Source organism: Microtus oregoni, unplaced genomic scaffold, assembly GCF_018167655.1.
Source record: "Microtus oregoni isolate MIOR12 unplaced genomic scaffold, Mior012 000038F_ref0000394, whole genome shotgun sequence".
Taxonomy (NCBI): domain Eukaryota; kingdom Metazoa; phylum Chordata; class Mammalia; order Rodentia; family Cricetidae; genus Microtus; species Microtus oregoni.
In genome coordinates this window covers 23,321,016-23,609,373 of record NW_024543097.1, presented here as the reverse complement: position 1 = coordinate 23,609,373, position 288,358 = coordinate 23,321,016, and the positions used below count along the sequence as shown (strand labels likewise).

At 46.2% G+C, this 288,358-nt stretch overlaps 11 protein-coding genes and 1 pseudogene across 12 annotated transcripts; 10 read left to right on the top strand and 2 right to left on the bottom strand.

The window, feature by feature from the left end:
• The first annotated feature begins 21 nt into the window (after positions 1 to 21).
• On the top strand, positions 22 to 992 carry LOC121433504 (annotated as a pseudogene).
• Positions 993 to 11,039: 10,047 nt separating this feature from the next.
• LOC121433514 (olfactory receptor 12-like) lies at positions 11,040 to 11,990 on the top strand. Its single transcript, XM_041631967.1, has one exon. The coding sequence runs from the start codon at positions 11,040 to 11,042 to the stop codon at positions 11,988 to 11,990; it is 951 nt and encodes a 316-aa protein (XP_041487901.1).
• Positions 11,991 to 19,265: 7,275 nt separating this feature from the next.
• On the top strand, positions 19,266 to 20,237 carry LOC121433502 (olfactory receptor 12-like). The gene has a single exon (XM_041631957.1). The coding sequence runs from the start codon at positions 19,266 to 19,268 to the stop codon at positions 20,235 to 20,237; it is 972 nt and encodes a 323-aa protein (XP_041487891.1).
• Positions 20,238 to 34,876: 14,639 nt separating this feature from the next.
• On the top strand, positions 34,877 to 35,848 carry LOC121433503 (olfactory receptor 12-like). The gene has a single exon (XM_041631958.1). The coding sequence runs from the start codon at positions 34,877 to 34,879 to the stop codon at positions 35,846 to 35,848; it is 972 nt and encodes a 323-aa protein (XP_041487892.1).
• A 10,658-nt stretch (positions 35,849 to 46,506) lies between these two features.
• On the top strand, positions 46,507 to 47,499 carry LOC121433398 (olfactory receptor 12-like). Its single transcript, XM_041631761.1, has one exon. The coding sequence runs from the start codon at positions 46,507 to 46,509 to the stop codon at positions 47,497 to 47,499; it is 993 nt and encodes a 330-aa protein (XP_041487695.1).
• A 16,338-nt stretch (positions 47,500 to 63,837) lies between these two features.
• LOC121433397 (olfactory receptor 12-like) lies at positions 63,838 to 64,830 on the top strand. The gene has a single exon (XM_041631760.1). It carries the CDS (start codon positions 63,838 to 63,840, stop codon positions 64,828 to 64,830), a length of 993 nt encoding a protein of 330 aa, XP_041487694.1.
• Positions 64,831 to 82,360: 17,530 nt separating this feature from the next.
• On the top strand, positions 82,361 to 83,353 carry LOC121433396 (olfactory receptor 12-like). Its single transcript, XM_041631759.1, has one exon. It carries the CDS (start codon positions 82,361 to 82,363, stop codon positions 83,351 to 83,353), a length of 993 nt encoding a protein of 330 aa, XP_041487693.1.
• Positions 83,354 to 109,996: 26,643 nt separating this feature from the next.
• Positions 109,997 to 110,989, top strand: LOC121433395 (olfactory receptor 12-like). Its single transcript, XM_041631758.1, has one exon. It carries the CDS (start codon positions 109,997 to 109,999, stop codon positions 110,987 to 110,989), a length of 993 nt encoding a protein of 330 aa, XP_041487692.1.
• A 16,071-nt stretch (positions 110,990 to 127,060) lies between these two features.
• Positions 127,061 to 128,053, top strand: LOC121433394 (olfactory receptor 12-like). Its single transcript, XM_041631757.1, has one exon. It carries the CDS (start codon positions 127,061 to 127,063, stop codon positions 128,051 to 128,053), a length of 993 nt encoding a protein of 330 aa, XP_041487691.1.
• A 13,512-nt stretch (positions 128,054 to 141,565) lies between these two features.
• LOC121433505 (olfactory receptor 12) lies at positions 141,566 to 142,537 on the top strand. The gene has a single exon (XM_041631959.1). It carries the CDS (start codon positions 141,566 to 141,568, stop codon positions 142,535 to 142,537), a length of 972 nt encoding a protein of 323 aa, XP_041487893.1.
• Positions 142,538 to 158,203: 15,666 nt separating this feature from the next.
• Positions 158,204 to 161,658, bottom strand: LOC121433497 (COP9 signalosome complex subunit 9). The gene is made up of 3 exons (XM_041631947.1): positions 161,528 to 161,658; positions 159,689 to 159,761; positions 158,204 to 158,446 (listed from the first exon to the last, which is right to left on the bottom strand). Exons 1-3 carry the CDS (start codon positions 161,588 to 161,590, stop codon positions 158,409 to 158,411), a joined length of 174 nt encoding a protein of 57 aa, XP_041487881.1. The 5' UTR covers positions 161,591 to 161,658; the 3' UTR covers positions 158,204 to 158,408.
• Positions 161,659 to 163,662: 2,004 nt separating this feature from the next.
• LOC121433531 (otospiralin) lies at positions 163,663 to 268,462 on the bottom strand. Of its 2 annotated transcripts, none has more exons than XM_041631999.1 (4): positions 268,400 to 268,462; positions 164,865 to 164,962; positions 164,710 to 164,736; positions 163,663 to 164,058 (listed from the first exon to the last, which is right to left on the bottom strand). In XM_041631999.1, exons 2-4 carry the CDS (start codon positions 164,920 to 164,922, stop codon positions 163,874 to 163,876), a joined length of 270 nt encoding a protein of 89 aa, XP_041487933.1. In that variant the 5' UTR covers positions 164,923 to 164,962; positions 268,400 to 268,462; the 3' UTR covers positions 163,663 to 163,873. The 2 variants fall into 2 exon arrangements, with proteins under 2 accessions (XP_041487933.1, XP_041487932.1); XM_041631998.1 differs by lacking the exon at positions 268,400 to 268,462 and adding an exon at positions 165,221 to 165,351.
• Between the last annotated feature and the right edge of the window lie 19,896 nt (positions 268,463 to 288,358).

The following is a 288,358-nucleotide window of genomic DNA, read 5'->3' as shown; positions in this document are numbered from 1 at the left end:
TCTCTGCATCTGTCCCCACTCATGGCCACACCAGTCCACAGAAATGGAAGTCTCTCGGCAGTGTCCTTGCAGGGGTTCGTGCTGGTGGGATTTGGGGGAGGTGCAGAGACTCAGGCCCTGCTCTTTGCTGTATTCCTGGCCCTGTACATGCTGACCGTCCTGGGCAACCTCACTATGATCGTGGTCATCACCTTGGATGCCCGCCTGCACTCCCCCATGTACTTCTTCCTCAAGAACCTGTCCTTTGTCGACCTCTGCTACTCCTCTGTCATTGCCCCCAAAGCCATGACCATCTTCCTTTCCTCCTCGAAGGTCATCAGCTTTGAGGGATGCGCCACTCAGTTCTTCTTTTTCTCCCTTCTGGTTACTACTGAAGGTTTCCTCTTAGCTGTGATGGCCTATGACCGTTTCATGGCCATCTGCAGTCCCCTGAGGTACCCTGTGACCATGTGTCCTATGACCTGTGCCCGTCTGGTTCTGGGTACTTACTGTGGAGGCTGCCTAAACTCCATTGTACAAACCAGCCTCACGTTCCAGCTGCCCTTCTGCAGCTCCAACCGTTTGACCACTTCTATTGTGACGTACCCCCATTGCTCCAGCTGGCCTGCGGCAGCACAGCTCTCAATGAGCTTGTCATGTTCGGCATCTGTGGTCTCATCATCGTGTCCACCACTCTTGTGGTCCTCATCTCCTATGGCTACATCACCGTGACCATCCTCAGGATGCGCTCAGGGTCAGGGCGACACAAGGTCTTCTCCACCTGTGGCTCCCACATGACAGCTGTGTCCTTGTTTTACGGGACTGTGTTTGTCATGTATGCACAGCCGGGAGCAGTAGCATCCATGGAGCAGGGAAAAGTGGTGTCTGTCTTCTACACCCTGGTGATCCCCATGCTCAACCCCCTCATCTACAGTCTGCGCAACAAGGATGTCAAGGACGCCCTAAAGAGGCTGGGACAGAGACACAGTCTTGGGAAGGAAGGTGGGCAGTGAGGGGCTGTCCCAGGGCTGGAGGGAAAATTTCCAGTGAAACGCTGTGAGGTCTCCTCCATTCATCCACTCGGCAACAGTTCTTGACGGCTCAGTACAGACCAGGTACTGGCTAAGCAGGAAGCAGAGGGCTACTCGGCTGAGACATAGAAGAAGTTCTAAGCCGTTTTTCACTGAGTGATGCAGGGAACTTGATTTATATATGTTGGAATTGAGTTTTTTCTTTTCTAGGAAAGGAGATAGATATTTGGACATAATGTGAACAACTGAGTAGATCCCCAATATCAAGTCCCGAACCCCTAGATGCAATGCTAGGCATGTCCTGGTGACCCTCTGTGAGCATGCACACATGCATGCAAAGAGTCTTCTGCTTCCCTTTAGTTTTTTCAATTCTCTCCAGTGGCCTGAGATATGGCTCAGCAATTAAGACTGCTTGATGTTCTTGCAGAAGACCAGAGTTCAGTTCCTAGTGCCATATCAAGAGATTGGAAATGGTCCTATCTCTAGTGGACCCCACACCGACTTTTTGCCTCCATAGGCACCTGTACACACTCATCCTTACCAATAGACACACACACACACACACACACACACACACATGCAAATAAAAATTTTGTAAGTCACATAAAGTAACTTTAAATATGTTGCCTAATGTGCCTCATAATGAGTTCCATGGCTCCAGTGAACCATGTCCAGCATAGAGTCTCTCTCTCAAAGAGCCATAGTCTGTAGTTAATATGGTAGGGAATACATACATATTATATATGTACTACATGCATATATTAAAATCAATTAACTTGAAACCCACAATCCTGGGAGTTCACTACACTGTCACTAGGGAAAACATGTATAACCCCCAAATACCCTCCATACAACCCCAAACATTTTGCCCCAACTCCAACACTTGACCAGATTCTGACCACAGTTCCCTGTCTTCTGAGAGGAGTCTGTAAGACAGTTTAAACTATTTGTCTTTGTTCTTGATTTCTGTTGCTCAGCATCATCTTCATAAGATTAATCCATGTGCCTGTGGATAGTAAAAGTGGCGTGGTTTGTATTGCTGGGTGTGATTGCCACTTGAGAACATCATGTGCTCTGCTTTTGAGAAAACAGATACGGTTTGCAGTTCCTGCCTGCCAAGGGCGTGCTGCCATGGCCTTGTCTTTCTCCTCCGTGAGAGCATTTCTGTTGGACATTGCTGTAAGTGCGGTTGCTTAGTAATAGGGTATGCAAACGTTAATCTTTTGTAGCATACTAATTTTAATTTGCTTGCACACTCCATGTGCTTAGTTTGTATGTTCCAGTTGGCTAACAACCGGGAGCTTCTCTTCATGCGTCTAGTGGCCACTTGGTTGGTTTGCTCGAGGCTCCCCTGTTTAGATGTTTTTACCATGTCCACTTTACACATACGGACATGGGGTCTTTGTTGACTGTTTGGTTTTCCAATATTATTTCCACTTTGGGGCTATGATTCATCAGGTGTGTTTTGCTCCACAGAAATTCTCATGTTTAGTGTTTTGAGTTCAGCCATCTGTTTCTTTCTGGTTAGTCACTGTGTCGTGTTCAGAGAACCTTGGCTTAGTCAAATCACATTAGATCTCTCACCCTTGGGGATTGAGCTGATACCCACTATGTCAATGAGTCTCCGAAACTCTTTTATCATTTATTTATTCATTCATATAAAATTATTTTCCATGTTTGACTTGGTATAATATCAATTTTTACTTTTTCAACATGACCTCCTAGAAAATAAAGCGCAGTTTTCACCAGCAGCTCTGCCATGCCACTTTCTCCACACGTCAGTGTTCATGCTTGCACAGGCTGCTCAATTCATCCCTCTGGGTTTCCTGCTACCCCGGTATCCACACGTGTGTGTGCCTGGACCCATTCTATCCCTTGCGCATTTGCCTGTCCTGACGTCATTTCATGATATAGTGCTAATGAATAGTAATTCCATACAATGTAGTGAGTAAAAACTGAAACCCAGAAAAGGTAAGTTTGTTTTCCAAAAATTATCAGTAATAACTAGGCAATATTTAAGAGTAAATATTAGAATGAGTAATTTTCTTAGTAAATTAGGAAAAATGGAAACATTCAGTGATACTGATGGGAATGAACAATGTCTGTGGAGGTCAGCATTCAACTTTACACTCAATCAATCCTATTTGACCAGGCTAAAAAAACCTTGAACAAATTAATCTACATGATGGGCTACCTCAAAAAATAATCCCAAGGTTTTTTGAAAATGAGAGCAAAGAGAAGGAATATGTCTTGAAAAATTAAAATGTGTTTAGAAAGTATATCAAATGCCAATGTTTTGATATATCCATAGAAATTAGTATTAGAAAGATGTCTCAAGTTGTCTGGGCTGGCTGTATCTCCCAGTATGCCTCTGTCTCTTTCCCCCAGCACTGTGGTCACAGATATACATGGCCCAACCCAACTTTTAAGTAGGTGCTGAGGTAAGGATCTGAATTCCAGGCCTCAGGCTTATGTGATGCATGATTTTTCCACTGAGCATCTCCCCAGTCCAACTTTACATACTTTAAATCCTTGTTTACGTTAAAATTAAAATGTTATTGTTATCTCTTGGATTAAATATATTCATATGAAATAACTCTATAAATTATTCTTTCAAATAAAGTTTTACTTAGATATTTATATTGTTCCTCCCTCTTTTCAAGTATGTTCACACTCTAGCCCATTTCAGCTTTCTCTGTTATCTGTATTTTGTAACACATCCTCTTTTTAAAACATTGATTATGGATTATATCTTGGTTTTTACAAACTTTGGTTTCAATAGGGACATTTTACTTTCTTTGTTGCTGACCTGAGGGGAATTCTTATGGTCAAAGATGAATGTTTCATCATGAAGAAAGATCTTAAGTTCAATAGACTGACAGATATAAGTTAATAGGTATGTATGAATAGATCTTTGGAAGACGCTGCTCTCTTGGTTAGTATACATAAAGAGTGCTTATCTTGCCTTTCCTCTGTGATGTACCACTAAACAGTGGGTAATTCTTCATCCCATCCAAGCAGGAAGTAGCCATCTTCATAGTTCTGCAGCTATGAAGGCAAGAAAACATATGCATCTAATTATTTTGTAAAACCTGGAGCATGGGGGAAAATAAGATCAATCACAAAAGATAATCCTACACCATATGACTCCTGAAGGCATGAGTCAGGCCTCCCACAGTGAGGCTGTTCAATGGCTGCCACGGTAGTGGTGATAACAATCAGATCCTAATGGAGCATCCGGAACCAACAGGTGATTAACAAGAGACAGACAGGACAGAGGAATGTAGGCACAGCGCCAGGAAATAAAGTCATCAAGCCCAGATTATAAGAGATTCTAGAGAATGAAATATTTAGTTAAATAAAGACTTTAACCTCAGAAATATGCCAGTCAAAGAGCATGATCTAAGTGAGTCTGTGCTAAGGGGATACTGATTCCAGAGACATGTGAAGCCTGTTTGGATTCCACATGCAGCTGCTGAATATTTGAACACTGACACATACTTGATGATATGAGGGACTTATATTTTTGCAGGTGTAATAGCACTATAGAGACTCTATGGAAAGTCCCAGTGCTTTAGAGATGCCAGATGAAATATGCATAGAAGAGTTTGTAAAGTATATTGGTCAGTTCTGGGCTCTAACAGTACCTCAAAGAAACAACAAAGGACATATTTGTTTTGGCTTATGGTATCAGTCCATGAACTCAGCTCTGTTGGTGTTGGTCCATAATGAGTCAAACATCATGGAGGCAGGCAAGAAGGAGGAACAGACTTCTAACTTTTTGATGATCAGGAAAGGGTGTGGGGACCAAGTACACAATCAAAAGAAATGTCCCAGTGATGCACTTCCCTAGGGAAGCTTTGACTTCATATGGATTCTAGTCCTTCTAAACAGGCCATCATCTTGAGAAAATTGACACATAAGATCACAAAGGAAAGTTTTGCAGTCAAACCTTAACATTCTACCCCTTCCCCCTGATGTTTATGTCCAATGCATGATGGGAAGTACATTTGGCCATCTCTATGAGACCCCCAAACTCATAACATTTCTAACATCCTTCAAAAGGCAAAGACCTCTGAGAATGAAAGTACAATCTTAGCTATGTTTCCCATATAAGAATAATTTATTAGCTCCTAATAAAAATAGCCCTCTAAAACTGTAAACAATCTCTTAATTAAACAATCTCTTTTATAAGTGTTACCTTATAGAGGGCCCCTAAGGTCCAGCCTCAACACCCACTCAGGGTTCAGAGAGGATGCTTCGGCAAGTAGGGGACTTAGAAGATCTGAGCGCAAATGAATTCTCCACGTGTGCTTTCCAAATCAGCTTCTTTATTCTACTGCCATAGTTCTAATTCTCCTGTCCTACATCTAATTCCTTTTTGCTTCTTCTCCTAGCTTCTTCTTCTATTTTCAAAACTATGTTTTTCCCAGGAGCCTTGAAAGAATAAAGAAAACACAAGATCTGTCTCTCTTTAGTCAAAAGCACATTCTTAGAGCAAGCAAATAAAGCCATTTACCATGCCAACACACGGATCCAAGGTTACAAGACCAGAGGGTGGGGTGTACAGTGCCCAGTGAGATCAGCTTTGAGATGTGGGTCTTTTGTTAACAGACTGGAAAGCAAAGAATTGGCATGCTTTTTTTTTTATAAAGTAATCCTAGTTGGAAATCTGTGGCTTTGACCTTGTGCATAACTATAAGGTTCCAAACCTCAGAGTAGCTATTCTTAAGGAAGAAATGAAGTTCTTAGGGAAGAAATGAAGTGACTCATGAGAGAAATTACAGACTAAAGATGCTGCTTTCCGCAGCCAGTAACTCCATGGCCTTTCCAGGTGAGACTCCCTATCAGAGAATCACTCTTCTGGTAGGTCAGCCTGCTGAACACTAGTTAGCACCTGCTGTTATCTCTCAGGGCCCCTGACATTGCTTTGGTCATGGTGTCTCTTTACAGCAATAGAACCATAACGAAGACAACTCCAGAATGACAATGACATAAGGTAAACATTTCCACAAGAGATAATTGGGTCATAGAAAGGAAGGGTGGGCAAAATGTAAGACCCAAATCCATCAGATGCCCCTAGCACAATGTTCATCCCCTAGGGCATGTAGTATCGAGATGTGAGTTTCACTAACCTTGAGAAATTGTACCCCCGTGACCTTGCATGTTGGAGTCTACACAGGTTTTTCCCATTTGTCTACAGCCTTAACTAGCAGACATCCCATGTGCCTCAGTGCCCTGGGGTCACTATTGCAACCTATGATTTTCACATGTCACTGAAAAGGGCTGCCCACAGGTATAGCAACCAGACTAATTAACATATCACCTTTAAATTAAGCACCTCCCAAATTCACTGGGCACGACAAAATGTAGACAAACTCTTGTTAGACTTTAGCATTCCTGCCTCCAGTTCAGAGTCACATAGAGGTCATGGTACATCTGAGGCCTCGTGGACCAGGCCTTTATTCTCCATATTTCTTCTTAGTCCCCAAAAGCATCACCCATGCCTACTTAATTTTTTCTCAGAGAATTCTACTTCTGCCATCCAGCTCCTTGAAATTTTTTCCAAATTTTTCCCTCAAACCAATTCCAAAGACTTAAGAACCACGTGGGAAGATAATCCCACTTTTTTATGGGTTCTGGAGATTCAAACCCATATCTTTACCTTGTACAGACAGCGTTTTATCCACTGGGCCAACTCCACAGAACGGAAACTCAAACCTTCTCTTACAAGAGCACAAAGCATGCCCTGCTTCTTGAGAGAACCAGGAAATGTTTATCAGGAAGGCTGGCGTGATAAAACCTGGGATGCTACTTATAGGACTTTAGTGACAGAAGTTTTAGCAGAGACCCAGCTGTGTCCTCACACACTCTTGAAAGGATGAGAAAGAACATATTGACTTTTTCTTCTATCTCTGTTATTCTTAGGTTTGGTCTTTTCATCATGTCCCAGATTTCCTGGATGCTTTGTGTTAAGAATTTGTTAGATTTCATGCTTTCTTTTATCGACGAATCTCTTTCTGCTATAGTATCTTCGACACCTGAGATTCTCTCTTCCATCTCTTGTATTCTGTCAGTTATACTTGCTCGTGCATTTACCTAGATTTTCCATATCCAGAATTCCCTCAGTTTGTGTTTTCTTTATTGCCTCTATTTCAGTCTTCAAGTCTTGAACTGTTGGCTTCACCTGTTTCATTGTTTTTTCTGGGGTTTCTTTGAGAAATTTATTAATTTCTTCCAATTCCATTTTTTGTTTGTCTTTTTTTCCATTTCTTTAAGGGAATATTTCATTTACCCTTTAAAGGTCTCTATCATCCTCATAAAGTTATGTTTAAAATCATTTTCTTCTGCTTCTTCTGAGTTAGGATGATCAAGTCTTGATGTCATTATGGGTTCTAGTGTTTCCATGTTGTTTTTTTAGGTTATTGAATGAATTCTTGCATTGGATCCTACCCAACTCTTTCTCCAATTGGTGCTGGCAGTGTCTTTGCCCCATAGTTCAATTCTTGCAGTGGCTGTTTGTGTCTTTGGGAGCTGTTCTTGGTTTGCTCTGTACTGTCGCTGTCTGTGTCTCAGGGAGCCACTGAAGTCTCCCTTGGTCCACTCCCTTGGTCTGCTCTCTTGGTTCACTCTCTTGGTCCTCTCTGTGTAGTTGCAGCCAGTGTTTCAAAGTTCCTCTGAGGTTGCATGGGATAGGTGGGTTTGGGGTCTGAGTGAGACTTTTAGCTTACAAGGTCCTATCAATGGGATGGGGGTGTTGGAGCAGCCTACTTGCAGGAAGCTTGCCTGCTGGCTGTCTAGAAAAGCTGAGGCAGGTCGGGGAGGGGCCTGGGATTTTGCCCCAGTATGGAGGGCCTACAGAGTAGTGTCCCACTAGGTGGGTGGTCACTCACCTCTTGGACCTCTTTGTGTATCTGCAGCCTGTGTTTCTGAATTTCTCTGAGTTTTCAGGACAAGGAATTTGAGAGAGGTTTAAGGAGAGCTAGTGTTCATTTAGGGTGGGGTGAACTGACCAGCTGCCTTACATAAGGACCCCAACATCATATTCTCACATCATCATGGCAAGTTGAAGGGAGCAACAATGGAATGGGCTGTGGGTAGGAGGCCGCACTGTTCTAATGAGTTACACTGATACAGGCACAACTGAGTTGTCTCTGCTGTGGTCCTGATGCTACCTCCAGGGGAACCTGAGAGCTGCAGGCTTCCTGCCAACCCATGGATGATGACAAGGCAGAGATTGGACACAGCAGTCTTCTACCTCTGGAGCCCAGGGAGTTAGATTCCCAGCTGTCAGAGGGACAGTACCCTCTTAATTGGCCATGGGAGGCCAGAAGTCCCATGGCTAAATGCAGAGCCTCCTTTCCTGCAGAGTGGCCTCCCCACACTGTTTCCTGCTTGCAGTGACAGGGAGCAGGCAAGGTGAGCAAGCCCAGGCTTCCTTCTCTACAAAACCCAGAACCTGTCACAGCCAGAACCTGCATTTCCTGAACCCTCGCGGCCATGCAAGTGCCCACCTCTCATTGTCGTCACATCCCTCAGCTTTGCAGGAGTCACAGATGATGTGATTAAGGGACATGACCAACTGATGTCCACACCATGCAGCCATCACAGGCCAGACTCAGCAGCATGGGGGCACCAGAAGCATGCTTGTTGGCCGTGTGACCTTGGGGTAGACCTGACTCACTCGTGAAAGGTAAGTTCATTGTCTCACCTGTGAAGGGCAGGAAACCATGTAGGCAGAGATCAGAAGGAAAGAATAAACCGTGTTCCCTTGGGGCCTGCCTCAGTAAGCTGACATAGCCTATCCTGATCACCCCTAGCTTTGGCGCAGTTTAGAGTGCAGGGGTTTCTTGAGGTGGGGGCGGGGGGCTACTGTTTTTCAACCTTATTGAACACTAGCTCCAATTCTGCAGGCAGGTAGGCTGAAGCTCTTTATCCAAACAGATCACAGGAGGCAAAGATGCTGCTGGCTCTGGAGGAGTGGGGCTGGCGTGTGCAATGGTTGCTGCCAGCTCTGGAGGAGTGGGGCTGGGGTGTCCAATGGTTGCCGCCAGCTCTGGAGGAGTGGGGCTGGGGTGTCCAATGGTTGCTGCCAGCTCTGGAGGAGTGGGGCTGGGGTGTCCAATGGTTGCTGCCAGCTCTGGAGGAGTGGGGCTGGCATGTGCAATCGCTGCTCCTTCACAATCACTGCCACCCAGTTCTCTCCCAGTGAAGAACTGTTTCCAGCCCATGCTTTCCTCCCACCCCACAGCTGTCATTAGATGAACAAGCTGAAGAGATCAAGTTTATTTGGGGGTAACAGGAAGCAAAAGACCAGCTTTCCTCTCAGTATCACACTCGTTACTATGGAAATGAGTGTGTGTGTCTGGTGATCCCTGGTGACTGTGTCAAGAGTGTGAGCACAAAACAATTCTCTGCATATGCTTGAGCTCACAGTAGGAAATTTAGCTTTATAGAGCATGGTGGGTTCAGAAGCCCCCCCCCCAGCTACCATAGCACTCCTGTGTGAAGGTGAACCATAGAGGAGAGGACAGAACATGGAAAAGGAGCCCACTCAGAGCAGAGAACTTTCCTAACTCCCAGAATGATAGAGAATGGACATCACGCCAGTCTACTCAAGTTCCTCAGCATAGCCACTTCCTGTCTTGGTCCTGTGTGTATCGGTACTGTAGTGACCATAGTCAGCCTCACTCAAGACACTCGTGGCCTTCCAGTGCTGTGAGCACTATAGGAAAAAGTGGCCAGGAATGGTTTGAGAGCATTTAGGCAGATGCTAGTCTATCTGGTTTTCAAATGGGAAAGAGTGTTATCTTGAGTAAATACAGAGCAGAGTTGGCAGCAAGAGCAGTTTTGAGGGCACAAGGATGTCACCAATAAATCAAGGACCCATGAGGATAGAACTGGGCTGTCTCCTCTCTGGGTTCTATCCAACACCAAGACATTGACCGGAATTCCCTGGCATACACAGATGGCCACTGAATTCCATGTCCAGAATAAAAAGACTTGGTCTTGCATGGGACAGACATGTCTCAGTCTCAGCCGGGGAAGGACTGTCCCCTGTTCTCTTTTCATCTGGAGATGAAAGGTTCACACAGCCCAACTTCTAGAAAGGCGGGACCTTGTAATATTCTTGAATCAATGAGTATGATGAGGTGTGGGAGATTTGGGGTAGAAGTCAGGAGATGGCGGTACTGGTAGCACAGGCATCCATTTGAGAAAGTAGGATCCTTTCAAGCATCCTTCCTTGAAAGCCCCAAGGCTGAAGTAGAACAGGATCTGGCAGTAAGATAAGGTTTGATGTCATGAGCATGTCTTAAACATGGGTAGGCCCCAATGTTGGCATTTGTCAGGACACGGGTCTGGGCTGCTCTCTCCCCATAATCTCCAACATCTTGACAAGTGCAGGAACTCCTCCCATCCTCAAGGGAGCAGAGTCTGTGCATTGGTTGAGGCTGCCCACCTGACTTAGAGTCAGAGATGCTGAGTTGAGATCATCAATCCTGCAGGGGCATGGGCACAACCTAGAGAGAGCTGTTCCCCTACTCTGAGTCCAGCCTAGAGATGACAAGTTACCTACCCCAGCTTCTGGGATATCAGCAGGTTCTCTTATCCATTATATGATTAGTGAGTAAGATGGAATGGCAGGATTGGATTGGGGGCTGTCTTTAAAAATGGTACCACTCAGGAGTGTCCCTGGAGGTGGACAGCAAGCAAGTCAAAGTTTAGTGTGGGCATACTGCAAGGCTGTCTGTACCTAAGCTTCATTCAGCTCAGAAACCATCTCTGTATTCCCACAGCCCAACTCAGGCCTCTGCATAGACAAGGCTCATGCAACACATCCTCAGGAAGTAACTTCAGTTGGAGGCGATGTCCCCTTTTAGGCCACACTGGTCTAGCTGGAAGGAGATCCAGGCCTCTTGGTTTGTGGACAGCATGTCACTGACGAGTCTCGGCGCTCCATGGGGCATATGGCTTTAGAGATGAGGACTGTTTCCTTTCTGCCTCCATCATCTACTGATGTCCCTACTGATGGCCACAGCAGTCCATGGAAATGGAAGTCTCTCGGCAGTGTCCTTGCAGGGGTTCGTGCTGGTGGGATTTGGGGGAGGTGCAGAGACCCAGGCCCTGCTCTTTGCTGTCTTCCTGGCCCTGTACTTGGTAACCGTTCTGGGCAACCTCACTATGATCATGGTCATCACTCTGGATGCCCGCCTTCACTCCCCCATGTACTTCTTCCTCAAGAACCTGTCCTTTGTGGACCTCTGCTACTCCTCTGTCATTGCCCCTAAAGCCATGGCCAACTTCTATTCTTCCAAAGTCATAGGAGTTGCCGGTTGTGCTGCACAGCTGTTTTTCTTCTCCTTTCTGGGAACGACGGAGGCGCTGCTCCTGGCTGTGATGGCCTATGACCGCTTTGTGGCCATCTGTAGTCCTCTACACTACCCAGTGACCATGTGCCCCACAGTCTGTGCTTGCCTTGTGCTGGCTGCCTACTGTGGAGGCTGCTTCAACTCCATTGTGGAGACCAGCCTCACGTTCCAACTTCCCTTCTGTAGCTCCAATCGCATCGACCATTTCTTCTGTGACGTGCCCCCTCTGCTCCAGCTTGCCTGTGCCAACACCTCTGTGAACGAGTTGGTGATGTTTTCTATCTGCGGGTTCATTCTAATGGGGGCAACATTGGTCATCCTGACTTCCTATGGCTACATCGCCATGACCATCCTGGGCATGCACTGGGGATCCAGGCACAAGGTCTTCTCCACCTGTGGCTCCCACCTGACAGCCGTATCCCTGTTTTATGGAACTGGCATTGCTATATATGGCCAGCCAGGTGGCGTGGCATCTAAAGAGCAGGGCAAGGTGGTCTCCATCTTCTATACTCTGGTCATCCCCATGCTCAACCCCCTCATCTACAGCCTGCGCAACAAGGATGTGAAGGACGCCCTGCAGAGACTGGGACAGCGACGTGCAGCTGTGTGAGGGAATGTGGCCAATAAAGGACGAAGGGCGTGGTTGTGTGGAATGCTCATCTCATCACTAGAGTTGCTTGTGTGTTTTAAGTCTTGCTTTCTTGCTTGTTTCTGGGCAACTTCCTGTACTCTTCCCTCCTTCCTGCATTCTTATTCGCCGTCTTCCATTACCTTGTATCTCAGGAACAGCGAAGTCTCATGGGATAAACACTACTGAGTTAGGACAACTATCCGTGAGGACGAGGCTGCTCCTCAGAGCAGAAATAATCACCCCCTGGGAGCCAGCTTTCCTTCCAAACAGCAAGGGGTCTCTTAGGCCACTCTGTAGAACTACAATAGAGAGCCCCCATGATGAGCACGACCAACCACACTACCCCGCGTGTCCTCTTCTCAATTCCTGTCCCATTCAACTTAAAATTCATGTCAGTACCCCAAAATGGACTTGGGTCACTAGACCTTGCTGTCCATTCTCCACCATGTAGTTTCGTTAATCAAACCATCTCTCCGTTACTCTAGGCATCACTTGACTCTAAGTGGCATATTGGGACAGGTGGCCAAGCCTAGCCCATTGGAGCTGCTTGGAGCTGGGGTTTCTGCCTTAAAATTCCTGTTATGTTATGAACTAAAGAGAATTTTAGAGAATTTTATGTGAACTCTCATTTTAGATAGTAGTTTAATATATCAAAATCCTTTTGGGGAAGATCTTTTATGTTGTAAACACCAGATAACTACTATCCATAGAAAACATCTAGAAGCACCTGCATGTTTGGCAACCTCTGAGTTGTAACCTTGGTCACGACACCAACACAGCTAAGTAGATTTGCCCATATCTATATGAATGTCGAGTCCAAGCTTATGATATAACAGAATGCATTGGAATTACTTACTTATTTGGTTCAGTTCATTTTAAAACCTCTTGCTGTTGCTGTTATGCAATCCAAGTAAACCTTACTGATACAGTCCCAAGCCAGACTGAAACTAATTCTTGCATCTCTGTACTGTAGCTAGAATAGGTTTGAGGTGGCAATGTTGAATAACTGACTTATTTTTTTTTTTAGAATACATAGAAGAAAAAGAAAGGAAATACCCAGGTAGAGGTATTTTCTAGATGAGAGGGGGAAATTAAAACTCTGTGTCAGTATCACACAGAAATATACATACAATAAGAATAGCAATTCACACTGGACGGTGGTGGCACATACCTTTAATCCCAGCACTCAGGAGGCAGAAGCAAGCAGATCTTTGTGAATTTGAGGCCAGCCTGGTCTACAAGAGCTAGTTCCAGGACAGGCTCCAAAGCTACGGAGAAACCCTGTCTCAAAAGACCAAAAAAAAAAAAAAAAGAAGAAGAAGAAGAAGAAGAATGACAAATCATAGACACCTACCAATAGCGAAACTAAATGGCATTTAAGGATTACATGAGACTCTGCCCAAATTTACCCTAACCACTCTACCCCTGGCACCAAAAAGTAAAGCATCCCTAGGTCCCATCACCTGGTCTAAACTTTCCCAGCCTGCCCAGCTCCCAGTGCTGACAAGAGGAGAGTTCTCAGACCCCCACTACTGAGCCCAAACTTCCCTGTCCTGCACAGTATCTAGTACCAATGGGTGAGGCATCCCATGGACTCTCCCCTAACTTGTGCAATTCCCCCTAACTACCCTGCTGACCAATAAACAGTCCCCAGGCCCACAGTTCCACTCAGTGAGCCAATTCCAGACGCTCAACTTCTAGTACAAAACCAGAAACAATGCCAAGATCAAAGAGAGCATGTCTCCTCCAAAACGGACTGATCCTATAATAATGGACCCCAGTGAGAATGGCCTCAAAGGTCTTCCTGGCAGAGAGTTCAAACTAACAGTGATAACTACATTTGAACAACTCAAAGACAACATGGACACACTCCAAGGAAACAAAACCAAAGGTGAGTGAAGTCAGGAAGGCAATACAAGACATGCAAACGGAACTCAAGGAAAAAGGTAGAATTATTGAAGAAAAGTCAAACTGAAATGGTAGTAGAAATGTTGATGTTGGCGGTGTTTTGTTTGGGTTTTTTGTTTTTACTAAGATAGAGAAAAAATACAAGATCGGGTGCATAGAGAAGGAGGTGAGGATCTAGAAGGGGTCGGGGGAGGAGAAATAATACAATCAAAATATATTGTATGAAATTCTCAAAAATAAATAAAACATAAAAATATGCTTTTAAAACACCTTAATAATGAAAATTTAATTAGATGAATATTTCAATAGCTATGGCCACGAGAACTAGTTGGCTGAAATGGGCAATACATAAAGGAAACTCACCCATCCTCCCAGGAGCATTAGGGAACCACCCCGGAGTAAGATATATTGTTTTATCCAAAAAGGAAACATGATCGGGAGGACAAAACTGAGGCAAGTGGTGGCTGTGACCCTAAGCTGTTCCTCAAGGAACTTTGGGGAAGACTGTCCAATATGGGGAACACTGTCCCAGGTAGGGACATGTTGGGCTCAGATAACACTGTCCCAGGTAGGGGTTTCCTTCATGTTGGGCTCAGATATTTCCATTGCTATCATGGGAGTCATGGTGGAGCCTGGTTAGCCTAGGAACTCTCATAGAGCTGGGTCCAAGGACATAGCATTTCATTAGGGCAAGAGTTCCCAGAAACATAAATGTAATCATGTGAGACACAGGAACACAGGTACAACCTCACCAAGAGGAATAGATGTGGTCGCTAATCAGCTCACCTTGTCTACCAGACACTTTGTATGAGGATCGTGGAGAGCAACTGGTTTTGAGGGATGAGAAACCCAGGCCTCCGTGTGCCATGCAGAGACATACTCCATGCTTCTGAAGGGAAACATGAAACAGTACCACTGTTGCTGACTGCTACATACCTTAGGATGCTACTCATAGGACACAAACGGCAGAAAGAGCAGAAGCACAGATGATTCTGTCCCTGATATATTCCAGGCCAGGACGGAATGGATCATGTCAGTCTGGCTGTCACTAGAGGAACAAAGAGGCAGTACCCTTGTCACCCACAAAGACAAGCTTGACAGAGGCCTCAAACCCAGAAGTGACCCATGAGAAATGCAGATATCAGCAAGGACATTCTCAGGAAGACTCCAGCTTCTCAGAAGATAGGACCAACAGTTCATGAATAAGACCTCATTCAAGTAAATCAAACAAACAAAGCAAAAGTCTCTACACCAAGGACACAGTTAATCAAAAATATTCTCAAATTATTAATATAGCAGGATTAGTATCTAGAATATGACAAACACTAAAAGCCAAAACAGAACCTAAGCTACATGGTTCCACACCTATGTACATACAGGCAACACTAACTGAACTCAGAGAATTAGAGAGAGAGCACATAGGAGCACATATAAAGTAACAAGGGAAGGTGATGGTGGGGATGGGGGACCAGATAGAGTGGATTTGAGCAAAATGCATTATGTTCATGAATGAAATTCTCAGTCAATAAAAAGAAGAAAATATGTTTCAACAAAAATCAAATGACCCAATCAATAAATGAAACAAAGAGCCATTTCTCCGAAGATGGGACACAAATAGCCAATAAACACACAGGAGATGTTTAACTTCACTAGCCATCAGAGAAATGTAAGACTACAGGGAAGGGATTAGACATGGTTCCATGGTTAAAAGCGCTTGGTACTCTTGCAGAGGAACCAGCACCCACATGGCAGCTCACAAACATCTGTAACTCCAGTTCCAGGAGATTCAACACCCTCTTCCAGCCTCCGAGGCTCTGCACACATGGGATGCACATACGTACATGCAGACAAATACACATAAAATAGAAAATAAATCTTAAAAGAAAAACACCAAGACAAAAATCTTACCTCAGAGTATGACAACTTTGTTAAAGAAATGAATTTGTCTTACTGAGAGTCATTAAGAAAATTTTTTAAAAAAGGATGCTAGTATAGACCTAAGGGGACCCGTATATGTTGCTGATGGGAATATAAATTAGTCCAGTCACTATAGAAGTGAGTATGGGGGTTTCTCAAACAACGAAAAACATGTCTTCCACATGATCCAGCCATAGCCTTCCTGGGTATTGACCTGAAGGACCCTAGGCCGACACATCCCAGAGACACTCGCACATCACGCTTGACTGCAGCACCCGTCATCATGGTCGAGCCATGCAACCCAGCTGGGTGTCCCACAGCAGAGGAATGGACAAGGAAAGTGTGGTGTGCACACACAGTAGGATTTTTACCAACCGTAAGCCGAATCAAGCTATTTCGTCTCTCAGAAAATGGACATAATCGTATTAAGTAACTTAAGACAAGAGCCACGTTTCCTCTGATCTGTGGATCTTAGATTTTATATAGGCACATCAAACCATGTGTGCACATGTCACAAAAGTGGAAATCAGACTGTCTGGGGAAAGGCGAAGCAGCCACGCGGGTACCGACTAAGTGAAGCGTGGGTATAAGGGTGGGAGGGAGAAGCTGCTCAACATATGTACGTAGCTTGAAAATTAAATTATTAAAAGATTTGAGCGCTGATGTCTTATCAGGGTGGATGTCAAGTGTGGGGCTAGTGATACGGTGATCCAGCTGTAAGAAGATGCCAACCAAAGCCACGGGTGTGCAATCATCTGGGGGACACATGGCCAGCAGCTGGGGGAAACAATGGGGTTACTGCAGTCTGGAAGATGCGCTTTCCCTTAGAGCAGATAGCTGTGAGTAACTACTAGCCTGGATTTTGAGTTCCTTTAAGCAGGAAGTGTATGTGATTCAAGGAGCTGAGTTCTTTAAGCAGATGGGAGCAGCAGGGGAAAGACTAGGTGAGGGGCCAAACTGTACTGCTTTGATGACTGTTCTAATGAGGGCATTGGTCCTTCTGAGCTCACTCTGCCTTATTGCTGATGGTTCTCTGAGGACCAGAGCTTCCTGTCAATCAGCCAGGAGAAGATGCAATGTGGAAGAGATTAGCCAGAGCCAATGCTGTGCCTCTGGATCCCAGGGGTGGGGGTGGAGTTCCAGCCATCACAGAGGACAGCGTCTTTCTAATTGGACACTGGAGGCCAAGAATCCCAGCCCTGCCAGATGCAAAGAATCCTCCCAAGCAGAGTGAATCCTGCACACACTGCCCATCTGAGAGGGACCTGAGGGGAACGAAGGCAAAAGAGGCAGGAGCCCTCCATCTTCACTGGAACCAGAGTCTGAGACAGTAAGAGCAGGCATACCAGATCCTCACAGGGACCCAGGGACCCACTTAGGTCCACACTCAGCTCACTCCACTGCCAAGAAAATCATAAAGAACTTTAAGAAGAGACGCAGTGACTGATGCCCATCTTCAGTGAAGACCACGCTTGTCAGCCCAAGGTCCCTGGGAGACAGGTGCTGGCTGTGCAATCTTGCTGTGGACTGGATTCTCACCTAGAAATGGTAAGTGTGTCACCTGTCAGGACTACAAATGTAGGAAACTCCATAGCTACAAGGCAGGAGGGCCAGCATTCAGCAGGAAGAGATAGCTTGCTGCCACAGCAGTAACTCTCCTGTCCTGAACAGCCATGGTGTAGCCCAGTGCAGAGCTGGTAGTTCTGGAACCACCACCATAGGCTTAGTTTCTTTTGTTTGTTTGTTTGTTTGTTTGTTTTTCGAGACAGGGTTTCTCTGTGGTTTTGGAGCCTGTCCTGGAACTAGCTCTTGTAGACCAGGCTGGTCTCGAACTCACAGAGATCCACCTGCCTCTGCCTCCCGAGTGCTGGGATTAAAGGCTTGCGCCACCACCGCCCGGCAAGGCTTAGTTTCTTATACAAAAGCTCCGCCTCTGTAGTCAGGTGGAAAAAAGCTCCTTGCCCAGCCAGTTCACAAGAGGTTGTGATGGTGCTGGCTCAGGAGGGGCAGGGTTGCGGGGAGCACAGGCTGTCCCTTCACGTCATAGTCAACCAGTTGTTCTTTCCACTAATTCTGTGGGCACCCTGCACCCTTGGCAAACAGAGATCAGACTTGTCTTTGCTCCATAAGGAAGCAGAGGTTAAGATGTGGCATGGGCATTTCCATCACATTTACCACAGAGAAAGCCCATGTGGTCAGTACCAAGACACTTGGTGGGTGTGTCGAAGATTAAGCACAAAGCCCCATGTACACATTTAAGTTTGCACTGGGAAAGTTGACTGATGGTAGGCTCAAAGGGGGCACTCTAAGATCCATGTCCCCACTGTCTGTGGTACATGGAGGATGGCAGTGGTAGGTTTTGTAAAAACTGAACCCACTCCATTTAGCGACTTTCTTGAGGCTCAAGAGCGATAGAAATTAGACACTCACCTACCCCTAACTAGCCAAGCTCCTAGCACCAGCAGCCTTCTGCATCAATCTCGGGGACTTTCAAAGTAGTAACTCACAGTCAGTGCCAAACAGGATGCTCAAGTCCTACTGTGGTAGTTCCTTGGATGATAAGAAAGTAACTATGGGTGGGTATGAGGCACTAGGCAGGGGGCAGTCTTGTCTGATTTTCAACTTAGAAAGAGAAACATACTTTAAACCCTAAAGCTGAAGGGAAACAGTAGCAGGGATGGCAGGAGGATCAGGCTGGAAGCCATGAACAGGTCCCAAATATGCATAAGCCCCAGTCCCGCTGTTTCTCAGAATATGGGTCAACACTGCCCATTGACCACGTATTAACTGATTGGAAGGAACCCTTTACAACCTCAAGCAAGCAGAGGCTCTGCAGGGTGATTGCAACTGTGAACCAGGCTTGGAGTCAGAGCTGTCTAGGTGAGGTCAGCGCCCTGCATGGGGACACAGGCACAGTCTCAGGGTGAGAGCCATTTTCCTACCCTGAGTAGTGCCTGGAGATGACAAAATCACCCAACCCAGATCGTCATGTCCATTTTATGGTCCATGAGTGAGACGGAGGATTAAACTGGGGTTCAGGGGTGGCTCATCAAATGGTGCTACTCAGGAATATCCCTGGGGGTGGAGAGCACACAACCCAGAGGCAGTGTTATGGATGCTGAAGGCTGTCTGTACCTGAGAATCACCCAGCTCCAGAAGCCTCTTTCCCGCCTCAGATCCATAGTTCAGCTTCCTGCCCAGAACTGAACCATGAGGTTCAGCACATCCTCATGAATTTAAAAGTCAGAGAAAATGTCCCTTTTCAGGTCATCCTAGCTCAACCGGAAGGAGACCAAAGCAGTTAGTGAACTGTTTCACTGTGGGCAGCATGGCACCAACAGGCTCCTGAAGCCTGTGGAACACGCGACGGCACCGTTGAGATCTGCTCCCTCTCTCTTCCTTCATCTGCCTCTGCCTCTATCCCCACTCATGGCTGCAGCAGTCCTCAGAAATGGGAGTCTCTCTGCAGTGTCCTTGCAGGGGTTCGTGCTGGTGGGATTTGGGGGAGGTGCAGAGACCCAGGCCCTGCTCTTTGCTCTTTTCTTGGCCCTGTACATGCTGACTGTCCTGGGCAACCTCACCATGATCGTGATCATCACCCTGGATGCCCGCCTGCACTCCCCCATGTACTTCTTCCTCAAGAACCTGTCCTTTGTTGACCTCTGCTACTCCTCTGTCATTGCCCCGAATGCCCTGGCCAACTTCCTTTCCTCCTCAAAGGTCATCAGCTTTGAGGGATGTGCCACTCAGCTCTTCTTTTTCTCCTTGTTGGCTACCACTGAGGCTTTCCTCTTAGCTGTGATGGCCTATGACCGTTTCATGGCCATCTGCAGTCCCCTGAGGTACCCTGTGACCATGTGCCCTATGACCTGTGCCCGTCTGGTTCTGGGTACCTACTGTGGAGGCTGCCTGAACTCCATTGTCCAGACCAGCCTCACATTCCAGCTGCCCTTCTGCAGCTCCAACCGTATTGACCACTTCTACTGTGACGTTCCCCCGTTGCTCCAGCTGGCCTGCGGCAGCACAGCTCTCAATGAGCTCCTGCTCTTCGGCCTCTGTGGATTCATCATTGTGAGCACTACCTTAGCTGTGCTGGTTTCCTATGGCTACATCACCATGACCATCCTCAGGATGCACTCAGGATCTGGGAGGCACAAGGTCTTCTCCACCTGTGGCTCTCATATGATGGCCGTGTCCTTGTTTTATGGAACTGTGTTTGTCATGTATGCACAACCAGGAGCAGTGGCATCCATGGCACAGGGCAAGGTGATCTCTGTCTTTTACACCCTGGTCATCCCCATGCTCAACCCCCTCATCTACAGTCTGCGCAACAAGGATGTGAAGGACGCCCTGCAGAGACTGGGACAGCGATACCATCTCGTGAAGAAAGGAGGCAAGTAGGGATCATGTCAGCATAATAGAAGGAAACTACTCTCCTTGGAAGGCACTAGGTGTCTTTATTTTATTTTTTCTTTATTATCGTATTTCTCTTCTTTTCTGAGTTATCATATCCCTGCTTTATTCCTTTCTTCTATCCTTTAATAGGTTTAGCCATTCATCCATGAACATAACCATCTGTTCACTCTGTATCCCATCTTACATGAGTGCATATTATTTTACAAGCATTTAAAAATGTGAATGAGGCATTTATTGACATAATAAAACAAATGGTCCTTAGTTGGAAGCAGCCTGAATCACTTTCACTTTGGTTTGACAAAAGGCAGAGTTAAGACAAGAGTCCTTGAGGCAACCATGAGGACCATTGTCAACACCTCCCAGTAAAGTGCATCACCACAGATTTCTCTGTGGCCCTTTCCTTTTCAGTCATAGCTGAATCTAATGCCGGTGTGGTAGGATGTTCCCTCTAAGCATCTAAGACCTCGGCCCTGAGAAGCTGTGTGTTGATCCATCACTACGATGATCTAGTACACAGACGAGCTAAAGAGATAGCATACTTCCTCTACTGTTTGACTACGGTCCTGCCTGCACCACCTTTCTCTACTCATGGAGCTGCCCTTTGTGTATCACGGTGCATGGCTGGACACATGAGGAGCCCATATTGCACTGACACTATGTATTCCTTCAACCTCCAGCAGTATGAAGCCACACTTAGAGTCACAATTCAGGGAACTTTTAAAACCTGGCCTCACAGGTTTGCAGCTGTCAAAAGGTCCTTGATCACCACAGATGTCTCCAAGTAGGGATGAAGTCTCAGTGGCTACAACAATATGAGAAGTGGAGAATAGGACATTGGTGTAGGAGGTCCTTCTGTTCATGTGTTGCTTTCATTGGTTAATGAATAAAGAAACTGCCTTGGACTAGTTGATAGGGCAGAACTTAGGTAGGCGGGGAAAACTTGACTGAATGCTGGGAGGAAGAAATGCAGAGCAAAGTCAGAGAGACACTACAGAACCACCAGAATCAGACACGCCGAATCTTTCTTGGTAAGCCACTGACAAGTGGCGATACACAGATTATTAGAAATGGGTTAAATTAAGATGTAAGAATTAGCCAGTAAGAAAGTAGAACTAATGGACCAACCAGTGATTTAATTAATACAGTTCCTGTGTGATTATTTCAGGGCTAAGCTAGCCAGGCTGCCGGGATGAACAAGAGGGTCCACTCTTTGCAACAGAACATCATTTTCTTGTTGCACATTCTGGCGTTCTGTTTTGTTAAGGTTCTCTCTGACATTGGACAAGAGCCTGAGCCTGAGTCCTCAATGGGCCTCCTTGTCCTTTTCCCCAGCCTCATCCCTCTGGTCCTTGGCCTCTGGCTGTATGCCTTCTGGGATATGGCTCCCTTCCTCACTCCAATCTTATGTCTCACCAGTCAGCTGCCCTCCAGACATGGGCTGGTTTGTATCTCTGCCCTGTGTGTCTGATCCCAGTCTTCAGTCCCCTGATGCTCCTGCTCAGGAAACCTGCAGAGACAGACCTCCAAGCAGGGATGAAGGCTTCTTCCTATTTCCCCTCCTAGAACACCTTGCAGGCTTCCATCTTCTTCTTGTGGCTATCTAGTCTCTGCCTCCAGACTTGATTCATAGTCCCTGATTTTATGTTCACCTGGTTTCAAATTCTTCCTTTCTTTGGACAGTCCTGGAACATTCTGATCAGTGAGTGGCATGCATCTTGTGTTTAATGACATTTCCTCAATTCTTACTTCTCTCCATACATTCCCATTTTCTCATGTATCCCCAACTCCCTGACACACGCTGAACCCATTGTTTCAGCTGAGGGGAAGAAGTGACCCACACTGTCAACCCTTTTGGCCCTCTCCGGTCTTCACCAGAACACTAATGAACACACATAATTTCCAACACTGGCCAGTCTTCCTCTTTTTGGAAGTCTCTTTCCTGACCCTTCTCATTTGCAGCATCTAACCTCTCCTTTATCCCAATGGAGATGTATTTTATCAGATGTTTTGTGCTGCTTCTTAGTAATCTTTCTACCTGGGGAGCCTCTTCCAGCTCTTCCTGTAAGCTAGGTCAAACATGAGAAACTCCCTTGGTATCTGTTTCTCAGGAATAACTCTTTCCGTGACTTCATTATTATATCTAGATTGGAGAGTAAATGGAAAAATTTTACCAATGATCTTGTGTCTTTTTCCTTGTATGTAATGTTGCTTTTTAGTTTTTGCCTTAAAAATTCCCTTATAGATAATTTTGTGTAAATATATCTTTAAATAAGTTACCTTTCCTTTCCCTTTCTGGTCTCCTTCTATGATTTCCTTACTGTATGTTCGGCTTGCCTGCTATTTAATAGCAGGGCTCACTTCTCTATACTTTTTGACACTGGAGTTGCATAATACTATCAAATACCTAAGATAGAAAACAGCACTGAAACCTCCTGTGAACTTCCTGGAATTCTAGATGATCTATGTTATGTATTTGACACCCTCATTGAAGTGGAGACAGATGGCGGCACAAGGACTGCTCTGGAGTTGTCACTAAGCATCACTTTGGGGAAATCTGGTCACTTCAGTGAGTGGAGACAAAAGAGTTACTATGATGTTACCAGGGGCTTTCTGCATTTGAGGTTGTTTCCAGAAAGTTCCTTTACCTTTCTGTTCATACAGAAATTGGGATAGGCAGGAAAGACTCAGAGAGACGTAGTGACTAATTAAAAAACAGAAGAGCCAAGTGTCAGTAGAGATGGTCAGGCATCTCCACAGTTGGCCACCACTAGGGTCACACACTTCTTTTGAAGTTCTTTTGGTAAATGAACATGGAAGGTGATCTATAAGATGCAATGGTCAGGTTTATGACATAGTTAGGAGGAGGATACAGGTAAGAACAGGCAGAAGTGTTCACCAGCAGCTTTATCACTCTTGTTTGAATCTCTCAGGAAATAGTACAAACACTGTGCTTGGTCTGTGCAGTTACCTCAGCAGTATTATATCTCAGCCAGTGTCAGTGGGAGCCCTTTTATTCCTTATGAATGCCCCCTAGTTCTCCCTGTTTTTCCATTCTTCTTCTCATCACCCTTCTTATCATAATTGCTTGTGGGGGTTAAGCTGTCATTTGATGACCTTTCTTTCAAGATAAATAGGAACAGAGACCTTGTCTATCCATAGAGCGAAAGTCTCAACCCCCCACGTAGGAGGGAGATGAGAAGTAACATGGGCTTAAGGATTAGAAGAACATTGTCCAATGAGAACCTAGAAGGAAACCAGTAATTACTAGAAAAATGGTCATGAGAGAGTCTGCAGTGTGCTTTACTATTTGTGTGGTCTGATGGATTCCCAAATGGGACATTTTCCCACCACACAGTTCCTGAGAACTAAGAGGCTATTGAGCTCTGATGTTAGATGCTGAGGGTGTGGCAAGACACAAAAGAATAGCCTAGGAATTAGAAGGGAAATAGTGTGAGGTCACAGTCATTGGTCACACATGCCCATGTGTACAGTCTGGTGGATGATATGGTGGTCCTCCTGTCCTCCTGTGTGGACTGGCAGATAACATGCTACATAGGGAAAAAATCATATCATCCTCAGGGGAAATGTCAGATGTTTTATTAGACCCTTTATTTCTCATAGGTGCCTTCTTGTATTTTTCCATATTTTAGGCCTTTGGTATTTTAATTTTCTCTTTGTATGATCTTTCTGCCTACTTTCAGGTTTGGATGCTGATTGTATGCTACCCTGCTCTGTCCTCTGTCTGTCCAGGAGAGACTATCACGACTGCCTCTTACCTTTCTAGACTAAACCTTCCACTGCATTTCTACCTCAGAGAACTCTTTACCACCTCTCACACCTCCAAACCACAGGCTCTCCCTCTCGTTCACACTCCACTTTCTTTCTTCTCTTCCTCTCTTCCTTGTTTTCCTACTCAAATTATGATATGCTTAGCTCTAAAAACTATAAACTGCATCCTCTCCAGGTACCGCCATGATGCCACAGTTTTTGAACCTTGAGAGGAAGCCAGCTGTAATTCAAGGGGTGTTCTAAAATTAGGGAGTCAGGGCTGCTTATAAATGAATAGGGCCATTATTGTGTGTGTAACATGAATTCTAATTGATTTTACTAACAAAAACCCGGAGTCAGATACCAAGGTAAATGCTGAGAGATTGGAGAAGTAAAGGGGGCAGCCATTAGAAAGACTTTTACCTCTATTGAATCTTCAGATTAAAACAGGCAAAACTGTAACTCTAAGAATCCTCAGACTGAAGCCTGAGCTCTAGCCTCCTCCTACTTTATAATCCTCTCTCCACCCAGCCATATCACTTTCCATCTCCACCTCATTAGAGCTGGGATTAAAGGTGTGAGCTACCACCTCTTGGCTCTGTTTCTCTGTTAGACTGATTCAATCTCTTTTAGCCCAGGGTGGCCTTGAACTCACAGAGATCTGTCTGCCTCTTCCCCTGAGTGCTGGTATTAAAGGTGTGAGCCACCACTGCCTGGCCTCTATGGTTAACTAGTAGCTTTGCTCTGCATGCTGATCTTCAGGCAAGCTTTATTTGTTAGACCACAAACAAAATATCACCACATTTCCCCTTTTTTGTCTAAAATAAAAAGGTTAGAAGTAATATTAAAAAACCATATACAATAAGTACAATAATTATATACAAATATGTAAGGCAATAATTATATTAACAGTATCTGGTCCATTAGGATTTGACAAATTCAAATAAAATAGGCATCCTATCATGGTACATCCAAAGTGTTGCACCTAATTCACGCTGTCTTGCCTTGAATTACCGCATTTCTATATCCTCCCTCTTTTTTTACAGCAAGATCCCTGAATTTAATCTTCTTTGTTTGCTAAGTTCTTGACAATTACCAGTAACAAATTATACCCAACCTCCTTTAAATGAGAATAAATATCAATGGCCCATCTTTAGGGAATGTGGTCATAGTTCTCTAGACTATTTTCTGTTGAATGGAGGCACTGGCAATCTTTGAGGGACCTTGAGAAAATTCAGGTCTATGGTCACGTCCTGCCTGGAGAATCTGTGAGGCTGGATCACCCCGGCCAGCAGCCTTCGAGTTGTTCTAGATGTGGAACTCAAAGGACACTGCCACAGAGGTGCTCTGAAGCATTGGCTCATCTGGGTCATTCGGTATCTCCAGAGATTTTTCAGGAGGACTTACTTGATCGAACCTGGTATTTCTTAACACAGAAGGAATCCAGAGTCTCTCATTTCCTGTGGAAATAAAAGCAGCACCTCTTCTCCAAAGTAACATATCTTTTGACTCAAATTTTGACAATGGGGATGTTCTATTGGGAACTCACCAAGGCCAGCTGGCCTGTGTCTGAAAAAGCATGGGATAAAACCAGACTCGCTGAACATAGCAGACAATGAGAACTACTGAGAACTCAAGAACAATGGCAATGGGTTTTTGATCCTACTGCACATACTGGCTTTCTACCTAGGCAGTTTGGATGCTCACCTTACTAGACCTGGATGGAGGTGGGTGGTCCTTGGACTTCCCACAGGGCAGGGAACCCTGATTGCTCTTCGGGATGACGAGGGAGGGGGACTTGATTGGGGAAGGGGGAGGGAAATGGGAGGTGGTGGCGGGGAGGAGGCAGAAATCTTTAATAAATAAATAAATAAAAAATTTGAGATCAAGGCATTTTCAAAATATATGGGTTGGAATAACTAGCAACATTTATAATAAAATATCTTTGTTATGTTTTGCTTTTTAAGACAGGGTGTTTTGGGTAACAGCCTTGGATATCCTGGAACTAACTCTTGTAGACCAGGATGGCCTTGAACTCACAAAGATCCTCCTGTCTTTGCCTCCCGAGTGCTGGGATTAAAGGTCTGCACTACCACTGCCCAGCTTAAAAAATGTCTCTTGTCTCTTAGCAGCTGTTGCTCCTTCCTCAGCAGTCAATCAATTCAAAGATAATACAATAACATACAGTATCCATACTCTGTGTATTTTCCATCTTTATGTGGCTTTTTCTATATTACTTTACTCTCTTTTCAAGGACTTTATTTTAAATCTTTGTTTCTTTTTAACGACTGTCTATACCTTCTCTTTACTCACCCAAGCCTATGTATATTTTGAAACACACTGTAAACCATTTATAGATTTTTTTTTAAATCTGAATCTGCTTTTACTGCATAGCTCTGTCTTTTTCTGACTACATGAGTCTTTAAACTGCTAAGAGGCATGGCTCCACCTCTGCCCTGGTGACTGGCTCTGCACTGCCCAGTCCTCTAAGAGTCCAGCTTCATGGTAGAGGCATTGGTGTGAGCCGTGTTGACCTCTCCAACTCTAGGGAGCTTCTGGGTCCATGCTGCTCATAAACCCCACTTAAGTGTTTGGCAATAGCCCTCTTGAAAGAGCCATGTGGTGTTTGCTGCCAGCACTGGACCAGGAAGCCATCTCTTAAAGGAGCCGTGCCTCTGCTTGCTGCTAACAAACAGAACCCACCAAAGAAAAGAAGTTACCAAGAAGAAACTGAGTTTTGACTCCATTTCTGTGTGTTTATAATCCTTTTTAAAGCCTTTTCAGGCTTCATGTGGAAATTCTAGCTGAAGTTTGGGGTGCCAGTGAATCCTAATTGGTCTTAATAAAGAAAAACAGGACTCAGATATCAGGGTGAATGCTGAGAGATGAGAGAAGTAAAGGAGCCAGCCACTAGAGAGCCCTATTACCTCTACCAAACCCTCAGACCAAAGGTGTCAAAACCCTCTCTCTGCAAATTTGCAGACTGAATGCTGTCTCTATGAAACCTCAGACTGAAGCCTGAGCTCCTGTCTCCTCCCACCTTATGTTCCTCTCTCCATTTGGGCCATATTACTTCCCATCTCCACATCCCTAGTGCTGGGATTAAAAGTGTGAACCACCACCACTTGGCTCTGTTTCTCTTTTAGACTAATTCAATCTCTTTCAGTCCAGGGTGGCTTTGAACTTACAGAGATCTATCTGCCTCTGCCTTCTGAGTGCTGGGATTAAAGGTGTGTGCCACCACTGCTGGCCTCTGATCTTCAGGCAAGCTTTATTTCTTAGATCACAAATAAAATATCACTACAATGCCTTTGAAGTAGCTACAGAATATTAAATACATAGTGAAAAGCCTATAGAAAGGCTCACACAAATAATAAAGAACTAAAACTATTCAGAGGATAAAAACCAGAGGATGGGGATGAGCTGTGAAGCAATGTCTTCTAAATTTCACATGGTTGCTGTACACTTGAGCTAATAAAATGATGGAGCTATCTGCAAAAGCTTGAGCCAATCAACATTGACCATGGATGGGGAGGAGCTTATGAGGCCCCTCCCCTCCCATAGAAGCTACTAATTGCTAATATTGCTGGGAAAGGAGGTCTTAATAGTCAGAAGTGGTCATGGTAATAAATAACCCAACTCCCTGTGCTCATGTAAACAAGCCTAATGCAAGTCAGTGAAACACTCACACACACACACACACTCACTCACATACACACACACACACACACACACACACACACACACATGAAAATGAAGGGAGAAGAGGACTTGTTGGGAGAAAGGACTCAGAGCAAGAGGCAGCGACTGTTGAGAGATGGTAACATAGGAACTGAGGGAAAGTGTTAATCCCAGGCACTAACCAAGTTGTCTCCTATGATGAGTCACCAAGGCCAATAGTGCAGAAGGAGAGAGTGTTGTGGGCCATCATAACAACAGCAGATGGAGACTGAAGGAATGAAGGCATCAGTAGGAGACATAGCTAACCACCAGGGGAGCAAAGGTCACCCGCCAAAGAGAAGAGTTATCGTTTGGGTTGGATTATTAGATACAGGCTTAAATTTTTAATCCTTATAAAAGAATTTGTGTTAAATTAAAATAACCACAAAGGCATATCTACCCAAGCTCCTGATAGGACTGAAGGATCAATGGACTGAGAAGGCTGACTCTTGATTGTGGAAGAAGGATGCTAAACAGCCCCATACAGGACTCCCTACCTCCTTTCCTCATATCAGTATAGCCAGGGATTTGGAGGAGGAAGTGCTGTGGTCAGGAGGCCATGATGGCCCACACAGGAAACAACCATAATGAAGGACATTGGGTTAGGATCCCTCTGAGTCATCTACCATACCCTGACCCAGTCTCCCCTGATCCCTGGGGACCTCAGCTTCCTGCTAGCTCACCAGGAGAGGGTGACTATGAGGAAGAGATTGTCCAGAGCCAATGGCATACCTCTGGAGGCTAGGAAGTATGAGTGCCAGATGCCACAGAGGACAATTGGACTCCCTAATTGGCCACTGGAGACTGCAAGTCCCAGCTCTATCATGCAGAGCATCCTTCCCAACAGTATGAACATAATATAGATGCCCACACACTGCTCTAATAACAGACATGAAAGAGGAAGAAAGGCCAGCAAACCCATACCTCACACTTCACACGACACAGAGTCTGCTGCAGCCAGGACTTGCACACGTAGACTCCCAGTCCAGGTCTATGCCTCTGCCCATACCCACCTTATTCTGTTATCCAGAAAGCCATAGCTGACCTCAAGAAGAAAAAGAAACTCTTAATATCTATCTTCAGCACTGCCCAGCTTCAATATCAGGGGGACCTGAGGAGCATGAATGATGGTATCTGACTTTGTGTGAGTCTTGAGTCTCAAACTGGATAAGCTAACATCAACACGTTATCTGTGAAGGATGCTGCAAGTAGGAGACACCATACATTAGGGACAGTAGGGATGGGTGTTCAGGAATAATTGTGGACTAGCTCTGTAGGCAAAGGTCTCCTATTGTGGTCAAGCCTCACATTAGTCCAGGTCCCGAAGTGCTGGGGGGCTCGATGCAAGGTCACCATCTTGATCACCAGCTCCAAATCTGCAACCCAGAAGGCTGAAGCTCAGCATCCATCAAAGGACATAATGACGCTGCTGGCTTAGGAGGGGCAAGACTGAGACGAGCACAGGCTCTCCCTTCACTGTCACTGTAACCCTGATCTCCAACAGCAGAGCTGTCCATGGGCACCTGCTCCTTCTACATGTGTCTCTAGAAAGATTACATCCTTGGCAAGCTGGAGGGATTATGCTTGTCCTTGCTCCAACAGGAAGCATAGGACACTCTGCAACATGGACATATCTATACATATCTCACTGGTCACAAAGGAAACCCGTGTGGTAAGTACTTCAATCCCTGTGAGTGTGTCAACTGTGAGCACAAAGTTTCCTACATGCCTTTGATCTTGTGTGGGAAAGTCAGCTCTGTAGTATATGGCAGACGCATATAGAGTCCTGTAGATTCCATGACCTTACTGTGTGCAGTGTATGGTAAGACAGTGCAACAGCTGAATCCCTACAGCTGAGAGATGCCCTGAGCTTAGAGGATAATGTAGAACAAGCATTCTGTTACTCTCTAGCCAGGATCCTAACTCTGGCAGTCTCCCATATTCCTCCTGGGGACACACAATGGCAGTCATAGCTAGCCCTACATTTGTATGTATTCCAGACTAGACATAGTGAGAAGAAACAGTGACCATGAATTGCCCGAAGACACTGGGTAGAGGCCTGCCTTATCAGATTTTATTTATTTTTTTATTTTTTAAAAAAGAGAAAATTGTTTTATTCTGGATTCTTTTTTAAAATTTGAAATTCTACATTTTGAGAAGCTTTTTCTTACATTTTAACAATTTTTTTAAAATTTATTAAAAATTTCTACCTCCTTCCATCCTCCCATTTCCCTCCCACTCCCCCTACTCCCATCACTCTCCAGTCCTAAGAGAAGTCAGGGTGCCCTGCCCTGTGGAAAGTCCAAGCCCCCCCCCCCCCCCCCGCATCCAGGTCTAGGAAGGTGTGCATCCAAACAGACTAGGTTCCCAAAAAGCCAGTACATGCAGTAGAATCAAAATCCGGTGTCATTATCATTGGCTTCTCAGTCTGCCCTCATTGTCAACCACATTCAGAGAGTCTGATTTGATGGCATGCTCGTTCAGTCCCATTCCAGCTGGCCTTGGTGAGCTCCCATCAGATCAGTTCCACCATCTCCGTGGGTGGGTGCACCACTCACGGTCCTGACTTCCTTGCTCATGTTCTCCCTCCTTCTGATCTTTATCTGGACCTTGGGAGCTCAGTTAGTTGCTCTGATGAGGAACTTTGTCTCTATCTCCATCCGTCACCGGACGAAGATTCTATGGTGATATTCGAGATAATCATCAGTGTGTTAGTGAGGCAAGGCCAATTCAGGCACCCTCTTTTCTGCTGCCCAAGGACCTACTGGGGACATCCCCGTGGACACCTGGGATCCCCTCTAGAGCCAAGTCTCTTGCCAACGCTAAAATGACTCCCTTAATGTAGATAACTTCTTCCCTGCTCCTTATCTGCCCTTCCCCCATCTCCACCCTCCCACTTCCCCAAGCTCTCTCTAATCTTTCCCTTCTCCCTTCTCTCTCCCCCTTTCCCCTTCCCCCAAGCCCACCCCATACCCCTACCCCCATGCTCTCAACTTTTGCCCAGTAATCTTGTTTGCTTCAAATTTCCAAGAGGATCTATATATGTTTTTCTTTGGGTTCACCTTGTTATTTGGCTTCTCTAGGTTTAATGTCCTTTGTTTATGGCTAGAGTCCACTAATGAGTGAGTACATACCATATTCATCTTTTTGGGTCTGGGTTGTCTCACTCAGGATAGTGTTTTCTATTTCCATCCATTTGCAGGCAAAATTCAAGATGTTATTGTTTTTTTACCACTGAGTAGTACTCTAATGTGTATATATTCCACACTTTCTTTATCCATTCTTCCATTGAGGGGCATCTAGGTTGTTTCCAGGTTCTGGCGATTACAAATAATGCTACTATGAACATAGTTGAACCAATGCTTTTGTAGTATGATTGGGCATCTCTTGGGTAGATTCCCAAGAGTGGTATTACTGGATCCTGAGGTAGATTAACTCCCAATTTCCTGAGAAACCACCACACTGATTTCCAAAGTGATTGCACAAGTTTGCATTCCCACCAGCAATAGAAGAGTGTTCCCGTTACTCCACATCCTCTCCAGCATAGGCTATCATTGGTGTTTTTGATTTTAGCCATTCTGACAGGTGTAAGATGGTATCTCAAAGTTGTTTTGATTTGCATTTCCCTGATGGCTAAGGAGGTTGAACATGGCCTTAAGTGTCTTTTGGCCATTAGAACTTCGTCTGCTGAGAATTTTCTTTTCAGTTCAGTACCCCATTTTTTAATTGTGTTAACAAAGAGTAAGACCCTGTGAACCCCAACTCAGAGGTTGGAGCAGGGAACAGAGCTAGGAATGAGGGCGGGTTAGAGGCCATGAGTGTGTCCCATATATGTGTGCTCCCCAGGCCTGCTTTTTCTCAGGACATGGTGCTGCCCCCTCACTATAATTTCCAATATCTAAACACTGGCAAGAACCACTCACATTAACAAGCAGAGTCTGCATATTGATTGTCACTGTGTGTCAACATTTGAGCCACAGCTGCTAAGGTGAGATCAGAGTCCTGTGAGGTACACAGACAGTCTGAGTCTGGGAAGGGAGGTTTCCTTCTCTGATACCACTCTGCAAAGGAAGGAATCACCCAACCCAATTTGTTGGAGGACAGAGGATCTTGGCGAACAATTTTGAATCGGTAAGATGAATAACTTGAGGGGAGGGGTGTATTGTGAGACTCGGGAGACAGCTGCTTCAGTGGCACTGCTCAGGGGTGTCCCTTGATAGAGTGAGCACAGGAACCAGCAGCAGGCATAGGGATACTGAGAGTCACTAAGTGTGGAAGCTTCCTTGTATCACTCATGGCGTAACTCAGGCTTATACACGACCAGGGCTCAGTACTTCGTGAATTAAGAAAATCAGAGAACAAGATGGCATTCCCACCAGCAATGGATGAGGGTACCCGTTCCTCCACAGCCTCTCCAGCAAAGGTTATCCTTGGTGTTTTTGACTTTAGCCATTCTGACAGGTGTAAGATGATATCTCAAAGTTGTTTTGATTTGCATTTCCCTGATTGCTAAGGAAGTTGAGCACGACTTTAAGTGTCTTTTGGCCATTTGAACTTCCTCTGCTGAGAATTCTCTGTTCAGTTCAGTGCCCCATTTTTTAATTGGGTTAATTAGCATTTTAAAGTCTAGTTTCTTGAGTTCCTTATATATTTTGGAGATCAGACCTTTGTCTGTTGTGGGGTTGGTGAAGATCTTCTCCCAATCAGTAGGTTGCCTTTGTGTCTTATTGACTATGTCCTTTGCTTTACAGAAGCTTCTCAGTTTAAGTAGGTCCCAATTATTCAATGTTGCCCTTAATGTCTGTGCTTCTGGGGTTATACATAGGAAGCGATCTCCTGTGCCCAGCTCCTGTAGGGTACTTCCCACTTTCTCTTCTATCAGGTTCAGTGTGTTCGGGCTGATATTGAGGTCTTTAATCCATTTGGACTTGAGTTTTGTGCACGGTGATAGATAAGGGTCTATTTTCATTCTTCTACAAGATGACATCCAGTTGTGCCAGCACCATTTGTTGAAGATGCTTTCTTTCTTCCATTTTATACTTTTAGCTCCTTTATCGAAAATCAGGTGTTCATAGGTTTGTGGGATAAAATCCGGGTCTTCTATACGATTCCATTGGTCGACTTCTCTGTTTTTATGCCAGTACCACACTGTTTTCATTACTGTAGCTCTGTAATAGAGTTTGAAGTCAGGGATGGTAATGCCTCCAGAAGATCCTTTATTGTATAGGATTGTTTTGGCTATCCTGGGTTTTTTGTTTTTCCATATAAAGTTGATTATTGTCCTCTCCAGATCTGTGAAGAATTTTGATGGGATCTTGATGGGGATTGCATTGAATCTATAAATAGCCTTTGGTAGAATTGCCATTTTTACTATGTTGATCCTACCAATCCAAGAGCAAGGGAGGTCCATCCATTTTTTGGTATCCTCTTCAATTTCTTTCTTCAATGCCTTAAAGTTCTTGTCAAATAGATCTTTCACTTCCTTGGTTAGATGTACCCCAAGATATTTTATGCTGTTTTTGGCTATGTTTCGGTTTCTCAGGAAATTCGGGATCAACTTACCCCTGGACCCAGCAATACCACTCCTGGGAATATACCCAAGAGATGCTCTATCATATGACAAAAGCATTTGTTCAACTATGTTCATAGCTGTATTATTTGTAATAGCCAGAACCTGGAAACAACCTAGATGCCCTTCAATGGAAGAATGGATGAAGAAAGTATGGAATATATACACGCTAGAGTACTACGCTGCGGTAAAAAACAATGACTTCTCGAATTTTGCAGGCAAATGGATGGAAATAGAAAACACTATCCTGAGTGAGGTGTCCCAGACCCAAAAAGATGAACATGGGATGTACTCGCTCATAATTGGTTTCTAGCCATAAATTAGCGCCACGGAGTCTACAATAGGTGAACCTAAAGAAGCTAAGTAAGAAGGTGAACCCAAGGAAAAACATATAGTTATCCTCTTGGCTAAGGGAAGTAGACCCAATTGCCGGGGAGAAAATTAGGATCTTGGGGGTGGGGTGGGATGGGGGTAAGGGGAGATGGGGAGAGAAAAGGTAGAAGGGAAGGAGGGGGGATTTGGGGAATCAGGAGAATTGGGATAAAGGAAAGGTGGATAGGGGAGCACGGAACCACAATTCTTAGTTAAGGGAACCACTTTAGGGTGAGCAAGAGATTTGACCCTAGAGGGGCTCCCAAGTGCCCAACATGAGGTTCCCAGTTAGTTCCTTGGGTAGCTGAGGATTGGGAACCTGAAATGACCCTATCCGAGAGCAATACTGACGAATATCTTGCATATCATCATAGAACCTTCATCTGGTGATGGATGGAGACAGAGACAGACCCACACTGGAGCACTGGACTGAGCTCCCAAGGTCCCAATGAGGAGCAGAAGGAGGGAGAACATGAGCAAAGAAGTCGGGACCACGAGGCGTGCACCCACCCACTGAGACAGTGGAGCTGATCTACTGGGAGCTCACCAAGGCCAGCTGGACTGTGACCGAAAAAGCATGGGATAAAACCGGACTCTCTGAACATGGCGAACAATGAGGGCTGATGAGACGCCAAGGACAATGGCACGGGGTTTTGATCCTACTTAATGTGCTGGCTTTGTGGAAGCCTAGCCAGTTTGGATGTTCACCTTCCTAGATATGGACGGAGGGGGGAGGACCTAGGACTTACCACAGGGCAGGGAACCTGGACTGCTCTGTGGACTGGAGAGGGAGGGGGAGAGGAGTGGGGGGAGGGGTAGAAGGGTGGGAGGAGGGGGAGAAGGGTGGGAGGAGGGGGAGGGAAATGGGAGGCTGGGAGGAGGTGGAAACTTGTTTTTTGTTTATGTTTTTTTTTTCTTCTTTTCTTAATAAAAAAAAATTATTTAAAAAAAAAAAAAAAAAAGAAAAAAAAAAAGAAAATCAGAGAAAATGTTCCCTTTCAGATCACACCAGCTCATCCTGGAGAACAGAGTAACGAGTGATTTCATACAGTGGACAGCATGTCACCATCAGAGACCTGCAGCCTGTGGAACATCTGATGCAACAGTTAGGTCTGCTCTCTCTCTCTCTCTCTCTCTCTCTCTCTGTCTCTCTCTCTCTCTCCGTCCATCTAGCTCTCAGACTCTGTCCTCACCCATGGCCACACCAGCCCATAGAAATGGGAGTCTCTCAGCAGTGTCCTTGCAGGGGTTCGTGCTGGTGGGATTTGGGGGAGGTGCAGAGACCCAGGCCCTGCTTTTTGGTGTCATCCTTGCTTTGTACATAGTGACTGTCCTGGGCAACTTCACCATGATAATACTCATCACCCTGGATGCCCGCCTGCACTCCCCCATGTACTTCTTCCTCAAGAACCTGTCCTTTGTCGACCTCTGCTACTCCTCTGTCATTGCCCCGAATGCCCTGGCCAACTTCCTTTCCTCCTCAAAGGTCGTCAGCTTTGAGGGATGTGCCACTCAGCTCTTCTTTTTCTCCTTGTTGGCTACCACTGAGGCTTTCCTCTTAGCTGTGATGGCCTATGACCGTTTCATGGCCATCTGCAGTCCCCTGAGATACCCTGTGACCATGTGCCCCATGACCTGTGCCCGTCTGGTTCTGGGTTCCTACTTTGGAGGCTGCCTGAACTCCATTGTCCAGACCAGCCTCACGTTCCAGCTGCCCTTCTGCAGCTCCAACCGTATTGACTACTTCTACTGTGATGTTCCCCCATTGCTTGAGTTGGCCTGCGGCAGCACAGCTCTCAATGAGCTCCTGCTCTTCAGCTTCTGTGGGTTCATCATTTTTAGTACAACCTCAGTTATCCTCATCTCCTATGGCTACATCACCGTGACCATCCTCAGGATGCACTCAGGATCTGGGAGGCACAAGGTCTTCTCCACCTGTGGCTCTCATATGATGGTTGTGTCCTTGTTTTATGGAACTGCATTTGTCATCTATGCACAGCCAGGAGCAGTGGCATCCATGGCACAGGGCAAGGTGATCTCTGTCTTCTACACCCTGGTCATCCCCATGCTCAACCCCCTCATCTATAGTCTGCGCAACAAGGATGTGAAGGACGCCCTGCAGAGGCTGGGACAGCGATACCATCTCGTGAAGAAAGGAGGCAAGTAGGGATCATGTCAGCATAATAGAAGGAAACTACTCTCCTTGGAAGGCACTAGGTGTCTTTATTTTACTTCTTTCTTTATTATCTTATTTCTCTGGCTTTTCTGAGTTGCCACATCCCCGCATCACTCTTTTATTCCATCCTTTAATCATTTTACCCACTAATCCATGAACATAAACATATGTCTACTCTGTATCCCATGTCTCATGAGTGCTCCATTATTTTCCAGGCATTGAAAAATGTGAATGAGGCATTTATTGACATGATAAAGCAAATAATTCTTACTTGGATAAAGCTTGAATCCCTTTCACTTTGGCTTGACGAAAGAGTCCTTGAGCAAGCTTGTGAATCATTGTCAGCACCTCCCAGTGAACTACATAACTGCAGATTTCTCCATGGCCCCTTCCTTCACAGTCACCACTGAATCTAATGTCAGTGCGGTAGGGAGTTCCCTCTGAGCATCTAAGACCGCAGCCCTTAGAAACCGTGTGTTGACTCCTCCTTACATTATTCTAGTACAAAGATGGGCAAAAGGGATAGCTCTGCAGACTTCCTCCTTGACTCTACAGTGGTGCTGCCTCCTCCACCTCCTCTGCTCATGAAGTTGCTCCTCTTGTATCACAATGCATGGCTGGACACAAGGGGAGCCCATATAGGACTGACTCTAATGTATTCCTTAAACCTCCAGTAGTATGAAGCCACTGTTAGAATCAAAATTCAGAGAACCTTTAAGCCCTGGCCTGGCAGAACATGAATTTGTCAAAAGTCCTTGATCACCACAGATGTCTCCAAGCAGGGATGAAGTCTCGGTGGCCACAAGAATGTGAGAAGTGGAGAATAGAACATCATTTTCTTGTTGCACATTCTGGAGTTCTGTTGAGTTAAGGTTCTCTCTGGCACTGGCCAACAGCTTGAATCTTGAGCTGGAGTCCTCAATGGGCCTCCTTGTCCTTTTCCCCAGCCTCATCCCTCTGGTCCTTCATTTCTGGCTGTTCTGGGATATGGCTCCCTTCCTCACACACATCCTGTGTCTCACCAGCCAGATGCCCTCCAGACATGAGCTGGTTTATGTCTCTGCCCTGTGTGTCTGATCCCAGTCTTCAGTCCCCTGATGCTCCTACTCAGGAAACCTACAGAGACAGACCTCCAAGCAGGGATGAAAGCTTTTTCCCATTTCCCCTCCCAGAACACTTTCCAGGCTTCCATCTCCTTCCTGTGGCCATCTAGTCTCCGCCTCTAGACTTGATTCTTGTTTCCTGATTTTATGTTCACCTGGTTTCAAATTCTTCCTTTCTTTGGACAGTCTTGGAACATTCTGATCAGTGAGTGGCATGCATCTTGTGTTTAATGACATTTCCTCAATTCTATCTTCTCTCCATACATTCCCATTTTCTCATGTGTCCCCAACTCTCTGACACACGCTGAACCCATTGTTTCAGCTGAGGGGAAGAAGTGACCCATACTGTTCACCGTTTTGGTCCTCTCCAGTCTTCCCCAGTTCTAATGAACACACATAATTTCCAACACTGGCCAGTCTTCCTCCTTTTGGAAGTATCTTTCTCTAGGGTCCTGACCCTTCTCATTTGATGTGTCACATGGCAGCAGCGTCTAACCTCTCCTTTGTCCCAATGGAGATGTATATTTTCATAAGCTTTGTGCTGCTCCTTAGCAGTCTTTTTACCTGGGGAGCCTCTTCCAGCTCTTCCTGTAAGCTAGGTCAGACATGAGAAACTCCCTTGGTATCTGTTTCTCAGGAATAACTCTTTCCTTGACTTCATTATTATATCTACATTGGAGAGTAAAATGGCAAGAGACTACCAATAGTCTTGTGTATATTTCTTTGCATGTAATGTCTCTTTTCATTTGCTGAATTAAAATCCCCCTTTTATATATTAATTTTGATAATTTATCTTATACACACATGGTTGGTTTAAGTGATCTTTGTAGCTACTTAAAATGTGGTGTCTTTTTCTGATCCCCATATAGGAAGCTTTGTGTCGATGTTTCTTTCAATAACTTTTCTTCACTTTGTCTTTCTGACCTCCTTCCGTGATTTCCCAACCATATGCTCAGCTCACCTGCTGTTTAGTAACATAGGGTAATTCACTTCCTCTCTACACTTTTTGACACTACAGTCACAAAAATGCAGCATAATATCAAATACCTACAATAGGAAACTGCATGTCAAATCAAAACAGACTGAAATCTCCTGTAAATGTACTGGAACACTAGATGATCTAAGTCATATCCTTAACACACCCATTGAGATGAAGACAGATGGATACACAGGGACCTGTCTGGAGCTTGTCACTAAGTGTCACTTTGAAGAAATTTAATCACTTCAGTGAGTGGAGGCAAAAGAGTTACTATGAAGTCAGCAGGAACTTTCTGCATTTGAGGTTGTTCCCAGAAAGTTCCTTTACCTTTCTGTTTTTACAGAAATTGGAATAGGCAGGACAGACTCAGAGAGAAGTCGTGATGAATCAAAAACAGAAGAGCCAAGTGTCAGGAGAGATGGCCAGGCATCCCCACAGTTGGCCACCATAAAGGTCACTTCTTTTGAAGAAGTTCTTTTGGTAAAGAACATGGAAAGTGATCTATAAGATGCATCGGTCGGGTTTTTGACGTCGAGAGGAGGAGAATACAGGTAAGAACCGGTAGAAGTGTTCACCAGCAGCTTTCTCACTCTTGTTTGAATCTCTCAGGAAATAGTACAGACCAGTGCTCTGGTCAGTTACCTCAGCAGTAGTACCTCTCAGCCAATGTCAATGGGAGCCAGGTCCTGGGGCAATGAAACCTTTTTATTCCTTATGAATGATCCCTAGTTCTCCTTGGTTTTCCATCCTGCTTCTCACCACCCCAGACTTTTACTCGCTTATCATAATTGTTTGTGGGGGGTTGTCATTTGATGACACTTCTTTCATGATTAACATGAGTGTAGACATTGTCTACCCATGGAGCAAAAATCTAGGCCCACCTACATAGGGGGGACATGAGAAGTAACATGGGCTAAAGGACTTGAACAACATTGTCCAATGAGAACCCAGAAGGAAACCAGTAATTATTAGAAAAATGGTCATGAAACAGTCTGCTGTGTGCTTTACTATTTGTGTGGTCTGATAGATTCCCAAATGGGACATTTTCCCACCACACAGTTCCTGAGAACTAATAGGCTATTGAGCTCTGATGTTAGATGCTGAGGGTGTGGCAAGACACAAAAGAATAACCTAGGAATTAGAAGGGAAATAATTCGAGGTCACAGGTATTGGTAACACATGCCCACATGAACAGTCTGGTGTATGATGTTGTAGTTCTCCTGTCCTCCTGTGAGGACTGGCAGATAACACGCTACATAGGAAAAATCACATCATCCCCAGGAGAAATATCAGACTTTTATTATACTGTTTGTCTCACTCTGTTTTCTTGTATTTTTACATATTTTATAGCCTTTGGTACTCTAATTTCTGTTTATATGTTCTTTAGCCTACTTTCAGTTTTGTATGCTGATTGTAAGCTACCCTGCTCTGTCCTCTGTCTCTTCAGGAGATGGCATGGAAGAATTGTCTGTATTCTGTCAATCATGTTTTAAATAAACGCTGATTGGCCAGATATTAAGTATAGGTGGGTCAACCAGACAGGAAGTAGAAGCAGGGCTATGAAAACAGTAGTATTCTGGGAAGCAGGAAGCTCCCCCCAACCCCCCGCAGTTCTGCCCTTCGAAGAAGCAAGATGTGAGCTGCCCTGCTGAGAAAAGTCCTGAACCATGTGGCTAACATAGATAAAGATAATGGGATAATATACATTACAAGAGCTAAAAAGAAGCCTGAGCTAATGGGCCAATCAGTTTCATAACTTATGCAGACATCTGTGTGATTTTCTTTGGGGGCTTGCCAGCTGTGGGGTACCAGGCAGAACAGACACCCCAACGAGCAGGCCCTTATGTTACAAAGAGAGACCATCATTGCCTCTTTGACTGCCTCCTACCTTTCTATACTGAACCTTCTTACTGCATTTCTACCTCGGTGACCTCTCCATGACCTCTCACACCTCCAAACCACAGGCTCTCTTACTCGTTCACACTTCACCTTCTTTCTTCTCTTTTTCATCACTTCCTTGTTTTCCTACTTAAATATCAATACTCTTAGATCTAAAAATTCATCCCCAGGCACCACTGTGACACCACTGTTGCTGAACCATGAGAGGAAGCCAATGGTAATGCAAGTGTCCTAAGAATAGGGAGTCAGGACTCTTGATAATTGAATAGGGCCACTATTGTGTGCCTCCCAAATAACTGCAGAAAAGTTAAAAAAAAAAATAGCAAAAAACCTCCAGAAGGGCTCACACAGAACAACAGGAACTAAAACTATTAGGAGCATAAAACACAAAGGATGGGGAGAAGCTATGAAATGATGTCTGTTGGACTTGACATGGCTGCTGTAATCATTAACTCATAGAAGGTGAGACTACCTGCCCAGGCTAGGGACAATCAACATCTCCACATAGATAGGGAGAACCTTATGAGGCCCCATCCCTCCTGTAGAAGCAATGGACTATTAATATTGCTGAGAAAAGGAACTCATATTAATCAGTCTCAGCCATGTGTAAGTTGTCCTTGTTCAATTAAATAACCACACCCCACCTGTGCATGTGCAAGCAATCCTAACAAAAGTCCTTGTAACACACACACACACACACACACACACACCAAGAACACACACACATACACACTCACACATTCATGAAAATGAAGAGAGATGAGGAATTCTTTTTTTTTATTGAGAAAAGGAGAAAAAAAAACAAGTTTCCACCTCCTCCCAGCCTCCCATTTCCCTCCCCCTCCTCCCACCCTTCCCTCCCTCCTCCCACCCTTCTCCCCCTCCCCCCACTCCTTTCCCCCTCCCTCTCCAGTCCAAAGAGCAGTCAGGGTTTTCTGCCCTGTGGTAAGTCCTAGGTCCTCCCGCCTCCGTCCATATCTAGGAAGGTGAACATCCAAACTGGCTAGGCTCCCACCAAGCCAGCACATTAAGCAGGATCAAAACCCCATGCTATTGTCCTTTGCGTCTCACCAGCCCTCATTGTTCGCCATTTTCAGAGAGTCCGGTTTTATCCCCTGCTTTTTCAGTCACAGTCCAGCTGGCCTTGGTGAGCTCCCAATAGATCAGCTCCACTGTCTCAGTGGGTGGGTGCACCCCTCATGGTCCCGACTTCTTTGCTCATGTTCTCCCTCCTTCTGCTCCCCATTGGGACCTTGGGAGCTCAGTCCAGTGCTCCAGTGTGGGTCTCTGTCTCTATGTCCATCCATCACTAGATGAAGGTTCTATGGTGATATGCAATATATTCGTCAGTATTAATATAGGATAGGGTCATTTCAGGTTCCCTATACTCAGCTGCCCAAGGAAGAAATTGAAGAGGATACCAAAAAATGGATGGACCTCCCTTGCTCTTGGATTGGGAAGATCAACATAGTAAAAATGGCAATTCTACCAAAGGCAATTTATAGATTCAATGCAATCCCCATCAAGATCCCATCAAAATTCTTCACAGATCTGGAGAGGACAATAATCAACTTTATATGGAAAAACAAAAAACCCAGGATAGCCAAAACAATCCTATACAATAAAGGATCTTCTGGAGGCATTACCATCCCTGACTTCAAACTCTATTACAGAGCTACAGTAATGAAAACAGTGTGGTACTGGCATAAAAACAGAGAAGTTGACCAATGGGATCGTATAGAAGACCCGGACTTTAACCCACAAACCTATGAACACCTCATTTTTGATAAAGGAGCTAAAAGTATACAATGGAAGAAAGAAAGCATCTTCAACAAATGGTGCTGGCACAACTGGATGTCAACATGTAGAAGAATGAAAATAGACCCATATCTATCACCATGCACAAAACTCAAGTCCAAATGGATTAAAGACCTCAATATCAGCCCGAACACACTGAACCTGATAGAAGAGAAAGTGGGAAATACCCTACAACAAATGGGCACAGGAGATCACTTCCTATGTATAACCCCAGAAGCACAGACATTAAGGGCAACATTGAATAAATGGGACCTACTAAAACTGAGAAGCTTCTGTAAAGCAAAGGACACTGTCACTAAGACACAAAGGCAACCTACTGACTGGGAGAAGATCTTCACCTACTCCGCAACAGACAAAGGTCTGATCTCCAAAATATATAGAGAACTCAAGAAACTAGACTTTAAAATGCTAAATAACCCAATTAAAAAATGGGGCACTGAACTGAACAGAGAATTCTCAACAGAAGAAGTTCAAATGGCCAAAAGACACTTAAGGTCATGCTCAACTTCCTTAGCAATCAGGGAAATGCAAATCAAGACAACTTTAAGATATTATCTTACACCTGTCAGAATGGCTAAAATCAAAAACACCAATGATAGCCTTTGCTGGAGAGGCTGTGGAGGAAGGGGTACCCTCATCCATTGCTGGTGGGAATGCAATCTTGTGCAACCACTGTGGAAGTCAGTGTTTCGGTTTCTCAGGAAATTCGGGATCAACCTACCCCTGGACCCATCAATACCACTCTTGGGAATATACCCAAGAGATGCCCTATCATATGACAAAAGCATTTGTTCAACTATGTTCATAGCAGTATTATTTGTAATAGCCAGAACCTGGAAACAACCTAGATGCCCTTCAATGGAAGAATGGATGAAGAAAGTATGGAATATATACACATTAGAGTACTACGCTGCAGTAAAAAACAATGACTTCTCGAATTTTGCATGCAAATGGATGGAAATAGAAAACACTATACTGAGTGAGATATCCCAGACCCAAAAAGATGAACATGGGATGTACTCACTCATAATTGGTTTCTAGCCATAAATAAGGGTCACGGAGTCTACAATAGGTGAATCTAAAGAAGCTAAGTAAGAAGGTGAACCCAAGGAAAAACATATAGTTATCCTCTTGGCTAAGGGAAGTAGACAAAATTACCGGGGAGAAAATTGGAATCTTGGGGGTGGGGTGGGATGTGGGTAAGGGGAGATGGGGAGAGAAAAGTTAGAAGGGAAGGAGGGGGGGCCTTGGGGAAACAGGAGGATTGGGATAAAGGAAGGTTAGACAGGGGAGCACGGAACCACAATTCTTAGTTAAGGGAGCCACTGTAGGGTTGGCAAGAGACTTGAACCTAGAGTGGCTCCCAGGAGCCCAAGGCAATGTCCCCAGAGATGAGGAATTCTTATGATTTTTTAAAAATGTTGCAAGATCCCCAGCGGCAATAGACAGCAGAAATGCTGTAGGTCTCCAAATGGTGGTAGTGAGCCATGTGGCAGCAAACATTGGGCTCTGGGAACAGCCAATACCAGGTAGAGATGGCTGCCTGTCCCCTAGCAGTGGCTGGTCCCAGGCAGGGAGACACATGGCTGGCAGGCAGGAGACAGAGATATGGATAAACACGACATGCAGAGTGAGGTTGAATATTTATTCAGGGGGTTATGGTGGGGGGAGGGAGGAGGGGAGAGAGAGAGAGAGAGAGAGAGAGAGAGAGAGAATGGGAAGAAGGAGAAAAGGACAAGGTGAGAGAGAGAGAAGGGGGAGCAGAAAAGGGAACAGAGAGAGAAGAAAAGATGGCAAGGGAGGAAGTGGCCGCAGGGAGTAGGTGTGGCTTGTCTCTTAAAGTGACGAACAAAAAACCAGGAACTATTTGTAGAAAGGAATCAAGCAAGTACCAGGTACTGGTGAGGTAAGATAATTGAGGAACTCAGTGGAGGCGTCAAACCCAGGCACTGACCAAGTTTTCTCCAATGATGAGTTGTCAAGGACATTATCAGTGCAGAAGGAGTGAGTGTTGTGGGCCATCCTCATAAAGACACCAGATGGAGACTGCAGAGTGAAGGAATGGGTGGGAGTCAGACCTCACCACCCAGAGAAGAAAGGGTCACCCACCAAGAGAAGAACTATCCATTTGGTTGGGATTATTATATACTGGTTGAATTTTTAATCCATTAAGTAGGATTTATGTCAGGTGATGGTGGCACACCTTTAATCCCAGCACATGGAAGGCAGAGGCACGCAGATCTCTGTGATTTTGAGGCCAGTCTGGTCTACAAGAGATAACACCAGGACAGGCTCTAAAGATACAGAGAAACACTGTCTGAGAAAAAAAAATAACCAAAAAGGCATAGAAAGAGAAAACTGAGACCCCCAACCCAGACTCCTGATAGGACTGAAAGGTAAATGGACTGAGAAGGCTCACTCTTGGTTGTGGTAGGAGGAAGATAAGCAGCCCCATATGGGACTCCCTACCTCCTTTCCTCATATCAGTATAGCCAGGGAGTTGGAGGAGGAAATGTTGTGGCCAGGGCCATGATGGCCCACACAGGGAACAACTTTAATGAGGGATATCAAATTAGGATCCCTCTGAGTCATCTACCATACCCTGACAGAGTCTCCTCGGGTTCCTGAGGTCCCTAGGCCTCTTGCAAACTAACCTGGAGAAGGTGGCTATGAGGAAGAAATTGTCCAGTATCTTTGTTATACCTCTGGAGGCTATTCAGTTTGGTCCCAGATGCCACAGAGGATAAAGCCTCCTAAATTGGCCACTAGAGACTATAAGTCCCAGGTCAACCATGCAGAGCATCTCCCCAACAGAGTGAACCCAACTATAGACACACACAAACTGCCCTTATAACAGATATGGAAGAGGAGGAAAGGCCAGCAAACCCAGACATCACACTTAACAAGACACAAAACTTGCTGCAGCCAGGAATTACACACATAGACTCTCAGTCCAGGCCTACAACTCTGCCCATACCCACCTCATTTTACTGTCCAGAAATCTATAGCTGACCTCAGGAAGAAAAAGGAACCTATGGTTCTATCTTCAGAACAGACCAGCCTTGACAGCATGGGGACCTGAGGAGCATGGATGGTGGTATCTGACTTTGTGTGAGTCCTGAGTCTCACCTAGATAAGGTAAAGACAGGATGCTATCTTTCAACAATGCTAAAAGTAGAAGACACAATACATGGTGGACATCAGGAGTGGGACTCAGAAATAATTGTGGACTAACTCTGTAGACAAATGTGTTCTGTTGTGGTCAAGCATCATATAAGTCCAAGTCACAGTTCGCAATTCTGCAAGGTTCCACACAGGGTCACCATCTTGAAGATCAGCTCCAATTCTGCAGTCATGTAGGATGAAGCTCTGCATTCATGACAGGACAAAGTGATGCTGCTGGCTTATGAGGGGCAAGGCTAAGAGGAGCACAGGCTGTGTCTTTACTGACACTGGAACACTGTTCTCCCACGGCAGACCTTCCATGGATACCTTCTCCTTCCACATACGACTCTAGATGTATTTGATCCTTGGCAGGCTGAAGAGATTATGCTTGTCCTTGCTTTAACAGGAAACATAGGACTGGCTGTGTGGTGGACATATTTATACACATCACACTGGTCACAAGGGAAACCCATGTGGTAAGGTCTTAAATTCCTGTCATGTGTGTCAAGTGTGAGCACAAATCTTCATACATACCTTTGAGCTTTCAGTGGAAAAGTTAGCTCTCTAGTATATGGTGGGCTCACATAGCGTCCTTCCTATTCCATGACCTCACTGCATGCAGTGTATGGTAGATAGTGCAAAAGGCAAGTCCCTGAGTTTTGAGCATGTTGTAGAACAGACATTCCTTCCTCTCTAGCCAGGTTCCTAACTCTGGCAACCTCCCTTATTTCTCCTGGCATAAACAGTAGCAATCATAGCTACGCAACAGGACATTTGTATTCATTCTAGACTGGACATAATGAGATGAAAAAGTGACCATGAATTGCCCAAAGACACTGGGTAGAGGCAAGCCTCATCTGATTTTAAATGGCAAAGATTAAGACCTTGTGAGCTCTGATCCTGAGATTGAAGCAGGGAGCAGAGTTGTCAATGAGTCAAATTAGAAGTCAAGATTATGTCCCATATATGTGTGTTCTCAAGTTCTCAATTTTTTAGGATATACTGCTGCCCCCTCACTATAATCTACAACATCTAGACATTGGCAGGAACCAGTCACATCACCAAGCTGAATCTGCATAATGATTGTCACTGTGTGCCAACATTTGAGAGACAGTTGCTAAGGTGAGATCAGAGTCCTATGAGGGACACAACACAGTCTGAGTCTGGGAAGAGCATTTTATTGCTCTAATACCACTCTACAAAGGAAGAAATCACCCAACCCAACATTTTGGAGAACAAATGGTCCTTGGAAACATTTTCAAATCAGTAAATTGAATGGCTGTGGAATATTTAATGGGACTTGGAGACAGCTGCTTTAATGGCACTGCTCAGGGGTGTCCCTTGGTAGTGTGAGCACAGGAACCAGAGGCAGACTAGAGATACTGAGAGATCTGTGCTCTGGTAGTCACTAAATCTGAAAATCTCTTTATATCCTCAGCATATGAGTTGAGGCTTTCAATAGGGGGCTCATCACGACCTCATGAATTAAATAAATCTTAGAAAATTCCCTTTTCAGGCCACAACAGCTCATCTGGAAAGATATCAGAGCAGCTACTGAAGTTTGCACAAGAGACAGCATGTGACCAAGTTCCTGCAGCCTGTGGAACATCCAGCTGTACTGCTGAGATCTGCTGCCTTTTTGCTTCAACCCTTTACCCCCACTCTCTTGTCAGCTATACACACTCATGGCAAAACCAATACACAGAAATGGAAGTCTGCAGGCAGTGTCCCTACAGGGGTTCGTGCTGGTGGGATTTGGGGGAGGTGCAGAGACCCAGGCCCTGCTCTTTGCTGTCTTCCTGCCTCTGTATGTGCTGACCATCCTGGGCAACCTCACCATGATCACAGTCATCACCCTGGATGCCGGCCTGCACTCCCCCATGTACTTCTTCCTCAAGAACCTGTCCTTTGTCGACCTCTGCCTCTCTTCTGTTATTGTGCCCAATGCTCTGGCTGACATTTTCTCCTCTTCCAAGGTCATCAGCTTTGAGGGATGTGCCACTCAGCTCTTCCTTTTCTCCTTGTTGGGTGCCATTGAAGCTTTCCTCTTAGCTGTGATGGCCTATGATCGTTTCATGGCCATCTGCAGTCCTTTAAGATACTTTGTGAACATGAACCCTACAAACTGTGCCTGTCTGGTTCTGGGTACCTTCTGTGTTGGCTGCCTGAATGCCATTGTCCAGACCAGCCTCACATTCCAGCTGCCCTTTTGCAGCTCCAACCACATCAATTCCTTCTTCTGTGATATACCCCCACTGATCAAGCTTGCTTGTGCAGACACAACTCTCAATGAGCTTGTCATGTTTGGTATCTGTGGGTTCATCGTTGTGTGTACTGTTCTTGTGATCATCATCTCTTATGGCTACATCACAATGACCATCCTCAGGATGCAGTCAGGGTCAGGGAGGCACAAAGTCTTCTCTACCTGTGGCTCCCACATGACAGCTGTATCCTTGTTTTATGGAACTGGTTTTGCTATATATGGCCAGCCAGGAAGTATTGAATCCATGGAGCAAGGAAAGCTGGTCTCCATCATCTACACCCTGGTGATCCCCATGCTCAACCCCCTCATCTACAGTCTGCGCAACAAGGATGTAAAGGATGCCCTGAGAAGGCTGGGACAGAGACACAGTCTGGTGAAGAAGAGTAGCTGGTGTCACCATCAGTTACCATGCTAGGGTCATAGAAGAAAAGGTTCCTTTGGAGACAGACTATCTTATGGTACTTATATCTACCTATCCTCTTTTCTTTGTCCTCTTGTATTTTACTTCTTTTTTATTGATGTATTCATCCGCACACATATTCACCAACACACACATCTGTTTGTCATCTAACCTGTCTTTCCTGAATGTATATTATTAGGCAGACATTTACAGAATGTGAATAAGGCACATTATTTACCACCAAATGGTCAATAGTTGGAAGAATCCTGAATTCTTTCTGTTTGGCAAAGGGCAGTGCGCTATGGCCGGAACGTGGTTTGGGAACCATTGTCAACATCTCCCAGTGAAGCTACATAACTGCACATTTCTCTACAACTCTTTCCTTTTGTTTCATCTCTGAATCTAATGCAAGTGGTGTGAGACCTTCCCTCTGTGCATGTAAGACTTTGACTTTTAGACGCTGTGTGTTGACTTGTCCTTATATTGATCTAGTGTGTGGATGGGCTAAAAGCAAATCTCTGCAGACTTCCTCCTCTGTTTTACAATAGTGTTGCTTCCTCTATCTTCCTCTGCTCATGAAGCTGCCCTCCTCATGCGATATCACTGTGTACTGCTAGAATCCTGAGGAACCTAAATGCAAATGACAGCCAGCATATCCCTTCAACCTTCAACCTGGAGTTATAGATGAAGCTGTAGGCAGATTCACTGTTCAGGGAATCATTAAAACCTGGCCCAGCACCTTGTGACAATACCAAGGTGTTAATTTATCCTCTGCGTAAGATTGAAGCCTTAGCCAACTCGACATTACAATAGCCCTCTGCACATGTGGCTTGCCTGTGCCTCTCTGCCCTGTGTGTCTGATATCATGCTCTTCTTTCCCTGGAGACCTTCAAAGGGGATCTGCCCTCTAAGCAGGGCTTGCTCTTCCTCCCAGTTTCCCTTTCTGAGCATCCTGCAGTTCTCCTATTTTGTCTGTTTCTGAGATTATGTGGTGTAACATTAGCTGTGATCTGCAGGTGCTTTTCTTCTACAAACATAAGCTTGTTGAGATATAATGTTCCTTTTCTCTTCTGTGTCTTAATGGAGCTCATGAACATGCACTAGTTATACAACCTTATGTGTGCATATATCACTTTTGGTCATAATTTTACCATTGCCCTATCTTTTCCTCACATTCTTGTTGATCTCCTTCCTCTTCCTTTTCCCACTTCTACTTTTCTGTTCCTTTTAAGGGAGCAAACAGATGAGTTTCATTAGAGTTACTATAGACAAATGAGAAGGAGTATTTACAGGAGTGAGAACTTCCTATAGGCTGTACCACTTGAGAACATGACTTGGCCTTCCCTTTAGCAATTATCATGTGCCTATAATCTATGAACTTAAATAATTAGAAGGCAATTTGACAGACACATCATGAACAATGCACAGTGAGTATTGCAGAGACTTCATAGATGGTCAACATGCCAAGAATAAGCAACTGTTGAGTGCTCAGCCCCAAATGGGATAATCTATATTATCCCCTCTAAGGCTCAAGGAACATTATAGGAAACGGGAAGGATTTATGTAAAATTCAGAAATTGGGGTGGGCGTGTGGAACATTATCATCCATGCATAGCCCTGCCAGTGCACTGTCGAATCTCAGCAGCTGTAATTACATTTATAGAACTTGTACAAGGGTGGGTTTGACTTGTACAACCACTCTGGAAATCAGTATGGTGGTTTCTCAGACAACTGAGAATCAATCTACCTCTGGATCCAGCAATACCAACCTTGGCCATATACCCAAAGGATGATCAATCATACTACAAAAACATTTGTTCTACTATGTTCATATGCTGTAGGAATTCCTACCTCCAGTAACCTTTAAGTTACCTGCCCACTTGGGTGTAGCTTTTATATCCTATATGCTTCTTTCCTAGCTGCTGGATTTGGTTGTTGCTCCCGGTTCAAGCAGAAGATTGTTATCTGTAAATCTACCCCTAAATAAATAAACCTCTATTATACTCAATTCTGAGCTAGTGTGGGATTTCTTTTAAGTGTCCTTCTTCATTTGGCACCCAGGTTGATCCGGACTCCACATTGAATGGGTGAACCGACTTAAAGACCTAGATCCACAGCTAGAAAGACTCGTGCCTCCACCTGCTTGGCTTGCTTTTACCTAAGTGGTGTTTTGTAGGACCCCTACCACAGCAGAGCTAACTGCATGCAGAAACTTGGAAATTCCCTAAGCATACACATACCTCCCCTCCCCCTACTACATTCCCTGCCATGGTTCCTTGTCCCATGCCAACTTCCACAGCTTCCAGTTTGTGCTCCCTGCCCGTTAGTTCTGGATATTTCGCTCCATGTATGGAATTGATTATTCATGGCACCAGGTTGCCCCTTGAGTGGCGACTTTTTGCAACCCCGGCACCTGGTGGACAATAAAGATTATTACACCTAAAAAATCTACCAGACGTCATACCAGGAAAATATTTTATTCATTAGTAAATCAATAAACTCAAAAGTTATATAATGCCAGATAACATTAAAATTAAAACTTTTAATAACGTTTTTGCTAATACTATGGATTGTATTATGCAAGGTTTATATGGTTATTGTGATACATCTATTTATTGGATATTGGGACTTAGTTTTTTTTCTTCATATTCTATCCTTAAGAAAATGGTTTGATAACAGAGCCAAGAATGAGGAACTTTTAGAAATGATTCAGTCTTTACAGACTAATAATGAACAGCTAGCTGACAGGATTAATACCATCGAAAAGCAAAAGATACGAGAAAAAAATCAATATTATTGAAAAGTATATACCATAAAAAGTGATACTATTAACATTAATTTGACAGGCAAAATTGAGTCCATGTCAAAGGATACTGAGAAATTAATTGAAAGAGTTCATACTGTTGAATTTGACCATCAAAATCTGTTAAAAGTTATGATATGTTACAAGCTAGAGTATCTCTCCAGGAAGGAAATCTGCATGCTATCCAAATAATGTCCAAGGATGGCATGTTACCTTTGAAGGAAAAACTTCAGACCTTGGAATCACATGTACAGCATGAGAGCCAGCGGCTATGTGCCTCAATGAAATCACTAGAAATACATACAGGACAGAAGATATAGACTTTAAAAAAGACACTAGTAAAAAGATTTGAGACAATTGAGGAAATTATTGCAGCTGTTGATCCAGGAGAGAAGGTACAAGGACAGGATTCAACATCACGAGTAGCTGTCAGAAATGACTTATTCAGGGATTTAGCTTCCTCTCCTGTAAACTACTCTGACAAAGCATCAAATTCTAAAGACAAAAAGGATCCGAAGAAGGTACATGGGTATCTATAAAAAGGAATGAGCTTAAAAAAAATTAAGCAAGCTGTCTTAACTTATGGCTTGCATTCTGCATTTGTTAGGGAGAATGATGAAGACATGGACTTCTAGAATTAAGGAGATGTCACATGACTAGCTTCAGTTTAGTTTCAGCAGTCCTGGATAACAGGCCTCAACTGAGGTTTAAATGTTACTTCAGTGATGGAGGAAGGTCATTGGTTAAAAAAATAAAGAAACTGCTTGGCCCTCATAGGTTAAAACATAGGTGGGTGGAGTAAACAGAACAGAATGCTGGGAGGAAGAGGAAGTGAGCTCAGATTCGACAGCTCTCCTCTCGGGGGCAGACGCCTCAGAGAGACGCCATGCTCCCCGCTCCCAAGCGGACGAACGCAATGAAGCTCCGACCCAGGATGGACGTAGGCTAGAATCTCCCTGGTAAGCCACCTCGTGGGCTACAGCAGATTATTAGAAATGGGCTAGTCCAGGTGCGAGAGTTAGCCTAGAAGAGGCTAGATAGAAATGGGCCAAAAGAATACAGTGTCCGTGTAATTATTTCAGGGTATAAGCTAGCCAGGCGGCCGGGGTGCTGGGGACGCAGCCCCACCGCTCTTATTACTACAAAATGGCGCCCAGACGTGTGGATAACTGAGTCCACAGAAAGCCTGAGAAAGCTTGGAAAAGAATAGAGTAAAGCATGTTTCTTGTGGCAATATCTTGGGTCTGCTCTGCTTGCTAGAGGCAAGCAAGTGCTCTCATCTAAGAGAGGCTTCCTGACTCAGCTTCAGCTGCAAAACCCTGCAGCTCTTAAGAGGTCCTGCCATGAAACACTTAAATGGTGTTGACGAAAAGCTGAACGCATGCTTTTCGGTTTTCAGCCGTAGCAGGAAAAAAGCTGCGCCGTATAAAAATGCCGGCTTTCTGGGCTGTCCTGCCAGGGCAAACTCTGACTTTTTTTTTTTTTTTTTGATTTTTCGAGACAGGGTTTCTCCATAGCTTTTGGTTCCTGTCCTGGAACTAGCTCTTGTAGACCAGGCTGGCCTCGAACTCCCAGAGATCCGCCTGCCTCTGCCTCCCGAGTGCTGGGATTAAAGGAGTGCGCCACCATCGCCCGGCAAACTCTGACTCTTTTATGCAGGCGGTTCATGCGGTTTGCAAGCATAGGCTGCTGAAGCTCACTTGCTGGCAGGGACCTTGAAATGCCATAGAGTTTTGGCAGTAAACATGGCTACAGCCAGTATCTCAGCCATGAGGCTGGAAAGCTAAGGAATGGGCTACATCTAGCTGACAAAGCCATGGCTTTAGTCCTACTGATATTGCTTGGTACATTAAAGACTTATGTGGTCAGAAAAACAGAGATACAGTAAAGAGAGCATCAAAGACAAAGAAATTTTAAATAATTTACAGTGTTAAAATATATGCAGACTAAAAGTTAAAATTCTTAAAGTAAAAAACAAAAATAAGGAAGAAAGAGAGTAGTTGGGTGTGGTAGTACACACCTTTAATCCCAACACTTAGGAGGCAGAGGGAGATTGACCTCTGTGACTTCAAGGTGTGATAGCATACACCTTTAATCCCGAATGCCTGGGAGGCAGAGACAGGCAGATCTCTGAGAGTTCAAAGACAGCCTGGTCTACAGAGTTATTCCAGGTCAAAGATACAGAGAACCTGTCTCAAAAAGCAAAAAGTTAACAGTAAAAATAAACGAAATAGAGGTTAAAATAAAGCGCACAAAAATGGAAAATACACAGAGAATTTTGATGCTGTATGCTATTTTGCTCTCTTTGAATTGTTTGAATGCTGAGGAAGGAGCAACAGCTGCTAAAAGATATTTGTTTATAAATGCTGCTGAACTAATTCAACATAGATATTTTGAAAATGCCTTGACTTTGAAATTTGGATCTAAGGACATGACGCTTTGGAAAGGAGTTTCTTATTTTGTTTTCACAGATGATGAGACCCTGTTCATTTCTTCTATTCTGATATGGTATAATGGACCACGTCCTCCTGAAGGATTGCTGTGAACATCTTCAGAAAATTGCTTCGCTCAACTGCCAACTGGGATGAAACTAGCACACAGGTTATACCATGAAAGACCTAATTAATGACGCGCCCATTCAGCAGGAAGCAGTTTGGAGAGAAAAAACTGCACCCATGTTCCCAAATATTGTTTATAAACGTTCTTTTACATTTAAAGGGGGATAGGATAGAGATATGAATAATTTGTATTAGTATAGATTTTGCTTTATTGATAGAGATTTAAGGTCAATTTTGTATATGTATATGCATATTTCTGCTATTGATTAAGATATTGTGATTGTGTAGTTCACTTAAAATGTAATATATATAGCTTGTTAATAGATAATCATAATAGTCAGGTTTGTAGTCATGTTAGTTAAGATTTTCTAGATGTGCATAGATATATCTTAGATAGGCCTTCTTCATATCTTTCAAAGATTATAGAATTTGGCATTTTAAATGTTTTAATAACTTAGGACTTTTCATGACAATGAGACACTCTGCTCCTGGCAGCACCAATCTACTTCAAGACGAAGATGGGCATCGAAGAGGATCCTTATGGAGTTTGATAGCCATTTGGGCAAGAAACTGTTCTTGCTTGGACTATTGCATAAACTGGACACAGAGAACCCGCAGAGAGAGGACTGCTAAACTTGCCTAAAGGTGAGATAATCTTTCGGGGTTCCTGATTCATGAAAGAGTCTGCAAGACATTCTTCAGGACAAGCAGATAGTGACTGCCTTTGAAATTTCCTGCTTTGTGGAAATGTCTGCTGGAAACTATGGGCCTGAAGGCCGAAGATGGATGCCCCAATGGTACAGAGGAACTTTGGGTGACTGTACAGGCAGCGAGATGTCTCTGTCATTTCTAGAGTTTGAAAGTTGCTTTTTTCTTGTTTGCTTAGGTAATATTGTATCTTTCTGGAGTCTTTGATGGAGTTAAGAATAGTTAGTTATAGTTACAGTTTTCCTTAGTTATGATAAAGATTATTGTAATTTTTACTTGATAACTGTTTCGTTATATGTAATTTTGCTATGTTAAAGTTAAAGCCTTCCTTTTTTGTTTAAACAGAAAAAGGGGAAGTGATGTGGGAGTGTCATATATCAATCTGTTGATTTCATTGGTTAAGTAATAAACAAACTGCTTAGGCTCATAGCTTAGAACATAGGTGGGTGGAGTAAACAGAACAGAATGCTAGGAGGAAGAGGAAGTGAGGTAAGATGTCTCAGAGAGAGATGCCATGCCCCGCTCCCAGGCAGACACATGCGATGGAGCTCCGACCCAGGATGGACGTAGGCTAGAATCTTCCCGGTAAGACCGGTGCTCACAGATTATTAGAGATGGGTTGATCGGGATATTAGAATTAGCCAGTAAGGGCTAGAGCTAAAGGGCCAAGCAGTGTTTAAATGAATACAATTTGTGTGTTGTTATTTCGGGTAAAGCTAGCCATGTGGGTGGCGGGGTGCTGGGGACACAGCCCCGCCACTCCTACTACAGAACGGCACCCAACGCTCTTAATACTACACTTCAGGGAAGAGGCTAAAATTTTAGAACAACAGGGGGAAAAAAGAACTTGAAACTTCCCAAGATCAAATTCTTGGTGAGGGCACTTATGCTGACCCACGGGCTCAAACTCTTTACAGTGAACAAATCTTGTCCCTATGCCACAAATCACCTTTAAATTCTTGAGACAGATTTAAAGAATTAGGAAAACAAATTAAATCATATACCAGGATTAAATAGGGTCAGAGAGAACCCTTTAGTGACTTTTCACTAAAATTAACTAAGGCAGTACAAATAGGAGTAACAGAGCCAGATGCTAGATGAGTATTCATTGAATCTCTGGCTTTTGAAAATGCAAACATAGAATGCAAAAAGATACTTGGACCTTTATAGGTTAGATCAGCACCAAAGGATGAATGGATTCTGCATGCAATGAACATTGAGACATTTGACTATAATACTGAATCTTGAGTAGAGGAAGCAATTTTGAAAGGAATGAAGAGTCATCAAAATGCCAAATGTTTCAATTGTTGTAGAATAGGACATTTGAGAAGGGATTGTAGACAAGGAATTCCTAGGAACAGTAACTCCTCTAGGAGTGGCAAGAACAGGATGTGTGGAAAAGCCAGATAATGGACCTATGAATGCACATCAAAAAAAGAGAAAAGGCAACCTGATACCATAAGGAAAGTCCTTGGGGGTCTCTTGCAGGCCCCCAAGTCAAAATCAGTCCAGTAATGCCTAGTTACTGTGATAACATGTCTCACCAGGAAAAATTAAAAAATCTAGAGCCTTTTGTAAAGAAGTATACTATTCTATATGATGAAATAAACATGGAGGATAATCAAAAATTCCATCAGGAAATAGAAAACCTATATTCTGGCAGACTTCTATAAATGATCAAAGACCAAAACTAGGAGTATGTATAAATGGTATTGTAATTGTGGGTTTGATTGCCACGGGTATTCATGAGTATCATTACTCTAGAATCTTGGCATCCAAATTGTCCTCTTCAAGAGGCAGATATTCAGTTATTAGGAATCGGATCCCTATCTCAAGTGAAATGAAACATGAGATTTATTGACTGCATAGGGCCAGAAGAACAGAGAGGAAAGCTGAGGCCATATGTGGCTAATATTGTGTTAAATTTATGGGGTCATGGCCTGCTGCAGCAATGGAATACCTAGATTAATGTTCCTGCAGTCCCAGAAACTCATAATTTAGGTAAGGATATTATAAAGTACTATACACAAAGGTCACCAGCAATTCGAGATGTGCCAGAACACAAAGCAACTATCATCACTTTAGAGTAACCAACAGCCCTAACTTTAAATGGTTAACTAAGAAACCAATATCGGTTAAAGAGTGGATGTTAATAGAAGATAAATTATAGGTTTTAGAGCAGCTGTTATAGGAGCAACTAGAAGCTCACCATATTGAAGAATCAACCAGCCACTGGAATTCTCTGGTATTTATTGTTTAAAAAAATCAGGTAAATGAAGAATGGTGACAGATCTAAGAGCTGTAAATAAGGTAATTCAAGCTATGGGCCCTTTATAATCTGTAATTCCTCTGCCTTCTCTATTACCAAATTTTTGGCCTCTTATAGTTATTGATTTGTAAGATTGTTTCTTTACTATACCTTTAAAAGAAAAGTACAGAGAAAATTTTGCCTTCACAGTGGCTACTTATAATAATTCTCAATGTACTAAGTAATACCAGTGGACCATCCTTCCACAGGGAATGCTCACTAGCCCCACCCTTTGCCAATACTCTGTAAATCACCCATTGGGAATAACACATAAAAAATTTCCTAAATCTATAACTTACCATCACACTGATGGTATTTTGCTATCTGATTCAAACATAGATACTTTAGAAAGAATATTTGAAAAAGCAAAGGAAGTGTTGTCGAAATAGGGATTACAAATTGCTCCTGAAAAAAATACAGAGTGGAGATTTTGTCACATACCCAGTTTATAAAATAGGTTAAGTATAGAACCAACAGAGATTATAGCTCATTTTACTTCTAATGAAATTAAAAAATTATGGGAAAACAATGAACTTTGGCAAAGAGTTTGTGCTAAATTTTTATGAGAGATTAATAGCAATTATCCCAAAGTGATAGAATTAACCTCACAAAAAGAACTACTTGAATTCATCCCCACATGTACGGAACACACCAATAACTGGAGCCCTTTCATTCTATATTGATACAAATTAGGAAAAGCAGGTTACAAATTAGAATAATTAAGTAAGGTATGATTATAATTATATTCAAAAGGTAGAATTATATGGTATTCTCAGGGTGTGAAGGGATTTTAAAGGACCTCTCAATACAGTTACTGATTCACAATATGCAGAAAGAGTTGTTTTGCATATTGAAACTGCTGAATTTATACCAGATAATAGAGAATTGACTTCATTGTTCATACAGGTTCAAGATATAATCAGGAATAGGCTTTGTACCATATACACAACACAACTCCAATCCCATACAGGTCTGTGAGGTCCTCTAGTACAAGGTAATATAGGACATTGATTGATTACTGATTGAAAGTGTGTTGAAGGCCTCAGAATTCCATAAGAAACATCATTCCAATAGCTAAAGTTTAAAGAAAGTGTTTTCTACTATATGGCAACAAGCTGACGAGATTATAAAGAGATGTCCCACTTGACCTTTCTATGACCATATACTACTACCTGCAGGGACTAACCCAAAGGATTGAAATCTGGCAGATGGATGTGTTCCACTTTACAGAATTTTGAAAATTAAAATATGTGTACCACACCAATGACACTTATTGAGATTTTCCATGTGCTACTGCTTTAAGCTCAGAAAAGTTTGATTCAGTAATCACACATTTATTAGGAGTTATGGCCATCATGGGAATACCTGCACAAATAAAAACAGATAATGGTCTAGGATTTTCATCTACAATATTCATATATCTAGGCAAAGCTAATTTTTTTTATTGTATGCATGTATGCTAGTACCTCTGCTTAAGAAATTTTGTATGCTGAGACAATTTTAGGGTTTATTTATCATATTGCAATATACATTTCTATCTTGATCAAGATACTTATACATTGTTTACATTTTGAGATCATTGTCCTCATTTGTTGCCCAGGTGTTTAAAGATTGTTTAACATTCTAATATGAAGTCTTAGTCTTTAAGTTATATAGGTATTAAGATTCATAGGTCAATAGCCATCCATGTTTTTCGTAGTTACAGTTAAACTAATCAGGTTCTTTAGATACATAGAGATTGTATTCTGCATAGATAGGAAATCTTCAATCACTTCAAAGAGCTGTAGAATATGGCATTTAAATAACTTAGGATTCTCTTGAAATGATACAAAATTACTCCTGGCAGCACTGATCCATTCCAGAAAAAATGATGAGCACAAAAGACACTCTACTTGGAGCTTGTTTTCTTCTTGGCAAAAGTGGCCTTTGGTCAAGTATAACTGCCTAAGTATTGACTACTTACAAAATGCATGATATCAGGACAGGACAAGCAGGATACAAAATAAAAGACTGTCAAATCTTGCCAAGACAAGGTAAGACAGTTTTGAAAAATTTCCTGCTTCTAAAAATGGTCTGTCAGTAACTCTAGGCCTTAGCCAAAGTTGGTTGCTCCATCATTGCAAATAAGACTTTGGGTGATTGCTCAGGTAGCCAGTTATTTCTGTCATCTTTTTTGCACATTTTGGAAATTGCTTAATGGAACTTCTTGCTTACTCAAGTAATATTATGTCTTTTCTTGGGTCTTCAATGGGGTTGAAGACCAGATAGTTGTAGTTACTTTCCTCTCATGACTTAGCCAATTATTTATGTACAAAATTTAAACTCATTAGGGTGGGATAATTATTGAAACATTTATCATGTGTTTATTGCTTGATAATGTTTATGCTGGTTGTAATTCTAATTTTTATACCTGATATTTGTTTTTAATGTATAACTTTGTATTAGGCTTAGGACTTTCTTATTTAAACAAAAGGAGAAGGTGCTGTTGGAATTCCTACCACCAGTAGCCTTTAAGATACCTGCCCACTTGGGTGTGGCTTCTTATACTATGTATTGATGTGGAAGTCTTCTGTTTTGTGTTGATTTCATTGGTTAAATAAAGAAACTCTCTTGGCCCTTTAATAGGACAGAAAATGAGGTAGGTGGAGTAAACAGAACAGAATGCTGGGAGAAAGAAGCAGAGTCAGTCAGTCGCCATGATTCTCCTCTCCGAGGCAGACTCAGGTTAGGATCTTACCGGTAAGCTACCACCTTGTGGTGGTACACAGATTATTAGAAATGGGTTAATCTAGATGTGAGAGCTAGCCAGTAAGAGACTAGAGCTAATGGGCCAAGCAGTGTTTAAAAGAATACAGTTTTCCCTGTAATTATTTCGGGTAAAGCTAGCCGGGTGGCGGGAAGCAGCCGCTGCTCTTAATACAATAATGTATTCAGATGCAAAGTGCACATCCAGTCTTTATTCCAGCTGCGTGATTCAGATGCTGTTCCCAGTTCCAGCAGAGGACTGTGATCTGTGAGTCTACACCTAAATATGTTACCTTTTATTATATACAATTCTGAGCTAGTATGTGATTTTTTTAAGCATTCTTCTCCACCCAAAAGATGCTCAATTGTACTACAAAAGAATTTGTTCAACTATATTTAAAGCTGCATTATTTGTAAAAGGCAGAATCTGGAAATGACCTGCATGCCCCTCAAATGAAGAATGAATTAAGAAAATGTGGCAATTTACACATTAGAGTACTACTCAACAGTAAAAAGGAAAGACATCTTGAATTTTGCATGCAAATGGATGGAATTAGAAAACACTATCCTGGGAGAGGTAACCTAGACCCAAAAAGACGAATATGGTATGTACTCACTCATAAGTGCAAACTAGCTATAAACAAAGGACATTGAGCCTATAGTTCAAGAGCCTAGAGAAGCTAAATAATAAGATGAACCGAAAGAAAATATATATATATATATATATATATATATATATATATATATATATATATATACCTGGAAAGTGGAAATATACAAGATCACCTAACATAATTGGGAGCATGGAGGTGGGGAAGGAAGAGAGGGTAGAAAGGAAAGAAGAGAGGAGAAAGGGATGGTTAAGAAGAACTTGAGGGAATGGGGGAGTCAAGGTGAAAGAAGGTCAAAGTTGAGAGCAAGGAAAGAGATAACTTGATTGAGGAAGCCATTATAGGATTAGCAGAAACCTGATTCTAGAGAAATTCCCAGGAATCCACAAGGATGACCCCAGATAAGACCCTAATCGATATAGAAGAGGGTACCCAAACTGGTCTTGCCCTGTAGTCAGATTGATGAATATTTAAAATATCGCCATAGAACTTTCATCAAGCAACTGATGGAAACAAAGTCAGAGACCGACATTGGATCAGTGGACTGAGCTCCCAAAGTTCAGTTGAAGAGTGAAGAAATGAGAATATGAACAAAGATGTCAGGACCAGGATGGGTTCACCCACTGAAACAGTTTGCCTGAGCTAATAGGAGCTCAACAATTTCAGATGGACTGTGAAGGAACAAACATAGAACCAAACTAGTCTCTCTGAATGTGGTTGACAGTTTCATGGCTGTAGCAGACTTAGGGGCCACTGGCTGGCATCAGGATTTATACCTACTGCATGTACTGCCTTTTGAGATCCTATTCTCTTTAAATGTGTACCTTGTTCAGTCTAGAAGCAGTAAGGAGGGCCTTGGACCTTCCACAGATCAATGTGACTGACCTTCTCAGAGGATTGGATGGGAGTGCTGTGGGAGGGTGTGTTGAAAGAATGAGAGGAAAGGAGGGAGTGGGAACTTGGATTTAAAAAAAAATCTAATAAATTTTTAAAAAACTAAAACTTAAAAAAAGGAAAGTAGACAGATGACTGCACAGGAACTGGTCTGGAGAATTCACTAAGCATCACTTTGTAGAAATCTGGCCACTTCAGTGACTGGAGACAAAGGAGTTACTTTGGTGTCACCAGGAGCTTTCTGGATTTTAGATTGTTTCCATAAAGTTTCCCAAATAACTGCCAAAAAGTTAAATAATAGCAAAAATCCTGCAGAAGGGATCACACAGGTACTAAAACTATTAAGAGCATAAAACCCAGAAGATGGGGAGGAGCTATGAAATGTCTCTTGGAATTGACATGGCTGCTGTAGTCATGAACTAATAAAAGTGTGACTACCTGCCCGGGTGTGGGCCAATCAACATTGCACATTGATGGGGAGGATCTTATGAGACCCCATCCCTCCCGTAGAAGCAATGGACTATTAATATTGATGAGAAAAGAAACTCATATTAATCAGTCTCAGCCATGGGTAAGTTGTCTTTTATCAAGTAAATAACCACACCCCACCTGCGCATGTGCAAGCAATCCTAATAAAAGTCCTTGGAACACACACACACATACATGCACACACATACACACATACACACACACACACACACACACACACACAATCACACATACATGAAAATGAAGGGAGAGGAGGAATTGTTTGTAGAAAGGAAACAAGCAAGTTCCAGGGAGCGGTGAGGTAAGATAATGGAGGAATTCAGTGGAGGCATCAAACCCAGGCACTGACCTAGTTGTCGCCCACAATGAGCTGTCAAGGACATTATCAGTGCAGAAGGAGAGAGTGTTGTGGGCCATCCTCACAAAGACAGCAGATGGAGAATGCAGAGTGAAGGCATGGGTGGGAGTCAGACCTCACCACCCAGAGAAGAAAGGGTCACCCACCAAAGAGAAGAGCTATACGTTTGGTTGGGATCATTACAGATTGGCTTGAATTTTTAATCTTTAAGTAGAATTTGTGTCAGACAGTGGTGGCACTCCTTTAATCCCAGCACTAGGGAGGCAGAGGCAAGCAGATCTCTCTGAGTTCAAGGCCAGCCTGATCTTGTGGAGCTAACACCAGGACAGGCTCCAAAGCTACAGAGAAACTGTGTCAAAAAAAAACCAAAAGGCACAGAAAGAGAACTGAGACCATCTACATAGACTTCTGATGGCACTGAAGGGTCAATGGACAGAAAAATGGTTGTGGGAAGATGAGGCTAAATAACACCATACAGGACTCCCTACCTCCTTTCCTCATATCAGTATAGCTAGGGACTTGGAGGAGGAAGTGCTGTGGCCGGAAGGCCATGATGGCCCACACAGGGAACAACTATAATGAGGGATATTGGATTAGGATCCCTCTGAGTCATCTACCATACCCTGACAGAGTCTCCTCGGGTTCCTGAGGTCCCCAGGCTTCCTGCCAACTCACCAGGAGAAGATGGTTATGAGTTAGAAATTGTCCAGTGTCTCTGTTATACCTCTGGAGGCCATTCAGTTTGAGTGCCAGATGCCACAGAGGATCATGACTCCTTAATTGGCCACTGGAGACTGCAAGTCCCAGCTCAACCATGCAGAGCATCCTCCCCAACAGAGTGAACCCAAATATAGACACCCACACACTGCCCTGATAACAGACATGGAAGAGGAAGAAAGGTCAGGAAACGCAGACCTCACACTTCACAAGACACAGAACTTGCTGGAGCCAAGATTTGCACACACAGACTCTCAGTCCAGGTCTACACCTCTGCCCATACCCACCTCATTCTACTGTCCAGAAAGCCATAGCTGATCTCAGGAAGGAAAAGGAACCCACGGTGTCCATATTCAGCACAGACTAACCTCAATAGCATGGGGACCTGAGGAGCATGGATGGTGGTATCTGACTTTGTGTGAGTCCTGAGTCTCACCTAGATAAGGTAAGGTCGGCATGTTATCTGTCAAGGATGCTAAAAGTAGAAGATGCCATACATGGCAGACATCAGGGTGGGACTCAGGAATGATTGTGGACTAGTTCTGTAGACAATGGCTTCCTATGGTGATCAAGCCTAACATTAATCCAGGTCACATTTAGTGGTTCTGCATCATCCCACACAGGGTCACGATCTTGAACACCAGCTCCAATTCTGCATTCATGTGGGATGAAGCTCTGTATCCATCATGTAACACAGGGATGCTCTGGCTTAGGAGGGGCTAGGCTAAGATGAGCACAGGATGTGTCTTTACCATCACTGGAACACTATTCTCCCACAGCAGACCTTCCACGGCTACCTTCTCCTTCCACATATGTCTCTGAATGTAATTGATCCTTGGAAAGCTTGAGGGATTGTGCTTCTCCTTGCTCCAACAAGAAATGTAGGACCATCTGTGTCATAGACATATCAATACATATCACACTGGTGACGAGGAAAACCCATGTGGTAAGGTCTTAGGTCCCTGTCATATGTGTCAATTTTGAGCATGAATCTTCATGCATACCTTTGAGCTTTCAGTAGAAAAGTCATCTCTGTAGTATATGGTGGGCTCACATTGAACCCTTCCTATTCCGCGACCTCTCTGCATGCAGTGTATGGTAGACACTGCAACAGCTGGATCCATACACCTGAGGGAAGTCCCTGAGCTTTGAGAATGTTGTGGAACAGACATTCCTTCCTCCCTAGCCAGCTTCCTAACTCTGGCAACCTCCCTGATTTCTCCTGGGATAAACAGTAGCAATCATAGCTGTTTATCGGCAGGACATTTGTATTCATTCTAGAGTAGAAATCATTCAAATAAATGTGAACATGAATCTCCCAAAGACACTGGGTAGATGTCAGCATCATCTGGTTTTAAATGGCAAAGTGAAACCCAAAGCTGGGGATGGAGCAGGGAGCATAGTTGTCAATGAGTCAGATTAGAGGTCAAAACTGTGTCTCATATATGTGTGCTCTCAAGTCCTCGATTTTTCAGGATATGGTCCTGGCCCCTCACTATAATTTCCAACATCTAGACATTGGCAGGAACCAGTCACATCAACAAGCAGAGTCTGCATATTGATTGTCACTATGTGTCAGCATTTGAGCCACAGCTGCTAAGGTGAGATCAGAGTCCTGTCAGGGGCACAACACAGTCTGAGTCTGGGAAGGGCATTTTAATGTTCTGATACCAATCTATAAAGAAAGGAATTGCCCTACCCAATTTTTTGAGGACATATTGTCCTTAGAAACATTTTCAAATCAGTAAAGTGAATAACTGTGGAATACTTAATGGGACTCAGGAGACAGCTGCTTCAATGGCACTGCTAAGGGTGTCCCTAGGTAGAGTGAGCACAGGAACCAGAGGCAGGCATAGGGATACTGAGAAACTGTCTGTACTCTGGGAGTAACTAGTCTGGAGTCTCTTTTTATCCTCAAAGTATGAACTCAGGCTTCCACACAGGAAGGCTCAGCACAACCTCATGAATTAAATAAATCTGAGGAAATTCATTTTTCAGGACACACCAGCTCATCTGGAAAGATATCAGAGCAGGTACTGAAGTTTGCACAAGGGACAGCAGGTCACCAATAAGTTCCTGCAGCCTGTGGAATATCCGGCTGTACCGGTGAGATCTGCTTCCTCTCTCTGCCTCCCCCACTCTCTCTTCAGCTGTCCACACTCATGGACAAACCAGTACACAGAAATGAAAGTCTCTCAGCAGTGTCTTTGCAGGGGTTTGTTCTTGCTGGATTTGGGGGAGATGCAGAGACCCAAGCCCTGCTCTTTGCTGTCTTCCTGCCTCTGTATGTGCTGACCATCCTGGGCAACCTCACCATGATCGTGGTCATCACCCTGGATGCCGGCCTGCACTCCCCCATGTACTTCTTCCTCAAGAACCTGTCCTTTGTCGACCTCTGCCTCTCTTCTGTTATTGTGCCCAATGCTCTGGCCAACATTTTCTCCTCTTCCAAGGTCATCAGCTTTGAGGGATGTGCCACTCAGCTCTTCCTTTTCTCCTTGTTGGGTGCCATTGAAGCTTTCCTCTTAGCTGTGATGGCCTATGATCGTTTCATGGCCATCTGCAGTCCTTTAAGATACTCTGTGAACATGAGTCCTGCAATCTGTGCCCGTCTGGTTCTGGGTACCTTCTGTGTTGGCTGCCTGAATGCCATTGTCCAGACCAGCCTCACATTCCAGTTGTCCTTCTGCAGCTCCAACCACATCAATTCCTTCTTCTGTGATATACCCCCACTGATCAAGCTTGCCTGTGCAGACACAACTCTTAATGAGCTTGTCATCCTTGGTATCTCTGGATTCATCATTCTGTGTGCTGTTCTTGTGATCATCATCTCTTATGGCTACATCACAGTGACCATCCTCAGGATGCAGTCAGGGTCAGGGAGGCACAAAGTCTTCTCTACCTGTGGCTCCCACATGACAGCTGTATCCTTGTTTTATGGAACTGGTTTTGCAATATATGGACAGCCAGGGGGTATGGAATCCACAGAGCAGGGCAAGTTGGTCTCCATCATCTACACCCTGGTGATCCCCATGTTCAACCCCCTCATCTACAGTCTGCGCAACAAGGATGTAAAAGATGCCCTGAAGAGGCTGGGACAGAGACACAGTCTGGTGAAGGAGAGTGGCTGGTGTTATCATCAGGGACTATGCTAGGGTGATAGAAGAAAGGGATCCTTTGGAGACAGACTATCTTATGGTATTTATATCTACCTGTCCTGTTTTCTTTGTTCTCTTGTTTCCTACTTCTTTTTGGTTTATTGATGTGTTCATCTACTCATATATCCACCAACACACACATCTGTTTCAAATATACCCTGTCTTTCATGAATATGTATTATTAAGCATACATTTACAGAATATGAATAAGGCTCATTCTTTGCCACCAAATGGTTCATAGTTGGAAGAATCCTGAATCCCTTTAGTTTGAAAGAGTGCAGAGCAGTATGACCGCAACCAGGTTTGGGAATCATTGTCAACATCTCCCAGTGAAGCTACATAACAGCATATTTCTCTACAACTCTTTCCTTTTCTTTTATCATTGAGTCTAATATTAGTGAAGTGAGAGCTTCCCTCTGTGCATCTAAGAATGTGACTTTTAGAACCTGTGTGTCTACTCATCCTTATATTGATCTCATAAGAGGATGGACTAAAAGGAAACTCTGAAGACTTCCTCCTCTGTTTTACTATAGTGCTGCTTCCTCTACCTTCCTCTGCTCATGAAGTTGCCCTCCTCATGAGGTATCACAGTCTACTGCTGGAGTCATGATAAACCTAAATGCAATTGACCTCCAGCATATCCCTTACACCTCCAGCCACAGCTTATAGATGAAGCTTTATGTAGATTCACAGTTTAGAGAACCATTAATACCTGGCCTGGCAGCTTGTGACAATATCAAGGTGTTGTAATAGGAGCTACAGGCTGTGTTCCACCACCCAGCTTCCGCCACCGGCTAGCTTTACCCGAAATAACAACACACAAACTGTATTCTTTTAAACACTGCTTGGCCCATTAGCTCTAGCCCTTACTGGATAATTCTGATATCCTGATCAACCCATCTCTAATAAACTGTGTAGCACCAGTCTTACCGGGAAAGATTCAGCATGTCTGACCTGGCGGCTTGGTTCATCGCGTGCGTCTGCCTGGGAGAGGGGAGTGTGGCCTCTGAGCTCACTTCCTCTTCCTCTCAGCATTCTGTTCTATTTACTCCTCCCACCTATGTTTTAACCTATCAGAGCCAAGCAGTTTCTTTATTACTTAACCAATGAAATCAACAGATTGATATATGACACTCCCACATCATCAAGGTGTTAATTTATCCTCCGAGTAAGATTGAAGTCTTGGTAAACTCTACTTTACAATAGCCTACTGACCTCTGCACGTGTGGCTTGCTTGTGTCCCTCCAAGCCCTGTGGTCTGATCTCATGCTGCTCCTTCCCAGAAGACCTGCAAGGGGGATCTGCCCTCTAAGCAGGGCTTGCTTTTCCTCCCAGTTTTGCTTTCTGGCATCCTGCGGTTCTCCTGTTTGGTCTATTTATGAGATTGTGTGGTGTAACATTAGCTGTGATCTGAAGGTGCTTTTCTTTTCTTAATCATAAGCTTTCTTGATTTATAATGTTCCTTTTCTCTTATGTATCTTATTGGAGCTCATGAACATGTGCTAGTTATGTGTGCATATATCACATTTTGATCATTATCACCCCATTGCCCTTTCTTCTTTTGCCCATTATTGTTGATCTCCTTCCCTTCCTATCCCCAACTCTTTCTACTTTTATGTCCCTTTTAAGGGAGTAAACAGGAGTGATAACTTGCTATAGGTGGTACCACTTTAGGCCATCATTTGCCTTCCCTTCAGCAGTCAGCGTATAATCTATGAACTTTAATATTTAGAAGGCAATTTGACATTGTGTACAGTGGACAGTGATTATTGCAGAGACTTCATGACTGGACAACATTCCAAGAATAAGCAAGTGTTGAGTGCTCAGCCCCAAATGAAAATATCTATTACCCCCTCTAAGGCTCAAGGAACATTATAGTAAAAGGGAAGGATTAATGTAAACTTCAGAAGTTGGGGTGGGCATGTGGGATGTTGTCAACCATGTACCACATGGCCAGTGCACTGTGCAGCTGTCATTACCTTCATAGGATTTGTACAAGGGTGGGTTTGGTGTGTACAACCACTCTGGAAATCAGTATGGCGATTTCTCAGACAACTGGGAATCACTCTACCTCTGGACCCAGCAATACCACTCTTGGGCATGTATCCAAAGGATGCTCAATCACACTACAAGGGACATTTGTCCTACATGTTCATATACTGTAGGAATTTCTACCACCAGTAGCATTTAAGTTACCTGCCCACTTGGGCATGGCTTCTTATACTATATATGCCAATGAAAAGTACGCATCCGGTGTCTTTCCCTGCTGCTGAATTTGGTTTCTGTTCCCCATTCGAGTAGAGGATTGTGATCTGTGAGTCTTTCCCTAAATAAATAACCCTCAATAATACTCAATTCTGTGCTGGTGTAGGATTTCAATTAAATGTCCTCCTTCATATGGCACCCATGTGGATCCAGATTCCATACTTGTCTATGGACCAACATAAAGGCCTAGGACCACATCCTAGAAAGACTCCCATCTCCTTGGCTTGCTTTTACCTATGTGGTTTTTTGTAGAACCCTGCCACAGTGGAGTTAACTGCATGAGGACACTTGGAAATTTCCGAAGCACAAGCAGCATGCCCCCCACCCTGCTCTTACTACTACATTCCCTGCCGAGGTTCCATGCCACGTGCTGACTTGCACAGCTTACAATTTGTGCTCCCTGCCCATGACTTCTGGGCTTTTTGTTCTGTGTACAGAAATAATTTAATTGTTTTTAATTTGTCAAGCATAATTCTCAGGATTTAATCAGCACCAAGACAAGAAAGTCAAAGCAGTTCAGGCCTATTCATGGTATCACTTGCACTGCTAGTCACAACTCTGCAACCTTGACAACTGCTGGATAATAAAGATTATTACACCTAAAACACTTTATCAGACATCATATTAGTAAATTTTTTATTAATTAATAAATCAATAAATTTGAAACAAACATATAAAATGGCAGACAACATTACCATTGAAATTTTAGTAACTTTTTTTGCTAGTACTATGGATTTATTCTGCAAAGATCATATGTTTATTGTGATACAAACATTTATTGGATATTGGGACTCAATATTTTCTTCATATTATATCCTTAAGAAAATGGTTTGATAACAGAGCCAGGAATGAGGAACTTTTAGAAATGATACAGTCTTTACAGACTAATAATGAACAGCTAGTTGACAGGATTAGTACCATCGAAAATCAAAATTACCTAAAAAAATTAATACTATTGAAAATGGTAACATTCATTGGACAGACAAAATTGAGTCCATGTAAAAGGATACTGAGAAATTAACTGAAAGAATTCATACTGTTGAATTTGACAACTAAATCTGTTAAAAAGTTATGATAGGTTAGGAGATAGAGTATCTCTCCAGGAAGAAAATCTGCATACTATCCAAATAATGTAAAAGGATGAGATGTTAACTTTAAAAAAAAAAAAAACTTTAGACCTAGGAATCACATGTGCAGAATGAGGACCAGAGGCTATGTGCCTCAATGAAATCACTAGAAATATATACATGCCAGGAGATTCAGGCTTTACAAAGACAGTAGTAAAATGATTTGAAACGATTGAGAAAATTATTGGAGCTGATGAGCAGAGAAATAAGATACAAGGACAGGATTCAATATCACCAGTAGCTGTCAGAGATGACTTACCCAAAATATTAGCTTCCTACCCTGTAATCTCCTCTGAAAAAGCATCAAGTTCTTAAGGCCCAAAAGAATCCAAAGAAGGTAGATGGATACCTATAGGAATGAACGATCTAAAAGAAATTAAGCAAGATTACACAATTTATGGCTTGCATTCTTCATTTGTTAGGGAGATGGTAAAGACATGGACTTCTAGCATTAAGGCAATGCCACATGACTGACTTTAGTTAGTTTCAACAGTCCTGGATGACAGGCCTCAATGGATGTTTAAATGTTATTTCAGGGAAGAGGCTAAAATTTTAGAACAGCAGGGAAAAACAAAAGGACTTGAGACTTTCTGAGATCAAATTCTTGGTGACGGCACTTATGCTGACCCACACGCTCAAGCTCTTTACAATGAACAAATATTGACCCTATGCCACTAAGCAGCCTTAAATGCTTGGGACAGGATTCAAGACCCCGAAAATGAATTAAATGATAAACCAGGGGGTAAGAGAGAATACTTTAGTGACTTTTCACAAATATTAACTAAGGCAGTACAAATAAAAGTAACAGACCCAGATGCTAGATGAGTACTAATAGAATCTCTGGATTTTAAAATTGCCAACTTAGAATGCAAAAAGAAACTTTGGCCTTTAAAGGTTAGATCAGCACCAATAGATGAATAAATCCTGCATACAATGAACATTGAGACATTTGACTATAATAATGAATCTTGGGTAGGAGAAGCAATTTCAAAAAGAATGAGGACTCATCAAAATTCCAAATGTTTCAGTGTGGTAGAATATGACATATGAGAAGGGATCATAGAGAAAGAATTCCTAGGAATAATGTCTCCTTACGAATGGCAAGAATAGGAGGACTCAGCCTTCAGGTATATGTAGAAGGTGTGGCAAAGCCCAACATTGGACCAATGAATGCAGATCAAAAAAAAAAAGACAGACAAGGCAACCCGATACCATTGGGATACTCTTTGGGGGGACCACTCACAAGCACCCAAGTCAAAAGCAGTACAGTCATTCCCAGTCACTGTGGAGAACATGTCTCAACAGGAAAAAAATTAAAAATCTAGAGCATTTTGTAAAAATCCATACTGTTCTATATGATGGGAAAACATGAATGATAAATCAAAAATTCCAACAGGAAGTAGAAAACATATACTCTGGCAGACTTCCATAATGATCAAAGACCAAAACTAAGAGTGTGCATAAATAGTATTGCAATTGTGGGTTTGATTGGCATGGTTGTGGACGTGAATATCATTACTCCAGAATCTTGGCATCCAAATTGTACTCTTCAAGAGGCAGATATTCAATTACTAGGAATTGGAACCCTATCTCAAGTGAAACAAAGCACAACATGTGTTAACTGCATAGGGCCAGAATAACAGAGAGGAAAGCTGAGGCCATATGTGGCTAATATTGCAGTAAATTGATGGGGACATGATCTGAAGCAGCAATGGAATACCCAGATTAGCATTTCTGAAGTCCCAGATACTCATAATTCTGGGAAGGCTATTATTAGGTACTATACACAAAGATCACCAGCCATTCAGGCTGTACAAGAACACAAAGCAACAATCAAACCTTTAGAGGTGCCAACAGTTCAAACTTTAAAATGGTTAACTGAGAAACCAATATAGGTTAAACAGTGGCTGTTAACACAAGATAAACTGTAGACTTTACAACATCTGGTAAAGGAGCAACTAGATGTTCATAATATTGAAAAAAATCAACCAGCCATAGGAATTCTCCAGTGTTTGTTGTTAAAAAGAAATCAGGTAAAAGGAGAATGGTAACAGATCTAAGAGCAGTCAATAAGGTAATTCAACCTATGGGCTCTCTACAATCTGAAATTTCTCTGTCTTCTCTATTACCAAAAAGTTGACCTCTTATAGTTATTTATTTGAAAGATTGTTTGTTCACTTTACAAGAAAAGGACAGGGAAAAATTTGCCTTCAAAGTTCCTACTTATAATAATTCTCAACCTACTAAAAGATACTGGTAGACCATCCTTCCACAGGAAATGCTCAATATCCCCATCCTACGCCAATACTTTGTAAGTCAGCCATTGGAAAAAATATGTAAAAAAATTTCCTAAATCTATAACTTACCATTACATGGATGACATTTTGCTATCTGACTGAAACATAGATACTTTAAAAAGAATATTTGAAGAAGTAAAGAAAGTTTTGCCAAAATAGGGATTACAATTTGCTCCTGAAAAAATACAGAGGAGATTCTGTCAATTACCTAAATTATAAAATAGGTTTACTGAAAGTTAGGACACAAAAGGCTCAAATTAGGAGAAATCAATTGCGGACTCTAAAGGACTTTCAAATATTATTAGGAAACATTTCCAGTCTAGGACTAGGTGTTGGGATAACACCTGATCTAAAAATTCATTTAAATAAAACATTAGATGGTGAAATGATTTAAATAGTTGAAGAGAATTTAACCACTGAAGCAGAAAAGGAATGGATTTTTGTGAAAGAAAAATTACAGGAGGCACATATGGATAGGGCATTCTAGTCATATTGCCTTCCAGAATTTCCCTCACAGGAATTTCAATGCAAAGGGAGGATAATATCTTAGATGGGATATTTTTAACACATAAACCAAGTAAAAAATTAAAAAAATATGTGAAAAAGGTCTTGAATTAATTGTAAAATGAAAATTGAGACTTTATCAACTAGCAGGAATAGACCCAGCAGAGATTATAGCTCCTTTTCCTTCTAATGAAATTAAACAATTATGGTAAGACAATGAATCTTAGCAAAGACATTGTGCTAAATTTTTACAAGAGATTAGTTGCATTTGTCCCAAAAATGATAGAATTAACCTTATAAAAAGAACTACTTGGATCCTTCCCTGCATTGTACAGAACACACTTTCAATTGTAATTGTGGAACTTAACTATCATTTTACTTTCACAGGATCCCATAGAAAGAACATTGCTCCCATGACAGCTGTAAGTAATTACAGAAGATGATGTCCCCTCTCCCAGCAAAGTTTGTCCTCGGGGTTAGGGACATCATTTTGGGGTTGATTATAATTGGTATAGGGTTTGGGGTTGGGAGGAAAATTAGGTAGCATCAGGGATATCTGAAAAAAAGAGAGGAAATTGGATGGGATTATAGATCAGTCTGAGCTTACTTACAGTAATAATAATAGTGAGTAATAAAGTGAATATTTGTAAGCTATTATTTATAGGCAATTTACATTGGTATAGATTCTTGGATATAAATACAAACTTAAATTAATTGAATATGTTCCTCTTTTCACCTACAATATTTATGTCTAGGCAAAGTTAATTTGTCATATTGTATGCATGCATGCTACTACCTCTGCTTAAGACATTTTGTATATTGATACAAATTTAGGATATATTTATTATATTGCAATATACATTTCTACCTCTGATCAATGTCCATATACATTCTGTACATTTTGAGGTCATTGTCCTCATTTGTTGCACAGTTGTTTAATATTCTAATATGAAGTCTTAGTCTTTAAGGTATATAGGTATTAAGATTCATAGATCAATAGTCAATCTTGTTTTTCATACTTATAATTAGATTTATCAAATTATTTAGATACATAGAGATTGTATTCTGCATAGATAGGTAGTCTTCAACCACTTCAAAGAGCTGTAGAACATGGCATTTAAATAACTCAGGGTTCTGTTGAAATGATACACATTTACTTCTGGCAGCGCTGATCTATTCCTGAGAGAATGTTGAGCACCAAAGACACTCCACTTGGAGCTTATTTTCTTATTGGCAAAATTGGCCTTTGGTCATGTATCTGCCTAAGTATCGACCTCTGACAAAATGCACAATGTTCGAACAAGACAAGCAGGATACAAAATAAAAGACTGTCAAATCTTGCCAAGACAAGGTAAGACTGTTTTGAAAATTTTGCTGCCTAAGAAAATGGTCTGTCAGTTACTCTAGGACTTAGCCAAAGTTGGTTGCTCCAAAATTGCAAATGAGACTTTGGGTGATTGCTCAGGTAGCCAATTATCTCTGTCATTTGTTGCACATTTTCAAAGTTGCTTGATTGCACTTCTTGCTTACTCACGTAATATTATTTCCCATCTCATGTATTTGATGGGGTTGAAGACTAGATAGTTGTAGTTACTTTCATCTCATGACTTGGCCAAGTTATTTATATACAAAACTTAAACTTATTAGGATAGGATAATTATTGAAACATTTATCAAATGCTTCTTGCTTAATATTGTTTATGCTAATTGTAATTCTAATTTTTATACCTGATATTTGTTCTTATTGTATATAACTTTGTATTAGGCTTAAAACTTTCTTATTTAAACAAAAAGAGGAGGTGCTGTAGATATTCCTATTGCTAATAGCCTTTAAGTAACCTGCATACTTGGGTGGGGCCTCTTATACACTATATGCATATGCAAAGTGCACGTCCGGTCTTTTTTCCAACTGCGTTATTTGGTTGCTGTTCACAGTTCCAGCAGAGGACTGTGATCTGTGAGTCTACCCCTAAATAAATAACCTTTTATTATACTCAATTCTGAGCTAGTGTGGGATTTTTTTAAGCATCCTTCTTCACCCAAAAGAAGCTCAGTCAGCCGGGCGGTGGTGGCGCACGCCTTTAATCCCAGCACTCGGGAGGCAGAGGCAGGCGGATCTCTGTGAGTTCGAGACCAGCCTGGTCTACAGAGCTAGTTCCAGGACAGGCTCCAAAGCCACAGAGAAACCCTGTCTCGAAAAACCAAAAAAAAAAAAAGAAGCTCAGTCATACTACGAAAGCATTTGTTCAACTATATTCAAAGCTGCATTTTTTGTAAAAGACAGAACCTGGAAAAAACCTGCATGCCCCTCAACCGAAGAATGGATGAAGAAAATGTGGCACATTTACATATTAGAGTACTACTCAGCAGTAAAAAACAATGACATCTTGAATTTTGCATGCAAATGAATGGAATTAGAAAATACTATCCTAAGAGAAGTAACCCAGACCCAAAAAGATGAATAGAGTATGTACTCACTCATAAGTGGATACTAGCTATAAACAAAGGACATTGAGCCTAGAGTTCCAGAGCCTAGAGAAGGTAAGTAATAAGGTGAACCCAAAGAAAAACAGATATAGATACCCCTGGAAAGTGGAAATAGACAAGATCACCTGACATATGTGGGAACATAGAGGTGGGGAGAGAAGAGATGGCGGAAAAGGAAGAGGAGGGAAGAAGGGGATGGTTGAGGAGAACTTGAGGAAATGGGATAGTCAAAATGGAGGAAGGACGGAGATGAACAGAAAAGAGATATCTTGATTGAGGAAGCCTTTATAGGGTTAGCAGAAACCTGGCTCTAGAGAAATTCCCAGGAATCCACAAGGATGACCCCAGCTAAGACCCTAAGCAATAGAAGAGAGGGTACCCAAACTGGTCTTGCCATGTAGTCAATTTGATGAATATCTTCAATATCACCATAGAACCTTCACCCAGCATCTGATGGAAACAGAGGCAGAGACCCACATCAAAGCACTATACTGAGCTCCCAAAGTCCAGTTGAAGAATGGAAGGAACGAGAGTATGAGCAAAGATGTCAAGACCATGATGGGCTCTCCCACTAAAACAGTTATCCTGAGCTAATGGGAGCTCACCAACTCAAGATAGAGTGAGAAGGAGCAACCATAGAACCAAAATCATCTCTCTGATAGTGGTTGACTGTTCATGGCTGAGGCAGACTGAGGGGCCACTGGCAGTGGTATCAGGATTTATACCTACTTCACGTACTGGCTTTGGGATCCTATTCTCTTTGGATGTATGCCTTGCTCAGCCTAGATGAGTAGGGAGGGCCTTGGACCATCTATAAATCAATGTGACTACCTTCTCAGAGGATTGGATGGGAGTGGTGTAGGAGGGTGTGTGGAAGGAATGGGAGGAGAGGAGTGAGTGAGAACATGGATTGGTATTTTTTTTAAAAATCTAATAAATTTAAAAAAAACTAAAAATTAAAAAAATAAATGGAGACAGATGGCTGCACAGGAACTTATCTGGATGTGCTATTAAGTGTCACATTAGAGAAACCTGGACACTTCAGTGAGTGGAGACAAAGGAGTTATTATGATGGTACCAGGAGCTTTCCGAATTTGAGGTTATTTCCATAAAGCTTCTTTACCTTTAAATTCTTACAGAAATTGGGATAGGCAGGACAGACTCAGAGAGACGTAGTGATGAATCATAAGCAGAAGAGCCAAGTGTCAGGAGAGATGGCCAGGCATCCCCACAGTTGGCGACTATGAGGGTCACTCATTTCTTTTGAAGAAGTTCTTTTGGTAAACGAACATGGAAGGTGATCTATAAGGTGCATCAGTTGGGTTTATGACGTTGATAGGAGGAGAATACAGGTAAGAACCAGTAGAAGTGTTAACCAGCAGCTTTCTCACTCTTGTTTGAATCTCTCAGGAAAGAGTACAGACTCTGTGCTTAGTCTGTGCAGTGCTCTGGTCAGTTACATCAGCAGTGTTGCCTCTCAACCAGTGTCAGTGGGAGCCAGGTCCTGGGGCAATGAAACCTTTTTCTTCCTTATGAATGCTCTTTAGGTCTCTCTGGTTTTCCATCCTGCTTCTCACCACCCTAGACTTTTACTCTTTTATCATAATTGCTTGTGGAGGTTAAGTGGTCATTTGATGACCCTTCTTTCATGATGTAGACATTGTGTACCCATGGAGCAAAAATCTCAACCCATGTACATAGGAGGGACATGAGAAGTAACATGGGCTTAAGGACTTGAAGGACGCTGTCCAATAGGAACCTAGAAGGAAACCTGTAATTACTAGATAAATGGTCATTAAACAGTCTGCTATGTGCTTTACTATTTGTGTGGTCTGATGGATTCCCAAATGGGACATTTTCCCACCACACAGTCCCTGAGAACTAAGAGGCTATTGAGCTCTGATGTTAGATGCTGAGGGTGTGGTAAGACACAAAAGAATAGCCTAGGAAGTAGGAGGGAAATAGTTTGAGGTCACAGTCATTGGTCACACATGCCCATGTGTACAGTCTGGTGGATGATATGGTGGTCCTCCTATCCTCCTGTGAGGACTGGCAGATAACATGCTACATAGGAAAAATCACATCAACCCCAGGAGAAATGTCAGGTATTTTATTATACCGTTGATTTCACACTGATGTTTTCTTGTATTTTTACATATTTTAGAGACTTTGCTACTCTAATTTCCATTTATATGATCTTTCTGTTTACTTTCAGTTTGGGATGCTAGTTTAGGCTACCCTGCTCTATCCTCTGTCTCTCCAGGAGAGACCATCACGACTGCCTTTTACTTTTCTATACTGAACCTTTCTACTGCATTTCTACCTCAGAGAACTCTTCACAACCTCTCACACATCCAAACCACAGGCTCTCCTACTCGATCACACTTCACCTTCTTTCTTCTCTTTTCCATTTTTTCTTGTTTTCCTACTTAAATACTGATACTCTTAGATCTAAAAATTACCTATAAACTCCACCATCCCTAGGTACCACTGTGACACCACTGTTTCTGAACCTTGAGAGGAAGCCAATGGTAATGCTAGTATCCCAAGGATAGGGAGTCAGGACTCTGACAAGTGAATAGGGCCACTACTCTGTGTCCCCCAAATAACTGCAGAAAATTTAAATAATAGCAAAAAAACCTGCAGAAGTGTTCACACAGAACATCAGGAACTGAAACTATTAAGAGCATAAAACCCAGAGGATGCAGAGGATGGGGAGGAGCTGTGAAATGTCTGTTGGACTTGACATGGCTGCTGTAGTCATGAACTAATAAAAGGTGAGACTACCTGCCCAGGTGTGGGCCAATCAATATTGCACATAGATGGGGGGGGATCTTATGAGGTTCCATCCCTCCCATAAGAGCAATGAACTATTAATATTGCTGAGAAAAGGAACTCATATTAATCAGTCTCAGCCATGTGTAAGTTGTCCTTGATCAAGTAAATAAAAATACCCCACTTGTGCATGTGCAAGCAAGCCTAACAAAAGTCCTTGGAACACACACACACAAACACACCAAGAACACAGACACACAAACATACACACTCACACATACATGAAAATAAAGGAAGAGTAGGACTTGCTTGTAGAAGAGAATCTTTAAGTCTTTGAAGAAAAAAATTGAAGAGGAAACCAGAAAATGGAAGGATCTCCCATGCTCTTGGATGGGTAGGATCAACATAGTAAAAATGGCAATTCTACCAAAGGCAATCTATAAATTCAATGCAATCCCCATCAAAATCCCAACAAAATTTTTCACAGACCTTGAGAGAATAATAATAAACTTTATATGGAAAAACAAAAGACCCATGATAGCCAAAACAATCCTATACAATAAAGGAACTTCCAGAGGCATTACTATCTCTGACTTCAAACTCTATTACAGAGTTACAGTAATGAAAACAGCTTGGTATTGACCTAAAAACAGAGATGTCGACCAATGGCATCAAATCGAAGATCCGGATATTAACACACACACCTATGAACACCTGATTTTCAACAAAGGAGCTAAAAGTATACAATGAAAGAAAGAAAGCATCTTCAACAAACGGTGCTGGCATAACTGGATGTCAACCTGTAGAAGAATGAAAATAGATCCATTATCTATCACCATTCAAAAAACTCAAGTCCAAATGGATTAAAGACCTCAATATAAATCCGACCATACTGAACCTGATAGAAGAGACAGTGGGAAGTAGACTGGAACACATGGGCACAGGAGACCACTTCCTACATATAACCCCAGTAGCACAGACAATAAGAGTAAAATTGAATAAATGGGACCTCCTGAAACTGAGGAGCTTCTGTAAAGCAAAGGACACTGTCATTAAGACAAAAAGTCATCCTACTGATTGGGAGAAGATCTTCACCAACCCCACATCAGACAAAGGTCTGATCTCCAAAATATACAAAGAACTCAAGAAACTAGATGTTAAAATGCTAATTAACCCAATTAAAAATGGGGCACTGAACTGAACAGAGAATTCTCAAAAGAAGAAGTTCAAATGGCCAAAAGACACTTAAGGTCATGTTCAACCTCCTTAGCCATCAGGGAAATGCAAATCAAAACAACTTTGAGATACCAACTTACACCTGTCAGAATGGCTAAAATAAAAAAACACCAATGATAACCTATGCTGGAGAGGATGTGGAGTATGGGAAACACTCATCCATTGCTGGTGGGAATGCAAACTTGTTCAACCACTTTGGAAATCAGTGTGGCAGTTTCTCAGGAAAGTGGGAATCAACCTACCTCAGGATCCAGCAATACCACTCTTGGGAATATACTCAATAGATGCCCAATCATACTACAAAAGCATTTGTTCAACTATGTTCATAGCATTATTATCTGTAATAGCCAGAACCTGGAAACAACCTAAATGCCCCTCAATGGAAAGATGGATAAAGAAAGTGTGTAATATATATGCATTAGAGTACTACTCAAAGGTAAAAAAACAATGATATCTATAATTTTGCATGCAAATGGATGGAAATAGAAAACACTATCCTGAGTGAGATAACCTAGACCCAAAAAGATGAATATGGTATGTACTCACTCATTAGTGGACTCTAGCCATAAACCAAGGACATTAAGCCTAGAGAAGCCAAATAACAAGGTGAACCCAAAGAAAAACATATATAGATTCTCCTGGAAATTGGAAGCAAACAAGATTGCCAGGCAAAAGTTGGGAGCATGAGGGTGAGGGTAGGGTGGGGGTGAAGTTGGGGGAAGAGGAGAGGGGGAAAGGGAAGGGAGAAGAGAATGATTGGCAAGAGCTTGGGGGAGTGTTATGGTGGGGATGGAGGAAGGGAGGATATAGGAGCAGGGAAGAAGATATCTACATTAAGGGAGCCATTTTAGGGTTGGCAAGAGACTTGGCTCTATAGAGGATCCCAGGTAATCACGGGGATGTCCCCAGCTAGGTCCTTGGGCAGCAGAGGAGAGGGTGCCTGAACTGTCCTTGCCCCACTATCACACTGATGATTATCTCGAATATCACCATAGAATCTTCATCCGGCGATGGATGGAGATAGAGACAGAGACCTTCATCAGAGCAATGGGCTGAGCTCCCACGGTCCAGATGAAGGGCAGAAAGAGGGAGAAGATGAGCAAGGAAGTCAGGACAATGAGGGGTTGGTACACCAACTGAGGCAGTGTGCCTGTTCTAATGGGAGCTCACCAAATCCAGCTGGACCGAGACTGAATGAGCATGTGATCAAACCAGACTATGATTGTGGCTGACAATGAGGACTGACTGAGAAGCCATTGATAAAGGCACTGGGACTTGTTTTTACGCATGTTCTGGTTTTTTGGGACCCTAGTCTATATGGATACACAACTTCCCAGGCCTGGATGTAGCAGGGGGAAGGCCTTGGACTTCCCACAGGGTGGGGTTACCTGCCCTCTCTCAAGCAGGGAGGAGGAGGAGGAAGGAGGCTAAGTGGGGGAGCTGGAGGAGATTCAGAGGAAGTGTAAAGTTTTGAATAAAAAATAAAAAATTAATAAAATTATATATATATATATATATATATCAGACAAAAAAGGAAAAGAATCAAGCAAGTAGCAGGGAGTAGTGAGATAGGATAATGGAGGAACTCAGTGGAGCCATCAAAACCAGTTGTCTCCCACAATGAACTGTCAAGGACATTATCAGTGCAGAAGGAGAGAGTGTTGTGGGCCATCCTCGCAAAAACAGCAGTTGGAGAATGCAGAGTGAAGGTATGGGTGGGAGTCAGACCTCACCACCCAGAGAAGAAAGGGTCTCACACCAAAGAGAAGAGCTATCCGTTTGATTGGGATCATTATATATTGGCTTGAATTTTTAATCCTTTAAGTAGGATTTGTGTCAGACAGGGTGCTTTAATCCCAGCACCCTGGAGGCAGAGGTGGGCAGATCTCTGTGAGTTCGAGGCCAGCCTGGTCTACAAGAGCTAACACCAGGACATGCTCCAAAGCTACAGAGAAACCCTCTCTCTCAAAAAAAAAAATAACCACAAAGGCACAGAAAGAGAACTGAGACCATTTACCCAGACTCCTGATGGTACTGAAGGGTCAATGGACAGAAAAACGGTTGTGGTAGGAGAAGGCTAAACAACCCCAAACAGGACTCCCTATCTCCTTTCCTCATATCAGTATATCCAGGAACTTGGAGGAGGAAATGCTGTGGCCAGGAGGCCATGAAGGCCCACACAGAAAACAACTATAATGAAGGATATTGGCTTAGGATCCCTCTGAGTCATCTACCATACACTGACAGAGTCTCCTCGGGTTCCTGAAGTCCCCAGGCTTCCTGCCAATTCAACTAGAGAGATTGAACTGGAGAGGTGGTTATGAGGCAGAAATTTTCCAGTGTCTCTGTTATACCTCTGGAGGCCATTCAGTTTGAGTGCCAGATGCCACAGAGGATCGTGACTCCTTAATTGGCCACTGGAGACTGCAAGTCCCAACTCAACCATGAAGAGCATCCTCCCCAAGAGAGTGAACCCAACTATAGACACCCACACACAGCCCTGATTACAGACATGGAAGAGGAGGAAAGGCAAGCAAACCCAGACCTCACACTTCACAAGACACACAACTTGCTGGAGCCAAGAACTTGCACACACAGACTCTCAGACCAGGTCTACACCTCTACCCATACCCACCTCATTCTACTGCCCAGAAAGCCATAGCTGACCTCAAGAAGGAAAAGGAACCCATGGTGTCCATCTTCAGCACAGACCAGCCTCAATAGCATGGGGACCTGAGGAGCATGGATGGTGGTATCTGACTTTGTGTGAGTCCTGAGTCTCACCTCGATAAGGTAAGGTCAGCATGTTATCTTTCAAGGAAGCTAACAGTAGCAGACACCATACATCAGGGGTGGGTGCTCAGGAATAACTGTGGACTAACTCTGTAGACAATGGCATCCTATTGTGGTCAAGGCTCACATTAGTCCAGGTCACATTTAGCAATTCTGTGAGGTTCCACACAGGGTCACCATCATGAATACCAGCTCCAATTCTGCAGTCATGTGGGATGAAGCTCTGCATCCATCACAGGACACAGTGATGTGGCTGACTTAGGAGGGGCTAGGCTAGGAGGAGCACAGGCTGTGTCTTTACTATTACTGGAAAACTGCTCTCCCACAGCAGACTTTCCATGGCTTCCTTCTTTCACATACGTCTCTAGATATATTTGATCCTTGGCAAGCTGGAGAGATTAGGCTTCTCCTTGCTCCATCAGGAACTATAGGACCTGCTGGGGCATGGACATATCTATACACATCACTCTGGTCACAAGGGAAACCCATGTGATAAAGTGTTAGATCCCTATCATGTGTGTGAAGTGTGAACACAAATCTTCATGCATACCTTTGAGCTTTCAGTAGAAAAGTCAGCTCTGTAGTATATGGTGGGCTCACAAAGAGCCCTTCCCATTCCATGACCTCACTGCATGCAGTGTATGGTAGACAGTGCAACAGCTGAATCCAAACCCTGAGGGAAGTCCCTGAGTTTTGAGCATGTTTAGAACAGACATTTATTCCTCTCTTGTCACGTTCTTAAATATGGAAACCTCCCTCATTCCTCCTGGGAAAATCAGTAGCAATCATAGCTAGCTCGACAGGACATTTGGATTCATTCTAGACTGGACTTAATGAGACGAAAAAGTGACCATGAACTGCCCAAAGAAACTGGTTAAAGGCCAGCCTCATCTGGTTTTAAATGGCAAAGAGTAAGACCTTGTCAGCTCTGACGCTGAGATTGAAGCAGGGAGCAGAGTTGTCAATGATTCAGAGTAGAGGTTAGAGTGTGTTCCGTGCATGTGATCAAACTGGACTCTCTGAATTGGCAGACAATGAGGGCTGACTGAGAAGCCAATAATAATGACACCGGATTTTGATTGTCCTGCATATACTGGCTTTTTGGGAGCCTATTCTGTTTGGATGCCCAACTTCCTAGACCTGGATGGAGGGAGGGGGCTTGGACTTCCCACAAAGCAGGGCACCCTGACTTCTCTTAGGAGTGGAGAGCAGGGGGAGTGGCAGTGGGGGGAGTGGGAGGACAATGGGAGGATGGGAGAAGGTGGAAATTTTTAATAAATAAATAAATTAATTAATTAATAAATTAATAAGAGTGTGTCCCATATATGTTTGCTCCCCAGTCCTGAACTTTTCAGGATATCGTGCTGTCCCCTCACTATAATCTCCAACATTTAGATATTAGCAGGAACCAGTCACATCAACAAGCTGAATCTGCATATTGATTGTCACTGTGTGCCAGCTTTTGAGCCACAGCCACTAAGGTAAGGTCAGAGTCCGGTGAGGGACACAGACACAGCCTGAGACAGAGAAGGGCAGTCTCCTGCTCTGATACTCCTCTATAAAGGTAGGAATCAACCATCCCAATTTATTGGAGGACAAATTATTCTTGGAAACAATTTTAATCAGTAAGGTAAAAACTGTGAAATATTTAATGGAACTCGGGAGACAGCTGTTTCAATGGCACTGCTCAGGGGTGTCCCTTGGGAGTGTGAGCACAGGAACCAGAGGCAGGTATAGGGATACTGAGAAACTGTGTGTGTACTCTGGAGTCACTAAGTCTGGAAATCTCTTTATATCCTCAGCGTATGAACTCAGACTTCCACACAGGAGGGCTCAGCACAACCTCATGAATTAAATAAATGAAGAAATTCCTTTTTCAGGTCACACCAGCTCATCTGGAAAGATATCAAAGTAGCTACTGAAGTTTGCACAAGGGACAGCATGTGACCAACAAGTTCCTGCAGCCTGTGGAACATCCAGCTGTACTGCTGAGATCTGCTCCCTCTCTCTGCCTCCGCCTTTCTCTCTTCAGCTGTCCACACTCATGTCCAAACCAGTCCACAGAAATGGAAGTCTACAGGAAGTGACCTTGCAGGGGTTTGTGCTGGTGGGATTTGGGGGAGATGCAGAGACCCAGGCCCTGCTCTTTGCTGTCTTCCTGCCTCTGTACATGCTGACCGTCCTGGGCAACCTCACTATGATCACGGTCATCACCCTGGATACCGGCCTGCACTCCCCCATGTACTTCTTCCTCAAGAACCTGTCCTTTGTCGACCTCTGCCTCTCTTCTGTTATTGTGCCCAATGCTCTGGCCAACATTTTCTCCTCTTCCAAGGTCATCAGTTTTGAGGGATGTGCCACTCAGCTCTTCTTTTTAGCCTTGTTGGGTACCATTGAAGCTGTACTCCTAGCTGTGATGGCCTATGACCGTTTCATGGCCATTTGTAGTCCTTTAAGATACTCTGTGAACATGAGCCCTACAAACTGTACCTGTCTGGTTCTGGGTACCTTCTGTGTTGGCTGCCTGAATGCCATTGTCCAGACCAGCCTCACATTCCAGCTGCCTTTCTGCAGCTCCAACCACATCGATTCCTTCTTCTGTGATATACCCCCACTGATCAAGCTTGCTTGTGCAGACACAACTCTCAATGAGCTTGTCATCCTTGGTATCTCTGGATTCATCATTCTGTATGCTGTTCTTGTGATCATCATCTCTTATGGCTACATCACAGTGACCATCCTCAGGATGCAGTCAGGGTCAGGGCAGCACAAGGTCTTCTCTACCTGTGGCTCCCACATGACAGCTGTATCCTTGTTTTATGGAACTGGTTTTGCAATATATGGACAGCCAGGGGGTATGGAATCCACAGAGCAGGGCAACTTGGTCTCCATCATCTACACCCTGGTGATCCCCATGTTCAACCCCCTCATCTACAGTCTGCGCAACAAGGATGTAAAGGACGCCCTGAGGAGGCTGGGACAGAGACACAGTCTGGTGAAGAAGAGTGGCTGGTGTCAGCATCAGGGAATATGCTAGGGTCATAGAAGAAAAGGATCCTTGGGAGAAAGAGTATTGTATGGTATTTATATCTACTTGTCCTTTTATATCTCTCTTCTTGTTTCTTCTTTTTTGTTCATTGATGTATTCATCTACCCATATATCCACCAACACACACATCTGTTTGCCATTTAACTGGTCTTTCTTGAGTGTATATTATAAGCCAGACTTTTGCAGAATGTGAATAAAGCACATTCTTTGCCATCAAATTGTCCGTAGTTGGAAGAATCCTGAATCCCTTTGATTTGAAAGAGGGCAGAGCACTATGTCCGGAACCAGGTTTGGGAACCATTGTCAACATCTCCCAGTGAAGCTACATAACTGCACATTTCTCTTCAACTCTTTTGTTTCATCACTGAATCTAAAGTCAGTGTGGTGGGAACTTCTCTCTGGGCATCTGAGAATTTGACTTTGAAAAGCTGTGTGTTGACCCATCCTTATACTGATCTAGTGAGAGAATGGGCTAAAAGAAAGTCTCTGCAGACTTCCTCCTCTGTTTTACAATAGCGCTGATGCCTCTACTTTCCTCTGCCCATGAAGCTGCCTTCCTCATGAGGTATCACAGTTTACTGATGGAGTCATGACAAACCTAAATGCAGTTAACTCCCAGCTTGTCCCATCAACCTCTAGCCAAGGGTTATAGATGAAGCTATAGGTAGATTCGTAGTCAGAGAACCTTTTTAATCTGACCCGGCTGCTTGTAACAATATCAAGGTGTTAATTTATCCTCCTAGTAAGATTGAAGCCTTGGTGAACTCCACTACAGTAGCCTGCTGACCTTTGTACATGTGGCTGCCTGTGTCCCTCACTGCCCTGTGTGTCTGATCTCATGCTGTTCCTTCCTAGGAGACCTGCAAGGGGGATCTGCCCTCTAAGTAGGGCTTGCTCTTCCTCCCAGTTTCCCTTTCTGAGCATCCTGCAGTTCTCCTATTTTGTCTGTTTTTGAGATTATGGGTGTAACGTTAGCTGTGACCTGCAGGTGCTTTCTTCTATATTCATAAGCTTTGTTGATATATAATGTTCCTTTTCTCTTATGTATCTTATTGGAGCTCATGAACATGTATTAGTTATACATCCTTATTTGTGCATATATCACATTTTGATCATAATCACACTATTGCCCTTTCTTCTTCCTCAGATTCTTATTGATCTCCTTCTCCTTTCTATTCCCATCCCTAATTTTCTGTCCCTTTTATTAAAGCGGGCAATCAGATAAGTTTCATTAGAGTTTCTATAAACAAATGAATAGGGGGTATTTACGGGATTGTGAGAACTTGCTAGAGGCTGTACCACTTGAGAGCATCACTAGCCCTTCCCTTCAGCAGTTATTAACTGCCTATAATCTATGAAACATAAATGTTTAGAACGCAATTTTAAAAAGCGTGGACAGTGGACAGTGATTTTTCAGAGACTTCATAACTGGTCAACATATCAAGAATAAGCAACTGTTGAGTGCTCAGCCCCAAATGGGAATCTCTATTACCTCCTCTAAGGCTCAGGAAACATTGTAGAAAAAGGGAAGGATTAATGTAAACTTCAGAAGTTGGGGTGGGCATTTGGGAGGTTGTGCACTGTCAAATCTCAGCAGCTGTAATTACATTTTATAGAACTTGTACAGGGATGGGTTTGATGTGTGCAACCACTCTGGAAATCAGTATGGTGGCTTCTCAGAAAACTGGGAATCAATCTACCTCTGGACCTCATAATTACTGGACCTGATGATACAGGAAAGAAGGTACAAGGAGATTATAAAGAGATGTCCTACTTGACCTTTCTATGACCATATACTGCTACCTGCAGGGACTAACCCAAAGGATTGAAATCTGGCAGATTTATGTGTTCCACTTTACAGAATTTGGAAAAATAAAATATGTGCACCACACCCTTGACACTTATTGAGATTTTCATTGCTTTAAGCTCAGAAAAGTTTGATTCAGTAATCACACATTTATTAAGAGTTATGGCCAGTGCTCCAGTGTGGGTCTCTGTCTCTATCTCCATCCATCACCAGATGAAGGTTCTATGATGATATGCAAGATATTCGTCAGTATTGCTCAAGGATAGGGTCATTTCAGGTTCCCTATTCTCAACTGCCCAAGGAACTAACTGGGGACCTCAGCTTGGGCACCTGGGAGCCTCTCTAGGGTCAGGTCTCTTGCCAACCCTAAAGTGGTTCCCTTAACTAAGAATTGTGGTTCCGTGCACCCCTGTCCAACCACACTGGAGCACTGGACTGAGCTCCCAAAGTCCCAATGAGGAGCAGAAGGAGGGAGAACATGAGCAAAGAAGTCGGGACCACGAGGGATGCACCCACCCACTGAGACAGTGGAGCTGATCTATTGAGAGCTCACCAAGACCAGCTGGACTGTGACTGAAAAAGCATGGGATAAAACTGGACTCTCTGAACATGGCGAACTATGAGGACTGATGAGACGTAAAGGACAAAGGCACGGGGTTTTGATCCTACGTAATGTGATGGCTTTGTGGGAGCCCAGCCAGTGTGGATGTTCACCTTCCTAGATATGGACGGAGGTGGGAGGTCCTAGGTCTTACCACAGGGCAGAAAACCCTGACTGCTCTTTGGACTGGAGAGGGAGGGGGAAGGAGTGGGGGGAGGGGGAGAAGGGTGGGAGGAGGGGGCGTAGGGGGGAGGAGGGGGAGGGAAATGGGAGGCTGGGAGGAGGTGGAAACTTGTTTTTTTTTCTCCTTTTCTCAATAAAAAAAAAAGTGTAAAAAAAAAAGAGTTATGGCCATCATGGGAATACCTGCACAAATAAAGACAGATAATGGTCTAGCATATTTTTCCAAGATAATGAGTTTTTGCTTATTATAATAGAAAGCATATTACAGGCATACCACACAATCCTACAAGGCAGGCAGTTGTAGAAAGATCAAATTGAGCTATAAAGGATATGTTAAACAAACAGAAAGGGAGATAAAATAACTCCAGAAAGAGATTACATAATGTTTTATTAACCTTGAATTTTCTCAACACGAATGAGAAAGGGACAACAGCAGCAGAGAGACATTGGATAATAGAAAAGTCTTCTGAACTAAATCAGCTGGTGTATTTCAAGGATGTGTTAACCTCACAATGGAAGCCAGGAGATGTGCTACATTGGGGAAGGGGTTTTGCTCTTGTTTCCACAGGAGAAGAAAAACTATGGATACCATCAAAATTAATAAAGATCCACTTTGAAAAAGAGAAATCTCTTGAGAAAGAGAAATGACAGCTCATCCACAACAGTGACAACCATACAGATGGTAAGGAAACCATATAGGGTTGCGGCAGGGTTCTGCTCTGTCTTTACAGGAAAATACACATTTTTAAAAATTCAAGACATCATGGATGTTTGTGTGCTGACAGAAAAAAAAATAACTACTCAATAAGGATTATAAAGAAAAAGAAACATGATTTGTAAGGACAGGTTAAAAAACATATACATTTAAGTGTATATATTTATGAATATATAGAATTGGCTTTGGAGTTGGACAATGACTCTGTCCTTCTTTAAATCCAAGCATGTTGCTAAAAGAGTTCCTGTCTCATGTCAAGAGTTGTCTGGTATGGGATAGAAAGAAGAAAGAATTTAGAAAAAAAATTCGTTTTCTTCATACCTATTTTTGTTTCTATCATAACTTTCATTGACTATATACTTCTTTATATGTCTATATAAATAATGTTTAAGTTTTCCACAATGAAGAATGAATTTTACTGCAATAACCTTTGAAGTTTCCAGAACGAAGAAGGGGCCCCACAACAACAACAACTCCACCCAGTTGATATGATGACATGATGCTGATAGCGCTACTATAAGACCTGTTTTGGGTACCAGATGCTCAAGATGGCTCCAACTTGGTTAGCTGAAATGGTGCTTTTTTTGAGAACATTATGAAAAGAACTCCAAATAGGAACCTCAGAAAACCCTACCAAATACTCAGCAATTATTTGCAATTATATCAGACAGTAGTCTGGTGTGGTATGGGAGGTTCGTCTGTCTATGGGTTACTTTTATTGGTTAATGAATAAAGAAACTGTCTTGGCATGTGATAGGCAACAGAACACAGCCAGGAGGGGGGAAACTAAGTGAATGCTGTGAGAAAGGAGGCAGGGTCAGAGAGATGCCATGTAGCTACCACCAGAATAAGATATGTCAAAATTTTGCTGGCAAGCCACTGCCACATTATGATATACAGCTTAATAGAAATGAGTTAAATTAATATGTAAAATTTAGCAAATAAGAAGCTAGGGCTAATGGGCCAAGAAGTATTTTAATTAATAAAGTTTCTGTGTGATTATTTCAGGTATAAGCTAGATGGGCAGGAACCAACAAGCGGCCCCTCCTCCTACAGTAATCATGGAACTTAACTATCATTTTGCTTTCACAGAATCCCATAGAAAGAACATGACTCCCATGACAGCTGGAAGTAATTCTAGAAGGCGATGTCCCCTCTCCCAACAAAGCTTGTCCTCAGTGTTAGGGACATCATTTAGGGCTTGATTATGATTGGTATAGGGTTGGTGCTCAGGAAAAATTGTGGACTAGCTTTGTAGACAATGGTGTCCTATTGTGATCAAGCCTCCCATTAGTCCAGATAATGGTTAGCAGTGTGTGAGGTTCCACACAGGGTCACCATCTTGAACACCAGCTCCAGTTCTGCAGTCATGTGGGATGAAGCTCTGCATCCGTCACATCACATCCATCACAGGACACGGAGGCAAGGCTAAGAGGAGCACAGGCTGTGTCTTTACTGTCACTGGAACACTGTTCTCCCACAGCAGACCTTCCATGGCTTCCTTCTCCTTCCACATATGTGTCTACATGTATTTGATCCTTGGCAAGCTGGAGAGATTAGGCTTCTCCTTGCTCCAACAGGAACTATAGGACCAGCTGTGGTGAATACACATCACACTGGTCACAAGGGAAATCCATGTGGTAAGTACTTAGATCTCTGTGAGTGTGTCAACTGTGAGCACAAGTTTCCTACGTGCCTTTGACCTTGTGAGAAGTCAGCTCTGTAGTATATGGTAGGCTCATATAGAGTCCTGTAGATTCCATGATTTCATTGTGTGCAGTGTATGGTAGACACTACAAAAGCTGAATCCATACACCTGAAGGATGTCCCTGAACTTCAAGGCTAATGGAGAGCAGATATTCTGTTCCTCTCTAGGCAGCCTCTCATGTTACTCCTGAGACAAACAGTAGCAATCATAGCTACCGGACAGAAAAATTCGTCTGCATTCCAGACTGAACATAAAGAGAAGAGAAAGTCACCATGAATTGCCCAAAGCCACTGGGTAGAGGCCAGCCTCATCTGGATTCAAACAGGAAAGATTAAGACCCTGTGAACCTTAAAGCTGAAGTTGGAGCAGGGAACAGAGCTGGCAATGAGATCAGGTTAGAGGCCATGATTGTGTCCTGGTTTTTCTTGGGACATGGTGCTGCCCCCTCACCCTAGTTTCTAACATCTAGACATTGGCAGGAACTGCTCACATCAACAAGCAGAGTCTAACTGTCACTGAGTGCCAGCATTTGAGAGCCACAGCTTCTGCAGTTAGGTCAGAGTTCTATGAGGGACATAAACACACTGTGTGTCTGGGAAGGGCAATTTCTTTTTCTGATACCACTCTACAAATAAAGAATCACACACACCCCCAAATTTATTGGAGGACACATGGTCTGTATGGACATTTTTGAACCAGTAAGGCGAATAACTGTGGAATATTTAATGGGACTCGGGAGATTCTTGAGCTGTAAGTGCCATCCAGTCACTTCTTCCCTCACTTTCTGGCTGCAGATGCACAAGGTCCCCTCAGGGGTGATGGGTGATGTACTGAGGAGGTGGCAGGCATTTTACACATGTGCTGGGAACTCAACCTCGGGTCTCTTGCTTGCTGAGCCAGAATTTTATTCAAAAAAAAAAAAAAAACACCTAGTTTGTTTTCTTCTTGCTGTGACATAGAGTATCTGACCAAACAACTCGGGTTTATTTTGGCTTACAATTCGGGAGGCGCACAGTCCATTAGGGATGAGAAAGCGCAGCAGGGGAATGTGGGCACTTGGAAAGTAGAGAGCAAACAGAAAGAAGCCAGGGTGTAAATTTCAAGGTCGTTCCAGAGTGACCCACTTCCCCTAAAGAGGCTTCACATCCTAAAGTTTCCGGAACCTTCCATGGTATCTCTAGATGGGAACCAAGTGTGAAAATACATGAGCCTGTGTACATCACATTTAAAGCCACTACACCCCTCTAAAAATCCCTCTGTTTCCACAAGCACAGGGTTCAGCAAATCTCACGAGTCACCATAACTTTGGACTCTTAAAAAATGACATAAATATCTAACATCAGGAATCTCAGACCATTTCATTTTGTCTTTCTTCTTGTGAAATCTAACTGCAGGATTTTTTTTTTAAACCATAGTCCAAAGTTTCATTTTCAGCTGAATTTCTCTACTTCTGATTTATATTGATGCTAAACTGTATTATAGGAAAGAAGCAATTTCTGTTTTTCACCATCTGCTTTTCAAGTGACCACCACTGTAGAAGAACAGAATCATGGCAAGTTTCTAGAAAAAGATGCTCGGTTGCACAGAGTTTGCCTTGTCCTAGTGTTTGCTGATGTATCTAAAGGAGTAGGGAAGAAAAAAGAAAATATTCAAAAGAGTCGTGAGACCTTTCCAAAGCCTCTTATTTACTGCCTGCATGGCACTAGCCTGTCTTACACTGCAATCTCCTGAGCTCTGGGTGTTTTCCCAATCAGGTGACTAATTTTCCTCAGCTGTGCTGGATACGCCACACACAAGACCACATCCAAATCCCCGATTGTAGTTGTTAGAGGCATTATCAGCTGCACATGGAGCCGAGCTCTTAGTCTCGGGTAATGTGAATCTGTGGAGTCTAAGCTCATTGCTTATGAGAACGAAATGAAATATGAGAGCGGTGAACTTCCTGCTGATGTCATAAGAATAATTTAGGAAGTCATTGTTTTCTACCGCAGCGTAGTACTCTAATGTGTATATATTCCACACTTTCTTCATCCATTATTCCATTGAAGGACATCTAGAAAAGGTTCTGGCTATTACAAATAATACTGCTATGAACATAGTTGAACAAATGCTTTTGTCATATGATAGAGCATTTCTTGGGTATATTCCCAAGAGTGGTATTGCTGGGTCCACGGGTAGGTTGATCCCGATTTTCCTGAGAAACTGAAACACTGATTTCCAAAGGGGTTACACAAGATTGCATTCCCACCAGCAATGGATGAGGGTACCCCTTCCTCCACAGCCTCTCCAGCAAAGGCTATCATTGGTGTTTTTGATTTTAGCCATTCTGACAGGTGTAGGATGATATCTCAAAGTTGTTTTGATTTGCATTTCCCTGATTGCTAAGGAGGTTGAGCATGACCTTAAGTGTCTTTTGGCCATTTGAACTTCTTCTTTTGAGAATTCTCTGTTCAGTTCAGTGCCCCATTTTTTAATTGGGTTAATTAGCATTTTAAAGTCTAGTTTCTTGAGTTCTCTATATATTTTGGAGATCAGACCTTTGTCTGTTGTGAGTTTGGTGAAGATCTCCTTCCAGTCAGTAGGTTGCCTTTTTGTCTTAGTGACAGTGTCCTTTGCTTTACAGAAGCTTCTCAGTCTCAGGAGGTCCCATTTATTCAATGAGGTCCTTAATGTCTGTGCTGCTGGGGTTATATATAGGAAGTGGTCTCCTGTGCCCATGTGTTGTAGAGTACTTCCCACTTTCTCTTCTATCAGGTTCAGTGTGTTCGGACTGATATTGAGGTCTTTAATCCATTTGGACTTGAGTTTTGTGCATGGTGATAGATATGGGTCTATTTTCATTCTTCTACAGGTTGACATCCAGTTGTGCCAGCACCATTTGTTGAAGACGCTTTCTTTCTTCCATTGTATACTTTTAGCTCCTTTATCAAAAATGAGGTGTTCATAGGTTTGTGGGTTAAAATCCGGGTCTTCTATATGATTCCATTGGTCAACTTCTCTGTTTTTATGCCAGTACCCCTCTGTTTCACTACTGTAGCTCTGTAATAGAGTTTGAAGTCAGGGATGGTAATGCCTCCAGAAGATCCTTTATTGTATAGGATTGTTTTGGCTATCCTGGGTTTTTTGTTTTTCCATATAAAGTTGATTATTGTCCTCTCAAGATCTGTGAAGAATTTTGATGGGACCTTGATGGGGATTGCATTGAATCTATAAATTGCCTTTGGTAGAATTGCCATTTTTACTATGTTGATCCTCCCAATCCAAGAGCATGGGAGGTCCTTCCATTTTCTGGTATCCTCTTCAATTTCTTTCTTCAATACCTTAAAGACTACGCTGCAGTAAAAAACAATGACTTCTCGAATTTTGCATGCAAATGGATGAAAATAGAAAACACTATCCTGAGTGAGGTAACCCAGACCCAAAAAGATGAACATGGGATGTACTCACTCATAATTGGTTTCTAGCCATAAATAAGGGTCACGGAGTCTACAATTCGTGAACCTAAAGAAGCTAAATAAGAAGGTGAACCCAAGGAAAAACATATAGTTATTCTCTTGGCTATGGGAAGTAGACAAAATTGCCGGGGAGAAAATTGGAATCTTGGGGGTGGGGTGGGATGTGGGTAAGGGGAGATGGGGAGAGAAAAGGGAGAAGGGGAGGATGGGGGGAACTTGGGGAAAAAGGAGGATTGGGATAAAGGAAGGTTGGATAGGGGAGCACAGAAGCACAATTCTTAGTTAAGGGAGCCACCTTAGGGTTGGCAACAGACTTGAACCTAGAGTGGCTCCCAGGAGCCCAAGGCGATGTCCCCAGTTAGTTCCTTGGGCAGCTGAGGATAGGGAACCTGAAATGACCCTATCCTATAGCAATACTGACGAATATCTTGCATATCACCTTAGAACCTTCATCTGGTGATGGATGGAGATAGAGACAGAGACCCACACTGCAGCACTGGACTGAGCTCCCAAGGTCCCAATGAGGAGCGGAAGGAGGGAGAACATGAGCAAGGAAGTCAGGACCACGAGGGGGTGCACCCACCCACTGAGACAGTGGGGCTGATCTATTGGGAGCTCACCAAGGCCAGCTGGATTATGACTGAAAAAGCATGGGATAAAACTGGACTCTCTGAACATGGTGAAAAATGAGGGCTGATGAGAAGCCAAGGACAATGGCACGGGGTTTTGATCCTACTTCATGTTCGGGCTTTGTGGGAGCCTAGCCAGTTTGGATGTTCACCTTCCTAGACATGGACGGAGGGGGGAGGACCTTGGACTTTCCACAGGGCAGGGAACCCTGACTGCTCTTTGGACTGGAGAGGGAGGGGGAAAGGAGTGGGGGGAAGGGGAGAAGAGTGGGAGGAGGGGGAGGGAAATGGGAGTCTGGGAGGAAGCGGAAACTTTTTTTTCCTTTTCTCAATAAAAAAAAGAGTAATTTAAGAGAGTAAACCTTAAAAAAGACATTGAATATTGTGCGTTATTGTTTGATGTTATGACCAAGAAGAGGAACTTCACGTAGCTGTTTCTTCTTTAATGCCAGGGCCATACCCAAAGAGGAGTGTGCCTTTCTATGGGTACGGTTCCTCCCAGAGGAGGTGTTTTAACTTCATCCCACAGACGGGACCAATAAGAAAATGGCTCTGAATACAAAGGACATTTCCTTCCTCCGCTGCACCCACAGAGGATAACAAGCCAACTAATTAAGGTGCCAGGATGACCTTCCACAAACCCCATTCAGTTAGGACCCAGAAGTAGTAGCAAGAATGGGAGTCTGAGAAGGGAAAGCTTGCAGCTGCAATCGTGAAGCTACGAGGTGGGACCTGAAGGAGTCTGTTCCAACTCACTACATGTGAGACTGAACTTGGCACAAGGCAATTAGCACAGGACCAGAAGGAGGGGCCCATGGGAGTCTTGGTAACCACAGGAAGAAGACAAGAGTTTTCCATCTAAATAAGGCTTAAATCTGAAGTGTGCTGATTAATGCACTCAGTCCCTCTGGTCCTTCACCATGACAGTGCCTCAGACAGCTCTCTGGATTTATCAATGGCAACGCAGTGGCTTAGGACATCCGTGGATTAGTCCTTCAAGTGATATCCTCCAAACTGTGATTGTTGCATCTGACTCAAGAAGAGAAGATGGAAACCTCTCTGGAGACCTCAACTCCAGTGATGTTTGCACACAGTAGATGCTAGGTAGAAAGGTGGGTGACACAGAGAAAGCAACACGGGCCAGAGTGTACCTGTGAGCAGGTAAGTGTCTGTCAAGAAAAGCTCACCAACAATACTTTAAAGGATCCCAGAAGTCATCAGGATGGATGGATTATCAGTCTAAGATGCCACATTCGGAGGATCCAGAGTGATCTCCTGAATATGTAAGTGACAGCAGATGTGACCCGATGCTGCCAGTCTTTCGGCACCAGTCTTTCTTAAGGACCTCCACGCAGCTGTGGGGGTGAGCTCTGTGAGAAAAGGCTGAGGTCTATTAAGAAAATCAAAATAAAGGTGCATGCCTTTAATCCCAGTGTTAAGGAGCAGGAGGCAGGTGGATCTCTGTGAGTTTGAGACTAGCCTGGTTGACATAGTGAGTTTCAAGATAGCCAGAGATGTATAGTGAGACCCTGTCTCCAAAAATAGAAAAAAAAAAGGAAGGAAGGAAGGAAGGAAAGAAGAAAGGAAGGAAGGAAGGAAGAAAGGAAGGAAAAAGAAAGGCAAAATTCACATCAGAGTGGAGTGTTTATTCTGAATGTAGGAGTTGAAAGTGCGTGTGTTTAAACGCAGGAGTTAAGAGACACACTTAGTGGTTAATTATAGCGGTGTGTGATGTGAGGCCTTTGAAGGCATGGTGCTCAAAGACCTAACCTGCGGGTGAGTGAAAAAATCAGGCAGCTTTTAAAGATGAAGTAAATCTGTGAACTGATTTGTTCTTTTCTCTAAAGAATTTCCTTTTGTAAATGAGATGGTAAAGCGGCTTATGAGGTACACTGCTCAGGTTTGGGGATGAGAATGCCATGCTGATACAGTTAAAATAAAAGATCATAAAGATGTGAGATGGGTATTGGCTGTAAGCAAGGTTTATTGGTCGGTCGCATCAATAGTCTTGTTTGGCATGCTGCACCTCAGGAAAGAACCTCCTGGCATTTCCTGGCAGGTTCTACACAGTGTTCTTGCTGGACTCCGAAGGTCCTGGTGGGTTCAGGACCTACCCAATTCAGTATGGATTCACCTGCAAACATTCTATTCTCAGGTGGTGCCTTCTTCTGGGTTTCCTGGTGAGTGTGAATTGGGAAGGGTTCTACCCACCTGCTTGTGTTCTGCTCTGAGGCAACAGGGCTGTGGCCGCCAAGTGAAGATTGTGTGTGTGTGTTAAACAGATCCATGGTTGGGCTTTTACTCCGTTTTAACTCATCTGCCAGTTTTCCTGTTTTGTCCATTTCTGAGAGCAATGTGGTAGAACTTTCGCCATGATCTGCAGGTGCTTTTCTTCTTTAACTGTAAACTTTGTTGATACACAATGTTCCTGTTCTCTTCTGTGTCTTATTGGAGCTCATGAACATGCACTAGTTAGACTTCCTTATGTGTGCATATATCACATTTCGATCATAATCACCCCATTGCTCTTTCTTCTTCCTCCCATTCTTGTTGATCTCGCCCCCATTCTATCCCCACCTCTACTTTTATGCCCCTTTTAAGGAGGCGATCAGATGAGTTTCATTAGAGTTACTATAGAGGAATGAGTAGGGGTATTTACAGGATTGTGAGGACTTGCTAGGGGCTGTACCACTTTAGACCATGACTTGGCCTTCCTTTAGCAGGCATTAAATGCCTATAATCTATGAACATAAATGTTTAGAAGGCAATTTGACAGACACATCTTGTAGAGTCGACAGTGATTATTGCAGCGACTTCATAGCTGGTCAACATACCAAGAATAAGTAACTGTCGAGTGCTCAGCCCCAAATGGGAATCTTTATTATCCCCTCTAAGGCTCAAGGAACATTATAATAAAAGGGAAGGATTAATGTAAACTTCAGAAGTTGGGGTGGGCATGTGGGATGTTGTCAACCATGCACAGCATGGCCAGTGCACTGTCGAATCTCAGCAGCTGTAATTACATTCATAGGACTTGTACAGGGGTGAGTTTGATGTGTACAACCACTCTGGAAATCAGTATGGTGGTTTCTCAGAAAACTGGGAATCAATCTACCTCTGGACCCAGCAATACCAATCTTGGGCATGTACTCAAAGGATGCTCAGTCATACTACAAGGACATTTGTTCTATATGTTCATATTCTGTAGGAATTCCTACCACCAGTAGCCTGTTAGTTCCCTGCCCACTTGGGCGTGGCTTCTTATACTTTATATGCCAATGGAAAGAGTGCATCCACCATCTTTGCTGGCTACTGGATTTGGTTGCTGTTCCTCTTTTGAGTAGAGGATTGTGATCTGTGAGTCTACCCATAAATAAATAACCCTCTATTATGCTCAATTCTGAGCTAGTGTGGGATTTCTTTTAAACATCCTTCTTCATCTGGAGCCCACATGGATCCGGACGTTGCACCTACTGTGTGGGCCAACTTAAAGGCCTAGGTCCACATCCCAGAAAGACTCCTACCCCCAAAGGCTTGGATTGCTTTTACCTAAGTGATTTTTTTGTAGATCTTCTGCCAAAGCAGAGCTAAATGCATGTGGAATCTTAAAAATTTCCCAACCACACATGCCCCCCCACCCCAACTACTGCATTCCCTGCTGAGGTACCCTGCTGTGTCCCCACTTACATTTCCAGTTTGTGCTCTCTGCCTGTGAGTTCTGGGCTTTTTTGATCCGTGTAAGGAATTGATTAATTGTTTTTAATTTGTCAAGCAGAGCATATTTCTCAGTTATTAACCAGCAACAAGCCAAAATGGCTCAGGTCTATTCGTGGCTCCTGGTTGCACTGCAAGTTGTGACTCTGCAACCATGACACCTGTGGGACAATAAAGATTATTACCCCTAAAACAATTTACCAGACCTCATACTAGGTAAATATATTATTAACTAATAAATCAATAAACTCAAAAGTAATAGGATAGTAAACAAAATTACCACTGAAACTTTTAGGAACTTTTTCACTAAAACTATGGATTGTATTCTGTAAGGCTTATATGGTTATTGTGATACATCCATTTGTTGGATATTGGGACTCAGTTTTTTCTTCACATTATATCCTTAAGAAACTGATTTGATGACACAGCCAAGAATGAGGAACTTTTAGGAATAATACCGTCTTTACAGACTAATAATGAACAGCTATCTGACAGGATTAATACCCTTGAAAATCAAAAGGTACCTGGAAAAAATAATACTATTGAAAAGGGTAACAGTAATTAGACAGACAAAATTGAGTTCATGTCAAAGGATACTAAGAAATTAACTGAAAATATTCATACTGTTGAATTTGACAATCAAAATCTGTTAAAAAGTTGTAGTAGGTTAGGTGATAGAGTATCTCTCCAGGAAGGCAATCCTGCATGCTATTCAAATAACATCTAAGAATGAGATGTTATCTTTAAAGGAAAAACTTCAGACCTTGGAATCAAATGTTCACAATGTAAACCACAGGCTAGGTGCCTCAGTGAAATCACTAGAAATATACATACATTCATATATATATGCGCCAGGATTAAGGGTTTACAAAAGACAGTAGTAAAAAGATTTGAAACATTGAGGAAATTATTGGAGTGGATGAGCACGAAAATAAGATACAAGAATGGGATTCAGTATTACCAGTAGCTGTCAGAGATGACTTACCCAGGGCTTTAGCTTCCTACCTTGTGATCTACTCTGAAAAAGCATCAAGTTCCAAAGGTCCAAACTAATCCAAAGAAGGTAGATGGGTGCCTATAGAAATGAATGATCTAAAAGAAATTAAGCAAATTTATGACTTGGATTGCTCATTTGTTAGGAAGATGATAAAGACATGGGGTCCTAGCATTAAGACGATGACACATGACTGGCTTCAGTTACTTTCAGCAATCCTGGATGATGGGCCTCAACTGATGTATAAATGTTATTTCAGGAAAGAGGCTAAAATTTTAGAACAGCAGGGAAACACAAAAGGACTTGACACTTTCTAAGATCAAATTCTTGGTGAGGGCACTTATGCTGACCCACAGGCTCAAGCTCTTTACAGTGAACAAATCTTGACCCTATGCCACAAAGCAGCCTTAAATGCTTGGGACAGGATTCAAGACCAGGAAAATGAATTAAATAATATATCAGAGTTAAACAGGGTCAGAGAGAACCCTTTAGTGACTTTTTAAAAGATTAACTAAGGCTGTACAAATAGGAGTAACAGACCCAGATGCAAGACTAGTACTTATTGAATCTATGCCTTTAAAATGCAAAAAGATATTTGGGCCTTTAAAGGTTAGATCAGCACCAATGGATGAATAGATCCTTCATACAATGAACATTGAGACATTTGACTATAATACTGAATCTTGGGTAGGAGAAGCAATTTCCAAAGGAATGAGGAGACATCAAAATTCCAAATGTTTCAATTGTGGTAGAATAGGACATCTGAGAAGTGATTGTAGACAAGGAATTTCTAGGAATAATGTCTCATCTGGGTATGGCAAGAATAGGAGACTCAGTCTTCAGGTATATGTAGGTGTGGCAAAGCCAAATATTGGACCAATGAATGCAGATTAAAAAAAGGCAGACAAGGCAACCTGATACCATTGGGACACTCATTGTGGGCGCCTCTTGCAGGTCCCCAAGTCAAAAGTGGTTCAATCATCCCCAGTCACTGTTGAGAACATGTCTTACCAGGAAAAAATAAAAAATCTGGAGCCTTTGTAAAAAGAAAAATACTGTTCTTTTTTTTTTTTTTTCGAGACAGGGTTTCTCTGTAGCTTTGGTGCCTGTCCCGGAACTAGCTCTTGTAGACCAGGCTGGCCTCGAACTCCCAGAGATATGCCTGCCTCTGCCTCCTGAGTGCTGGGATTAAAGGCATGTGCCACCACTGCCCGGCTAAAAAATACTGTTCTATACGATGGAATAAACATGACGGCTAAATCAAAAATTCCAACAGAATGTAGGAAATGAATACTCTGGCAGAGTTCTATAGATGATCAAAGACCAAAGCTCAGAGTGTGTATAAATGGTATTGTAATTGTGGGTTTGACTGGCATTGGGTTAGGACATGAGTATCACTACTCCAGAACCTTGGCATCCAAATTGGCTTCTTCAAGATTTAGATGTTCAATTACTAGAAATGGGAACCCTATCTCAAGTGCAACAAAGCACAAGATGGGTTGACTACATAAAGCCAGAAGGATAGAGATGAAAGCTGAGGCCATATGTGGCTAATATTGTAGTAAATTTATAGAGACATGATCTGCTGCAGCAATGAAATACCCAGATTAACAATCCTGAAGTCCCAGAAACTCATAATTCTGAGAAGGATATTATATGGTAATATACACAAAGGTTGCCAGCAATTCAGGCTATACAAGAACTCAAAGCAACTATCAAACCTTTAGAGGTACCAACAGTCCAACTTTAAAAATGGTTAACTGAGAAACCAATATAGGTTAAACAGTGGCTGTTAACAGAAGATAAACTGCAAACTTTAGAACAGCTGGTACAAGAGCAACTAGATGCTCATAATATTGAAAAACTGACCAGCCCTTGGAATTCTCCTGTACTCATACTACAAAAGCAGTTGTACCACTATATTCATAGCAGCATTATTTGTAATAGCCAGAACATGGAAACAACATACATGCCCCTCAACCAAAGAATGGATAAAGAATATGTGGCATATTTACACATTAGAGTACTGCTCAGCAGTTAAAAAAAAAAAACAGTGACATCTTGACTTTTGCAAGCAAATGGATGGAATTAGAAAACACTATCCCAAGAGAGGTAACCCAGACCCAAAAAGATGAATAGAGTATGTACTCACTCATAAGTGGATACTAGCTATAAACAACGGACATTGAGCATATAGTTCAAGAGCCTAGAGAAGCTAAGTAATAAGGTGAACCCAAAGAAAAACAGATATAGATCCACATGAAGAGTGGAAACAAATAAGATTGCCTGACATAATTGGAAGTATGGGGGTGGGGGAAAGGGAGGGTGAAAGGGAAAGAGGAGGAGAGAAGGGGAGGGTTGAGGAGGGAATGGGATAGTCAAGGTGGAGAAAGGACAGAGATGAGAACAAGGAGAAAAATATCTTGATTGAGGAAGCCATTATAGGATTAGCAGAAACCTGGCTCTTGAGAAATTCCCAGGAATCCACAAGGATGACTTCAGCTAAGACTGTAAGCAACAGAGGAGAGGGTGCCCTATCTTGACTTGCCCTGTAGTCAGACTGATGAATATCTTAAATATCACCATAGAACCTTCATCCAGAAACTGATGAAAACAGAGGCAGATCCACATCGAAGCAGTGGGCTGAGCTCCAAAAGTCCGGTTGGAGAGTGGAAGGAATGAAAATATGAGCAAAGAGGTCAATTCCATGATGGGTTCATCCACTGAAACAGTTTACCTGAGCTAATGGGAGCTCACCAACTCCAGCATAGAACCAAACCAGTCCCTCTGAATGTGGTTGACAGTTACATGGCTGGGGCAGACTGAGGGGCCACTTGCAATGGCACCAGGATTTATCCCTACTGCATGTACTGGCTTTTTAGCATCCTATTCTCTTTGGATATATACCTTGCTCAGCCAAGAAGTAGTAGGGAGAGCCTTGGACCTTCCACACATCAATGTGCCTTATCCTCTCTGAGGATTGGATGTGGGTGGGATGGGAGGGTATGTGAAAGGAATGAGAAGAAGGGAGGGAATGGGAACTTGGACTGGGATTTTTTTTAAATCTAATAAATATAAGAATAAAAATTAAAATAAAGAAATGGAGACAGATGGCTGCATAGGGACTTGTCTGGAGTTGTCATTAAGTGTCACTTTGGGGAAATCTGGTCACCTCAGTGAGTGGAAACAAAGGAGTTATTATGATGTTACCAGGAGCTTTCTGCATTTGAGGTTGTTTCCAAAAACTTTCCTTACCTTTCGTTTCTTACAGAAATTGGGATAGTCAGGACAGACTCAGAGAGACATTGTGATGAATCATAAACAGAAGAGCCAAGTATCAGGAGAGCTGGCCAGGCATCCCCACAGTTGGCCACCATAAAGGTCACTCACTTCTTTTGAAGAAGTACTTTTGGTAAACGAACATGGAAGGTGATCTATAAGGTGCACTGGTCAGGTTTATGACATCGATAGGAGGAGAATACAGGTAAGAACCAGTAGAAGTGTTAACCAGCAGCTTTCTCACTCTTGTTTGAATCTCTCAGGAAAGAGTACAGACTCTGTGCTTGGTCTGTGCAGTGTTCTGGTCAGTTACCTCAGCAGCGTTGCCTCTCAACCAGTGTCAGTGGAAGCCAGGTCCTGAAGCAATGAAACCTTTTTCTTCCTTATGAATGTTCCCTGGGTCTCCCTGGTTTTCCATCCTGCTTCTCACCACCCTAGACTTTTACTCTCTTATCATAATTGTTTGTGGGGATTAAGTGGTCATTTGATGACACATCCTTCATGTTGAACAGGAGTGTAGACATTGTGTACCCATGGAGCAAAAGTCTCGAGCCACCAACATAAGAGGGAGATAAGAAGTAATGTGGGCTTAAGGACTAGAGGAACATGGTCCAATGGATATCTAGAAGAAAACATCTCATTACTAGAAAAAATGGTCATGAGACAGTCTGCAGTGTGCTTTACTATTTGTGTGGTCTGATGGATTCCCAAATGGGACATTTTCCCACCACAAGTCCCTGAGAACTAAGAGGCTATTGAGCTCTGATGTTAGATGCTGAGGATGTGGCAAGACACAAAAGAATAGCCTAGGAAATAGGAGGGAAATAGTGTGAGGTCACAGTCATTGGTCACACATGCCCATGGGTGATGCCCATGCACCATCCTCGGTGGTGATATGATGGTCCTTGTATCCACCTATGTGGACTGACAGATAGCATGCTACATAGGAGAAAATCACATCATCCCCAGGGGAAATGTCAAACCTTTTATTATACCGTTTATTTCACACTGATGTTTTCTTGTATTTTACATAATTTTTAGACCATTTGGTACTTTAATTTCTGTTTATACAATCTTCTGCCTACTTCAGTTTTGGATGAAGATTGCAAGTAACCCTGCTCTATCCTCTGTCTGTCCAGGTGAGGCCATCCTGACTGCCTCTTACCTTCTATACCAAAAATTCTTACTGTATTTCTTTTTTTTTTTGTGGGTTGGTTGTCTTTGCTTTATGTTTAAAATCCACTTATATGTGAGTACATGTGATAATTGTCTTTCTGGGTGTGGTTACCTCACTCAAAATGATGTTTTCTAGCTCCATCCATTTGCCTGCAAAATTCAAGCTGTCGTTATTTTTTCTGCTGTATAGTACTCCATTGTGTAAATATACCACATTTTCCTTATCCATTCTTTGGTCAAGGGGCATTTAGGTTATTTCCAGGTTCTGGTTATGACAAAAAATGCTGCTATGAAAATAGTTGAACACATGTCCTTGTAGCACAACTGAGTATCCTATGTACATATAACCAAAAATAGTATTGCTAGGTCTTGAGGAAGGTTGTTTCCTAATTTTGTAAGTAATCACCACACTGACATCCAAAGGGGCTGTAACATCTTGCATTCCCACCAGCAATGCAAAAGTGTTCCCTTTACCCCACAACCTCTCCAGCATAAGTTGTCATCAGTGTTTTTGATCTTGGCCATTCTTGCAGGTGTAAGATGGAATCTCAGAGTTGTTTTGATTTGCATTTCTCTGATGGCTAAGGATGTTGAGCATTTCCTTCAGTGTCATTCAACCATTTTAGATTCCTATGTTGAGAGTTCACTGTTTAGGTCTGCACCCCATTTTTTATTGGATTATTTGTTCTTTTGATGACCAATTCCTTGAGTTCTTTGTATATTCTGGAGATCAGACCTCTGTCTGATGTGGGATTAGTGAGGTTCTTTTCCTATTATGTAGGCTGTTGTTTTGTTTTGTTGACCATGTCCTTTTCTTTACAGAAGCTTTTCAGTTTCAGGAGGTCCCATTTATTAATTGTTTCTCTCAGTGTCTGTGCTGCTGGGGTTATATTTAGGAAGTGGTCTCCTGTGTCAGTGCGTTCACTTTCTCTTCTATAAGGTTTAGTTTGACTGGATTTATGTTGAGGTCTTTGATCCATTTGGATTTGAGTTTTGTGCATGGTGATAGATATGGGTCTATTTTCAGTCTTCTATATGTTGATATCCAGCACCATTTGTTAAGTATGTTTTCTTTTTTCCACTTGATATTTTTTGCTTCTTGTCAAAACTCAAGTTTTCGAAGGTGTATGGATTGCTATCCGGGTCTTTGATTGGGTTCCATTGGTTCTCCTGTTGGTCTTTATGCCAATACCAGGCTGTTTTCAGTACTGTGGCTCTGTAGTAGAGTTTGAAGTCAGGGATTGTGATGCCTCCAGAAATTCTTTTATTGTACAGGATTGTTTTGGCTATCCTTTTTGCTTTTCCATATAAAGTTGAGTATCATTCTTTCAAGGTCAGTGAAGAATTTTGCTGGGATTTTGATGAGGATTGCATTGAATCTGCAGATTGCTTTTGGTAAGATTGCCATTTTTACTATGTTAATTCTGCCTACCCAATAGCAAGGGAGATATTTCCATTTTCTGGTGTCTTCAATTTTTTCTTCTAAGATTTAAGTTCTTTTCATACAAGTCTTTCACTTGTTTGGTTAGAGTTACTCCAAGATATTTTATGCTATTTGTGTCTATTGTGAAGGGTAATGTTTCTCTGATTTCTTTTTCAACCCTTTTATGATCTGTGTACAGGAGGGCTACTGATTTTTTTGAGTTAATCTTGTATCCTGATACATTACTGAAAGTGTTTATGAAGGTGTTTGTGAGTTGTAGAAGTTCCTTGGTAAAATTTGAGGGTCCCTTATGTAAACTATCATATCATCAGCAAATAGTGAGAGTTTGACTTCTTTTCTGATTTGTATCCCCTTGATCTCCTTTTGGTGTCTTATTGCTCTAGCTAGGACCTCAAGAGCTATATTGAATAGATATGGAGAGAGTGGACATTCTTTTCTTGGTCCACTCTCAGTGGGATCAATGGGAGTTTCTCTCCATTTAGTTTGATGTTAGCTGTTGGCTTTCTGTATATTGCCTTTATTATGTTTAGGAATGTTCCTTGTATCCCTGCTCTCTCCAAGACCTTTATCATGAAGGAATGTTGTATTTTGTTGAAAGCTTTTTTGGCAGCTAATGAGATTATCATGTGGTTTTTATTTATCAGTATGTTTATATGGTGGATTACGTTGACAGATTTTCATATGTTGAAACATCCGTGCAACACTGGGATGAAGCTGACTTGATGATGGTGGGGTTTAATGTATAATTTAAGCTTTAGAAATGTTTCTTTTATATATGAGGATGCCCTTGTATTTGGGGCATAGATGTTCAGTATTGAGATTTCCTCTTGATGGATTTTCCTGTAACTAATATGAAATGTCCTTCTTGTCTCTTTGATTGACTTTAAATTTTAGGATATTAGGATATTTTTTAGATATTTTGTTGATATTAGAATAGCTAGACCCACTTGCTTCTTAAGTTCATTTGATTGGAATATTTTTTCCCAAACCTTTACTCTGAGAAGATGTCTGTCTTTGAGGTTGAGGTGTATATCTTGTATGCAGAAGAAGGATGGTTTCTGTTTTCGTATCCAATCTATTAGACTGTATCTTTTTATAGGTGAGTTGAGTCCATTTACATTAAGGGATATTAATGACCAGTGATTGTTATCTCCTGTTATTTTAGTTTTCATTGTTGGTGATATTAATTTGTGTGTTTTCCCCTTCTTTGGGATTTACTGCTATGAGACCATCAATTGTCTGTGTCCTGGGTTGGAGTTTTCCTTCTAGTATTTTATGTAGGGCTGGGTTTGTGTATTGGTTAAATCTCGTTTTGTCACGGAATATCTTGTTTTGTCCTTCTATGGTGATTGAATGTTTTGCTGGGTATAGTAGTCTGGGCTGGCATCCATGGCTTTCATTGTCTCCATTGAAAAGTCAGGTGTAATTCTAATAGGTCTGCCTTTTATGTTACTAGGGCTTTTTCCTTTGCAGCTCTTCATATTATTTCTTTATTCTGTATTTTAGTGTTTTGAATATTATGTGGCAAGGGTACTTTTTTTTGATCCAGTCTATTTTGTGTTCTGTAGGCTTCTTCTATCTTCATAGGCATGTCTTTCTTTAGGTTGGGAAAGTTTTCTTCTATGATTTTTTTTAATTCTGTTTTTTAGATTTATTTATTTATTTATTATGTATACAACATTCCTTCCATGCATGCTTACATGCCAGAAGAGGGCACCAGGTCTCATCATAGATGGCTGTGAGCCACCATGTGGTTGCTGGGAATTGAACTCAGGACCTCTGGAAAAGCAGTCAGTGCTTCCAACCTCTGAGCCATCTTTCCAGTCCCTCTTCTATGATTTTGTTAAATTTATTTTCTGTGCTTTTGAGTTGAACTTCTGTACCTATTATTCTTAGGTTTGGTCTTTTCATGGTGTCCCATATTTCCTGGTTATTTTGGATTAAGCTTTTGTTAGATTGATTGTTTTCTTTGACTAATGAACCTATTTCCTCTATTGTATCTTCAGCATTTGAGATTCTCTCTTCCATCTCTTATTCGTGCTTGTGTTTGTGGTTTTTGATGGTTTTCTCATGATTTCTGTTTCTATAATTCTCTCTGCTTGTGGTTTTTTTATTGTCTCTATTTCAGTTTTCAAGTCTTGAATAGTTTCTTTCCTACTTTCGATGGCTTTTTCTTGGTTTTCTTTAAGGGATTTGCTGATGTTTTCCAATTTTTGTTTGTCTTCTCCTCCATTTATTTGAGGAAATTTCTCATTTCATCTTTAAGAGTTTCAAACATTCTTTTAAGGTTATTTTTTAGGTCATTTTCTTCTGCTTCATCTATATTTGGCTATGCAAGTCTTGCTGTTGTAGGGTCTTTAGATTTTACTGGTGCCATGTTTCTCTTTGTGGTGTTACGTGTGTTCTTACCTCTTCTACTCATCTTTTCCTCTAATAGGTGTGGTTGGGACTGTCTGTGATTCTGTTGATTAACCTTCTAGGTGCCAGTGAATCTAAGCTCAGATGGTAGTTCCTCATGGTACAGTCAGTGCCATGGATCTAGTTACCCCTTTGGTCACTCTGTGTTCCTGGAGGTCACTCAGCATTCCTGATCTTTGCTCCACTCCCTTGGAGTTTGCTTTCTCAGGCTTGATCTAGCTTAGGCTGGCTGGCAGCTCAAATCTGTTTCTGTAAATGTACCTGGTCTGGATCCTTTCCTGCGGAGGTCCCTGGTTTGGAGTTGGTCCTGTAAAGTACTCTGACTCCCGTCTCCTCCCTCAAAGTTCCCAGGATTGGGTGCTCCCAGACCCACAAAGGACCTGGCTCAGGCTTACTCCCTCAGAGTTTCCAGAATCATACTAAGACCCACAGAAGTTTCTGGTTCCTGCTTATTCCCTTTGACATCCCAGACCAATGCCCAGACTTATAGAGGTCCTGGCTCAAGTCTACTCCCTCTGAGGTCCCAGACTCATACTTGGACATCCAGAGATCTCTGGTTCCCTCCCGCTCCCTCAGGGGTACCAGATTCATACCTAGACCCACAGAAGTTCTGGCTCAGGCCTAGTTCCTCGGAGGTTCTAAACTAAACCCAGGATCCACACGGATCCAGGCTTAGGTCTACTTCCTTGAAGGTCCCAGATTCACATCCAGACCCTCAGCAGTCTCTGGCTCTGGCTCACTCACTCAGCGGTTGCTCCCTTGTATCTGTTCCTATGGCATTTGCTGTCTCAGGTCTGCTCTGGCCCATGTCCCTGGCTCAGTCCTGGTCTGCCAATGTCCCTGGACTGTATCTGCTCCCACTCCCATGGAGCTTGCTTTCTCAGGCCCACTCTGGTCTATGTCCCTTACTGCACTTCTATCTCAGTGACCTCCCCATGACCTCTCATACCTCCAAACCATGTGTTCTCCTACTCATTCATTCTTCGCCTTCTTTTTTCTCTTCTTCATTTCTTCCTTGTTTTCCTACTTAAATATCAATACTCTTAGACTAAAAAACTATGTATAAACTACACTATCTTCAGGTACCACTGTGATACCACTTTTTCTGAACCTTGAATGGAAGCCAACAGGTATGCAAGTGTCCTAAGACTAGGGAGTCAGGACTTTGATAAGTGAATAGGGCCACTATTCTGTGCCACAAAAATAACTGCAGAAAATTTAAATAATAGCAAAAACTCTTCAGAAGGGCTCCCACAGTACACAGAGAAGTAAGACTATTAAGAGGATAAAAACCAGAGGATAGGGAGGAACTGTGAATGATGTCTGTTGGACTTGATATGGCTGCTATACTCATGAACTAATAAAAAGGTGTATACCTGCACAGGCTTGGGCCAATCAACATTGAACATAGATGTGGAGGACCTTATGAGGCTCCATCCCTCCCGTAGAAGCCATAGACTATTAATATTGCTGGTTAAATAAGCTCATTTTAATTAGTCATGGCCATGCGTAAGTTGTCCTTGATCAAGAAAATAACCACAACCTAACCATGGGCATGCAAGCCAGCCTAATAAAAGTCCTTGGAATGCACACACATACACACACACTCCCTCAAATACCAAACATACACACACACAAACACACACATACATAAAAATGAAGGGAGAGTAGGAATTGCTTATAGAAAGGAATCAAGCAAGTTCCAGGGAGTGGTGAGGTAAGACAATGGATAAACTCAGTGGAGGCATCAAACCCAAACACCAACTAAGTTGTCGCCCACAATGAGCTGTCAAGGACATTATCAGTGCAGAAGGAGAGAGCTTTGTGGGCAATCCTCATAAAGACAGTGGATGGAGAATGCAGAGTGAAGGAATGGGTGGGAGTCAGACCTCACCACCCAGAGAAGAAAGGGTCTCCCACCAAAGAGAAGAGCTATCTGTTTGGTTGGGATCATTACATATTGGCTTGAATTTTTAATCCTTTAAGTAGGATTTGTGTTAAATTAAAATAACCACAAAGGCACAGAAAGAGAACTGAGACCATCTACCCAGGCTCCTGATGATACTAAAGGGTCAATGGATGGAGAAGACTGACTCTTGGTTGTGGGAGGAGAAGGCTAAGAGCCCAACAGGATTCCCTATCTCCTTTTCTCATATCAGTGTAGCCAGGGAGTTGGAGGAGGAAGTGCTATGGCCAGGAGACCATGATCGCCCACTCGGGTAACAAGTTGATGATGGACACTAGGCTAGGATCTATATGACTCATCTGCCATTCTTTGATGGAGTCTCCCCAGGTAACTAAGGTCCCAGGCTTCCTGTGAAATCACCAGGAGAGGATGGTTATAAGGTAGAAATTGTCCAGTGTCTCTGGTATACCTCTGGAGGCCATTTAGTTTGGTCCCAGATGACAAAAAGGATAAAGCCTCCCTAATTGGCCACTGGAGACTGCAAGTCCCAGCTCTACCAAGCAGATCATCCTCCCCAAGAGTGACCCCAACTATAGACACCCACACACTGCCCTGATAACAGATATGGAAGAGGAAGAAAGGCTAGGAAACCCAGACCTCACACTTCACAAGATACAGAGTCTACTGCAGCCAGGACTTGCACACACAGACTCCCAGTCCAGGTCTACACATCTGCCCATACCCACCTCATTCTATTGCCAAGAAAGCCATAGCTGACCTCAAGAAAGAAAAGGAACCTATTGTTCTATCTTCAGCACAGACCAGCCTCAATAGCATGGGGACCGGAGGAGCATGGATGGTGGTATCTGACTTTGTGTGAGTCCTGAGTCTCACCTACATAAGGTAAGGTCAGCATGTTGTCTGTCAAGGATACTAAAAGTAGAAGACACCTTATATGGTGAACATCAGGGGTGGGTGCTCAGGAATTATTGTGGACTAGTTCGGTAGACAAGGGGGTCAAGCCTCACATTAGTCTAGGTCATAGTAGTGTGCAAGGTTTCACACAGGGTGACCATCTTGAACACCAGCTCCAATTCTGCAGTCATGTGGGATGAAGCTCTGCATCCATCACAGGACACAGTGATGCTGATGACTTAGGAGGGACAAGGCTAAGAGGAACACAGGCTGTGTCTTTACCATCACTGGAACACTGTTCTCCCACAGCAGACCTTCCACGGATTCCTTCTCCTTCCACATATGTCTCTAGATGTATTTGATCCTGGACAAGCTAGAGAGATTATGCTTCTCCTTGCTCCAACAGAAAATATAGGACCAGCTGTGGTAAATACATATCTAAACACATCACACTGGTCACAAGGGAAATCCATGTCGTAAGGTCTTAGATTCCTGTCATGTGTGTCAAGTGTGAGCATAAATACTCAAGAATACCTTTGAGTTTTCAGTGGGAAAGTCAGCTCTGTAGTATATGGTGGGCTCACATAGCACCCTTCCTATTCTATGACATCACTGTATACAGTGTATGGTAGACACTGCAACAGCTGTACCCATACACCTGATGGGTGTCCCTCAATTTACACATGTTGTAGTCTTTCCATTCTTCTCTAGCCCAGCTTCCTAATTCAAGCAACATCCTTATTTCTCCTGGGACAAACAGTAGCAACCATAGCTTGCTCAACAGGACATTTGTATTCATTCTAGACTGAACATAATGAGAAGAAAAAGTGACCATGAGTTGCCCAAAGACACTGAGTACAGGCCAGGCTCATCTGGTTTTAAATGTCAGAGTAAGACCTTGTGAACCCTAATGCTGAGGTTGGAGCAGGGAGCAGAGATGGCAATGAGGTCAGATTAGAGTTCATGAGTATGTACCAAATATGTGTGCTCTTCAGTCCTGGTTTTTTTTTCAGGACATGGTGCTTCCTCCTCACCATAATTTCCAATATCTAGACATTGGCAGCAACTGCTCATATCAAAAGCAGAGTCTGATTGTCACTGAGTGAAACATTTGAGCCACAGCTACTAAGGTGAGATCAGAGTCCTGTGAGAGACGCAGACACAGTCTGAGTCTGGGAAGGACAGTTTCCTGCTCTGATACCACCTTACAAAGGAAAAAAAAATCACTCATCCCAATTTATAGGATGCCAAATGTGAATATTTTTGAATTAGTAGGACAAATAACTGTGGAATATTTAATGGGACTCGGGAGACAGCTACATCAATGGCACTGCTCAGGGGTGTCTCTTGGGAGTGTGAGCACAGGAACCAGAGGCAGGTTTGGGATTCTGGGAGGTCTGTACTCTGGGAATCATTAAGTATGGAAGTCAATTTTATCCTAGGCATTTGAGCTCAGGCTTCCAAAGATGGGGGCTCAGCACAACCCCATGAATTAAATACCTGAGAAAATGTCCGTTTACAGGTAACAACAGCTCATCTGAAAAGATATCAGAGCAGCTACTGAAGTGTTGCACTGGGGAGAGCAGGTCACCAACAAGTTCCTGCAGCCTGTGGAACATCCAGCTATACTGCTGAGATCTGCTCCCTCTCTCTGCCTCCCCCACTCTCTTTTCTGCTGTCCACACTCATGGACAAATCAATCCACAGAAATGGAAGTCTACAGGCAGTGTCCTTGCAGGGGTTTGTGCTGGTGGGATTCGGAGGAAGTGCAGAGACCCAGGCCCTGCTCTTTGCTGTCTTCCTGCCTCTGTACATGCTGACCGTCCTGGGCAACCTCACCATGATCACAGTCATCACCCTGGATACCGGCCTGCACTCCCCCATGTACTTCTTCCTCAAGAACCTGTCCTTTGTCGACCTCTGCCTCTCTTCTGTTATTGTGCCCAATGCTCTGGCCAACATTTTTTCCTCTTCCAAGGTCATCAGCTTTGAGGGATGTGCCACTCAGCTCTTTCTTTTCTCCTTGTTGGGTGCCATTGAAGCTGTACTCTTAGCTGTGATGGCCTATGACCGTTTCATGGCCATCTGTAGTCCTTTAAGATACTCTATGAACATGAGCCCTACAACCTGTGCTTCTCTGGTTCTGGGTACCTTCGGTGTTGGCTGCCTAAACGCCATTGTCCAGACCAGCCTCACATTCCAGCTGCCCTTCTGCAGCTCCAACCACATCAATTCCTTCTTCTGTGATATCCCCCCACTAATTAAGCTTGCCTGTGCAGACACAACTCTCAACGAACTTGTCATCCTTGGTATCTCTGGATTCATCATTCTTTGTGCTGTTCTTGTGATCATCATCTCTTATGGCTACATCACAGTGACCATCCTCAGGATGGAGTCAGGGTCAGGGAGGCACAAGATCTTCTCTACCTGTGGCTCCCACATGACAGCTGTATCCTTGCTTTATGGAACTGGTTTTGCTATATATGGACAGCCAGGGAGTATGGATTCCACAGAGCAGGGCAACTTGGTCTCCATCATCTACACCCTGGTGATCCCCATGCTCAACCCCCTCATCTACAGTCTGCGCAACAAGGATGTAAAGGATGCCCTGAGGAGACTGGGACAGAGGCACAGTCTGGTGAAGAAGAGTGGCTGGTGTCAGCATCAGGGACTATGCTAGGGTCATAGAATAAAAGGATCCTTGGGAGTCTATCTACTTGTATTTATATCTACCTGTCCTGTTTTCTTTGTCCTCTTGTTTTTTACTTCTTTTTTATTGATGTATTCATCCACCCATATATTCTCCAACCCACACATCTGTTTCCAATCTAACTTGTCTTTCTTGAATGTTTATTATTAGGCAGACATTTACAGAATAAAGCACATTCTTTGCCACCAAACGGTCCATAGTTGGAAGAATACTGAATACCTTTAATTTGACATAGGGCAGAGCACTATGGCGGGAACGCTGTTTGGGAACCATTGTCAACATCTCCCAGTGAAGATAACTGCACATTTCTCTACAACTCTTTCCTTTTGTTTCATCTCTGAATTTAATGCCAGTGGCGTGAGACCTTCCCTCTGTGCATGCAAGAATGTGACTTTTAGAAGTTGTGTGTTTACTTATCCTTATATTGATCTAGTGTGTGGATGGGCTAAAAGCAAATCTCTGCAGACTTCCTCCTCTGTTTTACAATAGCCTCTACCTTCCTCTCCTCATGAAGCTGCCCTCCTCATGAGGTATCACAGTGTGCTGCTGGAATCCTGAAGAACTTAAATGCAATTGACCCCCAGCATATCCCTTCAACCTTCAACCAGGGGTATAGATGAAGCTGTAGGTAGATTCACTGTTCAATGAATCATTAAAACCTGTTCCAGCAGCTTGAAACAATATCAAGGTGTTAATTTATTCTATGAGTAAGATCGAAGCCTTAGCCAACTCCACATTACAATAGCCTTCTGCACATGTGCCTTACCTGTGCACATCCCTACCCTGTGTATCTGATCTCATGTTATTCTTTCCCTGAAGACCTAAGCAGGCTTGCTATTCTTCCCAGTTTCCCTTTTCTGAGCATCCTGCAGTTCTCCTGTTTTGTCCATTTCTGAGATTTTGTGGTAAAACATTAAGCATGTTATGCAGGTGATTTTCTTCTTTAATCATCAGCATTGTTGATGTATAATGTTCATTTTCTCTTATGTATCTTATTGGAGCTCATGAACATTATTAGTTATACATCCATATGTGTGCATATATCACATTTTGATCATAATCACACCATTGCCCTTTCTTTTTACTCACATTCTACCTCTTCCCACCTCTAGTTTTCTGTCCCATTTAAGGGGCAAACAGATGAGTTTAATTGGAGTTACTATAGAGGAATGAGTAGGGGGGTATTTATGGGACTGTGAGAACTTGCTATAGGCTGTACAACTTGAGGCCATGACTTCGCCTACCCTTTAGCAATCATCATCTGCCTATAATCTATTAACTTAAATCATTAGAAGGCAATTTGACAGACACATCATGAACAATGGACAGTGATTATTGCAGAGACTTTATAGCTGGTCAACAACCCAAGAATAAGCAACTGCTGAGTGCTCAGTCCCAAATGGGAATCTCTATTATCTGCTCCAAGGCTCCTGGAACATTATAGAAAAAGAAGATTAATGTAAAATTCAGATTGGGGTCAGTATGTGGGATGTTGTCATCCATACATAGCTCTGCCAATGCACTGTCAAGTCTCAGCAGCTCTAATTACATTTATAGAACTTGTACAGGAGTGGGTTTGACTTGTACAACCACTCTGGAAATCAGTATGGTGGTTTCTCAGACAACTGAGAATCATTCTACCTCTGGACCCAGCAATACCACTCTTGGGCATGTACCCAAAGGATGATTAATCATGCTACAAGAACATTTGTTCTATATGTTCATATGCTGTAGGAATTTCTACCACCAGTAGCCTTTAAGTTACCTGCCCACTTAGGCATAGCTTTTAATATATATATATATATATATATATATATATATATATATATATATATTCAGTGAAAAGCATGCATCAGGCCTCTTTCCATTCAAGCAGAGGATTGTGATCTGTGAATCTACCCCTAAATAAATAACCTTCTGTTATACTCAATTCTGAGCTAGTGTCGGATTTCTTTTAAGTGCCCTTCTTCATTTGGCGCTCAAGTGGATTCTGACTCCACACCTACTGGTTGGACCGACATAAAGGGAATGATATACAGCTTAAAAAGGCTTGCACCTCCACCTGCTTGGCTTGCTTCGACCTAAGTGGTTTTTTGTAGAACCTCTACATGCAGAGACTTGGAAATTGCCTAAGCACACACATGCCTCTCCTCCCCACTACCACATTCTCTGCTGTGGTCCCCTGCAACGTGCTAACTTGCACAGCTTTCAGTTGGTCCTCCCTGCCCGTGAGTTCTGGGCATTTTGCTCCAAGTACAGAATTGATTTAATTGCTTTTAATTTGTCAAGCAAAGCATATTTCTCAGTATTTAACCAGTACAAGGGCGAGAAAGCCACATTGGCTCAGGACTATTCGTGGCACCCAGTTGTGCCTCTAGTTGTGACCCTGCAAACACAGCACCTGCTGGACAATAAAGATTATGATACCTAAAAAAAATACCAGACCTTATACCATGGAAATATTTTATTTATTAATAAATCAATAAACTCAAAAGTTATATAATTGCAGATAACATTACCATTGAAACTTTCAGTAACTTTTTTGCTAATATTGTAGATTGTATTCTGCAAGGTTTATATAGTTTCTGTGATACATCTATTTATTGAATATTGGGACTCAGTTTTTTTCTTCATATTCTATCCTTAAGAAAATGATTTGATAACAGAGCCAAGAATGAGGCACTTTTAGAAATGATTCAGTCTTTATAGACTAATAATGAACAGCTAGCTGACAGGATTAATACCATCGAAAATCAAAAGTTACCTGAAAAAAGTTAATACTATTGGAAAGGGTAACATTAATTTGACAGGCAAAATTGAGTCCATGTAAAAGGATACTGAGAAATTAACTGAAAGAATTCATACTGTTGAATTTGACAATCAAAATCTGTTAAAAGTTATGGTATGTTACAAGATAGAGTATATCTCTGGCAATCTGCATGCTATCCAAATAACGTCCAATGATGAGATGTTATCTTTGAAGGAAAAACGTCAGACCTTGGATTCACATGTACAGAATGAGGACCAGAGGCTAGTGACCTCAATGAAATCACTAAAAATATATACAGGACAAGAGATTTAGGCTTTACAAAAGGCACTAGTAAAAAGATTTGAAACAATTCAGGAAATTATTGGAGCTGATGATCTGGAAAAGAAGGTACAAGGACAGGATTCAACATCACTATTAGCTGTCAGAGGTGTTGTACTCAGGGTTTCAGCTTCCTATCCTGTAATCTACTCTGACAAAGCATGAAGTTCTAAAGTATCCAAAGATGGTACATGGATATTGATAAAAAGGAATGAGAAAAAAAAAAAGCAAGCCGTCATAACTTCTGGCTTGCATTCTGCATTTGTTATGGAGATGATGAAGACATGGGCTTCTAGCATTAAGGAGATGTCACATGACTGGCTTCAGTTTAGTTTCAGTAATCCTGGATGACAGGCCTCAACTGAGGTTTAAATGTTATTTCAGGGAAGAGGCTAAAATTTTAGAACAACAGGGAAAAGCAAAAGGACTTGAAACTTCCCAAGATCAAATTCTTGGTGAGGGCACTTATGCTGACCCACAGACTCAAGCTTTTTACAGTGAACAAATATTGCCTCTATGCCACAAAGCAGTCTTAAATGCTTGAGACAGGTTTCAAGAACCAGGAAAACAGGGGCTGGAGAGATGGCTCAGTGGTTAAGAGCATTGCCTGCTCTTCCAAAGGTTCTGAGTTCAATTCCCAGCAACCACATGGTGGCTCACAACCCTCTGTAATGAGGTCTGGTGCCCTCTTCTGGCCTGTAGACATACACACAGACAGAATATTGTATACATAATAAATAAATATTTTAAAAAAAGAACCAGGAAAACAAAGTAAAGCAAATACCAGGATTAAACAGGGTCAGAGACTTTTTACAAAGTTTAACTAAGGCAGTACTAATAGGAATAGCAGACACAGAAGCTAGACAGGTGCTCCTTGAATCTATGGCTTTTGAAAATGCCAACTTAGAATTCAAACAGAAACTTGGGGCTTTAAAGGTAATATCAGCACCAATGAATGAATGGATCCTGCATACAATGAACATTGAGACATTTGACTGTAATACTGAATCTTGGGTAGAGGAAGCAATTTACAAAGGAATAAGGAGACATCAAAATGCCAAATGTTTCAATTGTGGTAGAATAGGACATCTGAGAAGGGATTGTAGACAAGAAATTCCTAGGAATAATATCTCCTCTCAGAATGGTAAAAACAGGAGGACTCAGGATTCAGGTATATGTAGAAGGTGTGGCAAAGCCCAACATTGCACCAATGAATGCATATTGAAAAAAGACAGAGAAGGCAACCCGATACCAACAAACTTCATTGGGGGTACCTCTTGCAGGACCCCATGTCAAAATCAGTCCAGTCATACCCAGTTACTGTGCAGAACATATATCACTAGGAAAAATAAAAAAATCTAGAGCCTTTTGTAAAGAAGTATACTATTCTATATGATGAAATAAACATGGAGGATAATTTTAAAAATCCATCAGGAAGTAGAAAATCTATATTCTGGCAGAATTCTTTGAATGTTCAAAAAACCAAAACTAGGAGTATGTATAAATGGTATTGTAAGTGTGGGTTTGATTGACACGGGTATTCATGAGTATCATTACTCTAGAATCTTGGCATCCAAATTGTCCTCTTCAAGAGGCAGATGTGCAATTATTAGGAATTGGAACCCTATCTCAAGTGAAATGAAGCATGAGATGTGTTGACTTCATAGGGCCAGAAGGACAGAGAGGAAAGCTGAGGTCATATGTGGCTAATATTGCAGTAAATTTATGGGGTCGTGACATGCTGCAGCAATGGAATACCTAGATTAACATCCTGCAGTCCCAGAAACTCATAATTTAGGTAAGGATATTATAAGGTACTATACACAAAGGTCACCAGCCATTCAGGCTGTACAAGAACACAAAGCAACTATTAAACCTTTAGAGGTACCAACAGCCCTAACTTTAAATGGTTAACAAAGAAACCAATATGGGTTAAACAGTGGATGTAAATAGAAGATGAACTGCAGGCTTTAGAAACAGCTAGTACAGGAGCAACTAGATGCTTACCATATTGAAGACTCAATCAGCCCTTGGAATTCTCTGGAATTTATTGTTTTAAAAAATCAGGTAAATGAAGAATGGTGACAGATGTAAGATCTGTCAATAAGGTAATTCGACATATGGGCCCTCCACAACCTGTAATTCCTCTGCCTTCTCTTACCAAAAGGATGGTCTCTTATAGTTATTGATTTGAAAGATTGTTTCTTCACTATACTTTTACAAAAAAAAAGGACAGAGAAAAATTTGCCTTCACATTGCCTGCTTACAATAATTCTCAACCAGTGGACCATCCTTCCATAGGGCATGCTCAATAGCCCCACCCTATGCCAATACTCTGTAAGTAAGCCATTGGGAATAATATGTAAATAATTTCCTAAATATATAACTTACCATTACATTGATGGCATTTTGCTGTCTGATTCAAACATAGATACTTTAGAAAGAATGTTTAAAGAAGTAAAGAAGGCATTGCCAAAATGGGGATTACAAATTGCTCCTGAAAATATGGAGTGGAGATTTTGTCAGTTGCCTAGATTATAAATAGGTTTAAGAAAATTAGAACACAAAAGGCATGAATTAGGAGAGACCTATTGAGGACTCTTAATAACTTTCAAATACTGTTAGGAGTATCAGTCTCAGCCATGGATAAGTTGGCCTCAATCAAGTAAATAACCACAACCCAAACATAGGCCGTAAGCAAGCTTAATAAAAGTACTTGGAATGTGTGCGCACATTGCACACACACAAAAAAAAAACCACACATAAACACACTCACACATACATGAAAATGAAGGGAGAGGAGGAATTGTTTATAGAAAGGAATCAAGAAAGTGGCAGGGAGTGGTGAGATAAGATAATGGAGGAATTCAGTGGAGGCATAAAACCCAGGCACTGACCAAGTTGTTGCCCACAATGAGCTGTCAAGGATATTATCAGTGCAGAAGGAGAGAGTGTTGTGGTTCATCCTCATAAAGACAGCAGATGGAGACTGCAGAGTGAAGGCATGGGTGGAAGTCAGACCTCACCACCCAGAGAAGAAAGGGTCTCCCACCAAGAGAAGAGCTATACATTTGGTTGGGATTGTTACATATTGGCTTGAATTCTTAATCCTTTAAGTAGGATTTGTGTTAGATTAAAATAACCACAAAGGCACAGAAAGAGAACTGAGACCATCTACCCAGGCTCCTGATGGTACTAAAGGGTCAATGGATGGAGAAGACTGACTCTTGGTTGTGGGAGGAGGAGGCTAAATAGCCCCATACAGGACTCCCTACCTCCTTTCCTCATATCAGTATAGCCAGGAACTTAGAGGAGGAAATGCTGTGGTCAGGAGGCTCTGATGGCCCACTCAGGTAACGGCTGTAATGTTGGACACTGGGCTAGGATCCCTCTGAGTCATCTGTCAAACTCCTGATGGAGTCTCCCCAGGTTCCTCAGAATCCCAGGCTTCCTGCCAACTCACCAGGAGAGGGTGGTTATGAGAAAGAGATTGTCCAGTGTCTCTGGTATACCTCTGGAGGCCATTTAGTTTGGTCCCAGATGCCAAAGAGGATAAAGGCTCCCTAATTGGCCGCTGGAGACTGCAAGTCCCAGCTCAATCATGCAGAGCATCCTCCCCAAGAGTGACCCCAACTATAGATACCCACACACTGCCCTGATAACAGATATGGAAGAGGAAGAAAGGCCAGGAAACCCAGACCTTACACTTCACAAGACACAGAGTCTGCTGCAGCCAGGACTTACACACATAGACTCTCAGTCCATGTCTACACCTGGACTCTGCCCATACCCATCTCATTCTATTGCCAAGAAATAGCTGACCTCAAGAAAGAAAAGGAACCTATTATTCTATCTTCAGCACAGACCAGCCTCAATAGCATGGGGACCTGAGGAGCATGGATGGTGGTATCTGACTTTGTGTGAGTCCTGAGTCTCACCTACATAAGATAAGATCAGCATGTTATCTGTCAAGGAAGCTGAAAGTAGAAGACACCATACATGGCAGACACAAGGGGTGGGTGCTCAGGAATAATTGTGGACTAACTCTGTAGACAATGGCATCCTATGGTGATCAAGCCTAACATTAGTTCAGGTCACAGTTAGCAGTTCTGTTTCGTCCCACACAGGGTCACCATCTGGAACACCAGCTCCAATTCTGCAGTCATGTAGGATGAAGCTCTGCATCCATCACAGGACACAGTGATGCTGATGGCTTAGGAGGGGCAAGGCTAAGAGGAGCACAGGCTGTGTCTTTACTGTCACTGGAACACTGTTCTCCCACAGCAGACCTTCCATGGCTTCCTTCTCCTTCCACATATGTCTCTAGATGTATTTGATCCTTGACAAGCGGGAGAGATTAGGCTTCTCCTTGCTCCATCAGGAACTATAGGACCAGCTGTGGTGAATACATATCTATACACATCACACTGGTCACAAGGGAAACCCATGTGGTAAGTACTTAGATCTCTGTGAGTGTGTCAACTGTGAGCACAAAGTTTCCTACATGCCTTCCATCTTGTGTGGTAAAGTCAGCTCTGTAGTATATGGTAGGCTCATATAGAGTCCTGTAGATTCCATGATTTCATTGTGTGCAGTGTATGGTAGACACTACAAAAGCTGAATCCACACACCTGAAGAATGTCCCTGAGCTTCAAGGCTAATGGAGAGCAGATATTCTGTTTTACTCTAGGCAGCCTCCCATGTTACTCCTGAGACAAACAGTAGCAATCATAGCTACCAACAGGAAATTTGTCTGCATTCCAGACTGGACATAAAGAGAAGAGAAAGTAACCATAAATTGGGTAGAGACCAGCCTCATCTGGACTCAAACAACAAGGAGTAAGACCCTGTGAACCCCAAAGCTGAAGTTGGAGCAGGGAAGAGAGCTGGCAATGAGATCAGGTTAGAGGCCATGATTGTGTCCTGGTTTTTCTCAGGACATGGTGCTGCCCCCTCACACTAATTTCCAAACTCTAGACATTGACGGGAACTGCTCACATCAAGAAGAGTCTGATTGCTTTTGGCGCGTGGCATCGCCCAGCCCAGCCTATCTGGGCGCTGGGTCCGAGTACTCGGGGCTCCCGGGGGGGGGGGGGGGGGGGGGGGGGGCAGCAGTTCCTTTGTTTCTGTGGCCTGCCTGCACCAAGCGGGGTAGGCGCTTTGTCTGCGAGCTGCCCAACCAGCACGGAGGCCTGATCTTTCGGCGCCAGGAGACCCAGCATTGGGGTGAGTTTCTGGCCCACGGCGCCAGCCTGGGACGGGGAGCTCGGGGGTTTCTTGGCCCCCTGTCCTGCTTGGGCTCTCTGCAGGGCCTCTACTCCCCGGGTGCTGCCTCTTTCTTCCTGGCCCACCCAGCTTCCGTCCAGAGCCCTCCCCACTTCGCCCCCACTGCCCTCTTTTGGCGCGTGGCATCGCCCAGCCCAGCCTATCTGGGCGCTGAGTCCGAGTACCCGGGGCTCCCGGGGGGCAGCAGTTCCTTTGTTTCTGTGGCCTGCCTGCACCAAGCGGGGTAGGCGCTTTGTCTGCGAGCTGCCCAACCAGCACGGAGGCCTGATCTTTCGGCGCCAGGAGACCCAGCATTGGGGTGAGTTTCTGGCCCACGGCGCCAGCCTGGGACGGGGAGCTCGGGGGTTTCTTGGCCCCCTGTCCTGCTTGGGCTCTCTGCAGGGCCTCTACTCCCCGGGTGCTGCCTCTTTCTTCCTGGCCCACCCAGCTTCCGTCCAGAGCCCTCCCCACTTCGCCCCCACTGCCCTCTTTTGGCGCGTGGCATCGCCCAGCCCAGCCTATCTGGGCGCTGAGTCCGAGTACCCGGGGCTCCCGGGGGGCAGCAGTTCCTTTGTTTCTGTGGCCTGCCTGCACCAAGCGGGGTAGGCGCTTTGTCTGCGAGCTGCCCAACCAGCACGGAGGCCTGATCTTTCGGCGCCAGGAGACCCAGCATTGGGGTGAGTTTCTGGCCCACGGCGCCAGCCTGGGACGGGGAGCTCGGGGGTTTCTTGGCCCCCTGTCCTGCTTGGGCTCTCTGCAGGGCCTCTACTCCCTGGGTGCTGCCTCTTTCTTCCTGGCCCACCCAGCTTCCGTCCAGAGCCCTCCCCACTTCGCCCCCACTGCCCTCTTTAGGCGCGTGGCATCGCCCAGCCCAGCCTATCTGGGCGCAGGGTCCGAGTATCCGGGGCTCCCGGGCGGGCAGCAGTTCCTTTGTTTCTGTGGCCTGCCTGCACCAAGCGGGGTAGGCGCTTTGTCTGCGAGCTGCCCAACCAGCACGGAGGCCTGATCTTTCGGCGCCAGGAGACCCAGCATTGGGAGAGCCAACATTGGGGAGAGACAGCGTTTGGTAGGCAAGGAGACCTAATCCGGTAAAAGAAGATCCATAGGGAGCATTTGGAAGAAGAGATGGGCCGACGTCAAGGCAAGAATTCGCCCAACAAGCTGAAAAGCAACATGAAGCTACCAGAAACAAGCGACCTCACAACGGGAGGACAAGAACCCCTTAATCAAGAGGAAGGAGAAAAGATTGACTTCATGAAAGTGATTGACACCCTTAAACAGCATGTAAAAAACGCCCTTATAGAAATGGATGAGAAATATAACAGAAAGTTTGAAGAATTGAATAAATCAGTGAATGATACCCTAGAAAACCAAGGAAAAACAATCAAACAGATAATGGAAACAGTTCAAGACCTGAAAACTGAAATGGAGGCAAAGAAGAAAACACAAACAGAGGGCCGTCTGGACATGGAAAATCTAGGTAAACGAATAGAGACTAAAGAAACAAGCATAACCAGCAGAATACAAGAGATAGAAGAAAGACTCTCGGATTCTGAAGATACCATAGAGAAAATAAACACACTGATCAAAGAAAACAGCAAGTCCAACAAACTCTCATCACAAAACATTCAGGAAATATGGGACACAATAAAAAGACCAAACCTAAGAATAATAGGAGTAGAAGAAGGAGAAGAAGGGCAGCTCAATGGTCCAGAAAATCTATTTAATAAAATTATAGAAGAAAACTTTCCCAACCTAAGGAAAGATTTTCCTATGAAGGTGCAAGAAGCATACAGAACACCGAATAGGCTGGATCAAAAAAAAACATCCCCTCGCCATATAATTATCAAAACACAAAGCATACAGAATAAGGAAAGAATATTAAGAGCTGCAAAGGAAAAAGGCCAAATTACTTATAAAGGTAAACCTATCAGACTTACACCTGACTTCTCCATGGAAACCATGAAAGCCAGAAGGTCCTGGATAGATGTACTGCAGAAACTGAGAGACCATGGGTGCAAGCCCAGATTACTATACCCAGCCAAGCTTTCATTCACTATAAATGGAGAAAATAAAATTTTCCAGGATAAAAACAAATTTAAACAATACGCAGCCACAAATCCAGCCTTACAGAAAGTAATTGAAGGAAAATCACTAACCAAGGAGTCCAACAATGACCACAATAACTCAGACATCTAGAGACCCTTCACCAACACAAAACAAAGAAGGGAAACACACAAACTCTACGACTAAAAAAAAATGACTGGAGTTAACAACCACTGGTCATTAATATCACTTAATGTCAATGGACTCAACTCACCTATAAAAAGGCACAGGCTAAGAGATTGGATAAGAAAACAGGATCCAACATTCTGCTGTTTACAAGAAACACACCTCAACCACAAAGACAGGCACCTACTCAGAGTAAAGGGCTGGGAAAAGGCCTATCAAGCAAATGGACCTAAGAAACAGGCAGGTGTGGCCATACTAATCTCTAACAAAGTTGACTTTAAACTTAAATCAATCAGAAGAGATGGAGAGGGGCATTTTATACTCATAACAGGAACAGTTCATCAGGATGAAGTCTCAATCCTGAACATCTATGCCCCTAATATAAAAGCACCCACGTACATAAAAGAAACATTGCTAAAATTCAAGGCAGCCATCAAACCGCACACACTAATAGTAGGAGACTTCAACACTCCTCTCTCACCAATGGACAGGTCAATCAGACAGGAACCTAACAGAGAAATAAGAGAATTAGTGGAGGTAATGAATCAAATGGACTTAACAGACATCTATAGAACATTCCATCCAAATAGGAAAGAATATACCTTCTTCTCTGCAGCTCATGGAACCTTCTCGAAAATCGACCACATAGTCGGTAACAAAGCAAACATCCACAGTTACAAAAAAATATTAGTAACCACCTGTGTCTTATCAGATCACCATGGATTAAAGTTAGAATTCAACAATAATGCTACCCCCAGAAAGCATACAAAGTCATGGAAACTGAACAGTCAACTATTGAACCATAGCTGGATTAAGGAAGAAATAAAGAAAGAAATTAAAGTCTTCCTGGAATTCAATGAAAATAAAGAAACAACATACTCAAACTTATGGGACACTATGAAAGCAGTCCTAAGAGGAAAGTTCATAGCACTAAGTGCCCACTTAAAGAAAACAGAGAAAGCTCACATTGGAGACTTAACAGCCCACCTGAAAGCTCTAGAAAAAAAAGAAGCAGACTCACCTAGGAGGAGTAGAAGACTGGAAATAATCAAAATGAGGGCTGAAATCAACAAAATAGAAACACAGAAAACAATACAAAAAATCAATGAAACAAAAAGCTGGTTCCTGGAGAAAATCAACAAGATTGACAAACCACTATCCAAGCTAATCAAACGGCAGAGAGAGAATTTGCAAATTAATAAGATCAGAAATGAAAAGGGGGACATAACCACAGACACAGAGGAAATTCAGAGAATCATTAGATCTTACTACAAAAGCCTATATGCCACAAAATTGGAAAATGTAAAGGAAATGGATACCTTCTTAGGTAAATATCATATACCAAAGTTAAATCAGGACCTGGTGAACAATCTAAATAGACCTGTTAGTCGCGAAGAATTAGAAGAGGTTATCAAAAACCTCCCTACCAAAAAAAGCCCAGGACCAGATGGTTTCAATGCGGAATTCTACCAGATCTTCCAAGAAGATCTAATACCTATACTCCTTAATGTATTCCACAAGATAGAAACAGAAGGGTCATTACCAAACTCCTTTTATGAAGCCACAATTACTCTGATACCAAAACCACTCAAAGACTCAACCAGGAAAGAGAACTACAGGCCAATCTCACTCATGAATATCGACGCAAAAATCCTCAACAAAATACTGGCAAATCGAATCCAAGAACACATCCGAAAAATTATCCATTATGATCAAGTAGGCTTCATTCCTGAGATGCAGGGCTGGTTCAACATACGAAAATCTATCAATGTAATCCAGCATATAAATAAACTGAAAGAAAAAAACCATATGATCATTTCATTAGATGCTGAAAAAGCATTTGACAAAATTCAACATCCATTTATGTTAAAAGTCTTGGAGAGATTAGGGATACAAGGGTCATACCTAAATATAATAAAAGCTATATACAGCAAGCCGACAGCTAACATCAAATTAAACGGAGAGAAACTCAAAGCCATCCCACTTAACTCAGGAACACGACAAGGCTGTCCACTCTCCCCATACCTCTTCAATATAGTGCTTGAAGTTCTAGCAATAGCAATAAGACAACATAATGGAATCAAGGGGATTCGAATTGGAAAGGAAGAAGTTAAACTTTCGTTATTTGCAGATGATATGATAGTGTACATAAGCGACCCCAAAAACTCCACCAAAGAACTCCTACAGCTGATAAACAGCTTTAGTAATGTGGCAGGATACAAGATCAACTCCAAAAAATCAGTCGCCCTCTTATACACAAAGGATATGGAAGCAGAGAGGGAAATCAGAGAAGCTTCACCATTCACAATAGCCAAAAACAGCATAAAATATCTTGGGGTACATCTAACCAAGGAAGTGAAAGATCTATTTGACAAGAACTTTAAGGCATTGAAGAAAGAAATTGAAGAGGATACCAAAAAATGGATGGACCTCCCTTGCTCTTGGATTGGGAGGATCAACATAGTAAAAATGGCAATTCTACCAAAGGCTATTTATAGATTCAATGCAATCCCCATCAAGATCCCATCAAAATTCTTCACAGATCTGGAGAGGACAATAATCAACTTTATATGGAAAAACAAAAAACCCAGGATAGCCAAAACAATCCTATACAATAAAGGATCTTCTGGAGGCATTACCATCCCTGACTTCAAACTCTATTACAGAGCTACAGTAATGAAAACAGTGTGGTACTGGCATAAAAACAGAGAAGTCGACCAATGGAATCGTATAGAAGACCCGGATTTTATCCCACAAACCTATGAACACCTGATTTTCGATAAAGGAGCTAAAAGTATAAAATGGAAGAAAGAAAGCATCTTCAACAAATGGTGCTGGCACAACTGGATGTCATCTTGTAGAAGAATGAAAATAGACCCTTATCTATCACCGTGCACAAAACTCAAGTCCAAATGGATTAAAGACCTCAATATCAGCCCGAACACACTGAACCTGATAGAAGAGAAAGTGGGAAGTACCCTACAGGAGCTGGGCACAGGAGATCGCTTCCTATGTATAACCCCAGAAGCACAGACATTAAGGGCAACATTGAATAAATGGGACCTACTTAAACTGAGAAGCTTCTGTAAAGCAAAGGACATAGTCAATAAGACACAAAGGCAACCTACTGATTGGGAGATGATCTTCACCAACCCCACAACAGACAAAGGTCTGATCTCCAAAATATATAAAGAACTCAAGAAACTAGACTTTAAAATGCTAATTAACCCAATTAAAAAATGGGGCACTGAACTGAACAGAGAATTCTCAGCAGAGGAAGTTCAAATGGCCAAAAGACACTTAAAGTCGTGCTCAACTTCCTTAGCAATCAGGGAAATGCAAATCAAAACAACTTTGAGATATCATCTTACACCTGTCAGAATGGCTAAAGTCAAAAACACCAAGGATAACCTTTGCTGGAGAGGCTGTGGAGGAACGGGTACCCTCATCCATTGCTGGTGGGAATGCCATCTTGTGCAACCACTGTGGAAGTCAGTGTTTCGGTTTCTCAGGAAATTCGGGATCAACTTACCCCTGGACCCAGCAATACCACTCCTGGGAATATACCCAAGAGATGCTCTATCATATGACAAAAGCATTTGTTCAACTATGTTCATAGCAGTATTATTTGTAATAGCCAGAACCTGGAAACAACCTAGATGCCCTTCAATGGAAGAATGGATGAAGAAAGTATGGAATATATACACGCTAGAGTACTACGCTGCGGTAAAAAACAATGACTTCTCGAATTTTGCAGGCAAATGGATGGAAATAGAAAACACTATTCTGAGTGAGGTGTCCCAGACCCAAAAAGATGAACATGGGATGTACTCGCTCATAATTGGTTTCTAGCCATAAATTAGGGCCACGGAGTCTACAATAGGTGAACCTAAAGAAGCTAAGTAAGAAGGTGAACCCAAGGAAAAACATATAGTTATCCTCTTGGCTAAGGGAAGTAGACCCAATTGCCGGGTAGAAAATTAGGATCTTGGGGGTGGGGTGGGATGGGGGTAAGGGGAGATGGGGAGAGAAAAGGTAGAAGGGAAGGAGGGGGGACTTGGGGAATCAGGAGAATTGGGATAAAGGAAAGGTGGATAGGGGAGCACGGAACCACAATTCTTAGTTAAGGGAACCACTTTAGGGTGAGCAAGAGATTTGACCCTAGAGGGGCTCCCAAGTGCCCAACATGAGGTTCCCAGTTAGTTCCTTGGGTAGCTGAGGATTGGGAACCTGAAATGACCCTATCCGAGAGCAATACTGACGAATATCTTGCATATCATCATAGAACCTTCATCTGGTGATGGATGGAGACAGAGACAGAGACCCACACTGGAGCACTGGACTGAGCTCCCAAGGTCCCAATGAGGAGCAGAAGGAGGGAGAACATGAGCAAAGAAGTCGGGACCACGAGGCGTGCACCCACCCACTGAGACAGTGGAGCTGATCTACTGGGAGCTCACCAAGGCCAGCTGGACTGTGACCGAAAAAGCATGGGATAAAACCGGACTCTCTGAACATGGCGAACAATGAGGGCTGATGAGACGCCAAGGACAATGGCACGGGGTTTTGATCCTACTTAATGTGCTGGCTTTGTGGAAGCCTAGCCAGTTTGGATGTTCACCTTCCTAGATATGGACGGAGGGGGGAGGACCTAGGACTTACCACAGGGCAGGGAACCTGGACTGCTCTGTGGACTGGAGAGGGAGGGGGAGAGGAGTGGGGGGAGGCGTAGAAGGGTGGGAGGAGGGGGAGAAGGGTGGGAGGAGGGGGAGGGAAATGGGAAGCTGGGAGGAGGTGGAAACTTGTTTTTTGTTTATGTTTTTTTTCTTCTTTTCTTAATAAAAAAAATTATTAAAAAAAAAAAAGAAGAGTCTGATTGTCACTCTATGCCAGCATTTGGGCCACAGCTTCTGAGATTAGATCAGAGTCTTGTGAAGGACATAGACACAATCTGAAGATGGAAAGGGCAATTTCTTGCTGTGAAGCCACCCTACAAAGGACAGAATCGCCCACTCCAAATTTATTGGAGGGCACGTTGTCCTCATGAACATTTTTGAAATAGTGAGACTATTTCAAATATCTGTGGAATATTTAATGCGACTCTGGAGAGAGCTGCTTCAATGGTACTGCTCAGGGGTGTCCCTTGGTAGTGTGAGCACAGGAACCAGAGGAAGGCATAGGGATACTGAAAAATCTTTACAGTCACTAAGTCTGGAAGCCTCTTTATATTCTCAACGTATGAGCTCAGGCTTCCACACAGGGGGGCTCAGCACAACCTCATGAATCACATGGTCTCACCAGCTCATCTGAAAAGATATCAGAGCAGCTACTGAATTTTGCACAAGAGACAAGCATGTCACCAACTAGTACCTGCAGCCTGTGGAACATCCAATTGTACTAGTGAGATCTGCTCCCTTTCTCTGCCTCCCCCACTCTCTCTTCTGCTGTCCACACTCATGTCCAAACCAGTCCACAGAAATGGAAATCTATCAGCAGTGTCCTTGCAGGGGTTTGTGCTGGTGGGATTCGGAGGAAGTGCAGAGACCCAGGCCCTGCTCTTTGCTGTCTTCCTGCCTCTGTACATGCTGACCATCCTGGGCAACCTCACCATGATCACAGTCATCACCCTGGATACCGACCTGCACTCCCCCATGTACTTCTTCCTCAAGAACCTGTCCTTTGTCGACCTCTGCCTCTCTTCTGTTATTGTGCCCAATGCTCTGGCCAACATTTTTTCCTCTTCCAAGGTCATCAGCTTTGAGGGATGTGCCACACAGCTCTTCCTTTTCACCTTGTTGGGTGCCACCGAAGCTGTACTCTTAGCTGTGATGGCATATGACCGTTTCATGGCCATGTGCAGTCCTTTAAGATACTCTGTGAATATGTGCCCTACAACCTGTGCCCATTTGGTTCTGGGTACCTTCTGTGTTGGCTGCCTGAACGCCATTGTCCAGACAAGCCTCACATTCCAGCTGCCCTTCTGCAGCTCCAACCACATCGATTACTTCTTCTGTGATGTGCCCCCACTGATCAAGCTAGCCTGTGAAGACACGACTCTCAATGAACTTGTCATGTTTGGTATCTGTGGGTTCATCATTGTGTGTGCTGTTCTTGTGGTCATCATCTCTTATGGCTACATCACAGTGACCATCCTCAGAATGCAGTCAGGGTCAGGGCGGCACAAGATCTTCTCTACCTGTGGCTCCCATATGACAGCTGTATCCTTGTTTTATGGAACTGGTTTTGCTATATATGGCCAGCCAGGAGGTATGGCATCCATGGAGCAGGGCAAGTTGGTCTCCATCATCTACACCCTGGTGATCCCCATGCTCAACCCCCTCATCTACAGTCTGCGCAACAAGGATGTAAAGGATGCCCTGAGGAGGCTGGGACAGAGGCACAGTCTGGTGAAGAAGAGTGGCTGGTGTCAGCATCAGGGAATATGCTAGGGTCATAGAAGAAAAGGATCCTTGCGAGACAGAGTATTGTATGGTATTTATATCTACTTGTCCTGATTTCTTTGTCATCTTGTTTCTTACTTTTTTTGTTCATTGATGTATTCATCCAACCAAATATCCACTCATCCGTTTGCCATCTACCCTGTCTTCCATGAATATGTATTATTAGGCAGACATTTACAGAATGAGAATAAGGAAAATTCTTTGCCACCAAATGGTCCATAGTTGGAAGAATCCTGGATCTCTTTGATTTGACAGAAGGTAGAGCACTGAGAGGAACCAGGTTTAGGAACCATTGCCAACATCTCCTGGTGAAGCTACACAACTGTTGATTTCTCTATGACTCTTTCCATTTGTTTCATCACTAAACATAAAGTCAGTGTGGTGGGACCCTTCCCTCTGTATTGATTTCATATGAGGATGGGCTAAAAGCAAATCTCTGCAGACTTCCTCCTCTGTTTTACAATAGCCTCTACCTTCCTCTGCTCATGAAGCTGCCCTCCTCATGAGGTATCACAGTCTACTGCTAGAGTCATGAGGAACCTAAATGCAATTGACTCCCAGCACGTTCCTTACACCTACAGCTGGGGGTTATAGATGAAGCTGTAGGTTGATTCACAGTTTGAGAAACCATTAAAACCTAACCTGGGAGATGTAACAATATCAAGGTGTTAATTCATCCTCCGAGTAAGATTGAAGCCTTGGTGAACTACACTTTACAATAGCCTGCTGCCCTCTGCACATGTGGCTTGCCTGTGTCCCTCCCTGCCCTGTGTGTCTGATCTCATGTTCTTCCTTCCCTGGAGACCAGCAGGGGACAGGGGATCTGACCTCTAAGCAGGGCTTGCTCTTCCTCCCATTTTCTCTCTCTGAGCATCCTGCAGTTTTCCATCCTGTAGCCCTTGAGTTGAAGGCTTCAGGTCCCAACATCATGCCCTGACTTCATCCTTAGCTGGTCAATGTCTTCCTTTCTTTGAGCAGTTCTGGAACATTCTGTTCTGTGAATGGCGTGAATCTCAACTTCAGTGATCTTCTCTCCCCCACCCTCTCTTCCTCTGTTTATTCTGTTCTCCATCACAATATTCTTTTTACCATCCTATGAGGTTTCAGCATTGAAGGAGCAATGCATTTGGTGTCTTCCATGCCTATTTAATGTTAGAAAAGAACAGCTGACAGCGCCTTTGTGCTCACCCTTACTCAGGAGTAGTCTCATCTTCATCTTGTAGATGGAAGTGGTGCAAACAGTGAAGAATCAGCTCCCGGTCTCCCTATGAGGGCCTTCCTCCTTTGTCAGAAGTCAGCATGACATCAGGAGGGACACAGTCCCAACAGTAGAGAAGAAAACAATCTAGAAAACTAGTGCAGCAATAAGATGCTGTGGACGCCGCTGACCTAGTATCAGGGCTTTGATTTGCTCTGTGGTCATATAGGAGGCTTTCTGCTGCTGCTAGAAGAACACGTGGTGTTCTCTCACTAAAGGAGGAGGAGGGTCATGAGAAGGCAATGCCATCCAGGCACTCCTTCCCTCTCACTCTGGCTGCAAATGCAGAAGGTCCCCTCAGGGGTGGTGGATGTTGTACTGAGGAGGTGGCAGGCATTTTACACAGATGCTGGGAACTCAACCTAAGGTCTTATGCTTGCTGAGCCAGAATTTTATCCACCAAATAAATAAATAAATAAAACCCGAGTTTATTTTCTTCTTGCTGTGACATAGAGCACCTGACCAAACAACTCGGGTTTATTTTGGCTTATATGGGGAGGGGGGAGAGTATAGTCCATCAAGGCTGAGAAAGTGCAGCAGAGGAATGTGGGCAATGAATCGCACTACATCTGCAGTGGGAAAATAGAGAGCAAACAGAAAGACACCAGGGTGTACATCTCAAGGACGTTCCAGAGTGACCCACTTCCCCTAGAGAGGCTCCACACCTTTTGTTACAGAACCTTTGATGGTAATTCTAGCTGGGGACCAAGTAAGTGTTCAAACACATGAGCCTGCGTATTCACATTTAAAACTATGACAACCCTCTAAGGGACCCTCTGTTTCCACAAGCATGGGGTTCGGCAAATCTCACAAATCCTCACAACTTTGGACTCTGAGATAATGACATAAAATCTAAACATCATGAATTTCAGACTCTTTTGTCCTTCTTGTGAAATCTCACTGCAGGATTTTTTTTTTTTTTACCATAGTACAAAGTTCCATTTTTAAGCTGAGTTTCTCTACTTCCTGATTTTATTGATACTAAACTATGTTATAGGAAAAGAGCAATTCCTATTTTTCACCATCTGCCTTTAAAGTGTCCGCCATTGTAGAAGAACAGACTCGTAGCGAGTTTCTAGAAAGGAATGTTTGATTATACAGAGCTTTGCCTTGTCCCAGTGTTTGCTTTACATATCTAAAGAACTAGGGAAGAAAAAAAGAAAATATTCAAAAGAATCATGAGACCATTCCAAAGCCCCTTATTTCCTACCTGCATGGCACTAGCCTGTCTTACACTGCCATCTCCTGGGCTCTGGGTGTTTTCCCAATCAGGTGACTAATTTTCCTCAGCTGTGCTGGATACGCCACACACAAGACCACATCCAATTCCCTGATTGTAGTTGTTAGAGGCATTATCAGCTGCACATGGAGCCGAGCTCTTAGTCTCGTGTAATGCGAATCTGTGGAGTCTAAGCTCATTGCTTATGAGAACGAAATGAAACATGAGAGTGGCGAACTTCCTGCTGATGTCAAAAGAATAATTTAAGAGAGTAAACCTTAAAAAAGAAAGACAGTAAATATTGTGAGTTATTGTTTGATGTTATGACCAAGAAGAGAAACTTCCTGTAGCTGTTTCTTCCTTAATGCCAGGGCCATACCCAAAGAGGAGTGTGCCTTCCTATGGTTGTGGTCCCTTCCAGAGGAGGTGCTCTAACTTCATCCCACAGATGGAACCAATAGGAAAATGGCTCTGAATACAAAGGACTTTTCCTTCCTGCGCTGCACCCACAGAGGATGACAAGGCAACCAGTTAAGGTGCCGTGGTGACCTTCCACAAAACCCCATTCAGTTAGGACCCAGAAATAGTAGCAAGAATGGGAGTCTGAGAAGGGAAAGCTTGTGGCTGCAATTGTAAAGCTACGAGGTGGGCATAATGGGGCATGCCTGTAATCCCAGTGTTAAGGAGCAGGAGGCAGGTGGATCTCTGTGAGTTTGAGACTAGCCTGGTCAACATAGTGAGTTCCAAGACAGCCAGAGCTATAGTGAGACCCTTTCTCCAAAAATAGGAAAAGGAGGAAGGAAGTAAAGAAGGAAGACAGGAAAGAAGGAAGGAAGGAAGGAAAAATTCACACTCAGTGGAGTGTTTGTTCTGAATGTAGGAGTTGAAAGTGTGTGTTTAAACGCAGGAGTTGAGAGGCACACTTAGTGGTTAATTACAGCGGTGTGTGATGTGAGGCCTTTGAAGGCATGGTACTCAAAGAACATAACCCGTGGGTGAGAGAAAAAATTAGGCAGTGTTTAAAGATGAAGTAAATCTGTGAGCTGATTTGCTTTTTTCTCTAAAGAATTTCCTTTTGTAAATGAGATGGTAAAGCTACAGTCACCCTGATTCCAAAACCACACAAAGACCCAACCAAGAAAGAGAATTACAGACCAATCTCACTCATCAACATTGATGCAAAAATTCTCAATAAAATACTGTCAAACAGAATCCAAGAACACATTTTAAAAATTATCCATTACGATCAAGTAGGCTACATCCTGAGATAGAGGGCTGGTTCGACATACAAAAATCTATCAATGTAATCCATCATATAAATAAACTGAAAGAAAAAAAACATATGATCATTTCATTAAATGCGGAAAAAGCATTTGACAAAATTCAACACTCCTTTATGATAAAGGTTTTGGAGAGGTTAAAGATACAAGGATTATACCTAAATATAATAAAAGCAATATACAGCAAGCCAACAGCTAATATCAAATTAAATTGAGAGAAACTCAAAGCCATTCCACTAAATTCAGGAACAAGACAAGGCTGTCCACTCCCACCATATCTCTTCAACATAGTTCTTGAAGTTCTTGAAAAAAATCAGTAGCCCTCCTATACACAAAGGATAGAGAAGCAGAGAGGGAAATCAGAGAAACGTCACCTTTTACAATAGCAATAAGACAACATCAGGAGATCAAGGTGATTAGAATCGGAAAGGAAGAAGTCAAACTTTGGTTATTTGTAGATGATATGATAGTGTACATTAGTAACCCCCAAACCTCTACCAAAGACTCCTACAGCTGATAAATAACTTCAGTGAAGTGGCAGGCTACAAGATCAACTAAAAAAAAATCAGTAGCCCTCCTATACACAAAGGATAGAGAAGCAGAGAGGGAAATCAGAGAAACGTCACCTTTTACAATAGCCACAAATAGCATAAAGTATCTTGGGGTAACTCTAACCAAGGAAGTGAAAGATCTATTTGACAAGAACTTTAAGGCATTGAAGAAAGAAATTGAAGAGGACACCAGAAAATGGAAGAATCTCCCATGCTCTTGGATGGGTAGAATCAACATAGTAAAAATGGCAATTCTACCAAAGACAATCTATAAATTCAATGCAATCCCCATCAAAATCCCAAAAAATTCTTCACAGACCTTGAGAGAACAATAATCAACTTTATATGGAAAAACAAAAAACCAAGGATAGCCAAAACAATTCTATACAATAAAGGAACTTCTGGAAGCATTACCATCCCTGACTTCAAACTCTATTACAGAGCTACAGTAATGAAAACAGCTTGGTATTGGCATAAAAACAGAGAAGTTGACCAATGGAATCGAATAGAAGACCTGGATATTAACCCACAAACCTATAAACACTTGATTTTCAACAGAGGAGCTAAAAGTATACAATGGAAGAAAGAAAGCATCTTCAACAAATGGTGCTGGCATAACTAGATGTCAACCTGTAGAAGAATGAAAATAGATCCATATCTATCACCATGCACAAACTCAAGTCCAAATGGATTAAAGACCTCAATATTAATCTGAACACACTGAACCTGATAGAAGAGAAAGTGTGAAGTAGTCTACAACACATGGGCACAGGACCACTTCCTACATATAACTCCAGTAGCACAGACAATAAAGGCAACATTGAATAAATGGGACCTCCTAAAACTGAGAAGCTTTAGGACTGTAAAGCAAAGGACACTGTCATTAAGACCAAAAGGCAACCTACTGATTGGGAGAAGATCATCACCAACCCCACATCAGACAAAGATCTGATCTCCAAAATATTTAAAGAACTCAAGAAACTAGACTATAAAATGCTAATCAACCCAATTATAAAATGGGGCACTGAACTGAACAGAGAATTCTCAACGGAAGAAGTTCAAATGGCCAAAAGACACATTAACCTCCTTAGTGATCAGGGAAATGCAAATCAAAACAACTTTGAGACACCATCTTACACCTATCAGAATGGCTAATATCAAAAACACAAATGATAGCCTTTGCTGGAGAGGATGTGGAGTAAGGGGAACACTCATCCATTGATGGTGGGAATGCAAACTTGTGCAACCACTTTGGAAATCAGTGTGGCTGTTTCTCAGCAAATTTGGCATCAACCTGCCCCAGGATCCAGCAATACCACTCTTGGGAATATACCCAAGAGATGCCCTATTATACTACAAAAGCATTTGTTCAACTATGTTCATAGCAGCATTATTTGTAATGGCCATAACCTGGAAACAACCTAGATGTCCCTCAATGGACGAATGGATAAAGAAAGTGTGGAATATATATACATTAGAGTACTACTCAGCAGTAAAAAACAATGACATCTTGAATTTTGCATGCAAATGGATGGAAATAGAAAACACTATCCTTGGTGAGGTAACCCAGACCCAAAAAGATGAATATGGTATGTACTCACTCATTAGTAAATTTTAGCCATAAATAAAGGACATTGAGCCTATATTTCGTGATCCTCGAGAAGCTAAATAAGGTGAACCCAAAAAAAAACATATAGTTATCCTCCTGGATATTGGAAGTAGTTAAGATTGCCAGGCAAAAATTGGGAACTTGGGGGTAGGGGTGCGGTGGTGGTAAGAGGAGAGGGGGAGAGAAAAGTGAGAAGGGGAGGATGAGGAGAGCTAGGGGGAATGGGATGGTTGGGATGGAGGAAGGGCAGATATGGGAGCAGAGAAGTAGATATCTTAATTAAGGGAGCCATTTTAGGGTTGGCAAGAGACTTGACTCTAGAGGGGTTCCCAGGTGTCCAAGGAGATGTCCCCAGCTTGTTCTTTGGGCAACTGAGGAGAGGGTGCCTGAACTGATCCTATCTTATAGCCACACTGATGAATATCTTGCATATCACCATAGAACCTTCATCTGGAGATGAATGGAGATAGAGACAGAGACCCACATTGGAGTACTGGACTGAGCTCCCCCAAGGTCCAAATGAGGAGCAGAAGGAGGGAGAACATGAGCAAGGAAGTCAGGACTGCAAGTGGTGTGCCCACCCACTGAGATGGTGGGGTTGATCTAATGGGAACCCACCAAGGCCAGTTGGACTGGGACTGATGGAGCATATGATCAAACTGGACTCTCTGAATGTGGCTGACAATGAGGGCTGACTGAGAAGCCAAGGTCAATGGCACTGGGTTTTGATTCTACTGCATGTACTGGCTTTGTGGGAGTCTAGCTGGTTTGGATGCTCACCTTCCTAGACCTGGATGGAGGGGGGAGGACCTTGGACTTCCCACAGGGCAGGGAACACAGACTGCTCTTTGGACTGGAGAGGGTGGGAGAGGGGAAGAGGGGGGAAGGCGATGGAAATGGGAGGAGGAGAGGAGGTGGAAGTTTTTAATAAAAAAAAAAGAAAACCAAACTCATACATTAAAAAAAAATTCCTTTTGTAATTGATATGGTAAAGCGGCTAATGGGGTACACCGCTCAGGTTTGGGGATAAGAATGCCATGCTGATACAGTTAAAATAAATGATCATAAAGATGTGAGATGGGTATTGGCTGTAAGCAAGGTTTATTGGTCGGTCGCATCATAATCAGTTGGCTTTGAACACATTCTCCACCGTTCTGTGCTTACGGGCATAGGCCACCTTGCGCAGCCTGATACTTTGCCTCAATCCACACTTTAACTCTATTTACTTGATTATGGAGCCAAATTAAAGTGACTCCCAATGGGTGAAAAACAGACAATTTTAGCATGAGTGAAGCCACAACTCCGGAAGAGTCAAAAACATAGTCTTGCTCTTGAATTCTTGCCGACACAAAAGTACTGGCCACTAGAGGGCAATAAGAGCCAAGTTGCTGTTTTTGAAGCTGTCTCTAAAGAGCTAGATCAGTGGCATAGGCACAAAACATGTCAGATATCCGTCATATCAAATTTTTACATTTCGATTCATAACAGTAGCAAAATTTCAGTTATTAAGTATCAACGAAAATAATTTTATGGTTGGGGTCACCACAATGTGAGGACCTGTATTAAAGGGTCGCAGCTTTAGGAAGGCTAAGGACCACAGAGCTAGATGGAGCCAAAATTTCTCTGGCAATTCCCATATAAATATACATGTGAGGACATGGTGGCCAATGATTAAATGTCTATTCTCTTCTTAGGCCCAAAGACAAGACCAAGGTGGTTTCTCAGAGAGCAGTAGTTATCTGCACAGCCAAGACTGACTGCACAGAAGCCCTATAATTGTCATCATTTTAGAAACCTCATTGAATTAATGAAGCTGGGCGGTGCTGCCAGTGGCCCTTTCCATACAGAAGAAGACAGCCATGTACAATTCCCCTGAGAGAAGAGCCCATGCCTCCCACAACACAGTCAGGTCAACAATGCCCATATGGTGACGATAAACAACTGGATTCCAACCAGGCCTCTAGGTTTAGCTGACAGGGTACACAAGATGGAGGAGTATAACAGCGTTAATGGAATGACCCTATCAATTTCAGCATGTGGGAAATCCTACGCATCTCTGTTAAAAATAAATGGGCCAACATTGTTCTTTATAAACAATAGCAACAAAACAAAGTGATTGGGAAGCCCTGCATGTGTAGAAGGCACCGGAGACCTGTGAGAACTTTTTCTTTAGCTTATTTGAATAGCTGCACAAGAATCACATTATATAATGGGGTTGTTGCTCATGTGGATGCTGAAAGATACTTGATGACATTGGGGATTATTTTTCTTTAGGGAATGCAAATGCTACTACTGGGTACTTTTCTAAAAATAAATGCCTTACACTATGGAGATGTGAAGAAAATACATGGGAAAGAAATTATATGATGTTTGAGACTTGTTTTAAAATAATGCAAGGTTCTGGGTGCTGGAGGAGAAGGGATTCCATACTACTTGCCCAAGCTGACCTAGTTGGTTGCTATTGAAGGGGAGTGAGTGGTAGTCGAAGCTCACTATGCTCTTCTGATTCTGTGAATATTTTAAATTTCCACAATCATAGCTGTCAGAATGTCTCTTTTTTTTTCTGTGGAGGCAGGGCCTCACTGTGTAACCCAGGCTGATGTTAAGCTCACTGTCCTCCTGCCTCTATTCTATGGGCGGAGATTTGGGGTCCCCTTTGGGGCTCACACCCACACACTTTGTTTTGGATGCTCTCCATTTTTTCCCTTCCACTCCTAAACTGCTCTCTAACCAGCCAGCTCTCTATCCTTCCTCAACTCTCATCTCCTCTCATGGTCACCTCTTCTCTGTAGGGCCACAGGCTTGCTGTGATGGATGCTGTGGACTGGGAGTCATAGAGTAAGATCTGGGCCACTCATTCACTTCTTTCTTTCTTTCTTTCTTTCTTTCTTGTCAATTATAAAAAAACATTGTAAGATATTAAAATGTTAGGAGATTGACTATAAAATGCAATTTATAAATTTGCTTACAATATTGGTATTTTAGTTTGCTCTGGTGCTGTGATAAATACTGACCAAAACCAACCTTGGCAGGAGTGTTTTGGTTTGCTTTCTATTGCTCTGATAGAGATCATAACCAAAGGCCACTTGGGGAGGAAAGCATTTATTTGGCTTACATATCCTGAGCCACAGTCTATCGAGGGAAGCCTAGGGAAGCAGTGAAATCAGATCCCAACTCAGAAGCAAACATGGGGAGCAAATCTCGACTGCAGCTTGACAAGAACTCACCGGTCACTTGGGTCTCAACCTTCCTAGTGTTGTGACCCTTTAATACTGATCCTCATGGTGTGGTGACCCCCAACCATAAGATTATTTTATCACTACTTCATAACTGTAATTTTGCTACTGTTGAGAATCATAATGTAAATACTTGATATTCAGGATTCTGATATGTTACCCTTGTGAAAGGGTCATTTAACCCTTGTGAGGTTGAGAAACTCTAGTCTAGAATGACCTTCAGGATGGCTGCCCCAGCCTAAGAAGACTGCTTAAATATGAACTTCATTCACTGAACTAGAATTGAAACTGTATGACCAGGGATGCTCTTGGGGATTTCTCAAAGACTATGACCTAATGGACCAGTAGGGTCCCAGTAGGAAGAAAGTACGTATCCTTGTACAGAGTGCTGTTTGGAATTATAGTCCTATAGAAGCTGTGTTGTAGTCCAAGATGCAAACTTAATTTGGCCCAGAGAGTCATTAGCAAAAATATGTTAGCTCCACTCCAGGTCAGGAGGGATAGTGCAGACCTGACTCTCAGAAGAAGACCTGGAGAGGTAAACTTTCAACACCCTCCACACAAAAGAAGTTTACTCTTGTGGTTAAAACAACAAAAGGAGGAAGCAAATTGGTGTCCTCTACCTACGTTCCTAGTAGCACTGAGGGGAGTCAAGTAAGGCCTTGGAAGGAGTGGGATGACGGATGTTGCAGGCCAGGCTCCTCACACATCCTCCTCACATCAACATAGCCATGGGAAACAAGCAGAGGCAAGGGCTGTGCCATGAGGCCATATCATCTCTTCGCGGAAGTGAGTGCTCTCATGAGGTACACGGGGCTCAGGGTCCATCTGAATTGTTTCAGCTGGGGTCTTCAAGCGTCCTGCCAACCCACCAGAAAGAGTAGCAATGAGGTGTGATGGTTGAAGAAATGCCATTTTTTGCCAGGCATCCATCTAGGTAGCCACTATTTGTCTCTGATACTAGTCCCCGGAAGTTAACTTCTCGGTAACCTTGACTCAGTGACCCACACCCAAAAATATACAGCCAAGACCATCCACTTGTGCTATAAATAATGGCTTTTTGGCTTCTGTAACTTCCTTACATAGATACCCAAACTTATTTTGGGTCACTTAATCTCACAGAACAAACCAATTTTTGCTTGCTCGCTGTGGTAATTTGAATGTCATTTGGTCCCCATAATTTCATAGGGAGTGTAGCTATTAGGAGGTATGGCTTCGTGAGAGTGGGTATGGCTTTGTTGGAGGAAATGTGTCACTGTGGGGGTGGACTTTGAGGTGTCCTATGCTCAGGATACTGCCCAGTGTCTCAGTCAACTTCCTGTTGCTGGCAAGATGTAGGACTCTCAGTTTTAGCACCATGCCTGCCTGCATGCCACTGTATTCCCCACCATGAAGATAATGGACTGACTCTCTGAAACTGTAAGCTAGCCACTCTCAATTAAATGTTTTCTTTTATAAGAGCTGACATGGAGCAGTCAGGGTTCCCTGCCCTGTGGAAAGTCCAATGTCCTCCCCCCTCTATCCAGGTCTAGGAAGGTGAGGATCCAGACAGACTAGGTTCCCACAAAGCCAGTACATGGAGTAGAATCAAAACCCAGTGCCATTGTCCTTGGCTTCTCAATCAGCCCTCCATGTCAGCCATGTTCAGAGAGTCTGGTTTGATCACATGCTCCATCAGTTCCAGTCCAGCTGGCCTTGGTGAGTTCCCATTAGATTGGCCTCACCATCACAGTGTTTGGGCACACCCCTCACGGCCCTGACTTCCTTGCTCATGTTCTGCCTCCTTCTGCTCCTCATTTGGACCTTGGGAGCTCAGTCCAGTGCTCCAATGTGGGTCTCTGGAGAGTGAGGGGCAGTGGGGGGAGGGGGAGGGAAATGGGAGGAGGTGAAAATTTGTAATAATAATAATAATAATAATAAATAAAAAATAAACAATATAGTTATAGAACCAAAAAAAGGAGCTGCCATGGTCATGGTGTCTCTTCAAGGCAATAAAAACCTTAACTAAGATACTCGCAGAGATATTGAACATCTTCTTGAAGTTATTCTCTTTAAAAATCCTTCCCTGGCTCCCCCTTCTCACAGCAATCTTGAATTTGGCTCAAAGATTGTTCCTCCTGCTAGCAGCTAATCGATACATCTTTTAATTATAATTGGATTGAGTCCATGTCCTCTTCCCAGGAGTCACAAACTCCATAACAGAGGCAGAGATGTGCTTCAGGCATGCTGCAGCTCCAAGATATTAGAATCCCAGCTGCCAGAGGCCAGCGCTTCCCTAATTGGTCACTGGAGGCTACAAGTCCCTACTCTACCAGGTGCAGAGAATACTCTCAAGCAGAGTGACCCTAAGGGCAGGCACCTCCACACACTGTCCAGCTAATGGGGACAAGACCAGAGGAAGGACCTGCATCCCTCTTCTGAAGACCTGCAGCTAGTGTAGCCAGAACCTGGGCACCTAAAGTCTTGCAGGGACCCTGGTGCCCACCTGTGCCCATGCTTACTCAACTGCACTACCCAGAGCCATAACTGATCTAAAGGAGGGACAGAAACAACTGGTGTCCACTCATCCATGTTCAACGGAGACCAGGCTCAGCAGCACTGGGGCACTGAGAGCACAGACGTTGACTGTGTGATCTTGGGGTAGACCTGACTCTCACCTAGGAAAGGTAAGTTCAATACATCACCTGTGAGGAGTAGGAAATCATGAAGGATGGCCTGAGCACATAGTGTGCACTCGGGGCCTGCCTCAGTAAGCTGTCCTGTCCTGATCATCCCTGGCCTTTGTACAGGTTCAGTGTGGGGGGCAGGGAGACTCTACCTCTATTCAGTTCTGCAGACAGATAGGAAGAAGCCCTGCATCTAACCACATAGGAGACAGTGATGCTGCTGACTCTGTAAGGCAGGGCCAAGGGGTACAGAAGCCGTCTCTTCGTAGACAGTGGCAGTCAGCTCTCTCACAATGGAGCAGCATCCTCCACCCTTGGCTAGCTGCCATTTCCGCTGCCACTGCGGATACCCTGCATCCTTGGCAAGCTGGAGAGGCCATGCTTGCCCTTCCTTTAGTTGGAAACAAGGGAAAGGCTTGACATTAACATTTCCTGGCATTTCACACTCACTGTGAAGGAAAGTGTGATCCGGCAGTGGGAGGCATGGGGGAATTGCTGAGAGTGTGAATGCCAAGTCAATACATTTATTTATACCTTTGAACTGGCAGTGAGATAGTCATGGTTGAGATAACAGTGCATGGGTGTCTCAATCAGATTCCTCCACCCCACCCCAGCCCATGTACACACAATGGAGGGAAATAATAGGGGCACTAATGGGCTCACCCAGCCCAGATCTCTAAGCCATCTGAGCCACCCCAGGGTAATGGAGCCTCTTGCATCTCTTGGGAGCAAACAGAAAAGTGACAGCTAGCTTCACATAGGACACTCCTGTGTTGTCAGCTCTCTGATCACTATGAATAAGAGAAAATAATTATGAATGGCCAGAGGCCAGTTTTGTCTAGTTTTCAAGAGCAAAGAATAAAATCTTAGAAAGCCCCAAAGCTGATGTGAAGCAGAGAGAAGAGCTACCAGGGAGATAAGGTTTGAAGCCGAAGCCATCACATGTCGCAAATACGTTTGAGCCCCAGTCTTAGTTTTTCAGTACATGGTTCTGGGCTGCAACCTCACCACAATCTCCGACATCTATACATTAGCCGGAATTCCTGACAATCAATCAGGCGGTTTTTTCATGCTGATTGTCACTCTGTATCAGGCTTGGTGTCAGAGCTACTGAGGTATGGCCAGCATTCTGTAAGCCACAAAGACACACAGCTTCAATGTAGGGATGACTAACCCCTGCTCTGAGTTCAGCCTACAGATGGAAGAGTCAACCAGCACAAGGCTTGAAGGGCAGGAGACCCTCATAAACATTCTCTCATCAGTAAGAAGAAGTGTGGGAAATGTAGCGTGGGTCTTGATAACTGAGTGTCCCAAAAGCTCTTCTCAGAAGCATCCTCTTCCACAGAGAATGAGCAAATGAACAACTCAGATGCAACACAGGGATGATAAAAGGCTGTCTGCACTCTGAGGGTCCCTGGGATCTAGAGCCTCTTCGGATCCCTAGAGCATAGCTCAGTCCCATTCACAGAGAGGGTTTGGCACAAATTAAACAAACTGAAAGAAATGTTTCCTTGCAGGTGGCACCAGCCCATCTGGTAGGAGATCAGAAAAGCTAGTGAACTGTCCATGGTAAACAGCATGTCACCAACAGGTTCCAGCAGCCTATGGGACACCCGACTTGACCAGTGAGAGCTGCTCCCTCTTGCCATCTCCATCTGCCTCTCTGCATCTGTCCCCACCCATGGCCACAGCAGCCCACAGAAATGGGAGTCTCTCGGCAGTGTCTTTGCGCGTGTTTGTGCTGGTGGGATTTGGGGGAGGTGCAGAGACCCAGGCCCTGCTCTTTGCTGTCTTCCTGGCCCTGTACTTGGTGACCGTCCTGGGCAACCTCACCATGATCGTGGTCATCACTCTGGATGCCCACCTGCACTCCCCCATGTACTTCTTCCTCAAGAACCTGTCCTTTGTTGACCTCTGCCTCTCTTCTGTTATTGCCCCTAAAGCCATGACCATCTTCCTTTCCTCCTCTAAGGTCATCAGCTTTGAGGGATGCGCCACTCAGTTCTTCTTTTTCTCCTTGTTGGCTACCACTGAGACTTTTCTCTTAGCTGTGATGGCCTATGACCGTTTCATGGCCATCTGCAGTCCCCTGAGGTACCCTGTGACCATGTGCCCTATGACCTGTGCCCGTCTGGTTCTGGGTACCTTCTGTGTGGGCTGCCTGAACTCCATTGTGCAGACCAGCCTCACGTTCCAGCTGCCCTTCTGCAGCTCCAACCGTATTGACTACTTCTACTGTGACGTGCCCCCACTGCTCCAGCTGGCCTGCGGCAGCACAGCCCTCAATGAGCTCCTGCTCTTTGGCCTCTGTGGGTTCATCATTGTGAGCACTACCTTAGCTGTGCTGGTTTCCTATGGCTACATCACCGTGACCATCCTCAGGATGCGCTCAGGATCTGGGAGGCACAAAGTCTTCTCCACCTGTGGCTCTCATCTGACAGCCGTGTCTTTGTTTTATGGCACCCTTTTTGTCATGTACGCACAGCCAGGAGCAGTGACATCCATGGCACAGGGCAAAGTGGTCTCCATCTTCTACACCCTCGTCATCCCCATGCTCAACCCCCTCATCTACAGTCTACGTAACAAGGATGTGAAGGATGCCCTGTGGCGGCTGGGACACAGACACAACCTTGTGAAGAAGGGTGGACAGTGAAGGGCTATCCTGAAGCCAGAGGGAAGGGATCTGTGGGGATCACCGAGCACTGAAAACCACCACCTTCCTTCAAATGGAAATGGGCATGTGTAAAATCATTTACCCATCGGCATTCCAGTCTTCCTTTAGACTATTTCATGGGCACAGCATTGACCTACTGTGAGCTATAAAACTCTGCATGCAGAACCCTAAAGGTTGAAAAGAGTGGGGTTTCCAATCACAAGAAGACCTACTAAGAACGTCAACCATCCCTAAGTCAAAGCGGGTCTGACTCCTCTACCCACTGCTTCTCGGCTTCTCTGGGACACGTACTGGCTTCCTCTATAGGAGAAGTTATGCATTTTTATCTTGATTGAGTTTATCAGTAAACAAAATGTTTCTATCCAGTTAACCCTCCAACACAATGCCTACTCTGGTGGCCATTTGTGACAGGTAACTCAAACTGCCTCTCCTCCTCTACCATGTTTTCCACACAACTGCCAGGAGCTCTCTCAAAACAACAGCTGAGTCAATGGCCAAGGCACTCTGGCTAGTGAGGCTGGTGTCAACAACAAATAGGTCTACTAGGGCTGTCCCAGAACTAACAAATGATTCCTCTTTTAAGAACGATCCCAGCCAGGTCTGGAGAGACGGCTCAATGGTTAAGAACACTTGCCACTCTTTCAGAGTACCTGGGTTCAGTTCCCAGAACCCTAGCTCCAGGATGTCTGACCTCAGGCCTCTTTGGCACACACACTCACGTGCACATACCCATGTACACGCATACATGCACATAATTAAAAATAACAAAAAATTATTTTAAAGAAGGATCCAAGCTAGAAGTCCGTGGGTTTGGAGGTGCTTCCTCTTAAGGTAGAACCTTCATCAGATTCCCACTCACAACTCTCAGAGATGAATCCCCAGACAGAGCACCCAGCTTCTTAGAAGAGTTGTGTGAGGACGTGTAGACATCCACCTCATATGGAAATGCACTTTAAACAATATAGATATAGATAGATAGATAGATAGATAGATAGATAGATAGATAGATACGTACGTACGTACGTACGTACGTACATACATAAATATAGACTTGCAGTATACAAGAACACATTTGGGTCATATCCGTAGTAGCTCTGCAAGGGCAATACAATCCGATCAAGAGAAAGTATTTGTCCAGATCTTAGTGTCCTGCACCATTTGTTGACATTGCCTCTCAAGGTGACCTCCCACCCTGAATCCAACACTAGACTCGGTGATTTTTTGTTTTGTTTTTTGTTTGTTTGCTTGGTTTTGCTTGTTTTTTGAGACAGGGTATCTCTGTAGCTTTTGGAGCCTTTCCTGGAATGAGTTCTTGTAGACCAGACTGGCCTTGAACTCAGAGAGATCCTCAGGCACGCCTTTAATCCCAGGGAGGCAGAGGCAGGCACGTAGACTCGTTTTAAACACTTCAGCTAGCTGTGAATAGAAGTGCACAGCTCTTCTTCCTCTATGACTGGCTTTCGTTTCTCCACAGTACCTTTCTAAGGTCAATGCATGTAATCACCTACAACACCAGACTGTTTTTTTTTTCTGTAAAAGATTATATTACTATATTGATTCCATCTCAGATGCTCCCCAGGTTAACAAAAGTTTGCATCCTTATTAAAATGTCACACATTTTAATGTCATAAATTAGAAATACATTCAACTATTAATTAATTAAATTATTTAATTTATTCTTGTTCATATTGACGACCTACCTTATAAGGTTGCAGTTGAGCAAAACTATCTAACTGCAATACAATGCCTACTTTATTCTAGAATGCAAAGGTCTCATGTGGTTCAACGCCGTACTAAATATGGAAAGCATAACAGTTGTAGAAGTGAGCTTTTGCATAATCATGAAGTTCAAAGTAAGCTGATCCTGAACTTTTGTAAGCTCTGTAGACCATCTGATATGGTATTTCACCATATTTTATTCATTTGTCCTACTGACATGAACATTCAGTTTGTTTCCACTTGTCAGTTTTGAAGACAGACAATTCAAATTTGCTTACCTTTATGCCTTTTAAATTTTGATTGGTATACAAAGAAAAGAATTTCATTGTGATGTTTGCTTACATGTATACACATATATTCATATATATCGTATATGTATGATAATAGAAAGAGGGCCTATATATAAAATAAATATCTATACACATACTCATACATGTCTTCACATTCAATTCTCCCATTGTCATCCCCAACTACCCCCCCCAGCTGGTCCCTTTCATCCTTAGTTCCCTTAAATTGTTCCCATCATGTTTCCCTGACATATACATTCTATTGCCTTCACATGTTCCCCCCTCCATCCTTAGCCATCCCTCTCTCCTCAAAGGTCCTCTTTCATACATATACATGTATTTGTGTGTATGTATGTATGTAGCTATTCCATACACCAGAGAAAGATTGTGATAACCATTTCTGAGCCTGGCTTATCCCTCTTAACAGGATGACCTTCAGTTCCATAAAATCTTCTACAAATGCAATACTTTCATTTTTTTACAGATGAATAAAATTCCATTGTGCATGTACCTAATTTTACTCATTCATTCCTGTGTTGATGGACATTCAGGCTGGTCCCATGCTTTGGTTATTGAGGATGGTTCAGCAATAAACGTGGTGGGCAAGTACCTCATTGGTACACTGACGTAGAGCCCATTGGCTATTTACCCAAGGGCAATAAATCTGGCCGTGTGGTGTTTCTGTTTAGTTCTTCAGGAAGCTGTGCTGGCCCCTGTAATGACTGCACCCGTTTATATTCCATCCACAGCAGGTAAGTGTTGCCCTCTCCACATCCTGACGTTTATTCTCTCTTCCCTCCCTCACTCCGTCCCCCCCCCCACACCTTTGCTGTTTCCCTGATCACAGCCGTTCTGAGGGAGTGAGAGGAAATCTCAACATAGTTTTAATTGCCCTTTCCATACTAGCTAAAAACGTTGGACACTTCCTAATATTCATTGGCCAGTTGAATCTTTTCTCCATTTATTTGTGTATCTGTCGACTAGATGGACTTTGGGAATCATATTAGCCCTGTAGGATGTGCAGTTGCAACAGATTTCTTTCCCATTTTTAGACCATCCTTCAGTCTGGTGATCATTTCCTGTGCAGGGGCTTTTTAATTTCATCAAATCCTACTTATCAATCACTGGGTTATCTCCTATGTTGTTGGAGTTCTTTTTTTAAAGTCCTTACCTATGCCTACATCTTGAAGGTCTACCCAGTCTTTCTCTAGCTGTTTTGAAGCTTCCTACATTAAGGTCTTTGATTATGTTTTATTTGAGTTGGGTATGATATGAGACATAGTCGTGTTTTGTCCTTTTCCTGGTACCATTTGTTAAATAGGCTGTCTATGACAAGCATATGTGTAGACATCTTTGCAAAGATTGGGTGGAGGCAGCTGATTGGTTTATTTGGGGCCTGTATTCTATTCCATTTGTTTATCTGTCTGCTTTTGTGCCAGCACCACACTGGGCTCATCGCTGTGGCTTGTATATTTTTGTTTTGAGATCAGGAACTGTGTTGGCTCCAGCATTGCTCTCTCTTAGGGTTATTTTGACTAGTCAAGACTTTTTGTGCTTCCATCCAAATTTTAAGATCCTTTTTTCTAGTTCTGAGAAGAACATCACTGGAACTTGATGGGGATTGTGCAGATCTGTAATGCTTTTATTAGCATAGAAATCTTTAATCCCGACAAGTTATGGACATGGGATGCTTTCCACCTCCCAGTGTCCTCAATTCTTTTCCTTGGTGTTTTAAAGTTTTAGTAGTAGAGATTTTCATGGTGAGTGTGCTACTTCTTCTGCCTCATCTTTCATCCTGATACTCTCTGCATCTTGGTATAGTCTATCAGTGATGTTTGGTTTCCATCTTGTTTATTATTTGATCCATTGACTTTTTTCATTCCCAGTGTTTCTGTCTTTTTTCCCCAAATGTCAACTTCATTGCTGAAATGTCTCCTAAATTTTGCTGACTTTCTTCTGTTTTCCCAGATTTTCCCTCCTGGTTTTGTGTTGATATCCTTATAATTATCTGATTGTCTGTATTCTCTTTCAATTACAGATCTTTTTTCTAGTAAATTTCTGTGGTCTTCATTTGGTCTTTGTGATGGTTTGAATAAGAAGGTTAGAATGGCCAAGGTGGGGTGTTATGGGCTAGAGAGGGCTTCCCCTTCACCAAAGTCAACTGAGCTTGGGGCTCTCGGATCCTTCCAATAGGCTGGACACACAGAGAGTTCAAGTTTGTAAACTTGTGTAAAAATGAAGGCTCTTTGCTTTTACATACAGGACTCGGTCTCCTAGTTGGTTTTGGGGGGGACTCCATGATCTGGGCATTATTGAGATTTCACAGTGTAATGAAAATACTTTTTTTCTTTTCTATTTTCTTAAATTAGAAAAACTTCACACAAGCTGAAGTTAGCTGAGCATTCACGCAGGGGACAACCTCCAATCCAGAACAGGCTCAAGAGCTCCAACTGTCATGATGTTCCGGCACAGACAGAAGGTGGGAAGAGGTTCGAGAACCCACCTGGTGTCCGACAGGCACCCTCATCTAACGTGGTTGGCCACCTGTGACAGGATGCTACCAGACTACCCACTGTGCTAGGTCTGGGCTCTTCACCAGCAGGCTCAGTGGAGGCTTGTTACATTGGAACTGAAGCACAGGGCATATTCTCGTGCCGAACTCAGTTTAGCGTATGTTATTCAGGGAGCATTAACATTTAGATTGAGGTAACTAGTTTTTCCATTGTTTTTTATTTTTAGTTCTGAAACCTTGTCCACTGCTAAGACAGCCATGAAGCTCTATTTGTTTGCTTGGTTTTGGTTGGTTGTTTTTTGCTTGTTGCTTTAGTAATGTATGTAGCTTTACATCATTGGTCCAACTCAAATTAACTTTTATGTGCCATGTGAGAAAAGGACTGGAGATGATACCTCCAAGTAAAGATTTTTTAGTTTAAGCACATCTGTTGCAAGGCTGTGGAATTTACTTCACACCTTTGTCAGAAGCCACCTAACCCCACCTGGGCTTGTTCAGAGCGCCACATTTATGGTGCAGAGCATCTTGGGAAAGTTTCTGTAGTGCATGCGCATTCCTCATTCTCTTGGGGAAATACCTACTTGGGATTTGCGGGGAAAGTGTTCTGTAGGGTATAGAAGAAACCAAAGTTCCTCAATGTGATCATAGTGGATGAAAGTCCTACCAGCTGTGGAGGTCCAAGGGCGGCTCCATCATCGTGGTGATATTTGGTTCATCTTTTTTAACTTTACACTTAGGTTGTTAAAATCAACGTGGACTAGACCTTCACTGTCAATCTAACCTGCAATTCGCTGAAGGCTGATGAGTCTGCGCATCACGCATGAGCTCTCTGAACATTCATATGGAGTTATATATATAAATGAGTTATATGCAAAACATCTTTTGCCACTTTACTCATTAACTTGGACATGCTTGCTCTTGATTTACAGTTCCTGACATAGGCAAACTGTTCTTGACAAAGCATGTCAGATAAATGAACTGTGGCCATCTCTTCAGAATCTTAGCTTGTGATTTCCTCAAGAGTATATAGCTGCGCAGAAATCATCAGTGTCTCGAAGTCAGTATTGCAGGAAACCCCCTCAGTGGAGACAACAGAGACACGTAGGGGAAGCAGATGTCCTGCCTCAGGTCGCTGACTGAGATCAGACCCTGGGTCTCTTACAGAAACGGACATTGCAGTCAAAGACAGTCTATTCTGCTGCTCACCTCAGCCTGAAGCTGGGTACCCATCCTACCCTGTGAGCTCCGGCTTACCTATCTTCCAAGAGAGCCCACTGTGCCCTTCTTCAGAATGTTCTGAGGACAAATGCTAGGCTCCACACTGGCTTGCAATGAATGACATCTTTTGGAACCATGTTCATCAGTAAGGTGCTAAGTAAATAAATCTATAATTGCCCCCAAATGTGACTTCCATTGAGGGTCTTGTGGTTGTCCTGCCTCAGCAAGAGTTCCTACAGCCTTTTCCAACATTTGTGGAACTGCCCAGTTGGGGCACAGTTGGGGGCACAAGGATGAGCTTCCCAAATAACAGTATAAATTAAGAATCAGCAAAATGAAATGTGAAGTTAAAATAGACAAAAACAAAAACTCGGCAAAACAAAACACCCAACCAGAGAGTGCTGACCAGAACAAACATCCCAGGACCTGCATACAGAAAGCCCCAATCTGTGGACCCACAGTTTCAAAATCCATTTCTGTATTGCCACAGTGTGAGCAGAGCAGACAACAGGAAGCCTCCAGGAGAGCCTGGTGCACCTGCTTTTCAGAGGAACTCCTCCCTTTGCAGGTCCCTTCCAGAGCAATACCCAGACCACCCAGACAAAACTGGCTAGGAAAATGGACTTGCACGCTTGCAAGTACCTGTCCAAATATAACTTTTCAAACCCTAGTGAGTGCTAAGTCATGTAGTCATTCACTGTGCACAGCATAAACCGGCTGGCAGACCTTGTCCCTGGCTGTCAACCCTCCTGTTTATTTTAGCTATAAATGGAGCCAAAGAAAACAGAGTAAGACCCCAACCTGGGTGCCAACCTTTACCTAGGACTGCCTGGCCCACCCCAGGTGGCCACCCATCTTGGCTTTCAACCCTCCTCCCTCCATCTGGACTAAGCACCTTCTCCTAAGGCTCCTCCTTCTCTTCTGCTTGCATGAGGCCACATGCAAGAGCTCCATCCAGGTGGGGCCAGCACCTGCCCCTGATCTCTGAGCTCTGGCCCGTACCATCAACACATTGGATTTATACATATTTCCTCATAGAACGAAAAGCATGACCTTTTAGAAACATTAGTATACATGTATAATCACATGTGTAGGTGTTTGCGATCACAGCCCATAGACTAACATGGGCTGTATAGGTGATGAGTTTTGTATACATGTATACGTCATATAGACTCACCTAAAAAGCATATTTTTATACAGTGTATATCAGTGTATATTTTTTGTACATGTAAACAGATAAGAATGTCATTGAATGCATTTCCCTCTGTATCCCACCTTTGCCACCCATAGGCCCCGAGGAGTCCCCTGGGATAAGGCATGAGGTCTAGGTCACTGTTGAGTGAGCACAGGATGGCCATGCATCACCTCCCCAGCAGCTGAGCATTCATTACGGTTCCCCAGTGTTATGTAAAACTCTGAAAGAAATTCTCCTTTACTGCACTGCTGTAAATTGATGGCACATGCACCTTTGGTGTCCTTTACTCTTGCCACAGGGCTTCCACCTAGACCACCAGAAGATACTTCTCTGTATGGGGGATGTGTCCACCCCTGTTGTGTGGGATGCTCTGTGTGTGCCTTTTAGGCATATCCGGTCTAGTTGGCTCTCCTTACCATTTTTATCTGGATAATCTGGTCACCGTGATAAGGAAACTAATGTCTGGCCAGCACGGTCCTGCTGCCTGTTTCTCTCCGAGCTTCCTGTGTGTAGATGCTGGATGCAGATTCATGACATCATCCCTCACCCCATCCCCTACCTCCAACAGTGGACAGCGTTTCTTCTCATAACGTTTCCATCTTACCAACTGCTTTTGGGTATTTGCCTTATGGACAGGCTGTTCTGCAAACTCCTTTTTACTGTTTTCTGTGCCATTTTAAGTACACTTTTCTAAAGAATGTTGGGCTTTGACTCTGTGACCTGTTTCTAGAAAGTGACTTCCAAACCATCCATTATCTGGCCTTACTGATGGCCTGAGCCCTCTCACACACAGCCTGGACCACGCAAGCATACCACAGATGTGTTTGATTCCTTGTTCCCTTTAGGCTGGTGTTCGGCTGTCCATGTTTGCACACTCTTCAACTCCAAAGTGAATTGTCTGCTATTGTGTTCCACCTCCAACCCACTCACACTGAAACCCCACCCTGGGAGGTATTAGGAGGCCCAGCCTTTGGGAGGTGACTTAAGTAGAGCCACTACAGATGGAATCAGGGCTCTTGCTGGGACAAAGCCTGGCATCTCTCTCCTTAAGACCTAGGATACGGTTTGCAAATCCCATGCACGTCAGGCATGTGTGTGGTTACATTTAGCAGATATCTGCTGAGACCCTACCATGTGTCGGACGGTTTGTCTGATGCTGGGAACAAAGAGGCAAGGTCATCCCTCAAATACAGTGACTATTGCTAGACTTCCCTGCTGCTGCCCTTGAGGTGACAGCCACCTAACAGTACACAACACTGACTTTCCTCCAAAGTCACCTAGCAGCTGTTATAACTGTATCCTGGTCCATCTGGGAGCCATTATTCAGAACCTGCAGTGTGACTTGAACAATTCAGAGCTGTCCAAAGCCCTGCATTGATCCAGGGCTGGATGTTTCTGACACAGGACCCACGGTGTCTCATGGTGCCTGATCCTGCTCCCTGGAGAGGGGTGTGGCTGAAACACAAAGCTCAGTTGACCTTGGCCGATAACCGGCCTGGGGTCTGTAGGTCATGGTGGATAAAGAACAACACAGGTCCTGGATGCCCAGCTTTGGCCTCGGGAGGGACAAAGGGCCTTTTTGAGACTTTTCTCAGCATCTCTTCTTGGCTCCTAGCAGTAATCACAGCAGTGGAATTTCTAAAACCAGTAAGGGCCACTTCTAAAAGCATGGCTTATGTTAGCAGAGCAACTGCAGCTTTAGTTTGACACAAACGTGGATGCTCACGGGACCTGGTGGCACATACCTTCAGTCCCAGTCCTCAGGATGCAGATCTCGGTGAGTTTGAAGCTAGCCTGGTCTACACAGCAAATTCCAGGACAGTTAGGCATACACAGTGAATTCTGTCTCAAAAACAACCTCCTGAGGCTCTCCTCTCCCTGTCACTTTCCCGTATCTTGGGAACACAGCTGGTGTTGATCCTGGTGCAATGTCCACAGTGGGATGGGTGCTTTCACCAAACCCAGGACGAAGCCTGAAGGCAGGGAAGGAAGAAGCCCCTCCAAAGTCCTTACTGTGGCACAGACAGACTGAGACACCAAGCAAGTTTCCCCCACTACTGTTTCAAAGGCCCTGAGACCCACACAGGACTTCTCTAGTATCCTCCCCTCACTCAAGGGCTGGACAAGGATCACAAAACTCTTGGTTGGCAAAAAAACACTCTCCACATAAATCATGGCTGTCACTGTGTGGGGTCACCCGCTGCTCCCCTGCCCTGGGTAAGAAAAAGCCCTCTCACAACATGATGGTGCATGGTTCTATCTCCCAAAGTAGAGGCATGGTCATTGTTGGCTATCCGTGAGACTGTGAGACCAGACAGAAGGCAGGCAATTGAAATGTCCCCAGGTGTTCCCCATGGGACATAACCTCCCTGAAGGTGTCACTGGAAAGAGCAGAAGCCAGGAGCAGGACAGAAGCTAAAGTTCCTTTCATTTGGAGTTGACCCTGACAGGTCGGAGGGGAGGGAGCTCCCTCTTCTCAGTACTGCAGGAGCTGCAGGGCTTCCGTGAAGGGAAAGGACTCCACAGGGCATGCACGGGCTCACATGTGCAGCTAGCTCACTACCCTGATGCAGCTCCAACTACACTGGTCTGAACGCTAAGGCCAGAAGACGCCCTCCAGGGTTTCTAGCTGTGGTCTCTGGGCCGGGCTGGGTCCTAACAAGGTTCTCTGCACACACAAGTAGCCACTGCACAGCTCTCTGTCCTTCACCTCAGGTCTTTCCTTCCTGTTGAAAGGCTGGGGATCCCCAAACCAGAAGCACCTCAGCCACCAGCATCCCCATCTAGCAGTAAGGACACTAAGGCACTGCCAACCCCGGCCCTGAAAGCGGCAAACAGTGTAACCTGGTGAGGGACTCCTCGAGCCTTCACTGTGAAACTGATATAAAATGTCATCTTAATTGTCTCAGCCATTCGTGACCAATAAATCTTTTAAAACTGTGTCCCACACACAATAAAAAGACCAAACCTAAGAATAATTGGGATAGAAGAAGGAGAAGAAGTACAGCTCAACAGTCCAGAAAATATATTCAATAAAATTATAGAAGAAAACTTTCCCAGCCTAAAGAAAGATATTCCTTTGAAGGTTCAAGAAGCATACAGAACACCGAATAGACTGGACCAAAAAAAAAAAATCTCCTCGCCATATAATAATCAAAACACAAAACATACAGAATAAAGAAAGAATATTAAGAGCTGCAAAGGAAAAGGGTAAACCTATCAGAGTTACACCTGACTTCTCTATGGAAACCATGAAAGCCAGAAGGTCCTGGATAGATGTACTTCAGAAACTAAGAGACCATGGATGCAAGCCCAGACTACTATACCCAGCCAAGCTTTCGTTCACTATAAATGGAGAAAACAAAATCTTCCAGGATAAAAACAAATTTAAACAATACGTAGCCACAAATCCAGCCTTACAGAAAGTAATAGAAGGAAAATCATAAACCAAGGAGTCCAACAATGACCACAATAACGCAAACATCTAGAGACCCTTCACCAGAACAACTCAAAGAAGGGAAACACACAAACTCTACTACTAAAAAAGTGACCGGAGTTAACAACCACTGGTCATTAATATCACTTAATGTCAATGGACTCAACTCACCTATAAAAAGACACAGGCTAAAAGATTGGATACGAAAACAGAATCCAACATTCTGCTGTTTACAAGAAACACACCTCAACCACAAAGACAGGCACCTACTCAGAGTAAAGGGCTGGGAAAAGGCTTATCAAGCAAATGGACCCAAGAAACAAGCAGGTGTGGCCATACTAATCTTTAACAAAGTTGACTTCAAACTTAAATCAATCAGAAAAGATAGAGAGGGACATTTTATACTCATAACAGGAACAATTCATCAGGATGAAGTCTCAATCCTGAATATCTATGCCCCTAATATAAAAGCACCCACGTACATGAAAGAAACATTACTAAAACTCAAGGCTGCCATCAAACGGCACACACTAATAGTAGGAGACTTCAACACTCCTCTCTCACCAATGGACAGGTCAATCAGACAGAAACCTAACAGGAAATAAGAGAATTAATGGAGGTAATGAATCAAATGGACTTAACAGACATCTATAGAACATTCCACCCAAATAGGAAAGAATATACCTTCTTCTCTGCAGCTCATGGAACCTTCTCGAAAACTGACCACATACTCGTAACAAAGCAAACTTCCACAGTTACAAAAAAATATTCGTAACCTCCTGCATCTTATCAGATCACCATGGATTAAAGTTAGAATTCAACAACAAGGCTACCCCCAGAAAGCCTACAAACTCATGGAAACTGAACAGTCAACTTCTGAACCACACCTGGATCAAGGAAGAAATAAAGAAAGAAATCAAAGTCTTCCTTGAATTCAATGAAAACAAAGAAACAACCTATTCAAACTTATGGAACACTATGAAAGCAGTCCTGAGAGGAAAGTTCATAGCACTAAGTGCCCACTTAAAGAAAACAGAGAAAGCACACATTGGAGACTTAATAGCCCACCTGAAAGCTCTAGAAAAAAAAGAAGCAGACTCACCTAGGAGGAATAGAAGACTGGAAATAATCAAACTGAGGGCTGAAATCAACAAAATAGAAACACAGAAAACAATCCAAAGAATCAATGAAACAAAAAGCTGGTTCCTAGAGAAAATCAACAAAATTGATAAACCCCTATCCAAACTAATCAAACGGCAGAGAGAGAATATGCAAATTAATAAGATCAGAAATGAAAAGGGGGCCATAACCACAGACACAGAGGAAATTCAAAGAATCATTAGATCTTACTACAAAAGCCTGTATGCCACAAAACTGGAAAATGTAAAAGAAATGGACACGTTTTTAGATAAATACCATATACCAAAGTTAAACCAGGACCAGGTGAACAATCTAAATAGACCTGTTAGTCACGAAGAATTAGAAGCTGTCATCAAAAACCTCCCTACCAAAAAAAGTGCAGGACCAGATGGTTTCAATGAGGAATTCTACCAGAACTTCCAAGAAGAGCTTATACCTATACTCCTTAATGTGTTTCACAATATCGAAACAGAAAAGTCATTGCCAAATTCCTTTTATGAAGCTACAGTCACTCTGATACCAAAACCACACAAAGACTCAACCAAGAAAGAGAATTACAGGCCAATCTCACTCATGAACATCGACGCAAAAATACTCAACAAAATACTGGCAAACCGTATCCAAGAACACATTAGAAAAATTATCCATTATGATCAAGTAGGCTTCATCCCAGAGATGCAGGGCTGGTTCAACATACAAAAATCTATCAATGTAATCCATCATATAAATAAAATGAAAGAAAAAAATCATATGATCATTTCATTAGATGCTGACAAAGCTTTTGACAAAATTCAACAGCCCTTTATAATAAAAGTCTTGGAGAGATTAGGGATACAAGGGTCATACCTAAATATAATAAAAGCTATTTACAGCAAACCGACAGCTAACATCAAACTAAACGGAGAGAAACTCAAAGCCATCCCACTAAACTCAGGAACACGCCAAGGCTGTCCACTCTCTCCATACCTCTTCAATATAGTGCTTGAAGTTTTAGCAATAGCAATAAGACAACATAAGGGGATCAAGGGGATTTGAATTGGGAAGGAAGAGGTTAAACTTTCATTATTTGCAGATGATATGATAGTGTACATAAGCGACCCCCAAAACTCCACCAAAGAACTCCTAAATATGATAAACACCTTTAGTAATGTGGCAGAATACAAGATCAACTCCAAAAAATCAGTCGCCCTCCTATACACAAAGGATATGGAAGCAGAGAGGGAAATCAGAGAAGCATCACCTTTCATGATAGCCACAAATAGCATTAAATATCTTGGGGTAACTCTAACCAAGGAAGTAAAAGATCTATTTGACAAGAACTTTAAGGAATTGAAGAAAGAAATTGAAGAGGATACCAGAAAGTGGAAAGATCTCCCTTGCTCTTGGATTGGGAGGATCAACATAGTAAAAATGGCAATTCTACCAAAGGCAATTTATAGATTCAATGCAATCCCCATCAAGGTCCCATCAAAATTCTTCACAGATCTTGAGAGGACAATAATCAACTTTATATGGAAAAACAAAAAACCCAGGATAGCCAAAACAGTCTTATATAATAAAGGAACTTCTGGAAGCATTACAATCCCTGACTTCAAACTCTACTACAGAGCTACAGTATTGAAAACAGCTTGGTATTGGTATAAAAACAGAGAAGTCGACCAATGGAATCGTATAGAAGACCCAGATTCTATCCCACAAACCTATTAACACCTCATTTTCGATAAAGGAGCTAAAAGTATACAATGGAAGAAAGAAAGCATCTTCAACAAATGGTGCTGGCACAACTGGATGTCAACCTGTAGAAGAATGAAAATTGACCCATATCTATCACCATGCACAAAACTCAAGTCCAAATGGATTAAAGACCTCTATATCAGTCAGAGCACACTGAACCTGATAGAAGAGAAATTGGGAGGTACTCCACAACAGATGGGCACAGGCAATCACTTCCTATGTATAACCCCAGCAGCACAGACATTAAGGGCAACATTGAATAAATGGGACCTACTAAAACTGAGAAGCTTCTGTAAAGCAAAGGACACTGTCACTAAGACAAAAAGGCAACCCACTGACTGGGAGAAGATCTTCACCAACCCTGCAACAGACAAAGGTCTGATCTCCAAAATATATAAAGAACTCAAGAAACTAGACTTTAAAATGCTAATTAACCCAATTAAAAAATGGGGCACTGATCTGAACAGAGAATTCTCAACGGAAGAAGTTCAAATGGCCAAAAGACACTTAAGGTCATGCTCAACCTCCTTAGCGATCAGGGAAATGCAAACCAAAACAACTTTGAGATATCATCTTACACCTGTCAGATTGGCTAAAATCAAAAACACCAATGATAGCCTCTGCTGGAGAGGTTGTGGAGGAAGGGGTTCCCTCATCCATTGCTGGTGGGAATGCAAACTTGTGCAACCACTTTGGAAAGCAGTGTTTCGGTTTCTCAGGAAATTCGGGATCAACCTACCCCTGGACCCAGCAATACCACTCTTGGGAATATACCCAAATGATGCTCGATCATATGACAAGGGCATTTGTTCAACTATGTTCATAGCAGCATTATTTATAATAGGCAGAACCTGGAAACAACCTAGATGTCCTTCAATGGAAGAATGGATGAAGAAAGTGTGGAATATATACACATTAGAGTACTACTCAGCGGTAAAAAACAATGACTTCTCAAATTTTGCATCCAAATGGATGGAAATAGAAAATACTATCTTGAGTGAGGTAACCCAGACCCAAAAAGATGAACATGGGATGTACTCACTCATCATTGGTTTCTAGACATAAATAAAGGTCAGTGAGTCTATTTGATATCCTAAAGAAGCTAAATAAGAAGGTGAACCCAAAGAAAAACATATAGCTATCCTCCTGGGTAGGGGAAGTAGACAAGATTGCCAGGCAAAAAATCGGGATCTTAAGGGTGGGTGGGAGGGGGGTAAGGGGAGATGGGGAGAGAAAAGTTAGAAGGGTAGGATGGGGAGAACTTGGGGCAACGGGATGATTGGGATAAAGGAAGGTTGGATAGGGGGCAGGGAAGCACATATCTTAATTAAGGGAGCCATCTTAGGGTTGGGAAGAGACTTGGACCTAGAGGGGCTTCCAGGTGCCCAAGGCGAGGTCCCCAGTTAGTTCCTGGGGCAGCTGAAGACAGGGAACCTGAAATGATCCTATCCTATAGCCATACTGATGAATATTTTGCATATCACCATAGAACCTTCATCTGGCGATGGATGGAGATAGAGACAGAGACCCACACTGGAGCACTGGACTGAGCTCCCAAAGTCCCAATGAGGAACAGAAGGAGGGAGAAGATGAGCAAGGAAGTCAGGACCAAGAGGGGTGCACCCACCAACGGAGACAGTGGGGCTGATCTATTGGGAGCTCACCAAGGCCAGCTGGACTGTGACTGAAAAAGCAGGGGATAAAACCGGACTCTATGAATATGGCGGACAATGAGGGCTGCTGAGAAGCCAAGGACAATGGCACTGGGTTTTGATCCTACTACATGTTCTGGCTGTGTGGGAGCCTAGCCAGTTTGGATGTTCACCTTCCTAGACCAGGACGGAGGGGGGAGGACTTTGGACTTTCCACAGGGCAGAGAACCCTGACTGCTCTTCAGACTTGAGAGGGAGGGGGAGAGGAGTGGGGGGAGGGGGGGAGGAGTGGGAGGCTGGGAGGAGGCGGAAATTTTTTTCTCAAGAAAAAAAAAACAAAAAAACTGTGTCCCACAGACTCTGTACCCTCCTCTGAGAAGCAGCAGCATGGCAATTCTCAGCTGAAGGCTCCTCGAAGTCACTACCCCAGCTAGCCATCCTGGACCTCTCTACTCTCAGGTCTTGCAAGAGCAGCAGCTCTAGGAAGGAGGCTGCATAAAAATGTGGTGTGCAGTAGGTCTTCACCCACGGGGCAAGGGCTCTGTAGTCAGGTCTCCAAAGTGCTCTGGCAGGCATCTGCACACGCCTGCACACCCATGCTGACCCAGACAGTACATCCCCAGTCTCTGCACATGGAAAGCTGCATGTTGAGTTTGCTACGGGAACAGATGCGGTTTATTCCTGTGTTTGCACAAGGGGAGGGGGATTGCAATATTCATCCAAAAGCACAGGAATTAAAGCTACTCTGCATGTTATGGTGCTGTTTTTAATTTAAACAAGGACAAGGAACTAGTATTCTCAGAGACCGCAGCACCCAGTTGGTTCAGACAGTCCCCCTCCTGTGACTGACTAGGTCCTGACTTCTAGTGATCTCTGCAAGGTCTCCTCAACCATCTGATCCTGTCCAGAAAAATTCAAGACATGTCACAGATGTGGAGCAAATACAACTGGACGGCCTCACTGGACATCATCATCATCAAAGAGATCCTCAAAATCTGTGGAGAAGAAAATAACACATTATCAGATAAAGGACAAGCAAGTGAGGAAACTGCTTCAAAATGAACTTGATGACAGTTGGAAAGGCAGAGAGAGTGGAAGACAGTTAAGGACTCCCCAAGAGAGGCTCTCACCTTTATCCAGCCAGAGAGAGAAGACAGAACTCTGGGGGGGCGGGGGGGGGGGGGCGGGCAGTACTGTCTACAGTGTATTCTTGATCACATCATAATTTAGAAGGCATTTTTATAAAGCACATGGGGGTTCTGTAGACACACGCACAAGCACCTTGTAGTTTGGCATGAAAAGAGCAATGCATCCCTGCAGGTCGAAGGCTCCAGTGTTACGTGCATGTCCCCAAACCCCCACTTGTGGCACCAGTAGGGCAGAAGTAATGTCCCCAGGGAGGAATGCACCCATCCGACTCAAGCAGCAGCCACATGCCAAGGAGTCCCAAAACCTAGCTAGGCTCAGGACTTCAACAGGCGGCTGGAAAGCTAGAAATCACCATGGCTTGATGAGCCTTAGTTCTTTGGGGAGCCATGTACCACAGAGCTAAGGTGGACGGAAGGGGAGAAAAACCCCACTACCCTTCCAGGAGGACACTTCCCTTAAATTCCCACTTGCCATTTGAACCCTAGGGAAGGGTTAACCAGTAGGAATGAGGCCTTCGGAAATCAGAAGAACAAGAGGGTACCAAACATGCCCTGTTATGTATCTGGAGACTTTACAGTCAACTTTCACTGTTTACTCAGTAAAATATTCTAACCAAGAAAGCTCTGAGCTATGAGCTAGAAGTACGTCCTCCATCCTGACTTAAGACACAGGGCGAGCTCAAGCACAGCACAGCTGTTACAATGCAAAGGCAGCAGAGGACAAGAGAATCCAGGTGGGCAAACAGGTGTGACCCAGGACAGAGTTAGAGAAGACAGAGCCATGCAGGTCCCTACACCCAGGTCTGGGTACAGCCATAATCAATGCGTCCATTTGCATATGCTATCTATGCCAGCGCTCACACTCAACCTGGGGTGCCGGGGAGGGATTTATTCCATGCTTTTCCCCCCAAATAAGGCTGACAGCCAGAACTAATAGCCAAGTGACTTACTCCATACACTTGGCACAGTATTGAGAAGGGCATAAAGTCTGGGCTACACTGTGCCATCATCCAAATTACCCATGGCACAAAGCTGCCCACTGCAGAGGAAACTCAAATTAAGCCTGGCACTCAATCCTGGCATACTCACCATTAAAAAAGTCCGCATGAACTGCCTTTTCATTGGCTGCCAAGTCCATCAAGAGCCCGGTGCTCCCTCCAGCCTGGAGAAGGAAAGGTAAGGTCATTCCAGTGTGTTTGTTTTCTAAAAGCAGGTGGTAGGTTCATTTCCATGCCCATCCCTCTTCCCTGGAACAGAACACTGAGAGACAGGAAGAACGCTCAGGTTGGAGCCAGAATTCTCCAGACAAAGGAAGCAGTGTGAAGGGGGAAGCCAGGCAAATGATTTTAAAGAGCTCCCGAGGTCCTGTGTTCCTTGAGTCTTCCGTGGCATTGCCCTGTGTAGCACTCTCCTGATGGAGTCTTCAGCCCCCTCCTGGACCAGCCACCAGACACAGAAGTGCACCAGCAAGCCTGATAACAACTCTGGTCCCTCCCCTCTGAGAATACAGCCACACCCCTTGGGAAGCTGACCAACCCCAGTATAGGTCTGGGATGCTGCTCCCAGAGGACCCTCCAGGGCAGCCACCATATGGTGGTGGTAAAGCCAGGCCACAGCCAATCTGTGAGATATGATGCTCTGGGGGACTCTATGCCATTTAGTCACCTGAGAGGTGGGAGCAGAGATCTCTGGTGGGCACCCTGGATAGCTGGCCCAGGCCCCTTCCTGCGTGTGCCCTAACACCCCAAGTCTGCTTACCCAGCCCTCTCCTGGTTCTCAAATGGCTGAACAGCTTTCAACATGCTCTCTGGACTCTGTCTCCCTCCCTAGCTCCATCACCACAGTAAGCCATCCAGATTCTGCCTCTGAAATCCTGACCTTCAATGCCTCACTCAGAACCTCTTCTGGTCTTAATCTTTCCTGTCTCAATTTCTTTACTGTCTCCCTACAAACCCAAACTCCGAACCCTCCAAAGGACCAACCTCCACCTGAAGTCGCCTGTCTCTCCTCTAATGATGCCCCCATACTCCCTGCTGCAATACTCCAGAGGAGCTGGGGCTGAACGCGACTGCCTCAGCCGTGGATCACAGAGCCCATTCTGCAGGCTTCACGATGCGGCCCTGCCTGTTCCTTCCCCTCCATGCCCGACTAGGTAACATTCCCTTCCTTTTGTGGGCCCAGGAACATCACTCTTTCAGAGCTCTGCTCCTACGACCCTTTTCATCCATGTCCACGTGACAACAGGACACACCCTTCACCATTTGGCTCAGGGGAGGTTCCTCTCTTGAGCCTCAACAGAGCCAACCGAAATCCCGTGGATACTTCTATAGGGCACCCCACTCTTGCTATTACACTTAGGATTTGCGATCGACCTCTTCGGGCCATACCTGACCTCTCTAAGGACAGCAGCCGCATCTGAGCATCTTTCTACTATCTGAGCTTTTGGTGGGAGCAAGAGGCTCTGATATACAAAAGCTGACTGACACTCATCATAAGCACCTCACTGGAGCACCTCTTCCACATAAAATCGTTCTGTTGCCATGGTGGAGACCAAAGGCGTAAGCCCGCTCCAAAACTCTGTGTGTCTGCAGGAATTAACCGAGTCCCAGAGAAAAGCATACAAACGCCATACATCGCCCCTTGCCCTTCCCCCAGGGCTTAGGGGGTGGCGGCCAGTCAGGCCAGAAGCCTCGCTCGGGCTTTCTCTCCTGGGAAGATTTATCCGGAGCCCCAGTCAAAGAACTGTCTGCGCTCAAACCCTACTTCCTCGCTGCAATTCACGTTAACACTGACTCGGGTGGCCCTGCGACTGCCACCACCAGCTCCCGCTTCCCCAGCCGCCTGCAGCCGCAAGAGCCTGGGCTCCCGTGAGTGCTTGCGGGCCGTGCTCCCGCCCCCACGCCCCGCTTCGTATTGCCGCAGCCCAACCTCGTCCAGGTCCACGTAGGGCCCCGCGCCCTCGGGAAACATCTCGTCCACGGCTGGCTTCATCTCCGCGCTGCAGCCTTGCGCTCACTTCCGGCCAGCCCTTCCACTTCCGGTGAACCTCCGAACTGGTCTAGACGCCGGAGGACCATGCCTCGGTGGTGTCCCGCAGCCCTGGTTTCTAGGCACCTGAGCTCTCTCCCTCCGAGCAGGTTAGGGCAGCAGATTACCGATTAAGGACCAGCAGCACCCCCACGGGCACGAGTGATCGGAGGAGAAAGGAGACTGTCCGTTTCTCGGCAGGGATGCAGCTCAAAACCGTCAGAATAACTAATACAGAAACCGCAGGCGGTAATGGGGTAGCGAAAAGATGGGGGTAACAGAAATCCAAACGTTGTGCACAGTGGCCGTGACCCAGAATCCCTGCCTCAGTTCACTCGGAAATGGCTCAGGATCACCTCAGTCAAGAGGAGGCAGTAGCCCAGTACCCGTGGACGCGTGAACGCAAACAAAACCGAAACAGGTGTTAATCCACACGGGGGATAGTGTGGAGTCTTAACTAAGAAGGGATTTCTAATGCCCATGGGCATGGACGAGCCTTGAGGATGTTGTTAAGTGAAATAAAACAGATGCTGTGGTCCCACTCATGAGATTTCCCGAGTAATGAAACTTCTAGAAATGCCGCAGTGTAGTGGCTTTGGGGATGGCAGATATTCAGTGGACAGTTTCAGATCTGCAAAGAGTTCTAGAGGTGTGTGTTTGCAGGAGGCAGGAGAGTTCGTTATATCACTGGACTGTCCATTTTAAGGTGCTATATTGTATTGTACCATAGTTTTTAAAGAATGAATGAAAGAAATGAGAAGAGGAAGGGATGGAGGGGGCGGGGATCATTGGGAGAGAACAAATCTTGAGATACTCTGACAGTCTAGACTATCCTGGTGAGGCTCCTGGATGTTCTCCTAGAACCCTCTGTGTGCCTCCTTGTAAGATCCAGTTTTAATAAATATCCTTGTGAAATCAATGTAACAAGAAGCCTGAAACCAATTGATACCTGCCTATGCTCCATGTCTGAGAGGTCTCATCACCTTCCACTATCCCCAAATGGTGTCATTTGACCCTGCCTTCAGCAAAACCCCTGTGTTACTCCTGAGTCTTTTCCCTCACCCCCACCTCACTACTTGGCTGTCAATCCGTGTTTGCCAATGTTGAGCCAAGCCTCTCCATGCAGTACAAGGCGTGGCTCTTGTATCTGCCACATGGCTTTGGATGGCCTCCCTTACTCTGATTTGATAGTGTTCAGGGACTGGGTTGTTGTTGTTTTTTTTCATTTAACAACTTTGAGACGTCAAGGGCTCAGGGTCAAGGGAGAAGAGAGCTCCAGGAAAATCAACTTAGCCAAGATATAATGGGAATCGTGGCCTGAGCAGTCATTGCTCCCCTCTCCCCACCCCCAAGCCTAAGTGCAGGATCCAAGAGAAGTAAGCAATGGCTGGAGAGCCTCAGATGCCAGGTCAGTGTTGTCCTGAGATGTCCAGGTGAAGGTCAAACCAAGGAGGTTGAGACAGGCTGGAAGCCTAGAGGAGCCTCCTATTCAATTCCTCTCCCAACTAGTGGCAGGGGAGAGGGGCGGCATTAACCAGTGTGTTCTTGGCTTGCATGCCTCGTATGTATTGTGGAGTAAATAGACTGCTGCTGCTGCCTTACACCACACTGTCTGCACATCCTCCCATACCCACAGGACTACCCAGTGTGACCGTTCCCTTCCCCCAGCAGCCTCAGCCTGGAATCTTTCCCTCAAAGACCAAGTGTGGTATATAACTCTCCCTTCCAGACGGGGATATGACTCCGTGATTCCTGCTTCCCCCAGGAACATGATGTGCGCCAAGCATGGGTGTCTGGCCCCAACGTGACTGTTGTTCACGAAGGAGCTGCTGGGGATGCTGTCCGCTTGCCTAACTGGGCACATGGCCTTAACAAGTCAGGCTGAACTGATTGATGTCTTTGTTTCAGATTCCTCGCCTACAATCTGGGGCCACCATAGCCCACGCCCAGGTCATTATGAGGACGGAATGACCAGGTGATGCCTAAGGGTGAAAGCCCTGATTGACACTCCTGGGCATAGAAATCATGCTGGTTTTTATTAAAGGTGTGCTCAGTAGTCGTCAGAATAAAGCTACTTCACAGAGTGATACAGCACATGTCAGCTCCTTGAAAGAAACCCACAGGGGTGTAATGCGTCTTCATAGGGAGTTTATTGAGCACGAGTCCCATCCCTTGTCCATCACTGGGTCTCTGGACCACCTTAGGCCCCAGCCAGTGCAGCCAGGCAGGCAGCAGACTGGACACTGTTCAGTCCTCCTGGTAGGGGACATGGAAGCCCAGGGTGCTCCCCAGAGGGAAGTGTGCAAAGAAGGTCCTGGCCATGTCCTCGATCTGCGGGTATGCACCCTGGGTCTGGAAATATTGCACGTAGTTCCAGAAGTCAGAGGTGGAGAAAGGCCAGTAGGGCATGGCTGGTGGCTGAGTGTAGGGGTCTGAAAGACACAGGTAACCTCCTCAGGGCCTGTCCCATCATCGCTGCCAGAACACCCCCTGTACAGCCAGGGCAAGTGGATGGTGTCCCCCAGGGCCTGCCACAGGGATGACACCTTTTCCATCAGGAGTGGGGATCGGAATCATTCTGAGTGTAGCTTTTGGCCATTAGGGTACCTGGTCTGGTAGGCAGAGAGAAGTGGGGAAGGAAATGGGGCCTTGTTCTTGTCTGGGGAGATGCTGGGCAGAGAGGCAGATGGATGAGGAGTGAGGGGCTCAGGCGCACACCAGACAAGGCTTCAAAGCACACAGCACCCGAGTTCTAGAGCAGAGGACAGGTGGGATTGGACTGAGCTGGGACTCCTGAAGAGGTCCAGGGTCTAAGCCCAGGCTGAGGGTGGGACCCCGAGGGCTCATCTGTCTCCTTTCTGCCTGGATGCTTCCTTGTCCAGAAGACAAGGCCAACCTGGATCCCTCAGCTTGCACAGCTCCCTACTGGTGACAGCACCTGCATTGTCATCCTCCCAAAAGAGCTAGGGCTCCCACTGTTCTATGCCTGCCAGGGAATGGCAACCTCTGCCCACCCCCACCCCCACCCGCATGTACCAGTAACTTATTCCAGAGAAAGGAAAGACATTTTAAAAAGCAAGTACCTGTTTCCTCTGGCATCGGTTTGGCTCCTGCAAAAGAAAAGGAGAGCCATCACCTAGGACAACCCTCCATTAACCCCTGCAGACCAAGACAAGGACAGGGTGAAGGAGAGACATGGAGAGCTACGGCTCCACCCAGTCCCTGAGTGGCCCCTCACCTGCAGGAATCGCCAGCAGGACGCCAATGGCCAGCCACCACAGCATGCAGGCTTGCATCCTCACCAAGGATATATGCAGTCAATATACTCAGGACCACCTGCAGCAGGAAGAAGCCAGGAATGCTGCTGCTGCCTCCGAGGACTAACCCAACCTGCCACCCCAAAGCAGATTCCCCTTGGGAACACTAGCATCATCATAGCTATTTCTGTTTCTCTTTTCCTAAATTAACATTCTGCGGTGAAATCTTATTCATTCTGACTATTTAAGAGATGACTTCCCTACCCCCCACCCCCACCACACACACCGGGTTCACCCTATCTGTAGAGAAAGCGGTCCAAACCCTCCCAAGAGATACCTTGGTGCTGGTCTATTCCACCCGATCTGCAGCCTTGTGGGGTCACTGCCAATGCTCAGTCTCCTCTTTATAGGAGGGCTGGGGACCAGAAAGGAAGCGCCACCTGCCTGAGCCATCAAACTGAATATTTCATCCCCAAACAGAGGACTGTGGGTCTCTGTTTCCCAGCTGGCTGGCGGGAGGAGCTGGGAGAGCAGCTGGGGGAATTGGACCACAGATCAAATCCAGCAGTTTTCAAAGCTGAGTTCAGCATGGCTGTATCTAATACCCCCTCCTTCCCAGAAGGAGAGGTGTTCTAGATCTGATACAGGAGCTGCTGAGATCCCTGTCCTATGCTATGGGCCCCCTGTGATCCCACAGCCTCCCCAGTAAGCCTGCAGACACTCCCTCATCCAGGACCCTGGCAGAGCAGTCAGGGACAGGAAGTGTGGAGCCATGTTAGACCCCTTCCCTAGACCATAGCTTTCCTCCAAGTCTCTACCGGGAAGGCACTGTCCCAGCCAAGGAATATTAGAAGCCAATAGGAACCCTTTAGCACACGTCTACTGTGTTTATCCCTTGCTAGAACCTGTGTCCACCTATCCAAGTAAGTATAGCCCTGTGGCTCCACCCCTGAGGTCTCAGCCCCTTGCTGGATGCAGAGCCTATGTCCAGATTAATGGTCTCCATTGTGTCCTTGGGGGGTCCTTCATTATGCTGAATGCAAGGCCTGTTTCCAGAGTAATGGTTTCCACTGTTCCCTAACACTTCGGGGATTCTGGTACCCTGTTCTGGAGTTGTGTAGCCCAAGGGTCCCAGGTTCCTTGTAGTTGCCCCTCAAGTCCTCATCCTAATGACTCCTGACTTACACTTTGCCAAGTAGCAGCCTAAATCTAACCAGAGACCCAGAGAGGGGTATAGTTCGGTAGTATTGGCATTCAGCCCTGCAGTAGAGAGAGTTTGGTTTCACTTCCAGAACGCTGGCCGCTGTGCTACAAGAGGTGAGGCTACTATCAGGGCAATTGTGTCAGGATCCATAAAGCAACTCCAGGTATATGATTCACGGGGACAATGAGGGCAACGGAGCTGTGCTCATAACTGTGACTTACAGCATAGGCAGAAAGGCCCTGGCAAAGGGACAGGGGGCTCGTCAGAACCCAAAGGAGCAGACACCCCGAGCCTGAGCTCCAGGCCATCAGAGGTCCACCAGGGTGTGACCATCAACGGTCCACCCCAATGAGCCCATATCTGAAAGTAACACAGAAAGACACTTGTGGTCGGAACAAGCATGGAAGGAAATACGTGGTTCCTTGAAAACTGCTCTCCTAATTAAGACTGAACTCAGCAAAGTCTAGAGCTAATAATCTGTAATGGGCCTGGGAGGGGAAACCAGGCGTCTGGCTGCTTTCTCCTCCCTTTCTGGATGTGTATTTTCCTTGGTTTATTACCTTTGCAGAAGAAAACTTTAAATAAACCAGCCCCAGCAGCAGCAGCTCTGGTACTTATGCTGGCTTGCAAGGGCCAGTCGATCTGCCAGGTCCCAGCACCTCCCAGGACACACATCCTTCTCACATCACATCTCCACCGCACGCACTTTCTCTCTCCCCCTGAGTCTTTGGGACTCCTTATCTCACTGGCCTGGACAAAGACCCTCCTTGGTTCACCTGGAGGGCCACTGCCACCCAGAACACACCTCCTCTGCACCCCACCCATCCCTCTCTGTCTCTCTCCCTGTTATCCTGCAGACCACTCAAAATAACTTCAAGAGGGGCCGCTACAATGGCTCAACAGGTAGAGGCGCTTGCTGCTAAACCTGAGGACCTGAGTTTCATTCCCACAACCCGCCTGGTGGAAGGAGAGAATCTGCTCCAGCAAGTGTCCTCTGACCTCCACACACACACCCACAACACACATGCAAACACATAAACAATAATTAATTCGATTTTTAAACATGTTAAATGTCAGCCCAGTCCCTTTGTATGCTCAACACTAACCAGGTTTTGCCCTGGTTTTGGGCCTGGGTGGCAGCTGATTTGGTCAGCCTGCCAATTTTCCCTCATCAACACCACGAGGGCAAACTCTCCATCATTGCCTCAGCTAGCTCACCCTCTGTGCCAGGCAGCAAGGAGTGGGGCCAGTTCTCCTGCTCTCACATCCTCAGGACCAACTCATCCACACCCACATCACCAGAGCGGCTCTACCGCTTCACCCCAGTGAGGTGCAGGGCCCCCTCTTCCGCTCTCCCACTCTCGTGACCCCTGGGCCAGCTTTCCCACCTGCCATAGGTAGCACGGAGCAAGCAGGGGGGTCTTTTTCCCTCACCCATGCCACCACATGACAGATGAAGGGGGCAAGGTCAGATCTCCTGCCCATGCCCTCAGGGCTGGTTCACCCCACCTCCCGCCCACAGAGTCAGTGCTACTCCGTTCCCTGGATGAGGTGCAGGGCACATTCTACCAGGTGCTGCACATCCAAGGCTACCAGATCTCCATGACACAAGGCAACATCAGGATATCCAGGAGGAGTCCCAGTGAGAGCCAGTAGCAAGGGTGCAGGCAGATACCAGAGACTTTGAACCAAACCAGGATGCTAAATGCCTTCCAGGGGCCTTGTGTATCCACATTTGGTGGGAATCTCAAAACAGTGGCTCTATCCTTTAATAACAGCTAGGATTCCTTCTAAACTTCAGCGCTGGGGACAGGGAGTGGTCTGTATCCTCGCAAGCTTCTGAAGGATGGACAGAAGCTTGCGAGGATACAGACCACTCCCTGTCCCCAGTATACAGTATCGTATAGGGCAGGCAAGTTTGAAACCTGCCCAGTGATTGCCCTGAAGCCTGGAAGATATTCAGTGTCTGGAGGACAGTACCTGTCCCCTGCCCCAGACAGGATCTCCTGCAGAGACATCCAAGACCTAAGGAGTCTCTTTCCACGTGGGGTCAGGAGATGCTTAGACTGTATAAGGCCGTCTTTTTGTACAGAGCGCCACCTACCCCGTTACTCCCATGGCTGTCAGTGGTTGCAAGGAGCGCCAGGATTGGGAATGATTCGGAGGTATCTGGCGCCCCCTGCTGTGTATCCTGGGACACTATTCATGGCTGTTGGGTAGTCCCTGAGCCTCACAGATACCCAGGCCTGTAATTCTAGGTGCCAGTCCAGTCCACCTCTGTTTCCCTAGAAAGCAGAGCCTAGAGTAGCTGGCCATCAACTCTGAACTGTCCTAACTTGAACACAGACACTTTCTCATAATTTAAAGTCCCGACGTCGCAGTCCATCTTGTCACCGTGCCTCCTCCATCCTCCTCCCCAGCAAACGGTCAGCCTCGCTTTAATGTGTTCTAAATACTTCCACATTGTTTACACAGCCTCAGGCTGTAACTGATCCTAGGGAAGTTTCTGGCATCCTGGACTGTGGCTAGGGTTGGTACTGGGGAAGGGGGTGCCTCGTAGCTTGCCTTCCGCGACTGGGAGCGTTGCCTTGCTTGTCTACAGTCTCGGCTTTTCTCACCTCCCAGCCTGTCACTCTGCCCTGAGTCCTCCACCTGGGAGGTAACATCTTCTTCCTGCTTGTGTGCTTGTTGTCAGGCACCTGCAGAGTCCTTGGGTGCCCCAGAGACTGACAGAGTGGTATCTGACTAACTCACACAGGCTGTTTAGCCTAGGGCTCAGAGGAACCCAAATCAGTACTTCGAGTTGTGTGTTTCTGAGATGGGCTCCAGGGGGCGCCATGCTCACAGAATACTGTGCAGCTGGCCCCAAAGACAGGGTCCTAACAGGATCAAAGCCTGCTTCCATGTCATAAGACTAACCACTCACATATCTGAGGTACAAGCATGTGGCCACCTTATTTTAAAAGACTGCATCCCTTCCCTGAACTAACCATACAGTTTCTGAACAGGTCCCAGGTCAATCCTCGAGTCTCCAGAAGCAAAGGGGACCTGACCTGAGGTGTGATGAGATGGGGTGGCAGGTGGGGGAGTGGGTGTCCTGGGGACAGCAGGGCAGCTGGAAGAAATGCAGGCTGCATGGTTATATTTGCATTTCAAGCAATTGATGAGTACTTTCCTAGTGTTAAGTTTTACCTCTCAGCCATCTCCTGGGATCTATTTGTGCCTCAAATATTCGGTTTAGCTGAAACTACCTTCCAAACATATGCGTGCACAGGTGTATGCACACAGCGCACACAGGCAAGCAGACACATATCCCTGTCATCCCATAGAGTAGGGGAAGAAGTGGACTCGGTAGAGGTTGAGATTGAAGTCAGAGGGCATCTAGAGCAAGACGGATGTGAAGCTGTCCGAGGCCAGAGTCCAGAATCACTACTGTACCCTCGACGCCCCCAAGGGCATCTGGGTTGCTGATGGCCAATGGACCCAGACGCCAGCCCAGGCAGAACTGCGGGATTATGCCAAAGTCAAGAATCCAGGCATTGCTATGGGCTCTGACCTGAGTACAGGAAGCTCCAAGGGCTCTAACTGGTGACTTTGGGATGACCCAAAGGGCTAACTGAGCCACTGAGCCAGACATCTCCCTAGGAAATTACTCGGTTTGCCACAACTGAGTAGCAGCTCTCAACCACCTCTTTGAGAAGTTGAGTAGGGTTCCCAGCAATGGATATTTAGCATGTGGGCATTCATGACCCCCAACAGAGAGACAGGACCCACATAACTCCGCATGGTTTTGCCCACAGGATTATTTAACCTCTGCATTTCTCTGCCTCATGGGAAAAGACTTCCAAGAACTCAGGAAGGGCTGGTGCTGACTCTGGGCTGTGAAGGCTGAAACCTGAGGCATTTCCTCCAAGGGTGTCACCCAAGTGGACATGCTGAGACAGGTCAAAGGACCTCCCACAGACCCCAGTCGGGTGACAGGATATCTGAGACCCAGAAAGCAGCTTCAGTAGAAGTGGCACCAACCCCGTGCTCTGCAGGTCCACTGACTTAGAAGAAGCCCTTTAGCAGACCAGGCCCCTCACACCCCAGACTGCTGGAGGGAGCCGATCTGCTTGCTATAACCCAGCCTTTTGCTCAGCTCTCTTTGAACCGCAAGTGGCTTACCTGTAATGTTCCTAATCCAATAGAGAAGGTTAAATGTTTTCTAGGGCTGGACTAAGAATGTCCCCGGGGCTTGGTAGGGTGGGCTATAGGAGTCTCAGAAGCAGCCAGGCCCTGTGGGGTGGACTGCAGGGATCCTGGAAAGAACGTGTAAGTTCAGAATGTAAGTAAGGATGTAAGTGGATCGATCCTGTGTCTGGGGGGAAGATGTCACCAGTGGTCACCCAGTCACCCAGCTGGAGGGACAACTGTTATCCAGCCAACAATTCACTGGCCTTCCTACATATATCCCTGGTTATCTCTCCAGGGCCACAGTAGTGACCCTTTCTGGTGTTCTGTGTTTCTGGCTTTTAACCAGTGTCCCTCCTAGCCACACTTTTTCTCAGGTGGGATTTTCTTTGTGGCTGCCTCCATAGAGGACATTCGATTAAGGCACACTTCCCTTTATTTGTCTCCCTTGGGGAAAGGGCTCTCAGGCTCAACTCTTACAGTCTGTAACCTTCTGGAGATCTGACAGCAGAATCAGGAAAGGGCAGCCAGCACCACCAGACTGTAGGTTTGACACATTGCGTCCCCTACGTAGGTCTGAGATACCTGCGGGGAAGGCTGGCTGTACAGGAGGAGAGGTAGACATCCCATAGGGTATTCTGGGACAGGGAGGGTTTCTCTCCTGAGGAGACATGACCCCAGGCAAAGGGCCAATGGTACCCACATGATGGGGCAAACATACAGCGGTCAATCTTGGCCACGTCCTCCTGTGATTAAGATGGGGCCCGCCCAGCAACAGACTCCAGGACCCTCAGTGCCCAAAATTCAGTGGCATTTGGCTTCCTGAGGCTCTGGGCAGAGCCAGGGTTCCAGAGCCGTTATGCTGAGCCTCCCGATGGCAAGAGGAGCCCCAGGCTGGGCCAGTTCTCTGTGGCCTGAAATACATCCATTGTTTGTCCTATTCAACACCACATGAAAGCCGGATTTATGGGAACCGGGGCTCAGCTTGTTTCTCAGCCTGTCTGAGGCATCTGGGCAGCGTGGTCAGTCCTATTGCCCCTGGGGGCCCCTGGGCTCGGCCTCTGCAGGTCTAGGCTGGAGTTGGCACCCGCCTTCTCCAGGCTTCCTGCTGACCACCCACTGTGTTCCTCTCTGACTTTTTGGCTCTCCTCTCCCGATGCCGGTGGAAACGGAGATGAAAGAGCAAGTCCCCAGCCTCGCGTTGGCTGCCTGTCCTAGATTTGCGATCCCTTGATTCATCCAAGAAGCAGGTATTATGAGCCCACAGCACGGGGTATCAGGAGGCTCCCTCTGGGCAGAGCCCTGCTAAGCCAAGAACCATGTATGAGAATTAAAGAGCTGACTGTGCTTTGAAGCATGTGCTAAATCTGTCTCTGCGGGCAGAGGGCCGGGAGGCTCCCGTCCAGCCCACGGCCTTGAAAGCAGAACGCATTTCCCATTTTGCTCCCAGGGAGACGTCAGCATCTGCGCTGGCCCCAGAAGCAGATTGAGGGGTGTGTGCACACTGTAAAAGGAAACATCTTTGTGAAGTGAAAAAGAGAGATGAAGTGCATTGCCTTCCACGTCCCTGTCTGAATGAGCACTCTATGGCACTGCCCTGGCTGGACTTCTCCGTCACTCTGGGCTGTATGCTCTGTGCATAGCCAGGCTCAGCTACAGTCCTTCTTCATGGTGGCATTTCTCCCTGACAGGTCCATTTTGCATGTCTGCCAGGCTCATATACTTTTAGGTTCTCTCCCTCTTCCTGACAGTGGTGGTACTTCACTGCAGGGTCCCAGTGGCTCGTGGATCCCCTTGGTGGACAGGTTCTCTGAGGAGGAATGGCCTTTGCACACTGCAATATGTTGCTGCCCCTGACCTCTGGCCCCTGGATACCAGGGGCTCCCCTCAGTCATAAACCTAGATATCTCCGATGTTGTCCACACCATCAGGGACACCGTGAAGTTGTGAACATGATCCCACCGTGTGCACAGCATGCTTCCTTATCTGTCCCCTGTAGGTGGGCACCGGATGCTCCCGCTACTTCACTGCTCTGAGCAGGATGCCAATGGTAGCATGAAGTGGGCCTTAGGTTCTTGGTTTTCCTTTGTGTGGTCAGTTTCCTGAAATGGGTGATCAGGGACAGAAGTCTCACCCTGACCTCCTGAGACACGAGTGTCTGTGAGAATCTGCCTGATGCCCCAAAGTGTCACGCAGGGTGCTCATAGGTCACATGGCTTTGTAAAAATTTTGAAGCAAAACCAAAAAGCCTTGGCAAGAGCAAATCTTGGATTTCAGGGGAATCAGGTAAGCCTATTGTCTCCTCACCCTCCTGTCCCATCTTGTCCACTATACACTATCTGGGGTGTATGGGACCATTAGTGTAGATTTGGGGAACTCCTTTACAGGTTTGTGTCCACACCTTGCAGAACTGGCTGCAGGGAGCTTGCTTGGGATGGGAGTGAGCTGCTATGGGTCCTGACTGAGTCATGGTTGAGCTGTGGCATGTGGAGTGGGGCCTGAAGTTGCTTCACTTTGAAAAGGTAAGCAATAGCTCACGATTTCACGAAGACTTGGGTAGGAAGGGGCAGGACTATACACAGGGCCTGTGAACTCTGGAAAATAACAGAACATTGATGCAGTGGCCATTAATATGTCCGTAAAAGCAACTATATCTGCATGCCCAGGGCCAGCATGTGACTAGAAGCCTTCTGCTTTACGAGCGATGAGAAACGTGGAACTTGGGAATGCCGAATCACTGGAGACAACCTCACAACAAGGGGAGTGTTCCTCCGAAGGCGAAGGTTACATATGAAAGATGTCTAGTGTCTCCCCACTGGGCTATCACACTTCTGAGTACATCTTGTCCTAACATCTGGGACTCCAGGGTATATGAAGTTCATCAAGAGCCGTGAGATTCCCCGAGTCTTCTTAGAGAGCTCAGAATAAGCAGATAATCGTGATTAATAATAAAAGTGTCAGCAGAATGAAAGCTAGGGCCACTCACTCTGAATGAGTTGCCTCTTGGTTTTGCCCCCAGTGACGTGAAGGGGTGTGGAGTGAATGCCACTGTCCACCTTCTGAGCCTGTGGTCCTCAGATGTGACCCAACATGGCATCTTGGGGGTCTTTGCCTTGTTCTCTTATGTCTTTGTTGTCCTCCATGGGACAGGGACAACCACAGCCTCAATGACACTTCAGTTCAATGACCCCACTCTCCTTCCCATTGTGAGGGATTCTGGGACATGTGTGTCCTACAAGAAGTGCTTCGTGTGTGCTACAAGAATTACCGAAGTGCGTGACCCCACTGGTGGCCAAGCAAAGAAGCTTCTCTCATGCCACGAAGGTACTGAGCAGTATAATTCCTGCTGTCCTCCTCCACAGCCCTGCCCCACTGAGAGGCTGCTCCTTTGAATGCCTCACGTTTACATCCCAGGGGACCAACATTCCTGGCATGTTCTACTCAGCTTGTTCAAGTCAGTGGGGGAGGGGAGGAAGACTGACTAGCACGGAATGAGCCTGGGAGGTGGCTCTGGTCAGGAGGCCTCTGAGTTCAGGATCAAATGAGACTTTGCACAGGGGTTGAGGGCAGAGTCCCCAAGAATCTGGCATAGCAGATCCGTGAATGGCTGTTGGCGGCAACTTCAGGAACCGCTGAAGAGGAGTCAGAATCACTGAGTGCAGGACACAGGCGTCCCAAGTGCCCCTCCCCAACCCTGGCTCTCAGGCAGGCTCTGACCTGGATCCTCTGAGCCTCCACCTGCCTCCCACTAACGAGCCCCATGCTAGGCTCCACATACCAGGTTCAAAGTTTAAGGTGCAGGGCTTGCACCCCTACTCCACTTGGCTTGTCTCCATGCATGCTTCCTGCCGTCTTTGATCTCTTTCGGAGCCCTTCTGACTCCGAGCAGTGTCCAGGAAGAAAAGCCACAGGAATGTGGTACAGCGGCGCTGCAGCTGCCAAGCCAGCCCAGGCTATTTCTTCCTTGTCTTCAGCGAGAATAGCTGAGCTTCCAGCATAATGATGGAACACAACATGGTCAGCACCACACCCACGTGACTGGAACATCTCTGCCACAAGGAAGCAGCTTGTTCCAAAGCGGCCTTGCCTCAGAGTGTGCCGTGCAGGCAGACACACACACACATATACATACCGTATACACACACACATATACATACATTTACAAGTGCACACTTCTTGTGCTATGTGACTCCTCAAGGCAAACTGGATATTTCCAGTATTGATCCACCCAATAGTGATCCTTACAGTGTGCCCAGATCTGTTTTTAGGGGAAGAAACAAAACAAAAGCTTGACTCTTCTATGCAGTGGGACTCTGGCAGTGCCCAGCCCCTATCCCCTGCATGAGCAAACCCCACCCAGAATGAGTGCAACAAGGGCAGGATAGTTTTAGTGGGCATTTTCCCCACACAGGTACTGAGAGACTCGCTCAGCTTTGGTTCCATGAGTAGATGGACGAACTGGGGCCCCCAGAGCAGAGGATAGATGGGGATCAAATGTTGTCTCCAAGTCGTGGGGACAAATTCCAGATGAGGATTTGACCCTGTCTGTGTCAGGGGACCACATCACACACTGAGTGTAGATGATTTGATGATGTGGTTTGTGCCAGGTCCTGGGACCTCAAGCACATGTCAGAGATGGAATGTCACAGAATGGGGAAATCCCAGAGGGTGGGTACCAGCTTCAATGTCATTTGTCATGCTTACACCCCCAAACGGCCCAGAAACCCCATCTCTAACAGTTGAGACACTCTGCTTTGGGTTTGGGGTTTTGTACACCCTGCCCCCCCCAGGACCCTGCCCCCTGCTGCCCTGGACTTGATGACATGCTTGAGGCAGCTTGGGAGAGCGTGCAGAGGCTTAGCATGCAGCCCTACCTAGGATTAAACTAGCCTGAGCTCCATGGCTGAGTTGAATGACCGTGAGGGAAACCTTCTGTTGACCTATGCTGCTGCTGGGTCTGCCCAGCCTGTAAGGAGAGAATGAGGCTAATCCAAACTCTCTTCTCTTGGAGGTGCACAGAACCAGGCCACGCCCTGTGCCCTAGCTGGGAGGTGCAACTGCCAGAGATGAGCTTGATGCAGAAGAGGTTGGATGGAGGGCCCAGATTTGAGAGAAACTGGGCTGTTGGGTGTAGGCACATCGTTCCTAGGAGAGGAAGAAGCCAGGTGATCTCCTGCAGATCCCATCAGGAAATCAGTGTGGGTTTGGGCAGATAGACATAAAATCCAGGAAAGAAGTGCTGCGTGTTTGGTTACAGGTGGCTCACAAGGATAGAGGAACCCCCAGGGAGAAGAGGGGACAGAGAATGAAATGGACTGGCCTGTGACAGGCATCCGAACAAAAACACGACGATGTGAAGGTTGGGGTCTTCTCCACCTGGCAGCCTTCTAGAAGTCTGGTATCTGACACCCATGTCTTTTCTTGGCATAGTTTCTAGGCTCCCAGCAACCTTTGCCAGGTTGAATGCCTGTGCCCATGGCAGGCCCCTGCTCTGGCCTGTGGGGTAGGGATCACCTTTCTTCCTCTCCATCCTCCCTAATTGCCCCCCCCCCTTGCTGTGCAGAAGCACAGAGTGGGATTCAAGGAGGAGGCTTCAAAGGCTCCCTCTCATCACTCTTTAGACCATCAGCAAATGTGTCTTTTAGAAAATTGATTTTTGGCCAATTTGTCTTGACTTGGTGCTCTGTGTGGTGACTGATGGGCTCGTTCCACATGAAGTATGAGGCCAGGCAGTGGTAAGTGCTGTGGCATTCCTGCAGTCAGGGCTCCCCTGTCCTGGATGCCACCGGAGTCCTCATACTCAGCCCACACCAAGAAGCCTGTGTTCTTGTTCTGGTGCGAGTTACTAACGAATCTAACCTGAGGGTGGCGAGGGACAAAGGCTGTAAGGGATGAGGCTGCAGGGCCCTTTAAGGCCACGCAGGGTGGAAGCCAAGGCTGGGAGGAAACTGGAGAGGGCAGAGAGTTGTAAAGTCCTGCAGCAAGGTTACAGACAGGGCCTCCAGAATTAGAGACACCAGCCGGAACCCTCTAGACATAGCTCAGAAAAGGATGGTAGAGGAAACTGTCTGGGCTTGGAAGGTTCTTGAGCTGAGAGCCTGCCTTTTGGTAATCCCCAGGAGAAGCCTTAGTGGGTGATGGGCTCAAAATGACGCTGAGGGAAATGGGATAATGAGATTGTGAGCTTCATGCTGGCCAGGCCAAGAAATTGCCTGAACCTAGCTGTCCTGAGGCCCTGTACAGGGAGCAAATGACCAGAATCAGGTTAAGCCTGAGGTGGCTGTGGGCTGAATTGTGTTCTCCCAAAAAGACTAGCCCCAACCACCAGCACTGCCTGTCCAGTTTCTTTCTGCTCCCTACTCTGCCCAAATGAGCATCTCTGCTGCTCCAGCCATGAACCACTTCTACACCCAGAAGTCGTGGGCTCTAGTAGATCCTTCCTCGCTCAAGTTTCTTCCTGTCAGGTATTTGGCCACAGACATAAGGACAGTAAAGGACACAGGGACATTTGTAATCTTCATGATTCCGAGGTTCAGATGGGAGCAACGTGTCGGCATCTTGGTCCTGATTCAGTGATTCCCTACAGTGAAGCCACACCACAACTGCAGCTGTTCTGAGAGATCAGGAGAGGCAGACTTGTCTGACATTTGTCCCCAGAATCTTTCTTGCAGGCTCCATGGTAGGATAAACAAGGCAGCCACCTCTGCTGGGCACAGGGGAAAGAAGGACCAGTACTATAACGTGGTGGCCGCCCATAGCATGCACACAAAGGCAGGCTGTTCTAAAGCCACAGGCAAATTCCAGAAAGGAGCTCATGAGCATCAAGCTTGGAGGAAATCTTCTGGTCTCCTGTTTCAAGATGTCAGGGGCAGGCTGTTCTCCATAAACCTCAGTTGCCCAGGCAGCCCACTCCGCGTCCCACCATTGGAGAACTTTCTAGCATGGCCCCTGCCTTTACCAGGCTCTGAGGATGGCCCTGGAGCAGAAGTGTGTTCAAGGCAGTGGCCCTCTCTCCCCCAAGCTGCCACCAGCCTTGACAAATGCAGTCACGGTGAAATTGCTTTTGTGGCCTGGGGCCAGCAGAGGGAGGAGTGCCATAAATCCCAGGTGGGGGCCACTGTAGGGAGGATGAGGACAGCTCTCCGCTAATGGCACGTTCCATCCAGTGGCACGTGTCACTCCAGCCCCCTCATGATTGAGGGGCCTGGGGCGAGGGATCGGTTTCAAGCCCGACCAGTGATTCATAAAGGGCTGGCTGGTAGGGACCACACAGAGCAGTCCTCTGTGTGATGACTTTGCTTCTGGATCAAAAGGCTGTGACATCCAGGGGCCAGTGGTGGCCTCCTAAGATCTGTAGCTATTCCCAATGCAGGTCTATCCACAGGGACCCACAGCACAAGGCAGGGGCTGACCACAGTGCCTAGGAGCCAACAGAGCCACCCTCTATAGCTATCCCCCGGCATCTGGCCAGGCACGGGTCAGAGTGGTGAGTGACCTCATACCAAGTCGAGGTTGAAGGTTGCCTTCATCTGCCGCCTGGCATAATAAGGTGACTGTCACTTCCGAGTACCTATAGCATGCTGAGTCTGAGAGAGGGTCGTGTCTTTAATTTCTCTAGGGTCACTGTTTAATGTCACATGTCTCCAGGATCACTGTTGTCCTATGCAAGACCCTGAGACAGAACACACTAGCCTGGGGTCCCCAGGAAACAGCCCAGGCTTTCCTCATACATACACATACTAGAGATGAAACTGAGTTTTGTGTATACACCCCAGCGCGCCCCAGCACCCTCATGGCACCTTCCGTCAGCAGGTGCCAGTCTTGCTTGAGGTGTGAGAAACTGTGCCTCTTTGAATGAGAAAATGCCAGACCTCTCATAGGTCAAGGGCAGCAGGGAAAAGGGACTGGATAGACTCACAAGCCCCCAGGAGCTCTGAGGGACACATTATCTGTGATAAATGGGTCAGAGGGAGCAGGCTTGACCAGCCCCACCCCAGATGTTCTCCACGGGTCCCATCTGGGCTATGTGCCCAGAGCGCAGCCCAGAAACTGCGCCTGTTCTTCTCAGAAGCTGAAACACCATGTCAGGAGAAGCTCGAGGTATACAGCTCCTTGGGGTACACAAGGATGAGGGCATTCCCAACCAGCAGGTCCAGTGCACCCCTAGGCAGCTTCCAGGATGAGGATATAGGCATAGCCCTGGCTACCTCCTATGATAGGATCTCAGGTGGACATGGGTCCTATGGCCCCTGGTACAGTGTGAGCATCACAAGAACTAAAGTCTATTGAGTGAGCCGCTGGTGCCACAACCTTGGGCATCTTAGCTCACCTCTGGGAGCCTGTCCTATGGGCACACTGCAGGGCCAGTGTGGGTGTGGTGAAGGCATATGGAGCCCTGAAAGTTGGTAACCAGTGAGTGATCGACTTGTGACATCAGCAAGGGGGTACAAGAGAAACCAGGGCTCTCTCTGGGTCCCGGTGTCACAAGAGACCATTTAAGAGGACCGCGAGCACAAAGGAGAGTCCCCAACTGCACAGCAGGACCCTCAGCAGAGTCCCTTGGGATTGCAATGTCAAAGGCCCTCTTCCTCTCACCCAGGAAGGGTCTAGTTCAAAGTAGTCACAAAAATAGAAAAAAAATGGGTAAAAACAATAAAAATCCATTTCTCACAGTGCTGGAGTCCAGAAAATACAAGACCCAGGATAAGTGTGGACCGGCTTCCCGATTCACAACTGGTACCTCTTACTGACCCTAGACTGAGTCAACTTGGATCTCAGGTGGCTCCGTTCACTGCATCCTCACCCTGGCTCGCAGGCAGTACCTTCTCACTGCTTCCTCACTTGGTGTCAAGGCAGAGCTTCGGAGTCACTTTGGTAAGGGCCCAATGCCAACCCGAGACCCCCCCTCACAACCTAATTACTCCCCAGGGTCCCTATTTCCTGTACCATGACACTGGGGTAAGAACTCAGCAAAAGAGAGGACACAGCCATTCATGAGCCCATAGGCTCTCTCTGGCCTCTACTTCTCTCTGTGTTTCTTCATGCCTTGAGACCTAAAGGCCTGGGAACAGGGCCTCAGCTATTTCAGAAAGGAGCCAGCTTCTGGGTCTTTGCTGGTGTGCGCTGTACTCCACTGTTGGGGACTAGGATGCAAGTGGCCCTGGGGACTCATGCCCAATCCTACCTCTGTCCCAGCAGTGAGACCAGTCCCTACGCAGGACTGCTCCAGCACAGCTCTAGCAGGAACACAGGGATGAGGCAGAGGCTCCAACAACGTGGATCCTCTATTGCCTGTGAGAGCTGGGCAAACCTCTCTGCCTTCATGGGTAGACAAGCAGGTTATATAGTCCAGCCTGTTTATTAAAAGTCACCCCTCACTTTTAAAGCTGTCCTATCTGTTGGGTGACAAGTTATGTATGTAGTCTCTCTGAGGCTTGGAAATGTGGAACTTGGATGTAATTAATGGCCAGGTCAGAGGCCAGAATTCAACTGAGTTATCTATCCCCCTTGCTGCCCTTGGGCAGGATAAGAGCCACGCTTTCCAAGCCTTTGCCTAAGGTCTTAACAGGGCTACTCAGCCCATACAAGCAACCTCAGAACAAATGGCCTGAGGGATGATAATCTCTAGGGCGAGTGTGTCATCAGGGGCCACATATCTCTATTCTGTTCTGAGCAAAACTGCAGCGAGATCACAGAGATTTTCTGAAAATGCCAAACGTTTGATTTTCCTCAATCTTCAGTGGGAAGTGGTTAGAATGTGGTTTCAAGGCTGTTTATTAAGCTGAGATACATTCTACCATTTTATTATGTCACCAGTATCGAATCAGTTGAGAAGTCGATTTTGAGAGTCAAGGAAGCAGTTGTTTATATAACTAAGTTAATTTTTTAAAAAACGGTATCTGTGGTTAACACCTTTTCATGAACTCAGTTTGGGTTGAAGATCAATAATGATCAAACTTTGTTTGGTTGCCTGGCTTGGACTTGGCTAGTGCCTCCCTGAACCTGGCCACTGAGTCCAGCCATGTTACATTCCATCCTGGTGCTTCATTTCAACCGCAGGAAGCAAATTATGCTGTCAGTCGGATCTTCTGTGAAAGAATGTGTCTGTCCTCACCTGGCAAACAATAATTTCTGGATGCTCCTGTCTGCAGGGGACGTATAAGCTTCTGGATCCTCAGTGCTCATGAGGACCAGTCTCTGAGTTCATAAAGATTCCGACCTGTAGAGGTTGGTGGCTATAGGACTATGTATAGTCCTGTGGCTATGGACTTTATGGCCAGCAAGTAGGTCTTTGGCTGCAGTGGGTAGGGACCCTCTTACACACACCACAATCACGGGTGACATCTCATCACCTGTGCCACACTGAACCACTGAGGAACACTTCTAGAGGACATCTGTGACCTCGACCACACGGTGGGTAAGAACGAGTATTCAGGGGATGTGTGATTCACCAAGGGGCACCCTAGGCTGTCACACATAGTAAAGGAAGAGGCTTTAATAGAATTACGGGGTTTTCAGCCAGAGCAGGCTGGGCACACAGAAGGCTGGTGCCTCCAGGGCCAGGGTCTGCAGGGCCAGGGCCTCCAGGGCCAGGGTCTGCAGGGCCAGGGCCTCCAGGGCCAGGGTCTGCAGGGCCAGGGCCTCCAGGGCCAGGGTCTGCAGGGCCAGGGCCTCCAGGGCCAGGGTCTGCAGGGCCAGGGTCTGCAGGGTAGGTAAGTAGTGCTAAAAGTTGACGAATTTAAATTTCATTTTAGGAGTAGTGGGAGGTAGCTCACCAATTTAAATGGTATTGTTTGTTTATTTCCAATGCTGGGACCTTGAACCCAGGACCTCGTATATGACCTAGACTCCAACGCTTCTTGAGCAGGTGACACTAAGTGTTCCAGGCTGGCATTGAACTTCTGATTATCCTGCCATGGCCTCCCAGATGTAAGCAATATAGGCATGCACCAGCATGGGTGGGTTTTTTGTGGGGTACAATACTATGTAAATAGGTGGCAAAGGGGTTTGGGGCCAGTGACCTGACATACACCCAAGAGCACCTCATGAGGGCTCTCCTCCCCCATCTCCCCACTTAACGCCAGAGAGGTTACCTGACACTTGCTGTTCAGTTCCTACCACTGCCCTGTTTGGGATCTTGGGTGTAATCAGGTGGGGGCAGGGCCCATTATTTCCAGTGATTTCTCTGAGTCAGGGGAAGGAGCCAATCAGCCCTAGCAGCTGGATCCTGACCCTCTGGGATGCGGTCAGCTGCTGGCCCCAGAGACACCTCTATGACAGATGTGCTCTGGCTGACAGACCTCCCAGAGCCTTCTTCACACATGACACTGCTGCCTGGACCAGTCTCCCTGGCAAGAACAACTTGCATCGACAGATAGGACAGAAAGACGTGGCTGGATGAGGTCTCTGTAGTTTCCTTCCTTGGAAGGGGTTGGGCTTCCCTCCATCTTTGTTACTCTTGACCGGACACCCCTGTAACTGTCTACGAAGGGCAAGTCAGGCATGCTGAAGTGGGGTTTCGATATGTGTATTTCAAACATTCTTAAACTAGTGAAGAGGCTTGATACACAAGGAGTCTTGTGTATAAAAAATATATACTATTATATATAATACATATATACTAAAAATAAAATAGGTACTAAAAAAATCACATGTACAGGTGTTTCCCCGCATGTATATTTCTATACCATGTGCATCTGTGATGCCCACGGGGACCAGGAGAGGGCAGTGAATGCCTTAGACCTGGAGTTACAGAAAACTGCGAATTACCATGTAGGTAGTGGGAATCAAACCTGGGTCCTCGAGAAGAGCAGCTCAGTCTGCTTAACCGCTGAGCCATTTCTCCAGTCCCTTAGTCTTCTGCTTCTTACCTCATTCATTCGGTTGCCTCCTCAGGCTGTTTGGAAGGGTCAGAATAATTATACTTGTTTTCTTCCTCTGTTTAGCTTCGGGGGATTTTTCTCTGGGTGGGGGGGGTTGATTACCCAGCAATTGTAAATATAACACATGTCTCGTATGAATTGTTCAAACTTTATGGGTGGAGGTGCTTGCCACTAAGGCTGATGACCTGAGTTCAATCCCAGGGACCCACATGGTTAAAGGAGAGAACCAACTCTTACCAGTTTTTCTCTGACCTTCACAAGGGCTCCAAAGAATTCATATATGTAAATACTCACACATAAAGGCAATTAAGAATATTTAAGATCCTTTTGGGCTTTAACTAGGAGTTAAAATAAAAATTAGGGAAACAGCAACTGGAAAAATGACTCAGCAGTTGAAACCACTTACTGCTCTTGCAGAGGACCTGAATTCAGTTCCCAGTACCCACACCAGATAGTTCACAAGTGTCTGTAACTCCAGCTCCAGCGAATCCAATGCCCCTGAACTCCGTGGGTACTGCAGCCATGTGTACTCTCCCACACACATACACAGAATTTAGATAAAATAAATCTTTAAAAATTAGGGAAATGGGGGCTGGGGTGCAGCTGAGAAGCCAAGGTTCCAACTACTGTGTGTGAGGCCCCGGGTTCAATACTCAGTACTACTAAGAGGCAGGGAATAGATGTTTTTACCCTGACTGCAGACAGGTTTTTTTGCTTAACTTTGTTTCTTACTAATAGTTGGGGTTTGAAAGTTAGGTCATAATAATTCTGATTTATTAAATCTTTCTACTTTCTTTAAAAGATCGGCGGATCCTAAAATGAGGATAGACCCACCCTTTTCCATATCTCCTGCCCCGTTTTTGATCTGTTATCTTAGGCGAGTAGGAGGGGTGGGAAGAGGGGCTTTGCTTCTGGTACATGCACTGGGGAAGGAGGCGTGGCCAGCCATTGCCTCTTTGTTTCTTTGTTTCTTACCCGTTTTTAGCTCGGATACTGGGGTAACATCACTAGAGCTTAGACCCTGAGCACAAACTGAGGCTATAGGTAGAGACAGGTGGGAGCTGACCAAAGAGGGGACAGCGGTGCCCCCACCCCCACCCCGTAGCTTTAAGGTGTCAGAGGCAGTTGAGGTTACTGCATATGTGTACTGCGGAGGAAAACACAACACAGACAAGGGCAAAGTACATGTGCACACGCATGCTAGGGAGGAAACAGTTGGTTCCCACCATGAAGCCTAGTGGAAGCTGTGGAGTTTCTTTTACCTAAATACCCTCAACAATCTTTACCATCTTTCTCAAACTTTTTTTTGTTTTTTACTTTTGTTTTTCAAGATAGAGTTTTACCGTGCAGCCCTGGATGTCCTGGAACTCATTCTGGAGACTAGGCTTGTCTTGATCTCAGAGATCCGCCTGTCTCTGTCTCCTGAGTGCTGGGATCAAAGGTGTGCGCCACCACTGCCTGGCCCTCAGAATTTTTATCGGGTATGGAAACTGGATTTTACTAAATAAATTGCTAACATTTATTGGCATAAACATATGATTCCTTCATTCCTTTCTTTTGCAGTTAAATTTTTAAACGTTAAACCAACCTCCAGTAACGTGACAAGCCATATTAGGTCATCACAGATTATTACCTTTTCACATAGAATTTGGTCCAATTTGCTAAAATTTGGTTCACAGTGCAACTGTGCAGGAGAGACATTAGTTGGTGGCTTCCTTAGTGCGACCTCAGATTTTGTATTGGGGTGGTGTTGCCTTCACAGGATGAGCTGGGAGAGGTCCCCTCCCCTTTAGTCTTCTGCAAGAGTTTTGTAGAAAGATATTGTCTCTTTCACACATTCAGCTAAGTTCCTCTGGGAAGCTATTGAACTTCAGTCTTGTTAAAAAAAAAAGAAGAAGAAGAAGAAGAAGAAAAGAAAAAAAGCTTTTTGCTACATGTTCAATCTATTTAATGAAGGAGTGGTCACTCAAATGCATTTTTGCCATGAGTGAGCTTCAGTAATTGCAAAGGATTTGTCTGTGTCATTTAAGGTATCAGATCCATTAGCATAAAGTTGGCCACCGTGGTCCCTTATTATCCTCTGATTTCTGCGGAATCTGTCATGATGTCACCTCCCCATTCCTCGCATTGGTAATTTGTGTCTTCTCCCTTTTTTCCTGATACATCTGACTGAAGATTCATCACTTTTATTGATCCACTTTGAGAACCAGTGTTTGCCTTTATGGATTCTTCCCTCTAATCCTTTTTTTCTAGCTCATCGATTTCCGTTGTAATCCTGGTTTTCCCCCCTTTGGTGTTTACACTGCGCTCACTTAATCTTTTTCTGGTCTCTTACTGTAAGAGGTGGGCCATCCGTCTACAATTGCTCTTTCTTCCTGTACTGAACGTTCGGGCCTCGAAAGCCCTACTTAGCAGCGCTTGCACAGGGCCCAAAAGAGCGTGCAGACGGCTTGGGCTTCCAAGCTCGTTCCGTTCCATTTTTCTTTTCCCCTTTGATTTCTTCTCTGAATTATGGGTTATTTGAGTGTGCTATTGAATTCCCAAGTACTTGTATGTCCTTCTGCTGATGAATTTGAATTTAACTCCATGCAGTCAGGGTGCATGTTTTTGTGGCTTACATCTTTTTGAAATATTGGTGCTTGGCTTTAAGGCTCAGTGTACGGTCTGTCTTAGTTCAAATGTTTGCTCAAAAGAAATATTTATTATGCGGCTGTTGGACATGTTATTACATCATGTTTTCTGATGGGGCATATTCAAGTGTACCTGTTTTTATATTGAAAGCGGGAGTGGTGGAAATGCTCACAAGGTGTTTCCGCCTCTGTTGGTGTCATAAACAACACAGCAATGAGCACCTTGGGGCACTCCCCCATAGCTCTAGGAATCTTGGGAATACTGATACATCCCATCTTCTGAGACTGTGGCCAAAGTTTAGTCATGCTTTCAGTGAGGCACTATCCAAAGCTGTTGCCCACGTGGCCTCCATGCAGCTTTAACAAGCTCCAGACCACAGGGTGGGACCCACGTGCGGGGTGATGAGACTCATGTACACAGGGGAGGGTATGGGGGCGTGCCAATTAGAGTGCAGAGGAAACAGGACTTGGGGAAAGAGAGTGCATAAGCAGCAAGGGGCTCATGCTGGAAAGGGGACAGTGTCTGCCTGACTTTCTCTAGCGCCACCTGCAGCTATGGAGGAGCCCTGCAAGATAGAAGGAGGGCCTTTCTTGCGTCCCAAGGCAGGTGAGCTTGTCACCTTGAGAGTAGAGTCTCACGGTGCTGTGGACAGTGCCTGCAACAGACCTGAGGGGTTATGGCCTGTCCTTGCTAAGCCTGGGCCTGGAAATGCTGACAGTCTTGTGGGAAGTCCAGACAGAGATTTATGGAGAGTTGTTTTCACCAGCGAGAACCACACAAAACAGGATCCATAAAATATTGACTGAAACTATAGGATTGCAGACAGATCTGCATTGATTGTCTTCTTTCTGTGCGTAGCCTCATTTCTCCCCTTTCTATACAAGGAGCCAAATGTCCCTTTCTCTTGGAATGATCCCCATATGGGTCCTCTTCCCCAGAGCCTGCCTCCGACCCTGGCTGTGGTATTCCACAAACTTGTATCACCCACATTCAAGGACTAACTCACTCCTGGAGGGTCTCTTAGCCTTCCTCACCCATTCTTCCTGGATCCCCCACCCCTGCCCTCACGCCCACCTGCTGCCCCTCGCCTCCTCTGAACCCTCTCCAGAGGTGGCTATGCAGTGAGCCACTCTCCATAAAGATCTGTGATGGCCTACCCAGTGCTCAGCAAGAACCTAAATCTTTTTTTGTTTGTTTTTTTGTTTTGTTTTGTTTTGTTTTTCGAGACAGGGTTTCTCTGTGGCTTTGGAGATTGTGCCTCCAGAGTGCTGGGATTAAAGGCGTGCACCACCATCGCCCAGCAAGAACCTAAATCTTAACTGCAATCGTGTGAGTGAATTTGAAAGTGGATTGCTCCCCAGTCTTGTGTTGACTCCAGCTTTACACCTGAATTCTAGAATTGACTGAGCCTGAGTTAGGGTATCAAGTTGAGCTGTGCTTGGAAGCTTCACCTCCAGAGAGCATAGGTGTGTGTTGTTTTATGAGGCTAAGTTAATGATCATTTGTTACACAGCTGTAGATGACTATTACATAAATACTTAACTACTCTTGCTTCCTCTTTTCTTATCCTTCCCAGCTGTCTTTACATCTTCACTCTTCAAGAGGCTACATTTTTTTTGCCTTGATTTCTCTATGTCCACACTCCATGGCCACCTTCCACCTGGCCAGATGCTGCTGAAATGCCTCTCGTGGGGAGGGAGGACAGGCTCACAACGCACTACAGACTCATGTTTTCTGTGCTGGTAGATGGAACCCACCATTGCTATTTGTGTTTGTTTAGGGGGTTGCCACAGCGTACCAGAGACTGGATGACTTAAAACAACTCAAATTTATTCTTCCACAGTCCTGGAGGCCAAAAGTCTGCAACAAGCTGCCAGAGGGCTCCAAGGAAGAGCCATGCTGGGGTTTTCCCAGAATCCTCATGTTCTTGGCTTGCAGCAGCATCACTCCAGCTTCTGTCTGTGTATATCTGTGGACAAATTGCTTCCTCTTAAAAGGACCGAAGTGTCACCCCAACCCAGTGACCTCTTCTTAGCTGACTATGTCTACAATGATACTATTTCAGGTAATGCCACACGAATAGGTCCTAGGTGAGACAAGAGTGGCATGTGGCACTCGCCAGCTCAGGGAGCACTCTAAGCCTCCCTTATCTTCAGCTGTCTCTGTCTTCCCATGTACTGTAAGAAGTCCCTGTAACTGGAGATTTCTGTCCCACCTGCCAGTTCCTGAATAACCACTCTGAGACTTAATATTACCTACAAAGTGTTTGCCCTATTAGCTCAGGATTATTATTAACTAGCTCTTACAATTTAAATTAACGCATTTCTAATATTCTGTGTATCACTTCATGCCCTGTGGCTTACTGCCAATGCTCTGGCATCTTACTCCTCCAGCGCCTGCTGGTGTCTCTCAGACTCTGCCTTCATTTTCCCTGTACCATTGTTTGGATTTTCTGGCTTTATTCTACCTGGCTATTGGCCAAATCGACTTCTTCATTAACCAATGATAATAAAATATATTCACGGCATACAGAGAGATATCCCACATCAGGTTCCCAGTGGAAAAGACCTACTCCTTGCATGAGCCCTGTGCTACATACACAATGTTGCATTTCAAATGTGAACCTCCTTCCCAAGTCCAGTCCCAACACCAGGCTCTCCTCAGCATGTCCCTGCACTCTGGTGAGGTCTGCATGTCCCCTCCACAACCCCAGGCTTTGCACTCAAAGCACCAGCCATGGTTATGATGTTTAGGTCCTTGCTCTCTCTGTCTGGAGGTGACAGACCTTGGAGGATGTGAATGCAGCCTGGGGTGACCTGAAGACTGGGTCTGAGGAACCCAGAGAACATGGGCTGGGTTGGGAGGGAAGGCACTGAGGGAAACAGAGCAGCAGGAGGGACTTCTCAGGTTTGATCACAAGGTCCCACACGTCTGCTATTCTGAGGGCTTGGGAAGTCCTCCTACCTCTCTGAGCCTCAGTTTTCTGGGAAATGATCAAACCCCTTGCAGCTATCTTGGGTTTCTGGTGGAGGGTCTCTGACATGCGTAGGAGGCTCAACACACAGTGTGCTGCAGTCTGAAAACCCCCACACCAGGAGTCCTGAGTGCCCCTGAGACCGTGCCCCAAATGCCATGGAAGTCACATCCTCTTTTAGAATAGACTCCAAGAGGGGAGGGTCTAGCTGAAACCCATAGGCATCCCTGAATAGCCCTGTGGCACTGGGGCTGTGCCCTGTGGTTTTGAAGTTTGCTCTGGCCTCTGGGATCAGTGTGGACTCTGAACTATATTCAACTGTTTTTGTTTGTTTGTTTGTTTTGTTTTGTTTTTTAGCTTGGTGCAGACGAGGAGCCAGTAGGAGCTCTGCTTGGGGCTGACACTACATCAAGACCCTAGGGCCTCTCTGGGTGATACTGGAAGGACTGAGGGAAACAACTGCATGGTGGAGCCTGGAACCTTCTTCCCTTTGCTGGAGCAGAGCTGGTTGGTCACAATGCTGACCTGGAATGTCCTGGATTGTTATCAAGCTTGGCCTTCATGTCTCCTCGCCATCACTTTCTGGGGCTGAGCACTTCAGTCACCCACAGGACAGGGATTTGGCCCCTGTTGGTTAGGCAACCAAGCTATACAATACATGCTACATGTGGTTTTTTTCTCTCTCCTGATTGTCAAGGATATGTGATCGCCCCTGGGTATCACATGAGGTTTTGTTTGATGTCCAAAGACCCTGCATGTGGTAGTAAAGATGTCATAGAGTACCTGTAGCTTCCGTGACCACCTGGTCTTGGGTGTGATGCCCAGTTGTAACTTGATATCCTTCCCATAACACTGTACCCCAGTTCTCACAGTTGTTTATCTTACATCCCACTGATCTACACCCTGATCTATGTTCAGTCTGAGCTTTGTCTTTGTCCCCATGAGAGCCCTAGACAGTGTTCTGGGGTCCAGGGGTGACCCTCGTGGAAGTAATTTCCAACCTTGAGAGAGGGGAGATAGCCAGGAAGAAGGGAGTAGACCTAAAAGGCAAAAGACATCCCTGGATTGAGGGTCATAGGGTCTGCTGGGTCAGGGAGCGAGAAGAAGGGGAATCACAGATGGGGCTCTTGGCAGCTGGGGACCAAATTGTTCCTGCTACCAGGCAGAGCTCCTGTGGGTGGGCGCTGCCCTTAGACGTGCACTGTGCTGCTCTGGTCCCCATTGTGTTTCCACAGGTTTAATTAAGTCTCCCCAGGACTCGGGACTTTCCAAGCATTCTTCAAAATGACCTGGCAGGTATTCCTCAGAGGATGCCATCTTGATTAAAAAGAAAATTGAAAATCTTCACACCTTTTGCCTCATGATAATGAGGAATGGAAAACTTGAAGCTCTTTCCGTTCAAGCACCACCAAGCCACCATCTTACAGCCAGCCCCTCATCAAGTCGGACTCACAGGAGGTTCTGAGACATGAGAGGAAAGATAGCAAGGGGGCTATTTGGAACAGAAGAGCAACTCTCCGTGGAAAGACTGGGACATGAAGGTCCTGATATCTACAACCCTCCATACAGCTGCTCTCAGAAATAGTCTAGTATCAGGAGCTCACCGCTCTTGGAGGAAGCAGTTAATTGGGGGGGGGGGGAGGAGCTACACAAAAACCAGGTTAGGACATGTTCCAAGAGTCACCATAGCTCTCAGTGTGTGCTCAGGACGTGACTTGCTTCTGTCAATTGATAAAGGATTAGGTGTTAAAATCAAAGCAGAATCTGTCTCGTTTAGGAATAGTCACACATTTCAGTGTGACTCAGTGGACTGAATGTGTTCAAAGGTGGGCGAGTAGGAGTTCTGGTTGGTATATGAGATGTTCTGGAATAATTCCACAAGGATCAATAACCAGAGTGCCACTAGTCTGCCACCAAGCAGACACTTGCCAGGTGGACAGATGTCCTCACAGAATGGTTTTTTACACAGGGCTGCAGTGTCTAGCTTAGTTACTTTTCTATTGCTGCAAAGAAACACCATAACCAAGGCAACTTATAAAAGAAAGAGTTTATTGGGACTTACAGTTCCAGAGGATGAGTCCATGACCACAGTGACAGGGAACATGGCAGCAGGGACCATGGTACTAGAGATTACATCTGATCCACAAGCATGAGGTAGAGAGAAAGCTAACTAGAAATGGCATGGGCTTTTGATACCTCAAAGCTCACTCCCAGTGACACACCTCCTTCAACAAGGCCACACCCCCTAATCCTTCTCAAACAGTTCCACCAACCTGGGACAAAGTATTCAAATATATGAATCTATGGGGGCCATTCTCATTCAAAACACCACAGAGGCCTGGTGGGTAAAATGCTTCTGGCAGAGTCTTTGCAGAAGTTGCTACTGACCAATCCTATAAGCTACCTTTTCACAACCTCTCAGCTTTCACTGGCCAAAACTAATTCCACAAAGTGCTAGGCTTCCCAGAGCCATTTCTATTCATATATATGGTGTACTTTGATCATGCTGCTCCCTCTGTTGCTCTTCCACAGTCCACTGCAACCTCCTCTCGCCCCTTGATATCTCCAATGGCCTCACTTTTACTTTAATGATAGAAAAACATGTGACATTTATTTCCCAAGTCTGTCTTATTTTGATCTGTCAGATCCATTTTCCTGCAGGGTTTCTCTGTGTAGCTTTGGAACTGTCCTAGAACTCACTCTGTGGATCAGGTTGGCCTCAAACTCACAGAGATCTGCCTGTCTCTACCTTCCAAGTGCTGGGATTAAAGGTGTGTGCCACCACTGCCCTACTGAGCTCTTGCATTTTTGTTTGTGTGACAAAGTGGTTCCATTGAACTCACTCTGTGGATCAGGTTGGCCTCAAACTCACAGAGATCTGCCTGTCTCTACCTTCCAAGTGCTGGGATTAAAGGTGTGTGCCACCACTGCCCTACTGAGCTCTTGCATTTTTGTTTGTGTGACAAAGTGGTTCCATTTTTATTTTGTCATTTTCACACTTCATCCCCAAAGCTATGACTAAGTGGTAACTTCTGAGCCTGGTTTTGGGACTGTCTTGCCCTCTTCGGCCCTGGGATTTGTTCTGATGCAAAACTGCAACCATGTTGCTGTGTTATAAGTTGTAGAGAAACACAGGCTTCCAGTATCTAAAGTGGTCCAGGCAACAGCCGTGACAATGACCACAGGAATGAACTTGGAAATGCATCACTTCCCATGAGTCTTCAGATGAGACTACAGTGCTGACCAGCAGCCTGACGGGAGAGCCTTGAGCCTAGATGCCAATCAGTCTAACTTCCACAAAGTCCTGGCCCAAACTGATCCAGAAACCTGTGCCCTATCAAGAAGCCCCTCCGAACTACCCAAGCCTTCTGTGACTGGGGAATACATGTGTTATGGTTAAAATTTTATATGTCTCTCACAGGCCCACATTTTCAGGGTTTGGTCCTCATTGGCTGACACTAGTTCAAAGGCCTTCAGATGATGGGGCCTGATTGGCAGAGGTAGATCAGTAGGGGCGGGCCTTTGGAGGTTTCGTCTGCCCTGCTCCCTGCCTGCTGAGCAACCTGGCCTTTCTGCTCTGACAAATTGCAAAGACCCATTGACTCATGCTCCTGCGCTCGTGAACTATGCCGTGTTGATACAGGGATCCTGAGAACGACGGTTCACAGCCCAACCGAGCATGACTCAAAGATAGAAGATGCTAAACAGTCACATTCATCAAACATCCCGCTAGGGCAGTGGCTCAGAGTCATTGTCGCACGCCAATGACGATAGAGACTCTGAATTCCATAGGAGCATGTAAAGGAGAAGTGAGGGTTTTTTTTTTGTTTGTTTGTTTATTTTTTGGTTTTTTTTTTTTTTTTTGAGAATCGTGGTTAAGGATGAAAACATCTCCATCGACTCTGTCATTTGAATACCTAGTTCCCAGGTAGTGGTGCTGTTTGGGAAGGTGGCCTCCCTACTTTACTGGGGGAGGGGGGGGCTGTGAAGTTTTAAAACCCTGTGCCCTACCCAGTTTACTCTCTCCGCTTTTCTGCAAGTTGTGAGCTCTCAGCTTGCTATTCTAGTTGTCTGATGCTTCCCCACAAAAATGGACTCGAATCTTCTAGAACCATAAAGCCAAATAAACCCTTCCTTCTCTAAGTTGCCTTGGTCTTGGTGGTTTTTTTGTTTTTGTTTTTGTTTTGTTTTGTTTTTTACAGCCATAGAAAAGGAACCAACACAAGAATTATTACAAAAGAATGAGAAACTGAAAAATGAGAGAAACTCTGGTTTGGGAGAGGATTCCTAGAAAGGAAAAGCCATCAGATCCCTTTGTCTAGGAGTTGTGGGATGAAACTGGCCAGCAGCTAAGGTCATCTACACTGAGGTTGGTCCTCTGGAGACTGAAGGGGAACTACTGGCTTGGCCCACACACTGCACATCTCCCAGACCCAACCAGAGTGGTGAGCCGGTGCTGTTCTCGCATTTCCCACACAGTGAAGGATGGCTGAAGCTCCTATCTTCCCCAGCCCATGGCCTTGATTGTCTGCTAACTGTGAGTCCTGGCCAGTGTAGCCACCGCTGGCCTTGCAGGTGTCAGGATATATGCTAATTAGACTGTGTTCTCTTTGTTCTCACAGCAACTTGATCGATTTGTTGTTTTACCGTGGTAGGGAGTTAACCCTATCATCACCAGCAAGATGTAGCTGCAATCTTTCTTGGATGCCTCTTTGGCATGGGTCTCTTTCCTAAAATAAATGGCGGTTTCTTCTTCCATACTTGTTTTACAGTTAGTTACTTTAACTGCATTAGAAGCAAGGGTATAGGTATAAGGAAAGACAATGATGCATTGCGTGTGTTCCTAAGGGTGGTGGCCAGGGTAGGGGTTGGGGGTTTGGGCAGTAGATTGTCTTTACTGCCCATAGGCCTGTCTCTCCCCTTATCTAATTGGCTTAGTTATCTAATATCCAGCTAAAAACCCCTTTTATTCATCTTCCCCCATGTTCCAAACGTTTACATTTTAACTCTTTAACCCCAGCTTCTGTTCTCACTACAACGAATGCAAGCAACTTAACTATTTCACCACAATGCCTTTTCCTTTCTACCTACAGAGAGCTGAGCCCTGAACAGCGACCTCCTGAAGCCATGAAAATAACTCAATTCTCCCTTCCTCCAATTGCTCCTGTTGGGTATTTTGTCATGGAAATTGAACAAAAACCAGTACAGAGAATTAGTTCCAGACAAGCGAGGCCGCTGCTGGGACTTAGGCTGGGAGTGTGATCCTCAGGCTTTAGGAAGCGGTGTGTGGAAGAGTCTGGAGATGTGGCCTGGGGGAAGTCCTAGCATACTGCAATCCAAGACTGCTGGATGATTCTGACAGGAATTTGGACCGCCAGGGTGTTGACAGAAGGGAAGACATTTAAGAAAGTACTTGCGAAGTTTTGGGTGGGAGCAGCTACGAGGAGCTGGGTTCGAGTCTACGTGTGGTATACTTGGCAAAGAATCTGACTTCATTTTGCCTACGTGTTAAACATTTGAATGAAGCTGAATTCAAAAGCAACGGATTAATTAATTTGGCAGAGAACATTTCAAGATGGCATAGCATCCAGGCTATGACATGATTGTTGGTGGCCACTTGAAACCAAGTTTACGGTGAAGAACAAGAGCCAGAAGCGAAGCAGAAGGGAGCAATGCATTGCTTGGCTAAGGAAGGAGTGTGAGCATGCTTAAAGTTGTGAACACAGTGGCTGTCAGAAGATTGGAACACTTAAAGAGATGCTAAGAGAGATCTTTGTACCGGGATCATGGGAACGGCATCGAGAAGGCAAAATTTCATCTATGGACGCTCCAGAGGTATAAAACTAAGACTTTCCATTTGAAAAGTAAATACCACTGGGATTCACTGCCTACACAGGTGGTCCTCAAAGGGTGCTTCATCAAAGGTGGTACATAGGAACCTGGCGGCTTCTCAAACTGGTAGCAGAACTCGGTAATGTCTGTGTGGTACTCACTTTGCAGGCATGCAGACTACGACATGGATGCAGTCATAGAGGCTTGTACCAAGACTCCGGATCACTCTGGGGTTGACAACCTCTAAACTAGTGGTTCTCAGCCTTCCAAGCGCTGCCACACCTCGTGGTGTGTTGACCTCCCCAACCATAACATCAATTATTTGTGTTGCTACTTCACAGTTTTGCTACTGTTATGAGTCATAATGCAAATATTAATATGCAGATGATCTTCACAGACCGTCACCCTAAACATGTCATATCAGGCATTCTTTATGATACAGAGAAGAACAGCAGCTGTGTCTATGAGAATCTGATAAACTTTGACCAGAAACATTGACTGAGCTCTTAAGTACTGTTGCTACGGTGGTCAGGGGTGCTGGCCATGCATGCGGTAGCCCCCAGGCTTCTCTCATCCACAGCAGAGGCTTTGGGATGGTGGAATCCTTGGGTGGTCCAACCCCAACCAGGACTCTTACTCACTGAAGCACGCCCTCGCTCACTCACGTGACCCATCCTGCTGAGCATGACTTAGTGAGACCAAGATCTTGTGGGCTGGTGTTGGCTTCTGGGTCTCAGAGTAATGGAAGCAAAACGTAGCTACTGTAATGGGGTAGACACTGTCATTCATGATGTCCAAATGCTGCAATGAATGCCACAACCCAGATTTTGGGAAAGCGTGGAACTCTTCTCAAGGAGTAATGGCCCAGCTAGCATAAGGCAAGAGGAGGGGAAGTCATATATAGGACAAGGGTATGTGCAACAGGCAGAAAAGTGGCTCCGAGCTAAGCCCACAGTGGCCATGCTGTCTGCAGATTCCTGGTTGCCCATGGGACTGCCTATCATCCTGTGATTTGCCTGTTCTCCGGGGACATGTCTGTGGTAGAACGTATTTCCTGCTTTCCTGACTTTGGGTTTTCAGCTGCCCTTCCCGCAGCCTTTGGTGCCACAGGGCTTGCAGATCCCTTGCAGTTTGTTTACGATGCCCCCCCTTAACCACAGGAGGAATCAATCTTCCTGAAAGCCCCACCTTTTTTATCGGGCCAGAGTAGAGGTTTGGAGGTGGCCCCTTCCTCCTTTCTCAGCTAACTCATTTCTCTCTGCTAACTCATTCCCTGAAACTTAGGCAATCTGATTAAAATAAAGAAAGGGATGTGTTTCTCTCCACACCTTCTGCTGGAAAATCATGGTTAAAATAATTCTGTGTGGTGTGGATTCAATTAGGATTGGATTCTGAGTGCTGGGGATGAGATTAGCAGTCCGCATTTGGTCTGGAAGATCTCAGATGTCCGTAATGAAGATGAAAGGCTTCAGGTAAGTTCTTTCTGCTTTCTGGGCCTCTACATGCCTTATCGCCTTGATTTGATGAACTCCAGAGGTTGCTTACTTCCCCTCTGGTTTTCTGCATTAGAAATGTCTCAAGATGAAGGAAGGAATGGTCACTATGAGCCGTTCCCTTGAGCAGAACAAGAAAGTAGAGTGGAGAGGAACACCGTCACTACTGCCAGACTGGGACCCCTGCCTGACTTCTCCCCTGGCAGGATGCTGTCTTCTGTGGCTAGAAGAGTAGTGTGCACCAGGAACCCTGAGAGCAGACGGTGTCCTGGCTTGGAAACAAGACCTTACTTAGGAAATACAGTTAGCGGAGGCTATCGAGATGAAACCATCTTCAGGTTAGAGCAGGCCCTGTATCCAGCACAAGTATCCTTATAACAGGGGGAGGAAACCAAAGATATGGAATGAAGACCATGTGAGGATGGAGATAGGCTGGAGCAATGCAGTCACAAGCCAAGGAAGCCTGGGGCCTGGAGGATGGGAGAGGCAGTGCTGTTAGCCCCCTGGATTTCAGACTCACAGCCCCCAAACTGTGGAAGGACAGCACTGAGATCGGTTCCTGATTTCTCTACACTCCTGAGTCCTGACTGGGTTCCCAAGAGGCCAGGCAATGTATTAACATCTGCTAGCCACTTTAGGACAGGCCAACCCAGCCTGCCACATCCCTAGTAAAGGCCTGACGGGGGCCCCAGTCATGGGCCCTTTTCTCTTAGCCTTGTGTCCACAACCTCACTGCTTCTGGTTCCACTCAGCTTCTTCGGACCTTCCTGTTTTCTGCTACTGGTGTCTTTTCTATTCCATGTCTATCATGTCTAGGAGCCTGTCATGATTGGATGTTGTCGGGACGAGTGAAGAATAACCCCTTCCCAACACAGACCCGAAACGTCTGCTGGATGCAGCAGCTCCCTCACTGCCCAGCAGCCCTGGGGACCCACTCGCTCATCCCCAGCCACTGAGGGGATTTAGCCATGACTACGAGCCAGGATGGCTGAGCTCAGGCAAAGAAACTGCTTTACTATCTGATAGTGCTTGGGTGATGAGTTGTCACACTGGAGGAGGTGATCTGACCTCTATGTGTGGAGACAGGCTTGCCCAGAACAGTCCCGACCACAACTAGGACTGTCTGCTAGGAGCTCTGTGAACCCTGGCGTCTCTCAGGCACCTACGGCTACCATGCCCCTATACCTCTTACAAAGGCCCTTACTGGGTCCCAAGGGTCCGCTCACATTCACCGGTGCTCAGCTCTTGGCCCCCAGTCCTATGGGCCTCCTATGAGAGGACATGGTCTATCCAGGATGTCCTTGGTGTGAGTAGGGGTTGCTTCATCACATAGCCCAGCCCTCCTGCCTGGAAGCCCCCACTGATGCCCTTGCTGCTCTCATCCCACGCCTGGCTCATGGTCATCAGTCATGGTCTCATTGGTCTCATGCCTCTGCAAAGTCTTCTGGGTAGTTTATTTGGAAGGGCGCATGCATGACTGGTGATGTGGCTGTAGCTTAGGTCTAAGGCTATTTTGCATACCTCCATCCTCCACCACTGCCTGTTTTGATGCCTGATGCCTCATGAGACAGTTGAGCTGAAGCTGGTGCAAATCTTGAACATCCAGCCATACTGAGAGCTGATGCCTGCCTGGACTGCCCTTTCCTTGTCCCACATAGACCCTGTGCAGTCCCAGGGTGATCAGCCTCTCTTCAGCTTCAGCATCTAGGAATTTCAGGCCAATCAGGTCTTCCAGGGACCCTCTCAGGGTAGCTGTGTGGGCCCTGTCTAGCCCCAGGTGTATAGACAGGGTTCCCAAGGCCCCCATACCTCCCACTGTGAGCAGGAGCACAGACAGTCACATTCACTGATACTCAAGTCTTTGTCTCCAGCCATCAAGGCCTTCCACACTGGCCCACCCTGCTCACACACAGTGGAGGCCCATGCCCAACCATGCCTCCCCTTCTACAACCAGCAGACACACAGGAAATCAGGGCCACGGGGACCAGTTCTGGCCTTGGTCCTAACAACCACTTCCGGAGCCTCCCCAGCTTTCTTGGGTACTGTTGAAGGGGAGTAACTGGAAGGCCCATCCCTCACCATCAGGGCACCGTGAGCACAGGAGCTTCTCCCAGAACAGAAATAGTCTTTTGCCTTGAGAAGTCATCTCCACCCCTGTCTGTTTGATATCTGCCTGGAGCCATGTGTGCCATGCTAATGTGATTTCTTCTATTACTTTAGTTCACATTGCTGTCCCAAGTAATGGGCTGCCGTAAACTCCCAGCATGCATTTGATGTGGATTTGCTGCTGGTGGTGTCTAATAATATGTGTGGTGGTCATCATCATTGTCAGCTTGCCTCGCTTTTGAATCACCTAGGAGACAAACACCTCTGTGTCTGTCTGGGAAGAAGCTTCCTCCAATAAGTGGTCTCCTGTCCCATGTTTTACTCAATAGCCCTGAGAAAAGTAACCAGTCATGTGATGTGCAATCCAGACTGTATCAAGAATGATCCCCTCAGGTCCTACTTCTCTTGGGAAGTGAGGTCTGCAGAAGCTGTGGGAGTGGTTTGGAATGAATTCTACAATCTTTGAGGCACTGCCCCAACAAGTAGAGCATTCCCTGTTCCTTGAACATGGCTGGACCCAGAGTTCAGCTTCTCACAGAAGCAAACAACAACAGAAGTGACAGCTGAGGGACCAAGACTCCCAGGAAGGATGCAAAAGAACTTAACATTGGTCTTGAGCTATACTCACCTCTCTTGTCTGTCATCTCTTGTTCTAAACCTCAGAAGCCGCCTCACATCCTATGGAGAGACCCCTGTGATGATAAAGAGTGGAAAGAGACCCAACCCTACAGCATGTGAGGACCCGTGGCTGGTTGACAGCCATGCTCAGCTATCCCCACAGCTAAGTTGAACCTCTGTGTGCACTCACTGAGCCCCACTGTATGCTGAGCTAGCTCTAAATGCTGGAAGCCTCAAAGGACAGAGAAAGATTCCAGGCCCTCAGCATCCTGCACTGGCAGCAGAGGAGGGCAGACCACCAGACACCTTGGTAACCGGTGAGGGCGGCTGATGTGCAGAGTATCCAGGCATCTAAGCCTAGAGCGTAGTGCAGAAGGTTCCCCTTTGTGGTTCACATGTGTGGCCTCTGCAAAGTGGCCGAGCTCAAGGACAGCTGTTGGTCCTGCGGACCAGTGTCCATACACAAATATTTAAGGATGCGTATGCCAGCAGGAAAAAAAAAATTAAAGGGAGGTGTGGAGGGAGGAGACATCAGCCAGGGACCTCATCAGGGAATCTTATTAACCATACCGTGCACAGCTGTTAATTACATAAAAATTAAATTGGCGATAACTCAAGCGGAAACCTCCAACTTGACACCTCTCTTGTCCCTTGCTACAGAGACACATGATCTTAATTAGCTGCAGAATCTGGTTCTTTGCCCTCCTGTTCCCCGGCCCATTCATTTGGTTCCTGGGTCAGCTCTCACAGCTGATTCAGACCCGGCCATCCCAGACGGTGAAAGGAGGAAGCCTGGGCAGAGAAGGAAATGGGGTGTACACCTGTTCTTCATGGTAGTCAGGGGTGTATTCTGAAATGGAGGTACTCCACACTGTGGCCTGACCACTGGAGAGCCTGGGGCCCTGTGATGGTCTCTGCACCATGTGCCAGGAGAAACCCCTGCCCCGCTGCTTGCCACTGGCTGCCACTGGTTGAGCCTATGGTACACACTCAATGCAGAGCCCACTGGGGACTTTGAAAATTCAGATCCTTGGGTTTCAGAGCTGCAGTCAGTGGGGCTCAGCAGGTAAGCCCTGCTCCTCGCACCCACACAGGCACAGCGAATTCATTGTTCTGTTCCGCCCCCTCCCTACTGCTTTTTGGAGAAAAGACTGCAAGGAATGACCAGAGCCCTCCGCCCCCCCCCAGGATGCTCCCCTACTCCCTCCGAGGGAGGCTCCTTCCCTCTCCCGTGCCTCCATGTGTAACTTTAGAGGCCTAAGCCACAATGCCCTGTGAAGATCTCCTCTTCTGACTGTACAAAATAATTTGATTACGGATAATGGAACTGCCTTGAATAATTAAGCAGCTTCTGGAACCGAGGCAAAATTCTGAAGTCGCCTCTCCTTTATACTTAGAACTGGGAAGCTAACTGAAGGTGCGGTCAGGCCCTATCCTGTCCCAGACTCGGTATGCTTTCTGACTGAGTTCCAGGGTGATGCCCATGGATCCTGACTTACAGCAAGTTCACTGGAAACCCCCATCCTCCATGCCTCTGGGCTTGCCCGCTCCCTCCACGTCCTTAAGTTCTCTGTGACTCTGGGTTTGGACCCATGCCTAGTCCCACTTCCTTCAACAAGCTCACCTGTGCTGAGGGTTCTCCAGCCCACCGGGAAGTAACAGCTTTTCGTGTCCATCTCCATAAACATCTAGAAGCTATTCATAGAAAACCCCACAAAATTTCAATAAAGTGGAAGGCATTTCTCAATCCTTAATAGGGCAAGTAGATTTAAAAGCAATTCAGAAGTCAGCATACGAACATTTTTCAATTAATTATCATTTAGGTGTGTATCCTGTATACCAAAAAATATATTCATTGCATGTCAAGGAAATATTTACAAACATAGACTATGTGCTGAAACAGTGGGGTCTTAACATTTCCTTGAGGCCCAGTATATGGATATCTATTGATCCACCTATAAATTATTAGTCATAATAAGACACAGATATGAAGCATAGCATGCGCACCATAGCTGTGACAACAGTGCTTGTGGGCGTGAGTTTTGCCTCTTCCCATCTGTGCACTGCCTACCTGCTGGAAGCACACGCCTTCCTCAAATATAGACACACTTCTTTTAGCAGCTGAGATAACTTTAACTCTCTGCTTAAATCTATCAAGCAATTTCTAAGAAAGGAAAACCACAGGCTTTTGATGACCATATCTTAAATGAAGTCTTTGGATCTGAGGTTTACTAGTATGTTTGAAAAGCTCAGTCCTGCATTTACTGACACGGAGAATGCAAGGATGGTTCGATGTTAAGAAACCTGTGAAATTTCTATATCGAAGGATAGAAGGAGAAAACGACACATCCATTGCAGCCCTTTGTACAGCTGGTTGAAAGTCGTCCGTGAACCAAACACACATCAAAGCAGAGTGGATGAATTAGTGATAGGCAGCCCTCAGGATGGCCTGTTATGCAGCCATCTGAAAGAGTTAGATAGATCTGTAGGTCCTGCATGGGAAGAATTTCAACATTAATTATTAAATGAAAATAGAAAGCAGAGAGGCAGGAGTGTATTAATATCTAAATGCATGAGACATAAATATGAATAAAGTATTTTATGTATTTATATAAAATATGATGCATAATTTATGTATGAATTATGTATGTGCGATTCACAAACAATTGATACATAACACAAGATGTAATTTACATCTATCTTTTATAAGGATGCATGTGTGTCTGTCCCTTGTGTACCTCAGGCCTCAACAGCCTGGATATCAAAGGAAGCTGCACCCGATGTTATTCCAATTGTGTTCCAGCCCAGCCCCCATGCTATGATCTCCCTTCCCTCTTGAGAGATCCCAGGCTCCCTGGGATTACACTCCCAGGGTCACTGTCCCTGGGCGGGTCCCCACTCTCTCAAGGGTGGGGCTACACTCCCCTCATTCTGAAGTCAGTCCAGAATGGTCTCTGCGCTGTCTTCAAGGCTTCATTACTGAAGAACACCCATCCAAAGCCAGAACGATACATCTTCTTAGTGCTTCATCTGGACAGGCAGGCAATAGCAATCTCTGAGGCCAATGGAGGCCTGCTAGGATTCAGACCGCACGTCCTAGCCCTTCTGAGCCCAGAGGAAGGAGTGGTTGGTGCGGGGGTCCACTGGTCCCTGGAACCCTCAGACATGCATCCTGAGTCTGGTGTCATGAGAGCAATGATGCCCCTGCCTTTCTGGTCCAGCTTACACTGGGCCCAACGTGGCTGATGGCCACTTAGAGCAGAAAGGCCCCATTTCCTTCTTCAAAGACCTTTTCATGTCTGTCCTCCAAATAGACCCCACAATGTACAACCAGCCCCTGGGAATATCACCCTGTCTAAGGAGGCTTCTCCTGAGCCCCCACCCCTAGCCCAGAGCTCTCTAGGTCATCACCAGCTGGGAGGAGCTTGCCTGGGGAGTGGGCAGGGGACACAATTTCTGTGCAGCTTCTGTACGAGAGAAATCCAGATTACAGTCCGTGCGTGGGTCCCGGTAGGCCGATGGGGTCCATAGTCTATGGTCTAATACTTAGGGAAAGCAGAGAACTCCTATATAGGACTGCCCAATGGGAATCAAAAATCTCACTCCTATAAGAGCAATAGGCACAGTTTGGATCTGTAATCAATTTCCAAGCCTCTTTCTGGCTCTAAAGCAGTTACTTCCCAGAGTGCCGGCTTGAGCCCCAGATGAGATCTTGTCCCTAGATCCCAGCTGAGTGAGAGCTCCACGGGTGTCTTCTGCCCCCAAGTTACCCCACTTCCAGCATAGGGGCTCCAGCTGTGAGTCCCCTTCAGCCCCAGCGTCATCATCTAAAAATAGGGTCCGCCTGGGCATTTCCATTAAGAATCTACCAGAAGCTGCAGGCCCCCTCAGCCCAAAGCCCCCAGAGCAGAAGACGGACCCTGGTGCTTCACTGCCCTAACCTCAATGTCAAGGTGAGAAGGAAGAAGGAAGGTGGAGAGGTCAGTGGGAGGGGCCAGCTCGGGCAGGCAGGGCAACTGGCGGGCGGGGAAGACACCTGCAGCTGCCACCCATAAACACCGCTTATGCCGGAGCTCATTAGCATGCACCCACGGAAACTCCGATCCGTCATCTTGCCGCTGTCCTCCCCAAGGCGGAGCCATCGAGCGCTGAATGTGACCGCTTTTCATCTGAATTTACTCCCTGACAATACAAGATTACAGGAGGCTTCCCCTGAACAACAACAGAGACTGACAAACAACCATTCCCGCCCCTACCACATGGGCAGCTCCACACTCCACTGGGTCTCCTAGGCTGAGGCCAGCTCCCTCAACCATCTCCTCTGGGCGTGATCTTATGAATGGTAATGGCAGTAACTGTGGCAAGCCATCCCAGTTATAGTGACTTTCCTGTTCCCTCCTCTCAGGGAGGTTGGTCTTCTGGCCTGTCTCTGGGGAAGTGCCGGGGGACATTTCCTCTGGGTGCACTCTGGCAGGGTACTGACCAAGTTTGTTTTTGTCGTCTACAAGTCCTTCCGTAGGCTACCGTGTTCTGTATTCACCAATAGTACTCATCCTGCCCAGCAATGGGCTCTCTGAAGGTCTCCAGTGTGAGAGAGAAGTTGTGTTTTTCCTCTGGGATCTCCGACAGCCCACAGCCCCAGGCCTCAGCTCATCCTTGCCTTCGGTCTGGCCTGAGTGCCCAGAAGAAGCACTGTATCTTCTTCCCCTTCACAGTAGTTCTCAGGGCTGCAAGGTTGGGAGCAAACACCTTCCCCAAAATGTAGGGCAAGTTTGGATCAACAGAAACCCGCTGAATCTGGAGAAAAAACTCATAAATTCTGTTGCCCTAATTTAAGCCAGGATGCCGCCAGGGCATTTCCCTTGTCCCTTTGTCCTCTGATTTTACTGTCCCTGGCCAGACATGGACAAACCACCACCATTCCCCAACCCTATGGCCACACTCCACTCTTCCTGCTATTCATTTGGGGTGCAACTTGTTTTGCTTGTGGTAGACAAGTCCTGCCTACTGACCTCACTCGGCAAGAGTCCTTGTGCACCCCTCATGGGTCTCACCCCACAAGTATCCCTGCCCCTGGGCCTGTTACCACGCCACTTCCCACCATCTTCATCTGCTTCAGGCAGGGATCCATTCTCCTGCCCTGTGTTGAGTGGGCCTGAGCCTCCGAGTTGCACCAAGGGCAGGAAGCTGGGAGACGGGCATGGGCCAAGTCCAGGAGGGGAATTTGTCCTCCAAGTCAGTGCTAGCCTGACCTCCTACCCTGGTTGTGGTAGAATGTGTTCACTCAGCAAGTAGGCAGCCAGGTCCGTAAAGGAGACCCCACTGGCAAAGGTTCTCGGTTCCTGATGATGGACAGAGCAGAGGCATGGTCTCCAGGACAGAGAAGGGACTGTCTCAGCAAAGGAGACCGTTAGAAAAATAATAGACTTATGGCAAGAGCCATGTGCATCTCATACACTGTAATTCTGGGGAGTGTTTGCCTCCCTGATCATGTGCCTGGGTCCCACATAGGACCTTAAATTCCACGCCAGAGTAGACCCCTGTCCCCTACTGTACCCCAGGAATCTCCGTCTTTAGCCAGTGACTTGCTATCACCGTTGTTTTGACCTCGACACAGCCTTTCCCTCCTTTGTGTTCAATCCTCTTTCTGGTTTTTCTCCTATGCTCCCAGATCTCCTAGGAGCCTTCCTAAGAGTTCACAAGGAACGGGATGGGTAGACAACCCCAAACCAGGGCTCGATGACCCTCAAACTGAGTCCACTTCTCATCCTCAGCTCGCAGATGGTTCTCCTGCTCTAGAGAGAGGGATAAGGGTCCTCTGGGAAGGCAGCTGTAGTCTAGTGAGGTCTCCCTGTCAGGTTGCAGCTCATCCTTACTCCCTATCAAAAGCTCCAGGTCTCAGCTGGCAAACGGCTACAGCAAACGAATCATATAGGACTCTGGGATGGTCAAGGCTACCAGCTCACCCCTGAGGGTGCAGGGGCCTCTGCTAACACACGAGGAATCTGAGCTTCAGAATAATATGGCACCTGTCCAGCTGAGTGGTCTTTCTTGTTGACAGGTTCTCATTTTCTCTGCTAAGGCAGGCTTTAGCTAGGCCTTAAAAGAGAAGCTAAGGACTCTTCCTACTGGTCCTCACAACCTGACAAAAGCCTAGTTCCAGCTCCAGAGCCGGTTATCTGCCCAGCAGCTCAAGGTGGGCTCAGGCCTGACTCCTGGAAGAACGTGCCTCTGCCTTAAGTGTCCCTGACAGGCTGGCACCCGTCACTACCCTGGCCTACGCACACAGCGCTAAGTAACAGCTGTGTCTGTCTGTGCCACAGCCTCCAGCACAACTGTGATTGTTTCCCTGGAAGCTTCACTGATGACTAAGCAGAAAGGGAAGGGATGGGACACAGCTTGTCTTTATATGACAGAGCTGAGGCCTCTGCCACTGCGACAGGCAGGGTCCCTCCACAGAACCTAACATGTTCTGGTTATGCCAGAGTGATATGCCTTCCGCGGAGACCTGGAGGGTCTCCCGGGGCTGACTTGAATCTCCGGCTGTCCCAGAACAAGATGGTCTGCTAGTGGTCAGGTGGGAGGCATGAGGAGCTGCTGGCTGAGTCCCAGAAGAGTCTCTCCCACCATAGCCAGCCCAACCCACCTCCCAGAACGCTGCTACCAGGGGTCCATGGGCCATTGCCTGCCATGGCTAAAATCAAGACAGCTAGGCCCACTCACACCCACACTGTCAAGGACACTTGGGGACCACAGGGGGCATTTGAGAATCAACAGCAGGGACACTGTACCCACTTCCTTAAAGCCCAAAATCCTAGTGAGCTGGCCTTTATCGAGCGCTCATGACCCTGTTCTAAATAATCAGAGCCAGTCACCCCCTCCAGCCAGGCCACTGAGGGCCGGGTCTCTCTGGAAGGTTTGACTGGCTACTCCCCTCCCCTTATATGAGGGCCTGGTCTTTCTGGAAGGTTTGACTGGCTACTCCCCTCCCCTTATATGTGTAGCCCAGATACTCACACAGCTGTGAGCCAAGCCCCTAGTTAGGCCCGAGCTCGTCGGACCAAGGCTCTGGTTTGTTACACTTCTTCCATGAATTATTCCAGCACTTTCGGTCCAACAGATTTTCCTGCTAAATTTCCTTCCTGACTGTGTCAAAAACTCAAATGGCCACAAAATGGAGACAAAATTTCTGGGTTTTCCATCCTCTGCAGCAACGTGATTAATTCTTGAACTAATGTTACTCTCTGCTGGCTAGTTTTTATGTCCATTTGACATAAGCTAGCCATTTGGGGAGAGGAATTCTCAATTGAGAAAATGCCTCCACCAGACTGGGTGGTGAACAAGCTTGGGGGGGGGCATTTTCTAGGTTGATAATTGATGCCGGGAGGGCCCAGCCTGTTGTGAGTGGTACCATCCATGATCAGGTGGTCCTGCAGGGGTATAAGAAAGCAAACCAAACAATCTAAGAGGAGCAAGCCACTCTGCTTCAGTTCCTGCCTCCAGGTTCCTGCCCTGCTTGAGCTGCTACTCTGACATCCCCCTGTGGGGGACTGTTAATACTAAAAGCATAAGATAAATAAGTCCTGTCGTCCCCAAGTTGCTTGTGGTAATGGTGTTTCATCACAGCAATAGCAACCCTAACTAAGACACTCTCACAATGACTCCAGCTTTATAGCCATTGCCTGTGTATTGGAGGTGGGGAATGTGTGCAAGGCACACTGGGGATTGAACACATGGCTTCACTCAGGCTGATCGGGTACTGTAGCACTGAGGTCCATACTCAACCCTATAATAATAAGGGTTAAATCACTAAAGGGGCTCCTAAGTTTCTTTTCCCAGGTTGCTTTGTATATTCTAGCAGGGTTGTTTATTCTGCCTGTGGGTCACATGTGTTCCAGGACAGCTAAACTGACCCAAAACATGAAAAATTTTCCCCTTTAAAAAAAAATGTGTGTGTGTGTGTGTGTGTGTAGTATGCTTGTTTTCCCACACGGGCATACATATGGCAGCAAGCGCCAGGGACCTGCTTGTCTGTGCCTTCCCAGGGCTGAGATTGCAGGCAAGCATCGCTATGTTTGATTTTGTTTGTTTGTTTGTTTGTTTGTTTTTGTTGTTGTTGTTTCTTTGAGACAAGGTTTCTCTGTAGCTTTGGAGCCTGTCCTGGAACTAGCTTTTGTAGACCAGGTTGACCTCAAATACACAGAAATCCGCCTGCCTCTGCCTCCCAAGTGCTGGGATTACAGGAGTAAACCGCCACCATCCAGCTGACTATGTTTGATTTTTATGTGGGTGCTGAGGGTTCAAATGCTGGACCTCATGCATGTATGGGACCCTTCACCAACATCTCCATAGCTCCTCAAATGTTCTCTTAACAGCTGCAGGGGCATTTGGTTCCTCACTTTATTCTACAATTGAGTTGATTGATTTCTACTGTTAAACTCTAATTGTATTATACTCATAAAAGAAATACATGTAAGAGATATGTATATACATATGTTAGGTACACATACATATAAATACAAGCACATATCTGTGGAGGACTTGATAATATTTACAGACTGTTTTTTAAATGTATATTTCCATGTAAAGATACTGCATATGTTCTTATATGTACAAGATAAACTTTAGGCATATTTTATTTATATGTAAATATACACATATGAATGTATAATTTTATATAAATTTAACCTACATGTTTTGGGCCCAGTTTGTAAATCTTACACTTAAAAACAAAGCCATCAGTCAAGTGGTGGCGCACATCTTTAATCCCAGCACTCGGGAGACAGAGGCAGGTGGATCTCTGCGAGTTCAAGGCCAGCCTGGTCTACAAAGTGAGTTCTAGGAAGTCAGAGCTGTTACACAGAGAAACCCTGTCTCAAAAACAGACCCCCCAAAAAAGTTAGAGCTATCAAGTCAGGCAGTGGTGGCACACACCTTTAATCCCAGCACTCAAAAGATAGAGGCAGGTAGATTTCTGCAAGTTTGAGGCCAGTCTACAAAGTGAGTTCTAGGAAGTCAGAACTGTTACACAGAGAAATCATGTCTCAAAAACAGAACCCCCCAGCCCCAAAAAGTTAGAATTATCAAGTCAGGCAGTGGTGGCACACACCTTTAATCCCAGCACTCGGGAGATAGAGGCAGGTGGATTTCTGTGAGTTTGAAACCGGTCTGATCTACAGAGCAAGTGCCAGGACTGTTACATAGGAAGCCAGTTCTAATAAATAAATAAATAGAAAAGAAATAGAGCTATAAAACTGGAGGCAATGAATTGAGCTGAAAAAAATATCCAAAGATGTCCTGAAAAATCAATGCTTAAGAAACAGAATTTCCTACGTGTCTGAATTGGTATTCTTCTCATAAGCCAAACCATATTCCCCACCTCTGATAAGAACTCAGGCGAGTTAGAGATGGCTCATCTTTGGAGTAGTGTTGCAGATTGCATCTCAAAGCAAAGCCCACCCACCGCGTGCAATCTCTCTTCAGAAATCTCTCTTTGGAGACATCTCACTTTGGCGTTGGCAAGTGGTTCACTCGGGCTCAGAAATATGCAGACTAGCTATGCTCATGCAGCAAGGCAACTGGGTGAATTCAAAGATAATTATATCTGCAACATTACGAGTTGCAGATTTATCCATGTATTATATATAAATTATATATACACTTATATGTATTATATACTTAATATGTATGTGATAAGTACTCGTGTGCTTTATGTGCATGTATAAATATAAATATACAAGATATAGCCTAGGTCCATTTACTACAGCTTTGCTGGGTATTTTTACTTCCTCTCATGAGGAAACCGACTGTGTGAAGTGACCTTTGAGTTGCTTGTGGGTTCTGATATTAGGTTCATGCCGCCTCCCAGACTCCGTGAGAGAGTTTCCTCCCACCCATTTTCACAGTGTTATTTTGCCTTCTGGTACTATGTTAATCTGCTGACGGAAGCTCAGAGCCCTGAGGCTTCCTTGTGGGAAGCCGTGTTGACACAAGCCTTTGCCTTCTCCCTTAGGTGGACGCCTGGCCACAGTTTGTGTTTCTACCTGTGTGCGTCTGGGTGCAAAGCCTTTTAAGTAGTTGTCTCTTCTGTCTGACAGCTGAATTGTAGGCATAGAGTTGTTGGGGACATTAATTTCTTCAGCACCCAAAGTGACCCTGCCTTCCTGTGACAGGTGATTCATGTTCTTTTATATGTGACTGGTTATCTGCTTGGTTTGTCTGGTGGAGGAGTTTATTAATTTTGTTCTGAGAGAACCACCCGTGGTCCCATTAATCTCTAATATTTATGTTCTATTTTACCAATCTCTGATCTTTCCTATTTACTGTGTTTGCTTCGGTTTGACTTACTACTATTTTTCTAGTTCCTCAGGGTGGAAGATGAGATCAGTGATTTGATTTATTTGGTTTTTTTCTAATAGAGATATGTATACAATAAATTGTGTTTTCTCATCAGTTCAAAATATTTTCTAGTATTCCTCTTACATTCTTTGACCCATGGGTTATTAATTAGTTTCTGAATGTGTGGACGTTTGCCATCAAGAGACACACCCATGCTATGAAGGACCCTGGCAGGAAAACAGGGACCAGAGAAGACAAAACAACATTAACACATGGATGAAGCTGGTTGGCACAGGCCTGAAATGATGCCCACCTGTGCCACATGTAATAGTTCTCGTGTAGGAAATCCCAGAATTTGCCAACAAGAGAGAAGCAAGCACTACAGAAACGACCTGTGAAGGGTTGTGAGCCTTGGGTTCCAGCCCTTTGACCTGATTCCTTCCCAGCTCTTTGTCTAACACACACACTCTCTCAAGCGTGCTATAAAAATACTCTCTCTGGCAGGGTCTCCATATTAACAGTTGCGAAAACAAACAAGTGAACAAAAATGGAAACTTTCCCTGTTATGGGGTTTGTTTGCTTTTTCTCTTCTTCCTCCTCTTTTGCCCAGCATGCTCATCCTTTGTCTAGCTGGTTTTTGGGTCCATGAAGCTTTATAAGACTTGACCTGACTTATATTTTCTCCTCAGTGGTCCCAAAACTCCCTGGGCTGCTGCCCTGTCAGCCTTGCTACACACACCTTGACACTTCTGTCTGTCTATCTGCTTGGGGACCCAGCTTGGGACACAGTAGGAGCTCAGTGAGCAGATGGGTGGATCTGAAACAGAAGATTCAGAAAGGGCTTTCCTGTGGTATGAAGACATCCTAGGCCAGGAGCCATGGAGGAGGAACGGGAATGCTTGAAGGCCATCTGGATGGGGAACTCCTTAGTTCATTGCGGTGACAACTTATCTAGCAAGATGAACTTTATGTAGAGAAAGGTTTATTTCAGCTTAGAGTTTGAGGAGAGAGATTTACTGTATTTTTGCCTCTTCCATGAAAGCTGGGCACATCACTGTTGTCCTTCCAAGGGAAGGGGTGAGACACACAGGGATTCCTTCTTACTCAGCAAAGAAAGCGCAGCTGTAAGGAGCTGTCAGCAGCTCCTCCACACCACTGCTGTCTCCAGGGATGGCCAGCTGATGGCTGGCTTCTCATGCCTCCCACCTCACCCTGTGTTTGGAGAAGATGCACACCCTTTTCTCCAGGGCAGTTCTGCTTCTCACCACGATGAGATCACTGGGAATGTGTGGGTCAGCCGTTTTCAAATGTTCGGTTTCTCCCTACTCGTGTCTGGCGATTATTGCCTTGAGGAGTCAGGAGACTTTTCTCTCACCCTTAGCAATTCCTACCTGCAACTTATAAAAATAAATGTGTGACGTGGGGGTGCTAGGCAGAGAGGGATCACATTTGCGCGTTAAACGATCTACAGCTGGGCCTTCAGTCACCAATCAGAAGTCTTTATGAACAAATGGCAAGCGGGTGCTGCTGCCTTCCTGACAGCCCCATATCTGATTCTGCTTAAGCTGTGTCTGTATATACCCAGTCAAGTCTCCAAAAATCTATCAACCTCAGAAGTAGGTGCTATGGCTGAGCTGACTGGGCTAGGCCCTGGGATATGTGAGTTTGGGCCCCAGTGTCTTAGCGAGGTCTTCTCCTTGCTTGGAAACTAGACCTGTGTTGAACTGTGGTAACTGGAGTAAGAGTCCCACAAGTGACTCTTTGGATGCCCTTGTTTCGGGCATGCCTGGACCTTGTTTATGTGTTTGTTTTTATCCATCAGGTGACAGGGTACTTTCTATGTGTGCTCTAGGTGACTGGTAGCCATGGAAACACCTCTTCTCTTTAGTAAAGGCTTCTTGGGTGGAGACGGGAGGATCAGAAGTTCAAGTTCATCCTCTGCTATGTAGAAAGTTCAAGACTAGCCTGAGCTACTTGAGACCATGTCTCAAAAAGAAGAGTAAGAAAAATCGGAGAAGAAATACATTAGGCCCCGTTATTCCTGACTTACTTTATGTCTATCTAGCTTTTAAAGATGCTAGAAATAACCCTTAAGCCCCTAGAGAGATTTTTCCACCTTCCAGATACCATCACCCCCTCAATTCCAACTTAACATGGTAGCCAACTGCTCTTTAAAAAAAAAAACAAAACAAGATTTATTTATTATACACCGTGTTCTACATGTATGTATGCCTGCAGGCCAGAAGAAGGCATCAGATCTCATTATAGACAGTTGTGAGCCCCCATGTGGTTGCTGGGAATTGAACTCTGGACCTCTGGAAGAACAGGCAGTGCAATTAACCTCTGAGCCATCTCTCTAGCCCACCAACTGCTCTCTTGAAAGCTGGTCCATATTCTTGTCCTACCCAGGACACAGAGTTCCATTTCCAGATTCCTGTGCCAGAAGCTACTCTGGAAACACCTCTTGGTCACTGCCTGTGCTAGCTAGTTTTATGTCAACTTGGTATAAGCTAAAGTCATTTTAGAAGACATAACCCTCAATTGAGAAAATGCCCCTACCAGGTTGTCATGTGGGCAAGCTTGTGGTACATTTTCTTGATGGATGATTGACATGGGAGGACGCAGATTATCACTGTGAGCAGCGCCATCTTTGGACTGGTGGTCCTGGGTACTTTAAGAAAGCAGACTGAACAAGCTATGAGGAACAAGCTGATAAATAGCATTCCTCCATGGCCTCTGCACCAGTTCCTGCCATGAGTTTCTGACTTTCCCGGGCGATGAACTATAACTATAAGCTAAAATAAACTTTCCTCCCAAGTTGCTTCTGTATTGTGTTTGTCACAGCCCAGTGACTGCTGCCCAGGGGGCAGTGTTATCAACAGTTGGAGTGGGGTGGGCTTCGCACCACAGTTAATGTGACTGAGATAATCCCACAGGCATGCCATGTCTCCCAGGTGATTACAGACTCTGTTAAGTTGACCGCCAATGCTAACCATCAACCTGCAACATGAGCCCAGCATGCCTTCCAACAGCTTCTTTTCCTGGGACACTCGCAGGATAATCATGGCAGGCCCCACCTGGGGCCCACTTGTGCGAGAGATGCGGAGACATTCCTGTGATACACACCAAGCTGGCCCCTCGTCCGCCGAGGTTTTGGGTGGGAAATCAGAGATAAATTCTGAGAAGGACGTGGCTTTCGTTATCACAGATCTCACACACACACAAACACACACACACACACCCATCCTGCCTGGGTGGCTGAGGGCTCAGTGGGGCCATGTGAGGCCTGAGGGGAAGCAGCCCCTGAAGGCATGTCCACAAGGCGCCAACGTTTACACAGGTACGGCTCAGCAGTGAGTCAAACACTTCCTTTGTTTCATGGACACTGGTTACCTCAGCTTTGCAAAATGTAAAGGAAAGGCAGACACAAAAACGTGTGGTTACTGAAACATGAAGTGATGGTTGGTGGCCATTGCATCTCGAAAAGTTTTGACTCATCTGTTTATTAGATAATGAACATGGGTGACTTTTATAACGAAAATGAGGTTTTTTTGAAAGCTCTTTCAGAAAACATTGGCATGTGGATTTTATTCCCGCGACTTCTTGTCTCTGCTTAGCTAAGACACAGGGTGGTAGAAGAGTTGGGGTGTCCAAGCCTTGCCTGAGGACCGCGTTGTCTTGTCTCTGCTGCACCCTGCTTTGGCACATGTCAGGCCCTGAGAGCCTGCCCTGACTGAACCGTCATGTCCCATTCGTTGGAGCAGCAGCCACAGCTCTGTCCATAGCAACCCCATTCTAACGCACACCTCGTAGCCCAATCACCACATCACACCACAGGGCCCAGAATGGCCAAGGAGCTGAGCAGCTTCCCCTCAGCCTGGAGGCAGCTCTTCAGGAAGTGGGAGTCAGCCCTTCCGACTGGGGAACCTATACCAAAGCCTAGAGCAGATCCTTCTAGAATCTCGGTGCACTTGGAAAATCATGTTCCTCTCACTGAGTCTATTTCGTAGTCATGGCCTCAAGTGACCATGCACCCCTGTGAGCTGAAGTCTCACCGAAGAAGGAGGGGTGGGGTCCCTTGGCTTCTCATCTGGTGCTCACTACCCCGCCCTCAGTTTTCCTGTCTCTGTCCTTAGAAAGACAGGGGTGGAGGAAGGGCATTTTAGAGCATCACTTTCTATGGTAGGGTATTGGGGTTCAGGAAGTCAGAGTACACATGAACCTCATATAGGGGGCTGGGTTCAGGAATTCAGTCCTACTGTAACCTGAGCTTGTTTCAGGAAGACCCTCTCTCTGCTTCCCTCTCCAGGACCACCACCATCAGACAGATCCCTCCATCTTAGCTGACTGGAGCCTGCCTCACAGCGGCTCTCCCATGCCCCGCTGTCCAGCAGCACTCTGAAGGGAGGCCGCAACTCAGCAGCTGAGCTGGCTGCAGCTCACTGCAGCATCAGAATGAAGCCATCAGTGAGGATACCCCACCCCACCCCACCGTGCCAGTAGACCTGGGAGCTTCCCTCCACCCCCACCCCCCCAATGAGCACATTCACAATTTAAGAGCCAACACCCAGTGTCAGAAATCTCAGCGCCCTGCTGGGACTTGCAGCACAACTGCCCTGGAGTGACATTATTTTCCAAGGTGCTGCATCTGCCTCTTACCCACTACTACGTCCGGGCATGGGCTGCCCCCAAGCCCCTGCCAGCCCATTCCCACCCAGAGGCCTTCACTTCCTGGAGAGATTACAGGCTGCACCAGCATGCCTGATTTATGTGGGGCTGGGGATCAAACTAAGCAAGCTACATCCCAGGAGCCGTTATTCATTTTTATATGGACATATAAAAACTCCCAGCTTAGAAAAACCGAGATTAAAATGTAGACAACCGTTGCGTCTCACCTCAGACACAACACACGCTGGCCTTTCGTGATTCCAGCCACAGACATGTTAGCAAGAAATGACACCACAGCGCCAAATGAAGACAGCATATTCCTGCAAGACACATCCTGCCCTGTCTTAATGCTGTGTGTGCAGCTCCTGCTGCCGAGGACTGCAGGCACTGGCATGAACTTTGCTAATTAGTGACTGAAAAAAAAATTGACTAGCAGGTTTTTACCACCGGCTCTGAGCTGCCGTGTGTATGTAGCCCATTCCTATCTCCAACTGATTGAATACGTCTGTCTTGAAAAACCAGACTGCAGGCCTAAACTGCCTGCAGATTATTCTACACAAGGCCTTACGCTAATAAACCAAAGCCAAAGCTCTCACCAGAGGCTTGCTTTCATGTTCTAGTTCCCCAGATGTCCAACAGTGAGCATGTGTGTACACCTACGTGTATGTGTTTGTGTGTATATGCATGGGTGTGTAGCCATGTGTGTTTGGGGGGAAATCTCATGAATATGAGTTTAGAAAGTCAGCATTTACCAAAATTAGAAAGAGTAGCATCCCTAAGAACTTCATACACCAAAGAATCTAAACTCCCAAAATTGAATATCTTTTAAAGAAATTGAATTTCAAGAGCCACATTGAGAATGTGTTAATATAATCTGAAGAACTAAGTAAAACATCTACAGATTACCGTGTAGGGTAGGTATTTGGAAGTGAATGTCCCATGCTAGTGTTCATCTCTTTCACAGTCCAGGACGCAAGCCTAGGGAATGGTGCCACCCATGGTGGACTGACTCTTCCGACATCAACTAATGGAATTGTAATCAAGACAATTCCCCACATACCTGACCATAGGCCAGCCTGATCTAGGTGGTCCCACATACCTGTCCATAGGCCAGCCTGATCTAGGTGGTCCCACATACCTGACTACAGGCCAGCCTGATATAGGTGGTCCCACATACCTGACTACAGGCCAGCCTGATCTAGGTGGTCCCACATACCTGACTACAGGCCAGCCTGATCTAGGTGGTCCCACATACCTGACCATAGGCCAGCCTGATCTAGGTGGTCCCACATACCTGTCCATAGGCCAGCCTGATCTAGGTGATCCCACATACCTGACCATAGGCCAGCCTGATCTAGGTGGTCCCACATACCTGACCATAGGCCAGCCTGATCTAAGTGGTCCCACATACCTGTCCATAGGCCAGCCTGATCTAGGTGGTCCCACATACCTGACCATAGGCCAGCCTGATCTAGGTGGTCCCACATACCTGACCATAGGCCAGCCTGATCTAGGTGGTCCCACATACCTGACCATAGGCCAGCCTGATCTAGGTGGTCCCACATACCTGACCATAGGCCAGCCTGATCTAGGTGGTCCCACATACCTGACTATAGGCCAGCCTGATCTAGGTGGTCCCACATACCTGTCCATAGGCCAGCCTGATCTAGGTGGTCCCACATACCTGACTACAGGCCAGCCTGATCTAGGTGGTCCCACATACCTGACTATAGGCCAGCCTGATCTAGGTAGTCCCACATACCTGACCATAGGCCAGCCTGATCTAGGTGGTCCTTCTTTGAGACTCTTTCCCTGGTGAGTCTAGATTGTGCCATCTTGGCAATTAAAACTAACTACACCCCAATTCCTTGGGATGTGACTGTGTCTGGAGAAATGAGCATTAAGAATGTGATTAATTTAAGATAGGCTCATTAAGATGGGCCCTAGTTCAAGGACCTGTGTCCTTAAAGAAAAGATTGGTAAAAATGCAAAAGAGAAACAACCACATGAAGACACAAGCAGGAGATGGCCATCTACACATGAAGACAGACCTAGTGTGTGCATTACTAAATGCGCATGAACCTAGTGTGTGCAAGTACTAAGTGTGTATGCACTAGGTGTGCATGTATTAAATGTGCATTAACCTAATGTGTGCATGTACTAAATGTGCATGGACCTAATGTGTGCATGTACTAAATGTGCATGGACCTAGTGTGTGCATGTACTAAATGTGCATGGACCTAATGTGTGCATGTACTAAATGTGCATGGACCTAATGTGTGCATGTACTCAATGTGCATGGACCTAGTGTGTGCATGTACTAAATGTGCATGGACCTAATGTGTGCATGTACTAAATGTGCATGGACCTAATGTGTGCATGTACTCAATGTGCATGGACCTAGTGTGTGCAAGTATTGAATATGCATGGACCTAATGGTGTGCATGTACTAAATGTGCATGGACCTAGTGTGTGCATGTTCTATATGTGCATGGACCTAATGTGTGCATGTACTCAATGTGCATGGACCTAGTGTGTGCATGTACTAAATGTGCATGGACCTAGTGTGTGCATGTACTAAATGTGCATGGACCTAGTGTGTGCATGTGCTATATGTGCATGGACCTAATGTGTGCATGTACTAAATGTGCATGGACCTAGTGTGTGCATGTACTAAATGTGCATGGACCTAGTGTGTGCATGTACTAAATGTGCATGGACCTAGTGTGTGCATGTACTCAATGTGCATTGACCTAGTGTGTGCATGTCCTAAATGTGCATGGACCTAGTGTGTACATGTACTAGATGTGCAGGCACCCAATGTGTGCGTATTCCTCCTTGACCTTGAGCTTCATTTTGTTTGTTTTCTTGCTTGTTTGTTTGTTTTTCAAGACAGGGCTCCTCTGTGTAACTTTGGTACTTGAGCTTCAATTTTTGTTGGTTAACCCACCCAGTTTGTGGTTCTTTGCTATGGCAGTCTTAATGGGTACATACAGCAGATGTAGTAGATTCTCCAAAACACAGTGCAGAAAGATTGAAGAGGTGGAAAGCCTGCAGAATCAAGAGAAATGGTACAAAGAACAGCAGAGTCCAACATATATTAATGTGAATCCTTGAGGGAGGGCCTCCTCACCAGGGAAAGGAAATATACTGATAGGTAGACATAACTCTTCAGACTCTAGAAGCCTGTGAGAGTCAGCGCAAAGAATGCCAAACTAAGCCCCACCTGGAACTCAGCACTGAGGATCCAGGTATACAACCCCTTAGGTTATCTGCTCTGTTTCTATTGTGACCCTCTGCCAGCATGTCTTCCTCTACCTCAGAGGCAGGTGTGGCTAACAGTATACTTCCCACTCTGCCATTGCATAGGTCAGGAGTCCCCAAACATGGCACCTGCCTTCTTCTTAGTTGGTAGTTGTGGGTGGAGAGGTGGATCTTGGGACCCAATAGCAGAGGCAGAGCTGGTTCCTCAGAGGTGGCCGTTAAAACTACATCTCAAGAGTGCCCAGTGTAGGTGGCAGAAAGCTATAATGCCAGCTGACTTTGGTGGCTTTCCAGGCAAATTTCTGAAATGATTCAAGAAATGGGCTTTTCCCAGTGTAGTCCAAAGAAGGAAAATGGGACTGTGGGGATGAAACACAAACAGGAGTGGTCCAGGTAATAGGTCACAGTCCTGACCAGGAGGAAGTGACAGGGACTGGACTGGGAAGAAACCATGACAGAAGGAAGTTAGTTATAGGAATCGTCCAGAGAGAATATACCATCCGGAGGGGGGGGGCACTTCCACCCACAGCAGAGTTCAGGGAGGGGGGACAGAGAACCAGAGCCTTGGTAAGTGTCAATATAGTGGCCAGGAAGGCTGGCACTGAGAGTTGTGTGGAAATCAGTCAGTGTAGAGGATGTCTCAGAGCAGGCCCCAGTGTCTGAGGAAGGGACACATGAGCGGCTATGGAAGATCATGGTTTCGAAGGCAGTGTTTAAGCAGGGGGTTACCAATAGCAAAGTAACAGCTGCAGAAAGAAAGGGGTCCAGAGCTGAAGGAGGACCCCTCCATTCTGCAATCAGAAGGTAAAGTGAATTACTGGGAAGGCCCTGTATTTTTCCTTGGGAGCTGCATTCTAGGGCCATCCTGGTAGAGGGGGCGCTGACGGTGGGTCACACTGTTTGGGGGTTTAGGAACAGGAAGTGGGGCAAAGGAGCTTCTATGAGGAAGAAGAAGTCAGCTCCACCCTGGATGGGCCAGGAAGGTGTAGCAACATCTCTGATTGGAACACCATGCTTTGGGAACAAGTAATCAAGACACAGAGGAAATCTTTGGTAGGAAGATGAATATCCCCTTCCAACACTTCCTTACGGTGCATCCCAGAGAAGGGGCCCTTGAAGTCAGTATGTGAGAACACTCATTTGCCAACTGCATAACTCTGCTTTCTTTCTTTCTTTCTTTCTTTCTTTCTTTCTTTCGTTTATTTATTTAAGATAAAGTCTCATGTAGTCCAGGCTGATCTCAAACTTGTGCTGCAATGACCTGGGACTTCTAATCCTCTGCCTCTGTCTCCCGGATGCTGGTTCACAGACACAGGTGTGCCCACTGTACCACACAAGTTTATCAACTGTGTAATTCTTTTTTTAAAATTGTCTTTATTGAGCTATATATTTTTTTCTCCGTTCCCCTCCTTCTTTGTCCATGCTCCCAATTTACTCAGGAGATCTTGTCTTTTTCTACTTCCCATGTACATTAGATCCATGTATGTCTCTCTTAGGGTTCTCTTTGTTGTCTGTTGTCTAGGTTCTCGGAGATTGTGAATTGTAGGCTGTTTTTTTTTTGTTTTTTTTTTTGCTTTATGTCTAAAAGCTACTTATGAGTGAGTACATATGATATTTGTCTTTCTGGGTCTGGGTTGCCTCACTCAATATGATGTTTTCTAGATCCATCCATTTGCCCACAGATTTCAAGACGTCATTATTTTTTCTGCTGTGTAGTACTCCATTGTGTAAATGTACCTCATTTTCCTTATCCATTCTTCAGTCAAGGGGCATTTAGGTTGTTTCCACGTTCTGGCTATGACAAACAAAGTTGCTGTGAACATCGTTGAGCTCATATCCTTGTGGCACGATTGAGCATCCTTTGGGTATATACCCAAAAGTGGTATTGCTGGGTCTTAAGGAAAGTTGTTTCCTAATTTTCTGAGAAATCGCCATACTGATCTCCAAAGTGGCTGTATGGTTTGCATTCCCACCAGCAATGGAGGAGTGCTCCCTTTACCCCACATCCTCTCCAGCATAAGTTGTCATCAGTGTTTTTGATCTTGGCCATTCTTACAGGTGTAAGATGGAATCTCAGAGTTGTTTTGATTTGCATTTCTCTGATGACCAAGGATGTTGAACATTTCCTTAAGTGTCTTTCAACCATTTTAGATTCCTCTATCGTGAATTCTCTGTTTAGGTCTGTACCCCATTTTTTTACTGGATTATTTGTCGTTTTGATGACCAGTTTCTTGAATTCTTTGTATATTTTGGTTATCAGCGCTCCGTCTGATGTGGGGTTGGTGAAGATTTTTCCCATTCTGTAGGCTGCTGTTCTGTCTTGTCCATGTCCTTTGCTTTTCAGAAGCTGCTCTCCAATGTGTGAATCTTTAGCTCAGCAGTGTGAGCAGAGAGAGCAGAGACTGGACCAGGTGGAGGAGGGGTCTCAGTCACCAATGGGAAGCAGTAAAACAAAACAAAACAAAAAACTTTTTTACCATTTTAAACCTTAAAACAATCAGCAAAAGATTCAGGGTTAATAAAAAGTTTCAACAAAGAAGTGGGGTGTGAAAAGAAACCCAATAACCAAAGATGTTCCCCGAGGCTGAGACAGCCTGGCAGAGCAGATAATAAGACACAAAAATAACTCATAATTGCCTCAAAATCCCAAAATGAACAGAAGCAAACCAAAGCACTATGCAGGGTCCTGTCTGGGGGTGGGGTATACCTCAATATAAATGGGGACAAGTGACATTGTCATGTCCCCAAGTGATAGACTAAACAGGTCAGAGTTACTAATTCTTTGCTAAATAACTCACATGTTCAACATATTAGCTCCCCCCATGGGGGGGGAGAATATTTAAAAAGTAAATCATACTAAAATTTATTTGGAAAAAAAAGCAAAATACTTTATCATGCAGATAAGCCAGTTTTGTATTTTAAACCTTAAGAAAACCACAGGAATTAAGTCAGACACACACTGTGATGCTAATAGAAAGATTAGGAAGACAAAGCACACATTGGGGAAGCTGCCTGGGATAAGATAAGCACCAAGGAAGCTGTCCTCACTGCAGGCCTGTGAAAGTGGTTCGGTGCCTCTAGAACCACCCACCACTGACAAGGAGCAGAGCCTTTCATGCCACAGCAACATAAATACCGAGGCAAGAAACTCCAGACTATTGAACAAGATAGCAGACAGAGGCTGAGGGCAAAGTATGTATCAGTGGAGGAAGAACCAGGGGAAAAGGTGGATGGAACTTCTGTGATACTCGCCCATCAAATTCAGAGAACAGTAAAACAGAATGAAATAGTGAATAGAACTGCTATATGAGAGGCTGGAAAGATGACATGGTGGAGGACGACTTGATGCAAGAGTGTGAGGAACAGAGTTCGAATCCCCAGTGCCCCCTAAAAGCCAGGGTAATTCCAGCACTCTGGAGGCAGACACAGGATCGCAGGGACAAGCTGACTAGAGAGACTAGCCCAAACTGGTGAGCTCCAGATGCAGGGGGCAAATAAAGTGGAGACTGACCTGACGTTACCCTCTGACACACACACACACACACACACACACACAAAGAACTGCTAAGTAGGTTTGAGAATCAACAGACTAATATAATTTGTTAATCCCGAAGAATTAGAAAAGATACAATAAAAATGATAGTTTAGTTTACTACTTCACAAACTAAATATACAGTTTGACAAAAGGACTGGAAGAAATGGACGCTTCCTGGGGGCCATGTGACCAGCTGGACACAGTGGCTCATGTCTGCAATCCTAGCACACTTGCTGCAGACTGAGAAAGGAGGGCTGTCACACGTTCAAGGCTAGCCTGGGCTACAGGGTGAGGTCAAGGCCAGCCTGGGCTACAGTGTGAGACCTTAACTCAAAACCCACAAAGCCAAGAGAGAATAGAGCTGGACCTCATAGGACTATACCCTAGAGACATGGCGCCGAGCTTTAAAGTTCTTTATATTTACCTGTCTTAGTCTCTGTTCTACTGCCATGAAGAGACGCCAAGACCAAGGCAACTCTTATGCAGGAAGGCATTTTAACTGGGCTCGCTTACAATCTCAGACTTAGTCCATTATCATCATGGTGGGGCTATGACAGCACTCAAGGGCCTGGAGCAGTAGCTAAGAGCTACATCTTCATCTGTAGTCAGAGAGACAGAGAGACAGACAGACAGACAGACAGACAGACAGACTAGGCCTGGCATGGATATTTTGAAACCTCAAAGCCCACACTTCCTCCCACAAGGCCACACCTTCTAGTCCTTCTGATCCTATCAAAGAATTCCAAGCCCTGGTAACTCAAATCTATGGACCTATGGGGACCATTTCTTATTCAAGCCACCACACCAACCATCAAATTAACTTAATTTTTAGGTGCTGGCACCTCCCCATCTCAGATGTTTGGCCACTCGGAATTAAACACAGAGGTCAGGGCACGCAGGCAAGAGACCCCGGTACTATGCCTGGGCAGAGCCCGTTCTAACCTGTGAGCCGGTCTTCAATCCCCAGGTCATGTGGACAGGTTGAGTAGGTGTGAGCCCAGCTGAAGAACAAATGCCCAGAAGAGGCCCAGCGAGGCCGCCCTCCCTACCAGCAGCCTCTCCCAGATGTCCCTCCAGGAGCTCCTGTCTGGGACTTCTGGTTTCCAGGAAAAATCACACAGGGGAGATGCAAGTCCTGGCCTGTGTATCCAGTGTGACATGCCACATGTCCTGGCACACACCCCTCCCCAGACAACCGCGTTGTTGGGCTCAACTTGGCCCAATGCCCCCAAAGAATAATTTTAAGTCACCGAAGAGAAGCGGTCTCCTGGCCTGCTCTGGGATGTACAACAGCCGTCTAGGAGGCCTGTCTTCTCCAGGGTATTTATTCCCTTCCCTTGCTTGTGTCCTTTAGTTTCTGATTCCAGGCCCAGGCTCCTTTCTTAGGTGTGGGGTTCCTAGCAGCACCCAAATCCTAAGACCAGGAAGGCTGGGGAGACAAAACGCTGAAGCACCCATGGCCTACGGCAAATGATGGCCTCCCACCACTAGGGGGCGCTGAAGCTCAAGAAAGACCTTGGAGGATGGCTCAGACACACTCCTTGTCAGTCAGTCTCTGAATCCCTGTTTATGACCCCCACCCCAACCCCATCGCAACTGCCAGAGTTAACTTGCTAAGGAGATGTACCCCCAACTGATCTGTACTGATTGGGACCCCCAGATCTACAGTCAGACTGGGGGAAAAAACGGGCCTTCCTTCCTGGCTTGGTGATGGAGGCCTCAACCATAAAGGAGGTGCTGTGGCTCGTGGTGTGCAGACACCTATGCCCCACACATGGTTCTGACAAGTTCTTTTGTGGAGAACCTGGGAGGTCCCCCCTCGACCATTTGTATTGATGACAGTGAGGCCCTGAAGGCAGGGTGCTGGCCTGAGGAGGAGCACAGGCCCTTGCTCATAGTATGGGATAAGGAATGTTCCTTAAGCAGATAACAGCTAGATGGCCTCACATGGCCCAGGTCCTTGGGAGCCCTAGGAGCTCAGGAGAGGTGCTCTCTCTGGTCACATCTGCCCTGTGATACCTGTCCAGCATGACTCAAGTGGGACCTGTTCATCCCACCCCGGCTGCACCACAGTCCTCCAGGCTTCACGGAAGTAGATCATGGTGCCCTCTCTAGGCAGTCTCCACAGGCTGTGTAAGGTGCTCTGTGAAGGAGGTCACCTAGTGCTCAGTGCACCCAGATGAGGGATGCACCTTGGTCACCTCTGTTTACATGCAAAGAAGTTGCACCCCAGAGAAGTTTGATGATCTAGCCCAGGTGGCTAAGCCCAGAAGCAGCTAAACTGGGACTGACCCCCAGAACGCTGTACACCAACATACAGAACTCCCTGATCTGAGGGTTAATCCTAGTACGTAAGAATGGCATTAACTTTGCAAACCTTCAGCAGGCAGTGAGCGGCTCCCGGCCCCAGACTGTCCCCTCTACTTGAAACCACTTTGATGACCCTGGAGACTGAGCTCTTGAGGCTGGATGAGAAAGGTGTGTTATGGGATTATGCAGAATCCAGGCTTCTCTGGGTGGTGTCCTGACTGACCTCTCTGAGCCGCAATCTGTTGTTTTAACATGCCCATCGAGGCCCCAGGAAGTATTGTGGAATTCTGCAGCCAGCAAAAAACCCATGCTGGATACCAGCCCCGAGCAGAATGTTTTTGAGTTCCCTCATGCACAGGGCTCTCTGATTATCCCTTGGGGCTCCAGTTTCAGGGTAGCTTTTCAGAGCTCAAAGACTCTGTGGGCTGTGAAGGTACCTGCAGGTCTCAGCCGTCCACTGAGCAGGATGAGACCAAAGGACAGATAGGGGAGCGCTCAGGAGAACTCGGGGTCACGGGTGCTACACAAAGGAACAACACAACCTACATCATTTTGTCTGTACGTGCTTGGCTTCACAGTGCCCCCTCAATTCTCTTGAGCCCCAGTTTATAGGCTGTGTGTCCAGACAGAGCTCAAACGTGGGCCCTGGCAAACACCCACAGGGATAGGGCTGTTTCTTGGGGCCGGCTCTGGGCAGGCAGATGAGGAGAGAGGGGTAAGATCCAGCTACGCCATGGTCAGGGTCTGCCTCTTGACTTGGAGATCTTTCCTTGAAAGGATTCTCTGATGAGGTTGTGGTGCTTGGGTTTGGCCCCCAAGCACAGCTTAAAAACAGCCCCTGCTTATAGCTGCCCTTGCCCCCAGCCTGGCAGCTCCAGTGTGATTGTGGCCCCTGCTGGTACAGAGGCCACAGGCTGGTCTCAGCTCCTCTGTGTGCCACCTCCTTTGCCCTTCAGGAGTTCTCTACCCTAGAGCCAGTGTTAACTTGAGTTTCCTCCAACCACAGCCCACAGCAGCTGTAAAACTTCTGCACTGAGTCTCAAAATAAGCGGATCAAACAGAAACACAGCACCACGCAGGAAACCCGTCCCGCAAGAGTAAAAGCAATATGGAGACTTTGCCTTTTCCGTGGAGATGCCCTATGCTCCTACTGCTTCATGGGTAGGGAGAAGCCATGGCCTCCTGGGATGGAGCTGTGGTCCTGCCAACACTGCTGTGGCTTGCTGTGCGGACGAATGGCAGAAGGGGACCTGGGTGGGGCAGCAATGGGTGGTGCTGTTGGGGAGGGGGGACTGGATGCCTCAGTATCCTTCTTGTCCTTGGTTCTTCTGTCTCCTGGTCTGAAGTGGGGACCTCAGCTGGCCCTGAGCCAGCTCCACTGGGGTGTTCCAGTCCAGAACCCTCCAGGATACCCACCTCCACAAATGGCATCCATCTAAGTCCCACTGTCCCCCAAGGTTTGCTGTCATAAACCTGAGACACGCCCCCCCCCCCTCCAACTTGCACCGTTTTTGCTTCCCCAGTGCATCCTATCCCTTCTTGGCCCACTGGCTCTCCTGTCTCCTCCCCATGTTCGTCCACCAGCAGCCTCTTTCCTGAGAGCATCTCCCTAAGCGCCTCACCTTTTCTCCCTCCTGCAGGGCCTGTTCATGCCAGATTCTGGAGGCAACTGGACAAAAGCACGCGCTGGCCCTGAAAAAGCCTGCTGGGGGCAGGTCAGGGAGCTGCAGCTCGGCAGGACTGTTTGTCCTGGTCCTTGGGCTTGATGGGCTGCTGACAGGAGGCAGCTGGTTCCCAGTGACAGGCAGCCGGGGGCGGTGGCACCTGTCATCCTTTCTGCCCTGCGTACTGAGCTGAGCTGAAGTAGCTGCCTGTTTGGGAGGAGCTGTGGCCCTCCCGGCTGGGCTGCAGAGTCACCCCTGCTTAGGCTGCAGCAGGGGTGAGGAGATGGCCAAGGAAGGCCACGCCTGTTGTCTCACAGCCCAAATGGCCCTGGGCCAGGCTGTGGTTATATATGTAGCCTGCTCCCCCCACTTCCCCTCCAGCATGGTTTTGAGTACCACCCCACCAACTGCAGCCAGAGACTCACCAGCTTGGAGCCCTGGACAGGTGCTGCCTCTGCTCCTAGGTGTGTGTGTGTGTGTGTGTGTGTGTGTGTGTGTGTGTGTGTGTGTGTGCGCGTGTGCGCGTGCGCGCGCGCGCGCGCACGCGCAGCTGTGGGATAGAAGGGGCGTGGAGTCCTGGGCTCCAGGAAGAAAAGCACCCTAGGTCGCATTAATGGATCCTCACTTCTTTTGACACCCCTCCTTTCCTCCTTCCATTCTAGCCTCTTCAGTGAACTGCAGCTGCCCTGCTAGAGCTAAGCCCTGGTCGCCCAAGATGTGTCACCAGGACCCGGAGCTTGGAGTGGTCCTAGGCCAAATTAGCAGGGTCTCTCCCTCAGGGAGTCCTCAGTGACCCAGCCTCAGAAGCCAGCTCTCCCCTGCTTCTCCTAAGGCTGCCCTGTGCATAATTAGTCTTTTTGGGCGAAAGGGGGGGGGGGGGAGGAGGGGAGGGGAGGGGAGGGGAGGGGAGGGGAGGGGAGGGGAGGGGAGGGGAGGAGAGGGAGATCAGAGCCACAGAACCTCCTGCTGTGTGCTGGCCTGGTCCAGCCAACACCAGCTCCATGTCAGCAGCCGGCCAGGCTGTCCTCTTCTTTGCCTCCTCAGCAAGATTCAGAGAACTGCTGTCAGGGAATGTCCCACGGGTTTGACACTGTCCCCTGCTGTTTCTCCTGCTACTCCTTTTCTTTGGGACTGTTTTCTTAAAAGCATGGTCTCACTATATTGTCCTGGCTGGGCCTGAGACTCTTTATGTAGACCAGGCTGACCCAGAACTCCTTATGTAGACCAGGTACCCTTTGAACATGCAGAAAACCTTCTGCCTTTGCCTTAGGTGTTGTGATAACAGGCATGTGGCACCTCCCCCTCTTTCCTCCCTCTCTTTCCTTTCTCCCTTCTCTCTCTCTCTCTCTCTCTCTCTCCCTCTCTCTCGTGTGTGTGTGTGTGTGTGTGTGTGTGTGTGTGCGCGCACGCATGTGTGCCCCAATGACTTTATTTAGCCTTGCTTACAGAAGCATGAATGTGCTGGGTTATTTATTTGAGCAGGACAACTTACCAGTGGCCACACCACTAGAGAAAATAACTCCCCCTCCTTCAGCTGCCAATAGATCCTAGAGAGGGTGGGGCCTCAGAAGCTCCTCCCCACCCATGATGGAAAGGTGAGGAACCCAATCTCATGCATATCTCGTGCTGTTAGCCTGACCTGCTGTGAGGTCTTGATTGTAGCAGCCAGGCCAAGGCCAGGAGACAGCATTGGCAACACTCCCCCCACCTTTGTCTCCTCCTTTCTTCTGACTCCCTGTGCCTCAGAGGGGATATAGAGGTCTCACTTAGCATACGTGTAAAACTTTTTTAAAGAACATTTTTTTTTGTTTTGGTTTATACTTAGACTTATCTCAGGAAGATTTAATGCTGAAAATGCCGCCGGGATAGAAGATGCAGTTTAACTGCTTAATTTCTCACAGCAACGTGACAACGCTTAGATCTCCTTATTCCTACCTGTCCCCAACTTAATAAAGTATTCTGGTGACTCTAGGGTAAACACTGCTCATGGGAAAGTCAAGGTCAGCCTCTCAAATCTTCCTTGGCTTCCTCCCTCCCACACCCATGGATGGCCTTCATAATTACTTTGGGAATTACTGAAAAACATCAGAAGCACAAACAAATCTACCTCACAGCATCCCAGGCGCTACCCGCACTATGCTCTCCCTGGAGACACCAAGATAGGCCAGCCCCTTACCCTCCCCACCTCCCTGAGGCTGCACCCCACGCCCTGTGGTCTGGACCAGCACTGCATGTCCACACAAGAAACTCAGGGGGTTTTCTGTTTTGCTCTCGCTGTGAATAACCACAGCAAACAGCTTATGGGAATGACACTGTGTGCTCCCAGCATGCCCTTGGAAGGGACATAGAGAAGTGGCATTAATGGGGCAAAGCCGTTTACACACATGACTGAGCAAGATATTTGTGCTGTGAGTCCCTGTATGCCGTTATGAGCCCCTGTAGGCCCCTGTGAGCCCCTGAGAGTCCCCGTGCACCCCTACATGCCCCTGTAAGCCCTTGTGGATCCCTGCAGGCTCCTGTGATTCCCTGTGGGCCCCTGACGGCCATTGTGTGCATCTGTTGTTTCCATGAGCCTCTGTGAGCCCCTGACAGCCCCCATGGGACACTTCAGGCCCCTATAAGCCCCTGTTGGACCCTGTGGGACACTGCAGGACCCTGTGAGCTCCTGTTGGACCTTTCAGGCCCATGAGCCCCTGTGAGACCCCTGTGAGTGGGCCCTGTTAGACCCTTTGGGACACTTCAGGTCCCTGTGAGCCCCTGTGGGTCCCTGTTGGATATTTCAGGCCCATGAACCCCAGTACCACCCTGCAAATCCCTGTGAGGCCCTCTGTGCAGGAGAAGCCATTCTCATTCCTGTCAACCAGCATATGGACACCTGCCTCTAAGAGCTTCTCCAGGTAAAGTTGTTTTATTTTTGTTTTGTTTTTGGTTTTTTGTTTGTTTTGTTTTGTTTTTCAAAACTTGTGAAACAGAATCTCAAGGCTGCTAAGATTCAGGTTTATGTCTTTGGAACAAGATCAGGGTCCTTTTCAGCCATGTGGGGGACATTGTGCTCTCACCAATTCATGTCTTCTGTCAGTTTTCCTCCAGGTTGCTAGATTTTCCTCTCCAGGAACTCCGGTCTATCGGTGACCTAAGCCCTTGACCTGAGACATGGGTGTCGGTCAAGTGGAGGACGACCCTTTGACGTGAGCACATAGCGTGCTCACCTGCAATCTTCATGCTTGAGATCTGCACATTCGAACTTATAATTAAAAAGAAATCATAATGTTCTAAGTTTACAACGATCTGCTGGGCTTCGTTCTCTGCTATCCTGAGCCCCATGTGGGCTACAGGCCGTGGATCAGACATGCCTGGTAGACCATGGTGTGTTTTGCTCATGTAAGCCTCTGCCAGTGAGCTCTTGCTTCTAATTTCAGGTCCGTCTCAGGTGTAAAGGAGGATACTGGAATGTGTCTCGTCTTGTGTGACCCTCGTAAAGAAAGGTGGGTTCACATTCATCTCCATTAGCATGGCTGTCAATGATCCGGAGCCCATCAGTTTGTCTTAGCCAGGAGTGGTGGTGTACACTTTTTTTTAATTTATTTATTTATTAAAGATTTCTGCCTCTTCCCCGCCACCGCCTCCCATTTTCCTCCCCCTCCCCCAATCAAGTCCCCCTCCCTCACCAGCTCGAAGAGCAATCAGGGTTCCCTGACCTGTGGGAAAGCCAAGGACCACCCACCTCCATCCAGGTCTAGTAAGGTGAGCATCCAAACTGCCTGAATTCCACTTGGGAGGCAGAGGCAGGTGGATCTCTGAGTCTGGGGGCAGCCTGGTCTACGGAATGAGTTCTAGGACAGTCAAGGGTACACAGTAAAACCCTATCTTGAATAACAAAAAAACAACAAAACAAAACAACAAAAAGTCAGTCTTCTCCGCATTCTTGAGAGAGAGCTTTGCCCTGTTCCACCTTTGTGAGTCTAATTCTGTGTTTCTGTTCTACCCCAGTGTGCCCCCCACTTTCTCCTTGCTCCCAGAGACCACCACTGAGTGCCTACAGGAGGAGTTAGCCCCTTCCCTAACTACTTGGACAAGAGTTCTGTGAGTACAGAGACTGGTCTGACTACATCCTGTCCTATGGAGAAGAGGTGGTCACCATGGTGACAAGACCTAGGGCACCAAGGGAATCACTTGGGCTCAAGGCTCTGAGGGTGTTAGCTGAGGGAGGCTACAAGGTGACATGTGGCCCCTTAAGTCCACAGAGCCAGCAGCTTGTCTCTAGCCCTGAGATTCTCTGGGAAGATGACTTTGGCAAGAGGGACCCTTGATGCCTGCTGAGCCTGGTTCCCTCTTTGCCATACCAGCCAACCTCCAGCTGCTAGAGCAGGAAACAGGACAGGTGATGCCCATACATAGGCCAGGCACTAGGGTAGGATGGGGTCATCATTCCTAGGCACAGAGTCTCAATCTTTACAGACAGGATGAAGATATAAAGCCTGCCCTGAGGTATGGAGCACAGTACTGAAGACAGTAGCTTTTGTAGTCCTCCATCCCTGCTCTCCCCTGCCACATCCCCCCGCCCTTCTTTTCCTTCCTATCTGTCATCCCTATCCCTGTTTCCATGTCTTTAACAACCTCAGCAATGTGGTCGGTGTGTCAAGTGTTCACCACTTAAAGTGGAAGCCTCCCCAGGTTCACCCTCTCACAGGGTCTTGCAGCCATCAGCCCGCTCTAATTTTAGAACATTTTTCCTCCACTCCCAAAACCACGTCCTGTGGACAGTCCCTCCGCCATCCCTCCCTCCTCTCCCAGCCCTAGGCAGCCATGAATCAGTCCCCTCTCTGCCTCTGCAGATGTCCCTCCTTGGGACATGTCACAGTCGTGGGATCATGTGGTGTGGTTTGCCGTGACTGCCCTCTCTCCTCCACGGAATGTTTTCAAGGACTTCCGTGTCTAGCCTGTGTCAGGGCTTCATTCTCTTCCGTGCCAAATAATATTGCATTGCACGACCATGATACCGCACATAATCCGTCCTCGCGTCGGCTGGTGGAAAGTTGGGTAATTTCCCAGTTGGGATATGGTGACTAAGGCTGCTGCTCCGAGCTGCGGCTGCTCCGAGCTGCGGCTGCTCCGAGCTGCGGCTGCTCCGAGCGGTGGCTACAGCTGCCAGGGGCCTCATGTAGATGTGCTTGCTGCCAGGCCATAGGCACCCCTATGCTCAGCCGTCTGAGCTGCAACTTATGTTTTCATTAGCAAGACCTGGCTGTCCCATGTGGTCACACGCTGTCCACACTTGGTATTGGCTGTGGCCACCCTCCTGGTCTGTGTGACTGTCAGCCAGTTTTCATTTCCTTAGTGGCTAATGATCTTGAGTGTCTTTTCCTGCTTTCAGTGGATCTTACGTAACTTCCTGGAAGAGATCTCTCTTCCGATCCTCGGCCGTTTTCTAGGTAGGCTATTGCCTCGTTCAGCTTTGACCGTCACCTTGTCACAGCCTTGAGTCATCTGAGAGGAAAGCCTTGATTGAGGGGTTGCCAAATCAGACTGACCTTCAGGCCCGTATCAGGGGTACTGTCTTGATCATTGACTGATATAGCGGGCCCAGCCCACTGTGGGCAGCACCATCCTTGGCTGTGTGTGCGGGAATCCATGGTGAGCCATCAGGCAGCATTCTGAGATGGTTCCCACTTCAGGTTCCTGCCCTGACTTCCCCCAGTGATGGCTTGTGACACAGAAGCCATCATGTGTGATGCTTCTGGTCAGTCTCTTCCCACAGCAGAGGGATGAGACTAGAACGGTGATGTTTTCATTGCCAAGAGGCAAGGGATCGTTATCAATCCTGACTATTCTCTCCATCCTGTGTGCTTCCCTTGCACTGCATGCGCGTTCCTGCTGGGGGTATACGTGCACAGGCAGTAGAAGTTAGAGGTCAGCCCTGAGTGTCCTTTGCCGGTTGCTGTCCACCTTATTTTTCTAAAGCAGGGATTTTCACTGAACATAGAACTCGCTGATTGAGCAAGACTGACTGGCTAGCAAACCATAGGAAACCCAGGGGTTTCCTATCTCCCCCTTCCCAGTGCTGAGATTACAGGTTTTTTACGTGTGTACTCGAGATCTAAACTGGTCCAGGATATCCAGCCCTCATGCATGTGGAACAATCACTCTACCCAAACCCCTGCCCCCTCCCTGCATTATCTGATTCTTACAGCAGTTTTAAGTTCCAGAGTCCGAGTCATCTATCTCTCCCTTTGCTTTTGTCTTTTTATCTTTATGTAAGAAGTTTTTGTTTCTATTGACTTGGAACCCAAAGCCATCCGGGTGCACTCCCGTGTCTTCTCAGACTGTTGAGGTTTTAGCTGGTGTGTTGAGCCTGAGGTCCACTTTGCCATGTCATGTTCAGCAGAACAACCCAGCTTTCATCTCCATTGCCAAGGCTTGTTGAAGTGACTCTATTTTTAAAAATAGGATTCTGTGTGCAGATTCTGAAAGTGATACACATCTGTAAATTACGAATGTGGATTTTTACAGCACAAAGGCCATAGCTTTCCCTCCAGCCCTCCCGGCAGGCATTGTTTGTAATGGCCAGGTCTGAAACTAAACAAGCCGGTTCCCATCCATTCTGATAGCTCTGGAAACACAAAGCGCCCATCTATGATGCCATGACCTCCCTGAGCTCCGCAGCAGGCTCCTGGCTGTATGAGCCTGGATCAGGCTACACACCGCCTCTCCGTGGCTCAGTCTGTGGCTGTACTCAGCTGTCCGACCTTGATGCCTTCAGGACACCTCTCCCTGCTTTCCTGAATGTCTGCCCCGAAAATCCTTTTCTTTTCTTTGAATGCCTGTGAATGTCTCTTTCTTTCTGACAGAACGTACTGTGGAAACCAGGCTGGGTCTCAAACTCACAGAGGTTTGCCTGTTTCTGCCTCTTGAGTGTCCATCACCTTGCCAACCCTGGAGTTATTTTCTTAAAATAGATCATTTGATTAAATAACAAAAGCTGTTGGGTTTCTTCACAGTGTATCTACTGATGCTCTTCCCACCCCACCCCCAGTAGATATTTTGTTCTTAGATTCATCATCATAATGATATTTTTCATCAATATGATTCCATTTTCTGATAACTTCCATACAGTTTTTTTTTCATTTAGTTTCTCAAGACAGGGTTTCTCTGTGTAGCCCTAGCTGTTCTGGAGTTTACTCTATAGACCAGACTGACCTCAAACTCAGGGATCCACCTGCCTCTGCCTCCTAAGTGCTGGAATTAAAGGTGTGTGCCACCACCACCCACCTCTCATACAGTTCTTAAATTAAACTTTCATTTATATCTAATATATTTCTGAGGTCTTATGTGGTATTTACTATTATCTGTTTAGTTGTTCTGTCTGGGTATTTCCACATAATATTTTTCTTAATCTCACTTTTGGGAGAGTCACTTGCTTTCGGTTACTGTGGTGGTTTGAGTGAAAAATATCCCCCACAGGATCCTGAGTTTGAGCCCTTGGTCCTTATCTGTTGTTGGAACTGTTTGGGAAGGTCACAGAGCTTTGCTGGAGGAAATGAGTCACTGGGGGTGGGCTTTGAGACTTCATAGCCCACCCCCACTTCCTGCTGCTGCTGTTCGTTGAGCACAGATGCTGTGTGACCAGGCCGCCTCTTGCTCGGGCTACTATACCGTCCCTTGCTGCTGTCCCTTCCCTCCTTCTTCCCCCTGTCCCCTTCAAACTGTGAGCCTAAACATGCCACAAGACAGTTACAGTTTGACTGAATATTTTTTAAATCCTCAATTGTCATGTAGCTGTATCTTTTTCTTTTTTTTTCTTTTTATAGGTGATATTTTTATTGTTTTTATTGAGTTAAATATTTTTCTCTGCTCCCTTCCCTTTCTTCCCTCCCCTTCTACCCATTAGGAAAAGACAAGATCTCCTGAGTAAATTTGGAGCATGGGGACCATGATAATGTATTTTTTTCTTTGGTTTTAAAATTGAAGTTTTGGGGGGCTGAAGAGATGGCTCTGCAGTTAAGAGCCTTTGCTGTGCTATATTGCAGACCTGAGTTTGGCTCCCAACACTCATACCAGATAGAACACAACTTCCTATAGCACAGTTGCATAGAATCTGATGTTCCCATTAGCCCCCTCCAAGTGCTCCCAAGTCTCTCTCCCTTAACACATCTTCCATCTTCTTCCACCCTCCCTTCCTCCCTCCCTTCCTTCCCCCCTCCCCTTTTTCTCTCCCTCTCTCTCTCTAACTAAATATTGACAATATGAGCATGGACATGGGGCAATCCCTTGGAGCAAGGGACCCAACAGCGGCCACTGGCCACATCCTCATCCCCGATCAACTGTCATGGCCAATAGCCCCTCAGTCAGAGCTGGAGCCTGGAAATGATCTGCCCCATTATGATGGAATCTTGATCTTGTGCAGGTAACTCTGTGAGTCTGTGATATGAGTGCCAATGATGCTCCCAGATCACATGATCATTGAATGAAAACTGCAGTGTCAGTGTGTGTATGTGTGTGTGTGTGTGTGTGTGTGTGTCAGTGTGTGTGTGTATGAGCGTGGGCGTGTGCATGTCCACACACTTGCTTATGGGGGTCAGAAGGGGACATCAGAACACCAGGAGCTGGAGTTGTGAACTGCCCAGCATGGGTGCTGGGACTGAACCTCTGTAAAATCACTACACATTCCTAACTGCCGAGCCATCTCTCTAGTCTCTCTGCTCCTTTAAATATTATTTGTTTTCAATTCCCTATATGTTACTTCTGACCCCATGAGGGGGGGATACTGTGCCGTGTGACCCACGGAGCCCCTAGGCTGCACAGGGCTTGGTGCTGAGGAAGTTATCTGTCTACTGATACGGTGCTAGGACACACGGTAGGACCACTGAGCACCCAGAACCTCTCCAAACCAAAGTTTGGGAATCTATAAACTGAGAAGTTGGCCTAAATGACTGCCAAGTTTGCTCTTGAGCCAGGAGCCAATTTCAATACCTCTGAGAAGCAGGGAGCCCCTAATCTAAGCATCCTTTCTTCATCGTTCCAGTTGTCTCTGGCAACTGTCCCTCTAAATGGCTGTTTCCACAAGAAAATAAACTCTTCCGGGGGTGCAAACACATCTGCTGCCTTCCTGGGGCTCCGCGTCAGGGCTGCGCTCCTCTGGGACACGCCGTGACACGCAGCTGTTGGATGGGAAAGACGTTTCTCAGCAGCTGGATCACAGGGAACTATGAGAGGGACAGCAGATCTGCAGCATGTGGTGACCACAAACACACACGTGGGGGCCACTCAGCTGCCCCAGGGAAGCTCGCATGGCCATATGCATGCATGCCTGCCTTACCTCCAGCGCTGGTCCCTCTGCCCATCTGTCAGGCTGTGGTCTCCAGCAGAACTGGACATGGAAGAGGTAGAATCTCAAGACTCTTAGGAAGAAGGCAGAATTTGGCCTGGTGGGGTCATGGACTAAGGCCCATATGGATGCTGTGGCTGGGCATCCCAATGGCTCTTAATACACACACAGGCACACAGGCGAGCACACATGTACTGAGGCCATGGGGTGGAGAGACACTTAACATGTTTGCTCTGTGTTTCAACCTTACTATACTGCCCTAGCAGGTCCCAAATTCCCAGGCTCCAATGTTCATACCTTGGCTTACCAAGAAGCTGGGAGGAAAGGCACATGCCCTCGGGCCTTTTCCAAGATCCACTTATTTATTTATTTATTTATTTATTTATTTATTTATTATGTATACAGCATTCTCTCTGTGTGTATGCCTGAAGGGCAGAAGAGGGCACCAGACCCCATTACAGATGGTTGTGAGCCACCATGTGGTTGCCGGGAATTGAACTCAGGACCTTTGGAAGAGCAGGCAATGTTCTTATCCTCTGAGCCACCTCTCCAGTCCCCCCAAGATCCACTTTTTCTACCTATGCTGGGCTCTGTCCACAGCTCTGCCTCTACTCTCCATCTACTGTGCATGGCCTGGATGTCCTTCTGGCTCCAGGCCAGCAGACAACAGCCCCTGGGAGTAGACCACTGTCATCCCTCTGGCAGCATGCAGGTCATCTTCACAGGGTCTGTGTTGCAGGAACCAATACAGCAAGCTTCGTGTCATCAGGCCCCCACTCCCTGGCCTGACCACTTCTCTTCCGGCCCAATACACGACTGTATCAGTCAGTAAAAGGTCAAGCTGGCACCCCGACTTCTGTCTCATGGTCTCTCTAGCCCGTTTACAAACATGCCAGCTTGGCTCTAGAACAATTCAGATCCCATGTTGAGGTGCTATCCTAAGCGGCCTCAAAGTGCTGGCCCATGCCAGCCTGGAGTCTTTCCACCAGGCCAATCCAGGTCCTGTCCATCTGCTCAGAACCCCCAAGACCTCATCTTAAAGTCACCATTCATGTCTTCCTCATGGCCAGAGAGTCTTCAGAAGTCTGGTTCCTTCTCAACCTCCTGCTCTCTCTGTCCCCTTCTCCAGTCGCACAGGATCCTTGATTTGGGGTTCAGGGTCCCTTCACTCATGTTCCCTTACCTGGAGGGTCCGTCCCTTAGATAGTCTCATTACATAAAGCTTTAACATCACCCCACAGGGCCTTCCTGACCCATGCCACAGGATAACATCTGCAGACAGTGTAGACACAAAGACTTCAATACACCTGACCTGGGGGGTCAAGTATCAGGGTTTTGGGTTAGAACAGTGGTTCTCAACCTGTGGGCCTTGACCCCTTTGGGTCAAGGGGTCATAGGGGTCACCTAAGACCATCTGCATGCCAGATATTTACATTATGATTCATAACAGTAGCAAAATTACAGTTATTTATAGCAACAAATATAATTTTATGGCTGGGGGTCACCACAACATGAAGAACATAGCGGACAATGAGGAATACTGAGAACTCAAGAACAATCGCAGTTGGTTTTTGATCCTACTGCACGTACTGGCTTTGGGGGAGCCTAGGCAGTTGGGATGCTCACCTTACGAGACCTGGATAGAGGTGGGCGGTCCTTGGGCTTCCCACAGGTCAGGGAACCCTGATTGCTCTTCGAGCAGATGAGGGAGGGGGACTTGATCGGGGGAGGGGGAGGGAAATGGGAAGCGGTTGCGGGGAGGAGGCAGAAATCCTTAATAAATAAATAAATTAAAAAAATAATTTAAAAAAAGAACTGTATTAAAGGGTCGCAGCATCAGGAAGGTTGAGAACCGCTGGCTTAGAGCGAGGCCATCACAAAATGCCAAGTCGGGCTGATTCCATCCTAAGCCTTCAGACACATGCCACCTTGTCCCCTGTGACCCAGGGACCAAAGCTTGTGTCATGGCACTGCCTGACCACAAGGCAGAGAATCGAGAATAACTGACACAATAATGTCACCTCTCCTCGCCCTGGAGAGTAGGTTCAGATGTCTGATGTGTCCCCATACCCCCGGAAACCTGTGTCCAGCGCTGGAGTAACACCAATGACCTGGGAGAGCCCACAGGGAGTGAGGCTGACCTCAGCTGGCTACCTTTCCCTCGTCAGGTCTTAGCCTAACCCGTGCCCAGCTGAGGAGCAAGCTATCGCAGGGACTGTCCCAGTACTACCTAGTGGCAGCCCCTCCCTTGGATTTGCTATACCTACTATAACCAGACCCAGTAGTGAGAGGACCGCCCCCGCCCCCGACATCAGAAGGGCCTTATAATCATTTCTTTCTGAGACATGGGAACCAGGAATCATGAAGGGACAACACAGAGAAGACGAGGACCCCCTGAGGGCTCCTCAGAGACTGTAGCATTAAAAGTAGGCTTCAATAGCAAGTTGAGTAGGAAAACACATGTCTGACTCCCCCATTCACCCACCCACCCTGGGCGGGGGGGGGGGGGGTTGGAGGGCTCTCTCCATCCTGGAGCCGCCTCTCACTGTGGCTTTTCAAGGAGACTGATGACCCCCCCCCCAGACACTATTTCTAGGGTTCAACTCATCTATGTGAATTCACAGCATTTTTGTTGTGTGGGGCTGCTTTGGAATAAGCTTCTAGAACCTTCAAGCCATCCTGTGTGTTTCTGTTTTTCTCATTGTTTTCTACAAAGGCAGATATGTGTCTGCAGATTCTGAGGGAAGTCTTCCCCGGCTTGTGGGCTTGGTAGATGTTGACTTAGAAAGGATACAAAGACGTGGGACAGGAGTCTCTGAGAGCCTTCAGAGGCCAAGACCAACAAACAGGCTGCGCCCACCAAGATGGCTACCCTGAGAATCAACCCACAGTTGCATATCCTGATCTGCTCTGTCTGTCCCTCTGCACCTCTGCCCCAGTGCTCTTTGGGGAGCTAAAAGAGTTGAGTGTCACAAAGGAGGGTCCCTCTGTGCAGTACAGTCTTTCTGAGACAGCAATCCCCGGAGTATGCCTGATGGCCTGAGCCATTCTCCCCTTCTGACTGTCCCTTCAAAGGGTAGAGATGTTCATTTTTGGCACATACTCCTGCTCCACCCTCTTAGTCTTAAGAAGCTGATGGGCACCCAAGATTCCCCACAAGACAGCCCAGTAGCCCGACCTGAGTCTGTGGAGCAAGGGCACATCGGTATAAGCACGTCCATCACCCATGGTGTTGCCCTGAGGATGAACCCATAGCAACAACAGGGAGCTGCCCAGCTTCCAGGGCCCAAGGCTTAACCCATCCTTTCCTTGGGGGCTTTCCTCATGCCAGAATGGGCCTCCAGGGGCAGCAACCACACTCAGTTCCCATCCCTAGCTATCCAATAGGAAATGTTCCCCACAAGAGGCAGATGCCCCCATGGACCAAGCACCTAGGCCTCTCCAAGGTGGAATCAGTGCCCCTGAACTTATTCGAAAAGGATAAGGATAGCCTCCCATCTCTTTCCCTCTTTCTGTCTCCTTCTCACAGCAGGTCAGTGCCCAGAATAGGGCACTGGGAGCTATGGAGAGAAGACATCTACGGGAAAGGGGGTGGCATGCCCGTCCCAGGTACCCGCAAGAAGACCTGGCCCAGCTGTCACAGCTTATAACCCCATCTGTCCTCCAAAGAGCCCTGACCAGCCAGGTATGCAGGGCTACATCTGGCCCTGTCTCCTCACCAACACTGTGTAGCAAGGACACCGCTCCCCTGGCCCAGGACCAGGGACGCACTGAGTTCTCCAAGCATGTGAGTCTCCCAGCTGGGGCGATAACTTAACCCACAGCCTTGAGGGAACAGTTTGGGCCAAGGCTGTGACTCACATCAGATCTTTGTTTTCTGTCTTTGGTGTCACACCCCATCTCAAGGCCCCGTGACCTCAAAGCCTCCCCTACCCCCATTCCATCCAGAGAGAACCAAGGCTTGGGAGTGGGCGGTGTGATCCCGGGATAGCGAGCCTTCTGCTTCCTGCAGACGAAGTGCTACGTTCTAGTGTCGGATGGTAGGGAAAGCTGGCAAGGCCCGGGCTTCATTCCCACTAAGCTGTGACTCACCATTCCTGGTGGGCAAGCCCCCGCCTCCAGGCTTGCTGCACCCGCTTCTCCCTAAGTCACATCCCGGTCCCTGTGGGAGGGGACACCATGACCTGGCCTGTGTAGCAGTGTGCTTGCTCCAAGGCTCTAGAATCTGCAGGGTGTTGTGATTCACCCGAGGTTTGGAGCAATGTACAGAGCTGTTATTCATGTAGGGCTTTGTACATTGTGAAGTGCTGAGTGACCCTGTTCAGCCATTCACTCACAGCAGGCTGAGACAAACAAAGGAGCATAGGCCAGGCTCATGGGTCACAGTCACACTGTGGACAACCCAGGAGTGCCCCAAGCCTGCCAGCATCACCTACACAAGAGCCTGGTGTGAGCACACCTGCTGCCAGAGGATGGGGGAGATAGCCACCATGTCCTGCTCTCCCCCTTTCAGGAAAGGGACACTGGCTCTGAGGGTCTGAGGTGAATTGGAACTCACTAGAGTTGACCACGGGCTGGCTGGTGAGTCTGGGCACCAGCACCTTCTACATTATCGGAGTGAGATGACCCCCCCACTCCATCCCCATCTTTCATAATTATTTTAATTAAGACGATAAGCAGCAGCTTGTGAAAGATTTAATTATAATTAGCAGGCGACAATACTTGGGTGAGTCAAATCACCAAGTGGATGCTGGTTCACAGACACCTGAGAAATTCACATTTGTAAAACACGGATGAACTGTGGCTATCGAGACAGTGGGAAGCCACATCTCCCAACCCTGGGAGGTGACAGGGTCCCCAATCCACCCCAGCACTATGAGGATCTAGCCCTGAATGTCCCCACCTGGATCAGCACTGCAATGGCTGCCTGTGTCATCGCTGGACCCTGAGTTCAGAGTCCAGCACATGGCAGGAACACTGCAGTCACGGAGCTTAACAAGCTTTGACCCAAGCTCTTGAGTTGCTGTCCACCCTGGGCTGTGCACAGATTGCAGTTGGCACAGCTCACATACAAGGAGCACACCTGTGCTGGCTCCAGGTTCACACTGGGATACACAGAACCTAGTGAGACGTGACCCTGCCCTTCATGTCTCAAAAGAAGTACTGTCAGGGAAACAGAGGTAACCCTCAGAGCTAATCAAAACCTGAGCTGGGAAAAGGTGGCAGTTACAAGGCCACAGAGCAGAAGCAAGGAAACCACAGTGCTTTGGAACAGGAAAGAGAGCTGGACCTACTGAGAGACGCTGGCTACGGACAGTCTGGGGACCAGGAACCAAGCCTGGGCCTCTAAGGGCAGCAACAGCTCATGGCTGCAGACTAGGTCAGATTCAGTCTGCCCTAAACCCATTACTATGCTACCTCACAGGGACCCCTGTGAGTCATCCACATCTCTGATGGTTAGTTTTGGGTTTTTTTTTTTTTTTTTATGTCAAATTGACAAAAATTAGAGTTATCTGGGAAGAGGGACCCTCAGTTGAGGAAAGGCTCCCATTAGATTGGCTGATTATAGGCAGGTCTGTGGAGGCATTTTCTTCATAATGGTTGATACAGGGTGGCCCAGCCCACTATATGTGGCACCACCCCTAGGTAGGTGGTGCTGGGTTATGTTTAAAAAAACAAGCAGAGTGGACGGTGATAAGTAATCGGCATTCCTTAATTGTTTCTGTTCCGTCCAACAGTGGGCTGTAATTGCAATGTGTATGTCAAATAGACCCTCTCCTCCCCAAGCTGCTTTTGATCAATGTCTCATGACAGCAAACAGAAAGGAACTATCACACGGTCACATCGGGTTGCAGGTCCTTCCTTCACAGGATGCAGAGTAGCCTTCCCTGAAGGAGGCTGGCGAGTGCCTGCCTGGGCTGAACTAGACACCCAGATGCAGAGAGGTGTCTGAGCTGCTAGACATGGCACGAGTTACCCAGAAGGGGAGTCCTCTAGCTGCACAGATCTCCCCGGACCCAGGATGTGAGGGAGGGGCACAGGCTGCAGGAACCCCCCTCACCTCTCCAGCTCCTGTTGACTCCAGGGTGTCCCTGCTTATGGTATACTTCTCTGGTCTTCTTGGTTCTCGTGTAGCCTCCTCCCTACTTCTGGCTCGGGGCTCCTCCCCTTTCTCTTTTAGATGCTGGCAGTAGATTACAGTCTGTCCTCATTGCAAGACGGTCACATCTCAAGATCCTTAATGGCCTCTGAGGACACTTAATAGGGTCATGCTTGCATGGGGCTTAGGAGTAAGTGTATGTAGGAGAGACTCTCTTACCCACTTCGCTCCACAGGAAGCCCCAAGGGTGCAAAGAGCGAAGCCATGTGCCTGTCCATCTGTGGCAGACAACCCTTCTGCATGGACATGGGGGCTCAGTGCCCTAGAGACAGAATCAGGACCAAGAATTAGAACCAGGCGGTTGGGAACATCTTGTCCCCGCGTAGTCAGGGACTTGTTCGTTCTCAAGCCTCTCAGAGCCTCAGAAGGAAGCTGGCCGTCATGGGGTCACTTTCACTGCCCCTGCAGGCCTCACATCAGGATGCCCCCATTTATCGCTGTTCCACTCAAGCCTAAAGGAATTGCAAACGAAATTAGCCAGTGATTTAAAGGGAATTGATTTTATCTGAAAGCCCTTCTAAGCGCTAGCTGGCCCCATCCCCCACCCAGCGAAGGGCGCTGTGGCTGCAGCTTTCTGATTGCCCCTAGCTGCACCTGATCTAATTTCCTGCCCCGGATAGCCCCCTCCCCACCCCCCACCCCCCACCCCTGGGGAAGGCTAGCTCCTCTGTCTTCTGCTGGCACCTGAGCTGCGATTTAGGGCTTTGAACTGTGAAGGAAATTGAATTCCTCTTCTCCTTCCACCCTGTGTCCCCTGGGCTAGCTGTAGAGCCTGAACAACAGAGGAATGTAGGATTCCTGCTCTGGGATCCAGAGCAGAAACAGAGTCGCTCTGCCACGCAGAAGAGCGATGGGAGATATCCCCGACTAATGCCCTTCTCAGGGAGATCCAGGCCCTCGTGATGGAAGCTACGATGGAAGCTACGGAGCTTCTTGGTGCAGAATCTGAATCCCATGACCTTGAGAAAGTCAGGTTCCACAGTGGGGAAGCTGTAAAATCAGAAGGGTGGAGAGCACCCACAGGTGGGCCTCGTACTGAGAGAGATTCCGGACCACTGGAATCCCGCTGCCAGGATTGTGTCTTTGGCCCTTAGCCTCAAGTCCCATTAGCCAACTCGGTGTGTCTGGGAGCCATGTAAAAGCCAGCACAGTGTTTGCTAGGATTTCTGCCTCAGCCTTTGAGAATCTTTAACCATCAAGTCCTGATACCCCACCTGAGCCCTGGAGCATTGTGCAGGCAAATCTAACTCTGGAAGGTCAGCAGACTGAGCCTCACGGTGCTCAGAATTCCTGCCCTTCAATGGTTCCACCATTCAGGCCCCTGACTTCCACTTGATTGACAGCCAAGGGTGGAAGTACTACTACTACATACCTCCCCATGCAGAGGATAAGGGGAAGGGTGGACATAGGCCATCTGCCCTGACCCTGGTCACAGCTTTATACAGCCAATCCTTGCATCATTCCTGTGCCCCTGCCATGCCCTTATCTTGGTTCCTCCACTCTTGCCATTTGGCTGCCTGGGCATCTACTTTTTCAAAACTGCCCACTTCAAGTCTGGATTCCACTGGTTGCCCCTCGACAATGCATCCCCATGGCTGCCCCTCAACCCTACATCTCTATGGCTGCCCCTCAACCCTGCAATCCCATGGCTGCCCCTCAACCCTGCATCCCATGACTGTGCCCCTCAACCCTGCAATCCTATGGCTGCCCCTCAACCCTGCATCCCCATGACTGTGCCCCTCAACCCTGCAATCCTATGGCTGCCCCTCAACCCTGCAGCCCCATGGCTGCCCTTCCACCTGAAGTTCCTTTCTTTAGCTCATCCAGTGAGAAGCTCTCTCTCCTTTGTTCCCAGTCTGGACCTGGCTGGGATTTGGATGACTGACGTTTGGAAATGACTACAAACTGTATTCCATTTGATTTCAACCAACATCAGAGTAGAAGGTGAACAGGGCTAGCTAGCCAAAACCTGTGTCCTGTACAGATGCCGTGACTCAGAGACGGCTCAAACTGGGACCCGGAAATGAGATTCAACCTTACCCAAAGACACAGACAGTCTAGCTGAACTGAGACCACACACCCCTGAACTACCAGCTCCAGCTGTCCTAAGATTGTTCTTATGCCACCAGACCTCCACCTGGCCCCCGTACAGCCCCCGAGCTTTCTCATCTTTTAGGATTCCAGATAAGCAGAGCAGGGTGGATTTGCCAGACAGCTGCACACTAGACAAAAGGAGAGGTGCTTTGGGGGCACTTAAACCCCAGGAGACTCCTCAGCTGGCAGCAGAACGCCACTTTCTATCCAAGATAGAAGTTGTACATACCTGGAATCACACGCATTCCTTCGGATCGTGTTTTCATCAAGTTCCCAACCCAGATCAAAGCTGGCAAACTGGACAGGCTTCTTTGAACCCTTCCCAGGTCTTGGCCAGGCAGGTCCCAAAAACTACAGGGTTGGTTTTTTTTTTTTTTTTCCTCCAGTAGAAAAGAGTTGGAAAGTAGAGCTGGAGCCTCAGAACAAAATTGGAAAGACTTTCTGTCTTAGTCAGGCTTTCTATTGCTGTGATAAAACACCATGGCAAAAGCAACATGGGAAAGGAAGAAGTTATTGTACCTGGTAGCTTCCAGTAACGTCCTTCAGGGACATCAGGATAGGAATTCAAGGCAGGAGTAAAGAGAAGTCATGGAGGAGAGCTGCTTGCTAGCTTGCTTCCCATGACTTGCTCAGCCTGCTTTCACTTGTCCAGGGATGACACCATCCTCAGTGGCCTGGGTCCTCCCACATCAATCAATCAAGAAAACACCTAACAGACTTGCCTGCAGGCAATCCGATGGAGGTAATTCTAGCTTATATCAAGTTAATTTGAAAAAAAAAAAAACTAGCCAATACATTATCTCTTCCTAGGGCCTCCTGGCCCCCTGGTGTAGCCATGGGCAGTGGGATCAAATCCTCGTGTTTCTAGAGATGTGCAGGCCTGGATGAGTTGGAAACAGCAGTGAACCCATGATCCAGGCTGGCCAGTCTTTTCTGTTTGCCCAAAGATACTGTCTGGCACAAGATAGGGCACCTGGCTCCAAATGGCAAGTCTTTCTGATAGGAGACTCGCAAGTCTGTGAAGGTTCTTAGAGCCATCAACACCCCCCTAGATATGACTGATGGGTCTTTCTGACACTTGACATCCCACATGCCCCCAAACACCCATGCCTTCTTGCCCCTCCCCCGCCACCAGATACAGCTGTACTGATAAAACTCATCTGTCCCTACATTTTCCACTTGTATAAAACAAGTAACTGTACCATTCCAGGTTTTAAGGATGATTGACGTCTGGGCTGGGGATGCAGCTGGGGGGTATGACTGAGAATGGCAGAGAGCTTGCTTAGCATGTCCTATCCCGGGGCTCCACCCCCAGCATGGCGTAAACAGGTATGGTAGTGCATGCCCCTAATCCTGGAGCTCAGAAGATGAGGGTGGGACCCTCAGAAGGATCCTTGGCATGAGTTTAATGCCATCTTAGACTATCTAAGACCCTGTTCCAAAAACAAGACACAAAGCAGCAACAACAAGACAGACTGAAGGTGTCCCTTCCCTTGCACATGAGCGTTCTCTGAGCACTAAGTCCCTCCTCACACTGGATTGTGTTGGGCTGGTCTGTGTGCTGTCTCTAGCTGATGGAATAGTGGGGGAGAAAGAAATCACGTCCCCCTGGGGTGGAGCTTTCGCTGGCAGGGACCTGCAGTGTCCACAGGTGAGATCAGAACTCAGAGGTCACCAAAGTAGGGGTGCTTCTAGCCAGGAAACCCCACCTGCTGCTGTGAATTACCAAAATGACCACCCTCTGAGTTTCTACACTGCCCTCACTCTGACACATACCCCTGAACTCTACCATGAAGCCACACAGGTATAAAGTGCTTCAGTCAGCTCACTAGGAACTGCTTGAGACCACACAGGGCCTAGGGGTATATCTAGCTGCTGACCAACACAGAGGCCACTCCCTGGTCAGCTTCAGAGAGCTAACATTATGCCTGCTCACTCATGACTCATGCTAACTCAGGAGCATTTGAGGGCAATTCAGGAACCATTCCTTGTCCAACCTCTCTCTCTCTCTCTCCTCCACATACACATCCAACCACGAGTATCATTATTAGACCAAATTCCCCTCTGGTCTGAGAGTCAACGGCATAGAGATAGCATGTGGCCTTCTCAGAAAGGGCTGTCCTTGGAGCTGGCACCAAAGGCAAATACCCGAGGTGCTCACTGGCCTATTTTAAAGCAATCTCCTGGTGAATTCATCCCTGCCTCTCTCCCTCCCCTTGTGAAATCTATTTTAAAAGACCAGAATTTTCTTTACATCCACCTCTGAAATGCACTATAGGAGAGAAAAGAAACATAAATATATCAGGATGCAGGCTGTGGGGTCAAAGCGAGTAAGGACAGAAGGCACAAGCATGCGCAGGCCTGAAAGGAGTCTGGTGGCCCTATCCCTCAGCTCAGTTCTGTAGCTCTTGTAGGTAAAAGTAGCAGTGCACGAAACTGCCTCACCTGGCTCTGTCTGGGTCTCTTCCTGCTGCACACTCAGGTCCTGAAGCCTCCTGGTGGTGGATAGAGCATTGGGTTCTCAACGGGGCATCCTCACCATGTCTGGGTCCTTGATAGTGTGACCCCAGTCACAGCCCATTAAAGTCTAAAGTCTACCATGAGGAGTAGAGCCCACTCTCTGCCTGGTGGTCTAGCCATGGAGTTACCTGGCACCGGGGACTGCAAGAATTCACAGAAGGCCAAAGAGCTGGCCCAGGTCAGAGCAAACAGCCCTAGGCAGCTTGAGAACAAAAGGAGGCAATGGCAGAAGGTGTCATCCTGGAGGAAACCAGTCCCTCCCCTTGTCCCTTCAGCTGAGACACCCTGAGACCACCCCTTGCCCAGGGAAGACAGTTCCTACTTGGTCACCTTAGGTAACAGCTGCCTGGATGGAACTTGCCACACTGGCCAGCATCTTCCTACCTCATTCTGTCATCCGGACTCCCTCAAAGGCAGGTGGGGCTACCCTCCTGGCCTGGCTGATCTCAATCGCAAACCATTTCTGGGTAGGCCCTTACCATGCAACAAATTCCCAGACTCCTCCAATCTTCTGAGGATGGCGGTCAAGCGGGATGTGGCTGAACTATATGCTTCTGAGCCATTTGTGTCTCCGACTGACCTCGGCTCTTTCCCAGCTGTATGAGGGCTCCATTCCTCACAGTAGACTTCAGGCTTTAATGGGCTGTGATTGGGGTCACACTATGAAGGACCCAGACATGGTGGGGACACCCGTTGAGAACCTGGCGCTCCCTAGAAAGCCCTGTGGGAGCTTTGACCAGTCCCTCCCTCTGGACTAAGTGAGGACCACCATGCCACCGAAGCTCTTGAGTCTCACCATGAATTCATACCATACCTCTCTCCAGGTACGCAGCCAGTTTCCCCAGAGCTCCTGTCTGCGACTGGACATACCGAAACAGATCTGCTTCCTGCACCTTCTGATGTAATTGTGTCTGAAGGCAATGTGTTAGGCCCCTCCACTCCCTATTATGCCCAGCACAGAAGAGGGAGCCAGTATGTGATGCGTGAACTCACAGAGGTAATCAAAAACGATTTACTAATGGTTGCAATGAAAAAGGATAAACTCTCATAATACAGAAAAAGGCTGAAGCTATGACTGATCCCACACTGCCACACCTGCCCCTCCTTTGTCTGGGTCTCCCCTCATGCCCGCCCAGCAAGAGCCAGAGCAATAGAGCGAGCACACTTCCTCCAGCTTATCGGTGCCCACATAGCACCTCAGGCTGTGCCCTGTGGCTGGTACCCCAAAAGCTGTTGGTGGAATGAACCCCTACAAGTGTGCTTGGTGAATGGATGCTGTGAGCCTGTGCAGGGCATCCCTCCCTAGGTGAGATATCCAGGAAGGGACAGGTTTGGAAATGGCCCCATGTAGAAAGTAGACCGCTTGCTAGGACATCAAGCTTCTCACAGCCCTCCGCTCACCTGCATGACCAAGGAAGTCTTTGGGGCACCTGTCAGGCCTCTTCATTGACCATGGCCTATAGCACCAAGTGTTTTAAGAGAGCCTCAGGTTTGGGAGGCCACTCACCAGCAGCCTCTGGGTCCAGCTCTTGGCCTAGGCTCCTGTGTGAACAGAGGGGGTACCTCAGAGGAGGCCAGTGTGTCTGCCTGATTCTCTCTCCTGACTTAGCCCACACTATTACAGACCCCTATCCTGGGCAAGTCCTGGGTTCTGTGGCCCTGGAAGTCCCACAAGTGAAGTCCATGAAAGGGTGATTGTTGATTCCTTCTCTCAGGGACTCCAAGGAAAGACAGGCAGGTCGAGAGCCCTTTCCTATCCTTTTGCCTCTGGGGAGAAAGATCCTGGACCATCGAAGGGAAAGGAGAAGGGAAAAGGGGGGAAAAGAGGAGAAGGAGGAAGAGGATAGGTAGAGGGAAGGAGGAGTTGGGGGCGGGGGAAAGGTAGGGGGGAAGAGGAAAAGGAAAGAAGCCTTGTGCCTTCAGGCATGCTCTCCTTAAGGCTGACCGCAGAAGGCCTCCTAGCTAGAGCCCCACAGCAGGCCTCTCCTGGAAAACGTCGAGAGACTCGGTCTATTTTTGCCCTCTGACAACACAACAGTAGCAGCGCTGTGACTTATCTCTGGCACAGAGGGAGCTTTGTGCCCCTGGCTCCACTGTCCCAGCCCCCACCCCTCGTCCCAACTCAAGACGAGAGCCTGGCCAGCAAAAGTTGCCCCATCTGTCCGAGTTAGCTCCTCCCAGGACAAGGAAGCCAGGGTGGTGGCTTCCAACCTGATGTGGGACACCATTCCTGATTGCTTCCCCAAGCCCACACCAACTTTCCTTTCTTTGCCCATACTTACTGGGGCTCTCTCAAACCTCCCCAGTGCCTCTAATGCTTTGAGATGCACACTTGCTCTAGGTGGGGTCACTTCAATGTCTTCAGGGGAGCTCTATACCTCATCTTGAGACCTGAGAGAAGGGATGTCACCAGATAATTTTAACACAGAAGCGAGAGCTTGCAGGAAGGGCAGAGCTTAAAGGGCCCTGCAGGGTCTGTGAGTAACCACTGTGGGACGCTGGCTGGGTGGGGACAGCTAGTGCTTCCCTGGAACCAGTGACAAGCCTGGAGGATTGCATGCTTGTAACTCCACTAGGCCTGATGTCCATATAGATGGCCTGACTGTATCGCCATGGTCGGGCAGGGCTAGACTGGGCTGGGCAGGGCCGGGCAGGGCCGGGCAGGGACGAGCAGGGCCGGGCAGGGCCGGGCAGGGACGGGCAGGGACGGGCAGGGACGAGCAGGCTGTACTTTCGTGCCCTGTGACTCACAATAAATCCAAGAGTCGATCTCAGTCTGAGCACCCCTCTCCTGGCAGGATGGTCTCTTGCTTCCCCGATCCTGACTCACACACACTCTTCCAATGCCCATCACTGCCCATTGGCTTTGCCACTCTTTGTACCTCATTAAAATAGATTCATTGAACCATGTTGTTTGCATCTGGTTTCTGTCACTTGTCCCCAAGCCTTGGGGGCTTTCCACGGTGTTCTATGCTCATTTTCACTATTGGATAGTATCCCGTTGTGTGACAATGCCGCCTACGTATTTGTCCAATTCGCCCTTCAAGAGCATTTTCTAGTTCTGAGATTTTACTCACAGCATAGTTGTAAATGTTTGTCCATATCTTTTCCTGTACATCCATTTTCATTTCTCTCAGTAAGTCTACAGAAGAAGAATGACTAGGTCCAGAAAGAGCAGAGATATAACTTTATGAAAAATACCCAAGCAGACCCAAGCTGTGCCCTCCCTAGTTTCTTAGGTCTCTTCCCACTTTGAACCACCATCCTCAGACACTCCCGGTGAACCCTTCTGTATGGGTTTGTGAGCCAGATGCTCCTTAGCACCAACCCCCTTCCTTTTGTCTGTGTTAGGCTGCACACGGATTCCTTAAACTCTACTGTATTTGTTCAAAGCTTATCATCTGAGCGTGAATCTGGCGCCAGCTACGAGACCATTGATCTGAGATCATCATTTCTACTTCCCAATGTTGCTGGAACCTAGGACAAATTTATGACTTGCTAGGGGGTACTGAGGGTGTATGTCTTAGTTAAGGGTTACTATTACTGTAATGAAACAGCATGACCTTTAAAAATAACTTGGGGAAGAAAGGTTTATTTGGCCGCCATATCCTGAATCACAGTCCATTGAGGAAAGCCAAGACAGGAACTCAAGCAAGGCAGGAACCAGAGGCAGGAGCTGATGCAGAAGCCATGGAGGGGTGCTGCTTACTAGCTTGCTCCTCATGACTTGCTCATCCTGCTTTCTTGAAGGACCCAGGATCACCATCCCTGGAGTGGTGCTCCCACATCAATCTCTTAAGAAAATGCCCTACAGCCCAGTTTTATAAAGGCATTTTCCCAATTAAGTTTCCCTCCTCTCGGATGACTATAGATTGTGTCAGAGTGAAATAAAACTAGCCAACACAGGGAGTTTGAAAATAATCAAATTTTTAACTTTCTTTTAATTTTTGAGATTATAATATAATTACAATACTCTTCCTTCCCTTTCCTCCCTCCAAACCCTTCCATGTACACTGCCCCACTCCCATTCAAATGCAGGGCCAATTTTCATTCATTTTTATTATATGCATATGAATCTTTGTGTGTGTTATTGTGTGCATATGAATATGCACACATATATATATTTGTAAATATTGCCTGTTTAATCCATATGTGTTACCTGTAAGTATGTTTTCAGGGCTGGCCATTTGTCACTGGACAACCAATTGCTATGCTCTTCCCTGGGGAAGACCATCTCTCCCACTTTCCTTTATAGTTGCCTATAGCTCTCTGTGTAGAGTTGAGACCTCATGGGCTTTGCCCTGTCCCCTTTGGCATGCCCATTGGTGTCATCCTCATTCAGCTCATGTTTCTGCAGTCATGTTGGTGAGACATTATGGGTGTAGCTTCTGGTGTTCTTAGGAGACACCGTCCCAGAGCAAACTCCCTGGTCCCCTGGCTCCTACAATCTTTCCAGTCCCTCTGATCCTTAGGTATGGGAGTATTTTGTAGATGTAGCCACTGGGCTGGGATCCACTACTCCGCATTTTGATGTTGTAGTTTTCTGTAGTGGTCTCTGTCTCTTGCAAAGGGAAGCTTCTTTGATGAGAGACGAGGACCACACTTATCCGTGGGTATAAAGTTTATTGGGTGCTGTTAGGAATTGTGCTGATTCAGAGGAGAGGCTAAAGATTCTCCCCAATAACTGATTTTACAAGCACCGAGTAGTTAGGTTTCCAGTATCAGACATGGTTTTTCTCTTGTTCAGTGAGTCTTAAGTCCAATTAGAGAACTGTTGGCAACTGTCAAGGAAAGCACACTCAAAAAAAATAATTAAAAACAGTTTATGGGTTTTTGTGACATACAAACCCTGGTGTGAGGGGTGAACATGGGGTTCTATCACAAATACCATGTGACAGATGGGCGCAGGGTTGTCATATACAGACAAGGATGTGAGGGAGAGATATAGGACTCACACACAGACCCTAAGAGCAATGCACACGGGGCTCTACCACACAGACACTGTTAAACATGGACATAGTACTTGGCGTCTGTGTATAGATCCTGGTGTGAGGGAACAGGCCTTGGACTATGCACACTTCCCTCCTCAGGAATCTGGGTTGCTGCCAGTTGTCATCTTGTACTTTGGTGTCCCCAATGAGACCTATCATGTCAACATTCCCTTCTCTTGTTAACTGCCCAGATTTTGTGGCCCGAGCTCCCCAAAACTCCAACTTTGAATTGTGAACAAATGCCAACTTGGCAAGTTGAGTCGTGGTCAGCGTCTTCCTTAGCTAGCCCACTGAGTGCTGTCTCTTTGGCTCCCAGTTGGAGCACCTCTCTCTCCTGCCCATGATCTTTAGCAAGGGTCTCTATCCAAGTGAGACTCCCCTTTCTTTTTCTTCCCTCGGTTCTCTGGGAAGCAGTCTATCTTGGAAACACCCCCTTCTATCCATTTTCCCAAAGAGCCCTCTTCTGCCCAGACCTCAGGGCTGAGTCTGAGTGAGGCTCATTAGTGAAGCCAGCTTCCCTCTCCACACAGACTGGTGGCTCCTTCCTGGACTCCAGGGTCAATGGACTTTGGGAAATCTTTTGACACTGTGTCCCTTCAGACTTCTCCAGTCATGAGGCCAGCAGGTCAAGGAGTCCTCTCATCAGAGGGAGGGAGGTGCTTTTGACTTGTGACAGTGTTCCTGGTAGACACAGTGCCGGGACAGGGTCTGCTTCAGCCCAATCCCTTGCTTCTCTGTGCCCTTCAGAATCCCAGCAGCAGACAAGGCAGACCCCCCAGCTCTGATGACTCCGAGCAGGGCCTCCCAAGGGATAGATGCTACTGTTGTGTGCAAGGGCTCATGGCTGGCCTTGGATGGGGATCAGAAGCAGCCACAGAAGGGATACAGAGAAGGAAGACTAGCGGGTTTCAGCGAGAACTAGCTCTCTTACAGTGACCATGCCTGATAGGTCACATACTGGGGACAATCAGGCGGAGATGCGGACTCTTGAGGAGGGAAGTGTGAATAGCCCAAGACTCCCTAATCACCTGCACAGGGATCTGGGTACATCTTCACAGGGTCTCTGTGTGACAAAGTCCCATGTCCATCCATCCCTCACACCAGGGTCTGTGATAAGGACCCATAATCTTTTTTAAAAAAAAAAATTAAAACCCTAATCATCACTCCTCAACAAGTCATAATTCAGTCTATTGTCACTCCATATTCATTGGCAGTGTTAGTAACCAGGCAAAACACAAAAACAAAAGCAAAGAGAAATTCCTTCCTAAAGACAAAAACCTTAAAGCAAACTTCAGTACCATGTAAGACAGCCAATAGCTGTGTCTCGATAAACACAAGGATCATGATTATGTACTCGGAATAAGCCACAATGCCCTGGGAATGTTACGGTGTCTGTCTGTCATGGTAACATACCCTAGGAGAGTTCAAAGCAGCTGCCCCCCCCCACTCTCTCCCACAATCCTCACACCTTCTAGTTTGGGATGCTCACTGCACAGCCTCCTGCAGCCACCACCTGAGCAGAGCCCGCCGTGTGAGCCTTCCAGGGCTGTCTTTTATTTTCCTGCCAGGAAGTGGCTTACTCACTCTTTTTGCTCTTCATATCTCTTTCTCTCTGGAAAGAAGAGACGATGCCTGGAGGTGTAGCAGCCACGTGGTAACCACGAGGGTAAATGTCACTTCTAAATGAGCTACAATAGTGTGATGTTTGAATATGAAATGGGTCCCGCAGGCTCGAATGTTGGTCCCAACTGGTAGTATTGTTCCAGAAGGTGCTGGAAACTTCAGGACATCGAGCCGAGCCAGAGGAGTAGGTCACTGTGGTATGCTTTGGATGACAATACTTGGCCCCCAATTCCTCCATCGCCCTGGCCACCATCACATGGGCTGTTGCCCTTTACCCTTCCGACCATAACAGATGGAACCCTCTGATACCCTGAGCCAGAATAGATCTTTCCTCCCTTATTTCTCTCAAATATTTTCCAAAGCAATGAAGATTCTAACACAGAAACTCCGTGCCAGAGAAGTGGTTTGTTCCTGTGATTAAACCTCACCATGTGGTTCTTAAGCTTTTGGAGCTGGCTTGTGGGAGGAATGAGGAAACATTTGCAGAAGCAGGCTGGAGAAGGCTTAGAGCGCTGTCGGCAATGCCTGGGGGTGATTCTGGTGGCGCTCGGAAGATCAGAATGTCAAAGGGTGTGCACAGCGAAGGCTGTGCTCCGGTCTCAGGTGGGAACAGTAATTCTGCTGTGCATGTCATATCTAGAAGGGAACGCGTCTCCCTCTTGTCCCGTCTACTGAGACACAGCTAGCAGAAATACAGATTTTTGCAGGTAGAAGACTTGAGACAGGGTTCTGCTGTGGAGTCTAGGCTGGCCTTGAACTTTTTCCTCAAAATCCTCCTCTCTCAGTCTCCCAGAGGGCTGGGATTGCAGGCATGAGCCACCGTGGGTGGCATTTGGTGGCTGCTTTCAGTCAGTTTAATAGAGAGAACTGAGAGAAAAGAGAAGACCAGAAAGGGGAGGCTGGAGGGATGGCTTGGTAGTTGAGAATGTACATGGTTCTTCCATAGGACCTGAGTTAGGTTCCCAGCACCCACAGCAGGTAGCTCACCTACTACCCATAAATCCAGCTCTAGGGGATACAAACTCACTTCTGGCTTCCATGAGTACCTGCACTCGAATACATGTGCCTATTCACATGTATACACATGTGCATGCATACACACTTTTTAAAAAAAAATGCATCCTTTAAAAAAAAAAAAAAGAACAAAAAGATTTGAAAATCATCCATTTTGGCCAGAAAATGAGTACATTTAAAATCGAGGTCAAGGAAGATGATGCTGTGAAGGAGATTTGTACCTTAAAATAAGCCAAGTCCTTCTGCATTAGGACAATGCGAAAGATGTCCTGAACATCTCAGGGATTGGCCACACTCCATTCAGCTCCGGCTCAAGGGTACAAAGGCTTTAGCCCATTGGAAAGACTTTGAGAAGAAGGCTCCAGGGTACCTGCTCACACAGGATCACCTAGAGTACTTCCCTGCCTTCAGCCGTCTAGGTACTCAGAAGGCACTGCTGTCGGCAGGCCTTGGCATCACCCACAAGATGCTGGTTCTGCAGGCATGCAGAATTCAAAAGCTGTGAGGTCACAGCAGTGTCCACCCCGACTTCAAAAGGCCTGAGTCACAGGGTCTGAAGGCCTGCAGCATCCCCAGAGAAGATGTGTGCAGACCAAAGACTCGGTAGAGATCCTACGGGGACCCCGGACATTCCGGGAATGTCAAATATTGAGGAAAGCTGGCAGCCATGAGCAGATGCAGCCGACGAAAGAGTCCACGTAGGCTGCATCCAGCAGGGCCATAGCCGTGGGTCAGCTGCAACCCTTAAGAGAGGACATGGCAGGCTATGGCTCAGATCCAATCGATGTTTCTCCTTCTGGGTTTCAATCCTGCATCGTTATCGCTGCTTTTGGAATGGGAATGTTTACTCTCTGCTCTCAATCTGGGGACAATGTACCCTGTTTTCGTTTCTACAGGAGCTCACAGCTAAAAAAAAAAGCTTGTTTTGAGTCTTAGAAGAAATTTCAGACTTGTTAGAATTTTTAAGACCTAAGAAGCTCTTGCAGATAGACTCAATGCATTTTACCTTATGAGATGGCCATGACCTTGGGAGCCAGAAACAGAATGTTGGAGTTTGAATATGAAGTGTCTCCCACAGAATTGTATGCTACCCAGCTGGTGGCACTATCTGAGTAGGCAGGAGGTGGGGTTTGGCTAGAGGGAGTAGGAGACAGGAGGCAGGAATCTGAAGGTCGTACCTGCTCCTTACTCGCTTCTGCCATGAGATGAGATGTTCTACCCCGACTGGATAAAACCAGGAACCCAGGAACCAAAACATATCTTCCTTCCTGATGTTGTTTCAGATATGATTGTCTTAGGGTTTTTATTGCTATGAAGAGACACTATGACCATGGTAACTCTTTTGTTTTGTTTTGTTAAATATTAAGTATTATATATTTAAAATACTTAAATTTTGTCTTATTTCATAGACAGACGATAAGCATATTTTTCCTTGTATAAGTCAATGTTCATCTCTCTGTTACATGCAATCAAATCCGGGCCCCATTCAGATCCTAGACCCAAGACTAAACCAGTAAAAGCTGAGTAACTATGATGTTGACGAGGGCGGGAACTGCTGGACGAGCTTGGGGATTGAGGGCATGCCCATGAATGGTCACCATGACTACAACTCCATAGAACAACCAGGCATTGGGACTTGGTAATCCTGAAGAAGATCTATTGTGCCTAGCAACACCAGCCCAAGGAGCGTGAACTTTCCCTGGCTATGCCGTGTGCACAACCCATGCCCAAAACACTTTGTAGCTCCCTGGCATACCTTTGTGCATGCACAACACACCTGGATATAACCCAACACCTGGGCGTTTTCCCACCTGTGCAATAGCCCGGCAGGATCCTGAACATCTCCTCACGGACACACCTACAGGCTCCATCCCTGGACCCAATCCTGCTTCATCCCAAAGAGCCATACCTGATATTTCTGAGTGGAGAGCTACCCTCAGCCCCCTACCACCCAGGCCTCTGAACCAAAGAATCCCTCATTCAAGTTCACAAATGTCCCGGGACCACAGAGACCAAAGACATGGCACTGTCTCCAGCAAACCAATATGTAGATGAACAGATGGGAGGTCAAGATGGACAAACAGATGACTGTGCAGACAGACAGACATACAGTGACTTTAGCAAGCCATGTCAACAGCAGAGGACAAGCTGAGTGGAGCTCTGGGATAGCCATGAGTCCTCTGTGTCCTTTCCAGACTCACACACCAGGTGGACAGATGGAAGGTATGCGGGGCCATCAACATCACAAGGCAGTCTTCCTTCCCTTTTGGAGGTCTGAGTAATATTGCTTCCTTTCCCTAGTCTGGTGTGTTCAGTGTTTCTCAGGTCTGGTCATCTTGATTTGATTTCCTGAGGTCCCAATTGTCTTGGATATATTTAGATCAAATTTCTAGACGGCATCCTTTCTACTTTTGAAATAAGTTGTCGGTATGTGTCTCACGGCCGGTGCAGTAGTAATGGTGTTGTCAAGGGTCTCCTGTGACACAGTCATGCTGCCTTTGTGTTTGCATTAAAATTGAATCGAGTGCTGCTTCTAAAATGGAGTCTCTCCAGGCAAGGCACAGCTTGAAGCACCACTGTCTTAAGAGACATAAATTACAGTCTGGTATGAACACCAGTCTAAAGCAATGGTTCCCTCAAAAACTGGCTGGAGAATGAGGCCCATTTCACCTGTCACAGGTATGAGGGCTGAGTTTCCAGGGTGGGACCTCATCAAGGGTGATATAACTGTCCCCTGTGTTTCATTAATGAAGCAATGGGTTCAGAGAGGCCAAATAACTTGGTGCAAGACACACAGCCAGGGCCTTAAGAGATCTGAGTTGTTGGCCTCTGTGAAGTTACCAGTCCCTAAAGGCTTGACCTCCATCTACCAATGTAGGCTGTTGTCATATATATGTATGTATATATATATATATATATATATATATATATATATATATATATATATATATATGGCAACAGAATACAAAGAAATGAAAAAAAAGGTTTTAGGCTCCATTCATGCTGTGTAGCCAGAAAGGGTTAGCCCCAGGTAGCAGGACTACCTCTCACCGGGGATTATCAAATTCTGCCAGCAGTGATCTGAGAGATGGCTGAAGGAGAGGGTCAAGCCTGGGCTGGTGGAGAAAGTGAGGCACAGCGAGAGGGTGGCTAAAAGGTTTCAAGATTAGGGTCAGGAGAGTCTAACAATATGTCTTCCCGGTGCACTATGCTGTCATATCAGTCCCTGAGCCCTCAGGGCATCTTGTGGCTCTCATGGTGTGATGGTTAGGATTTTTTTAATTTATATATTTGTTCTTTTTTATGAGACAAGGTTTCACTATGTAGCCCTGGGTGGACTGGAATTTACTATACAGACCAGCCTGGCCTCACCTTCATAGGAATCTTTCCACATCTGCCTATCAAGTTCTGGAATTAAGGTATAAGAGTTTTAGCTGTCAATGGCAAACAGTCAAGAATCACTTTGGAAAGGAATCTCACAGAGGAATTATCTGGATTGGAGTAGCCTGTGGACATAAGAGATTGTCTGAGTTAGACTAAGCTGGGAAGTCCACCCACTCTGAATGTGGGTAGTACCATTTCATGAGCTGGACTTACTAATTGAATAGGAGACAGTAAACTGAGCACTGCCATAATGCTCTCTGCTCTTGGATGGCAATGTCCTTGCTCCTCCAAGTCCCTGCAGTTATGACATCCCAGCAACCATGAACTGCAGTGATGAACTGCAGTGACGGACTACAAGGATGGATTGCAGTGATGGACTGCAGTGATGGACCGCAGTGATGGACTGTAGTGATGGACTGCAGTGATGGACCGCAGTGATGGACCGCAGTGATGGACCGCAGTGATGGATGGCAGTGATGGACCACAGTGATGGACCACAGTGATGGACTACAGTGATGGACTACAGTGATGGACTACAGTGATGGACCGCAGTGATGGACTGCAGTGATGGACCGCAGATGGATGGCAGTGATGGACCACAGTGATGGACTGCAGTGATGGATGGCAGTGATGGACCACAGTGATGGACTGCAGTAATGGATGGCAGTGATGGACCACAGTGATGGACTGCAGTGATGGACCGCAGTGATGGACCACAGTGATGGACCGCAGTGATGGACCTCAGTGATGGACAAGGATGGACTGCAGTGATGGACCACAGTGATGGACTGCAGTAATGGACAAGGATGGACTGCAGTGATGGACCGCAGATGGATGGCAGTGATGGACCACAGTGATGGACTGCAGTGATGGATGGCAGTGATGGACCACAGTGATGGACTGCAGTGATGGACTGCAGTGATGGACCGCAGTGATGGACCGCAGTAATGGATGGCAGTGATGGACCACAGTGATGGACCGCAGTGATGGACCGCAGTGATGGACAAGGATGGACTGCAGTGATGGACCACAGTGATGGACTGCAGTAATGGACAAGGATGGACTGCAGTGATGGACCGCAGTGATGGACTACAGTGATGGACTACAGTGATGGACTACAGTGATGGACTACAGTGATGGACCGCAGTGATGGACTGCAGTGATGGACCGCAGATGGATGGCAGTGATGGACCACAGTGATTGACTGCAGTGATGGACTGCAGTGATGGACAAGGATGGACTGCAGTGATGGACTGCAGTGATGGACCGCAGTGATGGACCACAGTGATGGACCACAGTGATGGACTGCAGTGATGGACAAGGATGGACTGCAGTGATGGACTGCAGTGATGGACCGCAGTGATGCACCACAGTGATGGACCACAGTGATGGACTGCAGTGATGGACAAGGATGGACTGCAGTGATGGACTGCAGTGATGGACCACAGTGATGGACTGCAGTGATGGACTGCAGTGATGGACCGCAGTGATGGACTGCAGTAATGGATGGCAGTGATGGACCACAGTGATGGACTGCAATGATGGACTACAGTGATGGATTGCAGTGATGGACCACAGTGATGGACCATAGTGATGGACTGCAGTGATGGACAAGGATGGATTGCAGTGATGGACTGCAGTGATGGACAAGGATGGACTGCAGTGATGGACTGCAGTGATGGACCATAGTGATGGACCACAGTGATGGACTGCAGTGATGGACTGCAGTGATGGATTGCAGTGATGGACCTCAGTGATGGACCGCAGTAGTGGATGGCAGTGATGGACCACAGTCATGGACCGCAGTAATGGATGGCAGTGATGGACCACAGTGATGGACCGCAGTAATGGACTGCAGTGATGGACCACAGTGATGGACCGCAGTGATGGACTGCAGTGATGGATTGCAGTGATGGACCGCAGTGATGGTCCACAGTGATGGACCGCAGTGATGGACTACAAGGATGAACTGCAAAAAAAAGAATTATGGGAAAAACAAAACCACGTCTTTGGTTTGGGTATTTTTATCAGAACCACAGAAAAGAGAACAAGGACAGGTTGACAGCCCCCTGCTCACATTCTTGTCTTTCTCCATCCTCTCATGGTTCAGAAGGCTCAGTCCATGGCAGCAACAAGAAAGGCATGGAGGATTGGCTCCACAGAGGAAGGAGCACGTGGTAAGCTTGTTCACACCGTAGTCATCTATCGGAAAGCAGGGAAGATAGGCCAGAACCAGAAGTGGATCTGACCTTCAAAGACCCACCCCATATACCTATTTCTGCTAGCCAGACCCCACACCCTACAGACTTTCCAGACTTCCAAATAGCATCATAGGATGGGGATCAGGTGTTCAAAACGTGAGCCTGCTGAGACATTCCACGTTTAAACCACAGCAAGATGGAGCCCACCTACACCCTGCTACTCAGTGAAGCCTTGCACTAAATGGAATGGTTTACACTATTCCATTTGTAAAATATGTTAATAGGCAAGACTGGCTTTGGTGGTGGACGCTGGGATGGGAGAACCTTCCTGAGAAGTGTAAGGGAAGCCTCTAGGAAACTGGAAATACCTGTGCCTCTCCCTAGGTGAAGGACCCCTAGAGGTTTCCCTCCCATGGCAGTCACAAATCCTGGATACATTCACTGTGTCTTTTCTGTATTGGAGACACCCAGCGAAGCAATATTGAACTTGAGAGCAGTAGCTTTGCACTGAAACCAGGAAAGGCTCAAATTCTCACTTTTGAAATTGACCATCATCAGCATCGTGGTTTTCCTTGTAACTGTAGCATTTGTCTCTGGCCTAGATTATCATCATCCCTAGCAAGCTCAGCAAAGGGACAAATGCTGAGAACCACTTCCTCGTGCTCTGGTCAGTGCCTGTCTACTGTCAGAGGGAGGAAAGAAGGAAATACCTAAACAGCTCGACTTAAGCTCCCAAGCACACAAATTGCTGGCAGCATCAGTAGCAAAGACTGAAATGGGTGGCTGCCAGCTTGTACGGGCACTGGTCCCTGTGCTATCGAATGGATGGAACCTGCAGCATAACTGGCTACAGCCCTGCCTGTCACAGGTCCCCTGTGCCTTCAGGCAAGCACGGAGGAGCCTTCTCTGCAGGCTTCCTGCTGGCCCAATTACGGGAGTGAATTGGCAAGATGACAACACCATTATTGAAAACCAATGAAATATGATTTGGGCTTGGCTGTGGAACAGGGATGGAAAGCCTGCTGTGACATGCTATTGGAAGGGAAGTTCTAATCCAAGCAAAGTACTTTAGGTTCACAATGGGGGATGTTCTGGCTAGGTGTCCTTGAACAGATTTGGGGTCCATGCCCCCTGAGCTTTGAGACATGCTCAAAGCCAGAGAATTACAACAATGGACAGAAAGACCTCATTGTATTCTTATAAAGCAGTCTGGTAGGAAGCCCATTGAATAATCCAGTAAGTCTGTGACAAGGACATCACGGTGTCTCTGAACAGCCAGTGCTCACAGACACATGGTACCTAACTGCAGAATCCCAGCACCCTAGGGACACTCTGCTGCAGGGAACAGTGACATGGCACATTGGTTCAGACGGGCCTCCCTAGCTCAGCAAGGCCTTGGAAGGTTGACATTTGGATGTACAGAGCCCATAAGAGAGAGTGACACAGGAGAGCCTCTCTCTTCCTCCAGAGCCTCCAGTGGACTATCTGCTCCCACCAGCCAGCCTGTCCTGGGCCCTGAGCACCCCCACTGGCTCAGCATGCCATAGGACAGTGCTGCTCATCTCAGGTGAAATTTTTGGGACCCCCCCCCCCCCGGGGAAGCTGAGGAAAAGCTTGCTGCTGTCTGCCCCCTCCATGGGCCAGGCTTATCTCGCCTAGGCTTTGAGCAGAGCTGGCATCTCCAGGCAAGTCAAGAGCCAGGATCTTGGAACAGCCTGCTTCTGCTGTTCAGGGACGCCAAGTCAAAGGGAAGACAAGCCCTCAGGCTGTGGCAGTCACCCTCCCCCACCCCATGTGACACTCTACCACCTCAAACAACCCCGAGTTCCCAGACAGTCCCCGCCCGCCACAGCACCTCCCTCACATCTAGTGTTTGTCACCTCCCAGGGGACACCCTGCTCACTGGTATATTCAGAACCTGCCTGGCTGCCCTAACCCAGGCCAGGGACAAGCTATAAACCTACCTACGAAGGCTGTGATACCTGGCCCACACTCTTCCTGATAGATGTTCCATAGATCTGGGTGAGCCACCGCAGAAAAGGGACCCTTAAAATGCTAGCTCGAGTCAATATACAAGCTCCAGCCTGTAGCTCCTGAGCCAACTGACCAGCCCTTATTCTCTTTTTAGAACCAATCAGGCGCAGAATCCAATAATCACATAAACCTTTGTCTATTCAACGAGACGTTTCGATGGAGCCTGAGTGAGCAAAAACAAGTCAGCAATTCGGTTAGAAATCTAGCCTCCGACAGTGCGTCCCCTCTGTGGCCTCCTCAGGAAGAATGCAGCAAGGTTCTCTGAGATGAGTAAACCTGTATAATTTAGCTAACTTCTTAATTAAGTGATGTATCACCTCAGCTGTGGCTCCCCAACCCCGTTACCCTTCCATTTCGGTTCATTTTCATTCTGTAAGTGGTTTGGTGGCAGACATCCTGAGCGGCAGGCCTGAGGGCCAAGCCAGGGGCAGGCCATGTGAGGAACTTCTCCCAGGGCTGGTGTGCTTCTGTGGAGTCCTCCGTCAAAGTCTCAGGTAGAGATAGGTGTACCTGCCTACCCTGACTGTAGGGGACCTTCGTGAAGATGTCATGAAGGATATGGAGGGACCTGGTGAACTTAGAGGGTATTCTCTCTGATTCTCTCTGAGCTGATGAGGGCCTAGTCTCAGGTCACGGAGAAGGCTGAGAACTGAGGGAAAGTAATATGGTGGCCATGGTCCAGAACCTTTCACTTAGCATCTGCTGCCTACAGCCCTGACCACCACAATCGCTCTTGCAGACCCTGGAATACTGGGAGGTGTGACCCTGAACACCTGGGTCTCACTTTGGGAGACCAGTGCTTGGGATAGCCCTTGTACCCCATCTCTGTACCCCCACCCTCTCCTCACACCCTCCTGGCCCTTGTAACCTGGATGGAGGACATGAGGCAAAGGTCTGGCCTGGGTTCTGCCTCTGGGATACCTCAGTACAAGCTGGTGTCCTGGAGTGACCCAGCTACGGTTCCCTAGCCTATATCCTAGGTCCCATGAGCTCTGTGGACTGCTGCCCACTAGTACTACAGGAGGGACAAGACCCTCTCCTGGAGAGCTTCCGCAGCTGTGGGATAAGCCCAGGCTAAGGACTGAGATTTGGCCTGCCCATCTTCCTCACCAAGTACCTAGAGAGGGAAGAACGGTTCCCATCCAGAACCAGAGAGAAAGACACTCCCTGCCCGGGCTCTTCCACATGATTTCCCCATCCCTTCCTCTGCTGCTACTGCTGCAGCTTCAAACTGGCCCAACAGCCCCGAAGATGCCTATCTGCCCAGCCACTCCTTTCTCTGGGCTCAGAGCCTAGCCTACACCAACAGTGGCCTTCCTGCACCAAAGTGATTGAATGGATAGTACAATAGTTTCACAACATAAAGACTCCAGGTGGAGATTGGGCTAGGTACTGAGTGAGCCCTCGGAGCTGGATGCCATTACCCTCACCACCCAGGAGCACATAATGAATGAAACAAACCCAGGTCCATCTTTGTTGCAGAGCCGAGGCAGCACTAAGGTACACAAACTGGGGCCCTCCCGACCGCAAAGAAACGCAGAGGCGACATGTGTGAAGGCAGGTGGCCTGAGAGCTCCCTGGATGACCACCGTTTGCCAAGCCACCACTGAGCCCAGAACCTTCCATGAGAACGGGGCTCTTGGAGCATGGTGACTCCCACACGGCATTCTGTAACCTTGGAACGATGTCCTGCAGCTCCGGGCCCTAAGCCCAGACGCTCTAAGGGAAATATTGACAGACATTTATTGCTCATGAATATTAATGCATTTCGGGGGCTGAAAAAAAAATATCTTCAGTGAGTGTTTCGAGTGAAAAGACAAGTGCCAGTGGGCGAGGGAACATTCATGACAGATGAAACACAAAAGATCAGCCATGTCCAGAATACACTGCCTCCCTCCTGTCAGCACGGAGAAGACAAAAACAGAAGGAAAAGAGGCGAAGCCCAGAAGCAGCGGCCAGTGTCACGCACAGGAGAGCCCTGTGCAGTGGAAGGTTCTGGACTCAGGGGCATCTTGGCAATCTCCAACGATCCAGGGCAGCTCACCCTTTTTCCCTCTCTTTTCTCTATGGTCAAGAGAGCACGGATTCCTCCATGTCCCGCAGCACTGCTCAGCCCTGGAGCAAAGACAGACTTCATTAATCCACTGCTGTCAGTCCGTCAGTCACAATGCCACCACCATTGCACATAGCCAGACTCCCACCTGTATTACTTAACAGGACAAGGTCCCACGCACCTTACCACACTGGTAATGCAAGAGGATCAGGCCCAGAAAGACACCCAGTCTGCTGGGGACCAGCAAAACACTAATGAGATCACTGGGAGATGCAATCCCCCGTGTCTGAGCTGCCAGACTCAAAGAGAGTGGGTAGGTGCTCCCGAAGGCCCATGCTGAGCAGCTCAGAGACAGCAGGAGGACATCTGTCCACGTTAGTCATGTATCAGTCAGTCGGTCTACAGGTTCTGTGTATTTACCCAATGCGTGCTGCTTGCCCGTGGTACACAGACACAGCTAGTCATAAAACCCCAACTTCGAGGGTTGACAGCAATGGGTGGCTGCTCAAAACAAGTAGATCCATGACAGTCAGCTCTGTCAGTACGCAGTGACAAGCTTCAATCCGTCTGTCATGTCATGGGCACTGGCAGGGGGCGGGGAGTGAATGAGTTAGTCCTTTCTGATATACGTAGGACTCCAAACATTACTTAGGGGACCAGCACCCCCTTGTTAAACTAAGGTTGGTTTTATGTGCATACATGTGTAAACATGCATCCATGTTCCCAAGCACCCCTTCATTGTTAATGGTGCCTGGTAGCTCTATAGTGCTACTGTGTATGTTCAGGCTTTCTGAGTCCTCAACCACTGCACAGCCTGGACCACTGAACCTATCCACTTACATATTCCGGTACCCATGACCCTTGCCTCTCTTTCCCTCCTTATCCTTTTTCTTTCTCCCTTCCCTTTCTCATTTTCTGGGTATCCTAATGGGCTGAGCCCTGACCACACCCTAAGAGCACTGAAGCAAACAGGCCCAGACCTCAAAGGCCCCAGGTTAGTGTGCCGATCTCACCCCTCAACTGCGAAGTTGGCTTGGGAAAGCAGTGTTTTTAACACCAACCTTCAGGTTAAGGCCTTCCACAGAGGACCATCAGACCCCTAGGCAGGATGCTAGTAGTAGCAGGCATCACTGGGCACCAGGATTGGGGTGAGGCTACAGGACCAGCCAGCACTACTTTTGCCATTCTTGGCTTTTAACCCCACTACGACAGTCTGTCCTTTGACCAACCTGGAGGAAGGAGGTCTCTAGCTTCTGCTGGAGACTGTGTATGTGACAGTGCCTGGTGTTTAGTCCTGCTTGATCCCCAGCTGTATCTGAAGATACTAGCCTTTTCCCTGAGGGCAGTTCAGGAGGAAAGGCCACTGGCTCCTGAAGATGTACCTTGCAGGAGTAAGTGCTTTATCAGAGTGACTCTGTGACTTCCGGATCCAGTGACGTCACACTCAGTAGCAGGGCTTACAGGCAGAAGGAAATTAGGGCAGTCACAGCTGGTGACCATCTAACCTGCCAGGCCCGGTCTTCACCCAAGCAGCCTCTGCCCAGCCGTGGAGCTGCGCTGCGGTGCTAGTGACCCTGGGAAGGAGACTCCTGTCCAGGTTGCCCTGCCCCTTGGCCTACAGAGCCAGCACTGAGGGACACGGAGAACTCTTAATGGCAGAGAAAAGAGAAGCATGAAGAGAAGAGCAGTGCCACCATGGCTGGCCTGGGGGAGCCCCGTCCAGGGTGTGTTCCTGTCTCAGAGAGAGGAGTGACCCAGGCAGAGTTCTGACAGCCTGAGCTTCTGCTAGACCTACAGAGGCCCTGGCCGGCTGTGTTCTGGCAACTTGAGGTGTGCACCTGACACCCTGGGGCCTTGCCATCGTCAGTGTGTCTGGCCTGGATGTCCTTAGGAGGTGACCGCAGGCTCAGTCTTGTCACAGATGATGTAGGCGCTAACTGTTTCCCAGGCAATCAGGGAAGCCGCCTAGCTCCCCAACTCAGGTGGGTGCCCGTGGCAGAAATTAGCAAGTTACGGTGGATTTTGCAACTCTTCGGCTTGGATGCTTTGCAGCCAGCTGTGACTCTACAGGGCTCTGGCAGCACATCTGGGTGGCAACAAGGCTTCCTGCTGCCTGGGAGCATGTGCTGTCTCCAAGGGTCTAACGGGAATCCCAGGGCTGCAGGGCAGTGCGCCCCAGGAAGAAGCAGAACGGCCATGCCTGAGGGCATATTCCCAGCACTGCCTGCTGACTACCCCGAGACCCTGCCTCCATTCTTACTTTCCAAAGCCAGTGAGACGACAGCAGCATGTGGAGGTCAGGTTCCACCCCTGCCTGGGCAGCCCGGCCATGAGAATGCTGGCTCAGGTTTCTCCTGTGATAGAAGCCCATTGTTGCCAGCTCTCCCATGGCGTTTCCCATGCCGGGCAGAGGCCTCCAGGCTGGCTCCTCAGTCAGGCTGCTTGGGCCAAGGGGCTTCAGAAAGATGAGCCAAGCGGGGCAGGTGCGATTTGATTAGGATCTGGGAATGTGTAAAGTGACCCCCTTGGTGGCTGCTGCTGCCAGAGCAGGAGGAGGGTAAGGGCCCAGGGTGTGAGTGTGTCCCCTGGTACTCTGGCTGCTCTGCTGAGCCCAGCTACCCTCCAGATAGGACCTGGAGGCTGGAGGGTCTCTGTAAGCAGGGCATAAGCTTAGGCAAGGGCTCCAGATAATGCTGGCAAAGGGGCGGATTCAAGAGATCATTTTCACTGGAAAATGACACCAAGTACATTCATCTACAAGCAAAACTTCTGTGTTGCCTAACAGCCACCGTCCACTTTCTGCCTCTACTGGGGAATCTGGAGAAGCTTGGTCCTTCATGTGGCTCAATTTTTTACGGTGTCCCTGAGATTCTTTTATGTCTGCGTTTCCTTCCTTTGCATAGTTGGATAACGTTGCACTGTGTGGATGCACCCCGTGCCTCCCCGCTCATCCTCTGAGGGACACGTGGGCTGTTTGCCTCTTGTGAACAATGCCGCCCAAGCACTGTGTACAATCATCTCCAAGCCCTGGCTTTCCGGGTCTGCATGCCAAAGGAGAGTGGCGAGGGCTTATGGCGCCTCTACAGCTAACCTTTCCTGAAAATACCAAACTGCTTTCTGCCTTCATCTCTTTACATCTGACTGGAACACGTGGTCTCCAGGTTTTGCGTGGTCTCCCCTGTTCTCTTTCCCTCACCATGTTTTTTTCCAGGCTACCCGGGAGCGCAGCATTAAAGGTGGGCATCATTTATTTGGTCTGACTGGAATTATTTGTGTCAGTGGAGAGAAATATACCTAACAAAATCCCCAACAGCAGCACACTGAAGCTCACCCCAGTCCTCGTGGACACATGTGTTCTGTGGTTTTGATTATAGTCACCCTGGCAGACCGGAGGTGGCATCTTTCCATGGTTGAACTCGGACTTCGCAGTGATTGACAGTGGTGCCCTCACTCTCCCTGTGCCTGCTGGCCACTAGTATATCTTTGGAGAAATGTCCTTGCAAGACCTTGAAAATGCAGATTTTGCCACTTAAATGTTCTGTCTCACCTGAGGGACACTGCCCCGCATGCCCCCAGTGTCATCTTCAGAGCCTCTGTTGAGAACTTGGCTAAGGACCAGGGGCTGGTGGAGCTGGTTGCCTCAGGGCCCTGCCCCCCAGCCTTTCCCAGCAGCCCCCAGGGTTCCTGGGCTATACCCATTGACTGGCAGTGGCGCGAGAACACGCAGGCTGCGCTTTCTCACGGTTTGAGTTTCAAACCCTAAGCGGGTTTAGTGATGGGATTAATTAAATGGATCAGAAATTGCCCTTCTCCGTGTCTGCTTTCCACCTTGCTTTCAGCAAGCACCTACTTCAGAACCATCAAGGACTTCCCCCTCCTCCCCCCAGACCAGGCGGCTCTCAAAACTACTGAGCGCCAATTAATTTGTCTCATTTACATGAAAAAGTGCAGAAGATGTCTTTTTACATAATTAACTATATTTTGCAAGTCATTAAAATTCTGAAGCCCTGCCCACAATAGCACCCTATTCACCACCAAAGATAAGTGCCTTGGCGGGTGGGAATGGTCCCCAGAGGGGCACCTCCCTCATGCATATTCATGAAGGGCTATGCTGCCAGCCCTTGCAAGGTCCCCTCTCCCTCCCTGGTTTGGAAGAGCTGGTTCCTGCTGGCCCAATAGGAGGGGAGAGGGCTGGGGAAGGTTCTTGGTGACCACTCCCTCTCTAGGCCAGCAGGGAACACTCTCTGCCTCTCTGAACCATCTCCAGTAACCCAGAACACAGGGCTCAAGATGGCTGCTTTGTTCCGGATTACCTGTCCTAACTCTGCAGACCAGTCTGAGGGTGCAGTTTCTGGTGACTCTTCCCGAGGTGGTACCCTTCCAAAGGGTGGGGTCTTGCCTTGAAGGGGCGCCCCCTCCCTTGGCGGTCTGGTCATTCACTATGCATGCTCTGGGCTTTAGACAGGACCCTTTCCTCTCAGCTCTCCTGGTCTTTTCTGGTCTACAGAATGAAGCTGTTTCAGAGCCTATCAGACCCTGGTGGAGCCCAGATGGGCCTCCAGAAGGAAGCCCCCGTTTGCAGTCCACTGGATCTGTCTCTCCTTGCTTCCCTTTAGTCCTTCACGAGAAAAGCCCTCTGCTAGCATTAAAGAGGTTCAAGGGGACCTGTGTTCTGCTGGGAAGCCCTGGTACCCGTTCTTGCAGGTGCTGCATGCTGCTTCTGCAGATGCTCAAGGATACACTAGCCCAGCAAATTCCATCAGGGGAGCCTCGAAGGTGTCAGATGTTACGCCATGGGAGATCAGCACTTCTTCAGGGAAGACTTCAGGGGACAGAATCACAGACCTTTCAGAGTGGGGCTCCATGAAAGAACAAAGAAGGGAGCAAGCTGTCCACATGGAGGTCCTAGCTGGCGAGCACAGAGTCACTTTGGGGAAGAGTCACATCAGGGAACTTAGGTGTTGACAATCTAGAAGGTTCTGTTGGACCCGGTGACAGCCTGAGTATGTGACTCCCAGGGTGACTGAGGAGTTTCTGTGTACCCCAGAGAAAAGGAAGGGCAGGAGGTTCAGACGTCCAACACTTGACTCCAAAAATATTCCTTCCAGATAAATTGATTGTCCCGCTGGGTCCAGATTCCTACCAAGTCTACCCCTCAGCCCTTCACCCCAAAAAGTTGTGTCCTGGGGACACCATTATTAACCTAATTACATTGTCTTGCTCCCACAGGAGGGCCTTCTGAGATTGGACAGAGTCAACCCCGGGAAATGCTCAGCTTTCCCCAGACAGAAGAAACTCAAGGCAGAACAGTTGGTACCAGAGCTTCCCAGAAAAGGGGCATTCGATGACTTGGCTCGTGTGCAGCCTCTGTCCTCCAACCCAGAAGCCCACCATAGCCTCCTACAGAGACGTGGGCAACATTTACAGAGCCCTGGAGCCATTGAGCTGCCCACCAAAGGACAGGTGGTGCCAACTTTGGGAGCAGTCTGAGAAAGTGGAGTGGATCCCAGGAGACCAAGTGCAGTAGAAAACTTGAAATGTAAAATCCAGAAGCGGAGCATGGGTACAGGAAAGCATCCACATCTGAAGGCTGAAGAGGAACTGAATGACAGCCTGGGAGCTGGAAGAGGTAGATTCCTAGGGGTTACTTACACCTGTCTTTCTCTCGTCCCTTCCTTCTCCCCCTCTCTCCTTCGCCTTCCTTCTTTTCTTCTTCCCCTCCCCCTCCGTATTCTCCTTTCCTCCTCCCTTTTTTTCTCCCTCCTCTTTCTCTCCTTGTTGCTATCTTCCTTCTCCTCTCCTATCCACCCTTCTTTCCTTCTCTCCTTCCTTCCCCACACACTCCTTCCCTCTTTCCCCTTTTCCCTCATTCCTTCTCTTCTTTTTCCTGCTCTCTCCTTTCTTTTGACGTTTTTCCAGATACCTGGGTGGCTTGATTAAACAGGACCTAAACTAACCCAGGGGGAAAGTCATGGCTTCTGGGAAACCTTGAACGGAACTCTCTTGGGAAGCAACTGAAACCCCGTCCTGGACAAAATAGCAAAGCAAGGAAAGACTTGGCAAGAGACTCCCCTGGCCCCTTCCAAAACTCCTAACTCAGTATCAAGGTGGTCTGTCTCTGTGAAAGTTCCTGGCCATTTCCAGACCACATACCTCTACTTATAGGCCTTCCTGGTGGATGATAGGACACTTGTCGAAGTGAAGAACTGTCAAGAGAATACTCCACCTCCCAAGTTCCTAGCCCAGTCCAATTAGCTCCCTCTTGAGGTTTTTCCCACCTGGCTTCAGATGGCCCTGCCTGAAGACACTGAGTAAATCTCCCACCGCAGGGCAAGCCTGTGTCTAATCCATGAGCTTCTTTTCCAAATAGCCAGCAGCAGGCACCTCATTCCCTTGGAGGAACAGCACTGACCCTCAACCCCTTGAGACCATCAATGTCACTGTTGAGCCCAGATTCATAGGCCAGGCCTACCTGATCCTCCCCAGAATACACACACACACACACACACACACACACACACACACACACACCAAGAAAAACCATAGCCTAAGTCAAACATGTAAGAAACATTCAGTCCGCAATGCTTGCAAGCTGGACCCGCGCTAAACAATCTCACCAGAGCAGCAAGCCCCCTTACAGCCTGGAACAGGACACACAGGCCTTGCTGCTGCTTGTGTAGCCCAGAAAGGAAGACCTGAGGCCTGGTCAGGCTGATCTTGTGGATGGGCCTGCTTCAAAGTGACCATGGCCAATCTCCACCACTCTGAAACCATGGGGAATTGTGGTTCTTTTTCAGTTCAAAAGAAAAATTTCGGTGAACGAAGTACTCTGCATTCATCACAAAAGTCAAAGCGGAAGTGCTAGAACAGCCATGAGAGCTAGGGGTGACACTGTCTCTCCACCTTGAGTAATGCCAACCCCTCTGCCCGCTCCAGACATCTGCGTAGCCTCGGCTTCACAGCTACTGTGGTGTGGAACAGACTTCAGGGGTACTCAGGACAAACCCTGAGCCAGGGCATGTTGTTTGGTCTGCCCCTTAAGCAGCCTGGAACCTATTCTGGAGCCTTTGACCCGACAAGGTCATCCTCCCTGGCTGGCCTGGGGGTAGGAAGGCTCTTTTGCTGAACCTTGTCCTGCTCCTGAGACCCAGGAACCAACCGAAATGGCCCAAGTCAAGGACAGCTTGTGGTGCTAGGGTTGGCAGCACGCACAAGGAAATGTGGGTGCAGCTTCTCTTTAGGGGAGCCTGTGGAGGAAGCCTAGAGGTGACTAAGAAGCAGAAGTAAGGCTTTCACTTACCCAAATGGCCCAGCACCCCAACTTTGCCAAAAGGTGCAAACGAAGCTTTTCTATGGGCTGGGTCAGACATCAAGGCCTTCAGGGTAGAGGGAGGAACGGACAGAGGAGATCCTCCAAATACTCACGTGAGTCCGAGGGGAGAAGAGTGTACAACTCCCTGGACCATCTGAGAATCTGATTCCTCTCAGTTCAGACAGAGGGCCGGCCGCTCAGCATGGGGAGCTCATCATGGCACAGAAGGAAACTGGTCAGTCAGCGGCTGAATGGGGGACTTGAGAAATGGAGAGGGAAACCCGCACTCTGCAGAGGCAGCCTCTCCTCAGCCTGTCTTGTTTCCTCCTTTGTCATATCTCCAGAACCTGGGAGCTTGTGTGGACAAGACTCAATGCTCTTGCCCTTGGTCCTGTCACCTTACGCATCAACATGACGGGAGCTTGTACTTATGCCACAGCTCCGCATGCCTCATTCAGAGGGGGTCAGTGGAGGAGTCCTAGGCTTGTGCACTGACTTTCAGGGCAAGAGCTGCCGCTGCCAGCTCCTGAGAGCCAGCACTTCCAAATGAATCAACAACAGTGCCATATTTACACCACAAGAATTGACAAGCGCCAGAAGTTCAGGGGTTGATTTAACCTTAATTTTTAGAGATTTACCAGCAATAACATATCCAATGGGATATGTAATTTTCTCCGTCTAAGACAAAAGCCTTCCCTTCTCATCTTCCTTCTTTTATGTAATATGTGTCTTCATTCAGGACTCTCGGTGCCTGGCATGAAGGATCCACCCGACAAGCCTGCTGCTCCCCAGGGACCAGCCAGCTGAAGACCCTGAGTACTAGTGTGCCAGGCTCCTGCAGGAAGGAGAAAACACTGCCGACCAGGGAAGTCAGAGGTCAAGGACCTGTCAGGCACAAAGGAACAGAATCTCATTGGACCTGAAGCTTCAGGGAGTCCATATGCTTCCCTCTGCCCGGAAGTGGAGAGGGGTCAGGGAAGACTGAAACCGGGCTGACCACAAAGGGTAGTGGGCAGTCAGAAAGCGAGGACCAGAAGGAAATCCCTGCTGGAATCCATCATCTGAGAATTCAAATGGCCTTTCACTTTTTGCTGAAACCAGGTCTGCAGTTCACCGCGCCCCTGCCCCTTAACTGTCCTCTCTCCCATCGGGTATTCAAGTGCACAGTCTGAGGCTCATGGGAAAGATCTGTTGCAGCCGTTGTCCTTGGATCGGTTCCATTGTCCTTGCTCCATTAGAGGGCAGCACTCGGTGGACCAGTTCCATGGCCTTGTCCCAGCACAACTCAGCATTCCATTAGGCCAGTTCCATTGCCTTGTCCCAGCACAGCTCAGCATCCTGTAGACAAGTTCCAGTGCCCAGGCCTCACCACAAAGTCTTCTCTTCACCCACTTTGAGCCAGAGATTAACCTGTCTCCTTGATCCAGCTGTATTCCATAAACCCTGCCTCCTTGTTTAACTGTATACAATTCATCTCTGTTCAACTCTATGTAATAAACACACTGAGCTACCAGGGTTCTGTGGTTCTCCATCAGAGACTCCAGCATAACGGAACCCTGCTTTTCTGTGTGTCTGTCTGCCCCCGGAACTGTGCAGGATGTAACAGAGATCAAACTGTGTTTAATCAGACTCGGTATTTAGCAGACATTTTTCTCAAGAATGAACAAAATGAGATTTTGACTTAAAAAAAAAAAGGTAGCAGATAGAACTGAGCCAATAATAACAGTCAAGCTCCTAATCAAAAACTGGAATTGTGAAAACCTCACACTGTGAGCTACACGCAACACCAGCACCTGAGGGCCAATCCTCTGAGCTGTGTGGCTGTGATAAGGTATCTCAGCACTGGGGAGGCTGCACAAGGAAGGGAGACCCACACAGGGTGGTAAACCCATGTTTCCCAAATGGTCATCAACTAACTCTGCAAAAATCACTGTCAAAAGTCCATTCAGGGATTCTGGATTGTTATGTAACAAAGAAATATTCCGTCTTGGACGCACCGTCATAATCTCCTTTGAACTAACAAAGAGCTAACATGTCGAGTTGTAGTTAATTTCAAAGAACAGCATCCACAGTTGTCAACAAATTCTACTGAACTCTCCCCGCATCTCCTGTGTAAAGCTTCCATTTGTAGAAGACACACTCTGAACACAGAAAGGATACAGAAGCATCTGGGAAAATCGAGCTGCCTTTCAGCAAGCCCAACACTAGACAGATCTGAAAAACGCTTTTGGTGTTGTTGTTGTTTTTTCATTGGAACAGTGAGGTGGCTCAGCAGGTACAGGCACTTGCTGAAAAGACTGACAGCCAGGACACAGACAGAGGGAGGAATAAACCAACCTCTGTCAGTGGCTTCCTGACGTGCACACACATGTCATGGTGGGAGTACACACCAAATACACTCACACTCACATGTACACAAAACGTTAAGCTACTTTTTAAGTAGTGCGGCTCCACCCTTTTTATTTGGAAAACATTTATATTCTTCATCAGAATGAATTCTCTGTGCTGAAGTGCAGTGAGTTTGTTGTGGATAACTTTATGAGTTAACAAAACGTAATTGACGTCTTTCCACTCTCTAGCGTCTAGCCCAGCAGCTCCATCCCTACACAAGCAGGGGCCTGGCAGTGACCTGAAGATCAGCCGAGAACTGCCGATCTAAAACCATGAATCGCTGGTTGGGAGCCAGCAGATAATTGTGTCTCGCCTGCGGCTGCTCAAGTCACCCATGTTGGCACAGAGCCAAGTCACGGTCTTAGCCCACAGTGATGGACACTTGTGGCCTGTAGGCTTCCATGTTTGCCCTATTAATCAAGACCCTTTGACAGAAAAGATCTTCTACTCTCAAAGAAATACATCACTGCTATAGGAAATTTAGCAAACACAGAAAATGTACAAAAACAAACAAAACCCTTCACCCACTGACAGCCACACAGACGTATCGCTCCTCGGCGTTGCTAAAGGGATGGGGGTAAAATAGCTTACTATTGGGCTGATACAGTTTCACTGAAGCCCAGTTAGTGTGGTGTTCCCAGAATCCCCAAATGGTGTGTGGACCGCGGACGCCAGCATCTGCCCCTACAGCCCTTTGATTATAACTGTTCAGGATCCTGGGAATCCATATCTTAAAGCCTTGTCCCCCCGCCCCAGAGATTTGAAGCTGACTCATTCAGAGGATCCTCTCGAGTGCAGAACTGGAAGTTGGTGATGCAGGCAGCAGCTGGAGGCCCATGACATAAGGCGTCTTGCCTTGGGTTTCTTTGCACTGGTGGGGGAGTCCTAATGTTGCCAATGACCTCATAGCTAGTCTCCCCAGTCACCCTCGGGCAGTGGTTCTCAAGATGTTGGAGAGCTCAGAAACTTGGGATTCTCCAGGGAAAATGGCATTAGAGAGACCTTGTGTGATGCAAGCAGCAGGCCTGTAGGGTTAGAGATGCTGTCCCCGGTAGATTTAACTGAACTTGGCACAGCCTAGGTCATTTGAGAAAAGAGTATAAACTGAGAGACTGCCCAGATCAGGTTGGCCCGTGCCCATGTCTGTTGGCAATTCTTTTGATTGTTAATTGATGTAGGAATGTTCTACCCACCATGGGCATCACCATTCCCTAGGAAGGTGGTTCTGCGTATAAACTCACCTAGGAACCTTTAAGCCGTGTCCCTCCATCACTGTTGCTGCACTTTCTTGGCTGTGAGTTAGTTCCCTGATTGGAAATCGTGCTGTGTGGAATAGCAAGCAAGCTTGCCATTCAGGTTCTGCTTTGAGTTCCTGCCCTGATTTCCCTCAATGATGAACTGTAACCTGTAAGATGAAGTGAACCCTTTCCTCCCCTAAGTTGCTCTTGGTCTTGGTATCTGTCACAACAACAGAATGAAACTAGAAGAGATACATACCCAATTCTTACAGAGCTCAAATGATGCCACTACATGGCCAGGATGAAGAACATGGAGCCCCAAGATATGGTGTTTTCCCTACTGGCATTTGTTCTTGCTTTTGTCCAATTTTTCCACAAAGTATCTTCTGTCTTGCTCTGTTAAATTGTATGATGGAAGATTCTGAGTTTCTTTTTATTTAACATGGGCTCACAGTTAAGAGATTTTCTTGAGTCTCATATGAGATTTTTTTTTTTTTTTAGAAAACAGTATTAGAACCAGTAAGACTATGGGGATTTTTGAAGTTGAGCTGGATGCATTCTCTTTTATAAGATAATCACATGGCTTTGATGGCTAGGGGTGAAATATCATAGTTTGAATATGAATGTCTCCCACAGGTTCATATTTTGAATTCCTGTCCCAAGTATTTGAGGCGGTGGGCACTTTGGGAGGTCAGGTCAGGTCTGACTGGCGGAAGTAGCCACACAAGGCAAGTCTTTGAAGGTTATGCATGCTACTGCCCCTCCCTAGTTTTCTACTGTTTGGGCCATGCTACCACCTCACACGCTGCTATCATAGACAGAGACTCCCCATGCTTTCCCAGTTTGATCATCTTTCTTCTTCATGTCCTGACATGTGTTATAAATGGGTTTGTCCCCATTGCCATTTCCATCTTTCACTCACCAGAGCTTAAGACCAATCAGCCAAAACCTTGAAGGCTGTGAGCTGAAACTACCCATTTTAGAAGCAGTGTATTATCTGAAGCATTTTGTAAAATAACGAAAAGCCAACGAACACAGAGGCTTTTTTACAAGCCTGGTCTCATACTCAGTGTAGCAAAGATCCTTGGACCTCTCCATTCCCCCATGCCTGCACATGCTTAGTGACCCCCTCATGTTCTCCCTAGACCCAAGCTCCCATTCAGAAGAGTCCCAGCATATGTAAATCCTATGACCATGTGATGGTTTAAATGAGAATGACTCCATGGGCTCATATGTTCTTAGAATGTTTGGTCTCCAGTTGGTGGAACGATTTGGGAAGGATCTGGAGGTGTGGCCTTGCTAGAAGAGATGTGTCACTGAGGATGGATGAGCTTTGAAGTTTCAAAAGACACACAGTATTTTGAGTTAGCACTTTGCTTTGTGTTTATGGATCAAATGTGGGCTCTCAGCTGCTGCTCCAGCACCATCCCTGCCTACCTGTCACTGTGCTCAGCCCTGCAATGGTGACAGACTTGAGTCATCTGAAACTGTAAGCCACAAATAAACCCTTCCTCCTGCAAGTTTCCTTGGTCATACTTATTTATCACAACAATGGGAAAGTAACTAAGACAGGCCACGTGTAAGTGGGTTTATATTTCAAGCACTGTGACTAGAATGAAATGGTTGATTTCATCTGAGCTGTCTCCCTGGGAGCCTGGGAAAGTCCAGGGTTTCTTTGCTCTCTGGATTCTCTTCACTGCTCCTCCCACCGTCCTTACATTTTAGGGATTTAACAAGACCAGGCAGAATCTGAGCTGAGTGACACCTTCCAATGCATCAGACAAGCAAGGGTAACAAGGGCTCTATCAACTGACTGTCACAAAAGCCAGAGAGGAAAAACAAAGGGCTTTTGCTAGACTGGAATTGTATGCAAATTACCATTTTTTAAAAAAAAGGATTTTGCAAAAGGAACTTTACAGCTTGGCATGAGTGACAGGATCTCTGTCCTTGGAACCCTGTGCCGTTGAGTCACCATCCCTCCCAACAGCATAGTAACACTCAGCTTCAGCATTACAGATGGGTGTGAAAGGGGAAACCTTCAACACCGATGAGCACAGGAGAAGAGAAAATGCTTAGGACTTGGCATAGAGGAGACTCTCCTGAGAAACACCAGCATCGGACTGTAAGGAAAAGGGTAGAATCACTGGATACGGTAAAAAGAACCACCTTCCTCACTCCCAGCACAATGGGCTATGCTTTGTTCATTCGCTAACTATTCTGAAAAGGAACAGGTCTCGCCCCGTATGCAGAAGTCAATAGTCTGAAGGTGTTGGGAAGACTGCCAAGTCAGTGTGTACCTGAGGGAGAAGGAAGCTCAGAAAGACAGTCCTCCCCTTCAAAACACTAAAACTGCATCTCTTGTAGGCAGCTCTGGACAAGTCCTTGTCACACAAACATGCCCCTTGTCCTCAGCTGTGCAACATCCTAGACCAGTTCCGAGATGCTAACATGGTCCGAGATGGAGTCTCCCTCAGGTCTGAGATATGTCTCCCCCATCCCGAGAGAGAATTTCCTTCCATCTGCTTGTGCTATCCGCATTGGCTAATGTGCCTCACCTTGGGGTTGGGGCGGGAAGCAAGACTGGTTCTGGATCTTGAAGAAAAAGTCTTAGTGGTTGAAGTAAGTGTGCTGCTCAGCTGCCCTTTCCCGCTGAGTCAGCATCCCTGGTCCCCAGGAGAAAGGTATAAATTCCTGTAGACAGGAACCATTGTAACACTCTCAAGGGAGACCAACCCAGAGTGGGCTAGAAAGGTGTAGGGTCCAAGAGAATGCAGGCCAAAAATACATACAGCCATGGATGCCAAGGGCCTGTGGTCCTCCAGGGATGAGAAGGTGCTCTGGCCAAAGGGCAGAGCCAGAGCAAGGAAATTAAACAGCATCCTTCCTCCTGTCCAGAAACTTCATTGCTGCCAAGTCTGTGCATGTTGGTCCATGTGCAACCACGCATGCTCAGGAGGACCAGGAAGGGCAGAGCAGGGCCACTGTCGCTGCTCTGAGGAGTGGAGGAAGAGTGATGTTTTGACAGCAAGTGCTGTCCCAGTTTCATGAGAAGCAGACGCGTGCCTTATGCATGTGGTGATGAGCATGTGCAAGAATGGCAGAGAGCTGGGGTGCCTGCAGCTTGAGGCCCAATATTCTGCAGCTTCTTGCTCTTCTGAAATCAGTTCCAAACCAGTGGTGCATGTGCCAGAGTCCGGGATCATCCAGGATTGCAAGTCTGCAGGTCTGCAATGCACTGAGCATTGGACCCAGCAGAAGGGAGTTGTGGGTGGACAGCCCTCTTGATCCTGGGTGATCATGGCTCACTGCCTCTGTCTACCCCAGACACTAGTGTTTTCAAACCCTTGTTCTATGACCTGCACAGCCAAGGAGAAAAGAGGGAGAGAGTTCCCCAGCTCAGGCTCCTTCCTGCAACCATGAAAGGAAGAATGAAGGATATCACATGTGTCTCTGGAGCCACCTTCTCGTGGGAAGTTGCCTCAGATGGGACCCTTCAAGTGTTCAGGCATTTTTTTTCCATAAAAAGGCCAGAGGACACAAGTCTCTGGATTAAGGGTGTGATGGTGAACGGGTACCAGCTGTCAGCACCACTGTTTGATATGCAAGTGTCAGGGAGTTAAATCTCTGCCAGGTATGTAAATGCAATGAGCTGTTAGAACCTTGGAGTCCACATCTACAAGGTGTGTGGCCAAGCCCTTGGCGGGTTTCCCTGACAGCAGAGAGAGCCCCATTGCCAGCTAGCGATGGCCGGTAATCACAGAACTCCACCTGGACCCTGTGAATCATGGTAGGAGAAGCTACACAAAACAGAAAGGGGAGGTGCCTTCATGAACTCAGGGTTTAAATACATTTGAGGAAGCCTGAATGCTCAAGACAAAGTGGCAGTGGGTGACATGGCACAGAGTCCCTAGCATGGTCTGTGCACAGAGGAAGACACCACAGAGGACTGTTACCCACATGAAAGACTTGGGGGATCTGCCACACAGAGCTATCACAGGCAAGAGCAAGGTCACGCTGCTGTGTGGAGGCAGCAGACAGTCCAGCTGTGGAACCTTGGTACCTCCCAACATCCCCAAGGACCCACACTCTCGGCTCTGATGACACACCCTCCCAGATGCCTCAGGCATGAGATTGGGAGCTCTGGCAATCCATACCTGCCTGAAAAGATCCAAGACTGGCTTCCGGAAAGCGAGAACTGGGAAACAAGGAGCTCCCAGAGGTCCTGCCCCTCCTGTGGGCAGCAGAGGCACCAGAGAAGTGAGGATTCCATCCTGGCCAGGCTACACTGCAGCCCTGACACCCTAGACATCAGCTTTGTCTGAAATGGAGTGAAAAAGTGCTGGCTTCCAGGAGAGAGCGAAAAAGAAGCAGCGCCATAGAGGCAGAGTGCCCAGGATGCCCTTGAGATTTCAGGAGAAAAGAAAGCTGCTCCCTGATTCTGCTATAGTTAATCTGGGTGCCCACAAGGCAAACATTTACCTTCCAAATTAGGATGCTCTCTGTGTAAGGCAGGACCGAATCTAGACCTTGATGGTGGAGTATAAACGATGCAGGCATCAGGGGGTGGAGGAGGGGAGTCCAAGGGGAAGATCCTGGTGTCACACAGCCACAGGCTGATCACAGAAAGACAGCTGCTATGACAGTGGGTATCAGGAGAAACAACAATGCTGTGTGAGGGGCTTTCTGTGTGAAGTTTCTGTTGTATGAGTGCTCAGTGTATGAAGTGCCATTTTGTGAAGTGCTCGCTGCATGAAATGCTCTCTGCATGAGGGGCTACCTGTAAGAGGTGTTTGCTGTGTGAAGAACTGCGTGTAGGATACGCTCTCTTAGTGAGGTGCTCCCTGTGTAGGGTGCTCCCTGTGAGAGATATCCACTCTGTAGTGTGTTAGTTTGAAAGAAAATGCCCCCAAAGGGAGTGGGACTATTCTTACGCAGGCTGTGATGCTAAGAGCCCAAGGAAGAGATATTGTGTGTTGGTGCTGATGCTTAAAGCTGTGTCTCTCTAGGGGAACTTCTTTGACCCCAAGGGGCTGTTTTACACATATACTGCTTACCTCTGACCCAATTCACACCTTCTGGCTCTCTGTGCCTTCCCAACTCTAGTCCTTGCTGCCCAACACAGGGCTCCCATATCCTGCAGTGCTGGGTGCAACAGCCACATTGATTTCAGCTTCTCCTTGGCCCGATAGCTTTCCATGCCCTTACATATGTGAGTCTTAAGGGTCCAAGTTCCTGTGATAGAAGTAGCCAGTGGAAAGTCTGCTTCTCGGGTTAACCAATCTTACAGGTATTTCTGTCATGATAAAAAAGCAATTTAGGGAAGAGGAGTTTATTTAAGGTCATGGTTCCAGGTTACAGTTCATCACTGTGGGGGAACCAAGACAGGAACTGGAAGTGGCTAGTCACATCCACAAGCAAGAGCAGCAAGAAAATAAAGGCCTGCATGCCCACTGCTCTGCTTTCTCCACTCCTAAACAGTTCAGGACCCCAAGCCAAGGAATGGTGCCACCCACTTCTAAGATGGGCTTTCCCACATCAATGACCATAATCAAAATAATCTCCCGCAGACATGACCACGGGCCAACCTGATCCAGACAACCGCTCATTGAGACTGTCTTCCCAGGAGATTCTACACTGAGTCAGTTTGACAATTGAAACTAACCACAGCTGGAGAGGCCCTGAGAGATGGAGCAGGAGCTAAGCCCCAAAGTCTACTGGGACTTAGCATGGCCCTTTGGAGGCCCAAATCGCTCCAGACCCAGGACTTTCAAACCAAAGAAGTTCAGATTTTCACAATGAAGCATCAGATTCAAATGAACGACAAGGAGATGTCCACCCTCAGTCCCACGCATTCGACCGTTGAGCAGAGGCCACTGGCATAGAGTGGTCTGTGTCCGGGGTGAGGGGCTCTTCTCCCTCTGTCCCTCTGCCAGTGACAAGCCCAAGACAGCACTCTGCCCTCTGCCTCCCTTGTGATTCAAAATCTCTACAAGAAGTCTGCTGAGAGAACATGCCATCTTATCTTTGCTGTGCTGGGGAGGGGGTGGATAGACTTTCTTGGGAAAGATCTGCCCAGCATGGCAATGCCAATCTCCCTCAGTGCTTTGTCCATATTTTGGCCAGTTGTTTCTCTTTCTTGGCTGTAAAGGGACTCACTTTTGGGTGCCTCTTGCATCACCAGGCATGTTTCAGCCACTGTTTCAAGGTCCATATAGGTGCTGTCTTCATTTCTAGACTTAATCAGCTCTCAGGATGTCTGGATTGACAACTCAGTCTTGCCTTGGGCCCATCATCCTGTCTTCACACACCTCCTCTCAGCCCCGTCCTGGTCCAGCCCCGTTATCACTGAGTGTTGGTTCTGTGGATGCCAGTAGCTGCTCAACTCCCTGCTACTCTTGCTGTCCCCAGTATGCTCTTTGACTGCATCTTGGCATCTGACAGCTAAGCTGCAATTGTTACAATGCCTAAAAGCAGTCAAGCCCTGGCCCTTCCCACTAAGGGCAATGCCAGCGAATTCCATCCCAGGCCCAGCCTCACTGCAGGTGACCCAGCAGAAGCCATGGTCCAGCTGACTCAGGAGAATGTCTCTGGCTCAGGTTAGAGTTAGCAGACCTGAACTGTCTGTCCTCTGCATCTCTATCCACACCTGGCTTAGTCCAGGCTGGCCAAGTGCCTAAGGCCATCAGCAGGTCCATTGTGCACTGAAGCACTGAACCCTAACCCTACCACAGGTAGGACATAAAACCGCGAGTGCTAACATGCTGTCCACACGGCACGGTGCGTGTGCCTGGGAGTGTTTGCATGCATCAGACTCAGATGGCCACTTCCACAGCTGGCCGCTCGCCATTCCAACCACACAATATGGAATAGTGCCTCCTCTACGGCCACACTTCCCTCCCTTTAGCAACAGAGGCCATGGCTGTTTCTAGCCATGGTCCAGGTGTCCCCCATCTCTAGGCAGCTGACTTCCTGCAGGAATCTTTGCTCATTCTTAGAGCACTTCCCAGAAGCCTGGGGCCAGAAGACAATCCTGACAGTTCTGCCTGTGATAGCCTTGCTGGATTCCAGGGCCTGGTCACAAGGCTCGTGGGTTCTGGCTCAGGACTTAAGGGATGGAGCCCTTTGGCATGTACTCAAGGCAGTGGCAGTGACTGCACACGGGGTGGCGTCTTAGACGACAGCGGGATCTTGTCACGATTCCACACCTTCGCTTTCATTCGTCTCTCCCGATCCTATGACAGTTTTGCTTTTTGTTCATAAGGTAAAAGCAAAGATTTGGACGTGGATTAAGCCAACAGTGAGGGGAGATGGAAGCAGCTGATGCGGAAAGACAAACCGAGCAGGGCACCTGCTAAGAGAAGTGGGGCACCCACGGGCTCTTGTCAGGGTCTTAGCCCTCCCAGCCCTTTGGTAATGGAAGCTCTGATGTTGGACAGAAGAAAGGCAGCCCCAGGCCAGGACATTCTGAAGTCGTCACTTAAAAGCTGTGGCTAGTGCCTTTTTCTCACTTGCAAAGATTCTGTGTGCTGAACTGAGGAAAATCGGAAGACAGAGGTAAGCCAAAAGAACCAATCTATCTGCCGCAGGGGTCCCTGACAGCACCTCGGTCAGGAGCCCTTCCTGGAGCATGCACAAGGTCATGAAAAGCACTTTCTTCTCAGCATTGGCCTTCACCCGAGTCCTCAACAGCTGAAGGAAGAGGCACTCCTCGTCCAAAATGCTTCCCCTATTCTAGCTCTTTCTGCTGTGTAAGACCCCCAGCTTTAGAGAAGGGCTGGCATTTCGATCTGGGTGTCAATTTCCAAGGTTATTTCCCAGAAATCGCCCCCAAACTTGAGGTTTCTTCCACATTCTAACAACTGTAAGAATGAAGTCTGGGGTGTCCACCTCTCCCTCCAGAGGCTTCGGGGAGGAACCATCCTTTCCTCTTTCTGCTTTCTAGGAGTCCCCAAGCGCTCTGTAGATTTGATGTGACCTCTAGTGCGCCCTGTGTTTCCCCTCTAAAGTCAGAGCAGGGGGGTGGTGCTGGACTGAAACCCGGAGGACCAAGCTGAGAGCTCATCCGCTCTAAGCTCTGGAGCGAATACAGCAGTCTGACGACAGGTTAGTTCGTGAGTGCCACTAGGCACCAACGTTGGGTGTTTTTCCTTTCCTGTGACCCAGGTGCTTCCATGACTGGGGCATCTCCTGCCAAGAAGGCAATGCCAGTGGGTCAGTAAAGGGTGTGGAGATGAATTACTCAAGAGACAGTTTTAGGGAACAGCATCTACGTTGTTGTACATGAACAACTACTTATATAGTGGACGCTAGTCAACCATGTTTGGTGAGCACATTACCACAGATTGGACGGTGAGCGCATATACCACCTCCTCTACCACCACATTCTTTCCTCGCTTTAGTAACAGAGGCCATGGCAGTTTCTAGTCATGGTCCAGGTGTCCCCCACCTCTAGTGGCAGCTGACTTCCTGCAGGAATCATTGCTTATTCTTAGAGCACTTCCAGGAAGCCTGGGGGCAGAAGACAATCCTGGCAGTTCTTTGTGTGATGCCCTTGGCGGCTTCCAGGGCCTGGCCACAAGGCTCATGGGCAGAAGCAGCATATAAAATGAAGAATGGAGAGTACAGACTGGCCAACCAGCCAGCTACCAGCTACTCAACTGCCTCAGAATTCAGTGTTCCGACTTTAGGGGCACGGGGCCCCATGCTTCATATTTAGAAGGCCGCCAGGTCATGCCTGCGTTTTCTCCTACACCGAGGGGCAAAGATTGCCTCAGGGATTGCTCTCCATGTCTGATATTCTCTCAGGCCTTATTTTTCTGAGATCATTTGGAGTCCCCATGTAGCGTCCGTGGGTTCTTGGTTTCATCTGGAGAATTCGTAAGAAGAGGTAATATTTTATTTGTATATGTTGTCTATCTGTCCTTTGTAACTCATGCTGGGCCGATGGATGCTGGCTTGCAGAACTAAGATGAGGAGCCATTCTGCCCTGGCATTTGCACTCAGTGGAGCCAGCCGTTGTTTTATAAAACGAAGTCACTGGAAGCCACGGCTGTCACTTAGAGCAAGGTACAGGCTGACCTCCACAGTGGCAGTTGGTCAGCAGTAGGATCACAGCCTTACAGAAAAGGTCTGGGGAGCCCGTTCAGCAGGCAGAGATTCTGTGAAGGGGCTCCCTGAGAGGACCGGGTGCTTGCTATACACCAACTGCCAATTTCCCAGCTTAATGTATTGGCTGTTATTGGCTTACGGCAGGTTGAATTGACATAGGCACCTCGGCCGCCTTTCCTCATGCGTCTCTGTACGCCCCCAAAACTCACCTTATAAGGGCATTGCCATTAGGATCGCACTCTAACCCAAGTGATTTACATCTCTGAAGACTCTAAATCAGTGATTCTCAACCTGTGGGTCGGCACCCCTTTTGGGGGTGAATATCTCTTATATGAAAGTGGTTCGTTGAAGGGGACATATCTCTTGCATATCAGATATTTATATTATGATTCATAACAGTAGCGAAGTTACAGCAATGAAGTAGCAGTGAAAATAATCTTTTGGTTGAAGGTCACTGCAACACAAGGTCACAGGCATTAGGAAGGTTGAGGACCACTGATCTAAACAAAGTCACATAGACCAGGATTTAGGATTTGAACCCACAGTACTGGATGCAGAGAAAATTGCTTCCAGTCCTTCCCTTCCATCCATTGCCACCAGCAGCATGCCTGGGGTCCTTGGGCTCAGTCCAAAGCTGCATTTAACCAGGCTGTCCCGTGAGAAACCTGATCAACGAGGTGGTTTGGTTTAAATCTGAAACGTCTCTCCGAAGTCTGGTGTCTAGAATGCAGGTTCCTCAGCTGCTGATAAGATTTTGAGAGGCTGTGGAGCCTTCAGGAGGCAGGGCCTCACTGGTGGACGTGGTCACTAGGTCAGGTCTTTGAAGGTCACAGCTGGGCCCCCGACTCCCTCTCTGCTTCCTCTCTATGTCCCCTCCACCGTGAGCTGAGCTTCTGCCCCAGGCCTTCTCTGTCATGATGGACGGAAACCCCTGAGGACCACGAGGCAAAATGAATGTTTCCTCCAAGCTGTCCCTGTCAAGAACTGCGGTCACAGTGACACAAATCAGCTGGCTCAGAAGTGGCATGGTTTCATCTCAGCTCTCTTGGCATCGCTGTCCTGGGTCCACTTGCCTTGAATTCACTCTTGGGTGCCGTGTGATAAGCAGGCAACAGGAAGCTGTGAGGACACAAGACAGATGACATGAGAACAGAATCAATGACAGCCAAGCCTATTACTCCTGTGACTTGTTGGCTCGTAGTATTTGCTTTGGCAGAAGTAGGACAGTGGCCGTTGGCCTGCCTGCCAGAGAGTGCAGCTCCCACTTCCTTTCTGGAAGGCTGGAGAATCAGGACTCTGCCAGGACGAGGATTTCGGCAGAAATGCTGATGCAGTACAGAAAAGCCGGGGCTCTGGATTTTATGTGGTCTCTGATGTTGGTTCAGCCTCCTTACACATGGAGCAGCAATGAGTAATGAACATAACAGAAAGGCTGCTCACTCTGAGCCCCAGACTTCAGGAACCCTGACTTTTCCTCTGTGGATACTTGTATCATGGGCAAAGTCAGAAGCTGCGGTGATCTGGTCTTCCACATCTCCCTGCTAAGAGTCCCAAGGCTGGCCTGCCCCACATCTGCCTGCATAGACATCTGAGGGACACCCCACAGCCACCTCACTGGCCACTTTTAAAGAAAGGACCAATGTCCTGAATGCCCTCTGCCTAGGCTCCTGCTCACACCTATAACCAAGTCCAGCCCTTTGAAATTGTCTGTTTTGTCTTGAGGCTTTTATTTCTGCCCCTTTGGACTTTTGTAAAGGCTCCAAGGCAAAAGATGCTTATCTTAAATGCTGGCGCTTTGATGTTCTCCAGTCCTGCCCTCCTCACCTTGCTCTGTTCCCCTACAGCTCAAGCTAAGGACAAAGCAGATCACTTTGTTAGATGCTGTTTAGCAACCTGGAAGCAGTATTGGAACACTTGGATTGTTCGATGACTGTGTTTTGTGACCCACCATACACACAAACATACACACGCACACACACTCCAGGGGACACCTGCAAAACTTAGCCTGTGTCCTGGGTATCCAGAAAGGTTGATAAAAAGGTATAAAGGGGAAGGAACCCAGATGAGGATTGCTGTAGCTTCTTGGGGAGGATTGATGGCAGCCACCGGTCACACAGGGTAATGAAGAGCTGCTGGCTGGAGCACAACGCAGCAGGAACCAGCTGCACCTCTCTTGTGACTCTGTCCTGTGCCTTCCCTAGGCTGGCATGTCCACACTGTCAAAAACAGACTCAAACCCCAGAACCAGACAATGCTGCCAGCCAGGGTTCTCACCGTATTGCTGGTCAAAGACCTAGCATGCTAATGCCAGGCTAGACCACAGATGTGAGTTTAACCTGAGAGCCAGTTCAAGGACACACATGAGTGTTGACAAAGTTGGCAATCAAGGACCTATTGTCAGATCTGCCAGACCAGAGCCATGGGGCCAGGCACCAGGCAGATAGACTCCCATAGGTCTGTGATTCTAGAAAAGTCATGAAAACGGGAAGAAGGCAGGGGCATGACCACAATAGCCAGGGACATGTGGCATATGCCAGGCAGACCCCTAAAGCAAAAGAGAGTCTAAAAGCTCTGGAAGAGGCTCTCAAGTGAGAGGGCCCACATGGCCCCAAGGAGACTCTGACTGATGGGGGGTACTGCTTCTCTGTCAGGCTTGTGTGGACTCTGAGGTGTGCTGGTTGAAAGAATGGTGTGGGGGTTGGGTTGTGTGGTGGTGTTTTGGTTTGGGGTTGGATTTTCTTTTATTTGTTTGATTGTTTTGCTCTTGTTTTGTTTTTATCTCTTCCTCATAATTTAAGTGAATGTTACCAACGGAAGATACAGTTTGGTGACAAGCATTCCTTGGGGATATCCTGCTGTTTTTCTCTTGCGAGAGGAGACAGACATCCTACACACTGTAAGCCTTAAAATAAGAGGTTCCTCCGCCAGAGTGTGGTGGGCAGCAGGCCCTAGGACTCGGGCGTGATGACCTATTATCCCTTGTTCTCACAAATGCTCATATTTATTTTAACCCTAGAGAAAGAATTGCCAGAACAACACTTGCCAAGTGAGAGCAGAAAATGTCTCTGAACCCTGAATTCTATACCCAAGCGGACTCCAGACTATACCAGGAACTTCAGTAGCCCCACCCTGAAACTCATCCATTCTGCTGAGGACACAGCCTGAGAAGCCGATTCTCATCATGTTTAAAACAAAGTTACAATGAATACAGAGTAATCTCAAAACCCTGCCGATTTCCTAAAATGGTATGAAGGGTGAGAAAACACCTACAGATTAGCAAACTTTAAGTCTGAGTTGTTGAACAGTGTCTAAGTGACTGCTGTACGCATGCCCGAGACGGAGCCCCAGTGACACCATCTCAGGCTTCTTTCTGACACTTGACCTACTGTGCTTGGCTTAATTCAAGCGTTTTGATACACAGGACTTTACAATATCCAATTACACTTCTAGTTCAGTAATGTAACCTTTTTCTGGGAGACAGACATCAGCTGAAAATACTTTGTGTCAAGAGATACCTTGTGTTCTACCAATTGGTTATCAAGATGGAAAAGTATGTGCCAGAAAAACACAAACCAGGGAACTAGTCTTGCGTGGAAGAGGGGAGCCAGGCAGCAACTCCTCAGACAGTGAAGAAAGAGAACAGAGTGAAAACGAAGACAGGCACAGACATATAAAGTCTCCAGGGGTTTCTACCCCGGCCATGTTGAAATACACAAAACCACATGAGCATGAATTTTTACTGTTGCCATTCACACACTCAGAAAATCTTTGTCTTAAATGTTCTGTTCAAGGTCAGGACCTTCAGGAGGGAGTACAGATGTCTCTTGAACAGCAGGTCATTGCCTCTCTGTACCCCTGTTAGAGGTGTCCCTTCTTGTCCCCAGCCTCTGGTAATTACAAAACTGTTTTCTGCCCAGGGTGAACATTTCAAATAAGTGGCCTCATCCACGTTTCCTGTTTCCTGTCTGGCTTCTTACCTTATGCTCAGTATTCGCAGAGTTCACTACATTGCAGAACATAGTGCTATGCTCCCTCCGATGGCTATAGTATTTCCTTCCACCCGTGGGTAAATGTCCCAGCGAGTCTCACTGTTTGGGTAGTCCTCTCCTTCCACTGTGAGTTCCAGGGATCGAATGTAGGTCACCAGGCTTGCACCACAAGCACCTTTACTTGCTAAGCCATCCCGCTGGATCCGTGAATACATTTTTAATTCTCAGGCTGTGTCCTTAGCAGTATGGCCGTTTTCAGGGCTGGGCTACTGAAGTTCCTGGTATAGAGTCTGGAGTCCGCCTGGGTATAGAATTCTGAGTTCCAGGAGATTTTCTTCTCTCACTTGGGAGGGGTAGTTACAGTACATTCTTTTTCTCAGATTACAATAGAAAATACAAGCATTCATGAGGACAAGGGGCAATAGGTCCCCAGGCCCCTGAGTTCTAGGACCTACTGCCTACCACAAACCAGATGTGTGAGCACACCTCCATGGCTTTCCCTGCATCTGTGGTCTTTTTGCAAGCTGCAAAGACTGTTAGCCTCAGTTCCTGTACCATTCAGTGCCCACCAGGGACACTGAGGCTGGGGTTGCCTGTGACCCTGTCCATACTTACTGCTGTCCTGGTTGATGAGCTTTCAGTGTGGCTTTAACCTGCGTTTCCCTAAGTATGCTGGCCATTGTCACAACTTTCCTGTGTCCTTTGCCAACTTTTAAATTCAGTTTTGTCTTCTTACTGAGGAGTTATGAGCGCTCAACTTATCTACCTCGGCTTCTCGATCATATCTTGTGAACACGAAGAAGTATGGCACAACAGAAAGAGACAGGAGCCCAGACACAGCCTAAGGCAGGAACAGCGATGTCATCCACCCCAGCTGAACTGCAGCCCAGCCAGCAGGCCCCCGGGCTGCAGAAATGTCAAAGATCACAGAAGGAAGCACCAAGGCCGGCTGGGACTTCCAAGAAATGCTTATGTGCTAGAATCCCTGATCAACTCACTGAGTGACTGAGATAGACCAGGGAAGGGCAGTCATTAATGTTCCAGGAAGGCAAATGACCAGGCATTAAAGGAAAATACACTGTGATACCTAAAACATTAGTACAAGAGAGCTTCCACCGAGGAAGATAAGTAACAACAGCTAACAACAACAACAACTTCTTCTTCTTCTTCTTCTTCTTCTTCTTCTTCTTCTTCTTCTTCTCCTCCTCCTCCTCCTCCTCCTCCTCCTCCTCCTCCTCCTCCTGCTCCTGCTCCTGCTCCTGCTCCTCCTCCTCCTCCTCCTCCTCCTCCTCTTCCTCCTCCTCCTCTTCCTCTTCCTCCTTCTCTTCCTCCTCCTCTTTCTCTTCTTCCTCTTCTTTTTTATATTTTGGTTGAAAGTAAATAATAGTCACAAAGTCACAATAAGTAAGCATTCCAGGTTTTTGCTTTTTTTGTTTGTTTGTTCGTTCATTCTGTGGTTTGGATCTAGAGGTTTTTTTCCTAGAGGCTGAGGTATTGAGAGGTTAGTCTGAGGCTGGTGTACCCAACCAATGAGAGGTGAATTCATCAAGGGACTAGACAATAGTTATATTGATTGGTCTGTTTGCAGGCTTTGGAAACCCTGCAACATGGGGCCAGGTGGAAGGAAGGGTGTCCAGGAACCTGCCCTTGAGAGACAACAGCCTTGTCATTGTTTTTTTCTGGTCTCCATGAGATGAGTAACCCTGAACTCAGGCCCAAAGAAACAGAGCCAACCTACCATGGACAGAAATAAATCTCTAAAACTATGGACCCAAAGAAATCTGTTCTTTTTCTTTGGTTTTTTGAGACAGGGTTTCTCTATGTAATAGCCTTGGCTGTCCTGGAACTCACTTTGTAGTCTAGGCTGGCCTTGAACTTACAGAGATCCCCCTTGCCTCTGCCTCCCAAGTGCTGGGATAAAGGTGTGCACCATCACCTAACTGAAATCTGTTTTCCTAAGGTGTTAATGTCAGATACTTTGTTCAAATGTTGCAAAGTACAAACAGTTTAAAATCTTAGGCTTAAGACTGAGGCATGAAGTAGGGGGAACTAGGACCTAACGTCAGCACAGAACACATGTGCTGCCCAGCTATGGCAATCAGGGGTCTGAAGGGAACAGAATCCATAGAAGGAATGAACATTAAAGAGGTTTAATCAGATTGACTTCATGTCAGAGTACCCCAACAATGGCCGTTTCACACGGGAGAGACCAAGAACCCAGAAGGTGCTCAGTCCATGAGGCTTGATGCTTCGGCAGTCCCAGTCTCTCATTGAAGGCCTAGAAGACTCCTAGAAAGTCCAAGTTGGAAGACTGAAGATGCTGGCTTAGTATCTGTGAAGGAATCAGTAGTGAAAGCAACAGAGTAGATGAACTTACCAAGAGTGAAGGCCGAGCAAGCCAAAGAGCAAAAATGCCTTCCTTCTTTCATGCCCTCTTATCTTATCATCCCAAATTCACATGAAACCTGGAGGCTGTTGCCTGACAAGCCAGAGCCAGTCGAAGAGCAAAGAGCAGCTGCAAGGGCTAAGGGCCAGGCCATCACAGTCAGCTCCGTTCCTCACCCAGCGCATTTTAGTGCTATTGACACATTGTGTTAACTGGAAATAATTGATTAATGTATTCTTACAACAGTAGGGCTCTTCAAACATTTGGTGTATTCATGTGTGTGTGTTTGTGAGTGTGTGTGTGTAGGTTTGTTTGTAGGTGTGTGTGTAGGTATGTGTGTGTGTAGGTGTGTAGGTTTGTGTGTGTGTAGGTGTGTGTGTGTAGGTGTGTAGGTGTGTGTGTAGGTGTGTGTGTAGGTGTGTGTGTAGGTGTGTGTGTAGGTGTGTGTGTAGGTGTGTGTGTGTAGGTGTGTGTGTAGGTGTGTGTGTAGGTGTGTGTATGTAGGTGTGTGTGTGTAGGTGTGTAGGTTTGTGTGTGTAGGTGTGTGTGTATGTGTGTGTGTAGGTGTGTGTGTATGTGTGTGTGTAGGTGTGTGTGTGTAGGTGTGTGTGTAGGTGTGTGTGTATGTGTGTGTGTGTAGGTGTGTGTGTAGGTGTGTGTGTAGGTGTGTGTATGTAGGTGTGTGTGTGTAGGTTGCGTGTGTGTGTGTGTGTGTGTGTGTGTGTGTAGGTATATCACAGGATGCTTATGGACTCCAGAGAACTACTATGAGAGTCAGTTTCCTCCTTCTACCATATGAATTCTAGGGATCAAACTCCAGTCTTCAGGCTCCGTGACAAACACCTTTACCCACTGAGCCATCCCACTGGTCCAGACAGTAGGGCTTTAACAGGAAGAAAAGCAGAGAGAAAGCAAAACATAAAACTCAAAGAAAGAAACGCAAACCATCGTCGGTCACGT

Bases quoted from the DNA above. Each gene is read 5' to 3' on its own strand.
- LOC121433514 (XM_041631967.1), top strand. From the start codon at position 11,040: ATGGCCACAGCAGTCCATGGAAATGGAAGTCTCTCGGCAGTGTCCTTG.
- LOC121433502 (XM_041631957.1), top strand. From the start codon at position 19,266: ATGGCTGCAGCAGTCCTCAGAAATGGGAGTCTCTCTGCAGTGTCCTTG.
- LOC121433503 (XM_041631958.1), top strand. From the start codon at position 34,877: ATGGCCACACCAGCCCATAGAAATGGGAGTCTCTCAGCAGTGTCCTTG.
- LOC121433398 (XM_041631761.1), top strand. From the start codon at position 46,507: ATGGCAAAACCAATACACAGAAATGGAAGTCTGCAGGCAGTGTCCCTA.
- LOC121433397 (XM_041631760.1), top strand. From the start codon at position 63,838: ATGGACAAACCAGTACACAGAAATGAAAGTCTCTCAGCAGTGTCTTTG.
- LOC121433396 (XM_041631759.1), top strand. From the start codon at position 82,361: ATGTCCAAACCAGTCCACAGAAATGGAAGTCTACAGGAAGTGACCTTG.
- LOC121433395 (XM_041631758.1), top strand. From the start codon at position 109,997: ATGGACAAATCAATCCACAGAAATGGAAGTCTACAGGCAGTGTCCTTG.
- LOC121433394 (XM_041631757.1), top strand. From the start codon at position 127,061: ATGTCCAAACCAGTCCACAGAAATGGAAATCTATCAGCAGTGTCCTTG.
- LOC121433505 (XM_041631959.1), top strand. From the start codon at position 141,566: ATGGCCACAGCAGCCCACAGAAATGGGAGTCTCTCGGCAGTGTCTTTG.
- LOC121433497 (XM_041631947.1), bottom strand. From the start codon at position 161,590: ATGAAGCCAGCCGTGGACGAGATGTTTCCCGAGGGCGCGGGGCCCTAC. The intron at 159,762-161,527 runs GTTGGGCTGCGG...TTCCTTCTCCAG, and splicing joins CCTACGTGGACCTGGACGAG to GCTGGAGGGAGCACCGGGCT. The intron at 158,447-159,688 runs GTGAGTATGCCA...TCTTCTCCACAG, and splicing joins TCATGCGGACTTTTTTAATG to ATTTTGAGGATCTCTTTGAT.
- LOC121433531 (XM_041631999.1), bottom strand. From the start codon at position 164,922: ATGCAAGCCTGCATGCTGTGGTGGCTGGCCATTGGCGTCCTGCTGGCG. The intron at 164,737-164,864 runs GTGAGGGGCCAC...TTTCTTTTGCAG, and splicing joins CCTGCTGGCGATTCCTGCAG to GAGCCAAACCGATGCCAGAG. The intron at 164,059-164,709 runs GTACTTGCTTTT...TGTGTCTTTCAG, and splicing joins ACCGATGCCAGAGGAAACAG to ACCCCTACACTCAGCCACCA.